The sequence below is a fragment of the Lepidochelys olivacea genome (genome assembly GCF_965140295.1).
Source record: "Lepidochelys olivacea isolate rLepOli2 genome assembly, chromosome: 2".
NCBI lineage: Eukaryota > Metazoa > Chordata > Testudines > Cheloniidae > Lepidochelys > Lepidochelys olivacea.
The window spans coordinates 129,325,168-129,613,525 of record NC_140412.1 but is presented as its reverse complement, the minus strand read 5'-3'; the positions used below and the strand labels follow the sequence as shown (position 1 = coordinate 129,613,525).

Here is a 288,358-nt window from a genome sequence, read left to right as displayed (position 1 = left end):
TTACACTGGAATGTGGCTGACTTGTTGGTGCAGCGTACTACCAGGAAAGGGAATTGAAGGTTCTTACTTTTAACATCCCAGCATGTCTTTGTAAGAATGCACACATACTTAGTAAAAGATTAATGTTAAATGCTGGTTTAACTGTTGTTTCTGCTTTCCAGTCTCCATTTTGAATTCTACGTTGTGGTATTGGGGGTGACACAGTGCTTAATTAGTGCCAGGGCTGAGCCCCGGCACCCGTAGGCTTGGCAGTTTATAGCCCTGGCACCACTGGTCTTGCTGAATCACTTATGAATGTAAAAAAATTGCTTGATCCCTGGCCCGTCTTTCATTACAAACACTGGTGTAACGCCAAGGTGCTAGTGTGCATTCTGCTACTAGCAGATCCATGCTGCTACCTGCAGCTTGCAATAATCATTGCTTTGGATCATTAAGTGGAATCCCTCCCATTTGTATATTCATAACAACAGACATGGAGCCAAACACTTACCAGGCTCTGGGGCTACATCTGCCTCTTCTGTTTCTGCTGCCAATTCAGTGGCAGGCTGTTCTTCTGGGGGAGGGAAGGGGCCATCAAACAGCTCCTCTGAATATGTACCCAGGATGTGCTACAGCTGCTCTGGCAGTAAAGCCTCTTTGAGGATCAGCATGAGCACCAGAGTCACTTTCCTAGCGTGATCCAATGATTGCTGGCTCCCCTCCAGTGTTATACTAGTTTTAGGGGTTAGAAGGCTGTCATCCAGAAGGCTACTGTGAACCACTCAGTGCTCTGTACAGCACCCAGTCAAAGTCTTCCTAAAAGATGGAGAGTGACGGGGAGCTCCCAGAGGTATGGTTCTCATTCCTAGCTTTCTGGTAGTCATTCTTGAGCCACTTAATCCAATTCTAGTCACCAGTCTATTGAATCCACAATGCTGCCAGCTTGTTCACTGTTTCTTGGTACAGCTGGAGTCAACCATCTTTCTTGCTTCACAACAGAGATTTACCAGAATCTAGCTTTGATCCCATGACCAGGTAGCAGCGCGCTTGACAAAAGATGTCTTCTTGTTGGTGGCCATAGCTAGTGCAGGCAATGATTCACTCTGCAGCTCAGTGGTCAGAATAAAATGGAAGGGTAAAATGTTGAACAGCTATACTTGTAACCATCCAGAGTCTTCCATGTCCTGTGAGTTGATTGGCTACTCTTGGGCTAGAGAGGTCAAGAACACTGGCCTTTGGGATTGTGGGCAGGGCAGAGCTGTCCTATCCATAGGATGGACCAGGGCAAATGCCCCAGGCCCCGCACTTTGCGGGGCCCCAGCGCTTCGGGATGTGGGGTCCAGGGCAGCCTGAGGGACTAACGGGGGGCCTGGCACTGGCAGCAGCAAGCAACCCGGCCCTGGCCTTCCTGGCTCCTGGCATTGCTCAAGGGAGAGGTCGGAAGCCAGAAAGAGGCGGGGACTTAGGGGAAGGGTTGGAATGAGGGCGGGGACGGGGCCTGGGCCAGAGACAGGGATTGTCCCAGGCCCCAAACTCCCTAGGGACGGCCCTCATTGTGTTATAATGCTGGTGGACTCTCAGGACGTGAGTCTGGGGACCTGGGCCTGAATTGTGTCTGAACTGCAAAATTATGCAGTTTGAACCTGAGTCCCAGTGGGACTTGGGCTATGACCCACCTCCCCTGCCAAATCCCATGGCCGGGGTCCTGAGTACTTACTAACCGGGTCAGATAGATTTGTGTGAGGACAGAAGAGGGGTGTTTGGCTTTAACACTGAGCCTGGGACTACATTGCCCAAAGAAGGATATTCATTCAGTAGAGTTTTTTTGAGTTCTGTGGGTGAAGGATACAAATACAGTATCTACACATCTACATAACTTTTAATTTAAGAAATTGATCATTCCTGGCCTCCCTTATCCCCACCTTTAAGAAATTTAGATAAATCTTTAACAGACTGGGAATGGTAAATGGCAGTTTATTTCTGATACTTTTTAAATTATTAGCACATCTTGGGTATATCTGTATCTACAGCCCCACTTATCCATCTGCATGCTGAACCATGGCATATGTAAGTATATATCTTAACCTGGCATCAAATCCCATTTGCCTTATTCACATGAGTAACCTATTGAATATAATTGGAATTTTGTGGATGATTAAAATGAACACATTTTGGTTCCTACGACCTGATTCAAAGCACATCGAAAATAATGGGAGTCTTTTTATATTGATTTCAATGAGTTTTGGATCAGGTCCTTAGTTTTTAAGTTCCTTGGGGAAAACACATTGTTTTTCATTGCCCTGAAGGCTTATGATGCTTAAAGTTATAAGCGTATTAATAATAACATTTATTATGTTTGCATTCTTACTACTGATGATGTTGCTTGAAGTGCAGTAATTGCAAAGGAGAGTCAATTGTATGTAAAATGGACTTCAAAAACATTTTTCCCTGCTCACTGCCTTGCATCCTTTTCTTTTATTCCACATCATGCTATGCACTGTACTTGAGCATGCTGATAGATAGTCATGCATTGGTAGTAAATTCCAGCAACAAGAAATAATTTTTCACTGACTAGTACCGTGCAGCCATCTGTGCCATCTCCGACCAATTCTCACTGAAAGAGCATTAGGTAGCAGACTATAAAAGACAGGTGCACACAGAGAATTATTGCTGTGTATGCACTTATTTCAGTTTAGCCTGTTACCTATTTTCCAAAGAAAACATAATGTAAAAAGAAAAAGGTAAAAGTGCATGTTCCATTTCACCTAAATATAATGATCTAGGTGAAAAATCTATTGCAGTCACAGAATTGTCTTTTTGTTTCTATTCCATTTTAAAATATATATATAATACACTTGTAGGTATGGGGCAATTGATTTTGTGGAAAGATAGAAGCTATCGAGTGAGCTGGCAAGACAAATTCAATAGTGTAAAACTGGAAATACAGCAAAATATAAAAGATTAAATGTTTTAAACTAACTTTGGAGTAGCTGGAAACTTTATAATAATTTATAACACATCTTTGGCTCAGTTTCAGAACTCTCACAGGAGAAAATAATTTTAATTTCCTTGTGATCTTGTTTCTTTTAAAGCACAGAACAAAACCAATACGTAAAGGGGTTTGGTTTTGTTGTTTTCATAGTGACATTTCAGGGCTTTTCTGTATCTTGCTTTCTTGGCACTTGTCCATTGTCTGTTATCGAGAGACGTTTTTTGTTTTAAAAAAGGTTAAAGGGAACTTGATAAATATAATGAGAATCATGTGGCTAAATTCCACATGCATCACATCATGAATGTAAGTATAGGGAAGGATGTGGGAATCATATTCTCTCTTCCTCCTTGCCCTCCAGCAAAGCCATCTTTCTTCCTTTCCCCTACTTTGGCTGGCTTTGAAAGGGACGGAGGAAGCTGTAAGAGGGAACAGAGAAGAGAGTCTGAGGCTGGGTTGTGCAACAGCACTTAGTTGTTATAATAGCAGTTTCTTCTCCTCCCAGGGATAGCTCAGTGGTTTGAGCGTTGGCCTGCTAAACCCATGGCTGTGAGTTCAATCCTTGAGTGGGCCATTTAGGAATCTGGGGCAAAAATTGGGGATTGGTCCTGCTTTGACAAAGCAGGGGATTGGACTAGATGACCGCCTGAGGTCCTTTCCAACCCTGATATTCTATGATTCTTGCTGGTAGGTGCAAAAGATAGAAGGAAGCTGTAGTATCAGTCTCCTGCCAGCAGGGGCAGCAATGTCACCCTTCTGAGCAGGAGGCAAGAGCTTGCAGCTCGCTCAGCTCCGTTCTTGCTGGGACCATGTCCTGCCAGCTGAAAAGGTCTGCTAAGTATAGGGTGACCAGATGTCCCAATAATATCGGGACAGTCCCTATTTTAAGTTATCTGTCCTGCATCTCAACCGTACATCAGTAGGGACTTCATTTGTCCCGATATTTTGGTTTGCACTGCATGTACGTGGGGTCCTGGGCTGCGGGTGCTTACATGGGGCAGCTCCTACCTCCAACCAGGCAAGCAGCTGGCAGAAGCCTGCAGCTCCTAGGCACAGAGGTGGCGAGGGGGTCTCCGCATGCTACACCCACCATGAGTGCTCCATCCTGCCCAATCAGAGCTGCAGGGGGCGGGGCTTGCAGGTGCCGGCAGCACGCAGAGAGCTGCTGTCTCTCTGATGCTACCCTAGGAGCCAGAGGGACCTGCCAGATGCTTCCCAGCAGCCGCCCCAGGTAAGCACCGCCGGGACCCCCCCACCTCCACCCCCAGCAGGTCCCTCTGGCTCTTAGGGTCTGGGGGGGGGGTAGGGGGCTCTGTGCTCTGCTCCCACCTGCAAGCCCCACTCTGTGGCTCCAGCAGCTCTCATTGGCACTTTCCCCAGCCAATGGGAGCCCTGGAGCTCACACTTGTGGAGGGCACAGCAAGTGGAGAGTCTGGAGACCCCCTACTGCTCTGACCCTAGGAGCCAGAGACCTCCCAATAGGGCCAGTGAGTGCGGCCAGGGAAGGGGGAAGGGTATGATGGAGTGAGTGTCTAGGAGGTCTGTGGTGGGGTGCTGGGCTCTGAGGGTGTGGAGGGCACTGGTCAGTGGGGAGGTTTGTGTGTTTTGGGTGCTAGGCAGTGGGGGCTTGTTGGGGGGTGCTGGGAAGTGGGGGAGATCTGTGTGTGTCGGGGCAGTGGGGTCTGTGTGGGGCATTGTGTAGTTGTGGTGGTGAGACTGTGGGGATGGGCACTGGGAGGGAGGGAAAATCTGTGTGTATTCGGAAACTAGCAAGTGGGGGGTTCGGTGTGGGGCGCTGTGGGCAGGGGGGGGGTGCTGGGTAGGGGTGGTGGTGTGCACAACACTGTGCATTTGTGGTGGAAGGGTTGTGGGGGCTTCAGGGGTGCAGGGCATAGTGGATCCAGGGGGTGCTGCATAGGGGAGCTGTGTGGCGTGTGATGGGCCCAACCCTAACAGGAAGGGGCATGCTGGTAGCACAGGACCAGGTGGACCAGTGTGATATGCATACCCCATTGCCCCTGGCTGGCCCCGCCCTGCCCACTGCTCACCTCCTCAACTGAGGGCTGGGGCGGGGGGAGGGGGTGCAGCGGTGGGTCCCAGCAGAACTTGCCTGGGGCAACTCCCGGGAAATGCCTGTATCCTCCCCACAGCAGGGTGTGTGCAGACTGGTCCACCTAGCTCCTGGCAGAGCCAAGGAAAGGAGGCACCTGCCTCTGCACATGCTGATTCCCCACAGGGCAGGCCGGGGCTGCGCACTGCTAAGCTGCTGCCCAGCTCACTTACCCACACTGGCAAGCCGGGATTCCACCTGGCGGCGGACATCTGCCTCGATGTACAATCGGGCGCCATGTGTCCCGAAAGTCAGGTAAAATTTAAAATTTGGTAGTGAAATAGAAAATTAGTCAATTGGGAATGTCCCATTAAACCCGATTGTGCTCTATGTTATCTATTGGCAATTTTGGTTTTTCAAGTTTTTTTCAGGTATAACCCAATTTACAGTAGGGATATGTAGTTTACAGTTCTGAACCACAGTGCATACCGTGGGACAAACCACAGTGGGCAAGTAATAATACGTAAGAAGCACAGAGACTGTGCGGTTCTTTTCAGTGGCTAGCTAACTAGTGAATGGTTTTCAGCTGGAAACCCTACCCAAAATGGCAACGGCAAGGGAGGAGCCAACTACCAAAAAACAAAAAACACAGTGCAGATACAGGACAGAATGGCAAACCACTTACACCTAGATTTGGAAATCCTACGAGTGTGATTCAAAAGCCTTTTGTAAAGCACGCAGGAAGGAATTTAGCATTTGCCATGGCAGTGAGTCTGATGTTAAGCATAATGCTGATTCAAAAAATCATGAACAAAACACCAAGACTCACAAAAGCAATAGCTGGTCTCAATTTTTTTCACCTGGCCAAATGAATCCTTCAACAACAGGGTTATTGCTGCTGAGCTAACTCAAGTTTACCACACAGTAGTCCATCAACACTCCTATTGCTCTTGTGACTGTGAACTTAAACTGGCGCCTACCTTGTAGCCAGATTCAATGATTGCGAAGCACGTCAGCTGTGGCCGGACTAAAGTGGAGGCATTGATCAAAAATGTGCTGTCACTGCTCTCAACAGAATTTTTAAAAGCCCTCAGCAAGCCAGGTGGTCCCTATTTCTCAGTTGCCACAGATGCATGTAACAAGGGCAATGTGAAAACTTTCCCCTTATCGCTGAGATACTGGACACCCGGACATGGGGTCCAAGATAAACTTTTAGACTTCTATGAGCAAAGCCAAGAGACTGCAGAGGCAATAAGCAACATATTACTTGAAAAACTTGCAACAGACAAATTAGACCCGAACAAAGTGTCTTCCTATTGTGCTGATAATGCAAACGTGAATTATAGAAAATGACAATCAGTGTACCAGAATTTAAAAAAACAAAATGAAAATATCTTGCTTGCAAACTTTCCTGCCCATGTTGTGCACAATGCCATGAAACATGCTAGAATACCCTACAAGTTGACATTGAGACTCTGGTGATTAAGACATTCAATCATTTCAGCAGTTCTGCTAAGAGAGTAGCAGCATTGAAGGATATGTGTGACTTCGTGAATATGGAGTATGCCACTTTACTGTGCCATGTTCTAACACACTGGTTGAGTCTTTTCCAAGCTGTAAACAGGCTTGTAAATATGTGGCAGACTGTTAAGTGCTACTTTGTTTCTCTGGGAAGTGACAAGTGCCCAGAATCTTTGGATGCTCTTCTCGGGCATGGAAAATGGTGAACAAACTGAGGGGCCTAGCAAAGTTGAGGTTCATCTGTTTTTCCTCCAGAATGTCCTGAAAATCTTCAACAATACTGTGCTCTGTTTGGAAAATGAGTATGACACCGTGTGAAGTGTATGCCATAATGAATGCTCTGAGAATCAACCTTCAGCAACAGAAGAATGACTAATTCTTTGGCTCCAAAGTTGAAAATGCATTAACTGAGATGCTGCCTGTCACTGCTGCATGACTCCAGAAAGACTTCATGAAATTTTACGTTGTGTTGATCCTATGTTTGGAGAAATGGTTTGATTTTTCAGCAACTGGCTACTCGTTCAATACCCAATGCTTGATGTCATACATGCTCAATATACCAGTAAGCCACGCATACACAGAGCGTGTATTTTCAATCATGAAAGGTGCATGGACTGATATCCGGAATCAAAGCAGCATAGACTTGGTGCGGTGTGAAACCCTTGTCAAAGTGAATTTCCTGATGAGTTGCAAAGACTTCTACAGCTTTGTGATTGCCCAGAAGCAAGTCATGACAATGGCAAAGTCATCCAAGTACTAGACTTCCGGCACATTTGAGAGGTATGCAAATTGTGACGTTGATTTATTGACTGAATAAAAACCCCTGCCCTTTACCCCTGTTGTGTGTTTAGTATACAAATAAATCTGTATGTTTAAATATGGATTACAACTAGGTTTATAATTTAGTCTGGGGGCCATGACACTCACTGATTCCAAATCTCTGAGTTTGCTTCAGTTGTCAGTGGCTGAAGCTTGGGCTGAAGGCAGGACTGTGGGCCTCCCCTCTGTGACTGGGACTGGAGCCAGGGCTAGAACTAGGACCCTTCGCTCCCCTGCCCTGCAACTGGGTCTGACTTTGCAACCAGGATCCTGTGCCCCGTCCTGTGGCTTCAGACGGGGACTGGAGCCAGAGCTCTGTGCCCCTGACACCGTAGCTTCTGCTGGATATAAAGGGGAAGCACTGGCTGGGGCAGCAGCATTCCTTTCCTCTTCTAGGGGACAGACACAAGAGAGGCTGATATGGAAAGGGGTCCAGACTCTATCACAAGTGACACCGCTGTGAGTGCAGTAGGCACCAGAGAGAGAATGGAGAGGGACAAAAGATGGAAGGATTTGTGAGGAGGGAAAAAAGACTAAGACGAGGGTCATTTGGTGGATAAAAAATTGGGGGAGGTTGGAGACGAGTAGGGAGAGAATGAGATGAGTCCTGAAAGGGAGATGAGAGGTTCCAGGTTCTTAGGCCATGTCTACACTACCAATTTATGTTAACAAAAGTGATGTCAACACCCAAAAGTCGACATAATAAAAATTGCAATTTCATGTTCACACTTGTTCTCTCTGTCCACAGATCACATCCACAGTGGGGGCACCATCATTGACAGTGTGAGCAATGCACTGTGGGTACCTATCCCATAGTCCTTCTGTCACTAGGTGTTGTGGGATGATGGAGCAAACCGGAGTGCATCTCCTAACTGAAGATTTGCAGGTGCCCGACATTCTATGTGATATGGATAGGAGCAACTTTAGGTTGCTTTTGGCATTCACAGGGCACGTGTATGAAGTAGACCGTTGCTTTTGGGCTTGTGAAACAAGCACTGAATGGTGGGATCGTATCATCATGCAGCTGTGGGATGATGACCAGTGGCTACAGAACTTTTGGATGTGGAAAGCTACCTTCCTGGAACTGTGCGCCGAGCTTACCCCAGACCTGCAGTGCAAGGACACCAGAATGAGACCTGCCCTCTCGGTAGAGAAACGTGTGGCAATCGCTGTGTGGAAGCTGGCAACTCCGGACTGCTACCAGTCCATCACAAATCAATTTGTAGTGGGAACTGTTGGGGCTGTGTTAATGCAAGTGTGCAGGGCAATAAATTGCATCCTGCTACGAAGGACTGTGACTCTGGGAAATGTGCTTGAAATAAGGGACGGCTCTGCAGAAATGGGTTTCCCTAACTGTGGAGGGGCAAGAGATGGTGCATACATTCCAATTTTGGCACCAGACCATCTTGAGACAGAGTACACTAATAGGAAGGGATACTTCTTCATGGTGGTGCAGGCACTTGTGGATCACTATGGGCATTTCTCTGACATCAACACAAGGTGGTCTGCAAAGGTGCATGATGCATGCATCTTCCGGAACACCGGCCTGTACAGAAAGCTGCAAGCGGAGACTTTCTTTCCTAACCAGAAGATTACAGTGTGGGGTGTTGAAATGCCCACGGTGATCCTGGGAGACCCTACATACTCCTTACAACCATGGCTCATGAAACTTTACACGGGACACCTGGACAGCACTAAGGAGTGGTTCAACAACAGGCTTAGTAGGTGCCGGAAAACAGTTGAATGTGCCTTTGGCAGATTAAAAGCATGCTGGAAATGCCTTTATGGAAGGTTGAACCTCATCGAGGATAATATTCCTGTGGTCAGAGCTGCATGCGGAATGCTACCTAATCTCTGTGAAGTTAAGGGTGAAAGGTTTGCTCAGGGTGGAGTGCTGAGGCAGACTGCGTGGCCGCTGATTTGGAGCAGCCAGATACCAGGGCTGTCAGAGGAGCCCAGAGGGGATCTATTCGAATCAGGGAGGCTTGAGGCAGCACTTTGACAATGACCACCTGTAACATATATATCTCTGTTGAGTTGCTTCAATGTTACATCACATGTCGTTTTCCTAAGAGGCCATGACGACATTTGGGGCCTTATAGTCCTATAATAAAGTGATTAAAATGTCTGTGCATGTTTTGGCAGTGTCCGCAATCTCACCTTGTAGAAAAAAAAATAAAGATGATTTACCACGATAAAAGTTTGCTTTTATTGCACAAGAAACAGCACACACAAATACCTAGATGCTTGGAAAGGACGAACCAGGGAAGGGTAGACTTTCAGAGTTGTGTGTAGGTCCAGCTATCATTGTGAACATGGTTCGAGGGGTGGAGTGAAGGGGAAACCGAGAAGTCCCAGAAGGTGGAAAGGAATGGGTGGGCGGAGTTTCGGTGCGGGAGGGGGCATGGAAAAGCGTTCTGAGTGTGCTGCAGTGGAGGTCGAGCACTGATCTGCTCACTCTGCAGCATTATTAAGGAATTCGGCATCTGCGTGTGCTCTTCCATTACTTTAATCATCTGCTTAGTAGCATCCTTTACAAACGTGTGATTCTCTTTTCTGTCCTGCTGTTTGGCTTCCCAGCACGCCTTTCTTTCTTTTTTTTCTGCATAGGAGCACTGCAGGACCTCAAGGAACATGTCTTCTTTGCTGTGTCTTAGGTGCTTTCTTATCTGGCGGAGACGCTCGGCGGGGGTGCATGGGATGTTCCTGAAGGCCACGTCTGGTGAAGCACAGGGGACAATGCACAGAAGCGGGATTGTGAAATTAATTCACAGCATTGACATATTTCAGTTAAATACACCTTTTGTAACATTGCCATCACTTTCTCACTGACCCTAGCTAGGCACACATCTCTGTGAACAAATTCTGAAATTCTCCTACTATTTTCCACAGGTGGGGGAAATTTTAGCAGACATCTCACTGCTAAGGGTAAGCAGGGAAATGACGGTACATCTACTCAATGCTTGTGGCTTCTGCCCTGATCCCTATGCTGCTCGCCTACGTGCCACATTGGTCCCTGCACAAGTGATTGCCGAATGGAGTGGGCAAGTTTCCTACAAGGGGGGGAGAAACAAAGCTGCTCTGCCATGCAACCTGGGGCAGAGGATTACCGAGTACCTCCAGCAAACTTTCCTGGAGATCTTTTTGGAGGATTCCCGTGAGAGCTCGCTGTGAATCAACACCCTGTTCTGCAGTATTGATTAGCTACACAGGGAAATGTTCAGCTCACAGAAACACAGACAGCCTCCCAAATTTCTATGCCCTGAACCCACCTCCGCACTACACAAACCACAGCCACTTACAAGGAGTTTCATCTCCTGCTTCTTGCTCAGCGGAGAGCAACTGCTGAGACTGGCTGGGCACCTCAGGAGTGGAGAAAAGTTCCTGGCTGCCTGCCCGCCCCACCGGGTGACCCCATTGGGAGCTCCACATCCTCATCTAACTCCACCTCTTCATCAGTAACTTTATCCTCTGGGTTAGGTCCTCTTTCTTCTGCCTCTGTGCCCTCCGAAGTATCCATGGGGCTCTTGGCGATGGAGGTGGGGTCACCACCGAGGATCACATCCAGCTCTTTATAGAACTGGCAGGTTTTAGGTGAAGCACCTGAGTGACGGTTTGCCTCCCTCACCGTATGATACTCCTGCCTCGGCTCCTTTATCTTTGCTCTGCACTGCAGAGTGTCCCGTTCATAGCTCTTCTCGCACAAGCCTCGAGAAATCTGCCCATGGGTATCCCAATTCCTACAGCTCAAGCACAGCAGGGACTGCACAGCCTCCTCTCCCCCAACACTGATCAGATCCAGCAGCTCCACAGTGGTCCAAGCGGTAGAGTGTTTGCTGCGATAACCCACCATGGTCACCTGGGAAGATGCGATGAGAGCTCTCCATGCCGAGCAAACAGGAAATGGAAGTTCAAAAATTCCTGGGTCTTTTAAGGGGGAGGGACATTATAGTATGTTCTGTGTGCGCTAGAAGAGATTGCAACAACTGGGCAAGTTAAGGACTGAATTGAAGTACTGTACCAGGTAGCTGGCCCTTTAACATGAAATTGGGTCCATCTCTCCTGTTCCAGTCTAGGTGGGCGCTGGTTTAATAGAATGAAGAGGTTCAGTCTGCCTCTGGGAGTTATAAATAGAAGTTCAGAATCCTAAATGAGACCTCAGAACCAAGAGTTTAGAAAAGAAAGAGAGTCCAAAGTCCTGAGAGTAAAGAAAGCGTAGCGGAAGAGGAAAGTTGGTTTGAGAGCTTCTGGATGAGGATGCCTCTGAAGGAGGGAGCAATGAAGCCAGATCTGACTGGTAAAAAGAGAAGGCAGGCTGGCAGTTGGGGGTAGGCGGGCACCTACAAACTTCCCCAGGCCACAAAGCAACAGCCACAGCGGGCTGGAGAGGGATGAAGGCTGAGAGCAGCACAGGGAGATGCCTGCTGGCCCGCTGAGCTGCAGAGCTGTAGCCATAGGGCTGAAGTCTGGGGGATGGTGGATGGGGGAGGCTGCTGATGTCTCCAGGAAAGTGCTGGAACCCTATCTGGGAAGGAAACAGGGCTAGAGGAGATGGGTTGAGGTGTGGTGAGAGATGCTGGAGCTGAGCTAGGGTGTAGTGAGAGACGACATAACCATACTTGGTGTGGGCTATTGGGATGAATGTACTGTTTGGACTGCACCGGAGGATTCTGGTATATAGTAGTGGAAATTTCAGCAATAAATTAACCCCTCAAAAAGAGCTATTGATATATTCCAAAAACTGTACTGAGCTTGAGAAATCAAGAGGGGAACTGAGGCAATGGATGACTTGCAGGACTGCCATGAGGCCACATGTTTACAAGCACTAATATAAAATATCTTTGCTATTGTAATTTTAAAAGGCAAAGACTTAACACAGTTTTAATGCAATGCTTAAACTTTTTTTTTGTTTCCTTTGTTTATAAAATGGAAAGAAAGAAGCACCAATAGATCTTAGTACAGTTGCACATGACAGTCCTATACACAGCCATTAATGATTTAGTGCATCACTGTGTAGCTAAAGCCCTAACTGCATTTCCCAATAACTACAATAGTGTTTTCAGAACTGTTAGGAACTCTTGTATCAATACATATTTATGGAGTAGCTCAGCTGATGCCGTCATTTTAATTTTAACTGACTTTGTATTGTGCATTATACTTAGGGCTCTTTGTTTTCCATTTTTATTTTAATTTCCCCTAGGAACTTATCAGTGTTTATTGCCACAACAAAAAAAGGTGAAAATCAGTGTAAAAACTATTATTATTTTTTTCTGGGTAAATATCAGGGTTTATTTTGGTGGACGGAAAGATGGGGGGAAAGTATTCAGTAGATAAATGCTTTGAATTCTGTTCATCAGTGTGGTTTGCTGCCTAAATAAAACAGAACTCAAAACACAATGCCACCTCTGAGTTTAAGAGAAAAATATATCTTAATCCCCAAGTAAAACTTTCCATTTGAATAAACAGTTTACTGTTGTAGACTTAGAACTATTAGCCTATAAATATTTGCATTTAATAATTGGGCCACACCATTTGCAGTGCATACACTCAACTTCATCCTTTTCTCCTGTTTTTGTTTTTGTTTTAAACTTTCAAATACTTCGTTGTGTTCTGAAACGCATTGTGATACAGATTTTCATTTTCTTCCCATTTTAATGTGTCAAACCTTAAACTGTTATCTGCTAACAGCTTGAAATGTGTAAGTGGTGGGCATGCGATTCATCAGTATGATCAGATGTGCATGCACTTCAGAGCTTGCATGCATGCCTGTTCACTTATTGTATGTATCTTCTCTAGAGTAATACACAGCCTTACTTCAACAGGCAGCTTTGCATATACACACAGACTAATGTATTTTCATAAACATATATCTCATGCAATGTATTGTATTTTCCTAATAAAATAAATTATTTGTGTATATTTGAATAATACAAAAGTAGGGTGAAAATCAGAAAAAAACAGAATAATACTTTTCGTAAAATCCGAGGATTTTTTTGTAAAAATTGGTTTGAACTGAAAATAAAGGGGCTTAACTTTACCGTATATGTATTAAGTAGGCATGCTAAAATTATGATAAAAGTGTTTATATTAAAATGAATAATCAAGTTTTAAAATATTTATATTGCTTGCTAACATGCTGCTTACTGTGGTCATTCAGCAATCTACTATGACAGATCCGCCTCCTCCAAAAGTACAGGCCTTTATCAAGGACTTGTCTAAACCCAAACGTTTTGCCACTTTAATTATACTGGGGTTAAAGCAATAAAACATCCCTAGTGTGAATGCAGTTATATCAATCTAATGATGCTGTATACTTGTATAGCTATTCCCATATGGGAAAAAGGTGGTGCCAGTATAACCATTTCAATAAAATATCACACTACTAACTGAAATAGTTAAATCAATACAAAAAAAAAACCTATGTGTAGACAAGTCCTAAGTGAAATAAAGGAGAATGTCCATCAGGGCTGGATTATGACATTCTGCGGCCCTAAACTATGTCAAGTGTAAGACATAGAAACATTATTTTCACAGAAAGGACATTGAAACACGAAAGCTTTATATTTGTATATATACAAAGGCGAAGATGTAAAAATAGAATAATAATCCAACTAAAACACATCTTACAATGTGCCTGTTTGCATTCTAAAATAGTTTCCAATTAATATATTTCCATCTGATTTCTTACTTAGTAGATATGAAAACTTTACATTTTCAGCAACATTTACATTTTACAACTTTACATTTTCAGTTACACAAACCAGCTTACTCAATGGAAGCAGTACAATCTACAGTATGTCTGTTTGCACATCACGTTAATTTTAACACTGACATTTAAAACATTTTCTTTTATGACTTTTGGAGAGCAAAGTCATTGGTGATGTCTTCAAATGATAAGCTATAGGGTTTGTCACTTTCGATGCACAGAATGGTTAGGGCAGATAGCTTTTCTTGCAGCTTTTTCTGGGCAGAGATCACTTTTCTATCCTCTGTCTCCCCCAGGACCACTAATTAATCTCGGTAAACACCTCAGGCACACAGAGTGACAATAAGCTATATGCGTAAATGAGAAAGAAAGAAAAAGAATTGACCAGAAAAAAGACTGGTAATCTCTAGACAGGCATAGAGAAAGACTAGCCTATATTCAACACAAATGTATCCTCCTCAAGATCCACTCGACCCAAGTCCATAAGACGATCACCTGCAAACTCAATCACGTGAAGGATGGATAGTGCATGAAGCAGAAATTGGTATGCACACTGAAATACACAGTTGTACGTATGTGCAGCTCAAAAGAAGAAAGAACACAGTAACACTTAATAAAACAAATCAAAACAGGAGAAAGGGCACTATATGACTGAGAGTGCTGGACCATAAACAAAAGATGTCAGCCTTCCAGCTATTACCAGCCAATGGGGACACTATACATGACATCACTTCTTGGAGGAGTCCCATACAAGTAAGAGCTCAGCAGGATTGCTTCATGACCCTGCCATCTCTGACCTCACATTTTTCCTGATTTTATCAACAGTGAGATTATTTATTTAAATAAATTATTAAATCACGGTCAGAATTTTACCAGTAGCAGCTGACCAACAAAACACTATCTTAGGAGACTGGTAGCAGACTTACTCGATGAAATATTAATTTTACAAATGTAATTATCATTTTTTTCTGAGCCCTGGCCTCCCGCCTGTCAATAATGACAATTAGTGAAGGGTAAGGGTAGGGTAAGGGTATTTGTGTAGCCAGGGGTGTATATTTTTGTCATATTTGAACAAAAATGTCTATATTTAGAGAGAATCTTTTTTCCCATATCTCCTTTATTTATCAACCAATTTTGATAAAATTTGAAATGGAGTCAGTTTTTTTCTCTTTTAGAGGCCTCTCATATTGCGAGGCCCTAAACTGTAGTTTAGTTAGTTTATGCCTTAATCCAGCCGTGATGTCCATTAGCTGCTAGGGTCTATGGCAGTTAGCTGGAACAGGGGCAAAATAAAAGTATATAAAGTAACACAACACTTAATGAAATGTACAGTTCATGTAATGGAAGTACAGTACTTACTGGAATGAAAATATAAAAGATGTAAGACACAGTCAAGTGCAAATTTTTCATAAGATTTTAATTAGAGGAAGTAATTCAAGACAAGGAGACAGGGATTAAAATGTGTTTTTAGGATATTTAGGGATTTAGAAACAAATTATTTCAAGAATTAGTTGGACACATTTATTTTCCCCTCTAGGAAGCCATTCTTTCTGATACTAAATCATATGTGTAGTGTGTGTTTACTTGCATAATCCTGTTTAAAACAATGAGACTATATGCTGGAGTGTTTGCAGGATCAGGTCCTACAAAGAAGAAAGATAGACACATGCATATACACTCTCAAAAGCTTACATTGACAGCACAAAAACCACAGCAGGTACATGTTTAGTAGTATTGTGTGGGCTAAATGTAATATCTACAATTTTGTAAAGTACTAGTCTACTGGGGTTCAAACTTGCACCCAAAGCTTTCACTGAAGCCAGTTGGAATTTTGAATGTGCAAAGAATCCAGGATCAGACCCCTTCTGCATAGAGAAAACATTACAAATTAACAGTTGTGACTGGAGGTGTACCTGCTTTACAAAGGTCTAAGGTATTGGTACTGATGATTTTAATTGTTATTTTCATGAAGGTCAAAACTTTCTGTCTGAAGCAAGTAAGTCCAAGCATCTGATGCAAAAGCATTAACAATCATTTGCCATCAATTGATACTTAGAGATGGAAAACTCCACATGAATGGGACTTTGCATTTTAATTTCTGTGCATTCCTTGTGTACATCAGAATAGATTGTTAATTTCTTGTTCATAAACTGGTAGGCACAGTATTGTTTACTAAAAACGATGATAAAACGCCAATAGGTCATGCATTCATATATCTTGTTATGGTAACAGGGAAGAATTGCCTGCTTCCCAGACAATGGCTAGAAAAATATGTTTTTAAATTATCTTGCTCAAAAGCAAATTCAAGACTATTTTGAATAAAATGAAACAGACAATAGCTTGTGCTCTGGAAGATTACTATATAAAGGTGTTCTCAAAAATTCTGTAACCTTATTACTAAACAAAGGAAAAGGGTAAATTCAGAAAAGCAAATAGAATAAGATCCTAAACTACACTATTTGGGACATTTTTATAATAATAATAAAAAAAAAAAAAACTAAAGCAAAACCGGAGTCACTGAAATGAGTAAAAAAGGTGTTTTTTTTTTACCATGTCAAAAGATGAAATATTACAATACTGCAAAATTGGAAGGGTTTAGAATAAAAAATAATCAAATTATAAATCTTAACTATAACACAGGTATATATCAATAAAAAACAGGTAACATGCTCAAAAAGTTTCAAAATTACTGTTAAGAAGTATATACCTAATTCTTTATTAATAAAAGCTCATACACGTTAACTATAAAAAGAAGATAATATCCAGAGCAGTTCAAAATAGCCCTGTGAAATCCAAATCAGAATACTCGCTTCCAGAATTACCCTAGCTCAAAGCATGTTTTTTTTGTTAATTTAATTCAGACAATCCAAATTTTCTATGCAGTGTGGCCTGAACCAGTAAATACCTGATTGGAAAAGGATATTATTGTCAATAATATGTATTTCTTGGGCAATAAGGGCCTAATTCTGCCATCTTTTCTCAATCTTTACTGAGTAATTCTTAGTCACACAAACAGCCTTTTTGAAATCAGGTAAGGATTACTCTCAGTCTAGCTAGTAAGATTTGCAGGATCATGTCCCAAATTCAGTGTTTTATTTCTGAAATGGTTTGATGACGTGACTGATTGCTCTGGGTGGTATACATGTTGAGTGCTTTGTTTTGGCAATTGATTGCTTCATTTAAAAATGTGTGTGTTTTCACATAGTGATTGTGTTTGGAGGGAGGTGTGAGAAGGCAAGTTAGAGCCAGTCATAAATATAAAGGGAAGGGTAAACCCCTTTGAAATCCCTCCTGGCCAGGGGAAAGCTCCTCTCACCTGTAAAGGGTTAAGAAGCTAAAGGTAACCTCGCTGGCACCTGACCAAAATGACCAATGAGGAGACAAGATACTTTCAAAAGCTGGGAGGAGGGAGAGAAACAAAGGGTCTGTGTCTGTCTGTAGTCGTCTTGGCCGGGGACAGAACAGGAATGGAGTCTTAGAACTTTTAGTAAGTAATCTAGCTAGGTATGTGTTAGATTATGATTTCTTTAAATGGCTGAGAAAAGAATTGTGCTGAATAGAATAACTATTTCTGTCTGTGTATCTTTTTTGTAACTTAAGGTTTTGCCTAGAGGGGTTCTCTATGTTTTTTTAATCTAATTACCCTGTAAGATATCTACCACCCTGATTTTACAGGGGGGATTTCTTTATTTCTATTTACTTCTATTTTTTATTAAAAGTCTTCTTGTAAAACACTGAATGCTTTTTCATTGTTTTCAGATCCAAGGGTTTGGGTCTGTAGTCACCTATGCAAATTGGTGAGACTTTTTACCAAACCTTGTCCAGGAAGTGGGGTGCAAGGTTTTAGGAAGTATGTGGGGGGAAGGACGCGTCCAAACAGCTCTTCCCCAGTAACCAGTATTAGTGTGGTGGTGGTAGCGGCCAGTCCAAGGATAACGGGGGTAATATTTTGTACCTTAGGGAAGTTTTGACCTAAGCTGGTAAAGATAAGCTTAGGAGGTTTTTCATGCAGGTCCCCACATCTGTACCCTAGAGTTCAGAGTGGGGGAGGAACCGTGACATGGTGGCACAGTGGTGGGATTAACCTGAAATCATTTTGAGATCCAGTTGAGATTTTTTGAACTAGAAATACAGATTTTAAAAAGGAATTTTTAGGAAGTCCAGAAAGCAGCTTTGAAACTGAAAGCAGCTTGGTTTCTCTCTGCTTTGTGGACAAGCAGAGACAAAAGGGGATTATCTTGTGAATTGCAGGTTTTCTTTGCCTGGAGGCAGGGTACTTAACTCCTGCAGGGAAATTCACAGTCTTCTAACCCAGAGGTTTTTTTTTCTTTTTTTCCTAAAAGTAAATAGGGGGTGTGTGCTCTACCCATTTGCCTGGAGACAAAAGTGGCAGGGTTTTTTTTAGGATTTTGATTTTTTTTTTGTTTTACAAGGAGCACAGGTTTGAAAAGATTTTTTTTTTTTCTTTGGGCTGGGTAAGCAGGTTTCCAAGTAGTTGGAGGTTTTTTGCTTTAATTTGGGCCCAGAGCAGAGACAAGGGAATTGTCTTTTTCTGTAGGCTGACAATCACTATCAGAGAATAGGTATTCTATTCCAGCACAGCAAAATTTTACAGCCAAGTTTTGTTTGTTTATTTCTAAACCTCGGGTGTAAAGTTAGTTAAAAACAGAGAGGTTAGAATGGCCAAATCCTCGGCTCGACTACAGCTGGAATTAGCCAAATTTCAGGCTGAGGAAAAACAAAGGGAACATGAAAGACAGATAGAACTCATGCGGCTGGAGAAGGAGGTGCAGGAGGCTGCCCACAAGAGGGAAATGGAGGCAAGGAAGCATGTGGAGGAGATGGAGAGGATAAAGGCCCAGCAGAATATACCAACAAACCCTAGCAATCCTTCTCCAGGTACCACTTCCCATCCCAGAAAGTTCCCCACCTACAAGGCAGGTGATGATACTGAGGCCTTCTTAGAAAACTTCGAAAGGGCCTGCCTTGGGTACAACATCTCTACTGACCAATACATGGTAGAGCTGAGGCCGCAGCTCAGTGGACCCTTAGCTGAGGTGGCAGCTGAAATGCCTAAAGAACATATGAACAAGTATGAACTGTTTAAATCCAAGGCGAGAGTCAGAATGGGGATAACACCCGAGCAGTCTCGTCGGAGGTTCCGAGCCCTAAGGTGGAAACCAGACATGTCATTTACCCGACATGCCTACCACATTGTGAAACATTGGGATGCCTGGATATCAGGAGCAAGTGTTGAATCTCCAGTAAATTTGCCCTTCCTAATGCAAATGGAACAATTCTTAGAGGGTGTTCCTGAGGAAATAGAAAGATACATCCTAGATGGGAAACCCAAAACTGTAATCGAGGCAGGAGAGATTGGAGCCAGATGGGTGGAGGTGGCAGAGAAGAAGAAAACTGATCGCAGTTGGAGCGGAGACCTGAAGGGACCACCCCAGACCACACCCTATTACCGGGGGCCGCCCAAAGCCCCACCTACCTCCCAAAGAACCCTCCAGACCCCTTATCGTCCCACCACCCCGTTCTCCAGCAACCCACCTCGCCCCGGTGACCCGTCAGCTGGACGATGTTTTCAATGTAACGAGCTGGGGCATGTAAAGGCCAACTGCCCCAAGAACCCCAACAGATTACAGTTCATTGCACCGGAATCACACCAGAGGTCCACAGGCCCAGATACCTCCCAGATACCCTTGGAGCGGAGGGAAACTGTGAGTGTGGGCGGGAAGAAGGTCACCGCGTGGAGGGACACCGGAGCACAAGTGTCAGCTATCCATGCTTCCTTAGTGGACCCCAATTTAATCAACCCAGAGATCCAAGTGACGATTCAACCCTTCAAGTCCAACTCTTTCAATTTGCCTACAGCCAAGTTGCCTGTCCAGTACAAGGGCTGGTCAGGAATGTGGACTTTTGCAGTCTATGATGATTATCCCATCCCCATGCTGTTGGGGGAAGACTTGGCCAATCACGTGAAGCAGGCCAAGAGGGTGGGAACGGTCACCCGCAGCCAGGCTAAACAAGCCGTGGTGCCTAGCTCTGTTCCGGAAACTTCTATCAGGGCCCAGTCAGAGGTGATGGACCCGGACCCCAAGCCAATGTCTGCAACAGCAGTAGTGGATCCAGTCCCAGAGACCCAGATGGAACCAGTCCCAGAACCGGAACCAGCCAAACAACCAACACCAGACCCCGTGCCAGCACTGAATCCAGTACTTGCAACCTCAACACCAGAGGGCCCCACCGAACCTGAACTGGCAGCAGCCGATAACCCTACACAAGAGGCTCAGCTGGAGCCTGAATCCCAACATAGTGCACCAGCGGAGAGCGGTTCACAGTCAACAGAAACAGCTCCATCCCCTATATCGCTTCCAGAGGGACCAAGCCTATGTCCCCAATCCAATGAGGAACTGATGTCTCCAGCATCAAGGGAACAGTTCCAGACCGAACAGGAAGCAGACGAAAGCCTCCAGAGAGCGTGGACGGTGGCACGGAACAACCCACCGCCTCTCAGCTCTTCTAATTGATCCAGGTTTGTTGTAGAAAGAGGACTTTTATACAAGGAAACTCTTTCTGGGGGACACCAGGAAGACTGGCATCCTCAGAGACAGTTGGTAGTTCCAACTAAATACCGGGCCAAGCTCTTGAGCTTAGCCCATGATCACCCTAGTGGCCATGCTGGGGTGAACAGGACCAAAGACCGTTTGGGGGGGGTCATCCCACTGGGAGGGAATGGGCAAGGATGTTTCTACCTATGTCCAGTCTTGTGAGGTGTGCCAAAGAGTGGGAAAACCCCAAGACCAGGTCAAAGCTCCTCTCCAGCCACTCCCCATCATTGAAGTTCCATTTCAGCGAGTAGCTGTGGATATTCTGGGTCCTTTTCCGAAAAGACACCCAGAGGAAAGCAGTACATACTGACTTTCATGGATTTTGCCACCCGATGGCCGGAAGCAGTAGCTCTAAGCAACACCAGGGCTAAAAGTGTGTGCCAGGCACTAGCAGACATTTTTGCCAGGGTAGGTTGGCCCTCCGACATCCTCACAGATGCAGGGACTAATTTCCTGGCAGGAACTATGAAAAACCTTTGGGAAGCTCATGGGGTAAATCACTTGGTTGCCACTCCTTACCATCATCAAACAAATGGCATGGTGGAGAAGTTTAATGGAACTTTGGGGGCCATGATACGTAAATTCGTAAATGAGCACTCCAATGATTGGGACCTAGTATTGCAGCAGTTGCTCTTTGCCTACAGAGCTGTACCACATCCCAGTTTAGGGTTTTCCCCATTTGAACTTGTATATGGCCGTGAGGTTAAGGGGCCATTGCAGTTGGTGAAGCAGCAATGGGAGGGATTTACACCTTCTCCAGGAACTAACATTCTGGACTTTGTAACCAACCTACAAAACACCCTCCGAACCTCTTTAGCCCTTGCTAGAGAAAACTTACAGGATGCTCAAAAAGAGCAAAAAGCCTGGTATGATAAACATGCCAGAGAGCGTTCCTTCAAAGTAGGAGACCAGGTCATGGTCTTAAAGGTGCTCCAGGCCCATAAAATGGAAGCATCGTGGGAAGGGCCATTCATGGTCCAGGAGCGCCTGGGAGCTGTTAATTATCTCATAGCATTCCCCACCTCCAACCGAAAGCCTAAGGTGTATCATATTAATTCTCTAAAGCCCTTTTATTCCAGAGAATTAAAGGTTTGTCAGTTTACAGCCCAGGGAGGAGACGACGCTGAGTGGCCTGAAGGTGTCTATTACGAAGGGAAATGTGCTGGTGGTGTGGAAGAGGTGAACCTCTCCATGACCCTTGGGCGTATGCAGCGACAGCAGATCCAGGAGCTGTGCACTAGCTACGCGCCAACGTTCTCAGCCACCCCAGGACTGACTGAACGGGCATACCACTCCATTGACACAGGTAATGCTCACCCAATTAGGGTCCACCCTTACCGGGTGTCTCCTCAAGCTAAAACTGCTATAGAACGGGAGATCCAGGATATGTTACAGATGGGTGTAATCCGCCCCTCTGAAAGTGCATGGGCATCTCCAGTAGTTCTAGTTCCCAAACCAGATGGGGAACTACGTTTTTGCGTGGACTACCGTAAGCTAAATGCTGTAACTCGCCCAGACAATTATCCAATGCCACGCACTGATGAACTATTAGAGAAACTGGGACGGGCCCAGTTCATCTCTACCTTGGACTTAACCAAGGGGTACTGGCAGGTACCGCTAGATGAATCTGCCAAGGAAAGGTCAGCCTTCATCACACATCTCGGGCTGTATGAATTTAATGTACTCCCTTTCGGGCTGCGAAATGCACCCGCCACTTTCCAAAGACTTGTAGATGGTCTCCTAGCGGGATTAGGAGAATATGCAGTCGCCTACCTTGACGATGTGGCCATATTTTCGGATTCCTGGGCAGACCACCTGGAACATCTACAAAAAGTCCTTGAGCGCATAAGGGAGGCAGGACTAACTGTTAAGGCTAAGAAGTGTCAAATAGGCCTAAACAGAGTGACTTACCTTGGACACCAGGTGGGTCAAGGAACTATCAGCCCCCTACAGGCCAAAGTGGAGGCTATCCAAAAGTGGCCTGTCCCAAAGTCAAAGAAACAGGTTCAATCCTTTTTAGGCTTGGCCGGTTATTACAGATGATTTGTACCGCACTACAGCCAAATCGCTGCCCCACTGACAGACCTAACCAAAAAGAAACAGCCAAATGCTGTTCAGTGGACCGGAAAGTGTCAGAAGGCCTTTAACAAGCTTAAAGCGACACTCCTGTCTGACCCTGTACTAAGGGCCCCAGACTTTGACAAACCGTTCCTAGTAACCACACATGCATCCGAGCGTGGTGTGGTAGCAGTTTTAATGCAGAAAGGACCTGATCAAGAATTCCACCCTGGAGTGTTTCTCAGCAAAAAACTGTATGAGAGGGAAAGCAACTGGTCAGTCACTGAAAAAGAATGTTATGCCATTGTCTACGCTCTGGAAAAGCTACGCCCATATGTTTGGGGACGGCGTTGCCACCTGCAAACCGACCATGCTGCACTAAAGTGGCTTCACACCCTCAAAGAAACTAACAAAAAACTTCTTCGGTGGAGTTTAGCCCTCCAAGATTTTGATTTCGACATCCAACACATCTCAGGAGCTTCTAACAAAGTGGCTGATGCACTCTCCCGTGAAAGTTTCCCAGAATCAACTGGTTAAAATCGTCCTTGAGATGTGGAAAATATTGTTAGTCTTTATGTACTTGGTAGTATATTTAGAGATGCATGTGTCTTATTAACTCTGTTTTCCTAGAGCTCCAGGAAGAAATCCCAGCCAGTGTTTCACCCTAGCTGAGATTTGGGGGGCGTATCATAAATATAAAGGGAAGGGTAAACCCCTTTGAAATCCCTCCTGGCCAGGGGAAAGCTCCTCTCACCTGTAAAGGGTTAAGAAGCTAAAGGTAACCTCGCTGGCACCTGACCAAAATGACCAATGAGGAGACAAGATACTTTCAAAAGCTGGGAGGAGGGAGAGAAACAAAGGGTCTGTGTCTGTCTGTCGTCCTCTTGGCCGGGGACAGAACAGGAATGGAGTCTTAGAACTTTTAGTAAGTAATCTAGCTAGGTATGTGTTAGATTATGATTTCTTTAAATGGCTGAGAAAAGAATTGTGCTGAATAGAATAACTATTTCTGTCTGTGTATCTTTTTTGTAACTTAAGGTTTTGCCTAGAGGGGTTCTCTATGTTTTTTTTAATCTAATTACCCTGTAAGATATCTACCATCCTGATTTTACAGGGGGGATTTCTTTATTTCTATTTACTTCTATTTTTTATTAAAAGTCTTCTTGTAAAACACTGAATGCTTTTTCATTGTTTTCAGATCCAAGGGTTTGGGTCTGTAGTCACTTATGCAAATTGGTGAGGCTTTTTACCAAACCTTGTCCAGGAAGTGGGGTGCAAGGTTTTGGGAAGTATTTGGGGGGAAGGACGCGTCCAAACAGCTCTTCCCCAGTAACCAGTATTAGTTTGGTGGTGGTAGCGGCCAGTCCAAGGATAATGGGGGTAATATCTTGTACCTTGGGGAAGTTTTGACCTAAGCTGGTAAAGATAAGCTTAGGAGGTTTTTCATGCAGGTCCCCACATCTGTACCCTAGAGTTCAGAGTGGGGGAGGAACCGTGACACAGCTGTTATCCTGTTGTGCTTCATATTTCACCATTAGTTTTGTTTCATTTTTTGTTTCATTTTAATTTTTATATATACCTTTCCTTCATTTTGTTTCTCTTGTGTTTTGTATTGTTTAATACTGTTTATACTAACTGACTATTAAGGGATTTGCTAGTGCCTTTATGGAACAGAGGAGAATTATTGTTTGTTGTTAAAATATTCATTGTACTGTATAATGTAAGACTGTACTCTCTTTATATTGTTATAGAACGTCCCCTACAATGGTTGCCTTTAAAATATTTACAATTTTGCCTTTTTAGGTATATAGTTATGCTGTAGTATTCCTTCCCTATGCCTACTATAGGAAAATCTGTGGTAGGTAATATTACAGTGAAATTACTGTGATAATAATTCCTTGCATAGTTATTTGTAAAGATTTAAATGGAGACCACTGTTTTTGAGAGGAATAGCCCAAGTGAGAATTTTGGGTTAGTATAAACTTTTTTTTATATATTAAATGGAATTATAGTGATAATATATAAAACCAGCTCTTTGTTTTTAGGTCAAAAGTTACTGTATATAAATTGTGTACCTGTACCTATTTGAGAAGCCATAAGTTACTTCCCGAATTGTCTTGCTTATTGCAAGAAAGTGACAGCCTGTAATAGGCTATTTAAATTTATTTCCAGAATGCTTAAAGCATGTGTATGAGAGAGAACATGAGTGTGACTAGGTGTAATAATGCACGCTCACCACCAGAGCACTCCCTTGTGTCAGGGTGCCATGTTGCAGGGATTTTCATCTCCAGTGTCCCCTGTAGGGTTTCAATCTTTGCACACGACCCAGCTGAGAATTATCTAGCCCAAACCCTTTCCAGGGTAAGAAACAAAATTTCCAGGTGCAGTTCAAAGTACAAAAAGAATCAACCTGTCCTCTGGGCCCTTTGGACAGCCATTTCCTGGGGTGTCATTGCCTTTCCCTGCCTCTGGTATCAAGCACTGTCCTGAAGAACCTATGTTATCCTGAGGCCTCTAGCCTCCAACGGTCTCTGGTGTTGTCAGTCCTTCACAGGGGCCCACCCTCATGTCTGCTCCCCATGGTTTCTCCCTTGACTAAAATCTCTCTGGCTATTTGTAGGGCCCAGGTTTCTGTTCAGTTATTACCTGATCGTTCTTTAGTCCCACCTTCCCTGGATGATAAGTAACTACGTACTTACTGTCCAGGTGAAGTGACTTGATTAATGGAACTTTAAGTCTTTCTTGCCCATGATGTGGGTTTCACCCCATCACACCAGGTTGTTAGTTTTTTTTTAAAGAAATGACTTATGCCCTGTGGTCCCCAGCCATTTACACCAGATGGAAGGCTGGAGGTAGCTTCATATAAAATAGGCCCCTCACAACTCCTAGTTTTGTGTTGTGAGGGACCATATGGCATATGGTTGCAGTAGCAGATATTTTTCCAGACAACAATTATGCTGAATGTGGCTTTCTGCCATGGCATTATACTGAAGTCTGCCCACTTTGACGAGGACTGTGCCATGTTGACTGTATCCAGAATATATGGATGACCTAATTGGCCCCAAAGATACAAAGGTGGTGTCTAAGGTGGTCTCCCTCTATAAAGGTCAAGGCCATCCAGAAGGCCAATGTGCTCTTTTCTTTCACCAACAACATCTAAAAAGTGCCCGTAACTTCCCTGGGCAGGCCACCTGGGGAAGAAGAGAAGACTTTGGTCATCAGCTATGATAGCCTGACTGGTTTGCTGCTGCCCAAGAGACCCATGCTCGCATCAAACACTCTCGCGGAGCAACTTCATTGCTTGTTTCCAGTAACTGCAGTCACAGTCCTGCAGTGTGAGAGAGAAAGATCACCAATCCATGAAACAAAAGATGTTCAAACACATTTTTTTCCTCTTAAGTACCTCATTTTTTTTTCCATTTTCTCTGTGTTCTCTTCTTATTTTTGCGGGGAGAGACATCTCCTTGTTCTATTGGTGCGAACACTGTATGTGTGTGCACATATGTGCTACATTTCTTTTTGGGAAACAGCTGCACCATATTGATCTCTTAATCTAAATTCTGCCCTTGAATCTCTAAAATGTTTTCACGGTTAAGGAAGAGTTTTATCCAGAGCTGCTATCGCATAAGCTGTAAGCATTGCTCAGTGAAACTTCCTCTATTCTGAAATAACATGGTAAGCATGAAAGTTCTGTGGGTGGGAGAATAAGAGAAGAGTATTAGTTAGCATAACAAGAAGATTTAAGGAGGAAGTATGGAGTAGCATTGAGGGGTAACTTAAGAAACCACTTTGGTCTCTTTAGATTAGTTAAATTGATTTTACTCCTTGATGTGATATCTCTTGGTTGGAGTCTAAAACCAAAATGGACATCTACATCCTACGAGAGCTAGGTCAACACCACTGTCATGGATAGGATTTTTAGGGTATTTTTGTTTGGGTTTTTTTGTGGGAGGAGGAGTTAGATAACAGCAAAACAGATGCCTCATTCAGTCTCCTGAAGATAATTAATAAAAAAGTGATTCATTGTTATATTTAGAGGTGGTCAGAATTGGGGCAAAATTGGCTGAGGCCTGGTTGGTGTTTTGTTTGTTTGGGTGGGTGGGTGGGTGTTTGTTTTTGTCATTTCTCCGAGCATCATGGTGACAAAGTTAGGTTAAATAGAAATAGGATTTAGAATTTTTATTATTTGGAATTGTTTGAATATTTAGTTCATTGCCATTTGTGGCTGGTGTCCATGGCGAATAAGGGGCCCAAAGGGCTAGAAATAAGAGACCTAGGATTTTGCTGGTGGATCTTAGGGAGATCTGAAATTTTTGCAGACCAAGGCCCCTCTTTGTTACCTCTTGTCCCCTTCACAGGGGACAGCGTGAGAGGATTCAGCAGAGCATGCTGAATCCTAGAGGTATGCAGTGGAGAGTCTTCCCTGATTTTTGAGCTGTATGATAGATGGCCTGTAAATGCACACTAGACCCACTTGAAAGCCTCCATTGTTAAGTTTATTAAAGTAGTAACCTGCTATTTAAAACTCATCCCTGTGTCTGTCTGTCTCCTTCACTTGTGGGTCCTGATCAATTAGTTTAGTGAAATTGGTAATAGTTTTAGCCTTTAGCAATATGTTTGTTTAGTGTTTGATTATTCTTTTTAATAAAACTCATAAAGGTATGCAGGACTGGTTTATTCTTTCAAATACCAACATAGGGTAAAGGTAAATAAGGAATAAGGTAAATAAGTTGAGTTACCTGAGGAGTGGTTGGCCCTCTCCATAAATTAAAACCTTTATCCCTCACAAGTGTATTGCTTAAATGATGCATTTTATGTACATAATTACAGTTGCTCTAAACTTTTAGCTTCTCCCAGACTGTTGTTTGACTAAGGTTAGGAGAGAAGGATAGAACCTATTTATAGAGCTTAGTCTACCAGTTAGTGAGGAGAAGAAATGCTTTTGAGGGAAGAAGCATGGTTTTGTCATATGTTTAAAGCACAGGTCTGGGATTTAGAAGAACTCTAAACCCCACTGTATCATAGGCTTTCTATGAGACCTTGTGCAAGTCTTTTATAGATAGCGTTGTAGAAATGCAAAATACAATTTTAATCAATGTATAATTCATCTGTGATATAATTTCTATGGCATATTATTAATGCAGTGAGAAAAAAAAAACTTATTAGATATGTATCTAAATAAGAATTGGAGTTGCAGTTTCACCTGTGATTTAGAAGACTGTTTCTATGGGTATGTCTACACTACGGAATAAGGTCAAATTTATAGAAGTTGTTTTTTTAGAAATCGGTTTTATATATTCGAGTGTGTGTTTCCCCACAGAAAATGCTCTAAATGCATTAAGTACATTAACTCGGCAGAGTGCTTCCACAGTACCGAGGCTAGAGTCGACTTCCGGAGCGTTGCACTGTGGGTAGCTATCCCACAGTTCCCGCAGTCTCCGTTGCCCATTGGAATTCTGGGGTGAGATCCCAATGCCTGATGGGGCTAAAACATTGTTGCGGGTGGTTCTGGGTACATATCATCAGGCCTCCCTCCCTCCCTCCCTCCATGTAAACAAGGGCAGACAATCGTTTTGTGCCTTTTTTCCTGAGTTACCTGTGCAGACACCATACCACGGCAAGCATGGAGCCCGCTCAGGTAACCGTCACCATATGTCTCCTGGGTGCTGGCAGACGCAGTACAGCATTGCTACACAGTAGCAGCAACCCATTGCCTTCTGGCAGCAGACGGTGCAGTACAACTGGTAGCCGTTCTCGTCGTGTCCGAGGTGCTCCTGGCCACGTCGGCTGGGAGCACCTGGGCAGACATGGGCGCAGGGACTAAATTTGGAGTGACTTGACCAGGTCATTCTCTTTAGTCCTGCAGTCAGTCTTATTGAACTGTCTTATGGTGAGCAGACAGATGATACGGATTGCTAGCAGTCCTATTGCATCATCTTCTGCCGGGCAGACAAGAGATGAGGATGGCTAGCAGTCCTACTGCACCATCTTCTGCTGAGCAGCCATGAGATGTGGATGGCATGCAGTCCTTCTGCACTGTCTGCTGCCAGCCAAAGATGTAAAAGATAGATGGAGTGGATCAAAACAAGAAATAGACCAGATTTGTTTTGTACTCATTTGCCTCCTCCCCCGTCTAGGGGACTCATTCCTCTAGGTCACACTGCAGTCACTCACAGAGAAGGTGCAGCGAGGTAAATCTAGCCATGTATCAATCAGAGGCCAGGCTAATCTCCTTGTTCCAATAAGAAAAATAACTTAGGTGCACCATTTCTTATTGGAACCCTCCGTGAAGTCCTGCCTGAAATACTCCTTGATGTAAAGCCACCCCCTTTGTTGATTTTAGCTCCCTGAAGCCAACCCTGTAAGCCGTGTCGTCAGTCGCCCCTCCCTCCGTCACAGCAACGGCAGACAATCGTTCCGCACCTTTTTTCTGTGCGGATGCCATACCAAGGCAAGCATGGAGGCCGCTCAGCTCACTTTGGCAATTAGGAGCACATTAAACACCACACGCATTATCCAGCAGTATATGCAGCACCAGAACCTGGCAAAGCGATACCGGGTGAGGAGGTGATGTCAGCGCGGTCACGTGAGTGATCAGGACATGGACACAGATTTCTCTGAAAGCATGGGCCCTGCCCATGCATGCATCATGGTGCTAATGGGGCAGGTTCATGCTGTGGAACGCCAATTCTGGGCTCGGGAAACAAGCACAGACTGGTGAGACCGCATAGTGTTGCAGGTCTGGGACGATTCCCAGTGGCTGCGAAACTTTCGCATGCGTAAGGGCACTTTCATGGAACTTTGTGACTTGCTTTCCCCTGCCCTGAAGCGCATGAATACCAAGATGAGAGCAGCCCTCACAGTTGAGAAGCGAGTGGCGATAGCCCTGTGGAAGCTTGCAACGCCAGACAGCTACCGGTCAGTTGGGAATCAATTTGGAGTGGGCAAATCTACTGTGGGGGCTGCTGTGATGCAAGTAGCCCACGCAATCAAAGATCTGCTGATATCAAGGGTAGTGACCCTGGGAAATGTGCAGGTCATAGTGGATGGCTTTGCTGCAATGGGATTCCCTAACTGTGGTGGGTCCACAGACGGAACCCATATCCCTATCTTGGCACCGGAGCACCAAGCCGCCGAGTACATAAACTGCAAGGGGTACTTTTCAATAGTGCTGCAAGCTCTGGTGGGTCACAAGGGACATTTCACCAACATCAACGTGGGATGGCCGGGAAAGGTACATGACGCTCGCATCTTCAGGAACTCTGGTCTGTTTCAAAAGCTGCAGGAAGGGACTTTATTCCCAGACCAGAAAATAACTGTTGGGGATGTTGAAATGCCTATATATATCCTTGGGGACCCAGCCTACCCCTTAATGCCATGGCTCATGAATCCATACACAGGCAGCCTGGACAGTAGTCAGGAGCTGTTCAACTACAGGCTGAGCAAGTGCAGAATGGTGGTAGAATGTGCATTTGAATGTTTAAAGGCGCGCTGGCGCAGTTTACTGACTCGCTTAGACCTCAGCAAAACCAATATTCCCACTGTTATTACTGTTTGCTGTGTGCTCCACAATATCTGTGAGAGTAAGGGGGAGACGTTTATGGCGGGGTGGGAGGTTGAGGCAACTCGCCTGGCTGCTGGTTACGCGCAGCCAGACACCAGGGCGGTTAGAAGAGCACAGGAGGGCACGATACGCATCAGAGAAGCTTTAAAAACCAGTTTCATGACTCTCCAGGCTACAGTGTGAAAGTTCTGTTTGTTTCTCCTTGATGAACCCCCCCCGCACCCCTTGGTTCACTCTACTTCCCTGTAAGCTAACCATCCTCCCCTCCTCCCTTCAATCACCGCTTGCAGAGGCAATAAAGTAATTGTTGTTTCACATTCATGCATTCTTTATTCATTCATCACACAAATAGGGGGATGACTACCAAGGTAGCCCAGGAGGGGTGGTGGAGGAGGGAAGGAAAATGCCACACAGCACTTTAAAAGTTTACAACTTTAAAATTTATTGAATACCAGCCTTCTTTTTTGGGGGGGCAATCCTCTGTGGCAGAGTGGCTGGTTGGCCGGTGCCCCCCCCCCACTGCGTTCTTGGGCGTCTGGGTGTGGAGGCTATGGAACTTGGGGAGGAGGGTGGTTGGTTACACAGGGGCTGTAGTGGCAGTCTGTGCTCCAGCTGCCTTTGCTGCAGCTCAACCATACACTGGAGCATACTGGTTTGGTCCTCCAGCAGCCTCAGCATTGAATCTTGCCTCCTCTGATCACACTGCAGCCACATTTGAGCTTCAGCCCTGTCTTCAGCCCCCCACTTACGCTCTTCAGCCCGCCACCTCTCCTCCCGGTCATTTTGTGCTTTCCTGCACTCTGACGTTATTTGCTTCCACGCATTCGTCTGTGCTCTGTCAGTGTGGGAGGACAGCATGAGCTCGGAGAACATTTCATCTCGAGTGCAATTTTTTTCTTTCTAAGCTTCAGTAGCCTCTGGGAAGGAGAAGATCCTGTGATCATTGAAACACATGCAGCTGGTGGAGAAAAAAAAAGGACAGCGGTATTTAAAAAGACACATTTTATAAAACAGTGGCTACACTCTTTCAGGGTAAACCTTGCCGTTAACATTACATACATAGCACATGTGCTTTCGTTACAAGGTCGCATTTTGCCTCCCCCCACTGCGTGGCTCCCCCTCAACCCTCCCCCCTCCCTGTGGCCAACAGCGGGGAACATTTCTGTTTAACCACAGGCAAACAGCCCAGCAGGAATGGGCTCCTCTGAGTGTCCCCTGAAGAAAAGCACTCTATTTCAACCAGGTGACCATGAATTATATCTCACTCTCCTGAGGAGAACACAGAGAGATAAAGAACGGATGTTGTTTGAACGCCACCAAACATACAGTGCAATGCTTTGTTGTACAATGATTCCCGAGTACGTGTTACTGGCCTGGAGTGGTAAAGTGTCCTACCATGAAGGACGCAATAAGGCTGCCCTCCCCAGAAACCTTTTGCAAAGGCTTTGGGAGTACATCCAGGAGAGCCGCAAATGCCAGGGCAAAGTAATCCTTTCACATGCTTGCTTTTAAACCATGTATAGTATTTTAAAAGGTACACTCACCGGAGGTCCCTTCTCTGCCTGCCAGGTCCAGGAGGCAGCCTTGGGTGGGTTCGGGGGGTACTGGCTCCAGGTCCAGGGTGAGAAACAGTTCCTGGCTGTCGGGAAAACCGGTTTCTCCGCTTGCTTGCTGTGAGCTATCTGCAACCTCATCATCATCATCATCATCATCTTCTTCGTCCCCAAAACCTGCTTCCGTATTGTCTCCATCTCCATTGAAGGAGTCAAACAACACGGCTGGGGTAGTGGTGGCTGAACCCCCTAAAATGGCATGCAGCTCATCATAGAAGCGGCTTGTTTGGGGCTCTGACCCGGAGCGGCCGTTCGCCTCTCTGGTTTTCTGGTAGGCTTGCCTCAGCTCCTTCAGTTTCACGCGGCACTACTTCGGGTCCCTGTTATGGCCTCTGTCCTTCATGCCCTGGGAGATTTTGACAAAGGTTTTGGCATTTCGAAAACTGGAACGGAGTTCTGATAGCACGGATTCCTCTCCCCAAACAGCGATCAGATCCCGTACCTCCCGTTCGGTCCATGCTGGAGCTCTTTTGCGATTCTGGGACTCCATCATGCTCACCTCTGCTGATGAGCTCTGCATGGTCACCTGCAGCTTGCCACACTGGCCAAACAGGAAATGAGATTCAAAAGTTTGCGGTTCTTTTCCTGTCTACCTAGCCAGTGCATCTGAGTTGAGAGTGCTGTCCAGAGCGGTCACAATGGAGCACTCTGGGATAGCTCCCGGAGGCCAATACTGTCGAATTGTGTCCACAGTACCCCAAATTCGAGCCAGCAAGGCCGATTTAAGCGCTAATTCACTTGTCAGGTGTGGAGTAAGGAAATCGATTTTAAGAGCCCTTTAAGTCGAAATAAAGGGCTTCATCGTGTGGACGGGGGCAGGTTTACATCGGTTTAATGCTGCTAAATTCGACCTAAAGTCCTAGTGTAGACCAGGGCTATGGGATGCAGCAGAGGACTAGGAGTTAGGATTCCTTGGTTCTAGTCCCAGTTCTTTCTAACTCTCATCTAAGCAAGTCCATTAATTTCTCTGTGCCTCTTCTTATTCATCTGGAAAATGGGTATAGTAATACCCATATAGTGAAGTTTGCTTAATTGACATTTAAGTCCCTTGATATGCCTGATGAAAGTTAGAAGTATTACTGTTCGTAGGAGGACCCCACTAAATTGTTTATTTTCACTCCCTAAATATGCAGTAACTTTCCAAACAGTGACGGTATGTGTCCTCTCCTCTCCATATTCCAGGTAGTCCCTGCTTCAGTATATAAGCACTGATATGGATGGAAAGGTTTTGCCTAGCATGCCTGTCATGCAGTAACAGTTTCTGTATCATATGTGTTTTCCTCTCCGGCTGAAGTACCAAGCACAGTCCACTGTCAGAGTGTAGATGTCTAGCTACTGTAGATAGTGCATCGGTCTGTTCAGCATGTATTCCCTATGTTTCTAAACAAATCTGTTGTTTACCAATGACAGGTCAGAGAAACTTTTGCCTTTACAAAGCTACCTCTAGATTGAGAATGGCTACAAGAATGCAAAACAATGTACTATACTATCAAACAAGATGATATGCCTGGCAATGTAGTATTTAGCTATTAATAAGGAAGGTACTTTGAACGAGCTAAGGGGTCAAATACTTTGAGTCAACCACTTGCAAGAATTTAGAGTGTAGAATTTTCTCCAATATATAAGATAGAATAGGTCAGGATTTCTGTCTTGTACGGCATGTTACTCAACTCCAGTTATACAACATTGTTTCAGTTAATAAAGAAGATAAAATGGCTAAAGTAATAATTTTGTGAAGAAAATTGCATGTTTGTCTTTGGAAGCCTACATGACAGTTTAATTTTTTTGTCTACTCTGATTCATTGACCTGAGTTTGATTAGAACAGCTTTCTTTTCAGGAAAAGTTAACAATGCTATTGATTGAGACTCAGAAGATGACCACTAGATAGTCGTCTAATACTATATCTGGAAGTCTCCCCATTTGAGATTAATAGAAATTTTTAAATTTATCACAGTCATAGCTTACACACTGCCAGTTATAATCTAAAAAGGGATAGGGTTGGGAGAATGTTTGTAATGCAGTTGATTTCCAACACACTGAATTTCCCCAGAGAGCTGTCATTCTTCATCTTGCTACGGTCCACAGATCTGTTACAGTGGGTATTTCAGCCTGCCTTCCAGTTGGGGACAGAACCAGTCCTGTCAGTCATTAGCAGCAAGGGATGCTCTGTCTCTTGAAGTTCCTTTCAGTTCTTTTCTGTCTCCCAAGCGGCCTTCGCCTCAGCCAGGCCTCCCTGCTGCAAAGCATTATTAAAGAAAACACCATACTTTATTTCAAATTCTTAGACTAACAATTCAGCTCAATAACATGTCTGTCTAATTCCCAGCCATATCCCAGGGCTGCATCTGACTTAGGGGAGAATGTCCCTTCAACTCTGCTTCCCCTTAAGAGGCATTTGCAACACCTGGTGCCCCTGCAGGTTTCAGAGAACAAGCAAGGCCAAGAAAAGTCAGAGGTAAAAAAGGCACTGTCTCCCCCGCATCACCTTCTTAAATGTCTCACTGTGGTGCTCAGCGAGATCTGCAGGCAAGATGGTGTCCCTCACAGCCCAATCTGGTTGGAGTAGCTTTGGGGGTAGGAAGGGTGCCAGACAGGATTGGAGTAGCCAGCTCTGCTGCGCAAGAGGTATGCCATGCTCCCTCCTCTGCCAGGAAAGGAAGCAGGCAGGATTGGAAATGAACTGGCTCCAGGACAAGCAGACCACATCCCCATGAGGAAATGAGCCCAGAAAGGCAAAGTGTCAGATGCAGCTGAATCCCAATAGCCTGCACAGATGAGCCACCACCTTTCCCTCCCCCTTGCCTGCAACTTGTGGGGGCACTGGACACAGCATGGACACTGCCAATGCCAGAGAGCTGGTAAGGGGCCATTGGGCACTGCCCCCCTTCCTACCTCCAGGGGATCCCTACTAATATCCCAGGTTGAGGTCTCCAGGAGAAGCATAGACCCGTCTGTACCATGTGAATCCTGAATAACAGAGATGGGTAGAGCTTCTGGGGAACCTATCCTTGAGCCCCAGGCAAGATCGTTCCTTGAGAGATCCAGAAGGGGTCCATGTTGGTAAGGGAAAACAAGAAGCCCAGCCTTTCTGAGATTAGGGAGATTGCTAGACACTTGAAATATTTTCATAGCAATCTCTAAGGACAGTTTCACTTCCCCCACTAGAGCAGGATTATGAGGACAAACTCTCATTGGGGAAACAAATGAATAATAAAACCATTGCTCAATTCTTTGCTCACCTTCACAGAGTGCTCCATGGCAGGTGAGTGCAGAAAAGACTAGGGCGTAGATATGTGCTGGTTCCTCTAGGCATGCATAAATACCCTGCCTCCCACCCCCAAACAGAATTCTTCCTCCGTATGGAATGAAGGCCAGAAAACCAATATCAGAGTTAGAGAATCAAATAGGAAAATATGTGTATATATATTTTAAAAGCCCAAGAAAACAAACAAACAAAAATAAACCCACCAGAGGATACACTCTATCAGGAAAGAGGATACGGAAACTGCAGCTTCCCTAGACAGGGTATAGTTATATATTCCTCCATGTGTGAAGGCAAAGGTGTAATAGGGGGATAGGGATTTCTTGCCACATGTAAAAGATTGGGGCAATATTTATCTGTCATCCCCAGCTGTTGGTGGGTCACTACAACCTAATCTCCAGGTATTGTTCCCAGCTTCTGCTGCAGGGTGCCAAAACCTTATCCTCGACTGCCCCTCCCTCACCCTTCCCAGCAGATATCTACGGAGAGACAAGAGGGACAGCAGTCCAGGTATAGAAGAACCTGCAAACAATAAGGGGCCCTCAAAACTTAAAAATTGTATGTGCTAAGGGCTTCTCCCAGTGGGATTCAAATCTGTTTCATGTAGGTATATGGGGCTTTGGTCCTTGAGATCAGGTATTCAGACAAATCAGTTCCCAGCTATCTTAGTGGTTCACTGGAAAACTTTGTGGAATGACTTTCAAAGTCATGACAAAATTCATCTTACACACCTGACTCAAGACAGACTTTATAGAAAGGAATACAGGTCATATGGCAAACTGAAGCAATCTGTGAAGTACAAAAAGAGAAAATGCCTCTGTGCAAGTGTTAGCTAGGACAAGTGCAGAGTCAACAGCTGCCTTCTATGGCCTCAGAGTGATCTGCAGTTTTCCCAACTGTTCCCATTTAGAATTAGGCCCCTGACTTGTGCCAGACTCTCTCAGTTTGGGAGCAGAAGGGTTACCTAAAATTAGGCCACTGGACATTTTGCAGAGGGGGTAACCTGTGAAGCTGTGCAAGAATTTCAGAAATAGATTTGTTTCATTCCCAGTCTCAGTAACACATGGGAGGCCACGACATGAATGGAATAATTCATCATCTACTTCAGATTGGAGCCTGAGGGAACTGGGGACAAGCAGAGCAAGGGCCTGTCTGAAATATCTAAAAAAGTTCCTAATGCAGGCTTGTCCTCAAAGCATTCCCATTTTTACCATCCTCAGACAATTCTTATGTTTTGTAGATGGATGGAAGCCTTTTTTCTTTTTCAGCTTTGATTACTACCATTTGATCTTACATGTGCTTCCCCGCGTCTCTCTCTAGGATCATGGTAGCAATAATATTGGCTTTAGGGGAAAAAAAGAACAATTTCTCTGATCGGGGTTCTAGACAGAGAGTAAGGTAAAGCAAACATTAGAATTGCATGCCATCTAAAGTATATTTGATTCAGGACAAACACAGAGACATGTTGCCAGGGAAGTCGATCATATGCCTGGCTGAGGAAAGCTATAAGGTGCGAGGTCTCAGCTCAGAAAAAAAAAATGAACAAAAGATGAAGATGGCCCTTATGGAAAACAAGTGGGATCACAGAAACAAAAATGCAACTCTTACAAGAGCCTACTGGAAATGCTGATCTCATACACAGGCAAGCATCAATGATCCAGATTTCATATACCTATTCAGTACTTTTGGGTACCCCCTCTGCATCGCACCCTACAATCAGATTGTTTCTTAAGGGGGTCTTACTGACTGAGTTCAGGGAATAGTATCAGAAAGAGAGAGCATAGCAACCACCACCTGGAACATAATGATTCAACTGAGGTCTCAGAGTACAGCTCCTTCCACAGATAATAGCTCAGATCTGGTCATGACGGTCAATATGTCTGATAGGGTTTTCATAACAACTGGGAAAAAACGTTCTTCTGTCTTGGGCAGAACAAAGTTTCCTGTCGCTATCTGTAATGCCCACCAAGGAGGAGATAAACACTGTAAAAAGATAGGCTATAAAACAAGATTTAGTTAAGCAAGCTTCTTAACAGATTACACATATCAGCTTTCTCAGGGTACTTTGGATTTTTATTGCTTAACTAAAGAAAAGGACTTAAGTCTAATTTAATTTTTTAATGTTTATTAACTGTCCATAACAATGGAAATTAATAGTATATGATAAGACAAGGCAAAAATAGTATTGGGCTATGGTTTTGCTCTCATGAATTAGAAAATTAGTTAATCCAATAACTATTCCTGTTTTCAGAATCAAATAACACAACCATAATAGAAAACAACATGTGTACTCAGTCATTACCTTTGGAGGGTGACTGTTTTGATTTTTGCCTAAGAGTACCTCGGAACAGGGCATCATTTGTGCCAAGTGGTTATCAATTCCGGTGCTGCTAATAGAACAGAAGAAAAAAAAATCCAAAGCTAAAGCATAAGACAATTTGCTCAATTACGTACATGACAATTCATCAAGGTCTTCTTCCCAATGGATCTATTGTAGTGAACTCTTTTAATCTACTTCCCCATGAATTATGTTAGCCATGAGCTAACACTCCTATCTAATATAGACTTCTACATTTATGACAAAATGTAGACTGAGTGCAGTTCAAGGGGCTTGCACACTTGGTCTCATTTTATGTCTGTCTACACCTAGAACTTTAAAGGTAATATGAAACTATTAAGCTTAGTAGACACATATACAGTGTTTCACAATCTTAGTTAACAAAAGTAATTTCAAAGAGACAAGGTAGATAAGGTAGGTAATATATTTCATTGGACTATCTTCGGTTGGTGGAAGGTACAAGTTTTCAAACTACAGTGAGCTCTTCTTCCTTACAGGTCCAGGGAAAGAAACCAGAGTGCCTGAGTGTGATGCAGAGGCCCACTGGTGCTTCACTACTCTGTGTCAGCAGCTCTTTTTAGGCCTGACATACTCACTACACCTAAAACACTGTTGTCATAATCTGCATCTAAAAGGTGTAATGTAAGGTATCATATACAAACTGGTAATATGCTGGTACTGAAAATCATTGCATAGTTTAAAGGAATCATACAAATAGTTATAAATATGTGCTAGAATTGTTCTTACAATATGTTTGGCAGGCAATGCATAAGTCCAGTCTGCCTTAGACAATTAGGAGTACTTTGCTTGTATGGCTAGCCTGATTGCCAGGCAGAAACAATGAAGGTACATTTATCTGTAAGGTAAAAAGTCTATCAAGTTAACAAGCAGAGGAGAAGACAACATGGCATTTACACCCCAGAACGAGAGATAAACTTTATCTGGGGATACACTTAAGAAGAATTTATAGCCTAAAAGGTTTACTAGGCTATAAACACAGGGTGTTTGAACCTCAAATGAAAAGTAATTGAATTGACTGTGTATAATATTATTGCAAAATAAAAGTATATTGAGTATGTTTACCTGTTTCCATTTTAAATTAAGTATTCTGGAATGAAAACAATAGACATCCTGTTTACATGAGAGTCAGCAAGGGGATGGGAAATCAACAGGAAGGGAAAAACACCACGGAGCTTCCCTGCCTCTTGTAAAAGGGTCAATGAAGTTTGGGAGACATAAATGGAAACAGAACGTCTTTTTGGTATCCATCATTTGGAAATTACAGAACATTGGAGTCTTCAACCAAGGGTATTGAAGTCTGTGGAACTAAGTTTAGGAGAGAAACCAGCTTAGTCAAAGAGTGTAACTTCCTGATATTAAGGTTTAGTCTTGGAAGTGTACTTTTACTTTTGTTTGCTTATGACCATCTCTATCTTTATTCCTTTCACTTGATATCACTTAATTCTATGTCCTTTTGTTGAATAAACTTGTTTTACTTTACTTATAAACCAAATCAGTGCTGTGATTGAAATAAGAGTTCCAGAGTAACAGCCATGTTAGTCTGTATTCGCAAAAAGAAAAGGAGTGCTTGTGGCACCTTAGAGACTAACCAATTTATTTGAGCATAAGCTTTTGTGAGCTACAGCTTACTTCATCGGATGCATACTGTGGAAAGTGTAGAAGATCTTTTATACACACAAAGCATGAAAAAATACCTCCCCCCACCCCACTCTCCTGCTGGCAATAGCTTATCTAAAGTGATCACTCTCCTTACAATGTGAATGATAATCAAGTTGGGACATTTCCAGCCCAAATCCAGGTTTTCTTACCCCCGCACCAACACACACACAAACCCACTCTCCTGCTGGTAATAGCTTATCTAAAGTGACCACTCTCCTTACAATGTGTATGATAATCAAGGTGGGCCATTTCCAGCACAAATCCAGGGTTTAACAAGAACATCGGGGGGGGGGGGGAGGAAAAAACAAGGGGAAATAGGTTACCTTGCATAATGATTTAGCCACTCCCAGTCTCTATTCAAGCCTTAGTTAATTGTATCCAATTTGCAAATGAATTCCAATTCAACAGTTTCTCGCTGGAGTCTGGATTTGAAGTTTTTTTGTTGAAGAATTGCAACTTTCATGTCTGTAATCGCATGACCAGAAAGATTGAAGTGTTCTCTGACTGGTTTATGAATGTTATAATTCTTGACATCTGATTTGTGTCCATTTATTCTTTTATGTAGAGACTGTCCAGTTTGACCAATGTACATGGCAGAGGGGCATTGCTGGCACATGATGGCATATATTACATTGGTGGATGTGCAGGTGAACGAGCCTCTGATAGCGTGGCTGATGTTATTAGGCCCTGTGATGGTGTCCCCTGAATAGATATGTGGGCACAGTTGGTAACGGGCTTTGTTTCAAGGATAGGTTCCTGGGTTAGTGGTTCTGTTGTGTGGTATGTGGTTGCTGGTGAGTATTTGCTTCAGGTTGGGGGGCTGTCTGTAGGCAAGGACTGGCCTGTCTCCCAGGATTTGTGAGAATGTTGGGTCATCCTTCAGGATAGGTTGTAGATCCTTAATAATGCGTTGGAGGGGTTTTAGTTGGGGGCTGAAGGTGACGGCTAGTGGCGTTCTGTTATTTTCTTTGTTAGGCCTGTCCTGTAGTAGGTGACTTCTGGGAACTCTTCTGGCTCTATCAATCTGTACAGACTAACACGGCTGTTACTCTGAAACCTGTCATTATGCAAGGCACTGCATTTAGCCGTATGGAGTGGAAATGTATCAACTGCATGAAAAAAAACTTGTACAGATACAGACAGACATCATCTTCCTTTCCAAATGCAAACAGATGGACATCGTACCAAAAGGACTGAAGGTAAAAAATCCATTACAATCTACATACCACACAGACTATGCTGTCAGCTTGTGCCACACACTCTCAAAGAAACTGCGGAATCACCTGATCAACATCCTCTGCAGCAAACAGGGAAAGATTAAGAATGAGCTCTCAAAAATGGATACTCTCATAAAAAAAACAACCTTCCACACAAAGTTCCTCGTGGCTGGAATTTACTAAAACTAGACAAGCCATTTACAAGACACACTTTGCTTCTCTACAAAAGAAAAAGGACACTAAACTTTCTAAACTACTACATGCCACAAGGGGCCACAGCAACGGTTCCCTCAACCCACCCAGCAATATTGTTAACCTATCCAACTATACTCTCAGCCCAGCAGAAGCAGCTGTCCTATCTCGGGGCCTCTCCTTCTGCCCTCCACCCCCACGAACATGATACAGTTCTGTGGTGACCTAGAATCCTATTTTCGATGTCTCCGACTCAAGGAATATTTCCAACATACCTCTGAACAACATATTAATCCACAGAGATCTCCCTACCAACACTACAAAAAGAATGATTCTAGGTGGACTCCTCCTGAAGGTCAAAACAGCAGACTGGACTTCTACATAGAGTACTTCCACCGACATGCACGGGCTGAAATTGTGGAAAAGCAGCATCACTTGCCCCATAACCTCTGCCCTGTGGAACAAAATGCCATCCACAGCCTCAGAAACAACTCTGACATCATAATCAAAAAGGCTGACAAAGGAGGTGCTGTTGTCATCATGAACAGGTTGGAATATGAAAAAGAGGCTGCTCGGCAGTTCTCCAACAGCACTTTCTACAAGCCATTACCCTCTGATCCCACTGAGAGTTACCAAAAGAAACTACAGCATTTGCTCAAGAAACTCCCTGAAAAAGCACAAGATCAAATCCGCACAGATACACCCCTGGAATCCCGACCTGGGGTATCCTATCTGCTACCCAAGATCCATAAACCTGGAAATCCTGGGCGCCCCCTCATCTCAGGCATTGGCACCCTGACAGCAGGATAGTCTGGCTATGTAGACTCCCTCCTCAGGCCCTACGCTCCCAGCGCTCCCAGCTATCTTCGAGACACCACTGACTTCCTGAGGAAACTACAGTTCATCGGTGATCTTCCTGATAACACCATTCTGACCACTATGGATGTAGAAGCCCTCTACACCAACATTCCACACAAAGATGTACTACAAGCCATCAAGAACACTATCCCCAATAATGTCACGGCTAACCTGGTGGCTGAACTTTGTTACTTTGTCCTTACCCATAACGATTTTACATTTGGGGACAATGTATACCTTCAGATCAGCGGCACTGCTATGGGTACCTGCATGGCCCCACAGTATGCCAACATTTTTATGGCTGACTTAGAACAAAGCTTCCTCAGCTCTCGTCCCCTAACGCCCCTACTCTACTTGTGCTATATTGATGACATCTTCATCATCTGGACCCACGGAAAAGAAGCCCTTTAGGAATTCCACCATGATTTCAACAATTTCCATCCCACCATCAACCTCAGCCTGGACCAGTCCACACAAGAGATCCACTTCCTGGACACTACAGTGCTAATAAACGGTGGTCACATAAACACCACCCTATACCGGAAACCTACTGACCGCTATTCCTACCTACATGCCTCCAGCTTTCACCCGACCACACCACACGATTCATCGTCTACAGCCAAGCTCTGCGATACAACCGCATTTGCTCCAACTCCTGAGACAGAGACAAACACCTACAAGATCTCTATCAAGCATTCTTACAACTACAATACCCACCTGCAGAAGTGAAGAAACAGATCGATAGAGCCAGAAGAGTACCCAGAAGTCACCTACTACAGGACAGGCCTAACAAAGAAAATAACAGAATGCCACTAGCCGTCACCTTCAGCCCCCAACTAAAACCCCTCCAACGCATTATTAAGGATCTACAACCTATCCTGAAGGATGACCCAACACTCTCACAAATCCTGGGAGACAGGCCAGTCCTTGCCTATAGACAGCCCCCCAACCTGAAGCAAATACTCACCAGCAACCACATACCACACAACAGAACCACTAACCCAGGAACCTATCCTTGAAACAAAGCACGTTGCCAACTGTGCCCACATATCTATTCAGGGGACACCATCACAGAGCCTAATAACATCAGCCACACTATCAGAGGCTCGTTCACCTGCACATCCACCAATGTGATATATGCCATCATGTGCCAGCAATGCCCCTCTGCCATGTACATTGGTCAAACTGGACAGTCTCTACGTAAAAGAATAAATGGACACAAATCAGATGTCAAGAATTATAACATTCATAAACCAATCGGAGAACACTTCAATCTCTCTGGTCATGCGATTACAGACATGAAAGTTGCAATTCTTCAACAAAAAAACTTCAAATCCAGACTCCAGCGAGAAACTGTTGAATTGGAATTCATTTGCAAATTGGATACAATTAACTTAGGCTTGAATAGAGACTGGGAGTGGCTAAGTCATTATGCAAAGTAACCTATTTCCCCTTGTTTTTTTCCTACCCCCCCCCCCCCAGACGTTCTTGTTAAACCCTGGATTTGTGCTGGAAATGGCCCACCTTGATTATCATACACATTGTAAGGAGAGTGGTCACTTTAGATAAGCTATTACCAGCAGGAGAGTGGGTTTGTGGGGGGGAGGGGGAGAAAACCTGGATTTGGGCTGGAAATGTCCCAACTTGATTATCATTCACATTGTAAGGAGAGTGATCACTTTAGATAAGCTATTGCCACCAGGAGAATGGGGTGGGGGAGGTATTTTTTCATGCTTTGTGTGTATAAAAGATCTTCTACACTTTCCACAGTATGCATCCAATGAAGTAAGCTGTAGCTCACAAAAGCTTAAGCTCAAATAAATTGGTTAGTCTCTAAGGTGCCACAAGTACTCATTTTCTTTTTGAAATAAGAGTGCTTGTCAAACCCCAGATAAATTAGTGAGAAATATCTAAATTAACATGGATTTATAGAATGTATGTCTTATAATGTTTTTATACTGAAGTTGGACTTGATCCATACCTATATTTGTGATAAATAAGTTTGTGTGTCAATTTGCCTGTTTTAGGGGTGTCATTTCATACAATGTATACACATTTCTGTTTCTTTTCACAGATCTCTTTGTGTGCATTTGGCTAAGGCAGGCCAATTCTTAGCTCATATGAATGCTCAGCTGTAGGTTTCTTATTATTATATTTTGTTTATCATTTGACTTGGTCTGGCGATTGGCTCCGGTTCAAGTTTTCTACCCATTTCTTTTCTTGTGTTACTTAAAAATATATTTTTTGAATAAATGTGTTCTAATTTTATATCCAGTATTACATTGTTGTAAATGCAATGCAGTCATATATCACATGCAATATTTTATACTTGACCAATATACAGTGCAATGTTTTTCAGTTAATTTAGAGCATTTAATGACATTTAACAGTTAAATGTTGGATATATAAGAAGCTGTTGTTGGGGTGGGGGGTTGCTATGACATGGTGCTTAGATTTTGCTGTGCCTTGGTCAACAAGTCAGAGATGGTGACACCTTCAATTTCACTGAGATGTGTGCCATATGTCATAAACTGCTGGATTCCTTTTCTCATTTTATATAAACAATTTGCATTAATTTATGTTGTCTGAAATAATTACAAGAAATAAAATATATTTACACGGTATTGTGCTAGCTTATGTTATCTTTTATTTGGCATAATTATTAAATAATGATGATTATTCATACTGTGTGTGCCACAGATTTTCCACCTCCAGCCCTGGCTCCTTCTATCAACTACCTTGCATATTATCAGTCCTGCTAATGACATTAAGGGAATTCGGCCCTCTTTCTGATAATGGACTAAGGTTAAACCATTTTGCCTGGTTTGTTAGATGTCAGCAACCTTTGATACAGTTGGTAACTTACTGATGTAGTTCTCTGACAGACAATATTCCATGGGTCTTTTCCTTCCCTTGGAAAGCTTCCAGCTGACAGTAATGAGAACTTGCTGTTCTTTCCCAAGGGCACTTGCTTGTGGGACTAAACCACAGGGTTTAGTCTTGTCACTGATCTTGTTCAATGTATGTGTGCAGCCATTATGGGTGATAGGAAGATGATATGGTATGGAATCCTTCCAGTATTAGGATGATAATTAGAGCTTCATTTTCTTTATATCATACCTGGATAATGCAGTTTCTGTACTTTCCCAGTGTCTCATGTTGGTGAAGATATGGATGGGAATAAGCTGGCACAGATGCATGTAATTCAGATGAAATGGGAGCCATGTCTTTTGCATCTGTAGTTAGAATCTATGTAAACTTTACATGGTCCAAGACACAGTTATCTCAGATAGTGCCTCTTCCTTTGTCTGTATTGGAAATTGATCTATATTGAGTTTCTCTTGCTACTTGTCCCTGCAGCTAAATTCCTCAGAGCCGGTAATAGAATTTTCTCAGCAGTGAAATTTTTGGATCTCTGGAGTACACTCTCTCCTTCCCTCCAGGGTCCAAGTTGTATGTAATGTAAGATTTAACTATTTAATTTAGCCTCTGAAGGATATTTTGTTTTGTTAAATAGTGAGGATTTAGGACTGGTTTTATAGCAGAGCAATGTAAAGAGAGTGTTCACTAGTGGCCTCTGAATTCAAAAGTTGTTTTTATTATTTTATGATCTTTTGTTTTTATAAGTGGAAGATGCCAGGTAGGTGCTAATGTAAAATTCAAAATAAATAAAAAAAGATGAGTCTGTTCATTCACTTTTAATCTGTTCATTGATTTTAAGACAAAAAGGTCTCCAGAGAGTCTCACAAACCCACATAGTTCCCCTGAGTGATGAAATTTGCATTGTGTCTCCAATTTAGGTGACAGCTACAGTATATTTAGTCACATGTAGGCAGATAACTCCCTATTGACTACATATATTAGGAAGCTTATATGTGTTTTTTTTTTATTCTAGCAAATCTAAAACTCTTTTTTGTTCCTGAACTTTCCTGATCTTATGCTAGTTTCTGAGCTGTAGTATATAGATAATTACTGTGTAGGAGTAGAAACTGCCATTTTTGGTCACATTATGCCCCTTAGTCTTTATCTTGAAGCACAGGCTGAATTCAGTATCTTGGCAATGTTTCTTAGAAAGCTGTTGAATTTCAAGTTGTTTAGGCAAAAACTCAAGACTTCTTACAATTTGATGTATTTTTACTCAAAGTAGAATCTATATTTAAATAAAATATTACAGAATGTAAAATAAATATGCTTGCACAGTTAAATGAATGAACTGTTCTTTTATTTAGTTTTGATGGACTGCTGATTGATTTGGTTCACGCTTCTAAAAGCTAATGCAGACCAATCTACATTCAATTCTTTGTTCATATGAAATACTGAGGTGGCCAATCAGAATATGAATTGTACGTCATGTGCCTTTTCATAGACTAATGAGAAAACAGAGCATGTTTCTTTAGAATGTTGTATTTGCAGTTGCCTACCATTGCTGTGGATTTTGTTTCAAGACCCCAAGTTCTGTGGATCTTTACATGCAAAAGTCTTGGAATGCCCAGATGCACTTTTAGAATTTCAGAAGTTTAAGAAACTAATCAACATATTCTTGGAACATCTTTTTTTTTTTCCCTAGGGTATCCTGTTTTGCTTTATACAATTCTATGGCTTTGGCAAAACTTCCAGGAGGTCAATTGCTTATTATAAGTATCCTCCTTTGCTAACTTTGAACCCTCTTTGTTTCTCCTGATACTACAGTGTTCTGTCTCTGCAAAGACCATTTTGAATATGTCTGGTCTTCATGGAAAGTACTTCCACATTTTGTATTTTTTTAAATATACTTATGTACTTAGTGTATTATACATAAATATGAAAATTACTTGAGCCAGCTGTTCTCCAACAAGCTTGCTTGAATGCTAGCAAGATGAAATAACTATGTAAATCTTTAATCTTTGTATCAGATTATTTTTATTCCTTCTTCACTTTGAGCTTTACAGTATTTAAATATCACATTTCACCTAGTCTTTCATACAATATACATTCCTTACATATATTTTCTCATTATCTCTTAAGTATTTTCATTAACCAACATTCCTTATTTAAAATTAAAGCATGCTTTATCATGACATTTCGTGATTACAGTTTCCTAGCAACTGCACATCTTCTTAAACTGCCTTTTGTCAATTCAAAGTGTCTGTATAAAGTTCACACCACCTTTCCATGGACTTAAGCTAGAATGCTTAATTATATCCTTTTTTAACCTTGAGGTTGGCACCAGGAAACAGAGCTATGAGTAGTATTAGGGCTGATATTCTTTATTTGGCTGTCAAAAACAGCTAACACAGTTTAATAAAAGCCAGGCCACACTTAATGAATCTGATTAACTTCTTTGAAGAGGTAACAATGAGAGATGACTGCATCGAGACAGACACATAATCTACTTAGATTTCTAGAAACCTTTAAAAACAGTACAGTATAAAAGCCTAGAGTATTAGGTATGATATTAGTAATTCTAAATTGGTAAAATATTATCTTAGGAACTGGTGTCAGAGAGTAGTATTATATCAAACATAGATTATGTAGGAAAGAATGGCAAATGGAGTGCTACGTTTATCAGTGGTAAATCCAATGATCTTATACTATGACTCGGAGGAAGAAAAAACTAACAAGGAATTTGCAGAAAACACTAAATTGGTTGGAGTAATCAATACTGAAGGGGATAGAGATTGATTTCCAAGAGACTGAAAAATAGGACACAGACTAAGTAGGAGTTCCTGAAGATTAACATGAAAAAAAGTAAAGTACGTGTGCCTTAAATGTCCAAACTCTACAAAACACTGATCAGAAAAATAAGAGGGAATAGGATAAATATAAAGCTTTTAGTCCACTGTCTGGCATCAGTTAAAACAAATATGCTGCCCAATAGAAGGGAAATTTAGGTGCACAGCCAGTTAAACGTCTCCATAAATACAGTTTTATAAGAAGAGCAAAACCAGGCAACAGCCCATGCATGCTAAGAGCTCTTGCATTGAGCTTCACTCACATCAGGGCTGGAGTTCCCAGATTACAATAGTATGCTACTCTTAGTGGAACACACCATCACAGACAGATTAAACACAAGGTTTGTTCAGAGAGGCTGGTGAGACAAAACCCAAAGTTATTGTGAACACTTTGAATGTCAATGGAAAGATAAAAGGGTATTGGAATATGTGTGAAGATGGCAAAACTTGCATGAGTAAAAGAATTAGAGTATGACAACAAAAAGAGATTAGGAAATCTTGGGTTATGTTAGGGACGTGATGATTCTTCAATTTGATACATATACAAATTCTGGTATTTTACTGTTATGGGGTAAGGGGAGAAAATGGATATGGATCAGTGGAGAAATGCCTGCCATCAAATCACACCTATCATTTCAGCTTTGCTTCCAAGAGCTGGCTAGGGCTCCCTCCAGTTCATCCTGAAATATTTCTTTCATACTTACCAAGTTTTGGAGACCTGGATTCATCCACTATCATGAATCCCTTCTACCACTGTTCAGATTCATACTAGTCTATAGCCAGTTCTCTGCCCCCAAACAGAAAACTTAGCTCTATTGCATTCTGAGTTTGTATTAACTCAAAAGATAATTAAGAAGGGACATTATTTTTCTGTATTGAGATCTGAGAGATGTAAATGATGGATGTCACAAAACTATTTGAGAGGATAAGAGGCTCAGAAATAAAAGGACGTGAACTAAAAAATTACGAACTGATGTACTTCATAGGACTTTAGAAAAAGTTCCTTTATAAAGAAGAATAAGAAGAATACAAGGTGCATACAAAAACATACTAGCTAAATATTGTCAGTGGGTAGCCTTAAAGGAACATATGACCTTCCATCATGAATTTTTTTGCTGGCAGTTAAATAGTAATAGAAGTTTTACATTTCATGTCAGCTCCCACTTTAGAGCTGCCATTGTTTTCTCTCTGGAAAGAGTTTCGTGCCAGGCTGGTTTAACAAGGTAACAATATATTTAAAAGTCAACCTTGTCAAAACAAAATTTGAAAGAACTAAAACAATTTTAATAACATCTATTTTTTGTAGAAAATAACTAGAACTTGCATAACAATCCTAAAAATGGTAACTTTCCACTGGTGCTACTAATGCACAGTAAGTAACAAAGTGATGAAAATGTTTTTCTTCTATTTAATAAAACAGAAAATTTGGTGGCCTTTAAGCCTGAAAACTATTTTGATGGATGAATGTTAAGACATTTTAATTATCTGTTTCTGGGACAGTGTCTCTTTGGTCTTTTCATCTTAATTCAATGTGATTCAATGTTTGCCACCATTCATGCATTTTTTTGATCTGTGTGCCATGTTTATCCAGTCTGTACATGCTGTCACTGTTAGTGTTATCATTCCTGAAAGATGTGGTTTTATCTTGTTTTCTTCTCCAGATTGAAATGTAAATGAACCCTCTACTTGTCTTCAATTTCAAGTTCACCAGTGAACTTCTATTTACACTTGCTGTATTTCACTCTGTGCATACTTTATGCGCTAAAGACTTATCAGACTTATTTGCAAATTGGTAGCCCTCAGTGCCCAACTTGGATTTCATCTCAGGATTTGTTCTGTTGGCTAGGTCACTGATAGTTTAAGCATGACAGACTTGGGGACTGAATTTAAAAGAGAATCAAAGAGGTGAGAAGATGGGGTTTGGTTAAATAATATTATATAAATATTCATTTCCTTTTATTTTATCCCAGGTGGATATAACTGAGACCAGTTTAATGGTTTTACGTTGTCATCGTCGTCTTCTTCAATGCTTAGCTGAATGGCTGGCTGTAGTGATTGTTCGCCATTTGGTCTGTTCCTGTGTGACCACAAGGGTTTGATAAGCTGAAAGTCAAACCTTGGAACAGACTTGATTCATCCATGCAATAAGGGACCTGCTTTTGGGTTGCCTCTGTTCCTCGGGTGGTGGAATTTTATCCCCGGAGAACGGCGCTCGCTGGAACACCTTGTGGCGTTCTGGCAACATGTCCGAAAAATAATAAGACTCCAGGTGCGGACAATGGCCCCAGTAGACTCTAAACGTCTGTGTTATGAATGAAGTTGTTCCACTTTATGCCCAATATATGACGCTGGCATGTTGTGTGAAAAGCCTCTGACTTTGCCCAGTCTGAGCAGCACAGTGTCCATGTTTTGCAACTGTAACACAGTATGGAGAGGATATAGCTTGAATAGATACTGAACTCAGATGTCACATCAAGATTATGTTGATTCCAGATTTTTCATAAATAACCCATGGCAGACCCTGTGATACCAATCTGGTGAAGAATCTCCATAGGAGAGTTGGAGGGCCTGGTGAGTATAGAACCCAAATTTCAAAAGCTGGAGACTGCTTTGACAGTTTAATTATTCAAAGAGATTGGAGTCGTGGGTGGACCTGATCCTAAGTTTTGTAGCTTTGTCTGTAACCACAAAACACGGAAGCCGACGTTGTCTAACATAATTAAAGTAAAATGAGGGATTGAACAATGCAGTAAAGTCTTTAATATTTATTCTATATGACTTGGAGAGGGTTGTTTGTTTGTTTTTGAAAATTTGGGACACTAGAAGATACTTGTGTTCTATTTATTTAAAGAGATCTCCTAAAGTATTAGTATGATGCTGTAATTCATGGCCTGATTCTGACATGTGCTGAAAAACAGCATGTAGTGTTCTTAAAGTAATACAATCTCAGGTTGCAGTGAAATGTCTTTCCTTAACTATTATATGAGCAACATAATGGATGAAACCTAATTTGGGGTCTGACTCAGAAAATCTCAAAACTCTATGTCTTCATGTCTCTCTAGGGAGCAATTCACACTGATATCAGTTGACTAAAGTCTTTTACCTTTGGGATATGTGTTCTAGTTAATGACAGGTGGATGTCAAATATTCTGGCAGTTCAGTTTGGATAAGTCACTGAAAATTTGGATAATTACTGAAAATGGATCACACTTTAGCTGAACATTTTAAGGACATCTCTCTTTCCTCCCTTCATGGCATTCCATCTCTCTCCCTTTTTTTCCTTCATTTTAATCCATTCAGGTCCTCTTTTCCTCTTTTTGCCATCCCATGTTTCCTTTCCTTTAATCATTAATGTATTTCCATTTCTCAGAGTGCAATCAGCTCTTCATCTAATTCCCATTTAGTCTTGGTTTACTGGGCCAACTTAACCTGAATACAGCATGAAGTGAGTAAGTGCATCTCCCTCAAAATCTCTGGGTAATATTCAGAACTCATTCATAAAGAGTGGTGTTATTTTGAAAAGAGTATATCTTGCACTGATAAATTATTCAGGAAGTGTGCAAAATAAGTGTAACACACATAATGAGCATGTGGAAGAGGGTGTATCAGAAAAAGCAGCCGCAGCCAGCAGGAGGATGTAAGATAAAACAGGCTCTACCAATTTTAACTTGTATTGCTCCATCCCCCACGTTTGCAGGAACCAATTCATTCCTGGGGTGAGTGGATGCCACTTCCATTGACTTTAACAGGAGTTGTGCACACTTATTTTGAATGCTTTGTTTGGTCCTTAAAGAGTACAAAACTCCCTCATTTAGAACCTTGAGAAAATCTTTTTTTTTTTAAATCCACAGCAGTGTCATATGTAAAGTTGTGATTTTAATGACATATGCATGGAATTCAGTTAGTAAAAGTTCATTGATGCATTCCTTTGCATAAAACCATCTTCTGAGTCTTTCCCACTGCCCGATAAAAAACAAACAAAAAACCCTGCTGGGATTTACTCTGGCAGCTGCAGACTTTCTCCTTCGTCTCTTTCTTTCTCCCACTCAGTGCCCTCCTGCCCACCATACTGACTCACCTGCTGCAGACCTGGTGGCCAGTTTTATGCAAGGCAGCACCACCATTGTCACTTGAGACACAAGTAGCCTACATGGTCTCTGTGTGGAGGTGGAAGTACCTGCCACTGAGTCTCCCCCGAACTGCTGCAATTTTTCCAACAGCAGGGAGGTGGACGTGGCATGCCCCAGCCTTGTACTCTGTGTGGCTCAAATAAGTGCAGCAGTGTCATGTTGGGGTGGCAGTTTGGGGAAGACTAGGTGGCCAAAGAGTGCTTCCATTTCCTTGCTCCAAGTGCACAGCAGGTGAGCCAGCTTGGAGGACTGGTGGGCACCAGGAGGGAGGGAAAAGGCTGCAGGTGCTAGAGTAAATCACAGCAGTTCCCAAGGGAACTTGGTGGCCAGTTACTCCAACATGACCCGACTGTGAGCTACAAGTCACACTGAGCATGAGATTGGCAGGCGCAGATGTGCACTTCCAGCTCCCTGCTGTTGGAAAAAAACATGGTATTGAGCTAATTTTGTGATATACATGCACACCCACCATGAAATTGTGATTTTTCGCAGTGCCCTACTCACAGAATGCAAAACCTGTACTGTTGACGCTGTTTTACCGCTTAATCCCTTTTTCTGATTCATTTATACCAGACATGTAACTCATAGCACTATTTAAATAGCTGTTGTAGTTGGCCCTCTGAGCCCTGTTCCTTCATCAATATGTGCTTTAGTTTTAAGAGAAAACAATAAATTACATGAAAATAGAATCATGCCAATTTTTGAGTGATATTGTGAACATAGTTTAAGAAAAAAACCTGCAGTTCATATTACATTAAATTAGAACAAAAAGGAACCATGATTTAATTTGTAACTTCTTCTTCTGATTTGTCTTGCTGAAATATTATTAAACTGTTTTATTAGAACTACTACAAATCAAAAATTGCTTTTATATTCACTGCTGTAATCCCATTGAACTCACTAGTATAGTGAAATCAGAACATGATCTGTTATGTGACAATCTGGTGATAAAGATTAAACTTTATTCATCCCCAAAGTTTGTTTGATTCTACCATAAAAACAAACAAAAAAAATGCCCCTGATAAAAAATCCCTACTGATTTGTTTCCTTTCATTAAACGACATTCACGCCGAACTTCTTCATTTTATACATTTTGCATCAATAATTTTCCTGTGCTATTATGTCTGATATTTTTTTGGATCTTTCCCATACACCATTCTGTAATTAATTTAAAAAACTACTTGAAATGTATTATGCAAAACTGTTTTACAAAACAGGCCTAGTCTTCCTGACAATCACAAAAACATTTTCTAGAGGTCTTCAGATTGTATCCTACAAGGCTGACCTGTTCTTGGCTGACCTTCCTTGCCACATTCCTATTTGGTTGAGAGCCAGCCAATATACAGATTGTAAAGGAACCTATCCACAGATTGAAATCTAAGTAGATGTCAGGTGCTTTCCCATTTCCAGTGATTAGTTATTACTTAAATACCACTTCAGACATACGGGGATGATCATTTTGTATTCAGTTTTTTGATGAGCCACTCTATAGCAGCGCTGGCTGCTATATAGGCTAGCTAATATAACATGAAGAAGGTAATACTTGTATATTGCAAATAAGCAACCTTTTTGTAAACATGAATTAACAGCTTTCTTTTAGGATTACCATCCTCAAGCCAAAGTCCTTTTATCTTTATTTTATGATATTTTTGTTGTTCCCCACCAAAGTCATTCTGAAGCAGCATCATTTTTTTCCCCCTTAGCAGTGATTCTTTTAGTTTCCTTCTGACTTTTGGAACCTGTAAAATCAAAGTTGTCCTTCTGGGAGAGGGGAGAAGGGTAATTAGCCTTACTCATACATTCTGCTGATAGATAGATCCATCCCTAAGCTACTACTTCTGTTGCCAGTAAAAAAAAAAAAATCGTCTTTGAAGCAGAAGTTGGCATGTTAGATCAAACCTCCGTGTGACTTTAGGAGGAGTCTGTAGCATCTTTTAATGTTGTTTTATAAAATCATCTATGTTCTGGTCTAGGCCCGGGGGACCTGGCAGGGGCGCTTTGAAAAAGCGAGGCTCAAACGCTGCAAAGCGGCAAATTATTGGCTTTATTGAAGGTAAGTGACACACCCGCAACGGGGACTCCAAGCGTTGCTGTCACGGAGGAGGAGAGCCCAGCGCACCGGAGCAATGCCTGGGACGGAGTCCAATGAAGGGGCGGGTAACAGGCATTAATATACACTTAACGTTATTAGCTTATGTATAATTACTATGGGGTTGTGCTCCTTTACTGGCAAGGGGCCATATGAGGCAGTCAAGGCCGGTTGAGGACCGGCTTCAACCGGTTCCTCATGTCCGACACTGACCGATAGTAACCGTCTGCACGAGAAAGTGTTCTTCCCTAGCTAGGTCATCACAGAGTCTGTCGCAGTCCCTTACAATCTATCAGTTAATAACAATAATCTACAACCACCTTTCTCCGTGCCTTGAAAACTCCTTTGACCTTTTGGTGTTGTAGGTATTCATACTGGAGGAGGGAAAAGCAAAACACACCACCTTTACACCCCACACAAGTTTTTATCTGTGAATGGTTCATGTTTTGGAACAATTGACCATTTTTTACCTTGAGCAGATCTAGTCAGAGCACTGAACTCTTTAAAAAATTGTCAAAATTGTTAGGCCATAAAACTGACCTAACAGTGGCACTGTTTCTAAATCTGTGCTTTCAGGAGTGTATCCTGGTTTTGTTATCTTTGTTGTTTAATTTAAATCACCTTTATTTCAAGGCACTCAGTCTGCTGTAATCATGGAAGGCTGTTAATTCACAACTCTATATTGCCTTTTACTGTGTAACAGTTATATAAAGTACCTCCTTCGAGGAATTTTAAATAAGGTTTGCAACTAAAGAGATAATAAAGTAAAGAGAAAATATTCAATATAGTGAGGAGCCAATGATGGTAAATGATTTATTGACCATTATGTCTTTCTCAGCATAACTGAAAAATGGGAGCCATGTGCCCAAATATTTGTATTTAAGTCATTCTTGAAGTTTGTTGTTTTTCTCAATTAGTAACAATGTAAACACACAAAGATAAAATATATTCAGTCCTCCCTTTTTCACAGAGAGAGAACAATGATGAGTGTTTGGAACGATTGATTTTGGGGGAAATAATAAGAAAGTTCTTCTGAAGATACAAGGGGACAAATTTAACAAAGGGACCACTGACAATGTAATTAGATATTTTGTATTAACCACAATGCCATCTGACTTAAGAGTCAGTTCCAGAATTAGAATGTCTTTGGACATACCATTTAGTCATTTAATATTACATATTCCGGAAGTAGTGTTCACTTAAAAAGTCACAAGGATATATGTAAAATTTGAAAAGGAGATTTAGCCAATACTAAAGTGACACATTTCAAAGTAGTAGCCGTGTTAGTCTATATCAGCAGAAAGAATGAGGAGTACTTGTGGCACCTTAGAGACTAACACATTTATTTGAGCATAAGCTTTCACGGGCTAAAGTTCACTTCATCAGCTGCATGCAGTGGAAAATACAGTAGGAATACCCACACACACACGCACACACACACAGAAAAAATGAAAAAAATGAGGGTTGCCATACCAACTCTTAACAAGACCAATTAAGGTGGGCTATTATCAGCAGGAGGAAAAAAAAAAACTTTTGTAGTGATAATCAGGATGGCCCGTTTAAAGTGACACAGACGCTGTTGACCATGACATACAAGCTTATCCTTGGATACTCTTCTCCAGAGTAAGTTGTTCTCCCTTCATTTTCCATGAGGATGGGCATAATTATTCAATAACAAGAAGACAAGTAATTCTGTGCTGGATGCATTTGGAGATATTTCATGTTGTTGTGACTAGAAGTAATGTTGAAACGGAGAAGGTTATGGTCTTTGTGGAAGAGCTATCTCTGTTGTAGCCATTCAAACATATTGTTTCACAGGGGATGTATATTCAGATAGGACAGATGGCAACATTTCTCTAAACATCTGTTGCTCATCATTCTTCTGCACAGCAAGCCAGATGCTGTTGACAACTTGTATGTAAATCATGCTGACAATTTGTTCAATGTCTTTCCTGCTGAGACTGAGGTTGTCCTGGTCATATCATTTATCAGATATAGGAGATGTTATAGTCCCGCAAGAATGGTTCCAACTGTTTTGCTGGCCAATGAACAATAGCAGTCATTAAATCAATGAAACAATTTATCTACCTTGAATTTATCTCTGTTTTACAGCAGGGATTATTACCCCTTCTCTCCCTGGTGCTGTTTGAAGATGAACATTGATATTAAATGTTTTCCAGAGTAGAAAAATGCTAAATTGCTTCCTGTGATTGTTCTTAGCCTTTCCCTTGTATTATTTATTTATTCATTTATTTATTTATTTTAGTGACATTGACAGATATTTCTGTGACCTTGTGTTTTAAAATTACTTTCGTCTCAAGAATATGACATATGAGAGGGAAATTATGCATGTGTTACTATATAAATGCCAGGCTTTTTAGTTTGCAAATGCCTTCTATAAAATATTTACGTTACAAGAGGTTGATTTACAACCCATTTCAGACTAGGATCTATCTCAGTCTAATTTTGTACCTTAGATGCAGCAATTTCTTGATACTGTTGTGGGGGGGAATCTTATTTTTTCTTTAATTAACCTAGCAACCCAATTACTAAACTAAAATCATTGGCATTTAATAGATTATTATAGCATTGCTAAACAGCCTTAATTGGACAGTATGGGGTTGTAAAGACCAACAAAAATTGTATTTACACACAATGACATCCATAGTATAAAAGTATTAAGAGCTCGATAAGTGCTACCCTTACTAAGGGTATGTCTACACTATGGAAAAAGGTCGAATTTATAGAAGTCGTTATTTTAGAAATCGGTTTTATAAATTCAAGTGTGTGTGTCCCCACAGAAAATGCTCTAAGTGCATTAACTCGGTGGAGTGCTTCCACAGTACCAAGGCTAGAGTCAACTTCTGGAGTGTTGCACTGTGGGTAGCTATCCCACAGTTCCCGCAGTCTCCGCTGCCCATTGGAATTCTGGGTAGAGATCCCAATGCCTGATGGGGCTAAAACATTGTCGCGGATGGTTCTGGGTACATATCGTCAGGCCCCCGTTCCCTCCCTCCCTCCGTCAGAGCAACAGCAGACAATTGTTCCGCTCCTTTTTTCTGTGCAGACGCCATACCAAGGCAAGCATGGAGGCCACTCAGCTCACTTTGGCAATTAGGAGCACATTAAACACCACACGCATTATCCAGCAGTATATGCAGCACCAGAACCTGGCAAAGCGATAACGGGCGAGGAGGTGACATCAGCGCGGCCACATGAGTGATCAGGACATGGACACAGATTTCTCTGAAAGCACGGGCCCTGCCAATGCATGCATCATGGTGCTAATGGGGCAGGTTCATGCTGTGGAACGCCGATTCTGGGCTCGGGAAACAAGCACAGACTGGTGGGACCGCATAGTGTTGCAGGTCTGGGACGATTCCCAGTGTCTGCGAAACTTTCGCATGCGTAGGGGCACTTTCATGGAACTTTGTGACTTGCTTTCCCCTGCCCTGAAGCACATGAATACCAAGATGAGAGCAGTCCTCACAGTTGAGAAGCGAGTGGCGATAGCCCTGTGGAAGCTTGCAACACCAGACAGCTACCGGTCAGTTGGGAATCAATTTGGAGTGGGCAAATCTACTGTTGGGGCTGCTGTGATGCAAGTAGCCCACACAATCAAAGATCTGCTGATATCAAGGGTAGTGACCCTGGGAAATGTGCAGGTCATAGTGGATGGCTTTGCTGCAATGGGGTTCCCTAACTCTGGTGGGGCCATAGACGGAACCCATATCCCTATCTTGGCACCAGAGCACCAAGCCGCCGAGTACATAAACCGCAAGGGGTACTTTTCAATAGTGCTGCAAGCTCTGGTGGATCACAAGGGACATTTCACCAACATCAACGTGGGATGGCCGGGAAAGGTACATGACACTCACATCTTCAGGAACTCTGGTCTGTTTCAAAAGCTGCAGGAAGGGACTTTATTCCCAGACCAGAAAATAACTGTTGGTGATGTTGAAATGCCTATATGTATCCTTGGGGACCCAGCCTACCCCTTAATGCCATGGCTCATGAATCCGTACACAGGCAGCCTGGATAGTAGTCAGGAGCTGTTCAACTACAGGCTGAGCAAGTGCAGAATGGTGGTAGAATGTGCATTTGGACGTTTAAAGGCACGCTGGCGCAGTTTACTGACTCGCTTAGACCTAAGCAAAACCAATATTCCCACTGTTATTACTGCTTGCTGTGTGTGCCACAATATCTGTGAGAGTAAGGGGGAGACGTTTATGGCGGGGTGGGAGGTTGAGGCAAATCGTCTGGCTGCTGGTTACGCGCAGCCAGACACCAGGGCAGTTAGAAGAGCACAGGAGGGCACGATACGCATCAGAGAAGCTTTGAAAACCAGTTTCATGACTGGCCAGGCTACGGTGTGAAAGTTCTGTTTGTTTCTCCTTGATGAAAACCCCCGCCACTTGCTTCACTCTACTTCCCTGTAAGCTAACCACCCTCCCCTCCTCCCTTTGATCACCACTTGCAGAGGCAATAAAGTCATTGTTGCTTCACATTCATGCATTCTTTATTCATTCATCACACAAATAGGGGAATGACTACAAAGGTAGCCCAGGAGGGGTGGTGGAGGAGGGAAGGAAAATGCCACACAGCACTTTAAAAGTTTACAACTTTAAAATTTATTGAATGCCAGCCTTCTTTTTTGGGGGCAATTCTCTGTGGCGGAGTGGCTGGTTGGCCGGTTGCCCCCCCCCCCACCGCGTTCTTGGGCATCTGGGTGTGGAGGCTATGGAACTTGGGGAGGAGGGCGGTTTGGTTACACAGGGGCTGTAGTGGCAGTCTGTGCTCCAGCTGCCTTTGCTGCAGCTCAACCATGCTCCAGTGTATGGTTGAGCTGCAGCAAAGGCAGCTGGAGCACAGACTGGTTTGGTCTTCCAGCAGCCTCAGCATTGAATCCTGCCTCCTCTCATCACGCTGCCGCCACATTTGAGCTTCAGCCCTGTCTTCAGGCCACCACTTACTCTCTTCAGCCCGCCACTTACTCTCTTCAGCCCGCCACCTCTCCTCCCGGTCATTTTGTGCTTTCCTGCAGTCTGACATTATTTGCCTCCACACATTCGTCTGTGCTCTGTCAGTGCGGGAGGACAGCATGAGCTCGGAGAACATTTCATCTCGAGTGCGTTTTTTTTTCTTTCTAATCTTCACTAGGATCTGGCAAGGAGAAGATCCTGTGATCATTGAAACACATGCAGCTGGTGGAGAAAATAAAAGGGACAGCGGTATTTAAAAAGACACATTTTATAAAACAGTGGCTACACTCTTTCAGGGTAAACCTTGCTGTTAACATTATATACATAGCACATGTGCTTTCGTTACAAGGTTGCATTTTGCCTCCCCACACCGCGTGGCTACCCTCTCAACCCTCCCCCCTCCCCGTGGCTAACAGCGGGGAACATTTCTGTTTAGCCACAGGCAAACAGCCCAGCAGGAACGGGCTCCTCTGAGTGTCCCCTGAAGAAAAGCACTCTATTTCAACCAGGTGACCATGAATTATATCTCACTCTCCTGAGGATAACACAGAGAGATAAAGAACGGATGTTGTTTGAACGCCAGCAAACATACAGTGTGATGCTCTGTTGTACAATGATTCCCGAGTACATGTTACTGGCCTGGAGTGGTAAAGTGTCCTACCATGAAGGACGCAATAAGGCTGCCCTCCCCAGAAACCTTTTGCAAAGGCTTTGGGAGTACATCCAGGAGAGCCGCGAATTCCGGGGCAAAGTAATCCTTTCACATGCTTGCTTTTAAACCATGTATAGTATTTTAAAAGGTACACTCACCGGAGGTCCCTTCTCTGCCTGCCGGGTCCAGGAAGCAGCCTTGGGTGGGTTCAGGGGGTACTGGCTCCAGGTCCAGGGTGAGAAACAGTTCCTGGCTGTCAGGAAAACTGGTTTCTCCGCTTGCTTGCTGTGAGCTATCTACAACCTCATCATCCTCATCCTCATCATCATCATTATCATCATCATCATCTTCGTCCCCAAAACCTGCTTCGGTGTTGCCTCCATCTTCATTGAAGGAGTCAAACAACACGGCTGGGGTAGTGGTGGCTGAACCCCCTAAAATGGCATGCAGCTCATCATAGAAGCGGCATGTTTGGGACTCTGACCCGGAGCGGCCGTTCACCTCTCTGGTTTTCTGGTAGGCTTGCCTCAGCTCCTTAAGTTTCACGTGGCACTGCTTCGGGTCCCTGTTATGGCCTCTGTCCTTCATGCCCTGGGAGATTTTGACAAAGGATTTGGCATTTTGAAAACTGGAACGGAGTTCTGATAGCACAGATTCCTCTCCCCAAACAGCGATCAGATCCCGTACCTCCCGTTCGGTCCATGCTGGAGCTCTTTTGCGATTCTGGGACTCCATCATGGTCACCTCTGCTGATGAGCTCTGCATGGTCACCTGCAGCTTGCCACACTGGCCAAAGAGGAAATGAGATTCAAAAGTTTGTGGTTCTTTTCCTGTCTACCTGGCCAGTGCATCTGAGTTGAGAGTGCTGTCCAGAGTGGTCACAATGGAGCACTCTGGGATAGCTCCCAGAGGCCAATACCATCAAATTGTGTCCACAGTACCCCAAATTCGAGCTGGCAAGGCCGATTTAAGCACTAATCCACTTGTCAGGGGTGGAGTAAGGAAATCGATTTTAAGAGCCCTTTAAGTCGAAATAAAGGGCTTCATCGTGTGGACGGGTGCAGGTTTACATCGATTTAACGCTGCTAAATTCGACCTAAAGTCCTAGTGTAGACCCGGGCTAATAGAAATTGTGTGAGCAAGTGCCACTAACCCGAGTAAATATTGCACCATAGAGCCCCAAGATTCAGATCTGGGAAGGACTTTACTGTATTAAAGTCAAATCCTGCGAGATGCTGAGCCCGTCCTGGTAGGTGCTGAGAATTCTCAACTTGAATGAACTTCAATGAGAGAGAGAGAGAGAAACTCTGATTATCTTGCATGAGGGGCCTATTACTTCATAAGTTTGGGTTCTTCTGTTGTATATGTTGTGCACAGAAAATTCCAAATCTTTTGTTTCATTTAACTTTTTAAAATAATCAATATTTAATTTCTTCAAACTAAAAAAAACATACAAATCCAAACAAAGCCAAGAAATGCAATGTGCACATAGATGGTACATCCAATAGGCCAGCTTTTACTCTTTTTGCCCCCGTGAATGGACACGCTGACTTCAGTGGGACTACTTTTGTGATTAAGGTCAGCAGTTTTTTGGTCCACATTCTAAAACAGTTCCATACACAGAACATGGTCATACTTGGGATGCTTTGGGAATATTTGTGGCTCCCTATGCTGACAGGAGGCACGGTGAAATGAACATATGATCTTATTGAGAACAATGGGAGAAGACAGCCATTTTGAAATAGAGCAGTTCTTCATGGAATTCTCTAAAGAACATTAAACTTCCAGTTATGAAGAATAACAGAAGAAAATTGCCATTAACCCTAAAAAAAATTGGAAATGTTACCTATGCGTACTATTTCGGTGAGTTTAAATTACGTGGGAAGTCTGAAGCTTCTGTGTTAGTCTTATTAAGATCATTCAGGACAAAAAAGGGTCTGATGCTGGGTGATGAATTTCTTAAGGAACCAATTTTAAACTTAATTGTAACTCCTAAACTAATTAACAGATTTTCTTGTAGATTCTGGGAAAATCCATTTTTACTCAAAGGCTGAAGCACTGCTTTAAGTGCAAAACTGAACTCGACCTTTATGGAGCTGAAACTTGTGCCTCCAGTCTTTCCCCATTTCTATCTAATCTAAAGCAACAATGTATGTCTCCATAATTTTTTTTATGTGACTGATTGCCATTTTTAAAGTAATTTCCTTGCATTTTATGAAAAAGAAATATAGGAATAAAACTAAAATATTCTAATTTTCTTCTTAAAATCTAATGTGTTAAAATCCAGTTATGATTCAGTAATCCCTGAATGTGCAAAACTACCATGTAGAGTCTTTTGAAATAAATTTTGGGTGCATAAATAAAGCTGGGTCATGCAAACTTAAAAAGGATTATCTTGCTGATAAATAGGATAAAGTACTGTCAGTTTCTCTCTCTTTCCACTCTCCTCCCTCATGTCCGTGTGTGTTTTTCTAATATTTTTTAAAGGAGGTTAGTTTGCTGAGGGAGTACTTACCAAGATGATACCCACTCAATGAAAATTAATTATGTTTTCTCCTGGGGTGGAAAGGTTGAATGGAGGAAGCTTAACTGAATACTAAACCTGGCACAAGCGGAAGTGTCCATAGGCTTCCATAAATACAAGATTAACTTTAGAAGTTCAGCAGGACAGAGTAGTTCAAACCAATCATTTGGGGGCATACAGTAAATTTTATCAAAAGGTGGAACATATTTTAATTCATTCTGGCTCAACAAGGATTAACAATCAGAAAGTACAAGGCAAATGGTACCTCAGCCTTTGTTAGTACAATAAATACTGCTGGCATGGCTTTAAAAATAGCCCATGTTAGGGCTTATCAAGGCCCACAATGAAAGTCCAAGATCTTTCTTCATTTTTGTGTTTAAATTATTATACCATATAACTAATTTTGCCTTACATTTGAAGTGTTATGGCTGCTTAATGGAGGTGTTTTATATTTAAATAAAATAATATTTTCTTCTGTTCTATGAAAAGCTCGATGCTTACCAGAGATAATGCACTATTACTGTAGATTTATGATATTTTAAACCCAGGAATCAGTTCTTAGAACACATGATTAGAAATAAAATAGCAGTCATATGGATCACAAGTTAGATCCTGCAAACATGCACGTAAGTAACTATACACATGTAAGTAGTCTCTCTGAAATTCAGTGAAGCTACTGGTGTGTAAATGCTTGCAGATATGTCAACATATGTCCTTTTTCACCAAAGATGTTTCTTCTGCCATCATTGTGTGCATAGATTTTATTCAACGTAATAGGAGCTATACACATGCATCAATAAGAAATTAACCACCTCAAGTGCATTTTGTCCACATGCGTATTTGTGCAATCCCATGGAACTGAGAGGTCACACAGGTGTAACTAATGCTAGAAATGTCTAATGAAGTTTAAAATATTCCTTTGGTCTCCTCACTAAAATACAACACCTATGTTTAAATGAAGAATAAGCTCAATAAACCTCACTCAGTTATTCATTGTGTAGGCTATGGTACAAAAGTAATCTTTTGATAAAACAGACACTGAATATTTTTTATAATCCAGTAATTGAATTCATTCATTCTCTCCGCCATCTCATCTTGCTTATATTCATTAGGCTTAGTCTCATTCTGCCCATTCCATAACTTTTTAAAAGTTTGCTGTTTTTCCCACTGTTGTTTAAGATTTTATATTTGAAGAGGGTCTAAAATATTGATTTATCTATCTAACATTTTTGAAAAGTTGTTTAGTTCTTCTTTGAATAGTGGTTGCTATGTATATTCTATTGTGGGTATGCGTGTGCTCCAGGTTCCTGAGATTGGTTCATGCCTGCGCCCCTGCTCTCTTCATACTCTGCACCAAGAATATAAAGGGTGAGGTGGACCAATCATATCTTCAGTTCCTTCTTATTGCCACATGGCCTGAATTGGAACCTCCAGTGTGCAGAGTTTCTCCTTTTTCTCCAGCCTTGGGTTCAAACCTGTAAATATTTCAAAGTTTGTCAGTTTTATCTTTAGTTTTAGTGTAAATATTTTTTTAAAATAATATAATTAGTGATTAGTTAGTTTCCCCACCTGGGGAACCCTGCTGGTTCCCAATGTGGGAATTAGATAATGGCCAGAAAACCAGGCTTTAAAAACTCTGTCCCCTGTCCTCACTCCTTCTCTGTCAATGATGACTCCCAGTGCTTCCTATACTTCCTCATATATATCTGCCAGATGCAGTATCTGTTCCCCCCTTCCCTAGCTGTGAGGCACAGAAATCTGGCTTAAAAATACCTCACAGAAAAAGCTGTGAGGCCCAGTCAGAAGTCTGCTATGGAACCTTGCCCCATATATCAGCCAGAGTCAGTGAGGAACGCGTCTCCTAGAACAAGGCCTGACTCAGGAGTAAGGGAGTTCACGCTTGGAGAACCTCTATCAGGGTTTCATCTAGAGAGTAAAGAATGCTCTCATAAGCAAAAGAGGAAATCCTCCCCTAATTCCACTCTGAAGAGGATAGATCCAACCCTGTCCAAGTCAGCCAAGTCTTTGGGCTCTATCACCAAAGACTTTAAAACTTCCTATGTCCCAGGGCAATGACATCCGATGAAGTGAGCTGTAGCTCACGAAAGCTTATGCTCAAATAAATTGGTTAGTCTCTAAGGTGCCACAAGTACTCCTTTTCTTTTTAGGGCAATGACAAAAAGCCTCATAAGATCATGACTGCATTGGTAGCAGACTCTGCACTGGTAATGATGCCACTGGTACCATCTAAGGCAAAAGACCATGAACTAGAGAAATGAGGGAAACTCAGCCACCAGCGCTAGCAGCGTAACCCTTATGGACCCACCAACCCAGGTGGAGCCTGACACATGTAAAACTAAGCTAGCTAAAATATGTACCATAGGAAGCAACCTGTTTGAGCAATGAAATGACCAGCTAGCTGGAGTTTTTTGTTTGGTTGGTTTTTTGGTCTCTAACATCGTGATTTTCTCATGGTTTGCACTATTGCTTGAAACTAAATTCCACACTCGGATTTTCTACTTCAGGTCAATTTTTGCTGTCTTCACATTGCTCAGTTTCTCTTTCAGGCTTTATATATTTATTGAATCCCGTATTCTGTACTTACGTTCATTTAAACTTGTTTCCCACTTTAACAACACTCAGAAAAAAAATTGGTCTTGCACCTTATTGGGCTTATTTAATTTATCTTATCTTGATAAATGACTACAACGTATACTTGATTAATGACTACAACTTATTCATGATTGGTTTTTGCTATGATGACTCATGTCTATAAATCTGCTTCACGTGTTAATCATTTGTAATACCCATGGATGTTAGTCTTTCCTGTTCTGCCATGAAATGATTCTTGGAAATGACCCTCATTTCTTATAACAATTTATCTGGACATCTTTTACAGTAATGCTGTTTGTTCATCTTTGCAGTGAATATTTCTCTAGGTAAACATTTCAGATCACCCCCTTTACTTTTTTCCACAGAAGTATTGAAAAGAGTTGGAAAGCCATCACAAGGAATTTAATTGAGTCTAAGTAGCATCGGTTCCTCTCCTAGATCTTGCAGAAGGGTGTTGTGGGGCCAAGGTTATTGCTGGCCAGGTAGAGACATAACTTTGGGAGAGCTGTTCAATGAATTATCATCCCCCAACACAGTTACGGAATTTGTTAAGTCAAAGAATTTAGCAAGGTTTAAAGAGGGGATTGGACTTTTATATTGATAAAAATATCCAGAGTTATAATAGTTAATGCTTACAAAGAAGGAAGATAAAAGGGCTTACGCCAGTCTTTAATAGGGGTTAGGCTAAAACCTTCATGGGAGTAGAATATTCCACATCTGCTTCCTAGGAAGGTTTTGTTCCTTCCTCTGAAGCATCTGATGCTGACCATAGTTGGAGACAGGATACTGAATTAGATGATTTACAGGTCTCACCTAGACTGGCAGTTCCTATATACTGGGAAATACAGATAGGAAATAGTGGAATTGCCAGCATGAAATCTTACAGGTTTTTTGTTCTAGAAATCTTGAGGACTGGTGGGGGTAGGGAGGCAGGTTGGAATTTGTGGGCGAGATTAGGTAGGAATGCAGGGGCAACATGGTTTCTAATGAGATCATATTGCCAGGGGGCTGGAGTGCAAAGAGTGCTGCAGATGTCCCAGCAATCCCAACCCTGTTGTGATGGAGCATTAATACCACAGAGTCCTTCCATTTTTTTGAATTGATTTCAATACTGTCCAGGCCCTGTGACCAACTTTAGACACCTTAAAGGGGCCTAATTTTCAGAAAGTACAGAGAACTTACCCTTTGAAATAACAATAGATTAAAAAAAAATAAATGTAAAGGGTTTTGCAGGTGAGATTTGTGCCCTTTTCATATCTTTATCACAGGGATCCTTAAAGAATCAAATATTGCCAAATAAGCCGCCTTCTGATGTTAGGTTTGTTCTAGGATTGGTTTGTCTCCTAATTAGGATCCTTCTGTTGTTGGATTATTGGTAGTTGAGATTTCTTCATACTATGGTTATTTTTAGTGGGGCGTTTGTAGTCTTAAATTGTTTACCAGTTGAAATTGTAGCAGTTTCTGGTTGTTTACGCTTAATAGAAATAGCCAATAGCTGAATAGTTACCACCTGGCATCATTCCAACTCCTTGTGCTTTTAAACGGAAGAATTCCCCAATGGTAATTATTACAACTTGGGAATTTTCTAAGGAGTACAAGAAACCTTCATATCTTGGAAATTACCCAAGACTCAATGAAGTCCAATGGAGATGATCATCCATGTCAAAATTACTGAAATTATTAAACGCAGTACGACTCATGATGGTTGGCAACACTCTTGTCCTTGGTCATAAAAGGCTTGGGGCTCATGTTTATTGCTTGTGTTACAGTGCAGTAAGAGGGGAGAGCAGACATACTGAGGGATATAATCCTTTCAGTAAGTCATAATGCTCAGAGTCCATCTTGAGCACCTAACTTTCTAGGTGAAAGTTAAGGATCTCGTGGTACTTCGAACAAGTCCTGTAGGAACTTCGAACAGCCTGTCTCAGTAAAAATAAATCTCATGTATAACCTGTTACAAAGCTCCTAAAGGCTAATGTGATTATCTGCATAACAGTTGGACTATAGTTTGTTTGTTTATTATGGGTAACCCTGCACTGGAAGTTAAGCAGATTCTTATTGCCCCAGGGTAGCACTAAAGTTATTCTAAATGCATGCAAAAACAGCTGCATACATTCTCTTTTGAGCATTCCTGTGCAAGCAAGTGAGAGATATTAACACCTGCGTGGGAGATTTTAGAATGTGTGCATATCCACTTGTCCAGATGTGTTTTGTGCCTGCAAATTCAGAACCTGTGCTCGTATGTATTACTGCTTGAAAAAAGTGCACAAAGGTTCATGCACACAAAATGAGTTAATAGTTTGGAAATTTGCCCAAGAATTAATTTTACCTATCTGTTCTTTTGCTTTTTGAGCAATCTTCCCAGTGAACTTGTTTGCTAGAATATGCACAGAAAGCAAATGCAAAAGTAGAATGAACACAGGTAGAACAATTCAACTTCATTTTGAGCTAGTTTCCATGGGGAATTGTTTGAGGTATTTGTCCTGCCTGATTATAAATATGCAATAATTTTGAAGTAGCATCATGTTTTAATACAGCTGCTAGATACTTTAAAATGTATGTGGATTCAAAGAGAAGTTTCTTTGGGGAAATTTTAACATATTCAGCCGCTTTGGCATGGCTCTTTGACTAGGCAGCTGAGGATTCACCTACTCTGAGGGAAAAATATATATGTATATATATGCACAATTCTCAGGGTATTTCAGGATACTGGTTTTCAATCAAATGAGGGAACTGACAGCAGATTCCCTTCCAGAAACAGGACTATTTACACAAGAGCTTTTTGACATGTCTTTCCTAAGTTTATTATACCTGAACAAAAGTTTGTATATTCTATGTTAAAATGATTTCAAATAGTTTCCTCTAGAAATTTAACTGCAACTGAATGATCTTATTTTGAACTATTTAAAAAACACCATTATTCAAGTTTAAATAATCTCATTCCTTACAAGGACAAATAATTATAAGTAACAGAAGATGTGTGTTTGCTTTATAGGGTAAATCCAGAAATTGGATTATGCTAACTAACAGAAATTGGTTATATATAGTTAGTATGGAATATTATTAAAGTCATGGCAGCTGATGGCAGCTGGAAGTGCTCAGAACACTAAGAATGGCAGCTGGAAGTGCTCAGTACACCTCTGTAGACAGCATTAACCTAATATGAAACAGAAATAGGAACAGTTTGAAAACAAACATGTGCAAGGATCTTCTCATTACTGTTGCTGAGATATTGAACAAATTGTGTTATAACAATTTGTCAGAATATTTTTTTTGTTTTCCGTGCATGAATGATTTGCTTCAGTTATTGCAGGTTTTAAATTTCCCTGCTATGTCAAAATCAAGCATTCTAAATTAAACTTTATTACTACAATGATCAAAATTTTTCATGCACTATGTGAAAAATTAGCATACTAAAAAGAATATGTGCAGTACTTTCTTTATGCAAAGACTTTGAACAGTTTATGTGAAACCACAGTACTTCTAATTAAACTTAAAATGTTGATTTTTAAAAATGCATGTAAACCAACAGATTCATAACTACGCTACAATGCAAATAAGTAGTAATTGTGATGGGTTGTCACCCCTGGGGTTCAGTCTGGGAGCAGTGGGAACTGCTGTCCCCCACAGCTGGACAGGCCTCTCTCACACTGCTTTGATGGTGATTCAGCCACCCTGTCCAGGCCCTGTTATCACCCAGCATGACAGCAGGTGGCACCACACACCCAACTGAACTACCTGAATGCTTTACCTAAGCCGCTCAACGACAGACAGGATACAACAGCCAATTCCCCAGCTCCACAGCCTTGCCCCCTTGCTGGAGTATAAACCCAGAATTATACTGTCTTGCACTGCACAGGGATATGTACAATGTAAGATCATTAATATATTCATTTCCGTCTTGATGTGGGAAAGATATCCAACAGCCTTTGTCCACAGAGCTAAGATTTTCCCAGATACTTCACCCAAAACACGTTGGTTAAGATAAAGTATAAAACAAGTTTATTAACTACAGAAAGATAGATTTAAGTGATTATAAGTGATAGCAAACAGATCAAAGCAGATTGCGTAGTAAATGAACAAAACTGCAAACTAAACCTAAAATACCAGATAGGATTTGAATCGGTAATCTCTCATCCTGACTGATGATACAAGCAGGCTTGCAGATTCTTAACACACAAACTGCATTTGCTTTGCAGCTTGGGTTCCCTTCCCCCGTTCCAAGTGCTTTGTCTTTCAGAGCTTCTTTCAGGTGTTGAGTTGTGGGGGACTAAAGACAAATCATGATGTCACTCCCCACTTTATATAGTCCCTCCCTATGTTTTAAAACACTTTGTTTTAAGCCAAGTTCTCTGCCCAGTTTGTGGAAAAATACAGGTACCAAAATGGAGTTCAGTGTCATGTGGTTTGGTCACATGCCCTTGCGTGCTTTGTTAGGTCATAGCAGCCATTACTCAGAGGCAGGCTGAAACATTCACAGAAAGGCTAAGCTCTTCCATGGTCCACTGTCTTTGTTGATAAGCGAGTAGCACTGACTAGCTTCTTCACTATTGTACCTGAAAGGCTTGTTGTGGGTGTTACCGAGAATAAGCACATTTGAAATACAGATACATAGTCACTATCCATAACCCTAGAAACAAAAATGATACATGCATACAAATAGGATAATCATATTCAGCAAATCATAACTTTTCCACAGGTACCTCACAAGACATATCTTGTACAAGATGCAGCATAATTATGTCATAATCATTTCATCATACCACTATGATGAATATGGGGGAGGGCAGTGTCACAGTAATCTCTCTCAAATGTCCCTCATGGAGTAGGAATTCCCACATTTAGGCCATTTTTCTGGCCTCATCGTGCCCAACTATCCGATAGCATGATGGAAGTCCAAGCAGACTGGAGACAGCAGACCAAATTCAAACCTTGGCATAAGAAGTGAATTGCGTGAGATTAATGACCTCTTACACCAGGGCTAAACTTGACCTAACACTTAACAGCACTCTGAACCATCCAAGCTTTATCTACACACTGCACATGTGCTGCCTCAATACATGAATAAAATGTATTTAGGGATCCACTTTCTGCAAAATGAACTAAGGGCCAGCTTTTTAAAGTTATTTGCACGTAGGCATTTTAAAAATCCACTTAGGCACTTATATCTTTGTGAAACACTTGAGTGCAGACTGAAAGAATGCTGCCCAATGCTCTGCTAGTCTACTAGGAATTCAAGATCTTTCAAAAGAGCAAGATAAAGGAGTATCTAAAGAGTAGTAAAATATCTTAGAAAACTTTTTCTTCCAAGAAGACATTGAGGTGTAAAAATTTCACCAGTTCCAACTTGAAAATCTAGTCAGGTGTTAATATTTGACATATTTTTCCTTTGGCCAATCAAACTAGTGAAATTTCAATGAATATGAGAAAACATTGTGACAATTTTACTGTTAATATGTGATCAAGAAATGAAAGAAAAATTGAGGGGCCAATCCTAAACTGGGTTTGAATTGTCATAGCTCCACAATGGAACTGTGATAATTCAGAGATCAGCTGATGACTTGCCACTGAGAGTTTTATACCTTGTTTTCCTCTATATTCCTCATGTTTCCTTTTCCTCTCTTTCTCTCTGCTCCTTCCCTTCCTCTGGAAGAGCTGAAAATCTGTTGTCAGAGTTTTTATATTTGTAGTTCCCTCTGTGGAGGAAAGACTACATTAGTGATATCTGGCTATAACCGACTGAGCTACTCTATTTCAGCGAGCATTGAAGGAAGCAGTTTGAGTGTCACTGGGAATGAAACTAAAGATTAGAAGAGAAAGAGAAATAGACTTACCATGTTTGTGGGCTATTAATTTTAGATTCAGATGATGATATGTGGTCTGGCACAATTCTGTGACAAGCACGTTTCTTCACATGGAGCCAATTCTGTCCTGCATAACTCTGGATTAAATCCATAATAATCATATTGAAGTCAGTAGCGTTACTCCAGATTTACACAAGTAAAAAGGCATTGCCTTGTAAGAGACTTTACTGGAACCCAAGCTCTCTGGGTTTTATTCCCAGCTCTATCACAGGCTTCCTGTGTGTTCTTGGGAAAGTCACTACTGTTTGGATTTGTAAAGGTATTTAGGCACCTAAAGAGGCAGATAGGTGCCTAAGTCCACCACTGGTTCTTTTAAAACTTCCACCTGGCTGGTGCCTAAGTCCCTGTAGGCACCTACTTTCCGGCCCATTAATGCCAAATGTCTAAACCTCAGCATCCCAAGCTCTGCTGCTACCCCAGGTCCATAGCCTTGAGAAATGGGGCTCATAACTACAGTCAGTCATAGACTTATCTAGCAGTACTTCTACACAATTACCTATGCCACCTCCTCGCCCTCTTGTTGATATGGAGGTGCCTAACCAACTAGGTGGCATTTTTAAACCAGGTGGAGGCATCCCCTAACATGCTGTCCGGGGCCATCACATAGACCTGCTCACACCAAGCTTAATACATGGGATTTGGTCGAGCCCTGCAGAGGGATTGGGATCATGTGGGTCCAACAGGACTCACTACCACAATAGTGGGTATGGGTAAAAAGTACTTTGTTGTGGGTGGGATTGTGTGGGCAAAAAAAAAAAAAAAACAGACTGTGGTAATTTGTGGGAAAATACTTTAAAAATAATAATAAAGATTTTAATACTTAAATTTAGGTGAAGGGTAGAAAGAGATTTGATGTCTATGTCAACAGGAGTTAAAGTATTTTTTGCAAGGTTTAAGCATGTATTCTTTTAGTGGTAAAAATTAAGTTAAAATTCCATTCATATAATATACTAACCAACCTTCTTTCTTTCTTTCTTTCTTTCTTTCTTTCTTTCTTTCTTTCTTTCTTTCTTTCTTTCTTTCTTTCTTTCTTTCTTTCTTTTCTTTTTTTTTTAAGCAACATGAGGGAAATCTGTTTCTCTTGTGGGATCTAAGGTTGTAGTGGGTGGGAGTGGAGTAAAAATTCAAGAAACAATGTGGAAGGGGGTAGGAGTGGGTATTGTGGAGCAGGATGGAAGTGGGATTAAAAACAGTCCCACAGTCTCTAGCAGCTGGCATAGACCACATCTGATAAGTAACAGCAAAACAGACGTGCTAAAAAGGCAAAAGGTGGCAGTGGAAATAAATGTCAGGTGAGCATGAAATAGCGATTGAGCATAAGCCAGCCAGCCAGAAACGTGAGTTGGTAGAAAAATTTAAGTTAGACAGAGATAGGTTGTAGGATAGCTGAGCAGGAATGGGTATTGGGGAATAAAACCTTGTTCTCTCATCCAGCATTGCAGTAAGTAGTGGAAATGTCCCTATAAAATGTAATGGCTGCAAAAGTTAAAGCTCTTTATGGTATGTGGAGCTGTTGTTTCAGAGAGAGAGCTGTTTGTAGGCGCTGGCCAGGTTGCTGTGTGCAAGTTGCTGTGCCTGGGTAAAATGTCCATTTAGGCACAGTGGCACTCATCCTGGCTTTTAAAAATCCCACATATAGACACTTACACAGTCCCCATGAGTGAATGCGGAAGTTGCTACTTAACTGGCACTTGCTCCAGCTTTAAAGTTCTGCTAAGCAATGGGTCACTGAAGGAGTTCAGCCTTGTGGCGCTGACTGGGACAGTGCCTAAATACCTTTACAAATCTAGGCCTTGATCTTTCTATACCTCCCTTTTCATTTGTTAAATGGGGATAATGTAATATTATACCCTTTTTCTGCTTGTCTGTTTAGAGTGTAAGCCTTTGGGACACTGGCTATTTTAGACAGACAAGTAATTCTGAGATAAACATGCAAAATTAAGAACAAGCATTTATAGAAACCATGTTTTGTGTTAAGATATGAATCTTACATAATTTCTACATTATCTGTTTGCATTCACCTCTTGTGTCTCATCTTACATTATAAGCATTAGTGCAGGAACTATGTGCCTGGGGCCTCTTAGCACTGCCACAATACAAGTAATACATAACAATAATAGCTTTCTCTGTAGTTCTGTTGTGTACTGCACTTAAAATCTTTGTCACACATTTCAGTCATGACGAGTTGGGAGCTGAAAGTTCTGCCACACTATTCAAGTTATACACTTTAGATGACTGAGAGCATGAATTTCAAAATAGATCCCTTTACTTCAGTAGCTTGACTGTATACTAGACTTCAGCTGGTTTTTATGTTGTTGATTTGTTTTCTTTTATTTCCCCATTCATAATTTCCGAATGGTATCTTTGGGGGATTTCTGGGTTCCTTTTATGCTCAAGGCATATTGCACCCTAGTAGTGAGGCTTGATTTCAAGGAATTTTATTGCTTAGCTAAATTATACTTAAAAATAGTGGTTCCCTAAATGAAATATTTTAAAAATAGTGTTCATAGTACATATATAACGTCAGCATTTGTGAAATAACTGTAGTACTCTGCTTTATACATCTCACTATTGTGTCTTACAGTGTGCGTTCTAACAGCTTGTTCTGTGATCAAGTTAAGTATTTAATACTCTTACATCTAATACAAATGTTCTATCTATCTTATTAAAATAACAATAACCATTAAAAAGTGCTGTATATATCTTATTAATATTGCAGTAACCATTAGAAAGATTGTCTATATATCTTATTAATATAGCTATAACCATTAAACTATTTGAATATTAATAAAAGTGGGTAAAAATGAACATCAGCCTTATATACAGCAGTAATGGCTTTTGTGTATACAGTACATCTACTTTAATGTTATAATAAAAAAGGAAATATTGTTTAATAAATATAGCAAAAAGGACATTTTTATACAGTGTGAAAGTAGTTAAAAAAGCCAACAAAAATCCAACCAGAAAAAAACAATTGTGTGTGCAGAGGAATACTGTAGTTATTATAAATATCTACATACCACAGTTATGCTAGTGACTTCAGTGTGATAAATTGAAAACTCGTGTTGAATTGCATTTATCATGCAAAACTAACTCTCTCACCTGCACTCTGTCCACTAATCCATCGCCACTGGAATTTACACTAACACTGAAAAATCTCTCATCAGCTTCAAATATCCACCATTTAAAAACTGGGAGTGGGGAAAGGAGGAGTACGGCCAAAAAAGTTTCCTTTTTTCACTCCCATGTATGGAACTTCACCCCCCAAATTATGATAGCTTTGGCCCATGGCCATGGAGTTCCAGTGTGCAGTTCTGCACCACTGAAGGGCATGAATTCTGATGTCTCGCAAGTCCCAGCTTTCCAACAAGACAAGCACTTGCTTCTTCTAGCCTTGGAAAATTCAAAATATCAGACTCTGAAATGGTAGCATTGTTAGAGATGGAAAAGCTATTCAAAATGTTTTTAGAAGTTTATAAATTGTATTAGTTATGTTTTTTCCCATTCTACATAGATCTATACAGTTGGACTGGTGTTATGAAGTGGACAGATACAGAAAATAAAGTACAAATACAAAAAAATCTAAAATTAATCCTGAAATATTTTTGTTAGTTAATGCACACCCTATGATTATGTAGGCTCTTACCCTGCAAACTCTTGCATGCTTAATTGTACTTCTGTAAACTTCTCATTGTAGTAAACTTCAGCATATGTGCACATATCTGGAGGGTCAGAGATGATCATCTGCCTAGAAATTGTATGGAGCTTTTTTGCTGGATGATTTGCAGCACTCACTCATAGATTTACTGATTAATAGACATATGTCTGTTAAATATTTACCTATATACCAAGAAATAATATTCTTAAAGAAAATTAAAAATCTGAAAATAAAATTTTACAGGGAGTTAAATATTAAAATATCCTCAGAGTTCATAAGATTTCTTAAATATGTGTACATGTGTAAAATATCCCATTGCCTTTTCCAAAAAGGACCATACTTTTCAGCAAGATTATCTGTGCCTGTAGGGAATCTCCCCAAAATGTGACCTTGGGGAAAACTGCAGAAAGGAATCAGCCAGAGAACACAGCCCGTAGTAGCAGCAGCAGAAGCTGCTTCGGACATTCAGAGAACTTTCTACAGTTTTGACTGGACTTATCGTTGCTCTGTGCTCATTGGTTGTTTACTCCAACCCTCTTCCTCCTGCACAGCCTCTTCTTTAGGACTTGTGTATACAAAGAGTTGGTGCACGGTAAATTGGGGTGTCAATGTACACTGCTCTAGCCTGCTGCACACTAGGTCGCCCTGTGGATCCTGCTAGCATGTACTAAAAGTTCCTTAGTGCGCTTTGAACTACTGTTGTTTGAAACCTCTTTGGAACAGGGACTGTCAGCAACTCTGTGTTTGTGCAGTGCCAAGCACAACAGGGCCCCATTCTTGGTTGGTCCTTAGGTACTACCATAACAAACATAATTAATTATAATAATAATATTTGCACATCTCCAATCTCCCATTGAGTATATTAGAGTTCTGGGTGCTCTAGAAATGCAGGGTTGAGCCTAAAGTGAGCTTATGTGTTTGAATGTTGAAGTGATTTGCTGATTAACCTTTTCTTTTGCTTTTCCTCTTTATTTTGCTATTAATATTAACAGTAATTTCCCATCTATTTTTTTTTAGTTTTTTGTCTCTAAGAAGTATCTAATATATCATTTAGTCAGCATATGACCCTTTGGCCTTTGTTTGTTTAATTGATTATTATTTATTATTTTTGGTGTGTTACTTCCAGTATCACGTTAATGAAATCATTTTGAGCAATGGGCCAACAATTTACTTTATATCAGAGGAGTAGCCATGTTAGTCTGTATCCACAGAAAGAACGAGAAGTCTGGTGGCTCCTTAAAGACTAACAGATTTATTTGGGCATAAGCTTTTGTGGGTAAAAAAACCCACTTCTTTAGATGCACAGAGTGACTCCAATTTACTTTATGTGCACTGTAACTGAGCTTAGATTTGAATATAAATTATTTTTACTCAAGGAAATATATACAGTATAAAACTTACCTTATTGTGTCTTTACCACATTCCTCAGACTCAGTTTAAGTGGGGTAGGGGACAGAGGAACAGACTTCAACAGTGTTCATGCCTGACTTCAGAAAAAACAGAAGACAATCACATTTTAATTTAAAATTAATCACTGCCTCTAGAGCTGAAATTTTTTACAGTTAATGAAGGGAAAGAATGGTCATAGGAATTGTGTGTAACTTTCTGTGCAATACAATGAATAAACAAGTAAATATATGCTATAGAATGGGATAAATATTTCAATAAATTAATACTTTTTTGATAAATGAAATAGTTTCATCGGAAATAGAGAAACTGATGCTGAGAATTTTATACTGCAATCTGAAAAAGCAGTTGTAATTCTCTGTGTCATGGAATTTTGGAATCCAATTCACAGTGACAAAAGGGTTAAAAATGGTGTAATGGTATGTGCTGGTTCAGTTTCACTATCATACATGGAAATGAAAAAAGAAGAAAGGTGGACTTATGCAGATGTGTATTTATTTATAGTAGAATAATGTACGTTAATGTAAACTGCCCTAATATGGGGTTAGAAGTATACTTGTCTATGTTTAAGAAGAAAAGCACGTGAAACTTTAATAATATGCCAAACAACAGATAACTACCCTAACATTTAGTTGAATGAGATCTCAATTAATATTTTGGCAAAGCCTAGCAACATATCACTCAGTTGTACTTGTCATAGGTGTGAATGATGTTTAATTAAACCAGCTTGACGAGGATGGAAATGCTAAAATCCCATCAGAATAATGATTTATGCACTCTGTATATAACAGTTTTGTCTGTTTTGACAAGGTTTCAGTCCACACTTCAATATAAGGAGGAAAAAGGAGTTTGAGAGATGAAAGCAACTTTAAATGTGCAAAGTGCCAAATGGCATATCAAACTAGTCAAGGGGTATTGCTGTATATTACTAAAGAACACCAGTTTGTCACATAGCAATTACAGCCTCTTTCAAGAGCATGTTCACAATGGAAATATATCATTTATATCATAATATTTCATGAGAAAATGGGGAAACGGCAACTGTAGCCATGGCCAGACCATTGATCTTGAGTTTATGGATTTAAAAAGAAATGTAACCCATTAGCTTCTCACTCAAGAGCTAGGGCTGGATTGTGATGGCTCTTGTGGGAGAGCAGGTGAGAAGCTTCTCCTCCCTGCCCATCTTGTGTGGCTGCACAAGAGCCACTCACAGTAGCAATCCCTATGTGTTCAGGCACTGCTTATTGCTGCCCTTTCTTTAGTGGGAACTGAATGCCAAATAGCAGAGGGAGGAGGAGGAGGTAGGGCCATGACTCTCACCTAACTTCTCCACTGGCTAGGGGAGCAGGGCCAACTCGTTGGGGGACATGTGCATGGAGCGGCTCCAGGAGATGTCATGCCTGCCCAAGGCAATATCTTTCTATTACTTATGCTGTGACAGAGCAGTTCTGCATCACCCCATAGTCAGGCTTGTGGCATAAATGCTATATTCTAGCACCTAATATTTACCTGTATTTCATGGCAGCTGAATGGTTGCCATCACTTAGTTGCTTAGATAGCACCTTGCACTGTTTAAGTGAAATAAAGTATGGATAAATGGATAAAGTGAGTTAACATGGTATCTCAGGATCAGGATAATTTCAGCACGTTTTTTCAAGAGAGATTCCAGGTTCGCTGCCCTCCTGTATAGTCCTTTTTGACAATTGCGTCTCAGGATTCACTCTAGTGGCCATCCCGCTCTGCCATAAATAGAATATATGTGGTTCACAACTTTTATGCTTTGAGTACTTTAGAATTGGCAGTATGCACAATAAATTGAATAGTAATCTGCTATAGTATATCCTTAAAGTGAAACAACTCCATTGTCGCAGTCTTCCAATTGCTATCAGTTGGCTTATGACTAATTGAAAGTTCCTTTTGGTTGCTGTTTCAGTTTCAATGAACTTGCAGACACTTCAAAACACCATTTGAACTGGCATTTCTGATCAAAGACTAATGTCTCTTTGTTTCTCACTGTGTTAGTGTTTTGGGGTTTTCTCCCTCTATTCTCCACTGGGCACTTTTTTAATAGAATTTACAGCATTTCATTTCTTATAATAGATGACACTGCATTCCTTCTCTTAAATGATAATCCATCACATTCAGTAAACTCCTCTTTGAAAACATTGTACTCTAACCATGTATGTTACTTTCTTTTTAGCTGTCCCTAATTCATGTTGTTACCTTTACAAAGTCAGGTCTTTTGTCAACTGCATCTTACATGTAAACAGCATTTTTGGGTACTGCATTTTCAGGCCATTGAAAATATTTTCTCACAAAATACATCCACTATATCAATGTACTGTTCTTTTGTTTACCAATTTTCATCTTATAGTTTTAAGCAAGTATCCAGAATTGTTTCACTAAAGTCCTAGGTTTAACTTTATGTACAGTAAAGTTTCCAATAAATACCAATATATTGTTACTTGTTTGTAACAAGGTTGCATCAAACACCTGTTTAAATTTGTATGTGGAAAAATCCTGTATCGTGGGTTTTTTTTTGGTTTGTTTGTGTGTGTGTGTGTCCGTGCCTCTAGTGTGTGCATGTTGTTTATAATAATCTCAAACCAAAAATCCCATGGCCAAAATTTCCAAAGCAGCCTACAGCTGAGTAAATATGATCTTAGGTTTCTAGATATATGCATGCTGCAGTCACACTTTATAAAAAGTGTATATTTTAAAAAGCTCATAAATAAGTTAATAAATGATTAATATATGGTTTAATGAATGGATGATGAATTGTTATAGAGTCTAACAGATCATTATGCTGCTTTTAACCATGGCCTGAAACCAGGCCTGTAACCAGGCCTGAAACCATGGCCTGTAACAGCTTCTACTGATATGCTTATAAATATATGTAACATCTATATACTACTCATGTCTTAATTATCCTTAAGGCAGTTATTAATCACTTATTAATGCTTTGTAAACATAATCTTTATATAATATGTGATCCATGCTACTTTAAGTAGATATCTGCCCATGTTACATGTGTATTTTCCTGTGTAATATACCTGTAAATAACTCTATAAAAGAGTGAAAAAAGCAAAACTCTTTTTGCTGAGTACCTACTAATTTCATTGTTTAGATGTGATTTTTTTATGGCCAAGAAGCAATGAGCAATTCAAGATCATTTGAAATAACTGTTGGAATAGAAAGTTCTGGAAAGAAAAAAAAAATCAGGGGAAAAGTACATGTGATAAATAGTCTATTAACGAAAAGCTCAAAGGGTGTGACTTTTCTGTCACACCAGTTTTACACCAGCATTTCTTAATTTCAGTGGAGTTAATCCTGTTTTACACTAGCATATGAAGGAGCAGAATCACATCCTGTGTCTTTAGATATGGTTTCAAAGAATAGCTTGATATAATTACACTCCAGTACACTTAGCTTCAAGCAGTTAAGGATTTGGAAAACTAAACTAGAATCTCAAATGGCAAAAAAAAGATTGGATGCATTTAAAAAGGAAATTAAAATGAATTTTCACTAATCTAATGTGCATCAGTCAGAAGCAGGGAATCCTTTTGGCTGCATTAATTCAGGATATTTTTTTCATAGTGAGGTGAACATTTTAGAAAATCCTCAGAAGATGCTAATCTTTAGGGTTTGGGGTCTAACTGAGGAACTGAAGGTACTTATCCATAAAATAATCTTTTGGCTATTCTTAAATCTTCATTGGCTATAAAGGGCGAGATTGTGGCTTTAAGACATGGCCTGCACCTAAGAGATGAGTGGTGGTACTGTGCTGTAATTGGAACCTCAGAAGGAATTATGCTATTCACACAGATGGAATGACTCTATTCGCTGAAATTGTAAAAAACTATGTGTGGACAGGGCTTAAAGGATATTTTAAAGATCTGTGACTAGATTTAACTTCTGCTACTTTTTCTTGTATGTGGAAATGAGATTTTTCACTGCCAAACTAGAAGGGACTGTCTTTTGGGGCTTATTTCTTTTATGTACAGATTAATGATCCCCAAAATGTGTCCTGTCTCACATGATTGAGGCTATGATTTTGGCACAGAAATTGTTAGTAAATTTCAAGGCAGAGATTCAGGAAAAGAATGATGAGTCATGGAAAGGCCAGGAGGTGCTAAGAAAGGTGAGGCCCTGAGTAGGAGAGAGGAGTAGGAGAGCAAGTCCACCTCATACCCACCCCACACTCACTGTGGAGCAGCGGCTCCAGTCCCATGGGACTGGGTCTGCCTCCCATTCCCTCCTGTCCCATAGGACATTGTGGGCTGGTGCACATGGTTGCAGTGCCACTCAGGTTTGGCCTGTCTGCCCCTCCATAGATGGAGATAGAGGGGTGGACAAGCCAAACTTGAGTGGCACTGTAACCCCCTACGCCAGATCACAGCACCGCTTGGTTTCATGGACCACATTCAAATTCACAATTTCTGTGACAGAATTGTAGCACAGTTCATCCAGTCTAGTTCATATACTTTTTTGGTCTTACATATTTCTTACTGGAAGTGTGTGTCCTATCAGTAGTCTGAGACTCATTGTTTTTATATTTCACTGTATGCTACTCTAGGTTGTTCTTTTACTCAGATGTTTTTGCATTTAAATTTTAATTATTGTAACGGCTTAACATTCATGTTGCTCAACCAAGTATCTTAAAATCTATCTTGGATGTCATCTGATTATCACAGAGAAATTCTGACTTTGGTAAGTGATTTCTATGTAATTCTCTGTCTGTCCACATGTCTGCATCAACAATCTTATTTCCTTGCATGCTGGTCTGTAATTTCAGTACTCCTGTGTGAATGGGTTGTAACTTTTGATTTTGAATTGTTATATCTATTTTTGAGACTTGCCATACTGCTCAGATGTCATAGCATATATACAGTTTATCCTTTACTTCATCTGTAAGTGGGAAGGTGTTAAAAGCAGCTGAAGTCTCCTTGATCAGACACATGAACGATTAATTCAGCACTTTCTGACTGCCTCTATTAGTAACACTAGAGAGATTTTAAATCTGATCTCTTTCGCCTCAGTTGATTGTCATGAACATTCCCCTTAAAGTTTAAAGTTCCTGCAGGTTCAAATGGATTTATTTTTTAGCACAAAAAATAAGGTACACTGTCTACTGTGGAATACTGATGAAGTGAGCTGTAGCTCACGAAAGCTTATGCTCAAATAAATTGGTAAGTCTCTAAGGTGCCACAAGTACTCCTTTTCTTTTTGCGAATACAGACTAACACGGCTGTTACTCTGAAACCTGTGGAATAATATTGTACCAGGAAGTACTTAAAGTCATAAAGTCTGAGGTTTAGTAAAGCTCCGTTTTAAAATTTTTCCTAACTATTCTTTATTTCTGTGAGACTCTAAACTACCTGGTTCTGCCTGAGACCACAGGCAGAAGACGTGCCAAAATAACGGGTAGGGATAATGATTCCCCTGTTGTTTCTGATCCAAGTGGCAGCAGAAAGTGCCAGAAAACTCATGAGAAAACCTAGTCTCATAAAGATTATAGTCCAATTTTTTTAGCTTTGGATTGGGATAAGGATTAAATACAAACCCCCAGCCAGATTTTCAAAGGTATTCAGTGGCCTAAAGATGCAGTTGGATGCCAAGTGGGATTTACAAATGCACCCAAGCAGGTTAGGTGCCTTACCCCTATTGATTTCAATGAGAATGAAGTGCCTAAGTTGATGAGGAACTTGTGAAAATCCTGCTAGGTAACTATCTGCATTTTCAGGCACCTAAATTCCTTTGAACATCTGGCCCTCAGTAATTTGAGTGTGTATGCAAACTACACTATACTGCCAAACTTTGTTGTGAAAGAACTATGAAAATTCTGTGTTGGTTTACACTGTCTAAGTTTGAGCATATGTAATCAGTCCATCTTCAGATTTGTAGCTACTAGAAGCCATTGAAAGACTGTTAGGTTATAAATATACTTTGACTCCACTGGGAAACCCATTTGAAAATTATTGTTCTGCTGACCTTTGATACAGCAAGTCCAGTTTTTATGACTGAAGAGCTCCTCTGTCGGAAATCAGCTACCTTGTCTCACTTCCAGAGCGTTAAATTTTCTCTGAATGCACTGGAGGGCTAATCGCTTAAAGAAAGGGGGAGGTATCAGCAGCTTCTCCCCAAAGCTATCTGAATTTGTTTAAATGAGCTATGTGCTGCATCTGTTTCCTCCACAAATATTGTACCTCAATCAGGGCAACTGTTTGCTGTACCAATAGTGGATGAAATTTTGGAAGGGGGAGGAAAGAGAGAGAGTGTCCTGGCCTGATTTTCATTCCTTTCTACTGCCTCACAGCTTCTAAATGTCCCTAGTTGGTTGAATTGTAGCTGGTTCTCAGATTCTGTCTATATATATATCTCTTGCTTATAATTAGAGAGAAGGAGGGCAGGTAACAGGCTGTAGATATAAAACACAGCAGCATTTCCATCCACGGGGCTGCTATTTGTCACAGGAGCCAAAAATGCTATCTCCTGAAGTAAGTTTCCTTTGTTTCTCAGGGCTTGTCTACACTTACCAGGGAATGGATGAGAGGTGATTCATGCTTTGGCAGTTGATTTAGCAGGTCTAGTGAAGAACCACTAAATTGACCGCAGATCGCTTTCCCACCAACTCCTGTACTCCACTGGATCGAGAAGAGTAGGGGGAGTCGATAGGAGAGTGTCTCCCATCGACTTCCCCTAGTGTGGACCCTGCAGTAAGTAGATCTAAGATATGTCAATTTCAGTTCCGCTATTCATGTAACTCAAAATGTGTAGCGTAGATCAAATTTTCCCCGTAGTGTAGACAAGGCATCAGAAGCAGGCTCTGCTAATCTCCAACTGAGGTTATTGCTTAATAAATTGAGTATCAGATGTCCCTCTGTTTTGTTGTCTCACCACACTATTACTAGCGGTTTCTTGTTACTGGTAACTATCTTACTCTCTCTTTTGTTCGTTCCATTTATTCAATTATGTCACTGTAAGGTTTTCTTTCTTACCACATTTGAGTGTGTCCATCCCTTGCTTAGAGGGAAAACTTTAATTAAATGTAGTGTCCCATTGTCATCCCTATCATTTTTCTTTATGGGAGACACTAGTATTATGGGTGGCCAGGGCTAAGGCCAGGTACAACTAAGGTAGGAGGCTTAGGTTGTATTTCTGACCTTGCAGTTAACCTGATTCTGATATTACATATTTTTCATATGTGCACATGGAAGTTGACTGTTATTCAACTTAAAAAAAATGGAAAGAAAGGCAATTTTTTTTTCAGGGAACTCATACCACTATACAAAAGTGTGTGTGGAATGTAGAGACTCCCACAGGTCTATCCCCAACACACACTCAATTTACAGTACTTGGCTACAGTATTTGTTGTTTTTGTATGTTAGAATTTGAATCCAGTCTGGAATTGGATAACCAGTGCCACATGCATTATCAATGATATTTGGAATCAGTAGACAGCTTGACACTTCTGATTGGGAATATGGCTCTGAAGAAAACTGTAACAGAGGTGCACATGTGGCCTCTTAGTCACTTGAGTTCTTGCCCATCTGTGTGGATGTAATTATGCTCACTCACAAGTTAGTCAGACTTGCACTAGGGTCCAGCAAAATATTTTTGAAACTGGCAGTTTGCATTATACAAGTGCCAGTTCTGCAGGTAATCCTCCTTACGTTTGATCACATCAGTTCAGTTATGAGCCAAAACATCATTAATGAACAGTAGAAAAAAGCAATACAGTTTACAGGTACTCAAAGCTTGCTCAAGACAGTTTGCATAGCAGCTGGTATAAGTCAGAGCCCACACACTTCCTTGTTTGTCATGAAAAGCAAGGAAGCAATTCAAGGGACATTACATCTGCTGGTCAACAACTTGGTGCTAAATGACCTTTCATGTGGGACAAAGGGCTTGTATTTAGAGAGAACTCTTATTATAGGTGTGGTGCACTGAAAAGTCTATTAACATTGTAAGCTATTACTTTAGATGCTCAGGGTTTTTCCTGGTGCTTCTTGCTCTGTAGGGAAGCATGTCATCTGGCTTTAACTGGCAGCACTCACTCTGCAAAGATTCAGCCTAGGTCAAGGTGTAGTGAGTTGTATCTCTTCTGCCTTAGAGAGCAGCCTGTTTTTTCTCTCTTGGTTTTTTATTCCTGTGTGTCAGAGTTCTGGATTTTAAGACATACAATAGTGTTACATTGCAATCTTTCTGAAAAAGCATTTTATGTTTTTATCTAACTTCTCCGTTTTTATGCCATGAACATAACAATATGTAGACCATTTTAATCTGTCTCTTACTCAGTTACAGTACAAAAAGTATACCACGAAGGGCAAGTTCTACTCTCAGCTATGTACCTGCCATGCCCACTGAAATCAGAGGACCAGATCTAGATTTCAGTTGCACCTATGCAAATCCAGGGCAATTGCACAGAAACCAATAAAATTACTTTAAATTTACCCAGGTGAAAATTAGATCAAATTCTGGCCCAATGAGAGTTGCATACATGTAACTGAAGGTAAAGTTGATCTTGAAATGTTTAGCAAATTATGTCATTTTTCCTTAAAATCTCCTCTTCTCCCAATAACCCCACCATAGTTCATAAGTGGTTCCAAGGGCTTTGCATAAGCCCTCCACAATTGGATGAATGTAGTGACCTTCTGTTATGACAATATATAGTCTTCTTTCTTTCCATAGATGCAACTCCCTTTAATGTCAGTGGAAGCTCCTAGATGCTTGCCCAATAAGTATATGGCATATATTTGCACCGTTGAGGTTGCCTTGTCCACTGGTTTTTATGCTAACACCTCAAATATCCAATGATTAATATTCATTATTTGTATGTTTTGATTTTATATATATATATATATATATATATATATTAAGATTAGAAAAACAAAAACTGCTAATCACCCCACTTACAATAATAATTTTACCTATTTGGATGGTGTATAATGACATTGAGTGTGACACATTGCCCTAGGAAGCTCATAATTACAGTAATAATCTTCAACTCCTTCATCCTACTTTGGGAAAAATACCTAATAATCTTTTATCTACCTTGAGGACTTTTAAGAACTTTTTTCCAACTAGAAGCTTCTTAATCTGAGTTTTATATAACAAATCATCCTTTTTTAATTGTCTTGATCTTTATTCTGCCCGGTGAGAGCAGACATGTCGATCAGTCATTATATCAATTTATAAAATAGACATTATGAAAGGAGAAACTTAATTGACTTAATCAGGTATTCATCCCCATATTTTTCAAAGGCACTTTATAAAGGTTAGAATGACACCAGATAGCATCTTTCTGTCATAGGAAACCTATATTTCGCAGCCTTCTGCAGCAATTTATCTAGTTTCCCTGAACAGCAGCCATGAGGTCTGAGAGCATCCATTAGACACTTGGGACATTCCAAGGCCTGCAGTCAGTGGAAAGCCAGAACAAAAGGTTTATTTTGTGTTGCTATAAAAGTGACTAGGTTTCAGCAAGGTCAAACATACTTACTGTAGTCTTTCATAGCTACAATATGGTCAGCAACATTTTGCACTAACTGATTCTTCTGAGTGGTATTCTAGGTAGTCCATGGTACAGAATTCATTGTCTCAAAGTAACAAAGGTGGAGAACAACTGTGATAAGGTTTGCCTGTAAAATGAATGTAGGCAGTTCTGGGACACTTGTAATTGGAGCATGTCTCAATCTTTTAAACCTGGCAGAGTTATTAGAGAGAGCTGCGTACAGTGCGCCCTGGAGGTGGGAAAGGAAACAGGCAGTTTGCCCTGAGTCCCCCATTTGAGAGCCTCCCCCGCACCCGAGACTGAGTGGATTTATGACCTAGTGCATGGGATTGCAATGCCACTGAGGTTTGTCCCAGCTGGTCCTCCATCAGGATGGAGGGGTGGTCAGACCAAATTTGAGTGAGTGGTGTTGCGACCCTGTGCACCAGGTCTCAATGCCACTCATTCAAATTTGACCTGTCTGTCCCTCTCTTATGATGGAGAGGCAATCAGGTCAAACATAAGTGGTGCTATGACCCCATGCACCAGATTTCAATGTCCAGAGCAAGGGCCACCCCGTGGGATAGAAACCACCACTGTAGGGTTAGTGCATGATAGGCCTACTCTCTAACCTCAGCCCTTCCAGTACCTTCCCTCATCAGGAATTTTTTTGGAAGGATGGCAGGGTCTCAGTTTCAGATCTTGCCCAGGCCCAGTGTGGACCTGGCAGAATATTGTCACCATCATTATTTATAATAGTCTTGGAGCCTCTTGTAGAATTGTGGGAGTTACAATGTAAGGAGTGGAACATTAGGCATTTTAGTGCTAACTAACTCAGAAAAATCAACAGATTATTTGATGTAACTTTTTAATTAAGTTTTATTGAAACATACATTTACCAAAAAAAAAAAAAAAAAAGAAGCACTCCCCTTGTCCCAATTCTTCCCTAATACCTTACTACATAAATAAAATTTCTTATATCTACCAGAGGGCATGAAGTGCTTAGGTATATTATTAAACAAAGGACTAAAAATATAGTTAAAGACAATATCATTCTAGTAGTCCAACCACTCATGTGGAGCAGATTTGTGCTCTCATTGTGGGGTTGAACCCAAACTGTCAAAGTGATAGCAGTTCTGCAGCTGAATTACTTAGTATGCTTCACTTTAAATTTCACTGACTGATTTTAAAATAATTCAGCACATGATCAAACCTTTTTATAGGAAAGGAAAAGTTAAAATAGAAAGATCAGATGCTCATAAAACAAAAGGTGGCTCTAGGCTTCTAAATATAGCAATGTAATGTATTGCAAATTTCCTCTCTGTCTTGTACCTGTGAGTCACTCCTTACCTAAATACATTTAAAAGGTCTAGACATTTTACATTTTAATCCAGTCCTGGATAGTTGCCCTAGAGAAAAAAAAATACTAAGCTCAATGTTAAAGTATAGATAGGGTGCTTGGGTGAGTGCATATATGGTGATACACATTTTGCCCAGAGCTAACCTATTGTTCCTTCTGAAACATCGTTAAAATAAAATTGCAGGATAAATTCCTTAATTGGGATTAATTGGTTGGAATTACTCCCGGGTTTATATCTGGAGGATTTAACAGGTGTCATATCTGTAGAATGATTTTAGCTAGGGAAGCAATCAACAATCTAAATTTAGCATGATTTCAAGTTGTGTTGCTTGTCAAAAGCATTGGAGCCATCTTCTAGGGCTCTTTCAATTCCAATTTTTATCTTTCTCTCAGGTAGCCACAAAATTGTATGCAATGTTTCTTGGGCTACTTCTACTCGTGAATCTCATTCTCTTAAACAGAGGTGGAAATGTGAATTTACTGTGCTTTAATGAGAGATCAAAATTTTGGAAAATGTTACAAGATCTGCTTGAGAATCTAAAATCAATGTATTCTACTCTGGCCACAAATGTGGTGTATTGAAATACACAAATGTGGTCTATTGAAATATGATGTTACTAGAAGTGTGGGAAGCAAGGTGGTAATTGTATCACAGATTATTGGCAATACCCTAATAAAAAAGTGATCACATATTATAGAAATGGCACGGCATTATCATTTGCTAGTAGCCAGCACAATTTTTCTTCAGTGAACTGGACTACCAAGAATTAAAAAAAAAAAACCACAAGAACCAAATTAAAAAACCAAACCCTGCAGTTGCCTAGGACTGTGTAAGGAGATCGATCCTGAGGGGATCAAAAAAGGAAAAGCACTTTTCTTCCACGATTTAAAAAGTGGCATGTTGACATGGTGGAGATAAATATAGCTGAGCTGCGTGGTGATAACCAGAATGTAATTAAATTTAACATTCTTGTAGGGGTGGGGGAAATATCAAAGAAGCCTGCCACAGTAGCATTTAAGTTCAAAAGGGGCAACTATGCAAAGATGAGGAGGCTAGCTAAATGGAATTAAAAGGAACAGTCACAAGAAAGAAATGTCTGCAAGCTGCATGGAAATTATTTAAGAACACCATAACAGAGACTTAAATTATAGGTATATCCCAAAGAAAAACAAACTAAAACAATTAAGAGGACCAAATTCCCCAATAGCTAAATAACAGAGTAAAAGAGGCAGATAGAGACAAAAAAGACATCCTTTAAAAACTGGAAGTCAAATCCTACTGAGGAAAATAGAACAGAACATAAACTCTGGTAAGTAAAGTGTAAAAGCATAATTAGGCAGGCTAAAACAGAATTTCAAGAGCAACTAGCAAAATACACAAAAACTAACAGCATCTTTTTAAGTACATCAGAAGCAGGCAGGGCCGGTGCAAAGATGTTTTGCGACCTAGGCAGAACTTCCACCTTGAGCCACCCCTCCCCCCAGCCCTGCAGCAGCTCCCCACCCCCCTCGCCTTGAGGCGCCCCCCCTTTGGCAGCTCCCCGCTGCCCCCTCTCTTTCTCCCTCTCCTCGGCCCAGGAAGCCGTGCGGCAGCTCCCTGCTGCCCCCTCCCTCGGCCCGGGGAGCCGCGTGCAGCAACTCCCCGCCCCAGCTCACCTCTGTTCTTCCTCCTCCCCGAGCACGCCGCCGCTTCTCCCACCTCCCAGGCTTGCGGCACCAATCAGCTGTTTGGCACGCAAGCCTGGGAGGGAGAGAAGCAGAGCGAGGCTGCATGCTCAGGGGAGAAGGTGGAACAGAGGTGAGCTGGGGCGGGGAGCGGCTCTCCTGTGCACTGCACCTCCTCCCCCGTTACTTGTTGCAGGTGGCCCTCCACACATCCCCCTGCTCCAGCTCACCTTTGCTGCACCGCCTCCCCAGAGTGCTCTTTTGGCTGCCCCCAAACACTTGGCACCCTAGGCGACTGCCTAGTTCGCCTAGTGGTTGCATCAGCGCTGGAAGCAGGAAGCCTGCCAAAACAATCAGTGGGGACACTGAACGATCGAGGTGCTAAAGGAACACCGAAGGAAGACAAGGCTGTTGCAGAGAAGCCAAATTCATAGAATCATAGAATATCAGGGTTGGAAGGGACCGCAGGAGGTCGTCTAGTCCAACCCCCTGCTCAAAGCAGGATCAATCCCCAATTAAATCATCCAAGCCAGGGCTTTGTCAAGCCTGACCTTAAAAACTTCTAAGGAAGGAGATTCTACCACCTCCCTAGGTAACTCATTCTTTTCATTGCTCTTCAATGCAGAGGATGTGAGAGAGAGTCGCACACCTGGGTCAGTCTTTTTAGGTAACAAATCTGAGGAACTCTCTCAGATTGAGGTGTTAATGGAGGAGGCTTTGTAACTAATTGATAATTTAAATAGTAATAAGTCCCCAGGTCCAGATGGTATTCACCCACGTGTCTGAAGGAACTTAAATATGAAATTGCTGAACTACTAACTGTGGCATGTAACCTATTGCTGAAATTAGCCTCTGTACCAGATGATGGGAGATAGCTAATTTAATGCTGCTTTTCAAAACCTGTTCCAGAGGTAATTCTGGCAATTACAGGACTGTAAGCCTAACTTCAGTACTGGGCAAATTGGTTGAAACTGTAATAAGGAATAAAATCATCAGACACATAGATGAACATGATATGTTGGTGAGGAGTCAATACAGCTTTTATAAAGGGAAATCATGCTTCAGCAATTCTTTGAGGGTGCCGGGTAGGGGGTCAATAAATTTGTAGAAGAGGGTGATCCAGTCAACATATTGTACTTAGACTTCCAGAAAGCCTCACCAAAGGCTCTTAAGCAAAGTAAGGAGATATGTGGTAAGAGGGACGGTCCTCTCATGGATTAGTAAGTGGTGAGAAGATGGCAAACAAAGGGTAGGAATATGGGGTCACAGTGGAGAGAGGTAAATAGGGGGTTCCCTAAAGATTTGTGCTGGGACCATTGCTGTTTAACATATTCATAAATGATCTGGATAAAGGAGTAATCAGTGAGCTGGTAAAATATGCAGATGATACAATATTACTCAAGATAGTTAAGTCCAAAGCAGACCACGAAGAGTTACAAAGGGATCTCACGAAACTGGGTAATTGAGCAAGAAAATGACAGATACATTTCAATGTTAATAAATACAAAGCAATGCACATTGGAAAACATATACCAACTATACATGCAAAAGAAAGAAAACTTGAAGTTAGTTTGGGTAGTTTTTTTTAAAACATTGCTCAATGTGCAGCAGCAGTCAAAAAAAGCTAACAGAATGTTCGAAACCCTTAGGAAAGGGATAGATAATGAGACCAAAAAATCATAATGCCACTATATAAATCCATGGGACTCCCACACCTTCAGTACTGTGTGCAGTTCTGGTTTCCCCATCTCAGAAAAGATACATTAGAATTAGTGCTATTTAATCCTTCTCATAACACAAGAACTAGGGGTCACCAAATAAAATTAATAGACAGCAGGTTTAAAACAAACAAAATGAAGTATATTTTTTTCATGCAACGCACAGTCAACCTGTGGAACTCCTTGCCAGAGGATGTTGTGAAGGCCAAGACTATAGCAGGGTTCGAAAAAGAACTAGATAAGTTCATGGGAGATAAGTCCATCAATGGTTATTAGAGAGGATGGACAGGGATGGTGTCCCCTAGCCTCTATTTGCCAGAAGCTGGGAATGGGTGACAGAGGATGGATTACTTGATGATTACCTGTTCTGTTTGTTCCCTCTGGGGCACCTGGCATTGGCCACTGTCAGAAGACAGGACACTGGGCTAGATGGACCTTTGGTCTGACCAATTGTGGCCACTTTTATGTTCTAAAAATACAGAGAAGGGCAATAAAAGCGATTAGGGCTATGGATCAGCTTCTGTATGAGGAGAGGTTAAAAAGACTTGGACTGTTCAGTTTGGAAAAGAGAAGACTAAAGGGGATATGATAGAGGTCTGTAAAGTCATGAATGGTGTGGAGAAAGTGAATAGGGATGTGTTATTTATCCCTTCACCTAACACATGAATCAGGGGTCCCCCAATTAAATTAATAGGCAGCAGGTTTAAAACAAACAAAAGGAAGTACTTCTTTACATAACCTATGGACCTAATTGCCAGGGGATGTTGTGAAGGCCAAAATATTTTTTTTAAAAAGAATTGTATAAGTTCATGGAGGATATGTGCATCAATGGCCATTAGCCAAGATGGTCAGGGATGCAAGCCCATGTTCTGGGTGTCCCTAGACCTCTGACTGCTAAAAGCTAGGACTGAATGGCAGCAGATGGATCACTAGATAAATTGCTCTGTTCTGTTCACTCCCTCGGAAGCATCTGGCACTAGCCACTGTTGGAAGATAGGATACTGGGCTAGATGGACCGTTGGTCTTGCCCAGTATGGCCATTCTTACGTTCTTATAAAGACATAAAATACAATTCCTAATCACATTATTATAATTGCAAACTTCCCATGCTACAACCTGAAGGAGGCAGGAAGGAAATTCTACATGCTCCTCCCATCCTCCTTTGGTTTCTGGCCTAAAGGAGAGAGCAAGTGTCATGACCTTCCAAAGACCCTCTGGGACAGATTAGCTGTAAGGAAAGCAAGCTCTGAGGCCATGGATATTAGGGAATCTTCGCAAAGGGTCGGCCACTCTGTGCTGCTGCTGCCTGCAGTATGGCAGTATGATTCCTTGGGAAGTTTAAGTTAGGATCTCTTCCTCATTCCTGTGCCGTTCCTGTTCTGCGTGGGGGCGGGGAGATGCCACTAAGGTAAATTAATGCTGTTTCCAATGTTGTTTACTACCCCACAGAGATCCTTTTGGAATTTCACTGGGATTTGATGATAGCATACCCCACAGAGCAACTGCTTCCAGTTCTGTCCTCCTCCTGCCCTGACATACTCTCTCTCTTCCCCCAGAGCTGCAGATCTGCACCTATGTGATGTAAGCTCAGGAAGAGATTGAACAGTCAACAGATCATCTGGTCTTTTGTTTTGTTGCTAAGATGTTTCCACCACTTGGTGTTCTCCTCCACTCACCTCCAGGCTGTGAAGCAAAATAGGGAACATCTGACTCTCAGGATGGGTGAACTCATTAAGGATAAAAGTAAGAACTAACTCAAGTCTTCACCCCAAACCTGGACATTATTGAGGTATGAAACCAAAATTAGAACCTAATAAAATGTTTGTTTATTTTTATGTTTGCCTGCCTCTGTACTTCCTGGATTTGCGTGAGACCAAAAGCTTAAGGCTTGTGAGTGAAATGCTAAACTGAGATATCTATCACAAGAGAGCTAGTTCTGTTGGCGTTTCTGACCCAACTAAAAACAGGAACTATGGGAAATCACCTGAAAGTCAGATCTCTTGATATTTCCAATCTGCTTTCCAGACTTAGGGCCCTACTTTCTTTGATTTATGCAGCGGAATGTCAAAGCACAGAGAAACTGAAGGATTAGGACCTAAAGAGGTTCAGATAAGCTGCAAATTTAATCATTCACACTTTTCTATGCTTATCAAAACTTAACTGAACATTTGAACTGTTTGAGGTTCACTCTTCACTAACGTGAAAGAAATTAAATCAGCCTGGCAATGAAAGAAGCCATCTGCCATCTCAGTCAGTAATGCAACATGACCTTCCATTGTTATATTATTCTCCATGCAGATTTATATTTTAATATTTCATATGGCAACAGCACTGCACAAAGAGTCAGTGGAATTCATTAGTAAGTTTATATAATTTTGTAAAAAGAATAATTTTAAACTTAAACTCCACTTGCAGCTTGAATTCCTGCTCATTCATTTCACCGGGTTTAAGCAGTAGGAGAAAACTACAGTGCTTCATGCTCCTGCCTGGCAAGTACTGTATGTCATATTCTTTCTAAATAAAGAATAGTTTTTCATTTAATAAATGGCATAGGTCAGTGTTTTGTGCATTAAATGGGGTAGCGGGGTGGCTACCTTACTCCTAAAATAGAAAGGGTTAAAAGCAGCACTGGAGAAAGCTGTGGCTGGGGATGGCTGACTGGGGAAGCAGCCGCAGCTGGGCCACGCCCCAATCACGCCCCAGCTGGCCTGTATAAAAAATCTGTGAGCCAGAGATGCAAGAAGTCACTCCCCAGGCTGGGAGAGAGCAGAGCCTGTCTGCCTCCCTCACAGGGTACTGAGGGTGGTGCAGTGCTGGGGAAGGAGCAGACTGAGCAGGGGTGCTCCAGGCTGGCAACTCCCCAGGCTATAGGGCCTGGTCCAAGGCCCATATAGGTACTGGGAGGCAGAGGAAGGCAACAGGGTTGAACCCCTTTGCCTATGATGAGTGGCCTTTACACTGCAGTCTGCCCCAGGGAGCGGGGGCTTGGTGATGACTGGCAGTAGCCCAGACTGAGGCAAGGTAGGGATAGTGGGTTGGGGGTTCCCCAGAAAGGGGAGACCCAGAGGAAGAGTGTGGGGGTACTGACAGGGGCAGAACCCCAGTGAAAGGGGCACAGGGGCCAGAGCTGTGCGGATCACCGGCCTTCAGAGGGTGCTCCACATTGGAAAGAGCTAATTCCCCAATGACCAGCAGGATGCGCCGCAGGGGCGAGTCTGCTCCTTTAAAAATGGCTTAAAATGTAAGAATAGCTGATAGTGATTTAAGAAGACTAGTAATTTCAGTGTACGTCAACAGCATGAAATTATTTTGAAATTATTCTATTTGAATTTTTGGAAGCTATTTTATACATTCCGTCTTCTGCGTCCCCACTAAAGCGTGTGATTTCGGCGGAGTACATCCACAGTACCAAGGCTAGCATCGAATGTCGGAGCAGTGCACTGTGGGTAGCTATCCCAGAGTTACCGCAGTCCCTGCCACCCATTGGAATTCTGGGTTAAGCTCCCAGTGCATGATGGGGCAAAAACATTATTGTGGGTGTTTCTGGGTGTGTTGTCAGTCACTCCTCCCTTCGTGAAAGCTATGGCAGACAATCGTTTCACATTTTTTGGCGTGCAGATGCCATACTGCTTTCAGCAGACGGTGCACCGCTGCTCTCCTGCTACTATGAATCCATCCCTCATTTCCTCTCATCTTCCTATGTAATCTCTACTACTCTTTCCTTTCTCATCGAACACTTCTGCTGCCAACTCTGCTCGGCTATCGTGAACCGAGCAGCACAGCTTCTGCCGCCAACTCTGCTCTCCTGCTATTGCCACGCTTCCGAACTTCTCCATGTTGTCTGTCCTGGGCTCCCACCTCCATGACAGCTACAGAAGGCAACCATTTCCTGCCTTTTTTCGGCTACCGTGAACCGAGCAGCACAGCTTCCACCGCCAACTTTGCTCTATTGCATTTCGTGCCCCTTTTTCAGGATTACCTGTGCAGGTGCCATAGCCATGGAGCCCGCTCAGATCTCCGCTGCAGTTCTGATCATTGTAAATACCTTGCTCATTATCCAACAGTATGTGCAGTACCTGCAAAACCAGGCAAAGAAGCAACCACAGCGCGATTACGATAATGATGAGGACATGGACACAGATGTTCCTAGAAGCATGGCATGTGGTGATTGGGAGATCATGGTGGTGTTGGGCCAGGTTCATGCCATGGAATGCTGATTCTGGGTCTGGGAAACAAGCACAGACTGGTAGGACCACATAGTGTTGCAGGTATGGGATGATTCCCAGTGGCTGAAAAACTTTCGTATGTGTAGGGCCACTTTCATGGAACTTTGTGACTTGCTGTTCCCTGCCCTGAAGTGCAAAGACACCAACATGAGAGCAGCCCTCACAGTTAAGAAGCGAGTGGCCATAGCCCTGTGGAAGCTTGCAACGCCTGACAGCCCGGTCAGTCGGGAATCAGTTTGGAGTGGGCAAATCTACTGTGGGGGCTACTGTGCTTCATGTAGCCAATGTAGTCATTGACCAGCTGCTTTCAAGGGTAGTGACTTTGGGAAATGTGCAGACCATTGTGGATGGCTTTAATACGCTGGGGTTCCCTAACTGCGGCAGGGTGATAGACAGAATGCATATCCCTATCTTGGCCCCAGAACACCGGGGCAGCCAGTACATAAACCACAAGGGGTACTTTTCCATGGTGCTGCAAGCACTGGTGAATCACAAGAGACATTTCACTGACATCAACGTTGGATGGCCAGGAAAAGTGCATGATGCTCACATCTTCAGGAACTCTGGTCTGTTTGAACAGCTGCAGGAAGGAACTTACTTCCCAGACCAGAAAATTACTGTTGGAGATGTTGAAATGCCTATAGTTGTCCTCAGGGACCCAGCTTACCCCTTAATTGCATGGCTCATGAAGCCATTCACAGGCACCCTGGAAAGTAGTGAGAAGCAGTTCAACTATAGGCTGAGCAAGTGCAGAATGGTGGTAGAATGTGCATTTGGACGTTTGAAAGCACGCTGGGGCAGTTTACTGACTCGGTTGGATCTCAGCACAACCCATATTCCGATTGTAATTGCTGCTTGTTGTGTGCCCCACAATATCTGTGAGAGTAAGGGGGAGACATTTATGGCGGGGTGGGAGATTGAGGCAACTCTCCTGGTGGCCAGTTTTGCACAGCCAGACAACAAGGCAATTAGAAGAGTGCAGCAGGGCGCGCTGCACATCAGAGAAGCTTTGAAAGCCAGCTTCATGACTGGCCAGGGTACGGTGTGATAGTTGTGTTTGTTTCTCTTAAAGTTACCTGCCACCTATATGTGTGTGTGTGTGTGTGTGTGTGTGTATGTATGTATGTATGTATGTATAATATGAAAGGAAATAAAGTCATTTGTTTAAAAATGTTCTTTATTATTTGTTGCACAAAACATTGAGAGAAATCAGAAGCTAGATGGGGGAGAGGGGTATTGGGTTGGGGGGTGGAGGAGGAGGAGGAGGGAAGGACAAGTCCAGAAACCAAAAAAAAAAATTAGGATATGCCATCTTTCTGCTGCTTGTGCAATCCTCTGGGGTTGACTGTATGGGTCCCCTTAGCTTCTCGCCCTCCCCCCATGTTCTTGGGTGTCTGGATGAGGAGTCTATGGAACTTGGGAAGGAGGGAGGGTGGTTATACAGGGGCTTCAGCAACAGTCTGTGGTCTTGCTGCCTTTCCCGCATTAGATCCACCATACAGCGCAGCATGTCAGTTTGCTCCCCCATGAGCTTGACCATAGCATCCTGCCTGCTCTCATTGCGCACATCCCTCCTCTCTTCGTATTCATGTAATGCTTTATGCAACTCCACAATTGTTTGCCTTCATGCATTCAACTGGTCCCTATCAGTGCAGGAGGACTGCATGAGCTCGGCAAACATGTTGTCCCGAGTTTGTTTTTTCTGCCTTCTAATTTGGACCAGCCTCTGGGATGGAGTAGACAGGGGCCGCGTTGAAACATTTGCACCTGCTGCAGGAGGAGAAAAAGGGAGGGTAGTATTTTAAAAGATACATTTTAGAGAACAAAGGGGACACTCTTTCTCAGTGAAACAGGCAATTCATAGTACACCGCACATGTTCTTTCTATACAAGGTCTCATTTTGCCTCTTATACTGAAGTACCTGCCACTTTGGTGTGAGTAAGCCACCACATGCAGCCAGGCAACAGAATTCAGCTTGGAGGCAACCATGGTAAGCCCTAGGGGCACACAAGGTTTTGTTTCTTCTGCATTCATTTCAATGCTTTCAAACTGCCGGGCCCCCTCTCCCATAGCAAGCAATGCCTAGTGGGTTTGCCATATAAAAGGAGTGCCTGCGGGCTCTCTGGGATGATCGCTTCACACAACACCCTCCATCCCGCCCCCCATACACATACACACTGCATGGCTCCAATGAGGCTCTGAGCAGGGATGAGCCCTTTAAACTAAACGCAAACAGCCCAGCATGGCTTGGTTTCCCCACACCGTGTGGCTCCGATCAAGCTCTCACTCACCAGAAGTGACTTCTCCAGGGTCATGGTCAGGAAGCATGCCTTGAAAGTTGGCTCCGCATTAAGAATAGTTCCTGGCTAGGAGGGGAAACAGATTCCCCACTTGCCCCCTGTGCACTCTCCTCCTCCTTCAAAAACTCATCCTCCTCACTCCGTGCTACTCCCCCCTTGCAGCTGTCCACAGACAGTGGTGGGGTAGTGGTGGCGTCACCCCCCATAATTGCATGCAGCTCACAGTAGAAGCGGCATGTATGGGGCTGTGACCCAGAGCGCCCGTTCACCTCCCTGGCGTTTTGGTACGCTTGCCTGAGCTCCTTGATTTGTACGACACTGCTCTCTGTCCCTGGAGTAGCCTCTTTCCGTCATGGCCCTGGAGACTTTAGCGTATGTATTTGCATTTCTTTTTTTGGAACGTAGTTATGCCATAACAGATTCATCTCCCTAACATGCAATGAGATCCAGTACCTCCTGTCTGGACCATGCTGGAGCTCGTCTGCAAATCCGGGACTATGTGATCTCTTGTGTTGGTGGACTCTGCATGGTCTCCTGTGATGGTGGACTGTTTTGATGGTCACCTGTGCTAATGGCGACCAAACAGGAAATTCAAAAGTTCCCAGGGCTTTCACTGCCTACCTTGCTAGTGCATCGGAGTTGAGAGTGTTGTCCAGAGCGATCACAAAGAAGCATTCTGTGATAGCTCCCAGCCAATAACATCAAATTGGGTCCACAGTACCTGTAACCCGGAATTGCGATCTCGATTTTAGCGCTGCTCCACTTGCCGACATGGAGTACAGAAATTGGATTAAAGAGCCCTTTAAATTGAAAAAACTGGTTTGGTCGTGTGGATGGACACAATTTTACTTACAAGTAACTCGGCTAATTCCAAAATAACCGCGTACTGTAGACCAGGCCTCAGTTGATTATAGGGCAGCATCAGGTCCCCTCTAGTTAAAGTTGAGAAACCCTTTCTTTTTAAAGGATGGCTCTTCTAGGTGTTCTAAAATTAGCAGGGCTACTCATAATGCCATGAAACTTGATGTGTTCAAGAAGGTGTAGGGTAGTGCTAGTAATCCAAATTTGAGGTCATTGGGGTTTCTGAGATACAGTCCCCAAGCAAAGAAAAATAATAATAATTCATAATCCACCTTCTGTTAAGTTTGAGAGTTTCTACCAATGTGTTTTATACACACCTGGGCAGTGGTGCTGGAACAATTTGTATAGTGGGGGTGCTGAGAGCCGTTGAACCAAACTGTAAACCCTACATATGATAGAAACCACTTCAAGCCAGGGGCTACAGCAGCACCTGTAGTTCCAGCACCTATTCACCTGGGGCTTAAACGATAGCTCTTATTGGACCCAAAGCTAGTGCATGGCATTCACTACCCCTTTCAGAAAGCAATATTGAAAATGTTGTTTAACAAAGAATAAAGCTGTACAAATAGGCTTGAGCCTAATGCCCAGGCACCAAGTGGATTACACTGTGCACGTGCAGCAGAGTACCCAAGAGGATTGCTAGCCAAGTAGTTTTTACATGAACTGGATGGTGTAAAAGTTATGTAAGTGGGTTTCTCATTTGCATAAATCTGAGACTAGATGAATGGAATAATATGCATTAGCTGGGGAAGCGATGATCTTTATTTTGTCTGATACCAGTGTTCTTTGTTTTGACATCCCTGTTCCAGTCCTGTCACCCTAATTACTGAAAAAAAAATATCCTGTGAGGTTAACGGGCTTCTCCCACTTAGTCCAAATTGCCTGTTATATAAGAGTAAATAAAAATGTTGCATTGTGTCACTGTATTGAATATGTCTGCAGTAACAAATCTAAAAGCATTTTGCAAATTCAAAGTATAATGCCAAGTCCCTTGCCCACACAATATTCCTTTTTATTCTTTTAAATTGTTTTGTGACTTTTGTGTTTATATAATGTGGCAGATTGTACTCCTGGGGAAATTCTGCTTGGAACTGAGGGGCAGGGCCCCAGGGTGTTTCTGGGACAGTCCTGGTCCTCGTACTGTATCAGTCAGGTGCAACTTTACCACCAAGTCCATGTCCAGGGGAGGGGGGCTCAGGGTGATCTTCTACCTCTGTGCAGTCAGTGGCCTGGGCTTCCTACTGGAACCTCCACATGTATTTATTGACAAATAAAATTTGTAGAATTTTTAAATGTTATGCAGAATTTTAATTTTTTTGGCGCAGAATACCCTCAGGAGTAAGATTGTCAGCACTGGAGTCTGATGTCCTCTGTTTATCCACAGAGAAATTGCAGCCACAGCAGCAAGAAGTTACCTGCCCTGCCCAACCAAGATACCTCAATACTAAATTAAAGGAATCACGCCTGGAGGTAAATGCAGTCAATCACCATGCCCATTCAGTCTTTCTCTTATGTGCTGACAAGGTTGTCAATTATTGTGTTTGCGGTTTGTCATATCAACACTTGTCTACTGGAAACTGGACTGAAACTACTAAACTCATTTTACATAGTCATTGAACAGCCTTATGATGATAACTTTCACTTCTGTTCTACAGTAAAATCTATTTTAGTGTATTTTTTCCTTTCTAAATGTGTGTGTGTGTGTGTGTGTGTGTGTGTGTACATATATATAGTGACAGGGTCGGGCCAGATGGCTACAGGAGAGTAATAGAAGGCAGATATATTAGCCCCAGGTTAAGTAGGTCCCTTTCCCCTGGGTAAGGTAACAGGGAAGGTTCCAGAACAATCAGGAACCTTCTGGAGACAATTAAGACAGACAGGCTGATTAGAACACCTGCAGCCAATCAAGAAGCTGTTAGACTCAATTAAGGCAGGCTAATCAGGGCACCTGAGTTTAAAAAGAAGCTCACTTCAGTTTGTGGTGCTCGTGTAAGGAGCTGGGAGCAAGGGGCGCTAGGAGCTGAGAGTGAGAGGGCATACTGTTGGAGGACTGAGGAGTACAAGCATTATCAGAGATCAGGAGGAAGGTCCAATGGTGAGGCTAAAGAAGGTGTTGGGAGGAGGCCATGGGGAAGTAGCCCAGGGAGTTGTAGCTGTCGCACAGCTGTTCCAGGAGGCACTCTAGACAGCTGCATTCCACAGGGCCCTGGGCCGGAACCCGGAGTAGAGGGCGGGCCTGGGTTCTCCCCAAACCTCTCAACTCCTGATCAGACACAGGAGGAGTTGACCTGGACTGTGGGTTCACGAAAACGGCCAAACTGAGGGTCGCCGTGAAGCTCCAAGGCGAGCAAATCCACCAATAAGCCCAAGACCCACCAAGATTGAGGAGGAACTTTGTCACTATATATATATATAAATAAAATCTCCTTTCACACAAGTTTCACTCCTGAGAGTAATGTATTTCTTGAAAGGTTATAATGAATAGTGAGTCGATCCTATGAAGTGCTTTGAAAGTGCTTGAATTCCATGGGGACCCAGTGAAGAAAGCAGGACATTGAGTAATGTGCTATTGGCACCCTCTGTTGTATACTGGATAGTTTGCTTTGTTCTGAACCAACTGTAGCTTTTTTACAGTCATCAGCTTCTTTCCTAAGTAGAGTATATTACAATAATCAGATCTAGTGGTTATGAATATATAAATCCCCTTGACTAAGTCCAAATCTAACATGAAGTTGTGCAGTCTCCTTGCCACTTGTAGATGTAAATGTGTATTTCATGACTGTAGCTGTTTTGGTACCCAGGCACAGGAGAAAACAGGAGCCTAAGAGAACACTGAGAGTGCAGGGAGTCCTAACAATCTGAGGGTGGACATTTTCAGTGGAGGATTGATGTTATGGAGGGTAGTGAGTTTTAACTGCTCCCCTTACCTCACCATCCTCTTTCATGTGCTCCAGGAGGTGAGGGCAGCCTTGACACCTGATTCTCTTGCTTTTCTTGAGAGAGTGTTGCAGGAGGGTGGTTCCCATGCATCTCTCACTGCTGGCCCTCAAGAACTTGACATCAGGCCACTGCCCTGCATGCCTCCACAGCCACTCCTAAATGCCACCTGAGTTGCCTGAACAACACCCAGCTGGTTTACCTCTGAATTGTACCCAGGGAACATATGTACACACTCGTGCTTTATACCATCCTCTTCCTCACACTCGTGTCCCACCCATGTGGGATCTGCTGTCTCCTGAGGAGGTCAGGGAACCCGATGAGCCAGTCTGTACTCCATTCTGGTTCAATGGTCTCCCAACAATATTATTTGGTGGTCCCTCCACTGAACTGTGAGCATGGGCATGTACCTGGTGCAGTTCATCAACTCCTCCAACGCTCGGCCCTTCTGTGGTGAGAGGGAGACCCTGGCATACATCAGCTTGCAGCCTTTCTTTCAGCTCCTCCAAAACATAATAATGGCTATATTGGGTCAGATCAATGGTCCATCTAGCCCCGTATCCTGTCATCTGGCAGTTGCCAATGTCAGATGTTCCAGAGAGAATAAGCAGAACAGGGCAATTATTGTGTGATCCATCCCCTGTCATCCAATCCCAGCATCTGGCAGTCAGAGTCTGAGACACCAAGAGCATGGGGTTGCATCCCTGACCATCTTGGCTAATACCCATTGGTAGGCCTATGCTCCATGAACTTATCTAATTATTTTTATTTATTTATTGAACACTATTATAGTTTTGGCCTTCATGCTAGCCCTAGCAACGAGTTCCACATGGGTTCTTGTGTGAAGAAGTACTTCCTATTGTTTGTTTAAAACCTGCTGCCTATTAATTTCATTGGGTGACCTTACTGAGGTACTGGGTGCACTTCTCTCTGCCCTTCCTCATTGAAGAACACCCCATTTGTGGCCCCACAAAGTCAGAGGAACTCTTTTTCAACCTCCTCCTTTTTGCTGGCCAAGATAGCCATCCATCATATCTGGAGGAGGAAGGTGGATGGAGTGGGCGGGTGCTCTGAGACTGTTTATGATCTCTTATCCAGTCCTGCTTCTCGGCAGAGTTCCTCTGGGCAATGTCCACTGACTCCTTAGATGCCTTTAAGGAGCAGTGAGCACTGTTGGGGGTTCTCTCCTAGTTGTCCTTATCTGGATCCCTGATTTTCAACCTTTGACCTCACTCGTGTCCCTTTTTCTTTCATTTGTGGTCCTCCGTATTCAATTGTGGCCTGGGTCCAATGGCAGCTCCCCCTCATTTGAGGGGGTGGGCCTGTAGCTTTGGGTGGGACTAGACCCACCTGTCCTAATACCCACAAACAGTACACACCTTCAAACCACTGCAGAGTCCCAAAGACAACAGCCTCCAGATTACACCACCCTGATTCATCCATAGAGCAGGTGCATCCTATATACTGAGAGAAACAAGGGTCCTGTGGAAAATGGAATATCTGATTATATAATGAAAAACTATATCATAGTGTGTACACACAAGGGAGCTGAATTAAGTGTTGCATGGACAGCTGTAATTATGGCATTTTCATAACTTTTGGATGGTTGACTTTGCAACCCTAATGTTCTTTTAGTATAGATTATTTTTTTTACATGTAATGTAGTTGTTGTAGAGGATGGATCCTCATGGGACTCCACGGATAGGGAATGTTGAGATAGAAAAGCACATGCCCATCATAACTCACAGGGTCTGGTCTGACTTTCAGAAGAGAAGTGCTGCCAAAGCTCCATCTGAAGTCAAAGGAAGCTGCAACCTCTTAGTCCTTTTGGTTTTTCAGTTAGTGTAGGGTGAAAACTTTGCTTCCCTTCAGGGAACTACCTCAACTTTTAAATGATTACCTGAGACAGGAACAAGGACTACATGAGCACTGTGGGAGAATGTCTGCTACATCTCCTTGCTGAGGGTGCAGTACAAACTAAGTTCAGGTAGCTGGTGCAGAGAGGGTGGAGCCCAAGGCTTTCCCCCTTCCTTTTGTTCTTTGGAGAGGTGAGTGCCAGCAGTGACATTAGCCTGGAGCAGTCCTTGGCTATGTAAGGACTGCCATTGTACTCAGCCCATGCACAGATGTGCAAATAGGGGGAAGACTTTTGCTTTCTCTCCTCGGATTTGCCGTGCACACACATGAAGTGGGGCACAAATGAGTCCTCTGAATCAGATGACTGCTTTTATAAGAACTATTCCTCAGATGCTGTAATTAAGGGTAACAACAACAAAAAAAACAACATTTTTTTTTCCTGTCTTGCAGGCTCATTTACACAGAGGCTGCTCAGGTCACTGCTCTGAGAAGCTGATGTTCAGAAGGTTTTCATATATCTTTGACATAATTGTGCATAGTTCTTGTCAAGAGTTCTTCTGCTGGAATTGCCATCTTAAAAGGTTACTGTGACATTTCCAAAATTTTCCATTGCAAGCATGAATGAAACATGTTTTCTCCATATTTTTGGTATGGAACTTGATATTTTACACAGCTAAAATTTCTATTTATTATTTTTATTATATTGCTAAAATTGATTTTCTCACATTAGTCTGAAGTTGAACTAAAAATAAAGCAAACAACAAAAAAACAAACAATCCAGACATTTAGATTTAACCACAACAATTTATTTTTTCAAGCTGACCTTCCAAACTGTTGAGGAAAACTTAGAAGTAACTTTGGCTTTTTGCTTTATTGCTATTGTCAGTGCATCAAATATACTATGTAGAAGAAAAAAAAACCATGCTCCAACATGCATAATGTGGAGGGGAGGAGTTGGTAAACATTTGTGTATAAATATGTCCCCTACCAACATGTAGCACTCACTAGCTTCTTTGCGCCAAAGTTGCATTAACTTCTGCTACTAAATGAGGTGCTGCTCTTAGCAGATTGTGCACAACTTCATGATATGAGACTTTGTCGTCTTATGTGCTTTCATCAGCAGTGAAATAGTGAACAAGGTTGACATAAATTATCATTAGGCTTCAGGGTCAACACTCCATTTGAAATATCGCTTGTTAGGATATAGATATTCAGGCCTGTCTGCAAAGGCCTAGGTGTATTCTTATCACTTAGCTAGTTATAGAGGTATAAAAGAGAGAATCAAAATCACTGTCTGACTGTATAAGGCCTTTGGCTAAGCTTCAGAGGCAGCCATAAGCTGGGAAGTGACCAGTCACATCCTCACATTCCAAACTAGTCACATTGAAAGAAGGTGCTATTGGGCTGTTAGGCATTATCAGGACAGGACTGTATTCCTATCACCTCCAGAGAAAGGGAAGTGCTTAGAAAATGTAAAAGGAAACTTAGTTTGATAGCATCCTGTCTGGGAAGAACTCACTTATCAATAGCTGGGATGTGAAATCCTCACTTCTGTATTGTTTTGTCATTATAGTTCCCACTTTGCTATTATTTATTTGCATGGTCTCTGTCTGGTTCTGTGATTGTTTCTGTCTGCTGTATAATTAATTTTGCTGGGTGTAAACTAATTAAAGAGGTGGGATATAATTGGTTAAATAATCATGTTACAATATGTTAGGATTGGTTAGTTACATTTCAGTAAAATGATTGGTTAAGGTAAAGCTAAGCAGAACTCAAGTTTTACTATATAGTCTGCAGTCAATCAGGAAGTGTCTGGGTGAGGGGCGAAATTGGAATCATGTTTTGCTAAGGGTGGAATGGGAACAGGGACACAGGTAAGGCTCTGTGGCGTCAGAGCTGGGAAGGGGGACACTAAGGAAGGAAACTGGAATCATGCTTGGTGGAAGTACACCCCAATAAATATTGAATTGTTTGCTCCTTTGGACTTTGGGTATTGTTGCTCTCTGTTCATGCGAGAAGGACCAGGGAAGTAAGTGGTTGAAGGAATAAGCCCCCTAACATTGCTGAATTGCTGATAATAGCTCATCTTAACGAATTAGCCTCTTACACTTTGTATGGCAACTTCCACCTTCTCTGTGTGTGTGTGTGTGTGTGTGTACACATATATAAAATATCTTCTTAATGTATGTTCCATTCTATCCATCCGATGAAGTGAGCTGTAGCTCACGAAAGCTTATGCTCTTAAATTTTTTAGTCTCTAAGGTGCCACAAGTCCTCCTGTTCTTTTTATGATCAAATATGTCAGTGTTCCTGAGGTAACTGAAAGCTCTGAACATAATCAGCACTTCCAAAACTGTGCTAGGGCTATTGATGGAGCTCTCCCCGGCTCTTGGCTTTAATAAACAGCCCAGTGTTCTACTGCTGTAAATAACACTACTTTGTGGTTATGCAGCTTTGTGCATCACAGAGGATGTTTCATATATTTAAGCATTGGTTTGCCAGACCAGGTTCATGATACAAGAAAGTTAAAGTTTATATGGGAAGAGAGACTATTCCACCCTACCCCAGCACAGCAGGGTTATTAGTTGAGATTGTTGAAATTTAAAATAATAAATAAAACACAACTAATCAAAATTTGCTGCTTTTTTTTAAATGTGAGTTTTCATTAAACCATTTCATTTGTAGTCAGGATAATTATGGTGTATTTTTAATGTCCACGAAAATGTTCAATGAAAAAAAAATTAGACTGTCCTTCAAATGTTTTGTTTTGTTTTGTTTTGTTTTCATTTAATTTTGTATTTTTCGGGGGGAGGGTGGGTTAATTGCTACTTCTGAGGGGCCACCTTGTAACATGGTAAGATTGGGGTTTTTTAAAGTTTTGACATTGCAATAAATTCCTTTTTTTAAAAAATGCAAATTTTGAAAACCCAAATAATTTTTAAATTCAGTAGAAAATTGTTTGAATAAAAATAGGACCATTTTTAAAAAGTGGGGTGAAAATAACTTTGAAATTTCTGTTTGTTTGATTTGGTAGGTTTTAGATATCCTTGCTGGTTTTGTGCAATGATCCTTTGCTTCCCAAGTTATGAGGATGTTGATGAAAGTACTTTGACTCTCTCTCCACCACCCAGGTATGCCTTTGAGGAACTGGAGAGGTGATTGTGTTGGCTACGTGGAGCAAAATGACACTCACCAAAGTACATCCCTATGGTCACAGTTGCTTGCTGTGTGCTCTATAACAACTGAGAATCGAATGAAGAGTGTTACACAGACATATGGGATACTGGAGCTGCAAACGGCCTATTTGTTTAGCCCAGTGTGAGCTCTGGGCCTATTATGCTGATCAGGTGAGCATGATTAAGGGTTGCCCTGTATCTATTGAATTCAGCACCATAGTTTGTTCACTCTGACACTCATGGAAGAAGGAAAAGGAGCATAATCTCCAGCTGATATGTTGTTGTCATACACCCTTTATTAGTTTGCCTTTTAAAACTGATTGATTTGATGTCAGGCAGTCAGCAGTGTATATAAAATGAAGTATTTCATTAACAGTGTGTCCATACCTTTGCTATACTCAGAGAAATGTTATTAAAGAACATGCCTTTTACTAGAAAGACAAGCCAATTTTCAAGCTAAAAGCTGGGGCAAAAAGTGCATCCATGTTTCTTGCTTTTATGGTGCCCCACCTTTCTATGTAGTACAGTTTGTAATTAGTGCAATAATCACAGGACTCAGTACAGGAACTGTATAGCCACTGCAAAAAAAAAATTCCAGGCATCATTGTAGAAGTGAGTTTTAAGAAGAGCCATGTAGCAGCTTTGGAAGTTTTTGTTGGGCCTTTCCATGAGGGGTGGCATGAGAGAAAGCATGAAGGTCTTTGTGGCAGTAGAGACTGACATTATTGGTGAGGGTCAGTAACTCAATAACATATAGGAAATGATAGGTGTGGGGAGGAGGGCAGTGATGACAGGTAGTGTGTGTTTGAACTCTACTGCTGAAGAGTCTGTAATCTGAGACAACAATCTTTTCATGCAAAGGGAAGATTCTCTGTACTGTGGGGGAGATAGGTAGTCAGGGCTGTGATAAATGAAGGGCGGGGAGTTCCCTTTTATGGACACCCAGTCAGCCAGTAGTTATAAAATCCCTATTAGTAGCTGTTCTCTAATTGCTCTACGTGTAAAGGGTTAAAAAGTCTCTCTGCTATACATAGGTAAAAGGAAATGAGTGGGCACCTGACCAAAAGAGCCAATGGGAAGGCTAGAATCTTTTAAAATTGAAAAAAGACTCCCCTTTTGTCTGTGTGTCTGTTGTTCTCCCGGGAAGAGGCGGACAGGGCAGCAGCTATGCTGTAAGACGCTTTGGGCCAGGTATGAAAAAATCGTTAGTCTCATACCTAGAAACTACTCATTTAAAACCCCAGATATGTAAGTAGATCAGGAAATGTCTAGGAAGACGTGATTAGGTTTATCCCTTTTATTTCATTATGGCTTTTGGATTCCTCTGTGCTAACCCCAGGTGCTTTTGTTTTGCTTGTAACCTTTAAGCTGGACCTCAAGAAAGCTATTCTCCCTGTTTAATCTGTGTAGTTGTTCTTTTAAAATCTATCAATAGCCTGAATTTCCAGATGTATTTTCTTTCTTTTTTTATTAATAAAATTTACATTTTTTAAGAACAGAATTGAATTTTTGTGTCATCAGAGATTTGTGCACATGTGCTTTAATTAGCTGGTGGAAACAGCTGATTTTCTTATTTTCTTTCTCATCTCTTCCCCAAAGGTGGGGGTGAAAGGGCTTGAGGAAGGAATTCCCTAGTGCGCCTTCCTGGGCTCTCAAAGGGGTTCTGCACTTGTGTGGTGGAAGCATCTATCTATCCAAGGTCAGAGTAAAGCTATAAGCTTGGGAGTTTAATACAAGCCAGGAGTGGCCAATATTAATTTTTCAAAGCCTTGCAGGCCCCCACCTTCTGCACTCGAAGTGACAGAGTGGGGAATTAGCCTTGACATGCTGGCAGAGCAGTGGGATCATTTTGAACCAGGGGCCCAGACCGCAGGATTTTAAAAGAAAACATTTTTCCTTTTGGCAGCCTGCAAAGCCAGGGAACTTTTTTTTCTTTTCTTTTCTTCGCTGCCTGAGGGGGAACAGGCATGCAAACGGTTTAGCCTATAAAGCCAGGGAGCCCGACAAGCAGTTTTTTTTTTCTCTAGCTTCGTGGCAATAAATAGCTAGGCTTGAATAAGGAAGCCCTGTGCATGAGGTTGCAGTCGGGCACCGAACCCTAGAGCAATCAGTCTTCCCAAACAGCACGCCACAGAGAAGACAGACCCAGCACAATCCCAGACATCCAGCTCCATGACAGAAATGCAGGGAGGGGATGGGGGACCAGAGATTTCCCCAGAGAGCCCTCCTCAACCCAAGATCCAGATGTGAAGATGGAGGAATGTCCTTAACCCAGACCAAGTTCTAACTGCAGAAGCCAGGAATTTCTTCTAATGATGAAGTGCTTGGAGTCAGAGAAGAAGAGAGAGGCAAAGCGCTTGGAGGTGGAAATGGAAGTGAAGCACTTAAAAGCAGAGACAGAGCTGGAAAGGGCTAAGAGCTGGAAAGGGCTAAGCTGGGTCAGCCATGTAGCCCTAACAGTCCTCCTCCAGGTACCGTTCCCCATTCCAAGCAATTCCCCACATACAAGGTATGTGATGATACAGAGGGCTTCTTAGAAAATTTTGAAGGGCCTGCCTTGGGTACATCATCCCTATAGACCAGTATATGGTGGAGATGAGGCCACAACTCAGTGGACTCTTAGAGAGGTGGCAGCTGAAATGCCTAAAGAACACATGAATGAGTACGAACTTTTTAAACAAAAGGCCAGAATTAGGATGAGGCTAACACCTGAGCATGCCCGTCAGCAGTTCAGAGCCCTAAGGTGGAAACCAGACATGGCATTTTCCCGACCCGCCTACCACATTTTAAAAAATTGGGATGCCTGGATCTCAGGAGCAAGTGTTAAATCTCTGGAAGATCTGTCTCTCTTCATACAGATGGAGCAGTTCTTAGAGGATGTTCCTGAGGAAGTAGAAAGGTACATCCTAGATGGGAAGCCCAAAACTGTAATCAAAGTGGGGGAGATTGGAGCCAAATGAGTGGAGGTGGCGGAGAGGAAGAAAGCTAGTAGCAGTTGGTGGGGATACCAGAAGGGGCAACCCGAGATGACACCCCACCATCAGAGCCAGCCCAAGGCCCCACCTTACAAGGAGGAGCCCTCCACACAGCCAGGGAGACCCCAGATGCCCTCTTGTCCCACCAAACTACTCTCCAACCACCCCCTTCACCCCAGCCCACAGTCAGCTGGGTGATGCTATAAATGTAATGAGCTGGAGAATGTGAAGGCCAACTGCCCCAAGAGCACAAGCCAACTGCAACTCATCACTCCAGGATCCAAATGAGAGCCTTCTGGCCCAGATGCCTCGCAGATACCCTCAGAGCGAAGGAAAACTGTGAGTGTGGGTGGGAGGAAGATTACTGTGTGGAGAAACACTGCAGTGCAGGTGTCAGCTATCCACCAATCCCTGATGGACCCCAAATTCATCAACCCAGAGGCCCAAGTGATGGTGAAACCCTTTAAGGCCAACTCATTTAACTTTCCTACAGCCAAGTTGCCTGTCCAGTACAAGGGCTGGTCAGGAATATGGACTTCTGCAGTCTATGAAGATTATCCCATTCCCATGCTGCTGGGAGAAGAATTAGCCAACCACGTGAGGCTAAAAAAATGGGTGGGGATGGTCACCTGCAGCAAGGCTAAACAGGCCTCCACACCTAACTCCATTCCTGATTCTCCTACAAGGATCCAGTCTGTGTCTCCTGGTACCACAGGCCCGGGACCCAGCCAGAGGTGGTGGAACCAGACCCCAGACCAGAGTCTATGGCAGCAGTTGTAGATCCAGTTCCTGGGACCCAGCCAGAACCAGCTCAAGCATCAGAACTGGTGGAACACTCAGCACCAGAGCCCGTGCTTGCAACCCCACCAGAGTAAGGGGAGCCAGCACCAAAGGGCACCAGAGAGCCTGCACCTTTAGCAGCAGCTAAACCGGTAAGAAGCTCAACTGGAGCCTGAAATACAACCTAGTGCACCAGCAGAGAGTGGTTCACAGTCAACAGAGACACCCCCATCACCTGCATTGCTTCCAGTGGGATCAAGCCCAAGTCCATAACCCAGCAAGGAACTAATGTCTCTAGTATCAAGGGAGCAGTTCCAGGCAGAGCAGGAAGTGTATGAAAGCCTCAAGGGAGCTTGGACAGCAGCACTGAATGGCCCACTGTCTCTCAGCTCTTCTAATAGGTCCAGGTTTGTTGTAGAAGGAGGACTCTTATACAGGGAAACCCTTTCTGGTGGGCACAAGGAGGACTGGCATCCTCAGAGACAGTTGAAAGTTCCAGTGAAGTATAGGGAAATGCTCTTGAGCTTAGCCCACGATCACCCTAGTGGCCATGCTGGGGTGAACAGGACCAAAAACCATGTGGGAAAGTCATTCCACTGGGAGGGAATGGGCAAGAATATTTCTACCTATGTCCAGTCTTGTGAGGTGTGCAAGAGGGTGTGAAAGCCCCAAGACCAGGTCAAGGCCCCACTCCAGCCACTCCCCATAATTGAAGTTCCATTTCAGCACATAGCTACGGATATTCTGGGTCATTTCCCTAAGAAGACACCCAGAGGAAAGCTGTACATACTGACCTTCATGGATTTTGCCACCCAATGGCTGGAAGCAGTAGCTCTAAGCAACACCAGGGCTAAAAGCATGAGCCAGGCATTGGAAGACATTTTTGCCAGGGTAGGTTGGCCCTCCGACATTCTTATGGATTCGGGAACTAACTTCCTGGCAGGGATCATAGAACGTCTTTGAGAAGCTCATGGGATGAACCACTTGGTTGCCACCCCTTACCACCATCAAACGAATGGCATAGTGGAGAAGTTTCATGGAACTTTGGGGGCCATGATATGTAAATTCATGAATAAGCACTTCAGTGATTGGGACTTAGTGTTGCAACAGTTGCTCTTTGCCTACAGGGCTGTACCACATCCCAGTTTGGGGTTTTCACCCTTTGAACTTGTTTATGGCCATAAAGTTAAGGGGCCATTACAGTTGGTGAAGCAGCTATGGGAGAGGGTTACATCTTCTCCAGGAACTAACATTTTGGACTTTGTAACCAACCTGCAAAACACCCTAAAAGACTTTCTAGCCCTTGCTCGACAAAACCTACAGGATGCTCAACAAGAGCAAAAGGCCTGGTATGATAAACATGCCAGAGAGCGTTCCCTCAGAGGAGGTAACCAAATCATGGTCCTGAAAGCGGTCCAGGCCAATAAGATGGAAGCTTTGTGGGAGGAGCCATTTATGGTCTGAGAGTGCCTGGAAGCTGTTAATTACCTCATTGTGTTCCCAGACCCTACCCTAAAACCTAAAGTATACCATGTTAATTCTCAAAACCCCTTTTATTCCCGAGAAATCAAGGTTCTTCACTTTACAGCCCAGGAGAGAAACAAGTCGTTGAGTGGCCTGAAGGAGTCTACTGTGAAGGGAAAAGCAATGGTGTAGAAGAGGTGAGCCTTTCCATAACCCTTGGGCGTAAGCAGCGACAGCAAATCCAGGAGCTGTGCACCAGCTTCACGCCAATGTTTTCAGTGTACCGCTCCATTGACACAGGTGATGCTCACCCAATTAGAGCCCAACAGTACCGGATGCCATCCAAAATTGGTCTGTCCCTAAGTCAAAGAAGCAGGTCCAATCCTTTTTGGGCTTGGCCGGGTATTACGGATGATTTGTACCACACTACAGCCAAATTGCCACCCCAATGACCAACCTAACCAGGAAAAAACAGCCAAATGCAGTTCAGTGGACTGAAGTGTCAGAAAACCTTTAACCAGCTTAAGGCGGCCCTCATGTCTGACCCTGTACTAAGGGCCCCAGACTTTGATCAACCTTTTGTCATAACCACAGATGCGTCTAAGCATAGCATAGGAGCAGTTTTAATGCAGGAAGAACCAGATCAACAATTCCATCCTGTTGTGTTTCTCAGCAAAAATCTTTCTGAGAGGGAAAGCCATTGGTCAGTCTCAGAAAAAGAATGTTATGCCATTCTGTATGCTCTGGAGAGCTACGCCCATGCATTTGGGGATGGTGTTTCCAACTGCAGACTGATCATGCTGCACTGAAGTGGCTTCACACAGTCAGAGAGTAACAAAAATCTTCTTTGGTGGAGTTTACCTCTTTAAGACTTTGAAATACAACACATTTCAGGAGCCTCTAACAAAGTGGCTGATGCACTCTCCTGGGAAGGTTTCTCAGACTCAGCGGGGTAAAAATGTCCCTGTATTCCAAGTCATTGTAGTCCTTAAACTGTTTAGTTCTTCATATAAGTAGTAGTAAAATTAGAGGTGCATGTATCTTTTTTACTGTTTTCCTAAAACTCTAGGAAGAAATCCCAGCCATTGTGGACACGACCTGATCCACGCTGACCAACACGGTCTCTGATTTGGGGGGCATGTGATAAATGAAGGTGGGGCAGCGGGAGGTAGCTCCCTTTTATGGACACCCAGCCAGCCAATAGCTATAAAATCTCTCTTAGTAGCTGTTCTCTAATTGCTCTATGTGTAAAGGGTTCAAAAGTCTCACTGCTATGCATAGGTAAAAGGAAATGAGTGGGCACCTGACCAAAAGAGTCAATGGGAAGGCTAGAACTTTTTAAAATTGAAAAAAGACTCCCCTTTTGTCTGTCTGTCGTTCTCCCAGGGAGAGGCGGACAGGGCAGCAGCTATGCTGTAAGAAGCTTGGGCCAGGTATGAAAAAATCATCAGTATCATACCTAGAAACGACTCATTTAAAACCCCAGATATGTAAGTAGATCAGGAAACGTCTAGGAAGATACGATTAGGTTTATCCCTTTTATTTCATTATGGCTTTTGGATTCCTCTGTGCGAACCCCAGGTGCTTTTGTTTTGCTTGTAACCTTTAAGCTGGACCTGAAGAAAGCTATTCTTGGTGTTTAATCCATGTAGTTGCTCTTTTAAAATCTATAAATAGCCTGAGATCCCAGTTGTAGTTTCTTTTTTTCTATTAATAAATTTTACCTTTTTTAGGAACAGATTTGGATCTTTGTGTCTTAAGAGATTTGTGCACATGTGCTTTAATTAGCTGGTGGCAACAGCTGATTTCCTTATTTTTTTTTTTTGCTCTTCCCCAGTTGGGGGGGGGGGGGTGAAAGGGCTTGAGGGTACCCCACAGGAAGGAATTCTCTAGTGCGCCTTCCTGGGCTATAAGAGGGGTTCCACACTTGGGTGGTGGCAGCATCTACCAATTCATGGTCAGAGAAAAGCTGTAACCTTGAGAGTTAATACAATTCTGGAGTGGTCAGTATTAATTTTTAGAATCCTTGTGGGCCTCCAACTTCTGCGCTCGAAGTGGCAGAGTGCGGAATTAGCTTATAGGGGGATATAGAAATGAATTGACTGGCAAGATGCTGATTCACTTTGTAGTAGGTGGGTGGATGGATTGATATCTGCATGGAGCTGGTAATGGCTAGATTGGGAAAAAATTGATGGATGTAGGTGGAACTGTGCAGTGAAGCGCACTCATTTGGGTATTTTATGTGCATTTTATTCCCTTCCCCTGGCTTGTTATCATCCCTTTCTCCTGAAGACACCATGAGATAGGCACGATGAATCAGTGTTGTCATTCTGTAAACACTGAGGAAAGGAGGTAGGTCCATGAGAAGATCTTATTTTACAAACACCCTATTTCCTGTGATAGGGGTTGGTGGGAGATTAGGTTAGGGACAGAAGCTTAGTGGTTGGGGGCCGTAGGTTGATTGAATTCTTGGATACTTAGCTGAACTAAGCTGTAAACCTTTTGAAGTTCCATCTTCACTACAATTTGTAAGTATTTTTGCTGTGTTGGGACTGGTTTCCTCTATGATCATTTATGTCATACGAGCACACAGACAACTGCCTCAACAACAAAATGTATTTTTATTAAATCTGGGCTCTGTCTTACATTCTGCTATATGAATTTTGACAAATTTGACTGAGTCTATTTGACATGTAATCATGGATCCAGATTATTGGTTCCCTGCACACTTCTGTGTGTATTTTGGTTAGGTATACTTCTTTATTTTAATAACTATTTTCTAAGGCTACTAACAGAAAGATTGCAGCTAACATGGTCCCAAACAGGTAACAGCTATATTTTTAGTTTCACTCCCCTCTCAAATTTTAGTACTCAAGAATTTTGCTGCGTTTTTCATCAGGGAAAGAGTTCTCAATGTCTTTGCAGTGATGAAGAAATATTTCCTCTGTTAATTTTCATAAATATTATAATGTAAATCAAAATATTGCACGTGTTTAAAGAGTAATTTTTCCTGCTTGCTAAAAATGCTGGAACTCTTTTTGAATGAGCAATATACAGAAGCATTGACTGGATTTATACTAGCATAGGTTTGACTTTGATCCAAATGTGCAGTTATATATTTCTTCTATGCAGTCTCGTATATACAATATACACATACATCCTCACTTCTTCTGTGTGTTGCACATGCAATTCCTCTTTACATTAAATGGAGACTTACTAATATCAATTCTTCTGTAAATGGAGGACAGTATTGGAACTTGATCTTTGGGTAGTGTGTCCACTTGTAATTAAATTAATGTTGTTGTTGTTTTTAATACTGGGAAATTTGGGAAATCTGGATGTGAAAATAAAAGTTTTGTCAAAGAAACTTTAATCTTCTGCATTTGGAATTTACTCAGTTCTGCAGATGACCTATTGGTAAGTCAGATTCACTTAGCATTTATAAACCAAAAATGGGATGGGAGACTAATAGCAAAATTCTTCTTTCAGTTACACCATTGAAACTACAGTAACATCATTAAAGTCAATAATTTTTTACATCACTGTAACTGAATAGACTTTTGTTATAAAACTAGAAGGCAGATCAACTTTTGTGTGTTGTGTCAAAATAACCATGGAAAAGGGTAGCTGTTTAAATGATCTAAATAGTTGTGAAATAGCTTTGAACTGATGATTTTTGACATATTTTGTATCAGATAAAATGGAAAATGCTATATATCACTCTGAATTCTTCATGAGCTAAAATCAATTTAAATAAAGGGAATCAAGGGTGGAATCAATCTGCATGTTTTTTTACAATTCAAAGATTTAACTCATTAAAAGTTTGACCTTTCTATGCTGAAGGAACAATCATGACTGCCTACCTTTTATTTTCTCAGCTGCACTGGTTTTAAGCACTCCATTAAGGAAGAGATTTGTGCTGTAATAAGAATGTCATATTACATCTCTCCAAAAGCTAATATTGTTAAAATAGTTGTTGAATTTATGCCAGTAAGAAAATTGGAAAAAGTTACACTACACAAATCTTCATTCCACCAAACATATGTATGATTTTTTCCACTTTAAAGGCTCTGGAAAATATTTCATTGTCAAATAATCTTTGATTTTTCCACAAACAAATTTTGTATAATCTAAAGTTTGAGGGAGAGTCAGAGAACCAAGTTCAATTGAATATATGCTTTGTTCTGTAATCATTAGATCCTGTTACTAGATGATAAATCTTGAGTTTGTTACATTTTTTTTAATTTGATCTCTGGAAGATATTAGATACTCAATGAGGCATGTTAGTAAAAACTGGGGTGTTCTGTGGACAGATATTTTCAGTTTGTAATCCTTTTGAAGAGGAAATTCACCTTTAAATTAGACAATCTAATAAACTATAGCTTTGTAATCAGTTAAGGTGCCTTAACAAAAAAAAAAGTAACTTTAACTATTTTTTTCCACATTAACTGTTACAGTTAAATTAACCTCAGTGGCTTTAATAGGACTCTGGACCAGCAAAGAGAAGCTATACTAGATGTATTGAAGCCCCAAGTAGTCCTCATGCATTTGCGTAGTCCTACTGATTTCAAGTCTAATATTGCAAATTTTTAATCACATGACTTAAACTCGTCGTATTCTTGAAATAGAACTTGATTTCCTAGTGGTGCTGCTTCCCACCTTTTTGGTCACAGTTGAAAGATTGGTGTTTTTTTTTTTTTTTTCCTCTTCAAATGAATGGACCCCCCCCAATCTTCTCCCTCTGAACACATTCACTTCTAAATTTTGGTGGGAAATGCTTGATTAAATATAGACAGCATAAAAGTGGCTGGAGTAAGCACTGTTACAGGAGTAATTGTATTCTGTCCTTCAGCCTGAGTGTATAGATAGCTATCTTGGAGGGGAGGGACTCACAATTCATCTCCCAGAACAGGCAACATAGTTGTAAAAACTGGTTTATTTCTTAAAAATAAATACAAAAATATAAATATAAAACATTGGCAGATAGAATTTGATGAAATGAAGTTGCACAAACTGTTTTAAACCAGCTGCATATCACACTTATTAACACCACGTGTACATTTTTTTTAAATGTTAATGTACAGAACTGGACATACTTTTTTTTCTTTGCCTTCTTAAAAGCTGCACTTGCAAGGGTAGTACATGTACCTAACAAAAGCGGCTTGTACATGAGGTTGCTTAAGGGAATATCGCCCTGTTCAAGCTTCTGAAAGTACTTGTACTTACTAAAATGGACAACACTGAATTTCCATAGCTTTGGCTCTTGGAAGGTGATTAAATAAAATGCTGTATATATTCTGTGACATCCTACTAGAAAGAATGAATGACCATGAACAAATTAAAAAGAAAACCATTGTGCTGAGTGGCAGGAAAATTTTCCTGAATGTTAAATATTGTTGAGTGGAGAAGGTGTCTGTCAAGTTACTTCCTCTCAAATTGACCCTATCGGAGGTTAAGAAGTGTCTTTGTCACTTTCTCCTCCACCATACATCTCAGCTAGCTTATTAAATCGAGGGCCCCATTCTCTGAGGTAATCATAGTTTTGGTCTCCTTCAGTAGTACCTGACTCTAAGGAACTCAAGGATTCAGCTACAGAATCATTTCCTTCGTAGGCATAGGTTGCAAGTGAATCATATGGTGGTGCGGAGGGATCAGTATCATGCTCCTTTAGCCTTTGGTTAATGAAATCTCGGACATCTGTATTATCTGGTGCTGAAGGAGTCCTGCGTGGTATAAATAATGTTTCAGGAATAATATCTCGTCGAAGCTTCTTATCTTCAATAGCTGCAGGATTTCTCAGTGTGCCAATATCAAAGGCTTGAGTGTCTTCCTCTCCACCACCTTCATCATTATAACTCACAATGTTGTCTCTGATGTCCTCTTTAGACAGGATCAGAGGCTCTTTCTTTCGCTGCCTCTTCAGAGCAGCAAATAGTACCACTATAACTTAAAAAAACACAAAAAAACAGAAGAGCAGATTGATAAACTAAAGATCTCCGTTTAACAATTTCTCAATGGCAAGCCCAGCAGAAACAATAGCTTTACTTTATTTTAATTTTACCAACTAAGCTTAAGAGTCCCTGAAACAGCTCCATCCTGGTTTTTCATCACCTTACCATGTATTGTGTAAAACCTCTCTTGTGCTTAAGAAGACAGGATGCACTCAGAATAAGATCTTTTCTGTATCTTTGAATAGGGACATTGGTTTGGTCTGCAAATGGCCAGGTCTACTTTGATGATGAGGGAGAATATTTTTGCAGGTTTCAAGCAGACTGCTCAAACGGTGCTTGAGTTGCAGTTAATTAAATATTATTTTGAAAATTATAAAATTCAATCTTGGTATCCTTCCACTCCAAACAGCTTGTTTCTGACCACTTTATTTAAAGTTAAACATTTGTGAACTAGTGCACAGGAATTTACTTGAAGAGAATATATCATCAAGGTATTGCTGATTGAGGTCTCTGTTGCAATGGTGATTTTGTGTGAGAAATAGTGTGGTGCTGTTTTATGGCTGGTTGCAGTTAGAGAGAAGAAAGATGTCACTTTTTATTGTTTGTAGTGAACATATATTCTTTTAGTATAAAAAAGAGGAACTCCTAATGAAACTGGAATTTAAATTACCTTGTTTCTATCTCCCTTATGAAAACACACTCACTTGAACACATACTATATATGCTGTATAATTGTTTCAATTAAGCTATAATCTTTTAATTTAGAATTAATTTCACTTTGTGTCCAAAGATACTGACTACTTTTTAGCGTGCCTTGATAATTGTTATGAATAATAGGCATTCAGCCCATTTTTGGTTTCCCAATAATGTATGAACTGAGCTTGATTTTTTTATGAGTGTATTTGGCAGGTATTCACAAAATAGCATACATGAATAATATTCAGACTATAGTGTAATTGGTTTGCCAACTGTTCATTATAAATTAGTGTTGTTTGGTCATTTAAATTATACGTTACCTCAGTTTTTGAACTTAATAACTAACAAAGGACAAATCTATTTTTTTTACACAAATCTATTCATGTTAAATTTATTATTAAACTTTCAGGAAATGTCAACATTTTTACATAGAAGAAAAACTCATAGTGAGACGAACTTTTAGGGCCTAATCCAAAGCCCATTGAAACCAATTAATTCTATCATCTAATATGAAAACTATTAATCTCAGTGAGCTTTTGCTCAGACTCTTAGTCACCAAGGTATTTGTGAATCAACCAATTTTAATGGCTACAAGCAATATGACTGCAGTCAACTCGTAAACGGGATTTTCTAGCGACTAGGAAATTTGATGAAACCTCTTGACCCAAACACCAGTATTCATACTTTAGTTGACTACAGGCTTGCGTGTATGAAACACTGAGCCACCTAATAAGTAAAGCTAGTTCAATTACTTTTTTTTCCCCCCAATCAGAAAGTGTCTCTTCCTCTAACACTCCCCCCCCCCCCCGGAAACATGTATTTTTGATGGAAACGTTTAATTTTATGATTGGAAAAAATAAGTTGTTTTGAATCAGCATTTCAAAATAAATTTTGTTTGTTTGTTTGTTTGTTTTTAGAAAACAAAATATATTTATTCCATTTTGATTTGGGTATTTTCAGGGTTTTTCCCTCCCTCTTTTTCACTGGAAAAACAGGCTGGTGGAAACATTCTCTAAATATTTCCAGTTGGAAAAACACTTTCAAATTCAAAGTACTATGAAAATAACACTTTCTTTCATTTTATACTTCAATGCTTTCATGAACTGAAAGAGCATAAAAGAGCTACACACATATACCCTTTCTGATATTAACTTTAATACCATCAGAAAGTTTATGGGTTTCCCACCTCCTTTTCAAGCGAGGGAAAAAATGGAGAAAGAAATCTAACAATATTCAATTATTTTTGTTTTCAAAAACTGAACCTCTGGAAATTGTTTATTTCAAAATGCCTTGTAGAAAACAGACTTTTAAATGGGGAAATTTACCTGCTGGGATAACAATGCAGTTTCCCAACTAAAGATTAGAATCCTAATTCTAAAGGATAAGCACCTTCTGTGATGTGTGCTGAGAAATTACAGTTGTAATCCCAATATGACTGCCACTTGAATAAAACTAGTAGATTTGATCCCACGTGTGATGGTGGCAGACCAGGTGCCAGCTCATGTCAAAGCCCCAGGTCAATTCGGTTGTGTATTTGTATAGATCAAAGTGGTTGCATAAGAGTGTATTTGGTGTTGAAACTGCATGAAAACAAGTGGGATGTTACCGGCATTGTTTTCACTTTTCTGTATCCCATTATAATGTAATCCCATTATAATACTAGCAAACATTTTACATTGTGTATACCCCTGTAACTAAATAACCTGTCAAACAAGGAAGAAGCCTTGTGGAATGCATATGAAGAACTTTAACAGAAAAGTGCTAATTTCAAAGCAAGTGGTCATTGTGTGTTGTAATCAGTGAACAAAGACTCAAAATGCATTCCTCACTCTCCATCATCAAAGAAAAATCCCAAGTAGGTAGTGACCCTGTCAGCTTGTTTTCTATGAGAAGAAGCTATAAGTATGGATTTAAGGAAAGATCCTTCATCTCTGGACTGTTTGAATTCTTACAGGTAAGTATGCCAGATGCAAAGTGGAGATCCCCAGAGGTAATCTGGGTACCCTGAAAAGACTTTTGGGAAACTTTCAGTTTCTTTCACCACTGCCACCATTTGGAATTACAAATTGTGACTCATGTATACATATATTTTACCTGCTCTAAGGTTTTAATAACTCTCTTTTCCTTTGATTAGTTTACTATAGAATTGGCTACCAGTGTTATCTTTGGTGAAAGATCTAGAGTACCAATTGACCTGGGGTAAGTGACTGGTCTCTCAGGACAGGGAGCAACCTGCTGTGATCTAGGAGTTCACCTTTTTTAATGGTTTGGTGAAGTCTAATTATAGAACACACCACCAGCTTGGGGTGTCTACCCTGAGATAGGCACTCTCAGTTGTGAGACACTCCAGACACCATGCACATATGCAATTTGCATGGTCATACTGCAGAGAACCCCAAACTACAATTCATTAATGGTTTCTTTGTGTCAACTATGAAATAAGGTCATATCAGTAAGCATGTTTGTTTACTGATATGACCTTATTTCAAAGTTAATCACAGGACTACATTAATTTCTCTCAGGATCAGGATTGGTGCTGCAAGTAACAGTATTTCTGACACTAAACTCTAAGCTTTTGTGTTGTGCCACACAAAATTACACATTTCAAATGAAAATGATACCAAAAAATACAGAACAATCCTAGCAACATAATATAAAGTCTTATTAAAATATTAAGTAAAGAATTAAGTATTTAAAATTATTTCCTTGATTATCATACAGACTAACATCAATCTTCTTCCTGCCTTGGTGGGACCGGACTAGTTCCTTCCCTCCTGCCCCATTTCAGCAATAATTAGCAGGTAGTGCTGGGCCTAGACACCAACTTGAATCTTAAAACAAGTCTGTAAATTTAAAGCTATGCTAATGCACCGATCCATCTGAATCTAAATTTAGTGAACAACCTGCGACAGCTGCTCTTTTCATAGGTCCTGGACTGCAACCCACACACTACAAGTAAACTAATCTACTTTTCTCTCCTCACCACCAGATTGGTAATGACCCTGCAAAGTCAGGTTACCCACCCTAAGACCTGAGCGTAGGTGGCTTCCATTACTTATAAATGAGAGGTTTCAGAGTAGCAGCCATGTTAGTCTGTATCCAAAAAAAGGAGTACTTGTGGCACCTTAGAGACTAACCGATTTATTTGAGCATAAGCTTTCGTGAGCTACGCTATGCTATAGCTATGCTATAGCTCACGAAAGCTTATGCTCAAATACATTTGTTAGTCTCTAAGGTGCCACAAGTACTCCTTTTCTTTTTATAAATGAGAGGCTCTTCTCTGAAAAGTGACTCTAAAATGACATCATGTGATTGCGAGCTTGTCATCTTCCATGACAGTAGTTTCAAATAAAGCATCTTTTTATTTATAAAGAGCTTTAAAAAACAACCACCACCACCAATAACCAAAAAAACCCTGCTAGCCCTAGAAACTCATCTGTGCCTATCAAACCTAAGCTGTGTTGTTTTATTCTCACATATGAACACCCATTACTGCAGCCCATGGTGTCCTCAGATAGACCTATGCAACCAATGTGACTTCAGGGAGTCTGCAGAAGTGTAACCGATTGGAACATGACAGTGCATTCTTGCTGGCAATGCACAAGGAGGAATATAATCCAAGTCCTTCTCTCAAACACCTGAAGGTGCTTAAATAGTAATAAGACTAAACACTTCTTTTAGTCAAAATAAGCAGCTCTGACTATGAATTCAGGGAGCTGATTTATTGAGGAAAAAGTTTTATTTTTCTGAGTTACAACATACATCAGTTTCTGACTCCTGACTAGATATCCATATGGGGAGGAGTTAGAACTCATAATGAAAACACATGCAGAGCAGTGAAACTTGAAACTTGACAAGGTCAGCTCCCAGACTGCTGCACTGGGCAGCACAGGTTGGGGAGGAGGTGAGCAGCCCTCAGTGGTGAAAGAACAGGTTAAGGACTATTTAGAAAAGCTGGACATGCACAAGTACAGATCTCATGCATCCAGAGGTGCTGAGGGAGTTGGCTGATGTGATTGCAGAGCCATTATCTTTGAAAACTCATGGTGATCGGGGGAGGTCCTGGACGACTGGAAAAAGGCAAATATAATGCCCTTCTTTAAAAAGGGAAGAAAGAGAATCTGGGGAACTACAGACCGGTCTTCCTCACCTCAGTCCCTGGAAAAATCCTGGAGAAGGTCCTCAAGGAATCCATTTTGAAGCACTTGGAGGAGAGGAAGGTGATCAGGAACAGTCAACATGGATTCACCGAGGGCAAGTCATGCCTGACCAACCTGACTGCCTTCTATGATGAGTTAACTGGCTCTGTGAATATGGGGAAAGCGGTGGACGTGATTATATCTTGACTTTAGCAAAGATTTTGATATCATCTCCCACAGTATTCTTGCCAGCAAGTTACAAAAAGTATGGATTGGATAAATGGACTATAAGGTGGATAGAAAGCTGGCTAGATTATTGGGCTCAAGAGGTAGTGATCAATGGCTTGATCTCTAGTTGGCAGCTGGTATCAAGCAGAGTGCTCCAGGGGTCTGCCCTGGGGCCAATTTTGTTCAACATCTTCATTAATGATCTGGATGATGGGATGGATAGTACCCTCAGCAAGTTTGCGGCTGACATTGAGCTGCAGGGGAGAGGTAGATATGCTTGAGGGTAGGGATAGGGTCCAAAGTGACCTAGACAAATTGGAGGATTGGGCCAAAAGAAATCTGATGAAGTTCAACAAGGATAAGTGCAGAGTCCTGCACTTAGGACAGAGGAATCCCATGCACTGCTGCAGGCTGGGGACCAACTGGCTAAGCTGCAGTTCTGCAGAAAAGGACCTGGGGATTACAGTGGATGAGAAGCTGGGTATGAGTCAACAGTGTTCCCTTGTTGCCAAGAAGGTTAATGGCATATTAGGCTATACAAGTAGGAGCATTGCCAGCAGATGGAGGGAAGTGACTATTCCCCGCTATTCGGCACTGGTGAGGCCACATCTGGAGTACTGCGTCCAGTTTTGGGCCCCCCACTACAGAAAGGATGTGGACAAATTGGAGAGAGTCCAGTGGAGGGCAACAAAAATGAGTAGGGGACTGGGGCACATGAGTTATGAGGAGAGGCTGAGGGAACTGGGCTTATTTAGTCTGCAGAAGAGAAGAGTGACTTGGGTTCCAAAGAGGATGGAGCTAGGCTGTTCAAAATGGTGGCAGATGACAAAACAAGAAGCAATGGTCTCAAGTTGCAGTGGGGGAGGTCTAGATTGAATATTAGGAAAAACTACTTCACTAGGAGGGTGATGAAGAACTGGAATGGGTTACCTAGGGAGGTGGTGGACTTTCTATCTTTAAAGGTTTTTAAGGCCTGGGTTGAGAGAGCCCTGGCTGGGATGATTTAGTTGGGGTTGGACTAGATGACCTCTGGAGGTCTCTTTCAGCCATAATCTTCTATGATTCTATGAAGACCACTGCTGAAATTCAGTGTTCTGCCTAATGCAGATCAGTTGAGAGGCCATTCATATTCCTACATATAATTAGAAATAGGATGAACCTGGAAATGTTGTTTATCTCCCTGCAAAAAAGAAATCTAAACATTAACACACATAAGAACTATCTAATGAACCCTTTCTTTTTCAGAGAAGAAATGGCTATTCATATATTCAGGGATGAGTCACATCCTCCAGTCTGTCCACGGGCACTTTTCCCAGAGTGACTAACTTCACGGCTTGCCCCTCTTTGACTGGGTCACTCCTAATCCCCTCTTTGCAGCCCCTCTCAAATGCACTCCTCAAGTGGCAGCACCCCTCTTTCCAAATGTTTTAACACTACAGGCCCAACTGTGTTTGGCACCTCTAAGAAATTTCCATTTAGGAGGCATGTCACTAGCAGCTTATTAAAGTGACTCAAAAAATCATCTTCAAACAAAAAGTAGGGCTGTCAATTAACTGCAGTTAACTTATGCGATTAACTCAAATTAATCATGATTAATTGCACTTTTAAACAATAGATTACCAATTGAAATGTATTAAATATTTTTGGATGTTTCTCTACATTTTCAAATATATTTATTTCAATTACAACACACAATACAACAGTACAATGCTCACTTTAAATTATTTTTATTTCAAATATTTGCACTGTAAAAATGATAAAGAAATAGTATTTTTCAATTCACCTCATGCAAGTACTGTAGTGCAATCTCTTCATTTGTAAGTTGCACTTTCATGATAAAGATTTTTTGAGTGTAGTTATATAACAAAAAATAACCAAAACAATGTAAAACTTTAGAGCGTACAAGTCCACTCATTCCTACTTCTTGTTCAGCCAATCGCTAAGGCAAACAAGTTTGTTTATGTTTACAGGACATAATGCTGCCTGCTTCTTATTTACAATGTCACCTGAAAGTGAGAACAGGTGTTGGCATGGCACTTTTATAGCCCGGATTGCAAGGTATTTATGTGCCAGATATGCTACACATTCGTATGCACCTTCCTGCTTTGGCTACCATTTCAGAGGACATGCTTCCATGCTGATGATACTCATTTTAAAAAAATGTGTTAATTCAATTTGTGACTGAAGTCTCAGATGATGACCCAGCAGGTTGTTCGTTTTAAGAACACATTCATTGCAGATTTGCAAAAATGCAGAGAAGGTACCAATGTGAGATTTCTAAAAATAGCTACAGCACTCAATCCAAGGTTTAAGAATCTGAAGTGCCTTCCAAAATCTGAGAGGGATGAGGTGTGGAGCATGCTTTCAGAAGCTTTATAAAAGTAACACACTGATGTGGAAACTCCAGAATAGAATCACGAAAAAAGAAAATCAGCCGTCTGCTGGTGGCATCTGACTCAGATGATGAAAATGAATTTGCATTGGTTCGCACTGCTTTGGATAGTTATCTAGCAGAACCTCAGCATGGACATATGTCCTCTGGAATGGTAGTTGAAGCATGAAGGGACACATGAATCTTTAGCACATCTGGCACGTACATATCTTGTGACGCCGGCTACAACAGTTCCATGCAATCACCTGTTGTCTCTTTCAGGTAACATTGTAAACAAGAAGCAGGCAGCATTATCTCCTGAAAATGTAAACAAACTTGTTTGCCTGAGAGATTGGCTGAACAAATAGGACTGAGTGGACTTGTAGGTTCTAGAATTTTACATTGTTTTATTGTTGAGTGCAGGGTTTTTTTTACATAATTCTATATTTTTAAGTTCAACTTTCATGATACAAATGTTGTGCAATCTCTTTCTTAGGTCAATTGAAAAAAAACAATTTCTTTTGTTTTTTTACTTGTGTAAATATTTGTAAAAAAATAGTACTATAAAGTGAGCACTGTACACTTTGTATTCTGTGTGGTAATTGAAATCAATATATTTGAAAATGTAGAAAACATCCAAAAATATTTAAATAAATTGTATTCTACTATTCTTTAATAGTGCAATTAATGGCAATTAATTTTGTTAATCGCTTGAGAGCCCTAAGAAAAAGTATTGCTTATTCAATGAAAGATACATAACTATCAAGGAGAAGGGTTTAAACAAGTGTGTGTGTATACATCTTGTCACCTAAACTTTACTCTTTCCTTGGCAGTTTCTACTTAGCCCAGCTGCCTCCATCTCCGAGAGAGAGAATGTCCTCCTGCAGTTTTCTCTTAACCTTTTAGTCTAATTGGAACCAGACAGATTTCCCAATGAATAGCTTCCGCTACTCGTTCGTAAGGACCTTGGTATTCTTTCTGGTGGTAACTTAACTTTGTCATTGTTTTGTTTTCCCCTTAACAGCCTTGTTTGATTTAATTCCATATAGTCAGGCAGGATAATATCAAGTAGATAAACTGAGGTGCATATGATATTAATTTAAAATAATAGACAATTCCCTCCTCCTCCACAGCTAGTTACATCATTTCACCAAATTGGCTTCTGAAAAAATATTTCAACATTATATTGGGCAATTTTGCTAAGACAAACCCCTGTGGTGATCTTATATGTTCCTAAAAATACCTGTCCTTTATTATTACTACGGCATCAGCTGAACTTTTTTTCAATTTGTAACATAATTACCCCTGATAAATCAAACTACCGTAAGGTATTTCTACTTGCAGACTAAGGTTTTTAGTACTATCAAGAGCCTTTACAATTTTTCCAAAATTTGTTCGCTCCCCTATATTCCACAGGAGACCTAAATTTTAAATGTGAAGTTTTATGACATTTAGGTTTCCTAAAACACTGCGCTATCACTACAAAGAATAATTTACTGTTCCGTTCATAAGACACAAAATTATGGTGTGACTCAATGTTAAAGACACATTAAATCAGGTTTTTCCTATGGCCCAGTAAAGGCTCAATTGCACTAAAGCTCACTGTATAAGAAAGGGAAAGACTTATGAAATGCATGATAGAAGATAATATTACATGTAATTTTCTTATTTGAGGACTAAGAGTCTGTACAAACAAATTCCATGTATGGCATGATAGCAGGGGATCAGGCTCTAGCCTATTGCACTGAACTGAATCAGTGAAAGTTACTCTGGATTTAACAGTGTTAAGGGCAACATTTGGCCCTTTACTTAATATTCCCTGAGCTTTTTTTTTTCCATGTGCATGAGAGAACATCTATTAACAATACAACAAACCAGAGATATATTTGAAATGTTATCGTAAAAAGCATATTAAGTATTTTGAGGCATTCTATCGCAAAGTAAATAAAGTTTACATAAAATAACATTGGTCATGGGCCAGGCTTTTCGTGTGTCTTCTCATGGAACACACACTGAAGTTGTTATCTTTACTTCATCCCAAAGCATTTGAGGAGTGTCCTGGCCTCCATTTAGTTCTCACAAGATCTACTGGTTTCAGGGGGCAAACTCCACCAGTTTATAGAGAAATGAACACTGCTTCCCTAAGAAGGATGAATCACTACGTAAACTTAAGATGAGAAATATTGATCGGTTTGCTTGGCTCTCACAACCATTTCTAGTACATTTCCTATTAGAAAGTGTTATAGATAATGATTTCACATGGATGAAGGGGTAAAAGTATCTCAAATCATTTATCTGATTAAAAGTACATTTTACAATTCTCTGCCAGTAAATGCCAAAAAACGAAGTCCCAGTTCATTGATTTGACTTTGCTATGTAGTTCAACCCTCTTAGCCATTTTTTTAGGGAACAACTTCACTGTAAGTATATAGGTACTGCCATTTGCATACTGAAATTTGTTGGAACAATTTAACAACCTGAGTTTTTCATTCTTAGTCACCTAGAAACAATGTTTTACTACATCTAAGTTCACCAGAGAATAAACCGTTTCCACTGTTTTACAGTAAATTTGAATCTTATATCACAAAACACTAATATTTCAAAACTATGTAGCTTGCAACTGCTCAGGCCTCTATATCTCTGAAGTATTAGTTAATTTGGGAAAAGATGCATTTTTCTATTACTTACCTAGAAGTATAATGATGCAGAGGAGAATGGCAATTAGAGCACCAGTGCTCAGGCCAGCAGGAAGGAGCAAGGCCTCGGCATTACAGGACTGCATGTTCCCCCGGTTGTCGCAGGTGCACACTCGAATTGTCAGCGTGCCGGTGCTACTCTGGATTGGGTAGTCATTGTCCGAGATCACCACTGGCAGGAAATAGGTGTTTATTTCATGTCTACTGAAGCCATTTCTTCGAGTCAAAATTCTGGCAGTGTTATCTATATCAGTTAAAAATAATTATATATTACACATGAGTAATATATATAACAATACAATGCATATTATATATAATAGACACAAACACTTTTTATCAGAGTTTTTGGTTCACTATGTTATTTTGGAAAGTGCACTTCCTTAACATCTGAGATCAGGCTTTTTTCTACTGGTGTTTAAACTTGACCAAAAAGCCGCTTTGCCTCTCTCTTCTGCTCAACACGCTTTTGTCCAATGCATTGTATTCCTCAGTATCTCAAGCTGAAATGCGATTGGAAGAGTGATTAACATGGGCATTCAGAAGATCAAAATGCAATTCTGTATTCCTAAACAGTTTAGACATGTTAATGTACTCCAGATACTGTATATGTGTCAAGTAGTACAGAGTCTTACCATGCTGTTATTAATCTGTAGTGTAAACAGTAGCATTAAATGCTGTGCAAATAGCCTCCCTGCAAGTCAGAGCTGCCAGGAGGGCTGCTGCTCTTTCTACTAATACAGGACAAAAATACAAAAACAAGATTTGGGGCAAATGTTTCCTCTTTGATCAGCATTGTCAATCTCTGATAGATAAGCATTATCTGTACTGCCAGTTGACTTCCCATTGAAGTTAATGAGTGTAACCCATCTACAAAAAGTGTGGAATATCATTAGAAATGATAAGATATATTTTCTTAGAGCCTATCCTCTGCATAATAGCTCATCTTAACTAATTATCCTCTCACAATTTGTATGGCAACTTCTGACTTATCCGTGTGTGTGTTATATATCTTCTTACTATATGTTCCATTCTATGCATCCAATGAAGTGGGCTGTAGCCCACGAAAGCTTATGCTCTAATGAATTTGTTAGTCTCTAAGGTGTCACAAGTACTCTTGTTTTTGTGGATCCAGACTAATAGGGCTGCTACTCTGAAATCTGCATAGACAGGATCTAGTCCCCAAGATATATCCTCTATTAAAATATTACACTTGGTTTGAGCTAGAAGGCTGAGAGAAGTGAAGAACATTCCATTGTATTCATTCTAGAATGTTCCTTTACAGCTCTTCCCATCTGATGTCATCCTGGTTTCATATCTTTTTATGCTGGCTGATTTCATAATTCTAACACAAACCAAACAGACTACAGATGAGTGCTCATGTCATGTCCCACTTCCCCAACAAAAGATAAAATCCTAAAAGCTTTTCCTGGCAACAGTCAGGAAAAAAAATGACAAATGAGCAAAAAGAAACCCGAAGTGGCTATCCACTTGGAGTCATCAGCCTCATTCAGCTATACAAAGGAGCAAAGACAGAAGACTAAGAACACAGTCCCTATGCTCACGCTTCCTCTGCTCTCATTGCCCTTTCCCCAACCCCCCTCAAAAAATCAGGCATTAGATTTAGCCTCTCTTATACACTGCCTTTGACCCACAACCCCAAATAATTTGATGTTAGATCCTGTTATGTTATTCTCTGTTCCTCCCCCTTCACCAATTGTTACAGACTCTCCATTGCTTGTACATCAGCCAGAGGAACTTTTTTCAGTGGTCATGTTTTGGGGTGCAGGAGGCTGTGGAGGCTTACTAAGCCTAGAAAGATTTTTCTTTTCTTCAGAGTCTAAGATTCTGTGACCTTAAACTGAAGCTGACTAGGTGAATTAAGATTATATAAAGTGAAATCTTCTGCACGTCGAGGACAGCTGACAGTCTTATGGGTTCTGTAGGCATTTACCTACCTCCAAACTATCTTCTGAGTTGAGACTCTACCATTTCCCACTTATGGCTTACCTCTACAGAGCATACATTAATTCATTTATTTCCAGATAAGGGGCTTAATGATGAGAACAGATCAATGCTATTTGGTTTTGAATGTGTATAGATTAAGTAAACCTCCAATGATTACAAGTCTGTGTCCTTTATATAACTTCAGTGGATTTATATTTTGGTTATGGTGTACTAAATGTATCTATAGATTACATGTAGTGGTTATATCCATGTCACAGACAGCATTTATCGTAAGCCTTCAACTGTCTCATCTACTCCCCACTAATCCATTGCTATTGAGTTCAGGTTGTAACACTCCCCAAACCAAAAGAGGACAAAATCACCATGTTTTAAAAACATGTAAAGCCACCAAATGCAACTGAAATCTTGATCCAGATTTATTTCAACATAAGCTTACATTTTGGGTTTGTAAAATATTTAAATCTTTACACTTCTTTTAAAATAAAGGAAATTATTTCCATCATATTGTCCCCCCACCAACAAGCATATTGCAATTAATAATATAAGATGTGATGATACCCAATTTTAATTCCGTAAGTGGACGGAAGAAGATGGACAAGAAGAAGAAAGGATCATAAGCACAGTAAGATTATAGGCAATTCCACAGTAGTAACATTAATTTTGTCTGCTCTCTGTATGAGGTTCAGTGGCCAGTGAAGGCCCTGTCCTTTTTTCCAGTTAATAGGTCTTAACTGTTGCAAACACAAGTTCAAACATTTCAGAAAAATACCTGTAATATGTTCGGAATGAAAGATAAATCTTATACCATGGGCAAGCTCTGTATTTTACCTTCATTATCTTGAACAGTAAAGTTTGGGTTAACAGCACCTAAACTGAAGAAAAATTTTTGTCCTCCAAGTGGGTCATCTTTGTCTACTGCACTTATGGTCTGTATTAGCTGCAGACAAGGAAAAACAAAAACAAGCAGACATTGTGATACAGTTATCTGGGTACTTCAATGAACAGTACCAGCTTTAAAAAAATCCATATTTATAAAACTATGGTATGAATAATACTATATAATATGGTAACTGATCAAATGTAGCTTTCATCATATATGTTGCTGCTTTTCTGATGAAGTGCAAAAAATAAAGTAGTAAGTAACCTAGCTCATTGGTCGGGAGTTTGGATTCTAAATACTGCAAAGCAAAGTTTAAACCCAGTGTTTATAAAATCAAAACAACCACCTCCCCATTATATTTTGAACTGCTACCTACCTTTGCCCCTTACACATTTCTCTATACATATTTTTAGCAAGTATATACAATAGTAATTCAGATTAAATTAATACACTTAAAATATACACAAAGAACTGGCCACAATTTTTCACAAGAAAATGTTTCAATTTCAAAACAAAAATACTCATTATGGTTCAAACTGAAATTTGTATTTCATTTAAATGTTTGAAAACTGAAAATAACATGAACGTTTTAATCCTCTCCCTCCCCACCACACTGAATGTAAAAAAAAAAATCATTGTCTACTTTTTTCCCCCGACTCTAACTTTTCAACACTTCTTCAACTTTGGAAAAGTTAGACTGAACAAAAGCAAAAATGAAACACTGACTCTGCCATTGTAACTCTTCCAAATCTGAGGAACTTGCAAGACGAAGAGGGATTAAAAGAAAACCCCCTGAACTTTAATTTGATTACACTCAGTGGTAAAAAGGTAGAAGATGGGGGAAACAAAAATTGTTCAATGCCAAACACTGCAAATTGGAAACCACTTTGAAACTTCTAAATTTGTAATGAAATTCAGTTGTCCATTTCCCAGCACAGAAAATCATGTAAATTAAGAGTTTATGAGGGGAAAATTGTTTACCATGACACTCAAACATTCTATTCAAAATGCTAAAACACATACACCTCTATCACCCCTAGCTGGGATCTGAGATCCTGGGTAGATATCATAACTTCAGCTTCATCAGAGTACTTGGGTTGCAGACTTCCAAAGAAAGCCTGTTGTAGGCATTGCAGGAAGTAGTGGTGATTCCCTGCCATTCTTCTATTTAAGTATGCAGTGAACCAGTGTAGTTCATCATTGAAACTTACTGGCTGTTAGCTACTGCAAGTCCCATCTCTTAGATGTAAATCTGAGATTTTTGTTGCTTCATCCCAGGGTGACTTCCAGTCACACAGCCTCGGTTATTACTCTATGCTGATGATTACCAGAAATACCTCTCCACTGACTGACATCCTGCCTTCAATGTTCCATTGTCTACTCAAGTTTAACTTGGCAAAAATGGAAGTTTCTTCTAGAACCTTCCTACATATCCTCCCTGCTCCATTACTGCTGTCAACTATACAATCCGACTGGTTCCTCAAGGATGCAATCTACCCTATCATTTTTGACATCTCTCCCATGACATGCTAAATCCTGCTTGCTTTGTCTCTCTAGAATCTCCAAAATGCATCGGTTTATCTTCATTCCTACCATTAAAACTCTTGTCAAGATATATCATCATTTGCCTCAGCAATGGCAACCTCCTCTCTGTGGCCTTCCAAACACTCATCTAACTCCCCACTTCTCTCCTCCAGTCCTTCCACATTGCAGAGGCAAAACTCTTTCACAGTGCAAGCTTAGGCTTTTTCTCTCTCAATTGTATCCCTTTATCCTTCTCCAAACATCCCCTGCACCTCCACTTTCCTTCCTGGGTTACTCGGGAGCAGGCAGCACTCACTTGTGTGACCAGCTACCCAATGATGTTGACAGTAAAGGAGATCTTGAGTATATCAGTGGTGATGTTGGATTGGTAGGAATCCTCTATTCACCTCTCCAAGACAGTCCTTTTACTTATATTTTTACTTGGTGGCGCTTCAACCTAGCTGGAGCCTCCTGCTCACTGGTGTGCCTTGGAAGCCTTCAGGAATAAACCAGAGCTAATCTCTGCAAGGGGTCTAACTCAAAAGTACCAATTACAAACAAACAATATATTCTTAATTAGATTTAACACACCTTTATGTAACAATTTAGAAAAAAAAAACATGTTATAACAGACTGAGATTAATTAAAATGTCACAACTACTTTAAATCAGCAGGGGCCCACTTCAATAAATTAATTAATCTATGCAGTTTACAGTAGTAAATACAACTTAGCTAACTTACATTTACATTGACACCATCCTGGAGTGTGAACTCCTCTGAATTTCAGAGTTCTAGGCACTTCCTTGCATGGGCATGCTTGAAGATCTTGAAGCCAGGGTTAGCACTCTGTTGGTCCAGTAAATCAGTCCCTCCACAGCAACAAGGGGCACAGCAATTCTAACTTGGGATCATTCTAAGTGGCACAACTCCTTGAAACTTGGAGCTGTTATACCCAGAGGTCAGTAACCCTGGACCCTGGTTAGACAATAAGACCACTTTGTCTCTTCTCAGAGTCAAGGAAACCCCTTAAAGTCTCTTGGCTATCCCCTGTCCCCTAAAAGCACTTTCCCAAATGAAAAGGTGGTGGTGGTTCTCCCTTCAGTCAGTTCTGGTCACAGCCAGTCACTGGCTCCAGTGTAGCCCAGGCATAGCCACCCCTGGCTCCCTGTTTCATCAAAGCCCCAACAGTTTCTCAGCTGCAGCTTCTAGCATTCTAACAGGAGATTAGCAGAAGCTGCTGGCTTGGACAGAGGTCCACAAAAGAATCTCCTGTCCCCTGACCAGGGGACTAGTAACAGTCTCAGCTCCCCACAAAATAGAGCCCGCCACATTCTGCCTCTGCATCCGAGACAAGGCTCTCCTCCTCCCTGGAAGCCTCTCTCTTCCCCAAGGCTGGATTTCATCAGGCTCTTCCCTACCAGAACACCCCCAATTAAGTTCAGCTACATTTACATTACCAAAAGCCTGTAAGTATTTTATGGCAACCTCCAATATCACATTATTGTAAATCAATAAAACAGTTCACTTAACACTTCCACTCTTGTGTTTTAACCAAAGAGTAGTTTTAAGATTACCGGTAGTTAATTTGCAATTGGTGAAGTGATCCTTGAAAATATATACACATGTATGTATAATTAAGCAGTCTGTAAAGTGTTTAGGTGTTTTTGCATCTCTAGATGAAATGTGCTATTGTAAACATATGTATAATCACCATAGACACACTTTACAGTGTCATGCCACTAGTCGGGAAACTAGTGGCTGTATTCTTAAGGAATGAAGCACAAGAGATTTAATAAACCTCCTGGAGTACTTGAACAAGTCAAAAAGAAGTCCTCATATATTTAATTATACAGTTACATAAATGAATTGTTAAAGACAAATATGTCACAGCTTAGGCTAAAGGAAGAAAACATATTTCAAAAAAGTTTGTTTCTGACAACAGGCAAACTCAACAGGACAATGAAATTTGGCTTGAGATACTTCTACGTATATACACTATATGCTGGGACACTGGCATGAGGACCAATCATAATATTCCTGCTGATTTAGGATCTTGCATTCCGTTCATATTACACACACAGACACACACTTTCTCTGTATGTAAACTCTTTCATAGAGAATCCTAAAATGTTTTCCAAGCAATAGGGATCACTCACCCGCAGTGAGGCACAGCTATGTCTTAAGTGGAATACAGCAAGCATTCTGTGCCAACAATGCTGCTAAACAAAATTTAGGAGGGGAATTAAACCCGATAAAATATTAACAGGGATTTTAGGAGGGCAGCATCCTGAGCCAGGCTCAGTTTGCTGAGGACTAACACCTTGACTATATTAAAATGTGTCATGGGATCTTTAGTGACAAGCAGTCGGGCCCTTGGTTGCGCACTGATCTGAATGGCAGCACCTCCAGCAGAGCAGAGCCGTCTAACACCATGCTGTACGGAAGCGTGACACCTGCCTCACTAACTAGCACTTCTTGTGGCTCCCCCATCCAAGTATTGGTCAAGCCCGAGCTTCATTTGCTCATAAAATACATTATTAGATACGACAGGAATTCAGGAGTCCAGCTGATTACGTGGACTCTTGTACTAGTCTCTTTGGAAGTGAAGAACATTTGTACTGTTAATTCAATGTTGCTGGAGTTTTGGTGGGCTAAATCCTGCTCACTGTATCTGTAACAGTCATGAAAGTTAGTGTTGCCTCCGATATTAAGAAAGGTATCTGCAAAACATGCAATGTAAGTAAATAGGTAGTCACATTTTGAGACAATTTGAATATTAAAACTGATTTGCCAAATAGGCTGCAAATAAAAAAACTAAATTTGGTTCATTATTATTCTTGACCATGTGACTCGAGTATTCAAAATGTTTCACAAAATGTCTTTGCTTCTTAAAGTCCCCTGCCTAGATCACCTTGTTGTATTTTACAGAAAGCGCAATCACGTAAACAGCAGCAACGAGGTAAGACATGGTCAAATGAACTAATGTACCTATTAACACATTTTGTTAAGTAATAAAGGACACCTTGCGGGCAATAACAAATTAATTAACTCTGTTTCTCCACTGATGTATGCGGGTAAAATAGATGAGTAGGAAGCTCAGTTATATCTCTCATTGTCAGAAGAAAACTGGTTTTTGAAAAAAAAACAGAATGTTGGAAGTGCATTTTGTCCATTATCACGACGTGGTTGTTTTTTCCAGAACAAAATCTTAAACAGATTTTACTGAATGCTAGAGCATGTACATCAAGGGAGTTTAAGCTAATTAACACTGGACATGCCACCAACCATCAGCTAACCCACTCTACCTACTTTTTGCTTACTTCAAATATACTGAAGCAACATGTGGAAATTTCTTTCCACAGTTCTGAATATAAAACAAAATGTGTATACTGGGATTAGTAGATGAATTAAATTTTCCAGCAAACACCAAAAAATGTACTTTTAAAAGTAATGTGTTTAATACTCAGAAAATGAAACTCCTAATAAACCTCTCGTTTCTTTGGAATGGTTGAAAATATTTGTGCACACTACGTGAGAAAGTAATGATATTGGTGACAAAAAAGGGGAGAATACACTTAAATTTGCTGTGAAATGGATGCCATAGGGCTAATATATTATGCCATAATATGTATAACTCTTATGCACTATGGCTATTTAATTGTATATATTATATGTATACTGTTGGCTCCTACAAGCCAACATGATGCATGCTAGCCATTCTCCAAACATATATTACTGTCCTTGACCCCCCTCATCATGCACTGGTTGTTTCCTATGTTTTATTTTTGAAAGAAAAACCAGAAACTAAAATCATAAAGAAAAAAAGTTACGTGTACATTCCTTTGTTGTGATGTCACTAGCAATTATTATTGAGATAATTTCAATGTTCCACTCATTGCATTCTTTGCTTATTGATTTTCCAAGGAAAATACAAAACCAAGAAGAAGAAGAAAAAAAGATAGCTGTCTGGAAATGCCACCAGTGATTCCCCACACTCTTTTATCCTTCACCAGCCCCTTTTCATTGCCGGAGTGGTATATAGCAACTGCAATGGAGCCAAAGATTTTGTACACTCTGCATGGTTCTGATCACTCTTTCTCAACAGAGGGAGATAAACATAAGGAGATCAAGAGAGGGGTGAGTAAAATGGTTAGAGGAATGGGAAGATTTCCATGAGAAGAGCATGTGAAAAGATTGGGAGTGTTTAGTTTTGAGAGGAGATGAATAAGAGGAGACGTCATAAAGGTGTAAAAACATCATGAATGGTATAGACCCAGTACATAAGCTAGGCACTAGCTGATCAGTATTGTGGACAGTTTATTCCAAAATAGTTCACTGCAGGGTTCTTTAAATCTTCCTGGTACTGACCACTGTACTGGAGTAAATGGACCACTAATCTAAAATCTGATATGCAGATTCCTGTGTATCTGTGTTCTACTCAGGGTACAGAAATCCTAATACGTGATTTACATACCCATCACACACTCATAGCAAACAGTACATTAGTGTGGCATGAGATGCATCGCTATCTGGAAACAAAATAGAGTAAGGCTTGGAAAGCTGTAAAAAACACAATACTGAAAGAAGAAAGTCTAATCTAGTACAACTTAAAACGCATGGGAGATATAAATAGAAAGGAAGGTCACAGAAGGAACTAAAGTAAGAAATAATTGGAAGAGATGAGAGATTAATAAGAAAGATGTTTGAGTGAATGAATCACTGAGAAATAATGACAGAAAAAAGCAGATATCATGCTAGTAAGGAATCAAAGGCAATAAGAATGTCCTATAAATACATCCTGAAAAGAAGAATAATGGCAGAAAATAAAATTGCTACAACTTGAAAAGGTGAGGACTGTGAATTTTTAAATAAATCTATTTGAACTTAGCTTGTAATAAAAAGGCTAATGATAACAAGGACATCGGAGGATCTAATCAGGGAAACTGTTGGATATGATACTTGAAGATGGCAAGAGCAAAGGATAAACAAATAGACAGTAAAACAATATTTGATAAAACAAAAAAGATATACACGTATGGATCTGGATGAAATGCACTAAAGAGTTGAACAAACACTGGATCTTTTCTACTAATTCTTTATAATCTGCAATAAATTAAAGACAGTGAGAAGAGAGACCCAACAACTAAAAAAAAACCCAAAACATACTTTAAGAAATGTAGTGACGAAAAATCCATGAATTTGCCAGTTAGATGGATATGTTTTTTTCAGGTAAAATATTTGCACATATGATAAGGGAGTCAGTCTGTATACATTTGGTAAAGGAGAGTCTAATAACTGACAAGCAGTTTTGGTTTATTGAACACTGATCATGAAAACCAAATTTAAAAGCCTCCATCATAGTTAGTGATTCAACAGCTACTCAAGACTCTGTGCAGGTAAGGTCCTGGGGGTCCTAAACCTTGCTCCGAGGACCATACTGGAGGAAGCAGCCTGTCCCCTCTCAATGGGAAGAAAAAGTGGCAAGACAGCACTCAATATCTGGAACAGATTTGGCTGTACTTGCCCTAATCCAATGATTTCTCTGCTGAATGCAACCCTCTTTCACAGAGGGAAGAGGTGGTAGGGACCCTTTCCAGGCTGGGGGCAGGTGAAAGGTTATTTAGGCTGCTCCACCTCCAGGATGTCACAGGACAACTGTAATTCCACGCTTCCCTTGGCATGCACACCATCTAACTGGCTGTAGGTTTCTTTGTCTCTCTGATTATATGGTGGGGAGTAAAGGCTAGTTGGAGACTGGAGGATAAAGGGGAAGTTGGAGGAGTGGAGCAAGGATGATTCGGAAGAGTAAGAGGAGAAAAACGATCAAGACTCCTACTCAGCATCACCTCGTACTTATACATTATGTTTCTATGGTGTTTGTCTGTGCCTTTGTCTGTCTTGTGAACTTATAGTGTAATCTCTTTGGGGTTTTTCTGTAGGTTTGGAAAATGTCGAGCACATGTTAGATGCTATCACAATAGCTCACATATTAATATATTGAATTCTCTCAATAGCTCACATATTAATATATTGACATGCATCCAATGAAGTGGTATTCATCCACGAAAGTTCACGCTCCAATATATCTGCTAGTCTATAAGTTGCCACAGGACTCTTTGCCATTTTTACAGATCCAGACTAACACGGCTACCCCTCTGAAGCTTATTTAATATATTAGATATCAAGAAGCCAGTCAACATAATGTCACATATTAAACATATAAAGAAATAAAATACCTAACTACATAAAACACCATATTCTAGGATGGGATTGAACATTTTTTGATAAACAGTGGTTACTTATCAGTGGGGAAGACTATTCAGTGAGGTCTAAATTTCACTATACATCATTTGTAATTATGGTAACAAAAAAAAAAAAGGAGGAACTAATATACAAGAGGACAGAATTAAACTAGCAATGACCCAGAGAGATTAAGTTGTGTGCATCATAAACATAATCTGTACCAGTGAATTTACAGTTATAAAACCACTCAGAAAAATAAATAAAATGAGACAGCCATCTGGAAATGAAGGTGTCCAAGAAATTAACTATTTTCAGAGAAGTCTGCATTCCTCCTCCACACTCTCTTCAACAGTACTGTGATGTGTACATGCCATTCTGGTACCACTGATGCCACTTTTAAGGACATTTTTTTATTCTTGGATTAATGTGCTGTGGAACACACAACACAGTAATAGGGAAACTGGTGGGTTTCCAACATCCCTAATGGCTAGCTGCCTACTAGGAACTAGACAGTGGGCAGCAGAGTTGTTTTACTTTAATCAAGTATATTTTTCTGTATTATTTTGTATGGTTTCTATAAAAGCCAAACAAAATAATATGTTACCAGTTCAGATATTAACATCTTTTATGTTTTTGTTTGATTCACCCACAGAAAATGTTTGGGAGATAAACTGTCATTTGCATAAAAAAGTAAGTGTGACATTGATGTTTCTAAACACGATACATATGAATTCAAAGTACAACTGAGCTCCATAGTATTGACCTCTTTTTGAAAAAAAAATTGAAATTTGATTACCAATTATTATTTATAGCATGTTGCTTTCTTCTTGGAAGCTAACACTGAAATCAATTAAGAACACATCTTTAAGACCTATATGCTTAGGTATCTAAAGCAACAAAACAAAAACAGATCCACTGATGCAAAAGCTTAAGAGTAAAATGAACAGATCTCTTGTAGAAAGCCATTTCTGTAAAAGTAAAGAAAAGTAATTTGGTAATTTACATGCTGGAGCAATTGTAAAGTATTATTGTGTAGGTTTAAAGACTGATTTACTGACAGCCATTCTTTGTCTTCATTTTGTTTCATAAACTGTACTAGAAGCACTCTCTCTCAAACAGCATGCTCTCTCTAGCATTTCTAAAGAATGACCTAAAACTGAGTGCCATAGCAAAACCAAATAGCTTAAAGTATTTACAGAATGCATACCTGTCCAGCTCTTGCATTTTCACATACAAAAGTATCATAGAATATGGCAAACTGCGGGGCATTGTCATTAACATCCAAAATTCGAACATAAACAGAAACACGAGTGGTATCTTTGGGATTGTCTGCCAAAAGAAAAGAAGTGAAAACAGAAACAAGTGATCTCTTGCTCTCATTTAAAAAAAAAAAAAGTTTGTTTTCTTTAAAATTCTTCCAGAACTCAGCATTCAAGGCCAGATCCTCAGAAGGTGTAATTTGGCATAGCTCCCTGGACTCAAACTAGGTGAGGATCAGGCCACATCAGTGTTCAGAACAGATTTTGCTTAGTGCCAGAAACACATTCATTCACTGGTATCTAGTGGGCAATTAGGCTGTTTTCATGAAGATAAACACTACTTCTGTTAATGAAATAAGCAAATATAATGTATACAAAGAAACTCTATTAGCATAACCCAATGACAATTGTTGTTTTCGTTGGGCTCAGGAGTATTGTTCTGCCAGAAATTTGTTTTTTAAAATCAAAACACAATGGATGTTATCAAATTTGTTTTACACTGAGGAGCGGTCACTGGTTGGCGACAAACATACTCTGAAAGGATATTCTCAGGGTCTGATTTTCCTTTCACTTCTCCTTTTATAAATCAGTAGACACTTCAGTAAAGAAAAAAATATTCCACCAGTATAAAACTGGTGTAAGTCAGAACAGAATCACATACTTAAATTACTGTAAGAAAAAATATAAATCTATAAATAGGGGTTTTTCTTTAAATCAATCCAATAATCCCACTGACTTCTGTGGGAGTAGGATTGGGTGAAAATTTGCAGCACTAAACTGAATAGGGTTTTGGTTGTTTTTAATTTTTGAGGTCCTTACTCTTTAGTGAAAGGCAAGTCATGCATACATCATTCATTTCTGAGAACTCCTCTACCAAACTATATTAAACATTTATATGTTTTTGCTTTGTTTCTGGAATAGGGTAGGAAACAATGAAGATGGATCATGAATTATTGTATTGACTGGGTGTATGACATGCTGTGGTGTCTTGGGAGCAATCTGTGAAGAATTCAGTTTATGGTTCCACTGCATCACAGTATCAGTGTTTGTAGGAAATACATGCTATGTCTACTTGACATACTAAATTTCTTTAAAACAGAACAAAAATCTGAACGTCATGAAAGCAATGTCCTAAATATTCCAATGTTGCCTTTTCTCTTCGAAGAAGCTCAGTAATACATTATAAAGGGATGGTGACTGTAGAGTCTGGCAGGTATGAATTTCAAGCAATTATTATGTAGATTGATTGCCCTTAAAGAACCTGAACTTTTCAAAAAAAATTAACATATTTCTTTAGAGAGACCTAATTCCTACAACTAAGTTGAGAAGTTAAATTCTCTCAAAATATCCTCACAAAGAAATGAGATTACTATCTCAGTTTAAGCACAGAAGGGCCTTGAATTCCCACAGTATGAAAATACTATGAAAGAACACATTTATCACAGTGGCCAGCAGCCTGAAGAATGGTGGCACCAGCCATGTTTATCATCAGAAACTATTGCTTTTACCAGTGATATAGCGCTTATGCTAAAACAGATAATTTCATAATGAACGCTCCTCATGAGTTCCCTTGAAGAATCTCAGATTTTTTTTTGTCACTTAGAATCTTTTGTGCCAGTGGGACTGGAATTAGATGCAATGATGTAGTAATCTTAATGGTACATTGGGTTTATTCTATTTACTTGTAATGTCAAAATGGCTTCTTGTAAATGTCTGAGATGAATGAAAAGATGTATAAAGAACCAGACTTAACGCTATTTATTTTTAAGAAATTTATTCTGCGCACCAGAAAGATTTAAATAACTTTATAAATGAAGGAAAACTAAAAAGATTTGGCTTACTGATCTCGGATGCTATAACACTAAGATTGTGCCACTGTGATATCTCGCGGTCAAGTGGTTTGGAAGTGTAGATGGATCCATTTCCAGAGTGTATATTAAATATTCTGTCAAGGTCAGTATGACGATCCAAAGAAAATCTAAACATGATAAACGAAGACAAAAATTATTATGTAAGTGATTGAAAATTAAAAGAAGCAACTCTACCTTACAGTACATCTGTATAACGTTCAAATTCTATATACATTCCATCAAAATGATAGATGAGATAATTTAGATGAGATAAATGCTTAGTTTCTGCAAGTTTAAACTTTTTAAAATGCTGTGCAGTTCATCTGTTAGTTATGTTGATGACTGTCCCTGAAACTAAAAAAAAAACCAAAACTTAAAATAATTCTTAAAATATTAACCTAGTACACAGAAAAATACAAATCCTAAGAATGATCTCAATATAGATGTATCCATTATATTTCCTCTTGCAATTTATCCTGTAACTTTCATAGGCTTCTATGAATATTTTCTTTGTAACTAAATGATATTGTATTAAAATATGAATTATTATAGGGAGTGGAGAGAGAACATTGTTTAAATCAGTAATTAAACACTTTTTTTCCTGAGAGGAAAATTCTCTTTCAGTTTGAAAAAAAACACATCAGACTGCCAACTCATTTCTGAGCTTTTTGAAATGACAGTTTAAAGCTTTCAGTTCCTAGTTTAATGTAAATTTATTTAAAAGAAAAATAAATTATTTAATAATAAATAATAATAATAATTTAAAAAAATCAAAAATGTTAAAAGTATGTTAACTGGCAGGATTTTCAGTTTTAATGAAGCTACTGATATTAAGGAACCTTTGTACCGTACTGCAAAGCCTTTGCCTTGCAAATACTCATATGGACAAACCTTCAACTGACTTGTCGAGAAAGTCATTCTGTCACATGGTGGCAAACTGAAATCAATAATCATATTGCTCTCTGATTCTTCCCATTTAGGACCCAAATCTACATTTCTCATGCGTCCAAAATTGCCCCTGAAATCAGTGGCAGGTTGTGGGTAAATGAAGGATTGGGGCCTTTCAGTTGGTGTATCATGGGATTTCCAAAAGCACTGAAGGTTTGCCTAACTCTGCACTTACTGGAAGCATAGATAGGCCAACACTAGGTAACCCTGTCCAGTACCTCTGACAGTATGCGGGTATGATCTTGTCTGGAGAATGATCCAAGAGTTTGCGTGCTTTTGTGAATGTATGTGAATGCTCTAGAACCTTCACAAAAACCTGTCTTTGTATTTCCAGTACTTACTCATTTCACCCAGGCTGGAAATAGTGTACCATGGGAATAGCCTCTCATAGTATTTTGATGCTCCCAGTCCCAATTAAACCATTGAAAGCACACAAACGATTTGCTTCAAAGTTGGGGTAAAAGGTTTGTGTTAGTCTGAACCAGGTGGCCAAATTACAAGTTACAATTAAGGAAAATTCCCTAGTGCCTGGCAAGTTTGGGGGAACTTATATTTCATCAAGATGTTTATATTGCATAGCAATTAAACTTTAGCCATCAAATGCATTTTTTTTTTAATCTGGACATAAGTCAAAGTTCCATAGTACAGGTTTTCAACAGGCAAGTGATGCAGCTATTTGAGTTACTTCTCACATCACAGTTCCACAACTCAACACAACCCAGATAAATAAGATTCAATCCTATTATCTTTATAAGCCCAAAATATTTGGTTATGTATGTGTTATGCAACCATACACCTTCTACATCATCCCGGTGTTCTCAAAAGCCTGCAGATGCTACTGTTGATCTTCTAAATCCCAGACAATAGCCCAATTGTTACTCAAGTCTGTTAAAAAAAGAATAGTGCCACAGAAAGCAGCAAACCACACATTCTGTATTTATTCTGTAGTTATAGCCTATTTTCACTTTAAAAATCATATTTCTATGAGAGGGAAGACCTGAGCTACAGAATTCAGATACAGCACTGGGTTTTGAATCCTATCTAAAATTTGGGTATTTGGATCTTGGCTTTGGTTTGGACTACTTGGGTATGCCTACACAGGCTGCACCAGCTAGCCTCCCAGCTCAGATCGACAAACACAGGCTCCCAGGGCATGTACTACTGTGATAAACATTGCTGTGTAGACATTGTGGCTCACACTGGAGCTCAGGCTCAGAAACCTAGGGAGAGAGTTGGGCTTTAGAGCCTAAGCTCCAGCCCAAGTTGTAATTTCTAAGTGCTATCTAGACAGCTAGTTTTAGCATAGTAACACAAGCCCACAAGCTCCTCATTCTGGGCTAGGATGCTTGCTGCCCCAGGCTCCATAGACATACCCTTTTAGAGGTAAGAATCACATGTAAAATGCAGATCTGGACCTGGATTCAGATTCCACCAAGCTTTGGAAGAGGGTAGTTCATACCTGGGAGGTTTAGTTTAGGCTCATCTCCATTATTTAAAAGAAAAAAGAAAAGAAAAGAAAAGAAAAGAAAAGAAAAGAAAAGAAAAGAAAAGAAAAGAAAAGAAAAGAAAAAGAGAAACAGGCAACTTCATAAGCTGCCCAAATTTTTCTTTTTTAAATAGAAAGTTTCATAAAAGATTTATTCAGGCTAACCTGATTACAAAAGGACACAACCTGTCTAAATAAAGAAGGCAAAATCTTAGCTGTCCATTTTCTCCTGTAATACCTGATATTCTATAACTGTCTGGTGATGGTTTGGTAGTAACTAAAATGTTATAATCCTCATTTTGAAGAGCTGGATTCTTGGAATAGAAATGTAAGGCTGTTATTTAAATTAATAGAGTCAGCATATGTACACTGGAGGGCTGAATCTGATCCCTACTACGGAATTTGTTTGTTAGGTTTTTTTTCCAGCAGAAAACAGCAATAACAAGAAAGGTAAAGAATCATACACATTTATATTACTACCACATATATGGAAAGCCCTGCCTTGTTCTGTTTCCTTCAGTGAGGAGCATGGATTTTCCACTGAATGCCTCCGATGAAGTGAGCTGTAGCTCACGAAAGCTTATGCTCAAATAAATTGGTTAGTCTCTAAGGTGCCACAAGTACTTCTTTTCTTTTTGTGAATACAGACTAACACGGCTGCTACTCTGAAACTTAAATCAAGACTCATTGATTCTTTTCACTTTTTTTCCCCGTTAAAGCTGTTTACACCTCTGCCCTTAATTTCATTAGTTCACCTGTCTTGCCTGTTCTGAATTACCTTCTGTCATTCAGTGGAAGAAACACTAACATGACCAAGAGTGATGGTGTGACAGCATCGTCAGGCTATTATGCTATATCAATAATAGAGCATGATGGGGGGGAAATAGCTTATTCACTTGAAGCAGTTCCACTCATCAAGCTGTGCCAGAGACAAGTGAAACCAACAACTTTGTTCCTTTTAAGATCACAGCTTCAAAAACCTGACTACTTAGATTCCCAGTTGTCACATCAAGTTAGAATGGATAAAGGAACAATATTCAAATGCATTATCAATACTGGATGCTTTAAAGGTTCAAATTTTCCATCTGTTATCTTACTCTTCCAGCCAGAGTAGTCATCATAAGTGAGGCTACAATTCAGTTTCCTTTACAAACCCAGTTTTACCATGCTTCAAAGTCTAAAAACAAAGGAATATTGTCCTCATAGATGGTAAATGATGCTTTGTGTCTACCATATTTGAAGAAAATCAGACAAGACAAACACTTATTTTGACACCTTTGTCAAATGTGACCAAAGTCCAAATAGTCTTCTAAAGCTTAGTGCTTAGAGATTGGTTTGAGTTTCCTGCATGGACTCCAGGTAGACTTCCTGATTTTTTTTTCATCCAGTATGTAGGAGTATGTTATAATTTCTTGTTTGAAGTGTTTCATTCTGGAATATGGAAGTGCAGGAGATATTTCTTCAGTTTTTTGAGGTCTGCAGAGCTGTTCAGCATATTTGGAGTAGTATGTAGTGGTCAGAGAAACACTACATATACCACAATCTCTCTACCACCGAGAGGATAGCTATGCAGTCCCTGAAATCCAACCACTATAGTGCACAATCCTAGTCCTTAATTCTGATGGCTACATCAATGAGGCCAACAGAAAGCTCTTGACACCACCTGCTATAAGGAACTCAAAGACCACCCCATACCAGTTCACACAGGAATGTAAAGATACCATCAAATCCTTCCTCAAGCAGTCCAAGAAAAACCTCTACAGCCTCATCCCACATAAGCCTTTCCTTCTGAACAGGGACCTTCTACATGCATTCCAAGATACACAAACAAAGGTACCCAGATGGACCCATCATAATCTGGCCACAGTACTCTCACTGAAGGAATATCAGGACTCTCCGAAATCATCCTCAAAGCACTCACCACACAAAGGGCCAACTTCTGCCAAGACATTACTGACTTTCTCCAGAAACTCTCCATTATTAACAACCTCCCACAGAATGCCATCCTTGTCCCCGTGGATGTCACCTCATTATACACCAACATTCCTCACCATGATGGCATTGGTGCCTGCCTCAAATTCCTACAAGACAATGTACAATACTCAGACATCACACACACCAAATTCCTGTTTAACAACTAACACTTTGTTCAAACCATGGAAACAGCCATAGGTACTAGGCTGGCTCTCCAATACGCCAACCTTTTTATGGGCCACCTTGAAGAAGAATTTGTGAAAAAATGCATCACAACATCGACAAAAAGAAATGTATCTCCAGTATATTTTGGGGGTATCATTAAACAATCACAACCCACACACAATGGGGACCACATCCTGAAGTAAATTATTCCCAAACCCCCTCCTTGTCTTCAGTCACCACCTGTGGTGAACACTTTTCATACAAGATCATGACATGTCTGACCTCTCAATTCATCCTCAAAGGAAACCTGCATAATATATTTGAAAGACTATCCTGGGAATGTACATTCCTAACTCTGTTAGACATTAAAAAATACGGACTTAACAGAGACACTGGTTTTATGGTTCATTACAAGAGTTTGTAACACACCCCACAACCTGCTAACCCTTACCTGTCCACTTCATTTTAAGTGGTCTCCTACAACATATGTGAACCCCATAGGTGTATCAACCTGTCCTAACTTGTAATTAGCTCAGACAGCCTAGTTACCTTCTCCAGACCTGAGAAACAGCTCTGCGAAGCTTGAAAGCTTGTCTCTTCCACCAACAAAAGTTGCTCCAATAAAATATATTTAAAAGATATTACTTCATTGTCCTTGTCTCTCTTCTACAGTTTATACTTTTGGGAAGGGGAGGGAGAACCAAGCAAAAAGGAGAGTGGTAAAACTTAGTGGACTCAGCTCAATGAGATTAATTGCACAAAATAGAGGAGTACTTGGAAAGTCTATTTTTTGAAATCATTAACAGTTTAAACTGTAACACTGGGATGGGTTGTCTGGATTTGCACAGCTAATTTTAACTAGCCAGCAGCTTCACAGATAAGGCTAGGAAGCAGGAGGCAGGAACCAAGGACTGAGGTTGTTCATTCCTTGTTGCTCCTGCATGGACCCTGGACAGAAGAAAGGAAGACCTGTTCCTATGGACCTTCGGAGGATTATAGAAGAAAGGAGAATAGCTTAGAGTGGTATTTCATCCTACCATTGGGTCAATGTCCTACCATGTCTGAGGTTGACACGAGGAAATATTAGGACGTTCAACAGCCCGCACACTCCCATGGAGCATAGGCTTATCAGGGGGCTCCCAAACCCCACAGGTTTAGTCACAGGAGGGCCTGACAAGCTTACCTAGGCTCATCTATGGCTTGAGAAATTCCAAGGGCTTGGAAGTGGTGGTGGAGGATTGGGGTGTTGCCAGCAAGCCTCCTGGAGATGTATTGGTGGGCAATAATGAGGCCTCTAAGGCTCACAGTGGCTGGAAATACGAGGCAAAGGTAGATCAACTTGCATAGGCTCACAGCAAGGGAAGTTCTTCAGTTTTGAGCCTCGAAAGGGCTGATGAACTCCCTAAGGGGTTACCGGGGAGATTATGCATATACCCAGGTAAATATCAGCTCCTGTGTATCTCCTACTGTCTGCAGGGGAGGGGCTCTCCCCTGTGGACATTATTAGTTGTACAGAAGAAGGGTTCTTCTCCTTCAGACTACAGAAATTCCTCCCTGCTCTCCTCTCCCCAAGTCTCAGGGTGGAAAAGCTACCTCAACGTTCATCAATCACAATTTGAAAGGGAAACCATTTTCTCCACACAATTGCTTGCTTGTTTTTGTATTTTGATTTTTAAATCATGAGGTATATAGAGAGACTGTGACATTACCTGATAGGGCTTGAAGCAGAATCAGGATCCCGTGCCATTACAGTTCCTATGATTGTCCCCACCTCGATATCTTCATGCACCTCAAAAAGGTAAGAGGATCTGCTGAAGACAGGAGGTTCATCCACATCTTCCACAGAGATTTTTACAATTGAAGTATCTTTAAAAGGCCCAAGATAATAAAATCGTGGATCCACATGGGTATTCTCAGCCTCTACTTTCAGAGTATAAAGACTTCTGGTTTCATAGTCCAGTGGCTATGGGGGAGGAAAAAAGGAGATAAACTTTATTAAATTACACTGTATGTGTTGGATACATAGGGGAAGTAAAGACATAATGGGCCAAATCATCAGCTGATGTAAAATGGTGTAACTCCACTGTGATTAATAGGCGCTAATGGCACTCAGAACCTCACAGGAAAATCCAGAGAGTCGTTTTCCACAGCTGAACAGAATAGGGATCCAGTTCCTTGAGTAACCAAAACGTCCAGTGACGTCAGTGTGAATCACCACTTATTATTATTTGTATTACAGTATCACCTGCAGCTAGGTAGAACGGCTTAGTGTAAATCTGAGAAAATTCCAAAAGTGAAACGTTGTGTTAATTGCTATTTTCTAAACAGATTTTTGTGTGCAAACTTTTGCCTGCAAACTTAGCAACTGTTTGATGAATTTTGCTGATGTTTCACAAATACAGGGTCAAATCAGACAAGCATTCCACACCCAGACCTTTCTCTTGAAGCAAATGGGAGTTGTGCTTGTGGAACGATTGCAGCATCAGGGCCATAATGCCAAATTTCTTCAGGAAACATTTGCAGGAAGGAGAACGTAGATGAACACGATATGTTGGAAAAGAGTAAGTGGCTTTTGTAAAGGGGAATCGTGTCACACCAGTCTATTAGAATTCTTTGAGGAGGGTCGACAGACAAACAGGGTCCCTCACCAAAGGCTTTTAAGCAAAGTAAGCAGTCTTGGAATAAGAGGGAGAGTCATCTCATGGATTAGTAACTGGTTAAAAGATAGGAAACAAAGGGTAAGAATAAATAGTCAGTCTTCTCAGTGGAGAGAGGTAAATAGCACAGTCCAGGATCTGCACTGGGACCAGAGCAGTTCCACATATTGATAAATGATCTAGAAAAAGGTGTATGCAGTGAGATGGCAAAGTTTGCGGACAATACAAAATTACTAAACAAAGTTAAGTCCAAAGCTCACTGTGAAGAGTTGCACAGGGTTATCACAAAACTGGGTGACTGCGCAAGAAAATGGCAGATGAAATTCAATATTGATAAATGCAAAGTAATGTACACTGTATACATAATCCCAGCTATACATACAAAAATGATGGGGTCTAAATTCGCTGTTACCACTCAAGAAAGAGATCTTGGAGTCATTGTGGATAGTTGTCTGAAAACATCTGTTCATGTGCAGCAGCAGACAAAAAAAGCTAACAAAATGGTCTAAGTCATGAATGACATGGAGCAAATGAATGAAAGAGTGTTATTTACCCCTTTGCATTACACGAGAACCGGATATCACCCAACAAAATTAATAGCAGGCATTTTAAAACAAACATAGGGAAGTAATTCTTCACACAGCACACAGTCAACCTGTGGAACTCATTGCCAGGAGAAGTTGTGAAGGCCAAAAGTATAACTGGGTTAAAAAAAGAACTAGGTAAGTTCACAGAGGATAGGTCCATCAGTAGCTATAAGTAAAGATGGTCAGGGATACAATCCTATGCTCTGGGTGTCCCTGAACCTCTGACTGGTAGAAGCTGGAACTTGGACAAGAGGGGATGGATCACTTCATAATTGCCCTGTTCTGTTAATGTCCTCTGAAACATCTGGCATCATCCACTATCAGAAGACAGAATACTGGGCTAGTTGGACCATTGGTCTGACCAAATGTGGCCATTCTTATGTGGAAAAGGCACATACTTACACTTGTCTGAGTTTCATTGTTTAAGGAGAAATAAATTTAAACAGACCTAAGCCGCCAACTGTAATTGTGCAAAAAAAAAATAATTTTGAAACAAAGATTTAAAACCTTACTGGGAAAAAATCAGTACTTAATCTTGCTCGTTTTCATTGAATTTCATGAATCCAAGATCAGAGAATTTTTTGCAAAATAGATTTGACATTTTGTCAGCAGCTACCTTTAAAATGAAAAGCGAAGGGTTCAGGGTTATAATTAGAATCCATTTTGTGTAGACAAGAAATTCCATTCTCCAATTTCTCTGCAAGTGTCACAGATGGAAAGTGGTAGCTAATGAATGATATATAGAGAATGAGCAGGCTGAGAATTTACCTGTCTGATTGCAGAGCAGACTTCATTAGCTCACACAAACAACAGGGATATCAAGTCAGTGGTTTTCACTTATCAAAATGGATTCTAGAGACACATTTACCCCCCACCTCAAACTTATACAATTAGTGCTCATGAAAGATGCCTGAGTGACAGCTTTGGGGATTTAAATATTCTATGTATCAGCAGAAGAGGTATAGTACAGGCAATGGAAACTTTCCTCTTTCTCCTCTGCTCCACCTTGTTATGAAGAGAAATCAGAGTAGAAGGAAGAGTAATTATGTCTCCAAGCCCATTCTCAATGCCTTTTTACTGAGACTGCCATTGAAGATACCAACTGAAATGCAGCAATTTGTCCTCAAGGAACTGAAACTCAGAAATGGGTATCTGATCGTAATAATTTGCAGCATTTAATGATGCAAGCTGGGTATGAACCCATCACTTGGAAGTGAAAGGCCTTGCAGCTCATTACCAAATCTCCTGAGCAAAGCAGTCCACCACATGTCTGATTTTAAACCACAGGTGCTTACCTTTCAGCATCTAAGGCCAGGTCTACACTACACATCTATATTGGTGTAATGATATCACTCAAGTGTGAAAAATCCACACCCTTGAGCGATGTCGTTTTACTGACCTAACCGCCCTACCCTCTGTGTAGACAGTGCTACATGGATGGGAGAGCTTCTCCCACCAACATAGCTGCCGCCTCTCCAGGAGACGGATTAACTACGCTGACAAGAGAAGCGCTGTCGGCATAGTTGCCTCTTCACAAAAGCACTACAGCAGCACAGCTGCAGTAGTGCGCCCGCACCATTATACACGAAGACGAGTCCTAAGTTATCCCATTCCTCTTCAGGAAGGCACTCAAGCATGTACTTAAGTTTCATTATAATTAATGTTGAATGGGGCCCTTACTCTACATTTTGGGTGGAGTAGTAGAAGAGCAATTGTTTGTTAGTTGTTCACTACTGGAAGGTGCACTGGAAATCCTCAGTTAGAACTGGTTGAATAATACAAAAATTGACTTGTGAATATTTTCACAAATGCACACGCAGTCAGTTTGGTTCCCTGTTATTGGTGGGGCAGTATTATTCATTTTCATTCATGAAGAGGAGCACGAACCCTTAAAAGTCCAAACGCTTTAGCACACATAATTATTAGTCCAGAAATATGTTCTTTGTTATGAGCTATTTGTGATGGATTTGGAACTGCTCTGTAATAATTTATTAATTCTATGTGTAGGCCTGGTTCTTGGGCTGTTTTCTGAAAGACTATATTGGTTTAACTCAACAGGAATCTGCCTGGGGAAAAAAAGGTAGGAAAAAAAAGAATGGCTCAAAATAAGCTACCGCTCAGCAAACATGTAAGAGGTAAACAATACCTGGACCATTAACTTGAATGATTTTGCCTCCTTTCCAACCAATCCACAAAAATGGTTTTGATCAGAACAGGTAAAGGTCTATGAACACAAAAGGATGAAAGAACTCTGACAGGATTAAAAGGGCCTTCTCTCAAGAGAGAGGTGGTAGTTGCCCAGGGAAAGCAGACTGAGGCATACAATCCCGTTGCAGGGTCTGAAGAAGTTAGCACTGCCTACATTACCATCAGGGGATGATAAGAGTCTATGACATTTTTCACAGCCCTGAGCAATACAGTTAAGCTGATCTAACTTTGTAATGTAGACCAGCGCTAAGAAATCCACAGTGCTCTAGCTATGGTTAGGCATTCAACTGTCTTAGGTATTTTAGAAAATCCCACACTCTTAGCTGCTGCTATTACTCTGTAAAGGTTGCATGCTACTAAGCCCTGGCTGGCAGTTCCTGATCGTGATGCTGTTGCCCTGTGATACTACAGTTATGAAAAATCAGTTACTGTGCACATGTATCTTGGACAAAGTATTTCCCTATACTATAGCAGTGCGGTATTTCTCTGAAATACACTGAAACCTGTTTCTAGCATCAAAAACTGAAAAACTGTCAGTCAAGCAACAAACAAACTTGTACTAAAATCAGTGATGATAGTGGCAGTATATTGGAGATGGCCCTTTCTACTCCTACTTCTCAGTGATATCTCAAATACCAATTATTTCCTATTCTAAGTACAGGGAAACAGTACATGTTCTAAGATACGGCTGTGTGGTAACTCTTGCAAATGTTGAGCTTTTAAGGTTGATCATAATATGATCTACTTTTGTTTCTATATGTGTCTAATGTACAACATTGGTATTTACATCAGTCCTCTACACCAAAACCATTCAGCAGTTGTTACTGATTATAGACACCTTGCGCACAGTTATGATGCCTTCCTGTGTGTCCTTCTGTGTCACAATGTCAAACATATCTGTTCCATCACCATCAATAATTCTGTATTCCATTTCTGCATTTTTCCCAGTGTCAGCATCAGTGGCTTTTACACTACCAATGGCAGTGCCAACTGGGGAAGATTCTGGAATGCGGAGGTGGATGGTGTCTACAAAGAAAAAGAAGCAGAACAAGTAAAGAGAGGCACAGCAAGTTTTAGAAACAGTGCATTATGATTCAGTCTTTAATTACATTATCCTAGACTATTTGTTCTTCAAGAACTCTGTTTCATTCAGTACAGAGGGGAGAACAGGATTCTATTCCTGGCTCTGCCATCAACTTCCTAGGTTATGTTATGCAAATCAATATAAATGCATACAGACAAGGGGGACAAATCAAAGTGGTACAAGCAAACTTAATTCTGACCTTTTCTAATGTGTGTGCTTGACTTTGCAACCTCAGTATTCTTTTAATGTAATATTACATAGTGTTGGTACTTTTCAGATACTAATAATCACTCTACTTCTGTATGACTAAATATACAAAATAATCAATCATGCTCCTTAGGATATATATTTATTATAGATACAAAATATTCATTTTTCACATGTCCCACACTCATTTTATTTCACTTACTCCTGTGACCATAGCTCCAGACTTGGAAACTCACAAATGTAATTCTTTCCTTTGATTCATCAGAGGACTTTTTCCCTTAAAAGCGTCTATTTATTGCTCATTATCTAAACATTTCTATTCATTTTTAAAACATTAAAAATGAAAGTATAATTTCATTGTTACACTTTACTTTATGCCTAATACTAAAAGGGCTGTAATAATAAAATACCCAATTTCTAAAATGCCATTTAATTCTAAGACACAAAGTAGACCTATTTTAAAATCCTTATAATTGAGTGGCAAACACTTTTCAGATTCTAAATACTAAGGCTCATATCCTGATTGAGATCCTTGAAGAAAGAACCATATTTAGTTAATTTTTAAATCTACTTTGACATCACAGAAAAATTAAAATAGAGTTATTACAATTTATTTGGTGAATAATGTAAAAATATTGATTTATACTTTTAAAGTGAATCAAATTGGCAATAGAATATCAGGGTTGGAAGGGACCCCAGAAGGTCATCTAGTCCAACCCCCTGCTCAAAGCAGGAAATATGCTTGGTGCTTTCATTTTCATATTCTAGTTATAAAATTTCACTGGCATAAATATTTGCAAAAAGCATATTTTAAAGCCAACTGCATAACTATTCACCGAAACCAGTTTTTAAATTCTCACATGCATATATTTCCATGAGAAGTGCATTCACTTTCATTCTGTCAAGGAACAAAAAGAATCAATTGACTTCTCTGACCAATCACATATAAGTGATTGTTTGAAATTCAAGTATTTACCATCAGTCCATATGGTAAAAAATTCAAAAAAGATATGCCAAATTAATCTGAATAGCAAACAAGTTCTAGGAAACTGCTCATGAACCTCCCATGAGAAAAAAAGGGTAGCTAGTTTTGTTAAACCAATTTTTATTGCAAATTATACATTCAGCACTACTGTTAAAATTGGATGCACCCCCCAAAAAAAAGTTTTCTTATTGGTTTTGTACTACCTAAACTGTCTCAACAGCATTCCTAGAGCTTTAGCAAAGCACTGACCAACAAACATGAAGGTAAAGCAATAAATAACAACAATGAAATAAAACAGAGTTTTACTATACAGACTAGCATTCTGGGCCCTATCCATGCCATTAATGTATAAGTGTACATTATCCTCATCTGCCAGGACCGTGAGGAGGAAAAACCTTTAGCCACATTGTGTGTTTAGCAGCATTTTTTTATAAAGGAAAATTTTAAAATTGATACAGATGCTGCTATGACACTACCCTGCTTCAAAGAGGAAATCTAAGATAGTTACACTGTGTACTGGCTACCCATAAAAACCTTGTTTTCCAGTGGCTTTAGTTAACTAAGTAATGTTACCTCAATATTTCCTAGGCACTCTGTATGCTAAGCATGGTGAACTAGAGGGAATATTAAGGTTACATTATCTAAGGCAAAACTGCTGTACAAAGAAAGGAGATGAACATGACGCCCACAAGATGGCGCATCCAGTAACACAGTGATGCTTTACATCATAGTGGGGCATGGATTCAGTATTGATGCAGAGGAGCTTGTTGATGAGATGTACCCTAACGAATTAGCAGCCCCACTTCCTGAAAACCTTTGGCTTTTCCATATGGGTCTCTCATGCAAATACAAACATTTCTTGAGAGATCTGACAGGATCACATTAGCAAGTACTTTAGCACTGTTTGTTTTGTCTGTTTGTAGCTTATATTAATTAGTAATGGGGGAATCTCCAAGGTTTGGAGCTTCAGTTGAGGAAAGTATCCAAAAGTTCAGATGCTTATCCAAACCTGTTCAAATCTCATTCCACCCCTCACTAAAAACAAGTCCCTGGCTCTCTCCTATCCCTTAACCTTCTCCCATTTAGATCCACTCTCCTTTTGCTCATACTGTTGCAGAATATATCAGAATTCTGAAATTGGAAAAAACTGACTTAGGCCCAGCAGACTAGAAATCTAGGTTCTGAGTGACTGTGGGATGGCGATGAGCCCCCAAGCAAGCAGGATCGCTAAGGGAGGCCAGTGGTGGACATGTTTTCCCAAAGAAAGGCATAAGAAGAATTAGGAAGGTCACTGGCAACCTTCTTTTGTCAATAAAGCTGTGGGAAGACCTAGGCAAGTCACTTGGTGGTTGTTCCTGATACTTAACAGAATGGTAGAAAGATTAAAATAGGGGTTGCAAGGGAAGAGGTGGACTCCTTTTGAGGAGATCCATATCAAGGAAAGTGTCTGGTTCATTGTGGGGATAGGACTGAGGTTCAGGCTTATTCTTATTTGTAGGAATTAGTTTATCTCTCCCAGTTATTATATAATGTTTGCCCAATGTAATTTAAACTTTGACATATTGGCTTTAGACTGTACCCACTTAGTGAAAAACCATCAACTACCAAACCAGAGAAGACAGAACACTAAGTCAAATTACATTTCTCATAGCTTCATGGGGTTTGGGGTATACCCTGTTACAGGATGCACAGTGGTGACAGAGTATTGTATCGCCAAAGTGCACTTAGTTCTGTTTATTAATATGTTTCTTGACATTCTTGCACCTCAGTGTTTTCAGCTCCATGATTTAGCTCATATTTATGTTGTCATTTTCATTACCCTTCTGTAATATTTAAATCTGTGTACTTTGATACATTAGTACATAATCTCTCTATAATCTGTTAATGGTTCAAAAATGACAACGAAATCCCACTGCTCATATTTATAAAATAAATATTTATTCAGTGCTGTGAGAGACCATGAGGAAAGACCATATGTCTCCTAACATTTCACGAGACAGAACACATGAAGGAGAAGATTTAAGGGTGCCATAGCAACATTTAGTCTCATTTTCCATATTCTTAAGTGTTTAAAACAGACTATAGAACTTACTTCAATTTTTAATTTTATTTTTTTTCAATGAATATAGATATGTTGTAATTGTTTTTCATTTTAAAATTTGAAAATGCTTTATGGTGCATGAGAAACACTCCTTGAACTTTGTTCTGCACTGCCTTTAATACATAGAACACCATTCCCAAAGCCAGACTGTAAGGCAACTCCTTTGAATCCCTTTGCAAGTCCACTTCTTAATGTTTATAATACATTGGCCAACAGCTAATGGATCACTTGAAGGGCTATTTGGAATGGTGGCTGGGGTGAGGGAGATTAACAAGCTATTTGTGTATCATCATCCTGACCTGGTCTATAGTACTTATATAACGCTCATCACCATAGTATCAGACCACTTCCCACAGTCTGTCTTTTTGTTGGTTTTGTCTTATAGTCTATTAACCATTCTAAAGTTCTATTACTTGCTACACTGTGCTCAACCAGAACAACTTGGATTTAAATTACAGGGGGGAAAGATCTGTGAACTGCACTAGCTTTTGTGAGTCCAGAGAACTCAACCAAATTAACTTTGTTGTTTTTTTCAGCTAGGATGATCCCAAAACAAAACTCCATTTCTGAATATAACTGAAGTTAGGGAAACTGTGTGTATCAATCCAAACATGACCCTTGTGGTCCCTTCTAACCTTATGATTCTATGCTTGTAACTTAAGCCCATTTCCTGAAAAACAACAGCAGCAGCTCAAAACCTAGTGTTACATGTCTGTCCAACAGTGAGTATCTTGCTCCCACAGAGACAGTTATCTGCTTGTGGATGCTCCATGAGGAAAACCAGGCAAATTTTTGTAGCATAAGGGAGATATTTACATATGTGCTTAAGGGATTTAGGAGCAAAAGACCCACTGAAGGTCACAAATCCCATCAATTTCTAAATTCAATTATGGACATAGGACCTGGCTAATGTAACTGAATTTGTATTGGATATTCTTCCTGGTAAATATCACAGTGGGACCAGAGGTAGAATTGTCTAATTACACTTGCATCATCTTGTAACCAAACAGAATGAGCTTTAGCTAAAGTCTTAGTAGAAACTGATGTTTCCAACCATGAGATGAGCATTTGAGAAATTGTGCATGAGCTCTCTGAGAAATAGCCTGGGATTTGAAAGATGTTCATGTTTCTCTAAATGGTCCACAAAAAGATGCTCTTGCATAATGAGTTATCTGAAATGCAGCTGTTCATGGCATCATGGTTAGTCGTGTCAAAATCACAACCAAACCAACATGGTGGATTTGTTCACAGCTCTGAAATCAGTTCCCTAAGAGACACATTTACTAAAAGCTTAATTGAGCAGTTTATCAGTGAAACTATTTAATACCAAAATAAAACCTACATAATTTGCTGGGATATGTCATGACAACATACCGTCATCAAATACTGGTTAGTCATATAACAATCAAAACACAGCAAAAAAACTGAAGTTATGCATTTCCTTTTTCACAGTTCTCTAACTAGTTCTTTATATTCTCTACTTGTAGCTGTTCTAGGATAAGACACCTTTTTTTCCCCATCACAAAATACAATTTTTCCATGTCAAAAATCACAAGTGGATTGATATGCTGAAGTGGTATATGCTGACTCCAATCCTTGGTTGCACTTAAGTTACTTATGCCACTTTGCTCCCACAAAGTGACCCCAATGCCACCTTAACTGGCCATTCCTCCAGCATCTGGTGATCCTCATGTTTCTACTCAACCTTCCTTCCTTCCAGACAGGAAAAGGGGTTTGGCCAGGGAATTCCAGCACATTGGTGTTCCCCATCTTCCAGAAGAGTTTCTTGAAGCTGTTATCAGGTTACTCTAATTTATACCCTGGGACCAGCACCTTTTTGGTCTAGGACTGGGTACCCTTTGTGCTCCCAACTGAGCTACACCAAATGCCCTATGCCTGCAGCTGATGGTTGAGCTCACTGGGTATTAACAGTGATCAGTACCCTGAAGTATCCATAGTAAACACTCCATAACTGATATCTGTGTTGTCTTCACTGGTTTAAGAAAACAGATGTTTATCTAATAAATTTATGAATCTAGTGAGACTGTCCAAATCATGAATCTGAAAATGTCTGATTAATATGACAGATTTATGATTTTAATGTCATTAACATAGTAAGAGACTGTCACTTCCTTTAAGCTCATATACACATGATGAAGTCAAGAATCATTTTAATGTTTATTAACAAGTTTTAGATGCAATTTAAACGTTTTTTTTTTTTTTAAATCAATACTACTTCAGCAGTGTCATGAATCTGGCAAGTTTTCAGTCAGTTTCATGAACACTTTAAGATTTGTGTGTCTGTTGTAATTTACTCCATGTCTAACATAGCAGTGGTGGGTATCAGCAGAAAGAGAGGGATAGCCATAAAAATATCCCCAACTGCAAAGTAATTCGGCAACAAATTAATTGCTATAGATGAAGGGCCTTATAATTACTTCCTTTTGAAGTCAATAGAAAGATACCCACTGACTTCTTTGGGAGTTGGATCAGGCCACAAGTGAATACAATGAATATAAAAGCTAAAAAGTCATAGGTATTCAATGAAGAATTCAGTTATAGCCGTTCCATAAACCACAGGCTGGGAACAAGCTGTGGAAGGAGGGGGGACAAATGACAGTCCTGCATGAGGTGCAAATGATTAAGGCAGGAATCATGACCTGCACTGTACAAGTTATTGCTGGACAGTTCCCAGAGGAGTGAAGCTAATAAAGTTGTGGCCTAATTAAACCACATCACTTGCATCTCGTCTTTCTTCCTGTGTGTCCAAGACAATTACGCACTGCCTGTTATTTGAACTTGTTGAAGTCAGAGATATCGGGCCTGACTCTCCTCTGTTGTACACCAGTGCAAGTCAGGAATAACATAATTGAAGTCAATGGAGTTGCATCAGGATAAAAGTAGTGGGAGAGAAGAAGGATGGGAACTATTTGCTGTTATAGAATCTTGGGCACTCCATAAATGTTCTGGCTGCAATATATGCAAAATGTTTTAAATAGGTAGTAAAATGTTCACCTACATAAACCATCCTACCAATCGGAATTTTCAATTAATATTCTAACAAGTTTGCAATATGAAAGAGTCTAACAATTCCAGGTTACATAAATAGAGGCTAATAATGGTTTCCTATTCTAGTTTGAGACTATGAAGGCCTGAAAGCTGTAATATCACAAAAAAGGTTAAAAAGCAGTATAAAGTGCTTTGATAAGTTTAAGCTGTCAAAAACAGTGATGTTAAATGCCATTCACATTCACTTTGGGAGGTTCTCTGCATATCAGCTTTTTAGAGCACTGTGTCTATACAAATACAGATCTGTTTGGATTTCCTCAGGTAATTCCTCCCCAGAGTTGGGGTCTTCATGATTAAATGTTTAAGCAGGGACTACAGTGCACCTATTTCCTCCTTGCTAAAATTAATACATGTTTTGTTTTCCAGTAAGAATTAAAAATTGTTAATCTATAGGTAACCAGAAAGAAAGAATTGCTCTAATGCTCTTATGATCCTGCCCCACTCCCACAAATAATCCTGAAAGGTATCCCAGGTTTCCTTTTGTTCTATATGATCATGTAACCATTTCCCTGAACAAAGGACTACTGTAACATTTAATTTTCTACTTTAATAACAGTGAATAAATCTGTACATAAGCCTTTTGTTCATGTGTGCTCCATAATCTAGATTTACTTTAAATTAAACCAGATGGCGATTGCTTAACTCTTTAATTCTGAAGCTTTTGTAGTGCAGGAGGACTATTAAATGTAGCTTACTCTGGGGGAATCGCGGTGGATTGTCGTTGACATCAGTCAGTGTGATGTTCACCGTAGTGGTCCCTGATAATCCACCCATCTGGCCTCCCATGTCTTTTGCCTGGATAACTACTTGGTACTGCTCCCTGTTTTCTCTGTTCATGTTTGGCAAAGCAGTCCTGATGATGCCTTTAGGAAAACATGTAAGCAACCGTTATCCATCCCTGCATTTCTGACATGCACCGTATCACGATACTGAGTTTTTTTTCAATGTGTCTTTAAAACATATTTTTCAAGCGTGCATCCACTATCAGCGCAATCCAATTATCTGTGTATCTCTGTGAAGAGTTTTCATTACAGCTTCTCTCTTTCTATGTACGATAGAAACAAAAACATTAGTCCTATATTACAACTTTCTCATTCCTACCCAAAACAAGACAAGTAACTTATGCTTTATTTAGATAGCTGTAATAGAGAGGGCTTTCACCTTTATTACAAGGATTGTAAGTTACTGAAACACAGCAAGTAAGAAACGTTGTAGCCCTTCACTGCTTGGCTTTGCACAAATCTGCCCTATTTTTGGTGCGTTTTCTAGAAGAAAGAAAACTACTACGCTTGTGGTAGACGAAAACAATATCAGTTTCCTGACCTGTTTCTGGCTCCACAGAGAAATATGGCTGTCCCTGAAGTATGCTGTAGATGACACGGGCACTGTTTCCATATGAAGGGTCATCCGCATCAGTAGCTGTGACTTGCACCACAGAAGTACCTGAAGTATCCAAATTCAGCTTAGTTCTGCATGGCACCAGGAGGAGGAGCAAAAGCACTAGTTTTCATTCAAGTAACCCCATTGAAATCTTCATTGACTCCTGCATCACAGGGACCTGTTTGTTTATCTACATATAAACTTGTGGTCAATTAAAAAAAAATGTATTTACTTATTCAAGTTATAGGATCTAGTACTAAGCAGTTTGGAAGCTGTTTCCTTAAATCTGAATAGAAGATCAGAACCAAGTTAGTAAAGTCAAACCAGAAGAGCAGCAGAGTTTAATGCATATCCTTACATGATTATTATTGGCTAATAACCATTGTTTTCTTTTAGGTTTTTGAACATAAACAAGTGTGTGTTTCAATGACACCAGATTGTCTCATAAATCTTTCTGTGCACTAATGGCAATGCAATATACAAAGATCCAGGAATGTTAAAAGGACAGCAGATTGAATAGTTCACCTAGATCTGCACTTCTCGCCCTGGTGGGAAAAAGGAGATATAAGCACCATTGCCTCTCCACTCTAAAGGGAAAAACAAATATATATTACATAAAACATGCATATTTACCTAAAAGATATATTTTGAAATGTCTTAATCTTCTACCCTTCATGGAATAGCATGGCTACTTCAAACTTTTCTGTGAAATAATCCCTCCCCAAACCCTTCAAGCATCCTCACTATTATTTCTGTTTGTAGCACTGCAGAGTCTCCATCCCGATGAAGTCCAAATTATGGCACTTACAGTGATGGGGAGTATCATGATTGTTTCCTATGTATTGCAGCTCCATATACTGCACACACATATATACGTTTGCTTCTCTTATTGTGTATTTAAAAAGTCATCTATCACCATGGGATCTGCCCATTTGGCTAGCCATTGGACTTCTTGGGGACAGGAAGTCCTTCAGGTACATTTCTTCTCTTGTTCCAGTTATCTTCCCTCTCCTGCATACCTTCACCACATCACTGCATAATATTGACACCTGTGACAACAGCAACCAGAATCAGTTTTCTGTACTTTTAATCTGATCTACATTAACCACTGACCCTAAAAGCAATTGTCATGGCAGGATGTATGGGATAAAGTCTACATTGTTACTTTGCTTGGAGCAGGATTCTCTAAAGGTGCTAAGCACTCTGGTCCTGACCTAGCAAATTACTTCAGCACATGATTAACTTTAAGCATGTGAGTAGTCCTGCTTATGGAACTATATATATGCTGAATTTTAAGCACATCCATAAGTGCTTTATTGGACCAGAGCTAGAAAGCTCAGCATCTTGCAGAATTCAGTCCCTACAGAGCAAACAAGAAATGACTAAGTAAGGGGTGCCTCTAAATTAAGGCAAGAGCATGTCAGGAGGACAGGAGGGTGGTTCCTGCTTTTTTATGTTGATGTTCATATGAACAGTTAAAACAGAATGCAGAATTCATTGAAGAAAATGGTATTGGGAATAGAAATCATAGAAAAAATGGCTGCACATGGAGACTGCACAAACACAAGACAAACATCTGGAATACCTTCTGTTATACTAATAATTGCTAAAGGCCATGTCCACATGAGGCAGAAAACTTAAAATCTATTATATGCCAAAGCATTTTCTAATCTACAGATTTCCTTAGGGACACTGAAAAACCCTCTTGGGAACTGATAACAGGTTATGCTGTTCTTTTAGGGAAGGTACATTTTTAACTCTGTAAATTAAGAAGGGAGTCACATGTGCATCTCGATGACGGAAGGCATCAGACCAGAGACTGACTCAGCTGTGTGTGACACGATTACATACTTTGGCACAGAGTAGATTTTGAGGGGTACAGTGCTCATAATTTTTGCTACGGTGTCTGAAATTAAGTTTCGAGACTCTGATCCTACAATGTATTGTGCGTGGATGGACTTCTGAATCTGCATGCAACAAATTGCAGGATCAGGGTTTACCTTCCTGATCCCAAACAGCATAGGAGTGGAGTATTGCACATCCAAGGCAAAGCTAAACAATGATGAGCACTATAGCATTAATGAAAGTGACACATTAATGAGGAGAAGGAGTCAAGCCGCAAAGGCAATGCATAGCTAAGTTCCTGATTAGCATGATGAAGGTTTCTCTTTAGACCATGTCTCCTGAGATATACTCATTCTCTGCCCTGGCCCTGTCCCCTTTTTTTACCCTGTTCATTCCCAAAGAAGGGAGTGGTCGCAAAGCGGCTTGACATATATTACCACCAAGCATGGAAGCTGGGAGAGCACAACTTTGCACTCCTCCATACACATCAGAACAACTTGCAAGATCAGTTTATAGACTTACTAGCTGAATTATCTCTCTTTCCTTTTAAGTGCTGAGTGAAATTGGAGGGGCTTATATATGCATATGCTTTATACAGACCAATTAGCAGCATTTATTAAAAGGAATTCAAATGTGTTGCAATTGGATTGTCTTTCTGTTTCTACCAAAACTAAATATATCTATCAGTTCTCTCTGGAGGAAAAATTGGAGAATATACTTATAATTTCTGAATCCTTAGCAGAACTGGACCTTCGAGTGTTATTTGATTGAATTTTGAAGGGTAATAAGACTCTGGATATTGGATAATATTTCTTCCTCCTATCTGAGGATGTATTTTTATTTTGTTTTATGGTATGAATGCCGATGAGAGGATTAAGTTAACGGACATTGAAAGTTACAGTAAAAAATTGTCCGCTTCCCTTTCTCCATTTTTCTTTTCAATAGCATGTGAATATTCTACATACCTCTTCATGGTTTTGCACCCTTAATGAAAGTCGATGCTTAGTGTTCTCTTACATATAAAAGCAATTTAGCGAAACAATGTGAAGAATTATGCCCTTCCTTATAATCAATATTTTAAAAAGTTACAGAGCAACCTTAAAAATGTAGAAGTACAGATATTTGAAATTGCCAGCTTGCTTTACATTTTTGCTTCTAAAGAAATAGAGCTTTCTAATTAATAGGACATTTATTGCTTTAAATTCCATTTTTGATTATTTGCTGTTAGATGATTTGTTAACTCTGAACAGCTTGTTGTAAATGTTTAAAAAGTCAAGAATGCATGCCTTTTTGAAAGACAAGTTTTAGTTAAACATCAGTTGTTTGGCTCAGGACAGGACTAAATGGGGAAATGCTATGGCCTGTATTATACAGGAGGTCAGACTAGATCAGAAGTTCTCAAACTGTGGTCTGAGCTCCATTCAGGTGTTCCATGGATAGTTCCCTCTAAGGTGCATGCCTGGGCAGCTGCACACAACAGAATGAAGGGCCACCCACCTAAGTAGTGGAGCCACACCGGTGGGGCTCCATTAATCAGGTGCCTGGACCCTGGAGAAGACGCACATGTAAGGTGAGGTGGTGGCCTTGGGGGGAATAAAGGCTAGGTGGGAGGGGGCAGTGGGGTGGTGAAGAGGGGATGGGGGAATTTGGGATGTGAAGAGCTGTGGGATGTGCTGAGGTGACTTTCCCCAGCTCCAGGGCTGCGGCTGCCGGGGAGACAGATGGCCTTCTTTCCCAGCCCCAGCTCAGGAGCTGCTGCAGTGGGGGAGAGAGGGCACATCCATTGCATTAGAAAGTCAAGACTACTGATATTAAAATATGAGCTGTGTGCTTTTATTTGTAGAAGAAAAATGTTAATTATTAAGATTTTTTTTATATAGCGCTTTTATCAAAAGTGCTTTACAATAGTTAGCTAACGGTATTAACACCATTTCGAAAGATCATTAAGTGGTCCGCTGAGACCCTCACCAATTTTCAAGTGGTCTGCAAAAAAAAAAAAAAAGTTTGAGAACCACTGGACTAGATAATCTATTGGTCCCTTGTTTTTTTGTTTGTTTGTTTTTAAATCTATGCATTTATTTCTTTTCTTCTGGATCTTATAGCATGCCTTTCTGAGAGCTATGCTCCACCAGTTGTGTTTCACAAGATGCACAGACAACATATGACTCCATTTTTCATTTGAAGCCACACCACACTAAGCATGGAATAAATTATTTTGGATACGTTCCCTCTACCTCGGTCACCTCCATACCTGTAATGACCACCATTGCAAAGTGTCCCCTGTGCAGTTTCACAAGGTAAATCTATGCTGCTATTCTGAGCAAGTGTCCCGATCCAAGTAGACAGATTTGTGCTGTAAAAACAGCAGTGTGGATGTTATGGCACCAGCTGAGGATTGGGCGGGCTTGAGAGGCTGAGATGCCGCTCCAGCCGTAATGTCCACATTGCTATTTTTAGCACATTGGCTTGAACCAAGCTAGCACAAGTCTGTCTACTCAGGCTGGAAAGCATATTCCCAGCTGCAGTGTAGGTAGACACGCGCACACACACACACACACACACACACACACATGCTCCTTCTGAAGGCTACAGATTTGATCCTGTTCCCACTGAAACCAATGGGAGCAGGCTTGAGCTCTGCATCAAGCCTCTCATTACCAGATAGTGTCATGCTGAGGGCAATGTGGAGCCACATCACCCGCGGTGGGGTGGAGGGCAGGTTTGGTGAGGGATTGTACCATCTTATTGGATGGTGCAGCCTGTTTCCCTTTGTCCACCCGGCTAGCTGCTATGTGGTGGTTGGGGGGAAAAGCATGGACCCTGTTAAACTTGTTAGACTTGTGCCTCCTTTGGATGTAGGAGATACTGCTGGGGGTCTGGCCCTTGCACAGGGGTGGTGGCAGGGGCCATAAAAGTAAAGGAAAGCTCCTTGCACCCTCTCCATGCACCACACAGGGATCTGACATAATCTCACCTACAATAGGGACCCTGTGATTAACCAAACAGAAAAAAAGACTAAATTTACATAATATACTCCCAATGAATAATTCTACCAGCTCAAGTTATGATTTGTTCTACCCTGTAGCCTTATTGCCTTCTATTTTGCGATGCTGAATTGCATGTGTCTAATCAGCCCCCAAAATTAATTTGTACAGATCAATTTGAATGTGTTAGCTGCTTTCCTTTACATTTCATCATCACATTTAACCACTTTTGAAACAAAACCCTCTTTCAAGCCATTCAAGGTATGTAAAAGTGGACCTTGATTGCCCTTTCCAACATTATCTTGCTATTACCTGTCGGCAATTTATAGTTACCTCTTAAGAAACCATTTGTTTCCCATCTGGTAGCCAATTTTTAATCCATTTCAATAGCACTCCCATGTACCAGTCTTTATACATCAAATCTTTGTGGATCAGTCTTTTGTGGGAATAGTATCAAAAGCTTTTCTGAAATGCAAGCAAAACGATTGCACATCCTTTGCTTCCCTTTTGTTTGCCAATTCAGTAATGTACTGAAAAATACTGAAACAAATTCGTCAGACCTCTTAGTGTTGCACAGTCTTTCATCAATGATTCCATTTTAAAATGAAGTCAACTTAGGTAACCTATGAAAACGGGTTGCATTTTTGATATTCCATGATATGTTACACCATTTTAGATGGGTAAGTATCTCATGGCATTACTGAAATAAATAGCAGATCTATTTCTCCTCCTCTTTACACCTGGTATAAATCAGGAATAACTATCAAATTAATGGAAAATTTGTGACAGAGAAAAATCATGTCCAGTGCACTTAAAAGATACTTCCTGCTGAAAGAAGAACTGTAAATACTCTGCTCTATGCAGCCCTCAAGTTAAATTCTGTCCCTTGGATGCACATACACAACTTCTGATGAAATTGGTAGGAGGCAGAGCTACATGTTGAGAGCAAACTTTGACCCTTGAGAATACCACTGTATGGTAGAACATAAAAGGACCAAAATTCACCAAACACACTCCGACTACTCTGTAAATAGACCAAAGTAGCTGGAGTGTACTGGTGAATCTGGTACATTATAAATAATTTATAGAACAATTGCATTAATCCAGTTTTACCCTGCGATAACTACACATTTGATGCCATACAGTGGAGAAATGCACTGCTGAATCAGGCCAATAGCCTTTACATAATATAACTAAACAGCCAGCTTCTAGAATATTGTAGCTCTCAGAAGGCATGTCTGAAAATAATTGTAATGATACCTTTTGAACATCTCTAAAGTCTGACCTAAACTGGGTATAACAATATTAATACACTTCACAATTTATGCTGCTTTCCATGTAAGCATCTTAAAACACTTTACAACTATTCATGAATTTAACCTTTAAATTAGGTAAGGATCAGACAGGATAATTAACAAGAAGAAAGTTGGATAAGAAATGCATGGCAGAGCTTGGATGAGAACTCAGACCGTCTCCCTCCCAGTTTTGTGCATTAACTACACACTAAGCTCCCTTCTGCTGGCATATCTATACAAACAGCACGCTGAAGAAATCTAGCAGAAATCTATCTGCTGTTTCCCGAGAAAAAGAGGGGAAATAATTGCATGTACTTTCCAGTTTGTTAATTTTTGAAATGTGAATGCTATATTACATGCAGCAAATTAAATGGAGAGGAGATAGACTCAGTGAAAGTAATGTCAGAAAGAGCGTCTAGATACCTGGCATTCCAGTAAGTGAGGAAAAAGCTGCTGGGGACAAGCATAGCACTCAAGACTGTGTAAATCTTTTTGGGTGGCCTTCCAAAAAATAACATAATAATCATTATTCCTTGGATTTTTCTGCTGCTGACTGTAGATTTTATTTTATTTTAGTGTGCAGTGGATTGACATAGTGTTTGGTACAAAATACGAGGATGCAATGTAATCGTATGAGCCATTAAAACCTGTCATTCTGAGATTCTAGCTGAGCAGATGTGGGAGGGTTTTGCTGGAGAATTAGCAGGAAGAAGTACAGAAAAAAATAAAAATAAAAATATCCAAAGTGGTAGCATGGTAAGTGACTGAAATAAGAAGGAAGTGCTATAGAAAACAATTATTGCTATGATATTTTAGCAGTGGGAAAAGGGGACATATCACACTAATGAGAGAGTGAACAAATGCCTGGGGAGCAAGTAGAGCAGTGGCAGCTATAAATAGTCCTGATTGTTCTTCTGAAGAGAAAGACAAAAGGAAAACTATGTCTAAAGATGACAGGCTAACTGTGGGATGGCCAAGTTGCAGTCCACATGTAAACCCAGAGGGAGGTTACACCTTTATGAAGTGCACATTGATATCCATAATGCAGGAAGGCAGAATAGATTAGAGGGCTAGAAGAACAACTAGGAAGGATGATAGCCATCAAAGATGCGAAGAAAATCATAGCCTGGGGAATTCATAGGCTGTGCTGCTAAACCCTGAAGATATGAAGTGAGAACACTGAGGGAGTGATTAAAGAACAGAATTCCTAGGCTGGAAGAGATGAATAGAGAAGCATAATTGAAAGGAAAGAAAGGATGAGATCATAACAGGAATCATAACAGGTTTAAAGTCAGAAACATCTATTCTTGTCTGAAGGATATTAGCAGAGAGTCCAGAGGAAAAAGTACAGGGAAGAAAATTGATTTATCTGCAGCCATGAGAAGAAACCCTTTGCGAAACATGAGGAACACCAAGAAGACAGGAAAGAACAAAGAATAAAGTTATAAGTGGTAATCCTTTGGGACTCAGTGAGGAAAAGAATGAAGGAAGAGGATATGTACAGTAATCTACATAAAGCGGGCAGCCTTACTGGGCTACTGACCTAAATGCAGGGTCCTCATCTTTGCCCATGACCTGCACAGAGGAAAAATGAACAAGGTAACAAGAGACTAAAGTAGATAATACCGCAGAGTGACATTCTCAGAGGCAGATGACAGAACGAGGAGTAATGGTCTGAAGTTGCAGTGGGGGAGGTTTAGATTGGATATTAGGAAAAACTTTTTCACTAAGAGGGTGGTGAAACACTGGAATGCGTTACCTAGGGAGGTGGTAGAATCTCCTTCCTTAGAGGTTTTTAAGGTCAGGCTTGACAAAGCCCTGGCTGGGATGATTTAACTGGGAATTGGTCCTGCTTTGAGCAGGGGGTTGGACTAGATGACCTTCTGGGGTCCCTTCCAACCCTAATATTCTATGATTCTATGTCTTTTAGAGAAAGATTTTGAGGATGGGACTGATGGTCTGAGATGGCTTTTCCAATCCCAGCTCCTGCCATATGCCTCCCTTTCCAAATGATACAGAACTGTTCTGTCAAAATCATCTCCTTAATTGAAGCTGCATGACATTTGCTGAGACTTACGGTACCAGAAAAGCTATAATTTATATATAGTCAATGTTATTTTTGTGTTCCATTTTAAAAACACTGAAGCTAGATAACCTTGTTGTGATCCCTTCATTATTCAGACTAGTTTTGTAGGGTCCCAATTAGGGCTGTCAATTAATTGCAGTTAACTCACATGATTAACTAAAAAAAAATAATCGTGATTAAAAAAATTATTCATGATTAATCACAATTTTAATTGCACTATTAAACAGTAGAATACCAATTGAAATTTATTAAATATGGTAAGTGTTTTTCTACATTTTCATAAATATTGTATTCCCTGTTGTAATTTAAATCAAAGTGTATATTACTCTTGATTACAAATAGTTGCACTGTAAAAATAATAAAAAGAAATAGTATTTTTCAATTCACCTCATACAAGTACTGTAGTGCAATATCTTGGTCATGAAAGTGCAAGTTACAAATGCAGATTTTTTTTGCTACATAAAGCACTCAAAAACAGAACAATGTAAAACTTCAGTGCATACAAGCCCACTTAGTCCTACTTCTTGTTCAGCCAACTGCTAAGACCAACAAGTTTGTTTACATTTACAGGAGATAATGCTGCCATTTTCTTATGTACAATGTCACCAGAAAGTGAGAACAGGCATTTAGTTGTATGGCACTTTTGTAGACAGCATTGCAAGGTATTTATATGCCAGATATTCTAAACATTTGTATGCCCCTCCATGCTGTGGCCACCATTCCAGAGGACATGCTTCCATGCTGATGATGCTCATTAAAAAAAAAGTGTTAATTACATTTGTGACTAAACTTCTTGGGGGAGAACTGTATGTCCCCTGCTCTGTTTAGCCACATTCCCCATATGTTTCATGTTATAGCAGTCTCAGATGATGACCCAGGACATGATGTTCATTTTAAGAACACTTTCACTGCAGATTTGACAAAATGCAAAGAAGGTACCAATGTGAGATTTTGAAAGATAGCTACAGAACTCCACCCAAGGTTTAAGAATCTTCCAAAATCTGAGTGGGATGAAGTGTGGAGCATGCTTTCAAAAGTCTTAAAAGAGCAACTTTCCAATGAGGAAATTATAGAACCCGAACCACCAAAAAAGAAAATCAACCTTCTGCTAGTGGCATCTGACTCAGATGATGAAAATGAACATGCATCAGTCCACACTGCTTTGGATTGTTATTGAGCAGAACCCATCATCAGCATGGACGCATGTCCCCTGGAATAGTGATTCAAGCATGAAGGGACACATGAATCTTTAACGTATCTGGCATGTAAATACCTTGTGATGCCGGCTACAAAAGTGCCATGACGATGCCTGTTGTCATTTTCAGGTGACATTATAAACAAGAAGAGGGCAGCATTATCTTCTGCAAATATAAACAAACCTGTTTTTCTGAGTGATTGGCTGAACAAGAACTGAGTGGACTTGTAGGCTCTAAAGCTTTACATTGTTTTATTTTTGAATGCAGTTATTTTTTGTACATAATTCTACATTTGTAAGTTCAACTTTCATGATAAAGAGATTGCTCTACAGTACTTGTATTAGGTGAATTGAAAAATACTATTTCTTTTGTTTTTATTTACAGTGCAAGTACTTGTAATCAAAAATAAATATAAAGTAAGCTTTGTACACTTTGTATTCTGTGTTGTAATTGAAATCAATACATTTGAAAATGTAGAAAACATCCAAAATATTTAAATAAATGGTATTTTATTATTGTTTAACAGTGTGATCAATTCCATGATTAATCATGATTAATTTTCTAAATCACTTGACAGCCCTAATCCCAATATAACCCTGTGCAGTGCCTTCCCAGATAATGCATTACCATTTTTTAAAATAAACTTTGCTCGGTTAATGTTGAAACTTTGAGATGATGGAAGGTTTAGACTATGTGGTAGATGCATATAGTTAACAATGCAGTTAACAGGATGATGCTCCCACATAGTTCTGTAAAGTTCTCTGGGGGTTCTTCTCTTCTAGTGTCCATGTCTTCTTCTGTTGATTGTAAATACTAATCAGGGTCAGTGAGGTCTCTCAAAAATTATATGATATACTTGTAAGTCATACTTTAGTAGCTACTATAAAGTCAATATTTACCAACAGATTCCACACTCAAGTTATTTTGTATTCTAAATGTAGTAGGAAACTTTGTATCACATATACAATTGTATACTAATCTGGGAAATATTGAATTTTTAATATTGACCACTTTTTATCATAAAACATACCTTACATGATTCTTCTGTAAAATTGTTATCATCATATGGAGGACTGTTCTATAGTTTGAACAGGTTAGCTGACATGATGCTGACCACAACACTGCAGTCTTCATACACCAAGACAAATTGAATTCAGCATCATGTCAACTAATTGTGATTCTGAATGTTATTTGTACTGGCTTACATTTATCTCAGTCATGCTCAGCATGTAGCACAATGTGTAACGGTACTTGTATGTCCTTCCATGGGACTCTGCCTAACAACTGCTCAGCTCCTGCCCATGTACCAGCCACAAGTAAAAATGAGAATGGGAACTGGCAAAGCTCTTATCTAAGAACCAGTATAGAGGGTGAAATGAAGCATAAAGAGAACAGCGAAGCCACTTCGGATTCCGACTACCACCAGCCACAAGCAAGCTGTGGGAGAACTGGAAGGGTAACAACAAAGTCCACCCCTCCCCGCCCCTCCCCCCCAAAAGAAAAACAACAACAACAAAAAACAATGCAAAGAGGTGAACAAAGGCACAGAATGAACAGAAGCTTCTTCAGGACTGTGTCTGCTGTCAATGCATTAGGAGACAGGAGCAAGGAAGTATAGCTCCTCAGCCACAGAACCCAGGAGAGAGAAGGCAGACTAGAGTTGCTTCAGTTTATAAAAATAGAAAGGAAACACTCCACTGAAGTTTTTATCAAAGGCTTCCCCAATCACCTTTTTCCTGCAGATTTCAGGGAGGGATACAATTCACATAGACCAAACCATGAATTATGTATCACATCTTTTTATTCAAATTCCAACAACATTTGAATTAATGTATTTAAGATTATAAATAGACAAAAGCTCCAACCATAAAATTTGTATCTGGATCTGGCTGCAGAGTCTGAACCCTGAACTCCGCACCAGATGTAGGGTTTTCTCTCAGGCCTATTTCTAATTCTAAACAAGAAAAGTACTAATATTACTTACCTTCTGAGTGAAAATCAGGACTTAACTGACTTTATAATGGTTGGGGAAATGGTTATGTTAAAGATCATAGTTAAAAGTATGTCCTTACACCAGAAATCACTACTTACCGACTACTGACATTTCAGGAACACTAGCAGTATAAATTTCTTCTGGAAACGTTGGTTCATTGTCATTGATGTCATGGATTTTTATGACAAACTCTGACTCGGGCTCCACTGGCCTCAGAGTTCTTCTGTTAATAGCCTGGGCACGAAGGGTGTAAAAGGCTTTCTCTTCCCTATCAATTCTTCGAGTGGCATGGATGTCACCTGTTTTCTCATCAATAATGAAAAGAGTACCAGCCCCATCTCCTGATAAAATGTACTTGAGAGATCCATCACCCTTGTCCTGGTCAGAGTGAAGCTAAAGGAGAGAGAGAGAGAAAGAAATATTTTACTTTAAAAAGTTTTTTAAAGACATGAAGTCATTCTGCATGCAAAAAAAACAAGATGAGGACTGGAAAAACACTCATTTTCTATTTACATTGACTTGGCACATTGCAGTCATTGTGCTGTATTAAAGCATTCACGTCTCCCTCACTTAACACAAAGAGTCGTTTCACTTGACTGTTGTGGCAGATTTTAGTTTTCCAGCAACACCTGTTCTCGGCTGTGAAACATTTGTGCCACAAATCTTAAAGAAGAATTTTATGTTAATGTTGACCTTTTCTTTCCTTAAAGAGAGCCTATTAAAAATTCACAACCTGCTGTGTTAGTTGTAAATTCACTAAGCAGATAAAGGACATGGCAGGATACATGACAATTAAGGAAAACAGAACAACTGGCAGTGTGTCACACGATTTTTAAATTTTTTATTTCTTATTATTTATGTTTCCTTCTCCTAAACTGGAGTACATTTCAGTGTAACTCATTATCACTTTTATGCCCATCAAATAGTTTTATCAGGCTAAACCAAAAAGCATCAGATTCATTAAGCAATCAGTATTGATTTAAATCAGGTTATCAGATATCTTTCTTTACAAATGACTTCTAACACTGGAAGAGCCCTAATGCAAAATGTTTTGCTATTTTATACTGTACTGAAATGCAATTGGCTAAGCCAGAGTGTTACACTCAACACCACCTCCCCGCTTCCTGTTACACAATTCCCTGCTTTCTCATTGAGTCTGTTATGTCTGATTTGTAGAATTAAATAATTCAATTTATTTTCACCCTGAAATGTATATTTTAAAATGTTTTTAAATTTTGCAGATGTGTCATGTCTGATAAAGGCCCCGATATTTTTTTTTAAGCACCTCTAATCTGTTTCTGATTTTGTGGCCATGCTGTTGAGCATGGAATTTTTTTTTTGGGGGGGGGAACAACCACCACCAACTCTTTAAGCCCATTTAGTGAGTTCAAACAACCATTGGCAAAATTTATGATCACTGTAAGCAGGCAGTTACGTGCCTCACTAACTTATTTGTGCATTTAATGACACTATACATAATAGTTAACAACAATAACATTCATTTCTAGGTGCAAACAGCTGGGCATCTAAGCACTATAAAATGTGTCCACACTTATTTGCACCATCAAATTTTTTGCAACATTTATTTATAGGCACAACATTGTAGCCGCAAAATCAAAGTTCAACAAAAAAAAAAAAAAAAAAAAAAAAAAAAAGGAGGTCAGGCTGCAAGAATATTAGAATGATCCAAAAAGTTTCACACATGAAATAAAACTAGTGCAGCACTTTGGGCTTTCCCCTCATGTTTTAACTATAATTAGGGGAAACAGCATAGCGATATTAAAGTAGCATTGACTACTTATCAGAATACCATCTTCAATCCTACAAGCTAGGATAACAAAAAGATGTTCATGCTTAGGGAATAAACGGATCACACATGTAGATCAGGTATAAATATTCCCCCATGGTATCCAGTTATTACATTTGTTTTCCTGGTACACTATGTTGCTTTCATACTCTCCTCTAAAGCATCTATTTCAGGCCAATATCAGAGGCAAAATTCTAGACTAGATGGACTACTGGTCTGCTCTGATGTAGCAATACCCAGGTGTCTCTGCAGAAACCAAATGAGTTCAATGGAACAGAGGGATGAAGTAAAGGTCTGAGGATTAATTCCTCTTGCTGTGGTAAATTTTCAGAAGCTGAATCTTTCCCACACACTCATAATGAGCAGAGCCTGGAGAAGGGAAGGAACTCATGCAGGATCTAGGACCAAAGCCATTATCAGCTTAGAAACTGAGAAACTTAGAAAACTGATTAAAAGTTACTGAACTTTGATTAGAGTAATTTTCCCATTCTCTCTTGATTCAACAATAACTAACAGTAAGCGTAAGCATGGAGCAAAGAATTACAGATTAAATTTTGCTTGAGCTAAAAATTAAAATAAACAGTGAACACAAAACAAAACATGTTTGTCATACATCTTCCTTTTTCTAAAAACAAGGAAGACAGTCAGGGACAGCTGGTTACATCTAACAGGAAGAAAGCAAGGAAAGAAATTGTAAGGGGAGTCTCTTCTATGTAAGATCTAGTCCTCTTCTTTCCCCCTCCAGTTTCTTTGCCCCCTACAACTTGGAAGTCTCAACCTCTCCTCAGGCTCTCTCTCTTCCACCTCTTCCTTGCTTTCTAATTTTCTTCACTGGTTTTCTCCTAGACATACCCAAGGACAAAAAGGAAATCTCTCTGACAGTTCCTTCAGCTGTGTGCTTCCTAGGAGGGGCAGAGTCATGATACACACAACAGCTGGTGCTCTATCATGGGAAAGGAGAAGAAGAGACTGAGATATATTGAATTACCAAAAAGTAACTTTCCTTTTGAAGTATTTTTTGGCATGAAAACAAATGTGCCTGCAAACATCTGGGGTACATGGTCTCAACCATGCAGGAAGAAACACAAGGTACAAAGGATGTGGTTACATTAGGCCACAGCTTTATTAATGCACCTCGGAACTATCCAGCAATAACTTGTACAACACATGTCACCATTCCTTCACGAAACGTTTCCACCAATTTGAGAGATACTATCAGCTCTCCCTGCTGAGACCCCACCACCCTCCTGTCATATGAGAGTTCTGGGGCTGGGGAAAAGGAGCTGTCTCCCTGCTGTACCAGATATAGGAGTCAACCCCTTCCTTAGCTTCATTAGGGCATACCTTCCCCTATGCTATGGTGGCCCTGCCTGAGGTTCCCTCCTATGGCAGGCCACAGCACAAAAAGTGTGCCTGCCTCAATATCCCCTTTTCTTATAGAGTCCCCAATAACTCCAGACATGCTTCTACATATAAATGGATCTTTTGTGGGGTTAGTTTATAACAAAAGTCCCACTTCATAATTCAAAATTCCCCAGTCCAAATAGTACATTCACTCTTTCCAGTCCCTACAATACACCAAATACAGCTCTGGCTCTTCTCACTGTGCCCCAGCTCCCCAGTGCAGTTTTGACTTCTCTTACCACACCTCACACCTCACACTCTAGCTGTTTCCCTATGGTTCTACTCATTCCTCCATCATTCCCCAGACTTCAGCCCTCCGGCTCAGAGAGCCAGCAGGCATCTCCTTCTGTTGCTCTCAGCCTTCATCCCTCTCTGACTGTGGCACTGTGTCCTGGGGAAGTTTGTAGGTGGACCCCTCTCAGCTGCCTCCTGTTTTCACCAGCCTGATCTGGTTTGCTGCTCACTAGGAAACTTTCATGGCTCCCTTCTTCAGGGGCATCCCCTTCCTGAAGCTCTGAGCCTATCTCTGCCTTTCCTCTGAGCTCTCTTGTCCTCTGAATTCTGGATTCCAAACTCTGTTGCCTTTGGACCACTTGTCATTTATAACTCCCAGAGGCAGCCCCTCCCTCCCCATGACACCAAACTAGGGTGCAGTAGGACTGCAACAGGAGAAGTTGGCCCAATTTCATTTAAGGGGCCAGGTACCCTGTTACACTTCCCTAAACACACTTCCAATTCTGGTTTATCAGGAAACTAGACCACCCTCTGGAACAAATACTTCCACTTGACAATTACCACCTGCTAAGTTGTGACATCTTGAATAATATCTCCTGACCCTACCCCATCAGATCCTGGAGCTGCTGTGGAGTAGGTGAAAAAATTCACACCTGCCCTAGCTATGAGGGAAAAATTCCGTCTCAGTCCCAAAAAGGTGAGTAGTGCAATTCCCTCGGCAAACCAAAAAAACTGGTTCTATGCTGATCCAGGGAGAAAAAGGGTTCTGACTGGAGTGACAGGTGTATATATACACCTTTCCTATCCCCTAAGTGTTCAGGGGCCCAATGACCTACCTGAGCCTCTTCTGGTCAACCCCCATCTCAAGTGATATCACTCCTAAGGAAGGGGGAAATCTTTTAAGGGGCTACAACCTCTTTTCCCCCAACTGGCCAGACAAAGCCCCACTCATAGTTGCAAGGAGCTCATTTTTAGAAGCCTTTGACAGTTTCATGGATTAAATGTAGAATTCTGTGTATGTGATATATTATCTGTGCATATCTATATATCTACAGTATTTAAAATATATTTACACTTCATTCTAATACATTTCTAATTGCAAAGTTCTGAGTCAATAATATTGTCACCTTAAATATTAAATTACTGCATGTAGTCACAGATTGTCCCACTTTCTTAATACCATAGCAAAGTCAACATGCCATTCCTGAAATATTTATCTGTTCAGGTCACTGAGTGGTTATAAAAAACATGCAGTGGTGACAGGCTAATTTAAAGTAGCCCTTTTCTTTTACCAAATTATTGTAGAGATGAAGAGATATATCTGCCCTTGATCTGCATGTGAAATTTCTAACAACTTTAATGGGAGTTGCACTTGCAGAATGAATTCGCTTCACCTGCATTAAATCAGAGTAATAAAGCTCTATGCAGATGAAGGAAGTCACGTTTGCTGAGGTAAAATCCACTTTTCAAAATCAGAGTCAGAGTGTGGGTCCATAAAGCAGCTCCCTTCAGTTACTTTTCTAGCCTATGAGCTACAGCATATTCAAATATCCCACCTAGAGCTGTGCTCACACAGGATTCTGGGGTTTATCATAAGAAACAGAGGTTTATAAGGTTCACTCCAAATGTTCAGTGTCACTAAGGGGTGCTTCCACGGTCCCAATAGGCACTCATTTTCTAGAAGTCTCCCCAAGCTCAGGGGTGCTGGGAGCACAACTCACATTTGCAGGTAGGCAAAAATAACACATGAAGAACCACAGACATAAAGCATAAGTAACTGTTTTCTGGCATGCGTATATCACCCTAAGGTGGTCTGAGGAGCTATGTTGTATTCAACAACAAACATATGCATTAGTGATAGGAGGACTTTGAAACACTTAAAGGGTTTAAGTTGGGCTCAAAGAATCACTTATCAGAACTTTAGACCCTCTTTCATTTGCAAATTGGGGTACATAGCTCTCAAAAATAACCTCTCCTGGGATTTCTTCTTTTCTTCATTTTTACCCAACCAGCAAATAGAAAATAAAGGTGATAAAAAACTGTAAGGAGGAAAGAATGGTATTAACCATTTTTTTTAAAACCTCAAAAGATAATTCCAGTCTGAGGGATGAAGGAAAGTTTGAGTTGTTTCTTATTTTGTTCAGAATTACCTTAAACAACTGTTCAATTAATTGCATAATAATTTGGAGAATCTGTTTCCTTCATTTTCACAAGATACACTGTATAAACTCATGGATCCATTGTTGGCAGATAATTACATTACTTACATGACATATTTACCGGGGTGAATCCTGAAATGTTTCCAAGCCCTCCCGCCCTCCCGAAAAAGGTTGGGAATTTGGACTGTCCCTATTTTTCATAGAATGAGTATAGGATAGCTAGACACTCTGGATAAAGGCAATACAGAATGGAGATAGATATAGGGTTTCCCATTACTTTATAGTAGGGCTGTTCATAATAGTCACAACAGTACTTCAAATTAGTTTGTCATGAATTTAAAATGGGACTCTGTTTCTCCAAAAGGATCACAAACCTATGCTGAGTTTCTGAGATTTGTCATATTTCAAAAGGTCTCTTAGCTGCTACATATGTATAAAAAGTACTTAAACTGCTGATGAAAATGTAACGATATTTGGGAAAAGCCACAACATTTAGTCAACGAAGAGTGTCTTCCTCTACTGCACCCAAATGAACCAGAAGTAGTTAAATAAAGGACTTTGAGGACACACCTATGAATGCTTTGGGGGTGGCTGGCTGCCCTACTGCAGAGCAGAATATTTAGAAAGAGGCTGTAGTTCCCACACTTAATACATAAAGACTTCAGAAGAACTCACAGGGAGGACCTATCACCATGGTGTCACAGACACTGCAGGGGCACTATGCTGGCACCCAATCCTACTCCAACACCAAGCACACATTACAGTAGTGTGTTCACTCTCCCCTGAAGCTTCACGGTCTGTAGGTCAGACTACAGGTGGTAACTAGAGGAGTAAAGCAGTAAAACACACAGAAGTGAGGTAAGGAGGTAGACTATATTCTAGCTCATTCTGTAAGCACTGCCACCTTTCCTTTCTGTGGGTCAGAAATGAAATAACTTCTGCAAGGTGCTACAGCCTTACTCTGTTGTAAGATCAAAAGCAGGTCCTCTGGCACTGACTTCACACACATAGCATTGTTGCAAATCAAAAACAAAACCAAAACCTCTGTTCAGTAAGATGGCAACCTATAGTGCTAATATCAGAAATGTCCATTATAAATGACGTTTTGGGGGAAAAAACCCCAAAACTGAATTATTTTAAATAGTTCTATGAAAATTTAAAAGATATTGTCCCAAGTGAAATGAAATTTGTCTTTTCCTGACTAGCAGGGAAGTTGGCAAAAAATAAGCTAGTGGAGTTTTCCTGTATACTACTTTAAGTGTAAAACATTTCACATAGCTCTTTTGGCTAATGGGCGTCTATGTTTCATGACAGCCAAGCTGAGAAAGGAAGAGACATCTGTTTCACTTAACAATTTTGTCTCACAAAACAATCAGCTGTGAAGATGTGGTTTTGTTTCTATCTCCATACCTGATATTTTGCAAACCAATGAATTTCTTGTTTCTACCTCCCACAGGAGCACTTCACTTTTCAGTGGTCACCACTGTATACTTTATCTTACTAGACAAAAAACAGAATATCTGCTGTATTTTTTCCCAATGGGTTTGACTCACTGTACAGCAACTGCAATTACCATATGTCACAGCCCTGTGCATTTAGTTATTAATCTAGACTGAGATTAAAATACTTTGTTTACCTGAAAACACATTAACCAGAGCACTATCACTTACTACTGTAAGGCAGTATTATTAAAATGAATGCAGTGTCATAAATACTGGACAATGTTTGGAAAAAGATGAAGCAATAAGCCTATTAGGTGTATGGCTTTTATAGAAACATTATTAGCAGTGCAATAGGGAAAGATACACAACAGCTAGAAAATGTAATTGAGTTACATAAAATAAAGCTAACTCAGACTTGTTCCCCCCAGCCCCTTCATGGAAAAGACAGATATGTAAAGTTGATAGACTGATAAGTCTCTTGAGCAATTTCCTGTCAGTTATACCTCCAGAGTTCTGCAGTATCTTCATTAAAGTCTGTAGAGTTACTTCAAATTTACACCGGTGCAGTTCTAATTTGAAAAGTGACTTGAAAATTACACTGGAGGTTTACACCTTAATTGCCTTTCAATGATTCCAAATCAAATCTGCTCACTATATAAGTAAAAAGATTTTTCTTCCTTAATTGCCAGCCCTCCAAGCTCCACATGGAATCTGAAAGTTGAATTCTTGCTGTAGTACTAACAAAAGTAAAAAGTTTGAAACCTACTTCCATCAGTAAAGACAGAAGATACTATTCTGAATAACATAAGGAGCAGATTGATTAAGAAGGTGCCATTTTCACATGCAAGAAAATTTGGAATACTGGAATAGCTAATAATAATGGCAAGTATTCTGATGTAAGGATTAATACAATTTGTTTCTATTCAAATTACAGGTTCCAAGGTCATTATCTGAATTTTAGTTAACCTAAAATTCAGAGTATCAAGATACAAATAATAAGAATGTATGTAGTCACTTTTCAGATTAGAACTGTACTACAAGTAAAATCTATCAACTAAATTCTTACATTAAACTTCTATTCATTTCAAGCCCATTTTCATCTTGTTTTACTGCCCAGTAATATATAGGAAACTTCCCTGTATAAAACAAATCTCACTTTTTTCCTCAGTAGTTTTCACCAAATAATACAGACTATTCAGTTCTACCTTCCCAAATGTGTTTTTAATTCCTATAACTTGCAATTGTATCACTCTATACTGTGTATATTTTCAGGAGCATGTACACCAACAATGAGACCTAGATATAAAATTCAAATCTAGAAAATGTCCTGAATTTTCTCCAGTTTGGAACAGTAGTTTCAGATGGAATGTTTAACTCCATCTTTATTTTTTAGCTTCTTTCTATTTAATTATAGTTAAATCATATATTGGAGGAAGTGTTCTCACTTATACTGTAATTCTTTGCCCTAGACACTGATATTCAGATGTTAAAAAAGATCAAACCCTTTTTTTTTTCATTCATCTCTTTTCTGAACACCCTGTAGTATAGTAGTACTCTCCTTGCAATTAACTCCTACAGGAAGGCTTACTTATAAAATACAAAAGCAGACCCTAATTCTAATAACTATGGTATTGAAGAACAGTTATTTCCCCTACATCTCAAAACATAAGGTATTAAAACTTGTCAGTTAATTTCCCTTTGTACCAGCCTAGAAGACAAGATCTACAACAGATGTGGCAAAACCATTTCTCCTTTCCGTTTTCTCTTTTTAGAGTATTTATCCTGCACAATCTTTTCCCTAACTGCTGAGTTTTAAGTGAAGCAGCTTGGTGCCAAATTTCATTCATTTGTAATGAGACTCACTTATTTTGACTTATTCTGAAGGTAGTTTTTAAAGTAACTCTCTTGTCTGATGAAGGATTTTGCACTGTGTTTCAATGAGATACTTACAGTCTCACTCTTAGTCCTGGTCTACACTGCGGTGGGGGATTGATCTAAGTTATGCAATTTCAGCTACATGAATAACGTAGCTGAAGTCGACATACTTAGATCGCCTTACCTTGGTGTCTTCACTGCAGCGTGTAGACTGCTGCCGCTCCCCCATCGACTCTGCCTGCGCCTCTCATGGTGCTGGGTACAGGAGTCGACAGGAGAGCGCTCAGGGGTTGATTTATTGCTTCTAGTCTAGACGCGATAAATCAATCCCCACTGGATCTATCACTGCCCGCCGATCCGGCAGGTAGTGAAGACATACCCTTAATCTACTGAAATCTCACTCATTTATGTTGTCACAGCTTGCAAGTCCTGTGCTATAGCATGTTATTTAAAAGAGGTGAGAAACAGAGAAGAAGAATGCATATCTGAAAGAGCAATTTTGTGGGACTGGGAAAGATGACAAGAGAACAAAGTTAAAAGAAAGTACAGCAACTGCATATTGGTTGCAAGGTAAGAAAAGCTTTGAAATCCTCTTACTTGCTCAGAACAGACAAACACAAACACTCCACTCTGCACTGCACAGCCAAGGTTAGATTAGCTGATTTCAGTTTGGATTTATTAGTCTCACTGTGCCAAATTTATCTCTGGTGTAAATCCACTCAAGTTATTCGGGAGAGAGGGGAGAAAATTTGAACAAACCCCATAAGGTCCATATGACAATTAATCTCAGACTCGGTAAACCCATTGTTAACTACTGCTCTCCAGCATGACGTCTGTTGCTGATGACTCCTTGCTGTTTTAGGCATTGAACTTCATAGGAGCAACAGAGGCTTCATCATGAGTGTGTGAAATCAGTGCCACCCTGGCCATGCCCCTCCCCAGGTCAAGGCCACCTAGCAGACGGGGAAGATGCAGCTGCCTTGTGCTGCCACAATTTCTACTCTGGCAGAGGCCATACCCTTTCTGGCAGAGCCAGTGGGACCTAGAGATTAATTTGATACTATGCACCAAGTAGCAGTTGTGAGTTATCAGGTGAATGCTTAATTTTCCTTCCATTGTTTAGTGCAAAAAGTAAAATATTAGGGTAAGTTCTCCTTTTAAAACTGCAGAAGATCAGAAGTAGATCAGTGTGAAATATGTACGTAACCTGTACCTGTTAATGGTTCAAGCCAACAGAAAAGGACACAACTGTGAGGTTTTCTTCATGGAGTTTCTCCAACATTGTTCTGGCAGGATAGCTGTGTTTGCCATGGACTGAGCTGCAGGGCAGACCCACAAACCCTGCTGATCTATAAGAGGCAAGAACCATCCACATAGTCACTTGGTCTTCTCATTGGCTCTGAAGCCCAGTTTCCCTTTCCCACTCTCTAGAAGCTAGGATAACCCCAACCATGAACAGGGCTGCTGCACAACCTCTTAAACAGGCTTCCCATGGCAGAGGGGTTTCAATGGTAAATGTAAAGCAATCTCAAGCTATATCAACTCTCTTAGGTGTTCTTCACATAGCTATTGGGTAAAGTGATGTACATCCTTTGGCCTGACCCATACCCAAGTTGGAACTGTCCACTGCCTTTCTCTTCCTTCCTTAAGGATCTCAGCACAGTATGGAGGGGGGAGGATGCTACTTATGACTAGGAATTTAAGTTTCCTTATACTCATTATTGCATAGTTTATATGTTTCAAGATTGGAATGTTTCTTTTTGCTGGCTTGTTAGTTTCTGGAGCTGCAAACTCTTATGGGGTATAATTGAGAATTGTCCACTATATGCATTTTGAAAAGAGTTGACCAGGTTTCAAGAGCATACCCCCACTCAGCATAAATTGGTCTAAGGTGAATTAGGAAGCTTAATGTGCTGAAACCCAAAGCAGCCCTTTCTTTCACTGCACTGGAAACTCCATAAACACAGGAAAGAAAAAAAATATTAATCTACACAGGCTTTTCAATAAGGACAACAATCAAAGAGGTAATTAAGCAACAGTTTCAGGAGACCTTTGTGCCAACAATAAGCAACATTTTTTTTATTAGATAGCTTAAATATGACTTTATAAAGGAGCTTAGGTATTAACCAAATAACCATTAAAACAACATTAGACTTCATACAGCTTATTATACAATTTGCATTATGTATAAACATCATTAAGTCCTTTTCTTTTTAAATGAATGCAAAACTTCATTAACATCAATGCTTCTTAGCTCTTTTGGCTATTGCTGGAGGCTCACCGAAAACAAGGTTTTCTTTGTTTCCAAATAGAATCACTGTAAAATATAAATTGTTAAGGGCTGGGCAAAAAATGTACCTCTCTATCTTAAGTCAATTTTGCGTTCACAAACATTCTGGAAACCAGTTACAATGGCACGGCAGCACCAGCTCTACCAACATACACCAGACTTCCTACAGCCCACAACTCTGTCAGTGCACCCCAATCCATGTGCAAACCTTGTACAGAACCACCAATTGATTTAGGCTATGAATGCTTTAAGGCAAGGACTCTGTTATTATAGTGGCATGGGTACATTCTTGGGGCAGCTATCCTATGCCATTGCTCACCACTGCCCATGATACCAAGGCTACCCTCGTATTTGTAGTGCATTAGCTTTCACTGAGTTAATGTGAATATGTCTACTCAAGCTAGGTGGTGGGAATGGTGTGGCTAGGAGGAGAGGGATGGCAAGAGGTGTTCTAGCTGCAGAGGGGTCAGGAAATGAAGATGTGTGGTCAGTAAGCCTTGGATGGATTCTTTGAGAAAATCTGCATTTTACTGGTCCCTCAGGGGTTTGGAAAGGAGTGGGAGGAGAAAGAAGTGGCAACTTCCTGATTTCAGCACAGATTAATGTGGTGTTTCCAAAGACACACAGCCCAGAGGTTGGAAATGACAATGCAGGTACCTTGACTGCTGAGGGAAAAGAAATATGTGCTGTTGCCAACATATGGATGCTGGGGATTCTTGGATCATGAGATTGCAGAAGCTGGTGAGAGAGCAAGGAGTACATCATGACACAGACATTGCTGAGTACGGACTGATTTGGATGGAGAGAGGTGGCAACCTTAGCATCATAATTTGCTTACTCTTCAGCATCTAACTGGTGAGCTAAGAAGTTGTAATCTTCCAGACATTGAGGTGATTCAGTCGGGTGGAAGTGATCACAATTTTGTTCCTGGTGTACATCTTATAAAATCTCTGAGAGAAGATCTGGACTGCATCAGAGATTTGTATCCGGAAGCTGTGACAGTTTTCTCTGATTTGGCTGAGCATCTGAATAATTGCTACAGCAATAATATAAAACTATTAATAAGCTATTCATAAGATCTGTAACCTGCTTGTATTATCTCTCAGGGTGAGACACTGCTTGATTCAAATCCTGTCTAGTTTATAGAACTCAGACTGTGATTTTAGGTATTTCTTAGGTAACCAACTTTGACCTGTGCGCTTATTACTTACAATCACTTAAAATCTATCTTTCTGTAATTAATACATCTCTTTTGTATTTTACCTAAAACAGTGCATTTTGGTTGAAGTGCTTGGGAAATGTACTCAAGTTGCAAGGGCTGGTGCATGTCCCCTTTCCTTTGTAGAAGTGGGGTACTCAGTAATAAACTTACACTGGTCAGGCTTCTGACCAGGGCAAGATGGTACAGCTCTGGGGTCCTAGGCTGGGGAGCTGGGGAAATTGGCTGGAGCCTCTCTATTGTTACTTCATGAGTGGCTGGCAAAAGCATTCCTATAACTCAGTTGGGAGTGTCCCTGTCTGTGGATATCTGTGTAAGTGCAGTAGCTGGAGAGGTTTACAGTTTGTCACAACATCATAGTGTGAGATGGAGCCCAGGTTGGTAAGCCAGAGTACTCAGCAGTATCCCAGTTCCAGGCTGCACCCCAGGGACCAAAACTGTGTACACTATTCTAAACATAACCTCTCTAAACTACTCTCTCTCTCATTTTCTCCAACTTATATAAGGCCACTTGAGTTTTTTTTTTCCTTAAGGCCACTGCCAAGCCTTATTCTTAAAATTTAACCACCATAATCGATAGTCATTATTCTTATTTTCAACTAAATGCCACCGGAACTGTTTCGCTCTTTTTCTTTGTTTCCCACCTCTGTTCCCACTTACTTTGTTTTCCAACTGTAATGTAATTGTCCCTCTTCAGTTATAATTACTGGCATTTCTATGGCTTTCATTACCTATAGTATCCTTGCTTATGGATCATGTAGGTGTCATGTTACAGAAAAGCCTTTTTGGGTAGTTGGTAGCATGGCAGGTGTACCAGAAGCCATCAGGAGAGTGTAAATGGCACTTTTGGCCCCGTTAGTTTTAGTACGCAGTGCATTCTAGAAATTATTCATCTATGAAAAAAAATCACCATTTGGGTTGGCAGAAAGGAAAGGCTGCAAATGCATACTCCATGGGAGTATTCTGTGCCATTGCTCATGCACAGAATTCATGTACTTTGCAGATTCCCCCCACCCCCACCCCACCCCCTCAAATTAAATTACACCTTTTGCCCACGAGGGGCTGTTGTGCACCAGCAGACAGGGAAGTTGGCAAAGGGCCAGAGCAGCCAGCCATGGAGAGAGGGGGGAAAGGCTGCCTTCTCATAATGCCCTGGCTCTGGAGCCGGGTGAGGAGGCCTGGGATATAGAATCATAGAACCGGAAGGGATCTTCAGAGTGTCTCATTCAGTCCCCTGCACTCAAGGCAGGATTAAGTATTATCTAGACCGTCCCTGACAGGTGTTTGTCCAACCTGCTCTTAAAAATCCCTAATGATGGAGATTCCACAACCTCCCTAGGCAACTTATTCCAGTGCTTAACCCCTCTGACAGTAAGGAAGTTTTACCTAATGTCCAACCTAAACAGCCCTTGCTGCAATGTAAGCCCATTGCTTCTTGTCCTATCCTCAGAGGTTAAGAACAACAATTCTTCTTCCTCCTCCTTGTAACAACCTTTTATGTATTTGAAAACTGTTATGTCCCCTCTCAGTCTTCTCTTCTCCAGACTAAACAAACCCAATTTTTTTTTCAAACTTCCCTCATAGGTCATCTTTTCTAGACCTTTAATCATTTTTGTTGTTCTTCTTTGGACTTTCTCCAACTTGTCCACATACTTCCTGAAATTTAGCATCCAGAAATGGACACAATACTCCAGTTGAGGCCTAATCAGCACAGAGTAGAGCGGAAGAATTACTTCTCATGTCTTGCTTAGAATATTCCTGCTAATACATCCCAGAATGATGTTTGCTTTTTTTGCAATAGCGTTACACAGTTGACTCATATTTAGGCTGTGATCCACTATTACTCCCAGATCCCTTTCCACAGTACTCCTTCTTAGGTAGTCATTTCCCATTTTGTATGTGTGCAACTGATTGTTCCTTCCTAAGTGGAGTACTTTGCATTTGTCCTTATTGAATTTGATCCTATTTACTTCAGACCATTTCTCCAGTTTGTACAGATTATTTTGAATTTTAATCCTATCCTTCAATGCATTTACAACCCCTCCCAGCTTGGTATCATCCACAAACTTTATAAGTGTACTCTCTATGCCATTATCTAAATCATTGATGAAGATATTGAACAGAACCAGACCCAGAACCAATCCCTGCGGGACCCCCCCTCATTATGCCCTTCCAGCTTAACTGTGAACCACTGATAACTACTCTCTTGGAATGATTTTCTAACCATTTATGCACCCACCTTATAGTAGCTCCATGAAAGTTGCATTTCCCTTGTTTGTTCATGAGAAGGTTATGCGAGACAGTAACAAAAGCTTTACTAAAGTCAAGGTATACAACATCTACTGCTTCACCCTGATCCACAAGGCTTGTTACCCTGTCAAAAAAAGCTATCAGGTTGGTTTGACACGATTTGTTCTTTACAAATCCATGCTGAGCGTTACTTACCACTGCATTATCTTCTAAGTGTTTGCAAATTGATTTCTTAATTATTTGTCATCTAGTCCAACCCCCTGCTCAAAGCAGGACCAATCCCCAATTTTTGCCCATGATCCCTAAATGGCCCCCTCAAAGAATGAACTCACAACCCTGGGTTTGGCAGTCCAATGCTCAAACCACTGAGCTATCCCTCCCTGGTACAGAACTTAAGCTGACTGATCTGTAATTTCCCGGGTTGTCCTTTTTTCCCTTTTTATAGATGGGCACTATATTTTCCCTTTTCCAGTCTTCTAGAATGTCTTCCACCTTCCATGACCTTCCACCTTCCATGACTTTTCAAAGCTAATTGCTAATGGCTCAGTCAATCAGCACCTTGAGTATTCTAGGATGCATTTTATCGGGCCCTGGTGATTTGAAGATATCTAAATTGTCTAAGTTTTTTTTTCTTGTTCTTTCCCTATTTTAGATTCTGATCCTACCTCATTTTCACTGGCATTCACTATGTTAGATTTCCAATCACCACCAACTTTCTTGGTGAAAACTGAAACAAATAAGCCATTAAGCACCTCTGCCATTTCTGCATTTTCTGTTATTGTCTTTCCCCTCTCATTGAGTAATGGGCCTGATCTGTCCTTGGTCTTCCTCTTGCTTCTAATGTACTGGGGGGGTGGGCAGCATGGGTCGTCACATTGATTGGGATTCAGAAGGGCTAGTGGGAGTGAAAAATTGGGGAGTGGACACAAGAGCTAGTGGGATGACAGCACTGAGTGAGGGGCTGAATGGGAGTATGGGTGCAGGGCCACATGGGGGAGAGGAGGGAGAAGAGGTGGCTAAATGGGGGTGCAGGGACACATAGGGATGGGGCAGACTGAATGGGGGAGACTAGGGGTCAACCATTTTCTGCATGGGGGAGGTTCCTCAACTCCCTAAAAATCCCTCCCCCTCCCCCATTCCATTCTTCTCCCACCCACAGTCAACAACCCTCCAGGTTCACTCCAAGGCTCCTGCCCAGCAATTACTTCCCTCTCCCACAGCTTCTCCATTATCCCTGATTCCCCCAACCCTTTTTCACTGCTTCTGAGGGGTGCAGGAAATATGTTTCTTAATTGTAGCTTAAATGAATTATTACTTAGAGTTCAGTATTAATATGCCTATTAAGGAATTTATTTGTCAAAAAACATTTCCTGAATCTTTTTTGTTTTCTGTATTGTTACAGACATAGTTCCTCACAAGTATTTTGAAATAAATTACCAAAATAATTGAAACTGGTGTGATTATATTGTGTTATTTTGACAAATAAGATATGCAGAATTTTAAAATATTGTGCACAAAATTTTTAAATTTTTGGCTCAGAATTCCCCCAGAAGTAATCATTCCTGAAACGTCCTCCAATTCTTCTCAAGTAGCAACTCCACATTTAACCCCTTGCATTCCTCCAACTCTGCATTCCTTAGTGGTCCTTTCACCATTTTTCCTTAATCTGCCTGTAGTTTGCTAGCATAAGTATTACTTCTGATCCACTGAGTGGTCTCTATTAGGATGCACCCATCAGGAACTGACTTAAAAGGATATTAAGAACATGTCTATTTTCCCCTCAGTTGGACTATTCACTTGTCTGGCTCCTTATCCTTCCAGGATGACCTGAAATACTCTCCTTGTCTTTAAGGGTCATTCCAACATACAAGGGGCACCTACCGAGGAGATGGCAACCTCATTACATCATCATACAATTTAATTACCTTAATGTTCAATATTTCTTCTAAACAATAGATATTTACAGAGAACAAAACATCTTCTAGTTCTGATCTGTGTGACATTCCACAATTCAAACTATATCTTCCTTAAATGCTTTCCCTCTGTATTAATATCCAGCCATATCCATTTAGCCACTCATGCAGGTCAATACTGATACCATATTTACTTACACCAAAGTAGAGATTCATTTTCATTTTATTAAATGCTTTCCTAAATTCCAAGTAAACGGCATCCACCTTTACACCATCAGCTCCTTTTATTAGCTTCCTCAAAAGTGATAAAAATGTCATGAGCGTATTTTCTTAAATTCATACTATATTTAAATAAATTATAACTCCCTAGATGTTCTCTCTCTCTCTCGCTGTCTCTCTTTTTTTTTAAACTACCAGTTTACTTTGATGTCTTCTGCTCAATTTCCTTCAATGCTCGTCTCATTCTGTCAGAATTTGCTTTGGTGAAATTCAGCATAGTTCTTTATCTCCTTTCTGTTATCATTTTAACCTTTATTACTAACTTAACTAGATTACAACCATGATTGCTTAAGTAATAATAATAGTGCTTAGCCTTTATATTCTTCCTGATAGAGTATTTTCAAAGCTCTGTATACATTGTATTACTCTCAACACCTTTGTGAGTTTGATGAGTATTGTGATTGTCAATTTACATGTGGAGTAAGTGAGGCACATAGAAGTGATTTGACCTGATCAACCTCTCACAGCAAGTCAATATGTATTCTTCCTCTTCCTAAAATATTTTGTAAGCACTCAGCATAAGCACCCAAATTTCCTGAAGCACACACTTATGTACATACGGAAACACATAAACCTCAAAATACACATGGCACAAGCAATTACATCAGGATTGCATTTGCCTCAGAAGAAAACATGCAAAAGTGCATGCCTACATTGGAAAGTTTGGTGAATAATGTGTAAGAAAGGAGGCCCTGAACTGTTTCATCTCCACATATTTCTTACTTAGCTTATTCTTTCTATTCAATGTGCTCCAATGTGGCCACCAGACTCCTTATTGTTGTTGTTTTTAAAGCCTGTTGATATGCAAATATAGCCCTTACACAGTATCTTCCTGGCTAGCAAAAAGAAGCTTCAAATTTAGTGTCAGTATATACTTTTATTTAAGCAATTATATAGTTTATCTTAAATGTATTAAGATTTAATTTTTTATGTTAGAAAATGGTGAATGATGCATTTTGATTATGTGGTGTCAAACTCTATTTGGATAGAAATCAATTGAAAATGTATGAAAATAGTATTTTTATTAATAGTATAATTATTAATTAAAATTACCTTAAATGTGCTGGATAAATAGAAAAAGTTTATCAAATGTATTACATTTAAAACTGATTTATTAAACAAAGGAAGTAATATCTGTAGTTAGTGAATTGAACTGATTGTTTCTGGTCACTATGTCCTTCAAATTTTCAGAACTAGTAGATCTCATCTAACTTTTTATTCATAGTTTGGAAGAGGAGCTTTTCAGCATTTTCATCTCTCAATTGGTTTCTTAACTTGAAATGAACTAATCATTGAACTGAGCTAGCTGAATAAACTGAAATAAAGAAAATATTCTCTCTGTACCTGCAGAAGAGGTTACTGCTATCAAAAGCTGGTTCAGCACTTTGGTTCCAACTTGGGTGCTTACCCCATGACTTCCATCAGTTCAGTGGTTTGACCTTCTTTAAAACTTGACAGTAAACATGTCTTGCTTCATATTATTTTTTGTATTTAAAGGATTTTAATAGATAATAATAAATTTAGGCCTTAACGTAAATTGTCAATTTCAAATTTAATTTTAAATGGGCATTTTTTAAAAATGAACCCGTATTTAAACAAACAAACAAAAAAATCATTGTTTTGTATCCACCCTGCTAGCCCCTGGGGTGCAAATATCAGAGTGACTGGTATAATTCTCTATTTGCTTTCTTTGGCCAATGTGAGGAGCAACAATGATGAGCTCTATATCCAGCCACTACTGCTAGCCGTGAAGTCTCATTAATATGGAGCTTTTGACAGGAAATTGTTTAAAGTAGGGCAGCGGTTGTCAAACTGTGGACTGTGACCCCATTTTAATGGAGTCACCAGGGTTCTCTTAGACTTGCTGGGGCCTAGGGCCAAAGCCAAAAACCAAGCCCCACTGCCCAGGGTTGAAGTCCAAGCCCCACCACCCAAGGCCAAAACCGAAGCCCAAGGACTTCAGTCCTGGGCGACGGGGCTCAGGTTATAGGCCCTCTGACTGGAGCTAAAGTCCTTGGGGCTTTGGCTCCCCTGCCTGGGGCAGTGGGGCTTGGACTTTGACTTTGACCCTGCCACCCATGGCAATAAGTCTGAGGCAGGCTTAGGGGACATGTAGTAATATTTTTTGTCAGAATGCGGTCACGGTGCAATGAAGTTTGAGAACCCCTGAAGTAAAGAAAACAGTCATTGTGGAGAAAGGCTGGCTTAGAAGTCACAGAAAATAATTGTAAAGAAAGGACAATATCATGACCCCAAGATCCACATGAGGTTGTGACCTTGTGCATGCATTAGCCACTTTCACAATATCACTATGCCTTTCCATCGGAGGGGGAGGTCCATGGGATAGAAAACTTCAGGGAAAGAGTTGGGTTGGGGACAAGGAGTGGAAACCTTGGCATTGAGTAGGGCAAGGCTGATAAACACATAATTGACTCCTCTGCCTCTGTGTAGATGACCCAAGCAAAAGTAATAGGAATCTGGGTCCATACTGCCTTTCCAACAGAGCCCTTTCTATTCTATGAAGCAAAATCTTTTGAGGGTGAGTCTTGGTCAAGCAGCTGCACTGGCAGAGTGGGGGAGTTGGCTGCTGAAGTGTAAGCTCATGCAGCATATGGGGCTTCTATATAAATGCCTCTGACCTTCTGTTGATCTTCTGCCTTTGGAGCATAGGGGCAAGAGATGAGGTGAGGGGATCAACAGGATTTGTGGGTGGGGCCTCCCGCCTGTTTCTTGTCCATTCTCATCTCTTCTCTCTTCTAGCATTTTCTGAATTTTCCAAAAATTTCAGGCCTAATCCTGGAAACAGCTAAGCTCCCTGAAGTCAATGGGAGCTGGAGTAGCACAGTACCTACAGGATTTGCTCATCAGCATGCAAGTTCAAGCCATTAGTCTCTTGACCATGACAGGTCTCACTCCCATTCTCTCAGATGGATGTCATTCTCAAACCTAAGGACACAGAAACTGGATTGAGGCTGCATATTTAAAACTGACAAAGGGCAAAACAGGGAGCGTATGATGCACAAAATGCCCTGCACTGAGGAGTGACTCCTCCTTTAACCTCCTAAAAAATGAGGCATGAAAACAATCAAGCCTGGGAAAATACTCTAGGGTGAGACACATGAACCAACAGCAACATTAGTGGGGAACAGGGGTGGGTGGGTTGTTGTGTGTGTTTATTCAGAAGAACAATGTTCCTCTGTCCACTTAGGACAAAAAATAATTTGAACCTAAATTATATATTAACTCAAAAAACATGAGGGAACTGTTTAATGCAGAATTTTAGGTTTAAACATTTTTATCAGCTGCACAGACAAAAATTCCGATATAATAATAAGACAAGACTTTCAGCAGATACACATTTTAAAAAGATAGACAGTCATGTTTTACTTTTTAGACATATTCCATCCCCCTCATGGGTATTTTATTGTAAGTGACTGATTTTCCATCACCAACACTCTCCACTCCTCATTGTTATCTGTGTATATAGGGTTTTTAAAAGGTCATCTGCATTTGATAAAAGAAATACCCCTAAAGCGCCAGACTTTAAATTGCTGTTGAAACTGCACGGTTTTCAGCTATTTATACATTTATAACTTCAAACAAGGTATATGTCGAACATTTCTGAAGCTTCCTTTTTTATTATGCTTTTAATTCCTGGAGTGAATGACTGTATTGTGATGAAGTGGACTCTGCTTTTCCATAGCTACAGCTACGAATACATATCACCTCAATTTAATCAGTTTTTTTTACTTTTTAGAAAATCCTTTTGTGACAGGCAGACATCACTTCAAAAAGAAAGAAAAAAAATATTTCCTAAGACACTAGTTTAAAATACGAATATTGTTTCAAACAGACTTCTTTCTTTCCTAAAGGAAAGAAAAGCTAGCCTATAGAAACACATTATCATTTAAAAGTCCTTGGTTGGAAACCACCCAACAGGATTGCAAGCCCCTAGCATGATGGTAGCTAAGTACATTTCACTGATGATTAATTCTCTTGTATGTCTGGTGGACAGGTGCCACTATCTACACAGAGTCTTCATTCTAAATCTCCCTGCCAGCTGATCAATGGAATTACATTTTTGTGCTGGCACTAGACTGAACTGATCGTCTCATTTAGAAATGAGATGCTGCAATGTCAGATCAATGCTACTGGTTGGTTCTGAAGGAAAATTTTAGAACATTTTAAAATAGTTTTCTTATAGGGATGAAAGAGGCAAATGGCAGAAACCCTAGAGTAACAGTTAGTGTGACTATGTCAACTTCTGTATTTCATTATCAGTTAATTTACTAACATACACAATTCTATATTCAGTAGGTAGCTTACTATGTCATTAACATCTCTACCACTGAAAACGTCTTTGCAGTTCAACTAAAACCATCTATCATTTACACTGTGCTCATCACCATAGTATGTGTATCCCCAAGATCTCTCACTCTCAGACAGATCCTGCCTATAGTTTGGAATTTCAGTATCTGATCCTGCAAGGTGCTCAGAATCTATTGCTTGCTTTCTTTAAAACAAAACAAACAAACAATGGCTTGCACTCCAAGTGCATATACAGTATAAAAAACATACACAATTTAAAGGTAAAATCAGTTTAAATAAACTGTCCCTCACCTACCCATCAAAACAAACAATTCCCTATATAACCCAATTACACTTCCTGAATCTGAATCGATCAATCATGTAGGGTGCCGTAAGCTTTTAATATTGATCCAGGCCATGAAGGAAGTCTGCCAAACAATTAGCGGGGCCATCGTGTGATCAAAGTACTAAAGGAGCACTGAAAGAAGACAAGGCCATTGTGGAGAACTTAAATGAATTCTTTGCATCGGGCTTCATTGCTGAAGATGTGAGGGAGATTCCCACACCTGAGCCATTCTTTTTAGGTGATAAATCTGAGGAACTGTCCCAGTGACAGTAGAACAGCTTTTGAAACAAATTTATAAACTAAACAGTAATAAGTCACCAGGATAAGATGGTATTCACCCAAGGGTTCTGAAGGAACTCAAATATAAAATTGGAGAACTACTCACTGTGGTGTGTAACCTATTGCTTAAATCAGCCTCTGTACCAGATAACTGGAGGATAGCTAAAGTAATGCAGCTTTTTAAAAAAAAGGCTCCAGAGGTGATCTTGGCAACTACAGACTATTAAGCCTAAATTCAGTATCACACGCATTGGTTGAAACTACAGTAAAGAACAGAATTATTAGACACAGATGAATATGATATGTTGGGGAAGAGTCAATCTATTAGAATTTGTTTGAGGGGATCAACAGACATCTGCACAAGGGTGACCTAGTCTATAGTGTGCTTGGACTTTCAGAAAGCCTTTGGACAAGGTCATGCACCAAAGGCTCTTAAGCAAAGTAAGTAGTCATGGCATAACATGGGAAGGCCCTCTAATGGATTAGTAACCGGTTAAAATATAACAAACAAAAGGTAGTATAAACAGTCAGTTTTCACAGTGGAGAAAGATAAATAGTGGGGTTCCCCAAGAATCTGTACTTGGTTTAGTTCTATTCAAGTATTGATAAATAATCTGGAAAGAGGGGTTAATGGTGCAGGTGCAAAGTCTGTAGAGGATACAAAATTATTCAAGACAGTTAAGTATAAAGCTGACTGTGAAGAGTTACAAAGGGATCTCACAAAACTGGGTGACTGGGTAAGAAAATAGCAAATTAAATTAAATGTTGATAAATGCAAAGTAATGTGCATCGGAAAACATAATCCCAACTACACAAAAAAAGTGATGGGGCCTAAATGAGCTCCCACCAGTCAAGAAAGAGATGTTGGAGTCAATGCCGATAGTTCTCTGAAAATATCTGTTCACTGTGCAGTGGCACTTAAAAAAGCTAACAGAATGTTAAGATAATGCCACTATATAAATCCATGGTCACCCTATCTCAAAAAGATATATTAGAACAGGAAAAGGTGCAGAGAACCACAACAAAAATGATTAGGGGTATGGAACAGCTTCCATATGAATAGAGATTATAAAGATTGGGATTGATCATTTTAGAGGAGAGCCAACTAAGCGGCTGGGGAATATGACAGATTTTTATAAACCCATGAGTGGTATGGAAAAAAGTGATTAAGGAAATGTTATTTACCCCTTCACATAACACAGGAACCAGGTGCCATCCAATGAAATTAATAGTCAGAAGGTTTAAAACAAACAAAAAGGAAGTACTTCTTCATATAAGACACTGTCATCCTGTGGAACTCAGTGCCAGGGGATCTTGTGAAGGCTAAAATTATAACTGTGTTAAAAAAAAAGAATTAGATAAAGTTCAAGGAGAATAGGTCCATCAATGGCTATTAGCCAAGATGGTCAGGGATGCAACTCCATGCTCTGGGTGTCCCTGAACCTCTCTGCCAGAAGCTGGGACTGGATGACAGGGAATAGATCACTCAATAATTGCCCTATTCTGTTCATTGTCCCTGAAGCATCTGGCACCCTCCAGTGTCAGAAGACTGGATACTGGGTGAGATGTACCATTGGTCTGTCCCAGTATGGCCATTCCTATGTTCTTATTCTGGCAGACTGATGGAAGAGAGGAGGAAACTGAGTTTGTGAAGACTGTACTAGTGCTTGTGAATGTTTTGCACTAGGTTAAGTGCCTAAATGGTCTTCAGATATAGAGAATGCAGGGCCAGAAAGCAATCAAATGCCAGAATAACAGCCCTTAAGGGGTCTATGGCATTTAGAGGATCTCTAAGATTGGTCTTGCACTGAGAAATAATCCATCCAAACTTCCAGACAACCTAAGTTAAATGCAAGGAAACTTTGTGCCCCCGACCTAGCAGCTCAGAGTTTCTCCCTTATAGTAAGTTGCCTTCTGGGAGAAAGTCTATTAGCCTTCTAGCCACCTTCCCTACAGCATTTGGTTGAGTGTCCTCCCTTCCCTCCTAGCTCTTCAGCAGCAGCCTGTTCCCTATCCTACTTTTCCAGGTGCATAGTGAAGTAGTATACCATCCACTCTTCTTAATATAGGTCCAATAGATTTATGTGGGAGTTGGCTTACAGTCAATATATGTATAAAAAAAGGAGTGCAGGATAGCCAATCATCCCTGATGACACCACATGTGTGCTTGTTGGGGACAGCTAAAGGAGAACCCTAGGTTTCTCCTCCCAGAATACTGGTGAAAGCAAAGGAGGAGTCTGGGCAGACTCGTGGGAGTCTCATGGCAGACAATCGGCTGAAATGAAATCTAGTGTCATGTAAAGTTGCCTGGTTTTGGATGCAAATAGAAGTTTTGCAGATTTCTGCAAAAGTTAATGATGTATCTGAAAAGAGTTTTGCAGGAGATCATTTGTATGGTTTCTGTTTCATTTAGCATGTGTAAAGAGCTCTATTTAGTGTTTTATCTTTCTTTGAGATCATTACTGCAAGATATCAAATATTTGGCTGTTTTATTAGAACAACATTGGTCAAATGATATTGGAGCACTGTTTTCCCTATACCACTGATTAACAGACTGAAGACAAACAAGTTAAGAAATTATTACGGTAACTCTGAGGAACAGTGGGGGGAATAAACATGGGGAAATAGTTTTACTTTGTGTAATGACCCATCCACTTTCAGTCTTTAGGTGTTTTCAGAAAGATCACCGATGGATTGTAGTTTCCACAGGAAGTCAGTGGTGTCTCGAAGATAGTTGGGAGTGCTGGTAGTGTAGGGCCTGAGGAGGGAGTCTACATAGCCAGACAATCCTGCTGTCAGGGTGCCAATGCCTGAGATGATGGGGCATCCAGGATTTCCAGGTATATGGATCTTGGATAGCAGATAGAATACCCCAGGTCAGGGTTCCAGGGGTGTGTCTGTGTGGATTTGTTCTTGTGCTTTTTCAGGAAGTTTCTTGAGCAAATGGTGTAGTTTCTTTTGGTAACCCTCAGTGGGATCAGAGGGTAATGGCTTGTAGAAAGTGGTGTTGGAGAGCTGCCTAGCAGCCTCTTGTTCATATTCCGACCGCCGATAATGTCACGGCAAACCTGGTGGCTGAACTTTGTGACTTTGGCCTCACCCATAACTATTTCACATTTGGGGACAATGTATACCTTTAAATCAGCAGCACTGCTATGGGCACCCGCATGGCCCCACAGTATGCCAACATTTTTATGGCATTTTTATTTTTATTTTTATAACAATGCTTCCTCAGCTCTCATCCCCTAATGCCCCTACTCAACATGTGCTACACTGATGACATCTTCATCATCAGGACCCATGGAAAAGAAGCCCTTGAGGAATTCCACCATGATTTCAACAATTTCCATCCCAACATCAACCTCAGCCTGGACCAGTCCACACAAGAGATCCACTTCCCAGACACTACGGTGCTAATAAACCATGGTCACATAAACACTACCCTATACCAGAAACCTACTGACCGCTATTCCTACCTACATGCCTCCAGCTTTCATCCAGACCACACCACACGGTCCATTGTCTACAGCCAAGCTCTACGATACAACCGCATTTGCTCCAACTCCTCAGACAGAGACAAACACCTACAAGATCTCTATCAAGCATTCTTACAACTACAGTACCCACCTGCTGAAGTGAAGAAACAGATTGACAGAGCCAGAAGAGTCCCAGAAGTCACCTACTACAGGACAGGCCCAACAAAGAAAATAACAGAATGCCACTAGCCATCACCTTCAGCCCCCAAATAAAACCTCTCCAACGCATCATCAAGGATCTACAACCTATCCTGAAGGATAACCCATCACTCTCACAGATCTTGGGAGACAGGCCAGTCCTTGCTTACAGACAGCCCACCAACCTGAAGCAAATACTCACCAGCAGCCACACACCACACAACAGAACCACACTCAGGAACTTATCCTTGCAACAAAGCCCATTGCCAACTGTGTCCACATATCTATTCAGGGGACACCATCATAGGACCTAACCACATCATCCACACTATCAGAGGCTCGTTCACCTGCACATCTACCAATGTGATATATGCCATCATATGCCAGCAATGCCCGTCTGCCATGTACATTGGTCAAACTGGACAGTCTCTGTGTAAAAGAATAAATGGACACAAATCAGATGTCAAGAATTATAATATTCAAAAACCAGTCGGAGAACACTTCAATCTCTCTGGTCACTCGATTACAGACCTAAAAGTGACAATTCTTCAACAAAAAAACTTCAAAAAGAGACTCCAACGAGAGACTGCTGAATTGGAATTAATTTGCAAACTGGATACAATTAACTTAGGCTTGAATAAAGACTGGGAGTGGATGGGTCATTACACAAAGTAAAACTATTTCCACATGTTTATTCCCCCCCACCCCCCACTGTTCCTCAGAGGTTCCTGTCAACTGCTGGAAATGGCCTACCTTGATTATTACTACAAAAGGTTCCCCCCCTCCGCCCCGCTCTCCTGCTGGTAATAGCTCACCTTAAATGATCACTCTTGTTACAGTGTGTATGGTAACACTCATTGTTTTATGTTCTCTATGTATATATAAATCTCCCCACAGTATTTTCCACTGAATGCATCCGATGAAGTTTGTCGCTCACGAAAGCTTATGATCAAATAAATTTATTCGTCTCTAAGGTGCCACAAGTACTCATTTTCTTTTTATAGGGAAGTAGATACCATTAACTTGGGTTTGAATAGAGACTGGGAGTGGCTGGGTCATTACACATATTGAATCTATTTCCCCATGTTAAGTATCCTAACACCTTCTTGCCAACTGTATCAATGGGCCATCTTGATTATCACTACAAACGTTTTTTGTTTGTTTGTTTGTTTTATTTGTCCTGCTGATAATTGCTCATCTTAACTAATTAGCCTCTCACAGTTTGTATGGTAACTTCCAACTTATCTGTATGTATATATCTATCTATCTTACTATATGTTCCATTCTATGCATCCGATGAAGTGAGCTGTAGCTCACGAAAGCTTATGCTCTCATAAATTTGTTTTCTCTAAGGTGCCACAAGTACTCCTGTTCTTTTTTCATACTACTGTTACATTCCCCCTTCTTGCACACGATGTCACTTCTACTCTGTGATATTCTGTTTACTGATTCTTGCTTCTTTTGTGGTGTATTGAAAATTGTGAAAATTACAAGCTGTCATTTTAAATTTGGGGGGTTTTCCTGCTTGCAGGCTAAGGAGCTCTGCAGGAAAGTGTGCAATCTGGGCCTAGGAGTCAGTTCACTGGTAGACAGCCTAGGGTAAGGTGGGGTGAGTTTTGTCTTTATGTTTTAAGGAGAGCCTGCCTTGTCTCTCTCTGTTTATGGGTTCTTGCACTTTATCATTTTTATTTCTAACAAATAAAGTAGTGTTATGTTGCAACCTTCCAACAAGCGAATTCTGTGTTTTATCTAACTTCTCTGTGTTATGCCATGAAACATAATACTTTCTATTCTTGCATAACTACTGGTAGGGTTGTCAACAGTCCTTTATTACAAGGGACGACCCTTATTTTTCCACCTCTGTACAACAAGGTTGGGAGTTGCTGAGTGCTGCAAAAAGCAGCAGGAAATCCCCGTAGCAATTGTAGATGAATACTGATTATTAATTAATTAATAATACATAATATATTAATAATAATAGTAATAGGCGGAGAGGTAGGGCAGGGGTTCTTGGAAAACAGACCCTTATTTTTGAAGTACGTTAGTAACCCTATCTACTGGCCTAGTCAGATTTTCTTGTGTCATATATTGAGTATATAAACATTCCAATTTGTGCCATAACTAATGCACTGGAGGTGTTGGGCCAAATCCTGCTCATTTTACTCACATGGGTAATCTCCAGTGACCCGAGTGGTGACTGGTTGTGTGAGATATGTAGAACTGGGTGGAAAAAATGTGCAGTAAAGTGATGGGGGAGAAAATCCAAAAATTGAGGTATTGCATTAAAATGTTCATGTTTTTCCTCAAAAGTGAAGGGAAAGGGGAAACCACAGTTATTTTTTCCGATGGAAAAATAAGCAAGTTTTTGCCTAACATAATTTTTTGAAAAATTTCAATTTGATCCAAGGTTTGCTTCTGTCCTTTTCCTGTATGTATGTATGCATTTATTTTTGGTAAGAAACACCGTGTCTAAAAAGGTGAAATTTCACCCTTAACTAAATTCACCAAATTTTCAAATTTTGCATGTGGGAATTCATGAAGCAAAACCAGATTGTTTTGGATAGCCCTTCTGGGAGACATACACAACCGAGTAGAGTTTCCTGGATTATGAGTATTCTATGTGATCCTATAACACCAGCTACCATCTACACATGAAGAGAATAGGATAAAGAGCTAAGTATTCTATTTTGTGCTGCAAAGTCTGTCTCATAAATTCAGGGGCAGACAGGATGTGCCTTTCAACACTTTGTCTCAAAATCGGAGGGCATCAATTTATTAATATATGAAACAAAAATATTTTCAATACCTACTCAGGTTAAATCATGTTAAACTGGAAACTTCTTAAACTTCATCTTTAACTAATTGTTAATTCTATTCAGCAGAAGTAGGATAAAAAGTACCGTAAGATTTATTCCAACAAACTACTAAATATATTTAGGATTAATCCAATTTTGTAGAACAAGCTTGAAAATGACTCAGGTCTTGTAACAGCACCTCTTCCTTAAAAATAAATAAATAAATAAATTGTACCTGGCACTAAAACAAAGGAGGAAATAAAGTAGGAATCAGTCTTTGGGTACATGAAGAGGCTATATTATGGTCATATTGCCCTTTCACCATGGCTAAAACAGAATAGAATTCTTAATCATTATTATAAGGCAAAAAATCTAGATAAAATGTCCTTGTGTCTGTTAGAATTTTAAACTTCAATTGGCTCAATCTCTGAGTCACCTATTCTGGAATTATGAAAAGTTGCTTTGTTGTAGGCTATTATCTCCTATGATAGCATTACGAAGATATTCCAATAGATTCTACAATCCATATATAACTCGTATCCTCCTATAATGCCTTCCTTTTCTGGGTCTAATGTTCTCTAGTTTTCCAGAAAGGATAGTGCTTGATAATGGAAACAAAAATATAGCTTTGTCATAAATAAACCATGGTGTAGTATCACCTTCACTATCCATTTCAACTAGCACCCACAAGGTGCTAGACACCATACAAATAAAGGAAGGCCTGACCCTTCCCCAGAGAACTTACAATATGTAGTACAATGTTATTGGAAAAAAACAACACATATATAAATAATACTAATATAATAGTATTATAATAATATACTATTATTATAATATTATAATATATAAAATAATATAATAAAATAACACATATATTATTTAGTAAAACCCCAGAATTACTGCAATATATAGCTGTTGTGTCTATCTCAGCAGGTCACAAATGTACTTGAATATCTGCTTTCTTAACATTAATTGGTGACATTTTGGTTCCTACTGAGTTAGGCATATCCTGTAACTTGCTCATGATAATCTAGGCTACATTCCTATAACATTCTTCCAGTTGTATTTTCTGGAACTGGCTTAAACAATAATAAGGGCCACAAAACAAGCAATGTGCAAACTGCATTCTGAACTTCACTCATGAGTTGGAATGGTTTAATTGGATATTATGATATTCAGCAGTCTTCAGGCTCCCTCTCAGTTGCTAGAGATATGGGTGCATGCTAAGAGATGTGATTTACCACAGAGAATTTCACCCATGAGTTTAGGAAGCTATCAGCTTTGATATCACAGTCATGAAGAATCTGGTACTTCAGAGTCTGCATTTCTGCTGAGCATCTCACTGCTGCAGTCCTTATATTAATGGCATTTAATTAGCCTATGTTAAGCACTTACTTTGACATTCTGCCCTTGGCAAACATTTTTCCTACATTCTTGGCCAATTTTAATTGAATGATTTGTTTCAATCTTAAATTCCTCTTCACATCCTGACCTCCTAACGCCACTCCACACAAACTCTGGGGAAACTAGGACCCAAGGGATGTCTCCCCTTCCTATGTGGCCTTGGGGGAAAACTGCAAAGAGGAACCAGCCAGAGACTCCAGCAGCAGAAGCAGCTTCAGACACTCAGAGAACTTTCTACGGCATTGACTGGACTGTCTCTGCCAGTCAGCTGACTGACCGTTTGCTCCAACCTACTCCCTCACAACATCTTCATCTCAGCTTCAGTCCACACCTGCCCCTCGTACCCTCATTTTTCTTTTCTTCAACTTCCCATCTCCCTTCCCTTTTCTTTAGCACCTCCTAACTAACCCAACACACACACAATATTGTGGAACATCACATTGTTCAGTCTGCTTGTTCATTCTACCCCTTCTCCCATCCTGTGTCTGTCTGGTCTATTTAGATTGCAAACATTTCAGGGCAGGAACTGTCGGCTACTCTGTTTGTATAGTGGCTAGCACCATAGAGACCCATTTTGGGCGATCTTTGGGCTCTACCACAATAAAGAGGAGTAAAATGTATTTAAGAAATAAGGCTTCATTCCTCTTCCCAGCCTCAGCCATGAACCTTGGAAGGCAGATATGAATGTATGAACTTTATAAAAGGTGAAGGCTTCAAAAAGAGATCTGAACTGTTTATTCTCTGTTTGTGTTTTAGAAACAGGTGTTAAATAATGACAATTTTTTGTTGTTCTGTTCTTTATAGGGTGGTTGGCTCTGTAAAGCACCATAGAATGCATCTGATGTAGAAGGTGGCTTTTCAGAAATATACTTTGATATATTTCCACTGCCTTTCAGGTGGGATGTTCTGAATGTGCAGACTGGATTTATCCTTCCTTATCTTTAATTGCCCTTCAAACCTCTTCTCAATTCTGCCCCTCTCTACTTATTTTCTCTTGTCTATTACCATTTTACCTTTCCTTGCTCTGATCCTTCAGCCAGCCTCAATAAGCTGTTTGAATCTCCCCTCATAACCACCTTTGTCACTTTCTTTACACTATGGGAAATTCTTCCTGAACTAGCCCATAAGGCCATTATTGTCTTCCTCTTCAAATCCCTCCACAAGACCCATTTCTACTATTGTGCCCAGAAGAACACTGACAACTAACAATGCTCAGATAAGGGGTAGTGGGGGACAATAGACATTTTTTTTTTTAAGTTTGATTGTTTGTATTTTATCCCTCTCCCCCAACTCAATACGCGGCTTGTCATCTCCAGTTGTGAACACCTCAGAGCAAGGATCGTGTCCCTTTCTCCCTCTCCACCTTAATGCTATAGTTCTAGTGGCAGAAATGAAAATGGTGGAGGTGCCAGAACTGAAAATGCCTCTATGTAGAAAAGAGGGAGTTGCTAGCAAGACTCTCTCTTTTAGGTGCTCTTAACTTTTAAATTTACTCCACACTTTTATCTGCAATAGTCCAGAACCTTTGGTCTTCAGGTATGCTGAAGGCCGGTTTATTTCCTCAGGCCTTTTGGGAGGTAAGAATATTATGATGGGTGCTCTTTGTGAGTGAGGTGGGGCATTGTGCAGAACTGTTTTCATTACCAATCATGTATGTTCTGTTTGGAATGAGGACGTGCTGCTGGCTTGGCTATGCAATTGTGTTTTTAATTCATGGCAAGAGTGCCTTGAGGTTGCATGAAAGATGTATTATAAACAGAAATAAATATAAAAAAAAGTCTGCATAGCACCCAGCACATTTTGGGTGCTCCTGTAAGTACAAGCAATAAATAATAGTCTTTAAAGGTCAGCATTGAAACTACATCCACACAGAGAAATAAATAATAAATGGCTGACAAAGGCAATTTAATCAGATTTAAGTTTCTGTCATTCTTGAACTCCTTCTTCCCACTAACAGTTCCTGGAAATTTTAATAAGTGTTGCCTCCCTCAGAAAAAAAATGTCAGTTTGCATTCAGTATATTCCCCAACCTTTAAAGAAAAAAGGGCTATTATAATTATTTTCTCCTCTTTTTTTCATGAACTTTAATCTTTCAGCCATAGATGCAACAAGGATGCTTCATTAGAGAACTAAAAGGGAAATAAATATTTAATGAAATTACTAGGAATGTCCCTCCCCACATATTTCCCAAAATAAAGTACTTTGTAAGTGAATTTTAATAGAAACTGGGACTAAAAAAATTATAATAAACCAACTTAGCTACCAACTACAAGGTGTTAATCAGAATCTTGATTATTAACACTAAGTTCCACTTACAAATAAGCTACTGTCTGTCCTGAGAATTTTACCACCTCTCAGCACCATACTCTTTGGGTGTTAATGAGGAAGAAACATACTGCTTCCTTCTTTAAGTGCCACTACCTCATTATCCCTTGGTCCATTTACAACTCATTTTTCTGCCTATTTCCTGGCAAAAATTAGATGTCTGTTGTAAATATTTTGAACTGACATTTCTAGATATTATGAGCCCAGTCCTGCAATACTTATAATTATATGAATAGTTCTACTGTCTTCAGCTGAATGAACCACATAAGTATGGGATGCAAGACTAGAATCAGGGTAAATTTTTCCACAATATCGTTACTTATATACGTCACATTTGAAAATGGGACGTAGGCATTTTTGAAAATGTTACATCCCGTATCAATCTGGTCAGTTTCCATTACTATAGTATGTAAGGGTTTTAATGTACTGTATAATTTAAAAGCACAAATTCTGTCTGGAAGGCCCATTTTTCCACCCAATGATCCCTGCACAGTTATCTCCTAAACTGGGTATTTTAAATGCAAATATAGCTGGACTTGTCTGCAACTTCGTACAAAGGACTAAAGTTATGTAAAGCTTTTATATAGCAACTAGGGATGTCAAGGAATTAAAAAAAATTAATTGTGATTAATCACACTGTTAAAAACAGAATACCATTTATTTAAATATTTTTGGATGTTTTCTACATTTTCAAATATATTTATTTCAGTTACAACATAGAATACAAAATGTACAGTGCTCACTTTATATTTATTTTTATTACAAATATTTGCACAGTAAAAATAAAAGAAATAGTATTTTTCAATTCACTAAATACAAGTACTGTCAATCTCTTTATCATGAAAGTTGAACTTACAAAAGTAGAATTATGTACCAAAAATAATTAAATTCAAAAATAAAACAATGTAAAACTTTAGAGGCTGCTAGTCCACTCAGTCCTACTTCATGCCAAACAATTTTGGTTACAATTTGCAGAGATAATGCTGCCTGCTTCTTGTTTACAATGTCACCTGAAAGTGAGAATAGGTATTCACATGGCACTGTTGCAGCTGGTGTTGCAAGATGTTTACGTGCCAGATGCATTAAAGATTTATATGTCCTTTCATGCTTCAACCACCATTCCAGAGGACATGCGTCCATGCTGATGACGGGTTCTGCTCGTTAACGATCCAAAGCAGAGCAGACCAACATATGTTCATTTTCCTCATCTGAGTCAGATATCACCAGCAGAAGGTTGCTTTTCTTTTTTGATGGTTCAGGTTCTGTCATTTCTGCATCTGAGTGTTGCCCTTTTAAGAATTCTGAAAACATGGTCTACACCTCGTCCCTCTCAGATTTTGGACAGCACTTCAGATTTTTAAACCTTGAGTTGAGTGCTGTATCTATTTTTAGAAATCTCATATTGGTACCTTTCTTTGCATTTTGTCAAATCTGCTGTGAAAGTGTTCTTAAAACAAACATGCCCTGGGTCATCATCCAAGACTGCTATAACATGAAATATGTGGCAGAATGCGGGTAAAACAGAACAGGAGACATACAGTACTCTCCCAAGGAGTTCAGTCACAAATTTACTTAATGCATTATTTTTTAATGAGCATCATCAGCCTGGAAGCAAAGCCTGAAGGCGCATATGAATGTCTAGCATATCTGGCACGTAAATACCTTGCAAAGCTGGCTACAAAAGTACCATGTGAACGTGTGTTCTCACTTTCACATGACATTATAAATAAGAAGCAGGCAGCATTATCTCCTTTAAATGCAAACAAACTTGATTGTCTTAGCAATTGGCTGAAAAAGAAGTAGGACTGAGTGGACTTGTAGGCTCTAAAGTTTTACATTGTTTTGTTTCTGAGTGCAGTTACATCACAAAAAAAATCTACAGTTGTAAGTTACACTTTCACGATAAAGAGATTGCACTACAGTACTTGTATGAGGTGAATTGAAAAATACTATTTCTTTTGTTTACAGTGCAAATATTTGTAATAAAAATAATAATATAAAGTGAGCACTGCACACTTCATATTCTGTGTTGTAACAGAAATCAATATATTTGAAAATGTAGAAAAACATTCAAAATATTTAATAAATTCCAATTGGTATTCTATTGTTTAACAGCGCAATTAATCAGGATTAATTTTGTTTAGTTAATTGTGTGAGTTAACTGCGATTAGTCAACAGCCCTAATAGCAACACAATACTAAGGCCAGGATTGCAAAAAATTAAAATGAAAAATATGGAAGTTAAGGAACCTGAGCCTATTTGTAGTTTCTAATGTAAGCACATAATGTACAAGCTCTTATAAGACAGCCCTACAGAATTTAATAGAAAAATACATACCTGCTATATTATTTCATAGGATGGCTGGGAAAATCTATGGAAAGGATTCTCACTCTATTAAATTATATAAGTCTGCAAGAATAACTCTCATAGAACCCTATTGGTTTCTCCCCTATTATATTTCATAGGATTGTTCTATAAGAATGTGGTTTTGGACTAAAATCAGCTGAAATTTTGTTTTATGTGTTGGATTCCATGAGACTGAGGCTCAAAATGAAACTCTGGGGGTTCTGAGCCTAAAGTAAGGCCCCAGTTTTTCATTGGTACCTGCACCTGTGCAGATCGTCAGTGACATCAATAGGACTCCATACAGGCACAGCTGATCCCAGTGCAGGACTGTTGTTTAAATCTTTTGAGTTTTGCACATGTATCATCAGGACCCAAGTCAATGAAGATAACCGAATCTGTGTTGTCAAAGTTTGTGAATGGCTGTACGATGCTCAATTTGTCATGGGATTCTGCAGCACAAAAGCCCAACATTTTATATTGAGAGAGAGAGAATTGGCCTATTTTAATTCATAAAACCTTTATAATCCAGCATGTTATATTGTATGACATGAGATTATCTGGGTCATGAACCTTAATCAGCGGAAGTCAACAAAACATGCTGTGGATATTACCCAGGGTAATGTTGTGTAATTAAATCTTTCAGAACAGGCATCCACAGACATCACACAAATCTCCATTTTGGTTGCTTCTCAATTCATTTGTTGTTTAACAAAAGCAAAAATGTAAGGCCTCAACTGGTGCTTTCTCAAACAATAGTTACTGATTAGTGGTACAGTCAAAGGAAGGAGAGAGCCTCCATTTTAATGGACCAAATTCCGACTTCATGTAAGCTGAGAAACCAATAGCTAGGAAAGGAAATGTGAGAAACCAGTTGCTCAGAAGGGAGCGATAGTGCCTGACTCCCAAAAATCCAAAGAGTCAACGGAATGTAGGAACTCTCTTGGTTTTGTCTTTGATTAACCATGGGAGTTCATTCAAAAGAGGGTTAAGAAAGAAAGAACGTAGTCAATGCATTTTTACACCTGCTCCATGCATGGCCTCTGCACTATGCTGATTACTCTCACTTTGGGCAAGTAATTTGCATTTATATAAGGATTCATTAGCAATTGCTTTGGATGAAAGGGGGAAAGACAGGAAGATTTTGGTTGAGCAAGTTGCTGTTTTACTTTTAGTAGCTGCCTATAATAAAATTAGTTATTTGAACATTTTTCATCCCTAGAACTGCTGCCATTCTTCACTTTTTGTTATTCCATCTATTCCTTCAGCATGGGGCTCTGAAATACTGGGCCACGTTCTGCACTGGCAGACTCAGTACAACCATCCTGACATAAAAAAAAAAATCGGACTACATCAAGAGCAGTCAACACAGAAAGTGGCCCATTAATTTATGCTTTAATTTAAAAATACAGAATTCTTTTCTTGGTGTCAGTAGCATTAAATTCACAATTTCATTCCTCATATTTATTTTCCATCACATTTGTTAATGACATTCGTCCTCTGCAGTTTATTAAGACAAAGGGAGCACTGGAGGAGAAAGGCCATTTTGTGTTTGAAAGAATTGTGTACAAAGAGTACAGACAGAGGATAGGAGTCCACATGCATTTGCATGAAACTGAAAAAGGTCAAAGAGAAAAAAATATGAAACAGAATTTTAGAAAGAATTTTAAAATACGAGATTCAGAAATAGGAGAGAAAAGTAGGTCGCTGGTGGTGGTAGGAATGCTGTGAAGATCACACAATAATTTGTGAAATACACTTTAGCTTGTTTCAGACATTTGTATGTTCCTAAATAGTTTTTAGTAACTCTTTGCATTATTACTTTTAGAGATCGCCAATAGAGCAGATAAACAACTTGTATAGTGTTGCCTGGAAAACCAACCATTCAGCTAGGAGAATAAGTCATTGTAGTAACTTGAGAACAGTAGTAGGACAAATATATAAGGATGTAATGGAGAAATATCAAACCTTAATACAGACCTACCTTGCCTACATATTGATAATCAGAGCCTGTATATTCCTCCAGCAAGAAGAACTGGTTCCACATCCAGCCCCTTTTCTGTCGGTGAAATGCTTTTCCATCACTCCCTGATACACGTGCCACAGAGTCTTTCGGTTGGTGGTCAGTTGTCCTTCTGAACAGCATTTCTGCATAGCAGGGATGTGGCAGGCACATCCAGAGCAGCAGTAGCAGTAACACTTGTTGTATTATCATAGTTCTCCACTGCTGTCTGTCCTCCAAGCCAGATGGCTGTGGGGTCAACAGTGTTCTTTTCCTGGATTACCTTTTGATGTCTCTTTAATTGGCAGTGCAGCCAAGTGATTTCCAGTAGTTCATCTCCCTTCCACACATATCCACCAAATCCTCAAAATAAACAGAAAAGACACAGTGTAAGTTGAAAACATTCCATTTGCCTGTGACTGACTTCACACTGTACTTTACAGCAAAGAAAGCAACTGATTATTTCCCATGTGCACCCAACTGATGGCTGATATCGTGACTATAAAGGGTTTCTGTCAACCTTCACCAAGTGGGAGGGCTGCAAATGTAGCAGGTAGCTGCTTTCAAAACATTACATGAGAAACACAACAAAAGTGCATTGAGCTGATTAACTTTTGTTCTTAACTTTTCAGTTTAAGAACTTTGAGGATTTTTTTTTCATGTAGACTAGGGGATTAATACTATTAGCACTTACATATTAAATACTGCAGCCTTTACTTCAAATATTTTCCACCTGATATGATTGACAAGTAATCCAGTGTTTTATTAATCTTGTTATCCGGAGGCCTGAAAAGGCTAACGCAAAGCAGTTTTAGAAACCACAGAAATGGTGAAACACTAGTTCCCCCAGGCACTTTAAATGGCAAAAGGGAACATCATATGCATCAAAAGAAAAGCAACATGACAAGAAGCAAACTTTTTAATATAAAAAGTTCTTAGGATGTAGTACTTACAGTATGAACTGAGGTAGCATGCAAACAACTTTAAATGCAAGAAAAAAACGATGAAATAACTAGGACTTGATCTATTTGATGTTAAGTCATAGTGAATTCAGGATGTTTTTGGTTTACAATATACTTAAATTTGACATTCAATATGCAACTTTTACTACAGAGAGAGAAAAAAAGTAAATCCATTTCCAAACCTGTTATGTTAGGTTTGTGTAGTATTTTATGTTTTTTCCTGACACAATAAGGAAGCATTTAGCACCATTGTGAAGCAATAGGCAGATTCCATCAATATCTTTTGTTGACATCAAACAGAAATAAACTGTTTCCAATCTTGTGCCTATGTTCCTTCTCAGTATATCACTCTTCATGACTGTTGACACCATTAGCTGATTTCCACTTTAAAAGATTAAATTTGGAAATTACCAAACGCTTAAGAGCAAATGTCTGCATGGCTCATTTAGATTTGCTTCAGCAGGCAAACCATGTAAAATACAATTAAAAAAAAAAGAATATTAACACTTAAATGTTTTTGTTAGGATCACATTTGATATTTAATGTCATTCCAAAGCACCATGGCAACTTGACCGAAGCTATTTTGAAATATATTAACTATAAATGAAAGATATATAATTATGTATCATAATGGTACATTATGGACTTTAAGTATATACAATTATTATTACAGATTATTCTAATATACATAAATATAGCAGACAAAACATTAGGAGCTATAAATAAGAGAACTCTCTCTATATGCAAATAAATATATAAAACAATGGGGAACTAATGTTTCATCATTTCTGTGGTTTCTAAAACTGCTTTGCATTAGTCTTTTGGACCACTGGCTAACAAGATTAAAACATTGGATTACTTGTAAATCCAGTTTGTGCACTCTATTCTTTCAGTTCCTCTTTGCCAAGCCTCCATTACCACCTTCAACTCCTACCTAAAAATATTAATTTTATCTGTAACTCCCGTAAGTACCTTAAGTACCACGCCCAACAGAACTCAGATATACACATGACTAAAATGAGTAACTACAAACAATTATTACTGTAACACTTGCCTTCCCTTCTCATTCCCCACATTTAAGTTTCCCACCCTTACTTATTGTGTCATGTCTAATTTTTAACACCCAAATTTGGCAGAAGTCTGAACAGAAGTCACTTATATTTTATATTAACTCAAAGGACGTGACTTTAATTCAGTGGGAACAAGACTGGGCTGTTTGATTGTTGAAGAATGTCAATGTTGGGGAATGTCAATCTTTTCTTTTACTTATTTGGTAAAGGGGCTAACACATTTCTGAACGCTAATAGTGCGTTTCTGGGAAATAATATAATTTTCTTTCCAGTACTTTGTCTTAAATGAAATAAGAACAGCTTTGCATAGGCCACATAATGCAGTCTGCAACCAGAACAGAAGTGTAGAACTTGTTAATTCCTTACTGGCTAATTTGTGAGAGAGAAATGTTAGCTTCGTATTTCAGCGTCCATTTTTGTTTGCAGAGCCCACTGACCCCTGCTAAGGGGGAAATGGTGTCTGTTGCTAGGCAGCAAGCGTATATGAATGCTCCTATGGCTTTTTCTTCTCAATAGGATACATTTTCTCTACATTTTTTTCTCTTAAATCTGCAATGGGAGCATATACAGCCAATGCTTGTAGCTCCTCAGTATATACATATACTGTATTCTTCCATATGCAACAAAAAACCCTGAAATGATACAGAAACTTGATGGGTTTTCCTTTACTTCCATGATTTGGACACAGCATTGTTTAGCATACCTTAGAACAATGCATTCGGCTACATTGATCCCTGACAAAAATCTGTTGACTTCAGTGGCTTTACACCATGGATGAATACAACCCTAGGCATTTTCAGATTCTTAATTTAAAAGTGTGTCTCATAAATGTCAAAAAATGCATCTCATTTCTTGCCCCGTGCTCTGCTCTGGGTTCTTACAAAAAAAAAGTCAATGTGTTAATCTTTTTGTTCAATTTGCAAAAGCCTGATGATGAGTGACTTTCTAATATTTTATTGTTTTTTTAAAACATTAATATTTAATTTAATATTTAAATAATATTCTAATATTTTATTGTTTTTTAAAACATTAATATTTAATTTAATATTTAAAATTTTTAAACCAATTAATAAAATATGAGCATCTCCCAGCACGATGTATTACTGTGAGACATTGCCTTACTGGTATGTGTCTGCTTCTACCAGGATGCAAAAATTAATGTTTGCTTTTGACTTTAGTGACAGCAAGATCAGGACCCAGGATCATTCCATTGTAATGATATATCGCCAGACCAACACATCCTTACTTTGTATAAGAAGGGAGTATTTATGTGAGCAAAGGTTGGAAGGATCAGGCTCAATCATAAATTGTATTACATGGGGTAGGTACTGTGTGTTTGTTTGTTGATGAATAGCATTACCACAATTCTATGTTGCCCATACGCCCATGCCTATATTCTTTTTATTGACACACACAGAGAGAGACAGAGACTGACTAAATCTTGCTCTTAGCTGATGTTTCTTGAAGTCAGAGGAAGTTGCATATGTACATCTAAGCCCTTAGACCTGTTACTATTTTCCCCAAAGATGGAAAGTTATTGGTTTACCTGTGTAAAGGAGATACAGTATCTTCTTTCTCTTGCTCCCCCCACCCCCACCCCCAGCCCATAGGTATGTATATTCCACTGTTCACACATCACTATTTGATGTAGAAGTGTTGTTAAATTCCTCCTGGGAAATAATGAGTCAGTGTTTGGGATTGTTATTGAATTTCCTTCTTGTTAAATTAGGTCAGTGGAATGAAAGCTCTGGTGGAATTTGTTAAAATTACAAAACTAGCTAATGTACATGAACTTGGCAGGCTATGCTGCTTAATGGATGTATTCAGTAGGGTTCTCCCCTTTGGACTCCTCTTTGAGTTCAGCCTGCTGTTTTAAGTGTAATATTAAGTTTGATGGTCACATACTTGAACTAAATAAAATGTACCTTAAAAAACAACAACAACAAAACCCTTCTGCCTAATATATTGCAACTGGTAGTGGCAATGCCACTAAATAAAGGGCACGGGGGGAAAATGGCAGTTTTGGTTTCGAGTTAGACGAGAAGATACAAATGACACTGAGGCATCCCCAGCTCTGTACTAAATACTGCAAGTCAGCTGAGATTCTTCATAACCTTATTAGAGCTGATCTAATCACTGGAGGAACCTGAAACTGTTATCAGCTTCTAACTGTTTTCACTTTATTAGTGCCACTGGAAATTTCTGGGAAACGTACCCAAATTCTGATGGAGTATTTTCTCCAAAAAGTTATGTGCAATTCAGCAGAATTTCAAGTGTTTTTTTTTAAACAATAATTCAGAATGCATATGGAAATACTGATGATTTCACCCAACTTTTCCCCTAAAATCTCTTCCCTTCTTTCAGCATCCTATGGCCAGGACCATGCCCTTAAAACACTGTTCAATATTTGTTACAATATACAATCCGCGTGTAGCGGGGCAGATACCCCACTCTGGTTAGGAAGAGGTTAAAAGCAGCCAAGGGAGCCTGGTTGGGTAAACAGTGCCATACCCAATTAGGGTCCAGCTGACCCTGATAAAAGGGCAGGCCAAGGGAATGAGAGAAAAGACTCTTGCTCCAGCTGAGGAACAGGGAGGACCAGGCTGCCTCGGAGAGCAAGCAGGGTACCTGAGGCAGAGCAGGGCTGGGGAAAAGCAGGCTGAGCTAGGGAGCTCTGGCCTGGTGGGTCCCCAGGCTGAGGCCTTGCTAAAGGCCAGGGGAAGTACTAGGGCTGCAGGGAGGCAGCTGGGGCTGGAAAGGCAGCAGGTCCAAACCCCCCTTGCCGATGATGAGTGGCCACTTCAGACTGCAGTTTGTCCCTGTGGGAAGGGGCTAGATGAGGACTGGCAGTGGATTACTGAGGTGAGGTGGGCTTAGGGGTTTGGGGTTCCCTGAGGAGGGGAGACCCAGAGTGTGGGGGCACTGCTACGGGACAGCACCCTAAGGAAAGGGGCACCGGGGTCCAGGAGGGACACGGGGCATGAAGTGCTATAAGTGGTGGAGAAAGCAGGCATCAATAGGAATACATCGGCCAGCAGGAGGCACTCCGAGGCTGGAACTGAGCTAATTCCTGGATGACCAGCAGGAGGCGCCATGGCAGTGAGTGCCTGCCATGCTATACCGCTATTTACAATTTTAAACCTGAAACCTCATTCCTGTAAAACGTTATTTCAAATTAAACGAAACCCACTGAGAAAATGGACTGTGCCTGATTCTGCTCTGATTGACACCAATTTAGCTTCACTTACAGTACTTCAAAAAGAGATACTCCCTATGTTCTCTGGTGAGAAAGCAGAATCAGGATAGTTAGCTTGATATATTCCCACTAATATGTCTACACTACGGTCTATGTTGATATAACTTATGTCGTTCAGCAGCATGAATAAACCACCTTCCTGGGCAACAAAACTTATACCGACATAAGCGCTCGTGTGCACAGTGCTATGTGGGCAAGAGAAGCAAAAAATCATATAAATGGGAACTGATCTGGATTCTCAGTCCCAAATTTGATCTTGAGTAAACTAACTTTTTAATTTTAAGTTTGGAACACTTCAGAAATCTACTTTAAAATTATTTTCCCACTCTTGTGTGCCTCTGTATTCCTGTTTGAGTCAGAATAGAAGCAGGTGTGCCACAATACAATGTGAAAGGTTATTTGCATCATTTCAGGCCTGATCAGAAGCATGAAATGCCATGGTCAAGACTTTTCTCACAAAATTTCCAGTCCAATTTGCAGATTTCAAGGTGTTAGCAATAGGTTTAGATTATGGAAAAGTGTCCAGATTCTTCATGCTTTTCCAAATCATAAAGAACCTTTGAATCTTTCAAGAGATGCCCATCACAAAGTAACATTGCTCCCTAGTTTCAATAGGTCTGAAATGCCACAAGAGAAGCCTCTTGCACAGGAATTCACTGCTCATTCTTAACATTTCAACCAAAACAAGGAGATACAGAGATTCATGCACAATTTTTTGAAAGTTTGCTTTTTGCATTCAAACAGATCAGAGTAAGATTAAATTGGAGGTGAGTTCTAGCTTCCTGAAAGTGAAGTGATTTATGGCACTGACAAGATGTTGCACAACAATAATCCACACACAGCTTCAATATTGTTTCTCAGTCCTGTACCATAACATTGCAAATATTCCAAAGGAAGGTATTTTTCTAGTCAGAGAATGCCTATAACAAATTAAGATAAACTGTGTGGGAGGTTCTATGATGAGAAAGTTTCCCTTCTGTTAGGGGATATAATGGAACAGATTCTACTCTCCTACTAATTTTACTCTGGTGTAATTCCACTGACTTCTGTGGAGTCACCCCTAATTTACATTGGTGTAAGTGAATTCTAAACTCTTGAGTCTACTCAGCTAGCCTTTAGCAGAGTGGGCATGGCAGTGTAACTGGATATATAAATTCTTCATCTCTCCATCAGCCCCAGAAAATCCTACATTCATAGAAACTTGGGGGATTTCAACCTCTGTTGCCACATTTTTAATATAAAGAACAAAAAAATGAAGACTGGAAAAAGAAAAAAATCTTCTGATATGCTAGACCCCAGCATGGTAAAGTGGCAGCTTGTGTAACAGATTCTGAACACATACAAGTGGCTTTTCCAAAACACAACTGAGTAAATACTCAGCATACAACTTTGTCCTCATTTTAAAAAAAAAAAAAAGGCCTTTCAATGCAGCTTCAGTTACCATAATTGAAAAAGAAAAAGAAAGTTGTTTCAAATGAACAATTTTTAGAGGATTTTAATCTTATCATTCATCTTATTATGCATTAAAGGTCATTTTACTTTGATGCAAGTAATTGTAAAGATGCCCCCAAACCTATTCACAAATTAACTGCCTAGTTCTGAATCAAAGGATTAAATGATAAACTGACAATAAGTTGATAATTTGGCTACCTGAAGCTTACCGGCTCTACATTGTACACTGCACTGGACACATTCATCATTGTTAATTTATAGTATGTATTTGTAAAAGAGACATCTATATCTCTGAACCATCTTCAGTTCAAGTTCCTAAATGGATAAAGGTGACTAAAGTCTGCATGGTTAGCTGCTAAACTGGACACAGTCAAACTGAATGGTTCAGAAAAATTGCTTCTAATTAGGGATGGTGAACTCATTTCCCCCTATTTCAAAGCTGCATGATACAATATGAATGTTTCTTTCAAGCCCAAACATTATTTTATCCATGTCCCAGTTAGGAGAAAGAAACTGAAAAATAGAGCAGAGAAAAAAATTCTAAGAGAAAAAAATGCCGAGCAGTATTATTACTTTTGTCAAGAAAGTGTAATATTGTTGTTGAATGTTAGGTGGAACTGTACTGAAATGCTAACTATTTTTTTTTTAGCAGTGATTCATGGTTAACAATAGGTATGTGTGTGTTTTATACAACAAAACATTGTAAAATTTCACACCTTTAAAAACAAGCACATTATGTCTTAAAATTAAAAATAAGGTATCTAGTGTGTCCTTCACGATTATAACCCATCAATACTCACTATCACCCCCACATACACATACAGCTATAACTCTTTCTTTCTTCTCAAATTTGCAAAAAATGTTACACTCATAACTAACCAAACAAAAATCAATAGGTGATTAAAGGAAATGATCCCTTGAAAAGGAATTGAGATCTTATAATCATCCAGTCCCTTTCATCCCCTCTCTATGACCCACCATGGTTCCCTAAAACACTCCAGTCCATACCTTGTTCCCCATCTCCTACCACCATTTCCATACAGCCTGTCCCTTTATGTGTGCCTCTGTACCTTTTGTGCCATCCCCTCTCAACCTTCCATGATTCCTCTAAATACATCCCACCCCTTCTATGTCTACTATCTGTACCTTCCAAAGTTCTTTGCTAACAAGTTATTCCTCCTGCCACACCCACATTCTGTTCTCTATCTCCTGACTCATTCAAAGTTCCCCCTACTATATGATCTTGAAAACTTGAATTCCCACCAGTGTCCTCCTGCCTCCTCTCATTTTGACAAGGGAGTTTAGCTCCACCCTGCTTCTCCATGATATGTCCGCACACACCTCCTCCTAAATTATTTTTCTACCGTATCACACCTCACCTAGCCTAATCTATCCCTTTTCTCCTCAGATTCAGTCTAGCAGCTGCTGCAGCAACAAAGCCTGGAGGCAGGAAAATGCTTTGTTTATATTTTGTCTCACCCCTCCCACAAATAAAGTACTTACTCGTCAATGTCAACCAAAGAAAACTTACTCTTCAATGTCAACCAAAGAAAATTGCTTCTAATTACGGATGGAGTCTGTAGGCCAATTCACTGTGGAAAAAAGATGATTCCAAAAAATAATACATTTTAAAAAGAATAGGCAAATATTCAAAAATACCATAACATAAAAGTGGAATTTTTGATTTTTAGCAAACATCCCAGAAAAACAAACAAACAAAAACACTACTCTAAAAGATGCGGCATGCAAAATGTCAGGAATATTGAGCTTTTCTTTGGATAAACTAGGGGGAAGTAAAACACTTTGAGTTTATATTAGGAGGTTATAGCTTTAACATTGACTACAGAGCACTCAATGATACTTCAAACATTCATACAAATGCACAGACACACACACTACATGCAGCTCACCAATATAGTGTGTCTGGACTAGAAGGGGACTCAAGGTCCCTTCCATTCCTACGATTCTATGAGTCTATGTTCAACAGCTATTGAGTGATTATGAATTCATTTGTGTTTTAGCAGCTGAATTGCACTTGAGAGAACCTTAGATTTAGATTAGAAGAAAAAATATTAGCGAACTAGGTACAATTTTAAATCCCCAAGACAGTACAATAGGTTTGCCAAATCTTCAACCTCTATGGGATACATGTACAGTACATGAAATTCCAATAAATGAAGTATGCAAATAATTACAGTGAAATATCCAGGCAAGTGGATCTATCGCTATAATTTAGAAACATGTACCAGAGAAATAAGTTATCTTGGTAACAATACATTTACTTTTTCTTTATTCTGTTTCAGTCCATCTTTGATATTCTTTGACTTTTCTGGGAATGGAAAGATCATAAAATTCTACTGGGGACGTTGTCAGGAACCCAGATTGAGAGGTACAGCAAGACTTGCAGTGCTGGAGACTTAACTTTCACCCTGTCCTGCAGGTGATTTCCTGGCCAGCAGCATGAATTCTAGTGAATGACACTGAGCATTTATAAACAAGACATTCTTTTCCTTCAGGGCAGATGGAAATGTAAGGCTCAAGGTCTGTACTTTCTAGTGCTTTCTTTCTGCCAGCCAACTATCAACCCCATCAGAGTAATAGAATAAGCACAGAAGCATGCCAAACATCTAAAAACTAACCATAATCTCATCAGGAGTTTAGATCTGCAGCTCAGGCTGAAACCTTACAGTTTCAGAGAGCAGAGTCAGTTCACTGAAGCATGAAGAATTGGAGCACTGAGAGACTGTGCCTGCTTAGAAGACTGTGTAATTTAATAAAGTGTTCATTGGTGTCTACATACTGGCTCCTCAAACTTGTATTGGTGCCTGTGCCTGGAGCATGGAGACTCCCATTCCTGCTAATCAGATGAGGGTAGTGGGAATAAAATCTCCTGTGAAGACAGGCAGACAAATGACAGGCTCACAGTTTTAAACCTTACTTTACGATGGTAAAATGGAGATGACGTCACTTCTAGAAAATTTCTTAAAATGATATATTTGTGTCTTTACAATTATTTATTAGCATAACAGTTATTGAACATCAGAGCACACACATGCTTCCTATAGTATGCGTTGTTATTCATGTTTTCTACAAGTCCTTCATTTGATTATTCAACTAAACTAACATTAGACCCTGGGTATATTTACAATGTACTCAGTGATTCTCACAATAAGTGGTTTGTCAATTATCTTTAACTAATTTGAAGCTTTAGCTTGTATTTCAGCTCCTTTTGGTTTGTTCCTTAAATATGTATCACTTTCCTGTAGACACTTTCCTATAGCTGTACAATTTGTTCTTGTATTTGTTGTATCATTCTCAATGCACCCTTTTACCTGGCAAATTAAGAGCTCGTCTTTATGGTGCTGTTGAAATGTATTTGGAATTCTTACAATTCTGCAGTGAAGTGCTGACAATCACATTATATTCTTGGCTTTCTTTGCCTCACGCCTTTTACTGCAGAAGCTACTGCTATACACTAGTAAAATTCTGCAAAATGAGTCAGACTTGTGGAATCTGTTAGCAACATTTTTAAGAGTTAACCCACAAAAGAAATCATAGTTCAGTATGGATCATATACTCAGTCACTTGTGCCTTAAATATTAGATCCACTATATTACATCCAGGAAAAATTATTAAAAGACCATTAAAATAGCAATGTCAGGCACTCAAGTTATAAAACATAAAAATTAATATTGTTCGTAAAATTTTAATTCATCCCTCTCATGTGTACATATTATAATTACTTGATCTCATGTTATTTCCCCCCAGGACTCCTGCCTTACTCAGTGTACAAAAGGCTGTAATCTGCATCTATTTGTAGTCTGTTCCAGTACCACCTTCCATCAGAATGTCATGTAGGGCAGATGTGGTGGTGAAAAAGTACACACTAACTGTAACATTTTTGAGAGGTTAGAGATATTAATTAGAGCAGGGGTGGGCATACTACGGCCTGAGGGCCACATCTAGCCCTTCAGACGTTTTAATCTGGCCCTCAAACTCCTGCCAGGGAGCAGGGTTGGGGTCGGGGGCTTGCCCCATTCCGCACGTGCTGTGGCTCCATGTGGCTCCCAGAAGCACCAGCATGTCCCCACTCTGTCTCCTACATGTAGGAGCAGCAAGGGGGCTCTGCACCCTGCCCCCGCCCGAAGCACCGCCCCCACAGCTCCCATTGGCCAGCAGTCACAACCAATGGGAGCTGCAGGGGCGGTATCTATGGATGGGACAGCGCCCAGTGCTGCCTGGCCATGCCTCCACATAGGAGCCAGAAAGAAGACATGCCGCTGCTTCCAGGAGCTGCTTGTGGTAAGTGCCGCCTGGAGTCTGCACCCCTGACCCTTTCCAGCATCCCAACCCTCTGTCCCAGCCCTGATCCCCCTCGGTCCCACCCTCCTGCACCCTTGAGCCCACACCACCAGCTGGAGCCCTCATTCCCCACCCACACCCCTGCCCCAGCCCAGAGCTCCCTTCCACATGCTGAACTCCTAATTTCTGGTCCCACCCCAGAGCCGGCACCCCAACTCCCAGTTTTGTGAGCATTCATGGCCTGCCATACAATTTCCATCCCCAGATTTGGCCCACCCCTGGGTTAGAGCCTCTCTATCCCAAGTTTGCAGTCAGACAGCAGTCAAAATGTCAAGATGGCAGTGCATGTTTTCTGCATGTACCCTGATTTTCACAATACCTCAGTTTAACAGAATGACAACTGTGTGTGCATGATGCTTATCATTGACTAAAAACTGTGACTGCTGTACTCAGTTAGCTTCCTCTTCAGACATGGTAGAATTCCCGACTACAACTGCTCTAAATGTTTTGCTCCATCCTGATCACAGAAGCTAGACTTCACCTGGTCTCTGCTAAAAGGCCTCTACCATCTCTATATATCTTAGCTATATGGCCAAGCTATCAATCTTTAATGTATTTATCTTCTCTTCCACACCTCATTCCTGTGAGTATGGAAGTACTGTCATCCTTAAAACAGATGGGGGAACTGAGACAAAAGAGGCTGTAATTTTCCCAAAGTCACACAGGAAGTCTGTGGTAGAGCAGCGAATTCAACTCTAGTCTCCCAAGTGCCTGGCTACTGACCTACCCACAGTATCTTCCTGCATCTAGTCTCTGCTAGCATTGAGCCACTGTTTGAAAATGCCACAAAGTTGATGAGCTGTGATTAAATTAGTGTCAGCCAAGTGATACCACTCAACTGCCTGGGAAAAGCCTAACTTTGTCATTCAGGTGCCAAGAATTCTATTATCCTTCTCTATTGTCAAGGTTCCTCCCCCACTCTGAACTCTAGGGTACAGATGTGGGGACCTGCATGAAAAACCTCCTAAGCTTATCCTTACCAGCTTAGGTTAAAACTTCCCCAAGGTACAAAATATTACCCCCGTTATCCTTGGAATGGCCGCTACCACCACCAAACTAATACTGGTTACTGGGGAAGAGCTGTTTGGACGCGTCCTTCCCCCCAAAATACTTCCCAAAACCTTGCACCCCACTTCCTGGACAAGGTTTGGTAAAAAGCCTCACCAATTTGCCTAGGTGACTACAGACCCAGACCCTTGGATCTTAAGAACAATGAACAATCCTCCCAACACTTGCACTCCCCCTTTCCTGGGAAATGTTGGATAAAAAGCCTCACCAATTTGCATAGGTGACCACAGACCCAAACCCTTGGATCTGAGAACAATGAAAAAGCATTCAGTGTTTTACAAGAAGACTTTTAATAAAAAATAGAAGTAAATAGAAATAAAGAAATCCCCCCTGTAAAATCAGGATGGTATATATCTTACAGGGTAATTAGATTCAAAAACATAGAGAACCCCTCTAGGCAAAACCTTAAGTTACAAAAAAGATACACAGACAGAAATAGTTATTCTATTCAGCACAATTCTTTTCTCAGCCATTTAAAGAAATCATAATCTAACACATACCTAGCTAGATTACTTACTAAAAGTTCTAAGACTCCATTCCTGTTCTGTCCCCGGCCAAGACGACTACAGACAGACACACAAACCCTTTGTTTCTCTCCCTCCTCCCAGCTTTTGAAAGTATCTTGTCTCCTCATTGGTCATTTTGGTCAGGTGCCAGCGAGGTTACCTTTAGCTTCTTAACCCTTTACAGGTGAGAGGAGCTTTCCCCTGGCCAGGAGGGATTTCAAAGGGGTTTACCCTTCCCTTTATATTTATGACACGCCCCCCAAATCTCAGCTAGGGTGAAACACTGGCTGGGATTTCTTCCTGGAGCTCTAGGAAAACAGAGTTAATAAGACACATGCATCTCTAAATATACTACCAAGTACATAAAGACTAACAATATTTTCCACATCTCAAGGACGATTTTAACCAGTTGATTCTGGGAAACTTTCACGGGAGAGTGCATCAGCCACTTTGTTAGAAGCTCCTGAGATGTGTTGGATGTCGAAATCAAAATCTTGGAGAGCTAAACTCCACCGAAGAAGTTTTCTGTTAGTTTCTTTGACGGTGTGAAGCCACTTTAGTGCAGCATGGTCGGTTTGCAGGTGGAAACGCCGTCCCCAAACATATGGGCGTAGCTTTTCCAGAGCGTAGACAATGGCATAACATTCTTTTTCAGTGACTGACCAGTTGCTTTCCCTCTCAGACAGTTTTTTGCTGAGAAACACTACAGGGTGGAATTCTTGATCAGGTCCTTTCTGCATTAAAACTGCTCCCACACCACGCTCGGATGCATCTGTGGTTACTAGGAACGGTTTGTCAAAGTCTGGGGCCCTTAGTACAGGGTCAGACATGAGTGTCGCTTTAAGCTTGTTAAAGGCCTTCTGACACTTTCCGGTCCACTGAACAGCATTTGGCTGTTTCTTTTTGGTTAGGTCTGTCAGTGGGGCAGCGATTTGGCTGTAGTGCGGTACAAATCGTCTGTAATAACCGGCCAAGCCTAAGAAGGATTGAACCTGTTTCTTTGACTTTGGGACAGGCCACTTTTGGATAGCATCCACTTTGGCCTGTAGGGGGCTGATAGTTCCTTGACCCACCTGGTGTCCAAGGTAAGTCACTCTGTTTAGGCCTATTTGACACTTCTTAGCCTTAACAGTTAGTCCTGCCTCCCTTATGCGCTCAAGGACTTTTTGTAGATGTTCCAGGTGGTCTGCCCAGGAATCCGAAAATATGGCCACATCGTCAAGGTAGGCGACTGCATATTCTCCTAATCCCGCTAGGAGACCATCTACAAGTCTTTGGAAAGTGGCGGGTGCATTTCGCAGCCCGAAAGGGAGTACATTAAATTCATACAGCCCGAGATGTGTGATGAAGGCTGACCTTTCCTTGGCAGATTCATCTAGCGGTACCTGCCAGTACCCCTTGGTTAAGTCCAAGGTAGAGATGAACTGGGCCCGTCCCAGTTTCTCTAATAGTTCATCAGTGCGTGGCATTGGATAGTTGTCTGGGCGAGTTACAGCATTTAGCTTACGGTAGTCCACGCAAAAACGTATTTCCCCATCTGGTTTGGGAACTAGAACCACTGGAGATGCCCATGCACTTTCAGAGGGGCGGATTACACCCATCTGTAACATATCCTGGATCTCCCGTTCTATAGCAGTTTTAGCTTGAGGAGACACCCGGTAAGGTTGGACCCTAATTGGGTGAGCATTACCTGTGTCAATGGAGTGGTATGCCCGTTCAGTCAGTCCTGGGGTGGCTGAGAACGTTGGCGCGTAGCTAGTGCACAGCTCCTGGATCTGCTGTCGCTGCATACGCCCAAGGGTCATGGAGAGGTTCACCTCTTCCACACCACCAGCACATTTCCCTTCGTAATAGACACCTTCAGGCCACTCAGCGTCGTCTCCTCCCTGGGCTGTAAACTGACAAACCTTTAATTCTCTGGAATAAAAGGGCTTTAGAGAATTAATATGATACACCTTAGGCTTTCGGTTGGAGGTGGGGAATGCTATGAGATAATTAACAGCTCCCAGGCGCTCCTGGACCACGAATGGCCCTTCCCACGATGCTTCCATTTTATGGGCCTGGAGCGCCTTTAAGACCATGACCTGGTCTCCTACTTTGAAGGAACGCTCTCTGGCATGTTTATCATACCAGGCTTTTTGCTCTTTTTGAGCATCCTGTAAGTTTTCTCTAGCAAGGGCTAAAGAGGTTCGGAGGGTGTTTTGTAGGTTGGTTACAAAGTCCAGAATGTTAGTTCCTGGAGAAGGTGTAAATCCCTCCCATTGCTGCTTCACCAACTGCAATGGCCCCTTAACCTCACGGCCATATACAAGTTCAAATGGAGAAAACCCTAAACTGGGATGTGGTACAGCTCTGTAGGCAAAGAGCAACTGCTGCAATACTAGGTCCCAATCATTGGAGTGCTCATTTACGAATTTACGTATCATGGCCCCCAAAGTTCCATTAAACTTCTCCACCATGCCATTTGTTTGATGATGGTAAGGAGTGGCAACCAAGTGATTTACCCCATGAGCTTCCCAAAGGTTTTTCATAGTTCCTGCCAGGAAATTAGTCCCTGCATCTGTGAGGATGTCGGAGGGCCAACCTACCCTGGCAAAAATGTCTGCTAGTGCCTGGCACACACTTTTAGCCCTGGTGTTGCTTAGAGCTACTGCTTCCGGCCATCGGGTGGCAAAATCCATGAAAGTCAGTATGTACTGCTTTCCTCTGGGTGTCTTTTTCGGAAAAGGACCCAGAATATCCACAGCTACTCGCTGAAATGGAACTTCAATGATGGGGAGTGGCTGGAGAGGAGCTTTGACCTGGTCTTGGGGTTTTCCCACTCTTTGGCACACCTCACAAGACTGGACATAGGTAGAAACATCCTTGCCCATTCCCTCCCAGTGGAATGACCTCCCCAAACGGTCTTTGGTCCTGTTCACCCCAGCATGGCCACTAGGGTGATCATGGGCTAAGCTCAAGAGCTTGGCCCGGTATTTAGTTGGAACTACCAACTGTCTCTGAGGATGCCAGTCTTCCTGGTGTCCCCCAGAAAGAGTTTCCTTGTATAAAAGTCCTCTTTCTACAACAAACCTGGATCGATTAGAAGAGCTGAGAGGCGGTGGGTTGCTCCGTGCCGCCGTCCAAGCTCTCTGGAGGCTTTCATCTGCTTCCTGTTCGGTCTGGAACTGTTCCCTTGATGCTGGAGACATCAGTTCCTCATGGGATTGTGGACCTAGGCTTGGTCCCTCTGGAAGCGATATAGGGGATGGAGCTGTTTCTGTTGACTGTGAACCGCTCTCCGCTGGTGCACTATGTTCGGATTCAGGCTCCGGCTGAGCCTCTTGTGTAGGGTTATCGGCTGCTGCCAGTTCAGGTTCGGTGGGGCCCTCTGGTGTTGAGGTTGCAAGTACTGGATTCAGTGCTGACACGGGGTCTGGTGTTGGTTGTTTGGCTGGTTCCGGTTCTGGGACTGGTTCCGTCTGGGTCTCTGGGACTGGATCCACTACTGCTGTTGCAGACATTGGCCTGGGGTCCAGGTCCATCACCTCTGACTGGGTCCTGATAGAAGTTTCCGGAACAGAGCTAGGCCTCACGGCTTGTTTAGCCTGGTTGCGGGTGACCATTCCCACCCTCTTGGCCTGCTTCACATGATTGGCCAAGTCTTCCCCCAACAGCATGGGGATGGGATAATCATCATAGACTGCAAAAGTCCACATTCCTGACCAGCCCTTGTACTGGACAGGCAACTTGGCTGTAGGCAAATTGAAAGAGTTGGACTTGAAGGGTTGAATCGTCACTTGGATCTCTGGGTTGATTAAATTGGGGTCCACTAAGGAAGCATGGATAGCTGACACTTGTGCTCCGGTGTCCCTCCACGCGGTGACCTTCTTCCCACCCACACTCACAGTTTCCCTCCGCTCCAAGGGTATCTGGGAGGTATCTGGGCCTGTGGACCTCTGGTGTGATTCCGGTGCAATGAACTGTAATCTGTTGGGGTTCTTGGGGCAGTTGGCCTTTACATGCCCCAGCTCGTTACACTTAAAACATCGTCCAGCTGACGGGTCACTGGGGCGAGGAGGGTTGCTGGAGAACGGGGTGGTGGGACGATAAGGGGTCTGGAGGGTTCTTTGGGAGGTAGGTGGGGCTTTGGGCGGCCCCCGGTAATAGGGTGTGGTCTGGGGTGGTCCCTTCTGGTCTCCGCTCCAACTGCGACCAGTTTTCTTCTTCTCTGCCACCTCCACCCATCTGGCTCCAATCTCTCCTGCCTCAATTACAGTTTTGGGTTTCCCATCTAGGATGTATCTTTCTATTTCCTCAGGAACACCCTCTAAGAATTGTTCCATTTGCATTAGGAAGGGCAAATTTACTGGAGATTCAACACTTGCTCCTGATATCCAGGCATCCCAATGTTTTACAATGTGGTAGGCATGTCGGGTAAATGACACGTCTGGTTTCCACCTTAGGGCTCTGAACCTCCGACGAGACTGCTCGGGTGTTATCCCCATTCTGACTCTCGCCTTGGATTTAAACAGTTCATACTTGTTCATGTGTTCTTTAGGCATTTCAGCTGCCACCTCAGCTAAGGGTCCACTGAGCTGCGGCCTCAGCTCTACCATGTATTGGTCAGTAGAGATGTTGTACCCAAGGCAGGCCCTTTCGAAGTTTTCTAAGAAGGCCTCAGTATCATCACCTGCCTTGTAGGTGGGGAACTTTCTGGGATGGGAAGTGGTACCTGGAGAAGGATTGCTAGGGTTTGTTGGTATATTCTGCTGGGCCTTTATCCTCTCCATCTCCTCCACATGCTTCCTCTCTTTTTCCCTCTCCTCCTCCACATGCTTCCTTGCCTCCATTTCCCTCTTGTGGGCAGCCTCTTGGTGTTGTTCTGCCTCCCTTTCTTGTTCCTTCTTCAGCTGCATGAGTTCTATCTGTCTTTCATGTTCCCTTTGTTTTTCCTCAGCCTGAAATTTGGCTAATTCCAGCTGTAGTCGAGCTGAGGATTTGGCCATTCTAACCTCTCTGTTTTTAACTAACTTTACACCCGAGGTTTAGAAATAAACAAACAAAACTTGGCTGTAAAATTTTGCTGTGCTGGAATAGAATACCTATTCTCTGATAGTGATTGTCAGCCTACAGAAAAAGACAATTCCCTTGTCTCTGCTCTGGGCCCAAATTAAAGCAAAAAACCTCCAACTACTTGGAAACCTGCTTACCCAGCCCAAAGAAGAAAAAAATTTCTTTTCAAACCTGTGCTCCTTGTAAAACAAAAAAAAAATCAAAATCCTAAAAAAAAACCCTGCCACTTTTGTCTCCAGGCAAATGGGTAGAGCACACACCCCCTATTTACTTTTAGGAAGAAAAGAAAAAAAAAAAACCTCTGGGTTGGAAGACTGTGAATTTCCCTGCAGGAGTTAAGTACCCTGCCTCCAGGCAAGAAAACCTGCAATTCACAAGATAATCCCCTTTTGTCTCTGCTTGGCCACAAAGCAGAGAGAAACCAAGCTGCTTTCAGTTTCAAAGCTGCCTTCTGGACTTCCTAAAATTTCCTTTTTAAAATCTGTATTTCTAGTTCAAAAAATCTCAACTGGATCTCAAAATGATTTCAGGTTAATCCCACCACTGTGCCACCATGTCAAGGTTCCTCCCCCACTCTGAACTCTAGGGTACAGATGTGGGGACCTGCATGAAAAACCTCCTAAGCTTATCCTTACCAGCTTAGGTTAAAACTTCCCCAAGGTACAAAATATTACCCCCGTTATCCTTGGAATGGCCGCTACCACCACCAAACTAATACTGGTTACTGGGGAAGAGCTGTTTGGACGCGTCCTTCCCCCCAAAATACTTCCCAAAACCTTGCACCCCACTTCCTGGACAAGGTTTGGTAAAAAGCCTCACCAATTTGCCTAGGTGACTACAGACCCAGACCCTTGGATCTTAAGAACAATGAACAATCCTCCCAACACTTGCACTCCCCCTTTCCTGGGAAATGTTGGATAAAAAGCCTCACCAATTTGCATAGGTGACCACAGACCCAAACCCTTGGATCTGAGAACAATGAAAAAGCATTCAGTGTTTTACAAGAAGACTTTTAATAAAAAATAGAAGTAAATAGAAATAAAGAAATCCCCCCTGTAAAATCAGGATGGTATATATCTTACAGGGTAATTAGATTCAAAAACATAGAGAACCCCTCTAGGCAAAACCTTAAGTTACAAAAAAGATACACAGACAGAAATAGTTATTCTATTCAGCACAATTCTTTTCTCAGCCATTTAAAGAAATCATAATCTAACACATACCTAGCTAGATTACTTACTAAAAGTTCTAAGACTCCATTCCTGTTCTGTCCCCGGCCAAGACGACTACAGACAGACACACAAACCCTTTGTTTCTCTCCCTCCTCCCAGCTTTTGAAAGTATCTTGTCTCCTCATTGGTCATTTTGGTCAGGTGCCAGCGAGGTTACCTTTAGCTTCTTAACCCTTTACAGGTGAGAGGAGCTTTCCCCTGGCCAGGAGGGATTTCAAAGGGGTTTACCCTTCCCTTTATATTTATGACATCTATAAACAAGCAAGTAATAAGGTAGCACATCAAATGCAGCATGCCACAAACACTGAAGAGTAACCAATAAATCAGTGACATGGAAAGAATTTCACTACATCCAGTCTACCTTCCTCATTCTGTGATCTGATACAGTGACTGGATACATCACAGTCAGATTCTGGTTACCCACTAGTTGTAATTAAGCCTGCCAGATTAAAAAACACCACCGGGAGGTAAACCATGTCAAAACAGTGGTGCGCCTGGGTAGTTATGAGACCAAGCATATGGAGTTATTAATAACAATAATTATTATTTACATTCACATATAGGCCAGGATTCTTCACTTAGGCCTAAGCCTTTACAACACGTAAAATAGAAGATGCCATTTGCATTTCATACATTTTGAGTAACTACAACAGCTAACTATCTATACTTATCAACAAATTCTTACTAACTTGTGAAGTAATTTCCTTTCACTTGTTTCATGTTTTATTCTTAAAAAATTATAATACAGGGAGCGGGCAGAGATTGGTAGGGGGCGCTCTCCCTTGGCAATCAGGTCTGACCCCAATTCCCCAGTGCGGCACTAGGGGGCGTTGTGCTGTGAGCGGGCAGAGATCAGTAGGGAGTGCTCTCTCTTGGCAATCAGGGCTGGCCCCAATGTCCCAGTGTGGTGCTAGGGGGCGCTGTGCTGCAGGGAGCGGGCAGAGATCGGTAGGGGATGCTTTCTCCAGCAGTCTGGGCTGTTCTGATTACTCCACCCCAGAGGCAGCTGTGTCTGCACAACGGGCAAGCGCTGCCGGCAGGGGAGCAAGGCGGGGATGAATGTTAGGGGCTCAGGCTGTGGCATGGAGGAGGGGCGCTCGGGGGGGGGGGGAACCAGGCTGCTCTGGGAGACAACAAGATTTCCCAGGCAGAAACAGGCTAATGCAGCCCCTGCCAGATGTGCTCCCTGGCTCATAACCACCACCCTATACCGGAAACCTACTGACCGCTATACTTACCTACATGCCTCCAACTTTCATCTAGACCACACCACATGATCCATTGTCTACAGCCAAGCTCTACGATACAACTGCATTTGCTCCAACCCTTCAGACAGAGACAAACACCTAGAATATCTCTATCAAGCATTCTTACAACTACAATACCCACCTGCTGAAGTGAATAAACAGATTGACAGAGCCAGAAGAGTACCCAGAAGTCACCTATTACAGGACAGGCCCAACAAAGAAAGTAACAGAATACCACTAGCCGTCACCTTCAGCCCCCAGTTAAAACCTCTCCAACACATCATCAAGGATCTACAACCTATCCTGAAGGATGACCCAACACCCTCACAGATCTTGGGAGACAGGCCAGTCCTTGCTTACAGACAGCCCCCCAACCTGAAGCAAATACTCACCAGCAACCACACACCACACAACCAAAACACTAACCCAGGAACCTATCCTTGCAACAAAGCCTGATGCCAACTGTGTCCACATATCTATTCAAAGGACACCATCATAGGGCCTAATCACATCAGCCACACTATCAGAGGCTCGTTCACCTACACATCTACCAATGTGATATATGCCATCATGTGCCAGCAATGCCCATCTGCCATGTACATTGGTCAAACTGGACAGTCTCTACGTAAAAGAATAAATGGACACAAATCAGACGTCAAGAATTATAACATTCAAAAACCAGTCGGAGAACACTTCAATCTCTCTGGTCACTTGATTACAGACCTAAAAGTGGCAATACTTCAACAAAAAACCTTCAAAAACAGACTCCAATGAGAGACTGCTGAATTGGAAGTAATTTGCAAACTGGACACCATTAAATTAGGCTTGAATAAAGACTGGGAGTGGATGTGTCATTACACAAAGTAAAACTATTTCCCCATGTTTATTCTTCCCCGCCCCCGCCCCCCACTACTGTTCCTCACACGTTCTTGTCAACTGCTGGAAACGGCCCACCTTGATTATCACTACAAAAGTTTTTTTCCTCTTCTGCTGGTAATAGCTCACCTTAACTGATCACTCTCATTATCGTGTGCATGGTAACACCCACTGTTTCATGTTCTCTGTGTATATAAAATCGTCTTACTGTATTTTCCACTGTATGCATCTGATGAAGTAGGCTGTAGCCCACGAAAGCTTATGCTCAAATAAATTTGTTAGTCTCTAAGGTGCCACAAATACGCCTGTTCTTTTTACTACCTTGAGTGAATCAGTTCTCTCTCTCAAGAAACCAGCCACTGCAACTGTGAAACTCACTTGGAAAACCCCACCATCATGCCAGTTCCAACTGATGAAAGTACTTTCATTGTTTACCCTAGTGTTGACTTGGTTATGAGGTAGGCATGCTTCTTAGAAAATACCTAAATAAAAAACTTCTGAATGACTAAAATGTATGATCATGTGTACTTCAGTAACAAGTTTAATCATAGTTACCTAGAAGTTATAAGTAGCAACATATTTGAGGCTAGAGAAACTCACTACGCTAATTAAGCCTACTACTTTTTGTAATAGAAACTACGCTCCCCTACAGCAAAAGTTCACTGCGAGAAACCCTAAACCCTGAGCATTTCAAAGATTTCATCTTAAAAATCACATGGATTTTGTGATCAAGAGAATTTATAGCTTCTTAGACAAAAAGAGGAAGAATCTTTGAATTGGCTTCTAAACTAAAGATTTTACCACTGTACCTTTGGATAAAGAGCTTACAGTACTGGAGAAACTCTGGAGAAATCAGAATAGTGTCAAAATTATTACCTCCATATTTTGTTTTGCATTTGATGTGTGATAGTCTTACATATATAAGTGGCAACGCTTGGCTATGAATATAACATCAGCAAGGTCATTTTGCTGAATTGACATTTTTCAATAATTAAATAACTTGTCTACATTTATAAACTCTGCTTTAGTTGAACTGACACAATCAGTCCCATAATTCCAGTGACATAGAAATCTGACTGGAAGTAAATAAGGATTTATATTTACAGCTCCATATTTCCATGTTGGCACCAAAGTCACCTGACCAGACTAGTATAAAACCAGAATAACAATTTGTGATAAGATTGTAATGAGACTTTGAATTAATTCAAACTGTTTTATTATCTCTTGAAAATTGTAAGTTCCCATCTTGAGTTTTATTTTTCATATTGTGAACAGTAACATCTTGATTTTGCTTTCTGAAAATTTTTCATTTGCTTTCAAAAGTGTTTTGGGTAATAAAACTCAAAATCATAGTAATTCTCCAGTCTGTACTTTACACAAGGAACACAGAGCAAAAGAACAGTGAGAAATCTAATAGAAATAATTCGCTAATTAAATTATTTAACCATTGTGAGTTTCATCACCTGTCTGGTAGAATGACCCTTGGGGCAGTCTGCAGACTCTGGGATTTTTGTGTGGTGTGCTGCAGCAGAATGATTCTGCATAAGACAGAGCCCTTCAGAAGGTAGAAAGTTATCTTCAAGATAAGTCTGTGTCTGCCTAACTGGAGTCACTGTTTAATGGGCAGCACAACAGTGAGTGGTGGACAGAACTTCACCTGTAGCTGTGGCTCTAAGCACCCTCCAGCACCCAGCACTATACTGTGTGTGGGGTATTAAACACAGCAGGAGCTTTGGGGTAAGTCTACACAGCCCATGGCAGCAAGCCTCCCAGCCTGGGTCAATAGTCTCAGGCTCATGCCACCATGCTAAAATAGCAGTGTAGGGAGTGCTTTGAAGTTGTGACTCAGGCTGCAGGTCGGGCTGTGAAGCCTAGGGAAGGGGGTAGCCATCTTGAAACATCCAGGAGCTGATTTTCTTAAGTGTTGAGCATAAGCGATTCCTGTTTACTTCAACTGGACTCCTGGGTGCTCAATATCTCTGAAATTCAGAGCTTGTGTATGTCCGTCTGTCGGAGTTTTGGCACCCAAAAATTGAGGTATCCTAAATTTTTGGACATGAACATTTTGGCCATAGTTCTTTCCATATGCAGAATTCTCTCTTTTTTTCATTTCAGTGACTTGAAGTGTAGCACCAAAGCAAACTGTTTTCCAAACATAGGGTATTATGAGAACACCTCCCTGGCAGAATATTACTTTTATTTTGATGCCACTATTTAACTGTCCTTCGCTTGCTTTGCCAGAACTGTGTGGGGTATTGTCTGCACAGTATGCAAACACATTATTCTGGAATAAAATGCAGCTCCTTTTCTTTCTTGCCATTCTGTAGGCAACACATTTTGAGCCCTCACTGTCATTTGCAGATAATCTGAGAAGTTTCACATGCAATTTCTGTATTGGAGATATGTCAGACAATAAAAGTAATTTTTTCTACTCTTACTGGAAGCATCTGGTGCATTAGAAAGTGGATGACAGAACTGCAAGTTATAGGTTAGGATTTCCTTGGAGACAGAAGTTACCATTTATTTTCTTGTTGCTGCTTTTATTTGACCACAGCTGTAACTGGTGATCATGTTTTCAATTAAGGAACACAGTGAATTTGCAGGCAAGATTCCATAGCTGGTGCTGAACTGAATGTTACTTAAAGCTTGCTTCTGCTGTGGCTTGTTCAGCCTTTTTATCTTTCTGACAACAACAAAGGAAAGGAGGAGCTTTCTCTTGTGTTCTATTTGTTCTCCATTATTTTTCATTCAATACTGATATTTTCCTACCTTTTTGATATACATTATTCACAGTATCATGACCCTAGAGGATACTACATTACACATTACCCATTTTGCTGAATAACCATCCTCCTGGCTGCAAAGGTGTGAAAGAAATGTATCCAGTCAGCTTTTAATGGAAAAGGCTTTTAGCCTTCTATTAAGGAGGCCTTACTCAATAACGGTGTATTACTATCTTAAGAACAGTGACACTGTATTCCTGATTCCAAGTACCTTTCACCAACTCTAAGATGATCGCATACTTTTAGGCTAAATGGTTTCCATCGGCAATCCCACAAATAACTCATAAAAAGGGATCAGGCCAATTTAATTCCACAATGCTTAGCCAAACGTTCGGCCATAGTGATCATTCTCCATTTAATCTATTGATGTGCGGATGCAAGGTCTTGTTGGGCTAAGAGTCCAACATCGGAACAGACTTGATGAACCCATTTAATAAAGGGTCTGCTTCTGGGGCCCCCCACCCCTCGGTTGGTGGAATTTTATCCCTGATAAAATTCCACCTTCAGGGAGCGCTGTGTAAGCTTGAAAGCTTGTCTTGCTCACCAGCAGAAGCTGGTCCAATAAAAAGATATTACCTTGCCCACCCAGGCTCTCTAGTTCCCTCTGAACTGTTATATACCTCACCCCATTGCCCTTCTTCAGAATCACCCACCAATCAGAACTCCTCACTTGTAGCTGTCAGACAGTAATGGAACAGCAGGCCATTTTCAACTACTCTCAAAAGAGTCCAAGAGTAAAGAGAATCTGCTGGCCCTCCTCTCCCCAGTTTAGTCCCAGTGAAGAAGCTCCACTTAGTGCCCACCTACACAGGAATTCTCTTTGGAGGGATGTGAGGGCCTCACTTCTTCCTTACTTCAACAACGCCCCTATTGATCTAATAATAATATTTAAAGAAAACAGAAGCCTTGCACATTTTTGTTATGCTTCTCTGCTAAGCAAGATGTGAGAAACAGGCAGTAACGTATGAAGAGAATTCTGTGGGCATTGCATCAGATAGTGGAGATCAATGAACCATGGTTAAAATTCAATAGGAATATGAATTTACAGATCACATATAAAGCTTACAGAATTTCTGTTATGGGAAATCTATAATCCACATATATTCTCAAAAAAAGAAAAGAAAAGAAAAAAGAAAAAAATAGTATTATTCAGAAAAAGAATAGCAACTGCAAAGAATAGCAGTATTCAGAAAAAGTTCCTCCTGCGAGATTCTGATCTCAAGCCATTTTTACCCCAATACAATCCCATTGACTTCAATGGTGCTAATTTCTGATTACAAAAGGCAAGAGCAGAATTGGAAGTTACTGCAAGTTGTTAACAATGACTTCAGTGGGGCTGTATAGAGTACAGTTCGGGGGAAGAATCTGCCTAATTTGTCTACAGTTTATATTATTGTCCATTTATTATCCAACCCTTTTTGGTGTTTTAATGGATTATGGTGTTAGGGATTCATAGTGGTGCATTATAATAGGGAGCTAATTAAGGGTCAAAGACTTCTGCAATTTAGAAGGGTGTTACTGGAACAAATATTAAAATTGCTGCTTATTTTAGCCCTTCCAATGAATCTCCATTTCTTGGCAGTAACCTGCTAGGGAGACTAGATGACAGATAGATTACTGAGGCTCAGTTTTACATCTTCCTGTCACTATAGTCCATATTCCTTTATTGTTATTTATAATTAGGAGCTGTTTTATCAGCATGTACATCATTAAAAAATGATCTTTTGAGGAGATTTTCAATAAATGACTCAATTCTCTGTACACTATACTGGTTTATGAGTCATTTTTAACAACAGAGGTATGTCCTATCCTCAAAATCAAACTAAAAAAGGACAATTTGTGATTACATCGATTTATCAGCCTACTCTTCTGACAAAATTATTGGCAACAGCAATATCGTCTCAGGATACTAGAAACCATAGAGCACATGCAAGCTTAACAACAGGACACCTTCAGATGATTCACGCAATGGGAAGCAATGCAGGAAATCTGAGCCACAACCTATTTTACTGAACCTTGCCCTTCTGTGCTTACTGACACAGTCAAGTGTAATTGTAGTCATGTTAATCCCAGGATATTAGATACAAAAGGTAGGTGAGGTATTTGTGATGGTACACCCCATAAGGCTTTATGGGAAATGCTCATGTATGCTTATATGACATAACTAGAATATGTTTTATGCTACATATACCATGTAACATATCTCTGTAAAGGTTATGATCTACTGAATCTATTAATCCTATTTGTATGCAGGTATAATTTTTGTATTTGAAGTTATGAGTATTGGCTGTGTACTGGCTTGATTTTTAAGTAGCCTTTGTAAAGTGTTTGGTCAACTTCTGGAGAAAGGAATGTGCAAATTAAGTGCCTAGTGAAGAAGCACTTAAGAAACAATGGATCTTGGAATGTTCCAATCCACATAAGAAGTCTACTTGAGGATGTTCAAGATAGCATGCGACCCATGGCTGCTACCTGTAAGTTCTGTGTCATGAGTGGACATGTGACTTGCCCATGTGACTCCAAAACTCCATATTGTAGCTGGGATTCTATACAGGGGGGTGAGGGGTGTCCACCCACCAGAGAAAGTCTATTTAAACCCTGGGGAGACCACTCCATTTTGTCTTCAGCTGGCTAAAGAGAGAGCCTCTCCACCCCCAAGGATACCTGAAAGAAACTGGAACAACGGACAGTGACTGCAGGGGGTGTGAGCGAGTGCTGGACCCAGACTAGAAGACGACTAGTCTGTAAAAGGAAGCTGACTGGGTGAAGTTTTTATTCAGTTTTCTTAGACATAGACGTGAGTGTTCTATTTTATTTTGCTTGATAATTCACTTTGTTCTGTCTGTTACTACTTGAAACCACTTAAATCCGACTTTGTGTATTTAATAAAATCACTTTTTATATGTTAATTAACCCAGAGTATGTATTAATACATGGGGGGAGGAGGGAGCAAACAGCTGTGCATATCTCTCTATCAGTGTTACAGAGGGCAAATAATTTATGAGATTACCCTGTATATGCTTTATACAGAGTAAAACAGATTTATTTGGGGTTTGGACCCCATGGGGAGTTGGGCATCTGAGTGTTAAAGATGGGAGCAGTCCTGAAGTTGCTTTCAGTTAAGTCTGCAGCTTCACAGCACATGGTTCAGATCCTGGGTCTGTGTTGGAGCAGACAGGCGTGTCTGGCTTAGCAAGACAGGGTGCTGGAGTCCCAAGCTGGCAGGGAAAGCAGGGGAAGAAATAGTCTTGGCAGATCAGTTGGCAGCCCCAAGGGGGTTTCTGTGATCCAACCCGTGACAGTACTCTTTTTTTATTGGACCAATTTCTGTTGGTGATAGAGAGAAGCTTTTGAGCTACACAGAGTTCCTCTTCAGGTCTGTGAAAGGTACTCAGAGTGTCACAGCTACATGTAAGCTGGAACAGATAGTTTAGCGTAAGTAGCAAGTACATTGTCTAAGGGACCATTCAACGTGAAGTGGCCCAACAACACTCCTGTAGCCATAAGACAAAAAGGGGAGTTTGTGGGTTACAGATTGTTGTAATAAGCAATAATTCCAGGGTCTTTAATTAGACCATGATTTTAAGCATCTAGCAAAGTTATGAATTTCATCTTCCAGGCTCCTTTTTTGAAAGCATTGTGCATATTCTATATAATACTGAGCTATATTATAACACCGAGCACCTTTCCCAGCCCTGAAGAAGAGCTCTGTGTAGCTGGAAAGCTTGTCTCTCTCCACAACAGGAGTTGGTCCAAGAAAAGATATGACATTACCCACCACCGGCGGCAGGTATAGTCGGGCAGGAGAGGCTGAGCCTCCCCTAGCACAGCCACCACTGACCATGCCGCCCGAGTTCTGGACTGCGGTGGCCCTGCCACTTCCCCTCCATGTTGGGAGAGGGACTCTGAGGAAAGTTTTTGCTTATTTATTTTGCACCATGCAGGTACCTGGGCGGCTGAGGTGGTGGTACGTGCTACTCAGCTTCCTGGGTCCTTGGGACTCGCCAGGGAGATTACTGATGAATCGGGAAGCTGAGTAGCAGATACCGCCTCCTCAGCTGTCCAGGAACCTGCATGGTGCATCTAAAAGCTCAGCATTCTCTGCCTGGCTGCTCCTCTCCAGCACTCTCCATCCCCATCTCTGGAGGTCCCTGACAGTGCTCACCGGTTCCACCCCTCCACCCCACTCAGCCCACCTACCACCACTTGCTGGTCCCTCCTCCCTCTCTCCCCTGCCACCCCTCACCGGTCCGCTCCGGTGGGAGGAGGGATGCATCAAGCGGCAGCAGGGGGCTGAGTGGGAAGGGGTAGAGGAGAGGAGGGATCCTACGTGGTGAGGGGTGGCCGAACAGGGAGGGGGAAGGAGAGGAGGGACGCACATGACAAGCAGGTAGAGGGTCGAGTGGGAAAGGGTGGGGAAGGAAGGGCCAGAAAGTAATGGCAGGGGGGCGAGCAGGGAGGAAGGACCAGTAAGTGGTGGTGGGAGGAGGGACCATTGAGTGGGGAAGAGGCTGAGTAGGGGAGAGGGCAGGGCAGAAGTGGAGTGTGGGCAGCCATGGGCAAAAGAGGCAGGACAGGGAGCTAGTCTCCCTCAGGGGAAGCTTTACTCGCTGCCCATGTCACCCACCTTGTCTCTCTGAAAGAGTCAATATCGTTTGAAACCCCAACAGAATCATCAACACTTGGAACTGGCAGAAAAACTGGATACATGTTTTGTGACATTTTAATCCTGTTTTTCTTGGAAACATCAATATTCAGAAAAATTTGACAAGCTCTGGTCAACACCTTTCTCAGATAAGGAAATCCACTGTCTCCCCAAAACATGCCATAACTGGGCCAGTAATTAAGGATTTATGGTTTGACACAACCCACTTCTGTGTCTATATCTACAGGGCAGTATCTAACTTCTCATTCCTAAGCAACTTAAAGCAAGCACAATCTCTTCCATGCTGTTCCATGCATAATTTGCTGCATCCATTAGGTCCAGTGTATGTGCTGGGCCTAAGTGGTGGTAGAGGGGGAGAACAGAGCTTGAATGCTAAGTCCTTTTTGTCCACATTAGACATTCCCTACGGCAGATGAGTACTATCATATTCATGAAATTATTAGGGCTGTCAAGCAATTAAAACAATCACAAATAACTGTGTGATTGAAAACATTAATTGTGATTAACCCATGTGATTAATCGCACTGTTAAACAATAGAATACCATTTATTTAAATATTTTTGGATGTTTTCTGCATTTTCAAATATATTGATTTCAATTACAACACAGAACAGAAAGTGTACAGTGCTCACTTTGTATTTATTTTTATTACAAATATTTGTGCTAACAAAATAAATAGTATTTTTCAATTCACCTTATGCACGTACTGTAATACAATCTCTGTGATGAAAATTAAACTTACAAATGTAGAATTATGTACAAAAAATAACTGCATTCAAAAATAAAACAACCTAAAACTTTAGAGCTTACAAGTCCACTCAGTCCTACTTCTTGTTCAGTCAGTCGCTCAAACAAACAAGTTTGTTTACATTTGCAGGAGATAATGCTGCCCATTTCTTGTTTACAAAGTCACTTGAAAGTGAGAACAGATGTCCACATGGCACTGTTGTAGCTGGCGTCACAAGATATTTATGTGCCAGATGCATTAAAGATTCATATGTCCCTTCATGCTTCAACTGCCATTCCAAAGGACATACATCCATGCTAATGAGGGGTTCTACTCAATAACAATCCAAAGCAGTGCAGACCGAAGCATGTTCATTTTCATTAACTAAGTCAGACGCCACCAACAGAAGGCTGATTTTCTTTTTTGGTGGTTTGGGTTCTTTAGTTTCTACATTTGAGTGTTGCTCTTTAAAGACTTCTGAAAGCATGCACCACAACCCATCCCGATCAGATTTTGGAAGGCACTTCAGATTGTTAAACCTTGGGTCGAGTGCTGTAACTATCTTTCAAAATCTCACATTGGTACCTTCTTTGCGTTTTGTCAAATCTGCAGTGAAAGTGTTCTTAAAACAAACAACATGTGCTGGGTCATCATCCAAGACTGCTAGAATATGAAATATATGGCAAAATGCAGGTAAAACAGAGCAGGAGACATACTAATCTCCCCCAAGGAGTTCAGTCACAAATTTAATTAACACATTTTTTTTTAACAAGCGGCATCAGCATGGAAGCATGTCCTCTGGAATGGTGGCCGAAGCATGAAGGGCCATACGAATGTTTAGCATATCTGGCATATGAATACCTTGCAATGCTGGCTACAAAACTGCCATGCAAATGCGTGTTCTCACGTTCAGGTGACATTGTAAATAAGCCAGTAGCATTATCTCCCGTAAATGTAAACAAACTTGTTTGTCTTAGTGATTGGCTGAACAAAAAGTAGGACTGAGTGGACTTGTAGGCTCTGAAATTTTACATTGTTTTATTTTTGAGTGCAGTTACATAACAAACAAAAAAAATTGTAAGTTACACTTTCACGATAAAGAGGTCGTACTATAGTATTTTTCAACTCACCTTATACCAGTACTATTTCTTTTATCATATTTACAGTGCAAATATCTGTAATAAAAATAATACTATAAAGTGAGCACTGTACACTTTGTAGTCTGCATTGTAATTGAAATCAATATATTTGAAAATGTAGAAAAACATCCAAAATATTTAATAAATTTCAATTAGTATTCCGTTTTTTAACAGTGCAATTAAAACTGTGATAATCGCTATTTTTTTAATCACAATTAACTTGAGTTAATTGTGTGAGTTAACTGCGATTAATTGACAGCCCTAGAAATTATATATCAAAGCACCCAGCAACTGCAAGTTGTTTCCTTGCCTCTGAACTTTTCGACTTGCAAACTCTTGACACATCCCTAGAAATAACTATGGAAGAATGACAGTATGACTAAACAATAATGAACCAAACAGCATGTTCAGAACACAGAGGGGGTTGCCTGAAATGTGACCAGATAGCGAAGAAGAGAATTAATGTCTGGAGACTATTGTTCTTTAGGAATCTCTCTACACATGACAAGTTCCTGCATCTACAAGGGAATTCACAAGACACTGCTGACAGATAAGAAGGTCACCAACTTGGCTGTTGTCATCAGGAAGAAACAGAAGCCAGCACTGATGGGAAGAAAGGGCACTAGAAAACCACTAATCACAATGAGTCATTCACAAAAGAACCCTCTTGGCTGGGATGATTTAGTTGGTGTTGGTCATGCTTTAAGCAGGGGATTGGACTAGATCAGGGGTCTGAAACACGCGGCCCATGGGCCGTATGCAGCCCGTGGGGTTATTTTCTGCGCCCCCTCCAGCATTTACCTAGAGCGGCTCTGGCCTGGCGCTCACCAGGGGCAGGGCAAGCTCCCTCCCTCCCTCCCTGCCTGCCCTGCCCCCGCACCACTCTGGGAAGTGGCCGGGACCTGGGGGAGGGGGCACAGGGGTCTGTGTGTTGCCCTGGCTGCTCCTCTAGGTACCTCCCCCGAAGCTCCCACTGGCCACTCCCAGAGCAGCACGGGGACAGGGCAGGCAGGCAGGGAGCCTGCCTTTCCCCCGGTGCGCACCGGGCCGGACCTGCCCCCCGAACCCCTCCTGCAGCCAAACCCCCTGCCCTGAGCCCCCTGCTGCACCCCGCACCCCAACCCCCTGCCCTGAGCTCCCTGCCGCACCCCGCACCCTTCCTGCTCCCCAACCCCCTGCCGCACCCTGCACCCCCTTGGGGCAGAGAGGGGGCTGGAATGGGGGCAGGGAAGGGGTGGAGGGGAAGAGGGGGGGCAGGGGCAGGGCCTCATGGAAGAGTGGAGTGGGGGCGGGGCCGGGGCACCCGGGTGGGAGGGTGGTCAGTGGTGTGGCCCTCGGGCCAACGTACTAGTCCTCATCTGGCCCTCGTGATCATTTGAGTTTGAGACCCCGGACTAGATGACCTCCTGAGGTCTCTCCAACTCTAATGTTCTATGATTCTAAATAGATCAACAATATTTGTATCCTTCTCTTCCTGTGACTGGAAAATAGTCTGTCTTCCAATCCAGACTTACGGGTAGGCAATGTGTCCGACCACCTGGGCATCATGGTAAGGGGAGGAGGGTTGCCATCATCAAGAGAGTGCAGGGCTGTGGGGCAGGAGATAGGTGCTCACACATATCCCCTCTCCACCCTCCCGGCAGCATGATATCCGCAGCACTGCCATGTCTCCACCTGCTGCTGCTTTGCCTGCTGAGCGGCTGCCCACTGCTTGGGGAGCAGTACTTCAAGGGTACCAAAGAAAGAATAGCCAGGGCACCTAAGTCCAGCCCTGCTCTGTACTTGGATACTTTCCCCACCAAATACCCAGAACTCCTGCTTTTCCAATTAGTGTTTCCCCCAAAAGACTGCTGTTTCTTTGCAGCACATTGCTGTGCTCGGACGCTGACATAAACATTCAACTGTGCCACAGGTTATGCTGGTGTTGCCTAGAGTAGGAGTGCCCCTGAACAGCTTCTGCCCATCCCCTTTGTGTGTCTTTTTAAGAGGGCACTTTCTTACTCCTCCCTCCCCTCTCTCAAAGAACTCTCTCATACAGTTTGAGAACAGAAAAGGGGAATTTCCATACAAATGGGAGTGGGGCATTACATAAGCAGACAGCAGCATCCTGATATGATCACACAGCATGAACAGAGAATTAAAAATGTCAGATATCCAAAGGAGAACTCACTACAGTTTCTGAACAATCCCATTGGCCCTACTATATTCATAAAACCTATCTGCTAGATAATTACCAGTAATTAAGCTTTTTACAAGTTACTGAGGCAAATTTTCTGCTGATGTGAACACATTCAGGTCCCTGAACTTCAAAGATGTACTCATTTTCACCAGCAGAGAATCTGGCCCTTCATCTGTTTGCAAATTATTTAAAATAGGGGAAAAGGGCCCAACCCAGCAAATAAGATGCTTGCAGCTCTAAATAGGACTAGGGCAAGGGTACTTACACTTTTTCCACAATGTGAGTCGACTCTTAATAGAGAGTATCTTGTGGATCAACCCCGATGCCCATTTGTGAGCTTGTGATCACCGTGCCCAATCATAACAAAATTGCAACCCTGTGCCAACTAAATCAATTATTTATATTAAAAATTAATTAGGAAATTAATTAGAAAATAAAAAACCAAATAATCAGAAAATATATACTGTTGTGGGTTTGGCAAAACATCACTGAAGCTCATGGGTGTATTTACCGCCCATCGTATAACAATTAAGAAACAAGCATGAGCAACTCCCACCCCAAACACAGGATCTTTGTACACTGGCACTGGTGGTTTAACTTCCAGTTTGGGTAGACATATCTGCATAAGCTCTACTTGAGCTAACACACCAAAACTAGAAGTGTAGCCACACTGTCACAAGCAGCAGGAGGTGCTAGCCACCCAGGTAAATACTTAAGGTTTCAGACAGGATTGTATTTGGGGCAGCTAGCCCATCCCATCACTGTGGCTGAACTTCTGTTGTTAATGTGGTACCTCCATCAGAGATAGCACGGGCATTTCTACTCAAGCTGGAAATTACACCTCCTGTGCTATACCATAGGCACATCACCACCCACATCAAAGGCACTGAGAGCATGGCCCTAAGAAAAACCTACACTGAAAGCTTTTGCGTTGAGCAATGGCTGAAAGGGGCATGGAGCTAAGAGCAGTTTGAGTTTTCCTGTGTTTAGGGAAACAGGACTTTGTAAATCCTTTGTAAATAAACAGCACTGCATCAAAGATACCTGACTCCATCAACAATGTTGCCTCCTAATGAAAACAACCTGCAGGGCCCCAAACTTTGGCTGACCCAAGGTCAAAAGGGGGTAAGAAATATTTTTAGCTATCTTAATCCAATTTAGAAGACAGAACAAAGTAAAAGAGCCAACACGCTGGGACCAGCAATCTTTCAATGACCACAGTCTGGGAACTGCTAATAGAAGTCCTTTAACCTAGTTCAACAAAAAATGAATATAAGGTCAAATACTTGTTTCAAAATCTGCCCCAAGGGTTAAGTAGAATTTGAAAAACTAAATACCTATTTGTATTATGTTTAGTCGGAGTTCAGTTTGCTAGGTTTTATTTTAAGTTGTCACTTTAGACTTCTGGGTTTTGAGAAATACCTTTAAACATTACTGGCAAAAGGAAATATAGCCCCAGGGGCTGAACATACAATAGTTAATGTTTACATACATTGTGTATGGAAAGGGAAGGCAAATGGAATGATTCTAAGTATGTAGAACAGTTGCTGTCTGAAATGGTAAAAAATGATAACATTAAAGCAGCAGTAGCATCCCTATTAAGGATGGCTTGTCTCCAATGTAATGTCTGATATTCTGAGTTTGATATTGCACCTCAGCCATTTCAAATCCCATTCAGCTCAAACTTGCTATGTAACTCATCATCAAATGTTCAGTTTTATGTTTCCAAAGGGGGAAAAAGGGGATGTAACGGTAGTTGAATTCTACTTTTTTAAAACACAGTGACCATTAGCTACTGATTTTTACTAAACTAATTTACTTGTCCATTCCCTGTCCACCATCATATTCTTCTCTTTCCACCATTATTTATTTTTAAAAAAGCATCAGAATTATTATTGTCATTCTTATTTAAAACATATTGAGCAGTGGTAGGGTATAATGGATAGGGGAAATGAACCAGACTCAGGAGAGCTGGTTTCTATTCCTGGCTCAGCCACTGACCTGCTGTGTTGACTTTAGGCAAATCACTTCACCTCTCTGTGCATCTGGATCCACCTCTTGCCTTTATTCATGGTGTCCATTTAGTTGGCAAGCTGTTCAGATCAGAGAGGGTTTCTCGCTCTGTGGTTGTACAATGTCTAGCACAATGGGGCCATTAGTACCCCATACAAACAGTAATAACCTATATTTCTATGCTTAGGTTTATTGCAAAGATCCAAAAGTGCAGCTGCTTTTGTGGAGAGAAATACCAATTGGTTAATAGTACCTACTGCAACACCATACAACAGTTTGGGACAGACAGGAATAAAAACCCTATTCAGATGAAACAGCAGAAAAGTTTTAGGCAGAGAGCAGGACTAACTCAAACAGTTCTGCCAAACCTCCAATAGGATGTACTCAGCTCCAGTGGCCCCAAGAAATTATACTTTGATGATTTTCCTCGTGCTCCAGTGCTGCTTGGTGTTGATTACATACAACTTCATCCTGGCTGACAGCTCTGTAGGGATTGCACCAATTACGTGCATTTTTGATTACTTATTTTCTACCCCTTTTAGCACTTATAGGACTTGCCTCCAGCCTCCTACTCTGCCCTCCCCCTCCCTCTGCCACATACAATTTTTCATAACATAGCAGTTTAGGTTAGATGGAGGGAGAAGGTCACAGACTGAATTTTGGGTTTGGAATTTATGCCCATTTGTATGCATTTGCTGGGGATCCCCACTTTATTTAAACAGGCTGTCAAGGTTCCTCCCCCACTCTGAACTCTAGGGTACAGATGTGGGGACCTGCATGAAAAACCTCCTAAGCTTATCTTTACCAGCTTAGGTCAAAACTTCCCCAAGGTACAAAATATTACCCCCGTTATCCTTGGAATGGCCGCTACCACCACCAAACTAATACTGGTTACTGGGGAAGAGCTGTTTGGACGCGTCCTTCCCCCCAAAATACTTCCCAAAACCTTGCACCCCACTTCCTGGACAAGGTTTGGTAAAAAGCCTCACCAATTTGCCTAGGTGACTACAGACCCAGACCCTTGGATCTTAAGAACAATGAACAATCCTCCCAACACTTGCACCCCCCCTTTCCTGGGAAATGTTGGATAAAAAGCCTCACCAATTTGCATAGGTGACCACAAACCCAAACCCTTGGATCTGAGAACAATGAAAAAGCATTCAGTGTTTTACAAGAAGACTTTTAATAAAAAATAGAAGTAAATAGAAATAAAGAAATCCCCCCTGTAAAATCAGGATGGTATATATCTTACAGGGTAATTAGATTCAAAAACATAGAGAACCCCTCTAGGCAAAACCTTAAGTTACAAAAAAGATACACAGACAGAAATAGTTATTCTATTCAGCACAATTCTTTTCTCAGCCATTTAAAGAAATCATAATCTAACACATACCTAGCTAGATTACTTACTAAAAGTTCTAAGACTCCATTCCTGTTCTGTCCCCGGCCAAGACGACTACAGACAGACCCTTTGTTTCTCTCCCTCCTCCCAGCTTTTGAAAGTATCTTGTCTCCTCATTGGTCATTTTGGTCAGGTGCCAGCGAGGTTACCTTTAGCTTCTTAACCCTTTACAGGTGAGAGGAGCTTTCCCCTGGCCAGGAGGGATTTCAAAGGGGTTTACCCTTCCCTTTATATTTAGGACACGCCCCCCAAATCTCAGCTAGGGTGAAACTCTGGCTGGGATTTCTTCCTGGAGCTCTAGGAAAACAGAGTTAATAAGACACATGCATCTCTAAATATACTACCAAGTACATAAAGACTAACAATATTTTCCACATCTCAAGGACGATTTTAACCAGTTGATTCTGGGAAACTTTCACGGGAGAGTGCATCAGCCACTTTGTTAGAAGCTCCTGAGATGTGTTGGATGTCGAAATCAAAATCTTGGAGAGCTAAACTCCACCGAAGAAGTTTTTTGTTAGTTTCTTTGACGGTGTGAAGCCACTTTAGTGCAGCATGGTCGGTTTGCAGGTGGAAACGCCGTCCCCAAACATATGGGCGTAGCTTTTCCAGAGCGTAGACAATGGCATAACATTCTTTTTCAGTGACTGACCAGTTGCTTTCCCTCTCAGACAGTTTTTTGCTGAGAAACACTACAGGGTGGAATTCTTGATCAGGTCCTTTCTGCATTAAAACTGCTCCCACACCACGCTCGGATGCATCTGTGGTTACTAGGAACGGTTTGTCAAAGTCTGGGGCCCTTAGTACAGGGTCAGACATGAGTGTCGCTTTAAGCTTGTTAAAGGCCTTCTGACACTTTCCGGTCCACTGAACAGCATTTGGCTGTTTCTTTTTGGTTAGGTCTGTCAGTGGGGCAGCGATTTGGCTGTAGTGCGGTACAAATCGTCTGTAATAACCGGCCAAGCCTAAGAAGGATTGAACCTGTTTCTTTGACTTTGGGACAGGCCACTTTTGGATAGCATCCACTTTGGCCTGTAGGGTGCTGATAGTTCCTTGACCCACCTGGTGTCCAAGGTAAGTCACTCTGTTTAGGCCTATTTGACACTTCTTAGCCTTAACAGTTAGTCCTGCCTCCCTTATGCGCTCAAGGACTTTTTGTAGATGTTCCAGGTGGTCTGCCCAGGAATCCGAAAATATGGCCACATCGTCAAGGTAGGCGACTGCATATTCTCCTAATCCCGCTAGGAGACCATCTACAAGTCTTTGGAAAGTGGCGGGTGCATTTCGCAGCCCGAAAGGGAGTACATTAAATTCATGCAGCCCGAGATGTGTGATGAAGGCTGACCTTTCCTTGGCAGATTCATCTAGCGGTACCTGCCAGTACCCCTTGGTTAAGTCCAAGGTAGAGATGAACTGGGCCCTTCCCAGTTTCTCTAATAGTTCATCTGTGCGTGGCATGGGATAGTTGTCTGGGCGAGTTACAGCATTTAGCTTACGGTAGTCCACGCAAAAACGTATTTCCCCATCTGGTTTGGGAACTAGAACCACTGGAGATGCCCATGCACTTTCAGAGGGGCGGATTACACCCATCTGTAACATATCCTGGATCTCCCGTTCTATAGCAGTTTTAGCTTGAGGAGACACCCGGTAAGGGTGGACCCTAATTGGGTGAGCATTACCTGTGTCAATGGAGTGGTATGCCCGTTCAGTCAGTCCTGGGGTGGCTGAGAACGTTGGCGCGTAGCTAGTGCACAGCTCCTGGATCTGCTGTCGCTGCATACGCCCAAGGGTCATGGAGAGGTTCACCTCTTCCACACCACCAGCACATTTCCCTTCATAATAGACACCTTCAGGCCACTCAGCGTCGTCTCCTCCCTGGGCTGTAAACTGACAAACCTTTAATTCTCTGGAATAAAAGGGCTTTAGAGAATTAATATGATACACCTTAGGCTTTCGGTTGGAGGTGGGGAATGCTATGAGATAATTAACAGCTCCCAGGCGCTCCTGGACCACGAATGGCCCTTCCCACGATGCTTCCATGTTATGGGCCTGGAGTGCCTTTAAGACCATGACCTGGTCTCCTACTTTGAAGGAACGCTCTCTGGCATGTTTATCATACCAGGCTTTTTGCTCTTTTTGAGCATCCTGTAAGTTTTCTCTAGCAAGGGCTAAAGAGGTTCGGAGGGTGTTTTGTAGGTTGGTTACAAAGTCCAGAATGTTAGTTCCTGGAGAAGGTGTAAATCCCTCCCATTGCTGCTTCACCAACTGCAATGGCCCCTTAACCTCACGGCCATATACAAGTTCAAATGGGGAAAACCCTAAACTGGGATGTGGTACAGCTCTGTAGGCAAAGAGCAACTGCTGCAATACTAGGTCCCAATCATTGGAGTGCTCATTTACGAATTTACGTATCATGGCCCCCAAAGTTCCATTAAACTTCTCCACCATGCCATTTGTTTGATGATGGTAAGGAGTGGCAACCAAGTGATTTACCCCATGAGCTTCCCAAAGGTTTTTCATAGTTCCTGCCAGGAAATTAGTCCCTGCATCTGTGAGGATGTCAGAGGGCCAACCTACCCTGGCAAAAATGTCTGCTAGTGCCTGGCACACACTTTTAGCCCTGGTTTTGCTTAGAGCTACTGCTTCCGGCCATCGGGTGGCAAAATCCATGAAAGTCAGTATGTACTGCTTTCCTCTGGGTGTCTTTTTCGGAAAAGGACCCAGAATATCCACAGCTACTCGCTGAAATGGAACTTCAATGATGGGGAGTGGCTGGAGAGGAGCTTTGACCTGGTCTTGGGGTTTTCCCACTCTTTGGCACACCTCACAAGACTGGACATAGGTAGAAACATCCTTGCCCATTCCCTCCCAGTGGAATGACCCCCCCAAACGGTCTTTGGTCCTGTTCACCCCAGCATGGCCACTAGGGTGATCATGGGCTAAGCTCAAGAGCTTGGCCCGGTATTTAGTTGGAACTACCAACTGTCTCTGAGGATGCCAGTCTTCCTGGTGTCCCCCAGAAAGAGTTTCCTTGTATAAAAGTCCTCTTTCTACAACAAACCTGGATCGATTAGAAGAGCTGAGAGGCGGTGGGTTGCTCCGTGCCGCCGTCCAAGCTCTCTGGAGGCTTTCATCTGCTTCTTGTTCGGTCTGGAACTGTTCCCTTGATGCTGGAGACATCAGTTCCTCATGGGATTGTGGACCTAGGCTTGGTCCCTCTGGAAGCGATATAGGGGATGGAGCTGTTTCTGTTGACTGTGAACCGCTCTCCGCTGGTGTACTATGTTGGGATTCAGGCTCCGGCTGAGCCTCTTGTGTAGGGTTATCGGCTGCTGCCAGTTCAGGTTCGGTGGGGCCCTCTGGTGTTGAGGTTGCAAGTACTGGATTCAGTGCTGACACGGGGTCTGGTGTTGGTTGTTCGGCTGGTTCCGGTTCTCGGACTGGTTCCGTCTGGGTCTCTGGGACTGGATCCACTACTGCTGTTGCAGACATTAGCCTGGGGTCCAGGTCCATCACCTCTGACTGGGTCCTGATAGAAGTTTCCGGAACAGAGCTAGGCCTCACGGCTTGTTTAGCCTGGTTGCGGGTGACCATTCCCACCCTCTTGGCCTGCTTCACATGATTGGCCAAGTCTTCCCCCAACAGCATGGGGATGGGATAATCATCATAGACTGCAAAAGTCCACATTCCTGACCAGCCCTTGTACTGGACAGGCAACTTGGCTGTAGGCAAATTGAAAGAGTTGGACTTGAAGGGTTGAATCGTCACTTGGATCTCTGGGTTGATTAAATTGGGGTCCACTAAGGAAGCATGGATAGCTGACACTTGTGCTCCGGTGTCCCTCCACGCGGTGACCTTCTTCCCACCCACACTCACAGTTTCCCTCCGCTCCAAGGGTATCTGGGAGGTATCTGGGCCTGTGGACCTCTGGTGTGATTCCGGTGCAATGAACTGTAATCTGTTGGGGTTCTTGGGGCAGTTGGCCTTTACATGCCCCAGCTCGTTACACTTAAAACATCGTCCAGCTGACGGGTCACTGGGGCGAGGAGGGTTGCTGGAGAACGGGGTGGTGGGACGATAAGGGGTCTGGAGGGTTCTTTGGGAGGTAGGTGGGGCTTTGGGCGGCCCCCGGTAATAGGGTGTGGTCTGGGGTGGTCCCTTCTGGTCTCCGCTCCAACTGCGACCAGTTTTATAATTCTCTGCCACCTCCACCCATCTGGCTCCAATCTCTCCTGCCTCAGTTACAGTTTTGGGTTTCCCATCTAGGATGTATCTTTCTATTTCCTCAGGAACACCCTCTAAGAATTGTTCCATTTGCATTAGGAAGGGCAAATTTACTGGAGATTCAACACTTGCTCCTGATATCCAGGCATCCCAATGTTTTACAATGTGGTAGGCATGTCGGGTAAATGACATGTCTGGTTTCCACCTTAGGGCTCTGAACCTCCGACGAGACTGCTCGGGTGTTATCCCCATTCTGACTCTCGCCTTGGATTTAAACAGTTCATACTTGTTCATGTGTTCTTTAGGCATTTCAGCTGCCACCTCAGCTAAGGGTCCACTGAGCTGCGGCCTCAGCTCTACCATGTATTGGTCAGTAGAGATGTTGTACCCAAGGCAGGCCCTTTCGAAGTTTACTAAGAAGGCCTCAGTATCATCACCTGCCTTGTAGGTGGGGAACTTTCTGGGATGGGAAGTGGTACCTGGAGAAGGATTGCTAGGGTTTGTTGGTATATTCTGCTGGGCCTTTATCCTCTCCATCTCCTCCACATGCTTCCTCTCTTTTTCCTTCTCCTCCTCCACATGCTTCCTCTCTTTTTCCCTCTCCTCCTCCACATGCTTCCTTGCCTCCATTTCCCTCTTGTGGGCAGCCTCTTGGTGTTGTTCTGCCTCCCTTTCTTGTTCCTTCTTCAGCTGCATGAGTTCTATCTGTCTTTCATGTTCCCTTTGTTTTTCCTCAGCCTGAAATTTGGCTAATTCCAGCTGTAGTCGAGCTGAGGATTTGGCCATTCTAACCTCTCTGTTTTTAACTAACTTTACACCCGAGGTTTAGGAATAAACAAACAAAACTTGGCTGTAAAATTTTGCTGTGCTGGAATAGAATACCTATTCTCTGATAGTGATTGTCAGCCTACAGAAAAAGACAATTCCCTTGTCTCTGCTCTGGGCCCAAATTAAAGCAAAAAACCTCCAACTACTTGGAAACCTGCTTACCCAGCCCAAAGAAGAAAAAAATTTCTTTTCAAACCTGTGCTCCTTGTAAAACAAAAAAAAAAAAATCAAAATCCTAAAAAAAACCCTGCCACTTTTGTCTCCAGGCAAATGGGTAAAGCACACACCCCCTATTTACTTTTAGGAAGAAAAGAAAAAAAAAAAAACCTCTGGGTTGGAAGACTGTGAATTTCCCTGCAGGAGTTAAGTACCCTGCCTCCAGGCAAAGAAAACCTGCAATTCACAAGATAATCCCCTTTTGTCTCTGCTTGGCCACAAAGCAGAGAGAAACCAAGCTGGTTTCAGTTTCAAAGCTGCCTTCTGGACTTCCTAAAAATTCCTTTTTAAAATCTGTATTTCTAGTTCAAAAAATCTCAACTGGATCTCAAAATGATTTCAGGTTAATCCCACCACTGTGCCACCATGTCACGGTTCCTCCCCCACTCTGAACTCTAGGGTACAGATGTGGGGACCTGCATGAAAAACCTCCTAAGCTTATCTTTACCAGCTTAGGTCAAAACTTCCCCAAGGTACAAAATATTACCCCCGTTATCCTTGGAATGGCCGCTACCACCACCAAACTAATACTGGTTACTGGGGAAGAGCTGTTTGGACGCGTCCTTCCCCCCAAAATACTTCCCAAAACCTTGCACCCCACTTCCTGGACAAGGTTTGGTAAAAAGCCTCACCAATTTGCCTAGGTGACTACAGACCCAGACCCTTGGATCTTAAGAACAATGAACAATCCTCCCAACACTTGCACCCCCCCTTTCCTGGGAAATGTTGGATAAAAAGCCTCACCAATTTGCATAGGTGACCACAAACCCAAACCCTTGGATCTGAGAACAATGAAAAAGCATTCAGTGTTTTACAAGAAGACTTTTAATAAAAAATAGAAGTAAATAGAAATAAAGAAATCCCCCCTGTAAAATCAGGATGGTATATATCTTACAGGGTAATTAGATTCAAAAACATAGAGAACCCCTCTAGGCAAAACCTTAAGTTACAAAAAAGATACACAGACAGAAATAGTTATTCTATTCAGCACAATTCTTTTCTCAGCCATTTAAAGAAATCATAATCTAACACATACCTAGCTAGATTACTTACTAAAAGTTCTAAGACTCCATTCCTGTTCTGTCCCCGGCCAAGACGACTACAGACAGACCCTTTGTTTCTCTCCCTCCTCCCAGCTTTTGAAAGTATCTTGTCTCCTCATTGGTCATTTTGGTCAGGTGCCAGCGAGGTTACCTTTAGCTTCTTAACCCTTTACAGGTGAGAGGAGCTTTCCCCTGGCCAGGAGGGATTTCAAAGGGGTTTACCCTTCCCTTTATATTTAGGACACAGGCCCTGAGTAACAACATATAAATAACCAAGGTAGCATTTGGCAAGAATACCAAGGTAAAATCTCTGCTTTTGTGACATTGTCTTTAACAAACCCAAAAGGTCATTGCAACTTGCTTTTACATTTAATTTGAAATATACCATCACCAACAGCAAAACTCCTCCTGACAGAATGCTGAACCATTGGTTCAGTTCTGATTCAGACGGAAAAGGGCCACTTACTGAATCAACACCATTTTGCAGCAGCCTTTAAATGTTTCTTGTTTATTTCCCATCCAACTGTAGGCCCAATTCAATCCTGATTAGTTTAATGAGATTGAATGGGATTCAGAACAAGATGGGGTGAGTCCATAACTAGAGTGGATACATTTTGTTGTACTTGTTAGTTATTATAATTTATTATTTGAATTACAGTAATGCCTAAAGGTCATATCTGACATCAAGGCCACTATTGTGCTAGACACTGTACATGGTGAGAGAGAGAGAGAGAGTCCCAGCCCTGACCACTTCACTGATTAAGAAGACTGCTGCCTATCAGATGCAATAGAAAAAAAAAAGACAGGCATAAATAAGTATTATTTTTATGTAGTGATAGATGATAGTGATTGGCTTTTCTTTATCATTAATTAAGAGTCCACCCAGTATATGTCGTAAAATTATCTGCAAAATATACCTTTGCACTGTGAAACAATATACCGTATTGGCCTGTGGGTGGCATTTAGTATCTTTAAATTACATAAAAGCTCCGTAACATACTGTAAATCCACTATCAACTAGCAAACGAGAGACTGAAGATGAAGCTACTTGCAGCCACCTCCAAAATAACAAAGAATATCCTGGAGGTGGATAGAATCCAGTACTTACAGCTGTAAACAGTGCTCTGTATCATTTTGTAATGACCGATATAGTGGACTTTTATTAAGGAGACAGCATGGTTCATCAGTAAGGAAGAGATGTAAAAAAGCCCCAAAAACCTCAACATGCCAGCTGCCACACAGGTAGATCAGAGACATAGTGGAGTCATCCCAAGGTAAATGTATCACTGATTCCACCATTGCTACATGCATATACTTAAAGTCAATGGGAATTTTACATGTGCACCAGAGCTGCAGAATAAGGTGTTTTATAGGATATTTCAATCTGCCTTTTAAAGCATGACAATGTAAACCCAGTCTTGCTTATAAGAAGTGAGATTACATACCATTAAATCTTGATTTTACTATTTTACATAGTACAACTCTAATTCAAATGTCTACAAACAGTAGGAGACATGAAGTGAGAGGCATATCATATAGGGTACAGTAAGCCATCCTAAGGAAGATTTCAATTAACATAAAAATATATGACATATGAAAAGAACATATGAATTATCAATAAGTGCAAAAGACAGAAAGATAAAAGAAAGCAAATGTTCCAGCCTCTGAATAGGGACAGGGCAGCATTACACAGCTATGCAGGAAATACCTAAAGAAAGTTTACAGTTAATTTTTGGCTTAAAAGCACCACCACCACACAAGCATTAAAAAATATAGACCACATAATTAAGGTTATACCAGAAGAAGTAAAAATATGTGTGTGTTTAAAAATAAGGGGTTGCAAGGACTTTGGAGGATATGATTAGAATTCAAAATGATCTTATCATTTCTCCAATTTGTCCTGAAATAAATAGAAAAAAAAATCAATAAGGACAAATGGAAAAGTACTACACATAGGAAGAAATAATCAAATTGCATAACTACAAAATGGAAAACTACTGCCTAGGAAGAAGTACTGCAGAAAGAGATCTGGGGGGTTTTAGTGCCTCAGAAATTAAATATGAATCAACAGTATAATACTGTTGGGGGGGGAAGCCACAAACATAATTCTAGTATGTATTAGAATGTTTTGTAAACATGACAGGAGAAGTAATTCTTCTTTGAGTTGAGTACTCACCTGGAGTACTATGCCCAGTTCTGGGCACCACACTTCAGGAAAGATGTGGACAAATTGGAGGAAGTCCAGAGGAAAAAATTATTAGACATCTAGACAACATGACCTATGAGGAAATATTGAAAAAAATGGGTTTGTTTAGTCTGGAGAAAAGAGAACTGAAAGGGGACACAAAAACAGTCTTCAAGTGTGTAAAAAGGTTGTTATAAAGAGGAAGGTGATAAATTGTTCTCCTTAGTCACTGGGGACAGGTCAAGAAGTAATGGGCTTAAATTGCAATAAGGGAGATTTAGCTTGGACATTAGGAAAAACTTACCAACTAAAACGGTAGTTAAGCACTGGAACAAATTATTTAGGGAGGTTGTGGATTCTCCATCACTGGAGGTTTTTAAGGACAGGTTCCATAAACACCTAAGAGAGGGTCTAGATAATACTTAGTCCTGCCTCAGTGTAGATAACCTATCAATAGGGCCCTACCAAATTCATGGCCGTGCGAGACACGTCACGGACCATGAAATCTGGTCTTGCGTGTGCTTTTATCTCATACTATACAGATTTCATGGGGAAGACCAGAATTTCTCAAACTGGAGGTCCTGACCCAAAAGGAGGTCATGAGGGTTGCAAAGTTATTGTCGGAGGTGGGTCATGGTATTGCCACCCTTACTTATGCACTGCCTTCAGAGCTCGGTGGCTGGAGAGCAGCGGCTGGTAGCCAGGCACCCAGCTCTGAAGGCAGCGTCCCGCCAGCAGCAGCTCAGAAGTAAGGGTGTCAATACCATACCATGTCACCCTTACTTCTGTGTTGCTGCCTTCAGAGCTGGGTGGCTGGAAAATAGCAGCTGCTGGTTACCATGCCACACTTACTTCTGTGCTGGTGCTCAGTGCTGGGCTCCCAGCCAGCAGCCACCACTCTCCAGTTGCCCAGCTCTGAAGGCAGCACTGCCCCCAGCAGTAGCATAGAAGTAAGGGTGACAATGCCAACACTCCCCCTACAATAACCTGACACACACACCCCACAACTTCCTTTTGGGTCAGGACTCCTACCGTCACAACACTATGAAATGTCAGGCTTAAATATCTGAAATTGTGAAATTTATGATTTTTAAAATCTATGACTGTGAAATTGAACAAAATGGACTGTGAATTTGGTAGGGCCCTACCTATCAAGCTCCCTTCAAATACTACATTCTAAGATATTCAGAAGCAAAGGCTTAGGTTTCTCTTCACATTTGTTTTAATTTAATTTTATATGATATATAAAACCTTTTCTACTAAAATAATTGACTGGGATTATATGACCTACCATGATGTAACCGTTTTGCCCAACTAGCAGATCAATACTTTGTTGAATATGCATTGATTTCATACATTCATTTGAATGCAGAAATTGCTACCTTGTATATTGTACACCAGAAGCAAATTAAGCCGTTACGAAGAAATAGATGTGATTTTGAACAAAATCTCAAAACCAAGTCTCAATTTAAGCTTTTTCCAGGACAACATATGGTCACACGTACTATTAAGCAATTCTACAGGTAATTCATCCATTACAACTGTTCTGTACATATAATTTAGGAAGGTAGAATGTTCACCTTGGGATAATTAAATAGTATAAATCAATTAACATAACTACCTGTCAAATACTTCTCAGGGATCATTAAAAGTTTATGAAACAAACCACTATCTCCTGAGAATTATGTGATGAGAGAAATTTTCCCTCTTACTAAAATCTAGGAAGTAAACAATACAATGCCTGAATGTATTAGAAATATTTGGTGTACACTGTTTGACTAATGCTATCAGTTATACAATAAATCTGAGCACAAAATAAGACAAACCTACACAACTGACATACTGATTATCCAACATAAGTTCAGAGCCAATTGTAAACAGAATAGCCCTGTTTCAGTTGTATTTTTCTGGAGTCTTTCTGTTAGAAAATTAAAAGATTCTGGAGCAAGATGCGCTTGCAGATACACTGGTGCTATTCTGTTTAAGGCCCCAATTAAGCAAAGCACTTAGATATATAAATAAGCCCAACCCTATTCAGCAAAGCACTATGTGCTTAATTTTAAGCACATGCTCAAGACCCATTGACTGCAAATAAATTTAAGTACATGCTTAAGTAATTTACTGAATTGGGGTCTGCACACATGAAGCTGCATTTTGGCCCTTCCCTACATCTGGGTCTTCACTCGGCCTCCAGAGACATCAAGGGTTTGATGAGTAGAAACTCTCCAGGGGAAGGTTGTTACATCCCCTTAATTTTTAGATCTCAGGAAATCCACTGAAGGCAAGGAGCTTTTGCAGTGCTTCCCAGCCCAGCAGCTCACACTTGTTCTTGAACAGCCTGGCTCCTGCAGGTGACCAAGTACATGGCTAACAGGACTGCAGTTGCCAATGGAAATACATTTATTTGAGGGTGCCAAAACATGTAATAAAGAGGGAAGAAGCATATGTGGCTGTAACAAACCGGATTCTCTTTTGGGTTTTCTTTTGAGGAGGGAGGGAGAATTTATCACACCTTGGAGAGCACCCTACCCTAGCCCCAAGCCTTCCTCACTCGGGCTTGTCCACTAAAGCCACTTTACTGCTGAATGAGAGCATCCTCATGGGGGTTTAATGCACTTTAACTTTTATGCACATTAACTTCACTGCTTCAGTTGATTCATCTTATTTTACTGAGTTTCCCTGATTAGATAAGGCCTCTCAGAGTAGGAGCCCTGCAGGACCCTCACAGAAGAGTTATGAGGTAAGGGAGGACAACATGGCAGAGTTGATAATTGCTGATTTCCATGCCTTCCTAACCTCGACCTGCTGTTGTAGAAGCGCTTCCATTCAAGGAACTAGAGCAGAGCTTGGGAGGCTCAAACAGGCTAGATCCTGATAGTCACATAGACTGCTGGAACACTTCTCATCTGATATTTTCTTGGTTGAAGTGAAATTAATGAAATTTCACTTCAACTGGCAAACACACTCATTTTCAACCTTTGGAGGGACAACTAGTGAATTCCTAAGTTTGGAAAGTTTTATTCTCTTTAAAAGCCTCTCTCTTCTCCCTCAGATAATTTGTGTCAATGCCATAATAAAATTAAATCAGGGCCAAGCAAAATAATGTTTTAAATATGACATCAGAGCAAATACTTGTATATACAGCTTTTCTTTGTTCTTATTTTTAAGACATGAGGATTTCTTTTTGTCCTTGATTTAAAATACATTCCAGAATTTTCTGTTTACAAACTAGAAAGCTGCACATATTCCCATGTAAGCATTTCACAATTCATTCTATTTGAAGGGGCACAGGTAAAAATGCATTCCAGGGAAATGGTGCTTTCTTTTCTAACAAGTATATAGTTCAAGCATCAGTCTGTTGAAATACAATTTCTATCTCTGTGTCAGTGATAAATATTCATACCTCAGAGATGGCCTGAATCACTCCTCCACTGGAAAGAGGAATAAAAACAATGAAAGAAACATGCCCTGCTTTGGAGGGTACTATGCACATCTAACTCTGTGCTCAGTTCTGTATGAGGAAGACTGGAGTTATACTAGGGGAGGGAGGATTTTTAAATTTGATACCAAAAGTGTATCCAGAAAGAACAGTGTCATTCTTCCTGTTCTAACACTTCTCTTTTCCATTTAAATAGCCACTGCCTGGTTTGCCCTAAATACTGTAAATCGCCAAAAGGCAAAGTCATGCCAGCAACTCATTCAGGCTATTATTACAGGTGTCTGAAAGGATGTTACATCTAGGTCTCATATGTAAAAACAGTACACAGTTATTGGGAACCTATGCTTTAGTGACCTTTACATCTTGTTTAGAATTTCTCTAGGCACTCACCCCCTGAAGCATGTCAGTTATATATTACTGCAGTTGTGCAGCAGGAAGAATTTTCCCCTTCTTCCTTCATTGCCACTAACTAGGTGTAGTGCCTAGACTAGTCAGTATTCACACTAGACATAAATAATTTTGACAGTCAGGAGAAGCACGCACTAAATATACAAGTCCCATACAGCAGCAATCAATCTTTTCTGACTGACTAACCCCAGAAACATTTTTTAAAACATTTTTTCTTTTGATCATCTTCTGAAGGTTTATGACAGACATTTTTTGGTTTCCTCTTTATAGTGAAGATCTAACAGAGCCAGTATAATAAATAATATATTTTTTTAGCCTCCCTATATTCTAGCTAAATGGCATATACTGGGATTGAAAGTGGAAATCTATAGACAAATGGTGTAATCCTGATACAGAATAGGTAGGTGATTTATCTGAGGCTTAGATTTGATACATTAAGAGGGAGGGAACCCTTAGTTTCTGAAAAAAATCAGTTCTTTGTGAAATATGTTCTTCTAAAATGGTACTAGAGACATTTCAAAACAGGTTAAGACTAATGTATTTCAAGAACAGCAGTATTTTTTCATGTTTTTGTTTTTAGGAAATTATGCATACCACATATCCTTCCTCCATAAAAAATGGGGGAAGGGGGAGTGATTGTTAAAAGCCCTGATGTGTGAATGAACTTGAGTTACATAGTGATAATTCTTAGGGTGCACCCATTACTGGGGCAAGACATAAAATTCACTATTACAAAAAAGAAGAACAGGAGGATACATTCAAACCATGTATCAGTGCTGACCTCAGACACAACAGGTATTCTGGAATATTCACATATGTGGTGTCATATCACAACAACACCCTTAACTCAGTCTGGGTTTCACCTCATTTCAGTTTTATGTAGTTTCAGTCAACGTAGTTTCATTGGCAACGCCACCTATTCCCTCCTTAGCTCTAGTGGAGTCTTTGATTCCGGGGACCATTCCATCCTTCTAGACCACCCATCTGGCTATCTAGGTGTCTCTCACTCTTCCTGTTATGGTTATACCCGTATCAAATTCTTTTCTCTCTGGTAACAAAGGAGTTCCATCTCTGTAACAAAGCTCCACCTTCATAGTGTCACAATAAGTTTAGTTCTAAGCCCTCTGCTCTTTCTATTTAACCTTTGTCCCCTTGATTACATAGCTATATTTAATATTAACAATTCTGTACTGAAGATATAAAATATGTACGTTTGGCTAACTCTAACTTCTCTTTGTCCACCTTCTCTTGTATTAAGCAAGTAAACATGTGCCATTATCTCATTTTCCTTTAGAGAATTTTACCCAAAACTTGTTTCTCTTGAGCAAGTGCAGTATCTTCAACACCTGCACCTCCATCTTTTTTATCTTTTGAACTCAGACCTTGCCTTTGCTTCCACATACTGGAACACTGACATAACCTTATCTTTGAACTCTTCTTTTCATACATTCCTAAGGGCTGTAAATCCACTTTTCACTGTCTGCAACTTTTCCCATGTATGCTAATACCTCATCTTCATTTCTGCTCAAATCCTGAGCCAAGCCTCTTCTGCATTGACTGTTGCGGCTCTTGGCTCTGGTCTCCCTCAAGACCTTCCCCTTCAAACCTCATCATGGTCAGATTGGTACTGTCTGCCTTTTCATCTGCATAAAAACAGGCAGCCAACCTTCTTCCTCCTTATCAAATTCCATCAGCTCTCCATTTTTTTTCAGGATTCAGTTCAAAATTGTTCTCCATGTTCTAAAACTTGCTCCAGCCTATTCCAAGCACTGTGTCTCTCCCACACTACTTCCCTTTGCTCATCTAGTACTGGCTTCTTCTTGGACCCTCCACATAATCCTATCACTTTTGGTGGAGGACTTTCTCCTTGGCAGATCTTGACTTGAGGTACGGCTGTATCCCTGCCTGATTTACTCTCCATTTCATTTCAAATTTAAGCTGAAGATCTCTTTTCTACTTTGCCTAAAACAAAGCAGAAAGAAAAGAAGAAAAAAAAAGAGAAAGAAGAGAAGAGAAAAATCTTGCACAGATAATAGTTATGGCTCCTCTTCCCGACAACTCTCTAAAGCATTTTGGATACACTTTGTTTTAAACAAGATCATCACAAATTTATTTTGGTTTACTGTTTTTGTTGTTCTGCCATACCATGTGATCAAATAAGCATAAAAATTATGTATCCAACCTGTGATACAGGTTGCAGAATTTTCCATAATTTGTTATGCATGCCAATGGAATTCCATGCACTTCCATTTATTGCTACAGTGCAACATCTCTGTTCTATTAAGCTAGCAGTGTCATAACAGAACAGGTACAATTAACCATAGCCAAATGTAATGCGATATGCCAAAAATTTCTGTAAACTTTGCCACCCCTAGAAATGTGCCGCCCCAAGCACCTGCTTGTTTTGCTGGTGCCTAGAGCCGGCCCTGCTTTTTGTGGCCTGGTAGTAGGCAACAAAGAGACAGGGAGGAGTAATTTTCAACTTATGTCAGCTTCAGCAAATCTGGCCTATAAGCTTTAGTCTTCACATACCATTTACAATCCTATGATACATAAAGCATCATATATGAAAGCTCAGAAGATACATAAACAGAGATAAATAGCTAAATATGGTGTTTGTCAAGGGAACTTTACTGGGCTGAGACAGTGAAAATTGTAAACTGAGAAATCATCATACTTAAACTGAAATGCCAGATGTTGTATCTACTGCATTCACTAGCAAGCATCTGCATATTAATATTTGTTTATCCCTACCTTGCTGAAATGCATCTCTAAATATACTCTTTGGCAATAAGACCCAATTGTAACCAGAGAAATCACAGCAACACCCACAGAATTAACATCTCTCTACCACCTGGGGCATCCTTGATCTGTTGGATTGAGGGATATTTGTTTTTCACACTTGCTGGACAGTGCAGTGTCCTGTTCTGGCACCAGCTATTGATTGTTTATTAAAATATAATCTCTTCTTGTCTGGCATTTCCAGACATATCATAGTAGGGAATGATAGTTCTCTGTCCAAATTGGCATATTACAGTGGCATAATGTTAAGATTAACTCTACTTTCCAAATAAGTGTATAGGATAGGTGACACAGAGCATGCATAATGAAAACAATATTGACCATGAGTGCAACACCCATACAGTACTTCCAAAACTGATGTCAGGATTCTGGCTCATATGGATATAATTCCGGAAAGGTACACATGGAATACAACTTCCTTTTTCAAAGGTTAGAATTAGAAAAAAAAATATTTTCATTGAGTTTCTGACCATGGAAGTACTTATATGTGTATTCTTACTCCCACAAAGAGGAAAATAGAAAGGGACTATATCCTGTTAGAAAAAGGGAGCAAAAATGGTCCTGTGTTTAAGGCAATTGACCCAGGACTGTGACCTGCATTCATTTTCTGGCTCTGCAACAGTTTGCTTGTGTGATCTGGGGCACTTAATATCTCTGTGTTTCCCATTTCCTATCTGTAAATGGAGATAATAGTACTCCCCTAATTCACAAGGGAATTATGGATATAAATAATTAACAAATGAGAGGTGCTCAGATGCTATGTTGATGGGGGCATATAAATACCTAGATAAAAAGGGAAGAGAAATTATCACTCTCCCTCCCTTTTCCCCCACTAATCTTAGTAAAACAAACTTTTAACTTCTCCTAAAATAATTGGGGCCAATGGCTTTTGTAGGAGGATCAATATTTTATTTCTGTCCCACCTGTTCACAGATTATCTTTGCATCCAGGAACGGTCTATAACTGGAGGAGGGGAAAAAAAAACATTGCCTACAGTGTATGGTGCCTTTCAAAGCACTGAATAAGCACCTGATCCTGATGGATTCTTAGCACCCGCAACTCCCACTGAACTCAATTGGTGGTGCACCATTGATGACCAAACCTTAACTTCAACAAACTCAACACACCCACCCAGTTCATTACCTTCAGCTTATTGGGAGTTAACCAAGCATTAATTTAATATGAAAGCAAGCACATTTGTCTAGCTGAATGTACACTGAGACAACAGAATAATAAATTAGATAAGAACAGCAGCTGTGTCACCACCCTTTATTTTAACACATAGCCTCTACATTTATGTTTACATTTTCCAAAGTGCCAAAAAAAAAAACACTAGCACAGGTCTTTTTTTTTTTTTCTTTTTTGTTACACACTGGAGAATGCTAGGTTTTGCCTTGACCTAACTAAATATTTAAGTATTCTATACAAATTCCATGCAGCTGTACAGTAAAAATGTATTTCTATCTGGTAATTAGTACAGTCGGTTTTGTGCGATTTCTGTAGCTATTCTAATCATGACTCAGTTTGTCATTTTATAGCTGGTAGTAAAGTTGGATGTATTCCTGTTACTAAATCCAGGCTATGCAGTAGGTATAGAAACTCAAAGCAAGGACTGAATGACTTTTCTCTTGCCTCACAACTGACATCTTGCCACAAGATGGCACCAAAGGGCTAAAAATCTTGATATTCTTAAGGTTTCCTTGCTAGAGAAATGAAACAAGCTTTGATGGGAATTTTACCAGAGAAACCATCAACAGTTCACCTTCAAGTGAGCCAATAGGTTGTCCACATAACCCTCCCCTGCTTTGACAAGCTGCTGAATGCTGAGACCTAATTTTGGTTCAATTAATATTCAGGAAGTTTGTTTTCCTTAAATTTAGGTTTCCTAAAAATTGCAGAAAGGAAGGGGATACAATTTAGTATTAAATACTTGATTTTCAAGCCGTGGGCAAAAACATACAGAGGGGTATGCTGGTCAACCAGCCAAACACTGATGACCCTGAAGTAAATGAATTTCATCCAAGTTAAAAACAAACAAAACACAACAACAGGAAAAGTTTAATCTAAAAACTGCTGAACTATTTCTTTTTCATTGGTAACTGAAGAGTTATAAAATATTTTTCCACATTAACATTTTAAACAGAAATTCAGTTGCCATTTTGAATTCACTGAAATCTTTATAAAGGTGCATGCTACAAGAAAGAGTCAATGATGAAAAATATTCCTAGCATATTTTTAATTTCATTATGTTCAATTTTTTCTATTTCCTAGTTTCCACAAAACATCACAATTCACAGAGAATTTTGTTAAATGCAAGAACACAATTCTATGATAAAGTCCGATTGAATTGCGTCTATCTATTTCAAGAGCTGAAAACAAAGTAAAAATTCTATGCCATAATTGCAGTACTGGTATTTATAATCCTTCTACTCTGCACTTATTGACACATATCTCTCTTCAAAATAGTGATAAAGTATAGTGTCTACACATAAAAAAGCAGAGCTATGCATTCTCCTTAAGATTCTTTAACTAACTGCATTTTTTTTCTTATAAAAAACAATACCCTGAAGGATGTTTGCATTATGAAACAAGAGATTTTATGTCAGAAATATTTTATTGACACTGTTTATGATTGTACAGTATTTAACTGCATTGAAAGATGAAATTTCATTCATGGATCAATTTATTTTACCTACTATATTTTAAGGCACTCACACTTTATCTCTGAGGGCTTACTGCCTCAAAGTAAGTCCAATGAAATCAATTACATGACTCCTACTGACTTCAAATGGACTTCGGTTCAGGCCTTTATTCATCTGTTTTCCTTAAACTTGCAAATGTCACTGCCATTTGGTCATCTCCTCCCCCGCCATATAATCTATTTTACCCTAACACTAACTGGTCCAGTTGTGGTCTGTTATCTAGTGACAACACAGGAACTCTTCTCCAGAGGTAAAATGTTCATAGACTAGTCATATATTCAAATCTACAGTACTGTGCTTTCTTTTCTTCCTTTTCTTATTAAAAGCCTGCTAACCTATGCTTTAAAAATACATATTTAAATTCATAGTGGGGAAAAGTAATAACCAAATTACAATACCAAGGAATTTTACATTTTTTTGCTTGAGTCCGTGTATTGTGCAGTAAGCATTTCTTACAGCGAGCCTGCAACACTGAAAAATAACCCAATCAGTGGTCATATATGAACATAGAATACAGGTAGTTTAGGTTGCTCATTAGTGATTGAGATGAGTTGTTCCATTTGTGAGTAACTTTAAATGGCATGGTGACTGTAGGAATGAAAAGAAAACCTATAAGAGAGAAGTGATTTGAAAACTGCTGTTTTTAATATTGTTCTAAATCATGAATCTAATTAACATAATTAAAGTCCCCAAATGTAACAAACTGTTGTTTTTTTTTTAAGTTTTACATTTCAGAAGTAAAATAAGATCTCTGTCTTTCTTGTCATTCACAGGTAATCAATTTAAGAGAGCGCTAGCCTACTGACCTCTCTGAGTCATAGCATAGACTGCTGAAATATTCTGAAGATATATATGTACCCAAATTTAAATGGGATTATTTCTATAATGCACTATGCTTCAGTTCATCACTCTTTTTATAATTCTCATTATTCTGACCTCAACAAGAAGCTGGATGAAATGAGCCACTACTGGGATATATTCATATACACCCAATGTACTTCACAGAGTGGGTTCAGCTGGCTGACGCATTGTTTCTCTCTAGTCTGTGCTCTCATTCAATTTATATAATTTCACCACATAGTTATTTCATGACTAAAAATAAAGTATTTCAATAATCAAAAACAATGACAATTTCATTAGTGGGCAGTACCTCAAAACTCCAAATAAAATAATGAAATAATTTCTCATATATTTTGTGATTTTATCAAATTAATAAGTCAAGTAAATCAAGACACTTCCTCATCTCAAACCTGTTGGAGTTGGTGAGCAAATGTGTATATAATATCGTACCGTGTCCATAAAAGTATTAATGTTCCAATGGAAACATCTACATCCAGAGATGGAGCTAACCCCTTGAAAAGTAGGTCTGGTCCATGTACGTTTCAGCCCATTTCAGTGACATAATGGCAGATGAAATCCAATGTTGGTAAGTGCAAAGTAATTCATATTGGAAAAAATAATCCTAATTATATACACAAAATGATGATGTCTAAATTAGTTGCTATCCCTCAAGAAAGAGATATTGGCATCATGAATATTCCCCTGAAAACATCTGCTGAATGTGCAGTGGCAGTCAAAAAACCAAAACGAATGTTAGAATCTAGGATGAAATGGATAGATGAAAATAATAATAAAAATAATCACAATGCCACTATATAAATCCATGGTACGCCCACACATTGAATGCTGCATGCAGTTCTGGTCACTGCATCTCAAAAAAGATATATTAGAATTGGAAAAGGTACAGAGAAGGTCAACAAAAATGATTTAGGCTATGGAAAAGCTTCAGTATGAACAGAGATGAAAAAGACTGGGACCATTAATCTTAGAAAGAGATGACTAAGGGAGAATATGATAGAGGCCTATAAAGTCACAAACAGCATGGAGAAAGTGCATAGTTAAGTGTTATTTACCCCTTCACATAACACAAGAACTAGGGGTCAAACAATAAAATTAATAGGCAGCAGTTTTAACACAAACAAAATAAAGTACTTTTTCACGCAACACACAATCAACTTGTGAAACTCATTGGCATGGGATGTTGTGACTGTATGTATGTATGACTGAGTTCAGAAAAGAAATAGATAATATTATGGAAGATAAGTCCATCAATGGCTGTTAGCCAAGATGGTCAGGGATGGAACTCCATGCTCTGAGTGCCCAAAAACTTTCAACTGACAGAAGCTGGGACTGGATGACAGGGGATGGATCACTATAAATTGTTCCCTCTGATGCATTGACACTGGCCACTGTCAGAAGACAGGATACTGGGTTAGATGGACCATTGGTCTGACAAAGTGTGGCTGTTCTTTTGTTCTTAATCATGAGACTAGTTCAATTCAATAAAATGCTTTAGAGCATGAAGTCAAAGAAACATCATATTGCTTTACATGTCAGAGAGAGGACAAGAAAGGAGAAAGGTTTTCCCAATGGCAATCAAAACTTCAGCATCAACAGCAAGGAAAAGATGGGTGCCAATCTCTTGGTCAGGGAGAGGAACCCACCTCAGGATTTCAATGGCAGAAACACCCATCCCCCACATAAAAGTATCATTTTCTAATCATTTAAACATAGTGATGTAACCCATGTCAATATCCTCCTTTTGCTGGAGACAGATATGAGGTCTGTTTCAGCCCAAAGGCTGTAGTAACTCCCCTCGCAGGAAAAAGAGATGTGTGTCAAGAACAATGTTCCCTCTAATTTTTGACAAGCCATGTGCGCAAAAAACATCTTCTGTGCAAATTTTTGTGTGCACGGTGTTTTGCCATGTGTACGGGGTTTACGATCTGTGTGTGAACAGCTTAGAGGGAACAGTGGTCAGGAATATGAAGTACTTTTTTTTTTCTTTTGGTGGGGAGTGGAAAGCAGTAAAAGGTTTAGGGAATCTTCCACTCACTCTTTACATAGCTCTTTAATTTCTTCAGATACAATAAGTGCAATTAATTACTTCCCACCCTGATGCACAGGGCTGACCTCTTATGGACATGGCTCCAAAATTTAAGTAGTTGATCCAAGTGAAACCTACTATGATACTGTTGCACATATAGTAGTTACAAGGACAACACAGGTAAATACCAAAAATTAAATGGTTCATGAAATCATTACATACGTTGAATATTATTACTGATATTTATGTATTTGAGATACTTTTCAGATAATTTATTTAAAATAGAATAGAATATTTTAAATAAATTGATGTCTGAAAGGAGAATGTTTTTTTTGTTTCATGAATTAAGAATTTAATTGCTGTAGTAAGACGTGCTACATACAATTTACTCAGTGTTGATGTGTCTTATGAGTCACAGGGCCAAATTCTGCCTTCACATACTCCACAGGCAGCCACATTTATTTTAGATCAGAGTACAACAGGATTTCCAATAAAATGAATGCTGCTGGTGATATAGAAATATGATGCCATGGTCTCTCACATTTGATGGTACTGACTCTAGATTCTACTGAGTGCTGAGAAGGATAAACATTGTTCACTATACATGTGATTATAATTCACCACCATAGTTACAAATGGTAATTAGGTCCCAGTTCTGTAATTAAAATTCCGAGGCTAGCTGAGTGGGTGCATGTGATTCTCTTTGCAGGAATGAGGCTTTAATGATACATAAATCAAAACTTGGGGGGGGGCACCTTTAAAGTAGCACTGATTTGTGCAAAAGATTTTATAATTAAACAATTTGAAATAAATAGTATAGTACTAAATAAAGGGTATTTACATATTTCATTACAATTTTACATGTGAAAGGATAGATTAAATATTTACATTTTCTGACCATTTTAATAATATGATAGTTATTTACATTATTTTGACTTTTGTAATCTCTCCTTGTTTTGCATGTCTTGTGCATGTCCTGGTTTATGCTTTTCAGTTACTACCTTTAAAATTGATGGACTATTCTAGTGCAGATTTAGGACATTTGCTGATACTAAAATGATTAATAATTATTTCCAGTAGTTTGGGGACATTTATTTATTAAACACCATTTTTAAAGGAGTCCTTTTAAGGGTTGAATCCTTCTCATTTAACTCACCCCTGTAAGTCTCAGTTCAGCAGAAGTACTTAAGCATGTGCTTAAGTGCCACTGAGGTTTAAGTAATTTACTTAAAAAAAATAGACTGCCAAATTAGGGCTGTAATTCTTCCAACGTACAATGAGGACTTCTTACATGAGTAAAGTGAATAGGATTCACAAAAGTATAAAGATGGGTCCTAGTTGTAAAATTCAGATCCAAACTTCCAGATACAGGACCTTGCTTTAGGTTCATTGCTGAAACTGTGGTTACTTGTAAAAATATATATAATAAATTTTAGGAACATAGGACTGGAAGGAACTTTTAGGTTATCAAATACAATTTCCCGCCATTGCTGGCGATTCCATCATATAATCCTATTCCTGAATTTAACAAATTTCATTTGAAGACTAGTTAGGGTTTTTTTGCCCTTATTACCCCCATTGGAAGGCTGTTGCAGAATCTCATACCTTTGATACTTAAAAACCATCAAAAAAAACCTTGATGACTGCAGGCAGCCATCCTTGATTTAATGTTTAAATGAATCAATAGCATCCTCAATCTTAATCTAAATGTGGGGATTAAAAAGGGAAAGGGGAGGGAGAAGATAGAGAGCAAGAGCATGCACAGCTGCATGCCCTAAATGCAGTATTGCAGGACAGGGCCAGCTGTCATGAAGTAATTTCTCAGCCTAATATGGGCCAGCTGCTGTATTTGTGATTCATTCAAGATACCCTTTGAAGATAGCAGGAGTTTGGACTGTGAGGGAAACCAGGAATAATCTCTAAAAGAGGCAGGTGCTCTGGGAAGTTGAGGTGACTGTACTACGAAGAAGCAGCACCTCCTCCTGGGGCATGTAGGAGTCAGACAACAAATTGGCTGGAAAAGACCTCTTTTTATCAGAAAATTACTTGCTGCACATAGCCTTTATGAGCTCAGTGTAAAACCTTAAGAGACTTGGGGAGTTGTTTTGACCAGGTCCCCAAAATCCCCCTCCTTCAGGCCTAAGATGGCCTTGGAGACCATAAGGTATTGGCCCTGAACTGGACCATGGCTCACTTGTCACCGGTGCTTGCTCGTAGTAAAAGTTGCACATTTCTTCTGTAGTTTGCATGGTTAACTTGAGTTGTCTTATTATTTTTTAGGTGACAATGTGCAGTTTTTCAAAAATGTATATACTTCTGATATGACAAATTTCGCCTCTATTTTATGTTTCTTCCTTAGTGGAACAAACATTACTATTAGACTTACTCCAATCTTCCTAAATCTGGTTTGGACACCATTCCACAAACTTCACCAATGATCCAATTCATGCAAAAATTGCAGGTTGTACATGCATGCAATAGTTTGTGCACATCTAAAATTCTGTGTTTGCACAAGCACAAATTCCCACCACCATGATTTATTGCAAATTTGTAGACCTGAGAATTTTCAGGATACCTATGTTAAAATAGTTTCAAATCATTATTGAATCTGACCTGTGACCAAAGACTGATCACAAAAAGGAGCAAATCCACCCACTTAAGCGATTCTGGGGAAAGCCTCATAATTCTAAGCCAACTTCACATGAATTGTGAAGAATTCTAGAAAGTGCATGAATTGCTTGTAGGCCTCTATATAGGAACAGTACAAATCTCAGTATGATGACAAAATAAATTAGCTTACAAATAAATTTACACTGAGAGATTCTTACAGGAGACCAAACCTTGAAAGAGAAATTAAATTCAACTTGGAAAACAATGAAAACAAACATATTTCAGGGAAATAATAAGAAATATTGATACTTAATGGAAGGGAGAAACTGGGGAAGCTGTAATGTGGCAGTAAAAATAGCAAATGGCATTTTGCTCCTCATGCAAATGTATCCTGTCACAAAGCAGGGAAGTAAGAATTCCCTCTCTAGAAGTCTGATCCAAAGCCCACTGAAGTCAGTGGGAGACTTCAATGGGAATTGGATTAGACTCTTATCCCATCATACTTTAGAACAATCTTGCCCTGAAAGTGAGATTGACAAGTATTGGATGATCTAACAAACTTTTTCCACTTGAAGTTTCTATGGGCCATGATAATAATCCTAAATCATTTGGGATTTAGACCTAAACTAATTGGGCCTATTTACCAACACAGTGTAGGTCTGTGTTCAGAAATAACACACTGTGGAGCTGATTTTCAATCAAAGTCAATAGGGCCTCAGCATCCCTCAAAATCATTGTCTACATTCTCAGTGCAATGGCACAAGATCACTAATATCAGTGTGAACAGTCTGTACAGTATTAATTGTGATGCTTTAAAACAATTTAAAAACTATTTGCTATATTTAACTTCCAAGACATTACCTATTGCCATGTCCTCTACTTCACTGCATCTTGGATAAAAACCTCAGATGTTTTTGTCAAAGGTAAAGCTTACAAAGCAGTACTTTGGTTGCAGTTGGAATGTTTTCAATAATAGATATTATTTTAAGATGCCCACAAAAGCTACTCTAATATTTTGTCTGAAGGTTGTGATGCCATTAAAGTTAACAGAAAATTTGCACCCTTAGTGGGTGTGTCTATACTGCCGCTGGTTGTGAGGTTAGATAGATCGGTGCTAGCAGGGCTCAAGCCGATGACCTAAAAATAGTAATGTGGATATTGCGACTCGGGCTGTGAGATGAAGGGGTCAGGTGGGTTTGAGAACCTAAACTTCAGCCTGAGCCACAACGTACACACAGCTATTGCTCGTGAACCAGCTCAAGTTCTGTTAGCACACACCTGTCTACCTGGGCTGGGAGGCTTGCTCCAAGCTGCAGTAGAGATGTACCCACCTTGCAGGGTCCTAAAGCCCAGGCTACAGCCCGAGCCTGAATTTCTATACTGCAATTAAACAGCCCCTTAGCAAGATCAGGTCAGCCCTGGATGTCTAACAGCATTATAGAAATACCCAATGGTACTAATTTCAGAAAGCATATAATTTACTTGCCTGAGTCTGCCTTTTCCATTAATTTAATACTTTGAGAGACATGGACAGCAAATTGATAAAGCTGCTGTTTCTTTGATGAAGCTGATGGGCCCTTGAGTCTTTTAATAGTGATTATTAATTGGCAAAATAAATATATCTGGAAATGATTTCCTATACTATTCAATGTTTATGACCAATAGTTTCCTCGTTAGAAAGCTTATAACCCTCTCCCCACCTTGAATATTTTCTGCCACTCCTTTTTCACAACACAACAATTCATTTTTCCCTGTCCACTTTGCCATATCCATTTTCAATAAAGGGATTATTACCCCCTTTTAATTGTTTGTATCTCCAAAGCTACGCCATCACTTATACACATGGCTCCTTTGCTTTCACTGGAAGTGAAAGCTAGTCCTAGATGTGTCATAGCTTTAAAGGTGGACACGTGTTTCTTGCAACAACCAGTGAAAGAATGCACATTACTCATGTGTTGCATAAGAATATAAGAACATAAGAATGGCCATACTGGGTCAGACCAAAGGTCCATCCAGCCAGCATCCTGTCTACCGACAGTGGCCAATGCCACGTGCCCCAGAGGGAGTGAACCTAACAGGTAATAATCAAGTGATCTCTCTCCTGCCATCCATCTCCACCCTCTGACAAACAGAAGCTAGGGAAACTATTCCTTACCCATCCTGGCTAATAGCCATTAATAGACTTAACCTCCATGAATTTACCCAGTTCTCTTTTAAACCATGTTATAGTCCTAGCCTTCACAACCTCCTCAGGCAAGGAGTTCCACAGGTTGACTGGGCGCTGAGTGAAGAAGAACTTCCTTTTATTTGTTTTAAACCTGCTACCCATTAATTTCATTTGGTGACCCCCTAGTTCTTATATTATGGGAACAAGTAAATAACTTTTCTTTGTTCACTTTTTCCACACTACTCATGATTTTATATACTACTATCATATCCCCCCTTAGTCTCCTCTTTTCCAAGCTGAAATATCCTAGCCTCTTTAATCTCTCCTCATATGGGTCCTCAAACCCCTAATCATTTTATTTGCCCTTTTCTGAACTTTTTCTAATGTCAGTATATCTTTTTTGAGATGAGGGGACCACATCTGCATGCAGTATTCAAGATATGGGCGTACCATGGATTTATATAAGGGCAATAAGATATTCTCCATCTTATTCTCTATCCTTTTTTTAATGATTCCTAACATCCCGTTTGCTTTTTTGACTGCCGCTGCACACTGCGTGGGCATCTTCAGAGAACTAGCCACAATGACTCCAAGATATTTCTCCTGATTAGTTGTAGCTAAATTAGCCCCCATCATATTGTATGTATAGTTGGGGTTATTTTTTCCAATGTGCATTACTTTACATTTATCCACATTAAATTTCATTTGCTATTTTGTTGCCTAATCACTTAATTTTGTGAGATATTTTTTGAAGCTCTTCATAGTCTTCTTTGGGCTTAACTATCTTGAGCAGTTTAGTATCATCTGCAAACTTTGCCACCTCACTGTTTGTCCCTTTCTCCAGATCATTTATTAATAAGTTGAATAGGATTGGTCCTAGGACTGAGCCTTGGGTAACACCACTAGTTACCCCTCTCCACTCCGAAAATTTACCATTTATTCCTACCCTTTGTTCCCTGTCTTTTAACCAGTTCTCAATCCATGAAAGGATCTTCCCTCTTATCCCATGACAACTTAATTTACATAAGAGCCTTTGGTGAGGGACCTTGTCAAAGACTTTCTGGAAATCTAAGTATACTACGTCCACTGGATCCCCCTTGTCCACATGTTTGTTGACCCCCCCTCAAAGAGCTCCAAAAGATTAGTAAGACATGAGCTCCCTTTACAGAAACCATGGTGACTTTTGCGCAACAATTTATGTTCTATGTGTCTGACAATTTTATTCTTTACTATTGCTTCAACTAATTTGCCCAGTACTTACCTGAGACTTACCAGTCTGTGATTGCCAGGATCACCTCTAGAGCCCTTCTTAAATATTGGTGTTACATTAGCTATCTTCCAGTCATTGGGTACAGTAGCTGATTTAAAGGACAGGTTACAAACCATAGTTAATAGTTTCTTAGACACAAACACATTATTTGTTTTATTTATGTTCAGCACTAGGATTATGTCGAAATTCTTCAAATGTTCAGTTCATTCTGTTAAATAAACCTATTACATATACGTTACTAATGCTTACCCTGACACATGAGGGTATGATATTTATTTTTTACGTATTTTACATTGTTAATTTGAAAAAAGCAAACCTCCATATTACACGTTGTATTTCAAGCTCTTTGTTCATAAGTGTAGTGAACTGCATTGATATCTACCCCTTACTCCTTAAAACTGGGTGCTATAACATCTGCAGAGCTCACAAGGATTGCATTCATTTTAATTGCATGATTTTATCATGCTAAATGAAGGTATGTCATGTTTTTATGCGGTAATGCAAAGCACCGAGACTGGATTTATTGCATTAGCCTATCAGTAACGTGGCAGATGATGGAATACCAGTGATACAATCATAAGATTTACAAAAAACATAATTACATATAGGGTAATATAAAATTGCACATGGGAAAATATTTCAAACAAAGATTTCTGCTGTTGTTAAAAAATACAGAAGGGAACTTCTTTGGCTTTTGAACACCAGCAGAACTCTGCAAATGTCTGGACATTTCATTTCCTACTAGATATTCTTTCTGAACCATTACCTTTTAAAAATCCAAAAACAAAATATGATTTTATATCCTTTATTTGAAAATTAAATATGATTTAAAGTTGGTTTTGACTTATGTGTAAGAGTTGCCATAATAAAAGAGTAACAAAGAGATAAGTATTGTGTCATTAAATGAATTAAATAATATTGTCCCTACACTCTCACATAATTAAAACAGACACCTGCTATGTTACCTGAGAGTATATCTAGTTAAACTTCCTAAAATTCTGTATTCCCCCAGTGCAGCCATTGGTACCAAGATAGCATTACATACTGGCAGCTGGAAGACTAAGGTTTGAGTTCAGAAGCAGATCCCAAATCATATAACCTATTGATAGTGCAACCTATAGAATGTTTCAGAGTTACTTCTAGTGCTGTTTATGCCTCTTGCAGCACATACTTCCTTCTTATCAACAGAATGACACAGTCATCTTTTTCATACTAGTTTCTGGAGGCAAAACGCAGGGAAGGAATGGAGATCTAATGTGAATTAAGAGATAAAGAAAATATAGTATCCTATTCATTGTAATGTAATCTCTTTAGAACATATAAAGTTTCTTCCCTCCTTCCACGTGGAGTAATCAGCTTTGATGTTAAATAGTCAAGAAGGCTAAAGAAATACAGAAATACTGGCTACCATATTTCTGGCAGACCATCCACATGGTAAAAGATAGACTGGTAAGCTAATAAAGAGGATTCATGAGCTCAGTGGCCTTCTGGTATGGATCGTATTCTGGCTCCCCTCAACTCCACGCAAAAGCAAAGGCAGTGCTTGGGTCTCGTTTACTTTCTACTGTGTTAGTGTGGCCCAGTGGATGCAAAGCATGCTCAACTCCCAAGGGACAAGGATTACTTTCTATTGCTTGACTGCTATAACCAACACAGTAGCAGAGTGGGTTTCAATCTCCACCCCCACCCACTGACTGCAAGGAAGTCGTCATTCAAAGGACTTGAGAGTGAGGAGGATGTAAATCTACATGGACAGAAACAAATACACACACATCCCCCCCACACACACACCCCAGAGGGATTTTTCTAGGGCAACAGAGAAAGATCAAGAGAATACCTATTCCAAGGGGGGGAAATTAAACAGAAAGCAAAGTTTTATCAAAAATCTGGAAAAAAACATTTGTATACATGAAATGTCATATAAATATGATCTTTATAGGTGGAAATATTAAAGGGGAGTTAATTAATCTTATGAAAGGCAGCATGGGAAGTCAGAGGGTGAGCCACTAATATAGTGCTTGGGTCTCGTTTAGTCAATATTGATGAATAGTCCATATTGAAGGGTGCAGGGTGCAGGTTTTTCTTAAGGGACCTTTTATACACAGTTTAAAAAGTGTTCGCTGTACTGCATTCAGAGTCTCTCTTTTCTATTTTAATAACTATACACAATCATACATAATTCAGTGAAGATTAAAAATGCTTATTCAATTTTGCCATTGCTTAAATATCCATGATATTAACAACAAAGTCATCTTTCATGTTTTTTTACTTTGGGGTACCCAAACAGTCTGTTTGAGAGTAATTAAAAATAAACCAAGACTCCTTCACTCTCTCTTATTTTAGATATTCAGCCTGTATTACGAATGATACATTAATTAACATCTCTGCATCAATTCTGTTACATATAGTAATTCATAAAAGAGAGCAATGCATATATTGCTCAGTGCAGCCAGTGATAAGACATTCCCAAAATGTCTCTCAAGCCCCTCTTTACTACTGTATCTACTTACTGACTTTCTATCTTTCCTTCCATTTCTGTCTATCATCCTAAATTATGGAGCTAACTGACAATACCAACACATCATTAATATGTCTGAACATCGACATATTATGAAGTCTAATTAGGAAGCCTGAGACCTTGCAACACTTTAGCTAATAATGAATCAATGAAAATTAAGATTTAATATTAAGTTAGAAACCCCACCTCTTTTTTGCTGCCAATCCAGAAATACTTCACTCTTACCCTTACCCTATGCACTAAATGTTGCAACCTAGTGGCATGATAAGGTATGCAATAGGGAAATTCTTAGAGGATATTACCTGCCACCTGGTTGTAAATCTGATTAACAGACATAGAAAATAAGTCATTTGCATGGAAATCACCCAGCTCACACACACACTTTCAGTCATTTGTTTCCTTGGGAAATCATGTTGAGATGAGGAAATGACTTTGAGGACCCAAGGTGGGTATCATTTTCAAATTAACCTTTTCTGTCTTTTACATTGAGTTACTTAACAAGAATGATGGGAAAATATGTAACTGTTTCAACATAAGCTGTTTTGTACTGTCATTCTCTAAGTGTTTTAATAGGAAACCAGTAAAGTTTTTTTTTTTTTAAACTAAGCTCATATTTGGACCATGACTGTAACCACAATATTAGATTCTACTAAAACTGTATGGTATTATTTTCATCACTTTGCACTTTCATAAGGGAGCCTTAGTCCACTGAGAACATTCATATATATAAAATTTTACTATAGACGTACACATCAACTCCAAAGCAAAATCCACAATACTGCTCACCAATGCTGTAAACAACAGTTGTCTAAGTATCTATATACTGACATATAAATATCTATACCTACAGATATATGCCCTTGATGTTTCCCTTTGCCACTTAAAGTTACAAAATAGTAAAGAGATAGTATTACAAATATAAAAGAAGGGTAAAGGAAGCAGTAAGATCTGTTTACCTATGCCACATATAGCTACAAAATCAAACATAGCATTACAAAAATAAAACTAGCATGAAGTGTATGCTATGATCTATTTTACCATTAACATTCTATCACACAAAATTAAGTTCAAAGATACAAACTCGCCCTGACACTCAAAACCACAGAAAACATTGATTTAAGATGGGAATAAATTATTATATAAACCTGCTCCACAAATGAGCTTGTCAGCTACATTGGTATTCACCAGAATGGGTTTGAATTTGAGGAGTTCCCAAGGCACATAGAAGATTACCATCTTATGATCCAAGAAGTATTTATCTCCCTGTGGAAGCCACATTGACTCTATATAGAGCTACTTTTTCTGCTCTGGAAAAAATAACTTATCTTTCCAACTTCCCTCTTCCTACCCATATCCCACACTTAATTCTCTCATTGCTTTCTTTAAAGCAATTAATATTATATTCAAATAATATGTGATTAGCGTAAAAGTTCCCATCACCTGAATTTCTCAAGAACACTAGCACGAAAGTGAAAATATTCCTAGCAAATGGAATATTTAACAAGGGGCTTTGAGACTCAGAAATATTTTCCAAGTAAAAAAACTGGCAATAGTAACATGTAAATATAAAGCCTACGGTCACCATAAAAAGCAAGCAGAACATTCTTTACAGAGCTGCTTCTTCTCTCTCTCTCTCTCTCACACACACAGAGGACAAAATAATGTATCTCAAAACACCTTACAAGTAACGGATGTGCAGTTTTGGATAACAGAGAGGCTTTTACTGGAATGAGAGATGAAGATTATAGGAAATAGCTCCATTTGTGTGGAAACAACAAAGATGATAGGTCAGTTTTAAAATGCTGGTTGCTGTTTGTCACTGATTGCATGTGCAGATTAATTCTCTTATGCTAAAGGTCTGCTAGTTTTTTTCTGATTGCAACTAGTATGTACAGTATTAGCCTACTGCAAATATCTAGTGCAGCTTACAACGCCATCAACAGTTACTTCTTGGGAATATGGATTTGGACTTGCAATGTGCTGCATGAATTTAACACATAAAATATGGATTTCTTTGCAGCAGTGACAATAAAGGCTCACAACAACTGCTGACTACATATATTTTCTCTTTCTTCTCTCTCCCTTTTTTCTTTGATTTTTTACCTTCTAACCACAATATGAAATGCTTGTATAGGAGAAGTGTGTGCACTTTTCCCTCTGTACATGTCCAGATACACAGACACACACACACGCACGCAAAGTATTGCCTCTGTCTACCTTGCCATCAGTCTCAACACAGAGACTTGCTTTCTGAAGAAGTATTTGCTTTAAGTGTTTGGATTCAATTCAATCAAAAGTCAAGTACAATAGTGTAATATCAGAGAAAGCTGTAATAGACTTACAATCAGGATGCAGTCAGTGTGGGCACGTATGTGTATGTTGCATGCTATGCTCGTGATAATTAGAATATGAAACACTATGTTTTTGAAGTCCAAATAGTATTCCTCCACTGAATTTACAGTAATCAAATACAAATTAAAACTGTGCTGCTTAGAACCTAGCTTGGTTACTGGGGGAAGGAAAAAAAAAAAAAGCTTTGCAAAATGCAGTTCGATCCTGAATATGTATAAAGGCAGTTCACTTTGAATACAGTATACACACATTTGTCTCGATTTCATGTATGTGTCATATTTATCAAAGTGCCTTTGTAATGTATAAAAGTTGTATACAATAGAATAATTCTATGGATTACATTAAATACAGTGCTGCTGATAGTTCAAGAAAATAAAACCACCAAAGGAAATACAATTATGAAAGGCTCCTACCTTTTATTCTGCTTCTGAGCAAGTGTAGTAGTGTCCAACCCAAGCAACGCTGGAGAATTTGCTACTATCTTCCCTTTTTTGTTTGTTTTCTGCTGTTATTTTCTAAGACTGATCCTACTTGAATCTAACTCAGCTTCTTCTTCCAGCATCACTTAACTCTGGACATGCTTAGGGGGGAGCTCTCTCACTGACTGGCTTTCATTCAAAGCTCCTGATTAAGAAAATAATAATAATAAAAAATCACTCCCTCACAGAGAGGGAGGGAGAGAGAGAGAGAGGTTCTTCTGATTGAACCACAGCACTTGCCATGGGAAGGTTAGAGACTGGGAAAGCACAGGCTTTCCCAAGCACACAGTGATTTGCAAGTGAATGCAGTGGGAGGTACAGAGAAAGGAAAGCTTTTTTGCTGAAGCTTCCCCCTCCCCCTCCTGATAGAAGGCTCTCTGTGTCTGAAGTCCAAGGTAATTAGCCTAATCTACTCTTTTTGCAGTGATAAACAGTAAACACGTGACCACTTCTTGTAAGCATTCTTTCTTAATTAGATATATTTACTTTTCCTTTATCATCAGTGATCCTGCAGTATTCACAATGGCAAGCCACTGAATAGTAACTAAATATATAAACAAGATACCAAGTTAAATTACAACTAGGTCTGAGATGCAACCAGAGAGTTATTAATTGTTATTGTTTTCACTGAACTGCCTACCCCATTGGTTAAAAAAGAAAACAAAACAAATCTGTTTCTGCTCCATCAGTGTTATAATGTGTACAAAACTGTGCAGGTTTACATTATGTAAGATACCAAAATGTTTCTAAACCTCATCTGAGAAGATGGTACAGAGCTGCTATTCATTCTCCCCAACCTTATATTTTCTTCAAGTCGATATTTGCATCACTTGTGTTTAGCATATTGTTATTTGGCTCACAACAGTGTAGCTTCTCATTTTGCTGCTGTAATCCTTTTCACAGCTTTAATCTGTAACAGTTGATATTTCCTAATACAACAAATTGGACTCAGCACAATCCCTCCTTCGATCATATTAATCCCAATCCTTTCTCTGTGTCATAGTAGAGGATTGTGTAACATTGGCTAGGAGAGATACAGCAAATATCCACCTAAGATTACGTCAGTGGATGTCAGTATTGCTCCATCCAAACAGTGCCTAGAGGGAATTTTTCTGGTTGTAAAAAAGGCATAAACCCTTCCCCAAAAGTTAAGATGTATCAGATATAGGATGCAGCACAATGTGAGAGAGAGAGACCGATAATATCAACAAAGATGTACTAGCAGTGAATTGTATTACACTACAGAGTAGTCTCTTCATAGAAAGCAATACAAGCCTCATTGCTTAAGTCAGCAGGTCTTAAAATGTGAGCCATGGACCAGGGCAGGTCTGCAGAGCGGTTGACGGTGGTCCATGAGTGCTGACAGGCCACATTGTGTTCTCTCTTTCCCATTTCCAGCTGCTGAATTGCATTAAAAAAGGCATCAAGAACTAAAGTACGTACTTTCTCTTTTCCATGTAAGCAATTGCTACAGTTGCCAAACGGATATAATGGAATCACTTAAGGGAGAGGAGGTGATCTGTGCAGTCACCAATGGGAGGGGAAACAGTCCATTGATGTGGCCCATGAAATGCATAGAGTTTGAGAATTCCTGTCCTAAGTTCAATCACAAGTAAAATAGTAAAATTTATTGACATGAAGGAATAAAACAATGTGACACAGAAACTCTCTCTCTCTCTCTCTTTCCAGGATATAACACAATGCATAACATTTTAAAATCAGTTTCTTTATATTTGCTTTCTTTCTTTTCCCAAAGCTAGCTAAATATGACAAATAATGATCTTGCTTCTGTTTCTGCTTTACATAGAATTTGATTCTCAGTCATTCACTCTTTCTCAAAGAGTGACTAGAGTATGGAATTAATAAATCTGATTTCCTTATTCTCTCCAACATGGGGAGAGCGGTCCACACTTCACAACAATCTGTCTTGCAACAATTCTGTGACATCTTTACTGACTTCCAGTATTCATATGAGACAAGAAATATAAAATTCCCTTTTGTTTGATGGTTTCTGCCCCAGACTGAGTTGAATGTGGTGTTTACAATTGCCTTTTCCAGCTGGACCGTCTGTGCTTCTGCTTCCTAAAAGCAACATGTCCAGGGGTGGCCCCTGTAATACCAAGCTGAACAGCCTCTTAAAGTGACAGCTACATTGCAGGGAGTTATAACAATTTTTTTTAAATATTTTGCTATGAAATAGCTTTGGAAACCTGAATAGCTGTTCTGATTATGGTCCGACAGATTCTTATGTTACAAATTGTTGATAGTAATTTTTCCTCTTATTTTTACATTTTGTCTTTGTAAGGAGGTGAGGAGGGAAGGAGATATGACAAGAAGCATAATGTGAGGGGAGAACAGGCTCTTGTTGGGCAAAGGGACTGGAAAAGGAGTCAGGGGGACACACATCAGGTGAGAAGCTGGGCACCATTGGGTATAGGGAACATGGAGGTTAGTGAAACTTGAAGCCAGGTTGGGTGGGGAGAAACACATCAGATGAAGAGATGGGGAGGGAAGAGTCTAGCTGAGCAAAAAACCTGGGACTGGGATGAGAGGCTTGAAGTGTGGAGGCTGGACAGATGAGAACAAGACTGGGATGAGGAACCAGACATGAGGAAGAGACAGGACTGGAATTATGTCAAGTGGGAGCAGAGTGGGCAGAAAGGGTGATGCTTGTGGAGAATGAGCAGAAAAGTCTGTGCCCACTAGACCATCTTCCCCTTTCAGAGTGTGGAATGGAACAAAGATTAGATTCCTGAGTCACACCCTTCCTCTCCTGTCAGCAAATATCTATGATACTCACTTGCAAAGTGATGATCCTCCTCTAGTGCTGGTCCATGTAGAGGACAACAGCCTCCTAACTCCATCAGTTAGTCTGTTATCTCATATGGAACAAGTCTTTGCAGTGTATCTAAAAGTTCCAACCCAGCTGATGAACCAAATGTGTGTGTATGAGATGTCACATGATGGAAAATGTCTGTTTTATCAGATTGCTTCTTAAAAACCTAGACAATGACACACCAAACACTGATTTAAAAGAACATTCAGGTTGCAAAGTTAAGCTCTGAAAAATTAGGAAATGGCAAAATTAAGGTGACCTGTGCTACTTCAACTCAGTTCCCTCGTGTTTATAATTATGATATAATCGTTAATTACATGATCACATACTGTTTTTTTCCCCAAAGGAACCCTGCCTCAGTCAGTGCAGTGTGGACCTTCTCTAAGGATGAATCAGGGTTGTTTAATGAAGGAAACTGGTTGTCTATGGGACACCTGCCTCATTCATTACAGAAAAAGAAAGGATAGTCTCACAGTTAAGGCAGTTGGATAGAATTGTATTCTATCCTTGCCTCTTCCACAGTGTAATATTAGGCAAGTCACTCAACCCAAACTTTTTACACATGGTCACTAATTGTTTGTTGTTCATTTTCTACGGTCTGACTTGAAGTGCTGAGAACTCACAGCTGCAACTCAAGTCAATGTGAGCTGTGCTTTGAATTTCTACAGTGCTAAAGAATTCTAAGTATTCTCAAAATCAGGTCTTCATTCTCTCAATTTAGGTTCTCAAAACAAATGGATACTTCTGATCTTAAGCTCATTCTGCCTCACTTTCCCATCTCTAAAATGGGATAATATCAGCCCCTCACCTCACAGGAAGTTATGAAAATAAATTCATTAATATTTGTGCAGAACTAGGATAATATAGTGATGAGCCCATCAGGAAATTAATAACTATCTTCAGAGCAGGGTTTGAATAGTGTGCAGCATCTTTCAGAATACATGCAGTGGGAGTGTCATAAACATAAAGGGAAGGGTAACCACCTTTCTATATACAGAATTATAAAATCCCTCCTGGCCAGAGGCAAAACCCTTTCACCTGTAAAGGGTTAAGAAGCTAAGATAACCTCGCTGGCACCTGACCAAAATGACCAATGAGGAGATGAGACACTTTCAAAGCTGGATGGGGGAGAACAAAGGGTCTGTCTGGGTGTGTGATGCTTTTGCTGGGAACAGAACAGGAATGGAGTATTAGAACTTGTTAGTAAGTAATCTAGCTAGAAATGCATTAGATTTCCTTTTGTTTAAATGGCTGGTAAATAAGCTGTGCTGAATGGAATGTATATTCCTGTTTTTGTGTCTTTTTGTAACTTAAGGTTTTGCCTAGAGGGATTCTCTATGTTTTGAATCTGATTACCATCCTGATTTTACAGAGGTGATCCTTTTACTTTTTCTGTAATTAAAATTCTTCTTTTAAGCTCCTGATTGCTTTTTCATTGTTCTTAAGATCCAAGGGTTTGGGTCTATGTTCACCTATGCAAATTAGTGAGGATTTTTATCAAGCCTTCCCCAGGAAAGGGGGTGTAGGGCTTGGAGGGATATTTGGGGGGGGGGGGAAATGTCTCCAAGTGGAGACGTTTCCATGTTCTTTTTTTAACATGCTTGGTGGTGGCAGCACAGGGTTCAAGGACAAGGCAAAAAGTTTGTACCTTGAGGAAGTTTTCAACCTAAGCTGGTAAGAATAAGCTTAGGGGGTCTTTTATGCAGGTCCCCACATCTGTACCCTAGAGTTCAGAGTGGGGAAGGAAACTTGACGTGGTGGCAGAGCAGTGGGATAATTTTGAGATTTTTTTTTGAGATTATTTTGAAGCAAAACCACAATAGGATTTTAAAATGACATTTTCTTTTTCCCTTTGGGCTGCTTAGAAGCAGGTTTTAAGCTGAAAGCAATTAGAGTTTTTCTGTCTCTGTCTGGGGGCCAGAGCAGCAAGCATAAAAAAGGGATTTGTCTTTTTTGAGCTGGAGTTTTCTCTACCTCAAGGCACAGTAGTTAACCTCCTGCAGGGAAATTCAGAAGTTTTTCACAGACTTGAAGGTTTTTTTTTTTTTTTTTAGCTAAGAGCAACTAGAGGGTTTTTCTGTCTATTTACCTAGAGACAAAGGATGTTTCTGTAGGCTGAGAATAGCTATCAGAGAACATAGGTATCACATTAGAGCACAAAAATTTTACAAGCCAGTTTTTTGGGTTTTTTTAACTCTCAAGTATAAAGTTAGTTAAAAACAGAGAGGCTAAGATGACAGAACCCAAGGCATAAAAAGCCAAAGAGGCTGTCCACAGGAGAGAAATGGAGGCAAAAGATAAAGAATGGAATCATGCACTGGAGATGGAGAAAACAAAGGCTCAGTAGAATATGCCGGATAACCCTAACAATCCTTATTCAACAATCCACAAATAGGAGCCACTATGTCCACAGTATGATGAATCCAGTGATATTGCTGAATATTTTCTCACCTTTGAGAGGCTGCGCACACTCCATAAAATTCCTGAAGCTCACAAGATGATCACATTGGTCGCAAAATTGACTGGAAGAGCTCTGGAGATATTCAATAAGATGCCTATTGATGAGGCTTCTAACTATAATAAATTCAAGAATTTGGCTTTAAAGCAATTTCAAGATACACCTTAAATTTACAGAGTGAAATTTAGAGGCCTTAAGAGAAGACCTGGACTAAGTAATGTGGCTTATCTAAACCAGATAAAGGATCTGTTAGATAAATGAGTCCAAAAAAGGGGTGTAACTAACTTTGAAGGAATGTGTGATTTGATGGCTCAGGAGCAATTCCTGAATATGTGCAAGGAGGAAATAAAACAGTGTTCATGGGATAAGAAAATGGACTCAGCAGAAAGTCTTGTTTCTTATGCTGATCGATATGAGCAGTCCCAGATCGCCAGAGAGGTGGGGCAAACCGGAACAAAGTGGGCAGAGGGAGGAGATAGAAAAAAAACCCTGGTCACAGTTGGAGCGGATACCAGAAGGGACAACCTCAGACCACACCCTACTACTGGGGGCATCCCAAGGCCCCAACTACACCCCAAGGAACACTCCAAACACCTTATCGTCCGGCCACACCATTCTCCAGCAATCCACCTGGCCCAGTGACCCATCAGCTGGACGATGTTTTAAATGCAATGAGACGGGGCATGTAAAGGCCAACTGCCCCAAGAACCCCAACAGATTACAGTTCATTGCACCGGAATCACACCAGAAGTCCTCAGGTCCAGATACCCTCAGAGCGGAGGGAAACTGTGAGTGTGGGCGGGAAGAAGGTCACCACATGGAGGGACACCGGAGCACAGGCGTCTGCTATCAATGCTTCCTTAGTGGACCCCAGCTTAATCAACCCAGAGGCCCAAGTGCCGATTCAACCCTTCAAGTCAAACTCTTTTGACTTGCCTACAGCCAAGTTGCCTGTCCAGTACAAGGGCTGGTCAGGAATGTGGACTTTTGCAGTCTATGATGATTATCCCATCCCCATGCTGTTGGGGGAAGTCTTGGTCATTTGTGTGAAGTCAGCCAAGAGGGTGGGAATGGTCACCCGCAGCCAGGCTAAGCAAGTTGTCACACCTAGCTCTGTTCCGGAAACTTCTACCAGGACCCGGTCAGAGGTGATGGAACAGGACCCCAGGCCAACGTCTGCAACAGCAGTAGTTGATCCAGTCACAGAGACCCAGACAGAGCCAGTTTCAGAACCGGAACCAACGGAACAATCAGCACCAGAACCATTGCCAGCACTAAATCCAGTACTTGAAACCCCAACACCAGCGGGTCCCACCGAACCTGCACTGGCAGCAGCAGAAAACCCTACACAAGAGGCACAGCCGGAGCCTGAACCCCAACATAGTGCACCAGCAGAGAGCAGTTCACAGTCGTTGGAAACAGCCCCATCACCTGCCTCGCTTCCAGAGGGACCAAGCCCAGATCCACAATCCAATGAGGAACTGATTTCTCCAGCCTCAAGAAAACAGTTCCAGACCGAACAGGAAGCAGATGAAAGCCTCCAAAGAGCTTGGACGGTGGCAAGGAGCAACCAACCACCTCTCAGCTCTTTTAATCGACCCAGGTTTATTGTAGAACGAGGACTTTTATACAAGGAAACTCTTTCTGGTGGACACCAGGAAGACTGGCATCCTCAGAGACAGTTGGTAGTTCCTCCCTTTCGGGCTGCGGAATGCACCCGCCACCTTCCAAAGACTTGTAGATGGTCTCCTAGCAGGATTGGGAGACTATGCAGTCGCCTACCTTGATGATGTGGCCATATTTTCGGATTCCTGGGCAGAACACCTGGAACATCTACAAAAAGTCTTCAAGCGCATAAGGGAGGCAGGACTAACTGTTAAGGCTAAGAAGTGTCAAATAGGCCTAAACAGAGAGACTTACCTTGGACACCAGGTGGGTCAAGAAACTATCAACCCCCTACAGGCCAAAGTGGATGCTATCCAAAAGTGGTCTGTCCCAAAGTCAAAGAAACAGGTCCAATATTTCTTAGGCTTGGCCGGATATTACAGGCAATTTGTACCACAATACAGCCAAATTGCTGCCCCACCGACAGACCTAATCAAAAAGAAACAGCCAAATATAGTTCAGTGGATTGAAGAGTGTCAGAAGGCCTTTAACCAGCTTAAAGCGACACTCATGTCTGACCCTGTGCTAAGGGCTCCAGAGTTTGACAAACCGTTCCTAGTAACCACAGATGCGTCCAAGCATGTTGTGGGAACAGTTTTAATGCAGAAAGGACCTGATCAAGAATTCCACCCTGTAGTGTTTCTCAGCAAGAAGCTGTCTGAGAGGGAAAGCAACTTGTCAGTCAGTGAAAAAGAATGTTATGCCATTGTCTATGCTTTGGAAAAGCTACGTCCATACATTTGGGGACCGCGTTTCCACCTGCAAACCGACCATGCTGCGCTACAGTGGCTTAATACTGCCAGGGGAAATAACAAAAAACTTATTCGGTGGAGGTTAGCTCTCCAAGATTTTGATTTTGACATCCAACACATCTCAGGAGCTTCTAACAAAGTGGCTGATGCACTCTCCCGTGAAAGTTTCCCAGTATCTGGTTAAACACCCTCTGGTAACACCCTCTGGTTAAAATTGTCCTTGAGATGTGGAAATTATTGTTAATCTTTATACTCTTGGTAGTATACTTAGAGGTGCATGTTTCTCAGATCCATGAACTCAATACCCTATCTTAATCCATCCCTATGTGTCCTTTTCTCCTATAGTTAAAAACTCATAAGCCGCTTTCATGAAAAAGCAGAAATGTGTCTGCAAGGAATTCTGTATACCCTATTTCACCCATTGTCATTACTCCTGAATGTACAGTACAAGGTCTGCCATGCACAAATCTCTTCTCTTCATGTCCTTTTTTCCCTAGTCTTTACTGTTCTGATGCTATAAACAAATATGGGCATCATAAAGACTTGAAATTATCTATAGTTGCCTTGCAGACACTCTCTGCTATGCTATAAATGAAATGTGGGATTGAGATGCAATGCATTTATGTCTTTCTAGAAGACCATACATAAATAAAATGGAACAACCAGGCAGGATAGCAATAAACCAATTCTATTGTAAAAGTAGATTTGTCAAGAATTTCTGCAATGATTAAAAAAATGTTATTCACAAAACCTTATGGACAAATCATGACAGAGCATAAGCAACAGCCTGTCAAACCCCTGTCTTAATGGTAATATAATGGACAAGAGAAATGCAATAAATTAAAAGCAAATGCTTGATTAATATAGCTGCAACAGGACATGAGCCTGTTGATGGTATACCTTCCTTTTGATAGTTAGATGTTAAAAAAAGAGGACATTTATTTTAATGGCACTTAAGCTGCACTGAAATTGTTCTTCTCTCTGCACTGCTCAGACTATTTCTGGTGTTCATCACTATTCCACCACCACCCCCAGCCCGTCCCCCCTTGGACAACATGTTTATTGTTTTCTTGCTAATGTTGGCTTTAACATTTTTGTAAGTGATTATAGGAAGCAGACCAAATAGTAGATTTGCAGCTCCAATCTGCATTTGAAATAGGACAACCAATTCCTACAACCTGTTGTGTGATCCCCTTCTCACGTAAATAACTTATCCCCATTTTAGGTGTCAGTGTGGCATTTTTCATAGGTTGGATTTAATCAGAAGTGTGATTTAGCTGGAAGAGTTGTAAATTCTAGTGTAATGAACAAACAGTGCTGTGAATGTGTCTCTTCCTGAAGGGATGACAAGTGGTGTATTGCCATCCCATTGAACTTAAATAAGCATGTACATGCATATGCAATTGCAGAGCAATAACTAAATAAATGAGGGAGTCCAGCTACTTTGGTAAATTTAATCTGTGTTCTTCCAAATACATTTTTTATTTCTGCATTTGGCAAATATGATGGCTCATGTGATACAAGCAACAGCAAACAAGCTTCAGTTCAATTGCTCAGATTTGAGAGAGGCTGCATTTTTGCAGCAAAAGAAATAAAATTAAGCATACTTTTCAATCTAAATAATAAAATGGATGACTTTTTCAGAGTTCAGGGAAGCACAAAGCAGAGAGGAAACCATGGTATTTTTCCCACCAGCAAAATTAAAAATTGGTGAAAATTAAATAGAGAACTGCTTCACTTTAAATTTGTTTACACAGTTGTATTTATACCATAAGGAGAAAAACTGAGTATGGATTGGACACATCTTGAATTCTTTATTGAGGCCTAGATTATATCCAGGTGTCCATGTGCAGAAAAAACATTACAAACATAGATCTCTTCCTTTCCAAATTGAAGAGATTATGAGGAGTGGCACACCGCCACCTTGTCCCCAAGAGGCTCATGTGGTGAAATCCACAGATTTCTGAGGTTGGAAGAGGGTGAAGAAAGGGAGGACCTACTTCTGTGACCATATCCCCGCTATGTGGCAGGATTTGTATGTGTGTAAAGTTATACACTCAGAGCCATGTTACCACACTCTGGCTCCAGTCCAGAGAACCAGCCAATGTCAGAACAACTCCAACAGGAGCCAGGCTGCCAGAGAAGAGGTATCAGCAGGGCAAGGAACTGTCTTATAAACTGTCTCCTAGCTCCAAATAAAGGGGAGCTCCTTCCCCACAGATATCCAAGAGCCATGGGGAATGCTAAGACCAAAATCCACCTCCCATCCAACCAATGCTATTAGGAAAACCTCCTCCTTCCTTCTCTTTGACCTCTTTTGAGAGTTCTTCCACAGGAGGAGGCAATGTGGCACTGACCTTTCGATGACTGCAATGGGAGTTTTCCAGACTAAGGACTGAGTAAAAGCTGAATAAGAAACTCAGGATTTGGCCTTGCATCTTAAAACACTGTATAGGGATACATTCATGATGGGGGCAAAGCATTATTATTATTAAATTCTGGGGGGAGGGAGAGAGGAAAAACTCAACATGGAATTCTCTATTTAGCATCACTTACAAAACTCATCCAGAATTTAAATGGATATAGGAACAGTTCAACAGGATAACTGGCAGACATTTTATGTTGTGTGAATTTAAATGGCACTGTTATGTGTGATTGGAATTTCTGTCCAGCAGATCAGATTTCAGGATGGGTTCTACACAACTAGGATGGCTGGGACAGGTGCAGCTGGTGAATGCAGAGTGTGATATGTTGAGGTCCTGATGTAATTTTGAGGCCACAGCATTTTTTTTATGAATGTACAATTACACGCTGAATGAGTCATTTTCAAAAGAGATCACCCAGTGTGTTTACATGAATCTCAAGATGCTACATTCGTGTGTATTTGGACATTCAGTAAATCATCCCTTTCTCCTACCTTTAACAACTAAGATCAAATACAAGAAGTCTACCGTTAAGCAGGGTTGAGATTGATATTTTAATCACATGTAAATCAGGAAATCCAAATTCCTGGTTCCGACAACTACTGTAACAGCTACCAGACCTTATTCAGTCATGTAAAATGCTTCATACGTGCAGGTAGACAAAGATGTTGTTGCTGTATATACAGGAGCAAGTGCTGGATCCTTTCTATCATTTCCATTGCTGCATGTTTTGGTTTATAGTTTAGCATCTACATAAGATACACAGACTTCCAGTTGGGACTTTTTGGGGTAATAATGACTAGTAGTTTGTGACAATTTGGGAAATCTGGCTGTAGAACTTATGAATTCAAGTCACACAAATGAGGGTCATTCTTGTCAGTTGCCAGCTTGTGCAGATCAAGGAGTAACTGGTTCACATTCTTTTCCAGGTGCAAGGCACACTCCATTGCTGTCAACCCATTCTCCCAATCATCAATGTCTGGTTTCTTGATGTCCTGCAAAAAGATGTGACTGCCCCTCTGGTTCTGTAGCTTCATGAGTTTTTCAACATGCTCATGCTCCTCGTGGGACTAGTGCAGGAAATACTTGGAAAAGTTCTTTAGAGCCACACGTTATGAAGTTGTCATTATGAAATTGCGGTATCAGGAATCACCTCTATGTAGACATGGAATCCAACACTTGTTGACAGTGGCTGAAATATGCATCTACCAGACAAGGGACAATAGAGTGTCATTAACCTTAACAACTGTATATGACTGAACCGTTGATATGATAAGGAGATTTACTGAAGCTGGGAGAAGCTATTTCCTCCAGTTTGTCTGCAAGGGGTGGATCAAATGGGAGTGGAGAACCACCAGCAACAGAATGAAAGAACTAGCTGTTGGTACGGGGAAAATATAAACTGTAGAGACAAGAGGCGAAAGCTTTTGTCAGGAAAGGGGAAGAGGGAAAAAAAGGCATGATTTAGTAGTGGGGGGGTTTCTGTTAAGTGCAAACCAATACGATCACAGGAGGCTAGCTGGATTAGAGTAGGCTGCCATGGGTGGATGGTGGAGCCTCCCTTTGAGGAGGCTAGCCCCCAGCTCTGCGGCTTCTGTCTGCAACACCCCCACTCCCCCTCCACAGTCAGAGCTCCGAAACCCCCCATGCCCGGAGGAACCTTGAGCATCCCCGCCCTTCAGTCAGAGGATCCCCAGGCTGGCTGGAGCACCGAGCCCCCATGGCCAGAGGAGCCCTGGGCCAGCTGCACCATACCTCCTCTCCCCTTCCCTCCCCAGACCCCAAGCTGTGTTTCAGAAGAGAAGTCATGAGCTGCTGGGGAAGGATCCTGGACATCTCAGAAGGCTCAGATCAATACAAAAACCTCTCTAGAGTGGTGAAGAAACAGACAGGAGAAATTGATACAGGTGTGTTTATTATTTTGTTGAGATCTGTATATCTCTTTATCCTGTTAGCTGAAGAGCAGTGTTTTTTTTATAATCCTTAGTAAAGTCTATGTTTCTACTGACATTCACCACTCCATGCCCCTGAAGAGGTAAACTGTAAACCAGAGAGTTCACTCCTTTTATGGCAATCTGGGTTGAGTGCAAGCGTATGTCCCAAAATGATCAAGGCCAGGAACAGTGCCTGAACTCTGCGCAGCTCCCACACATGAAGGGCATGTGGGATTCAGCATTTGGATCTTCTCACAACAGCCTGGTGAGTGTTCACTGCACTTGAAGCAACAAAGGAAGCATTCACTTGACTCTGGGGGAGGGTTCCTAACCTACACAGTTTGGTCAGTAATACTGCTGAAAGCATGAGGTAAGAAACTGCCTGAAACTGATACAGTGGATCTAAAGGCAGAGGAGGCCTGGAATTACTTCAATCAAAGTTGCAGAAACTATCAGAAGCCTGCATCCCAAGAAAAGGGAAAACATTAATTGGCAGGAGTTGTAGACCAAGCTGGATGAGCAACCATCCCAGGGAGGTGATTAAGAAAAAACAGAAAGCCTACAAGGAGTGGAAGATGGGAGGAACTAGCAAGGAAAGCTACCTTACTAAGGTCAGAACATGTAGGGATAAAATGAGAAAGGCCAAAAGCCATGTAGAGTTGGACCTTGCAAAGGGAATTAAAAGCAATAGCAAAATGTTCTATAGCCATATAAATAAGAAGAAAACAAAGAAAGAAGAGGTGGGACCGCTTAACACTGAGGATGGAGTGGAGGTTAAGGATAATCTAGGCATGGCCCAATATCTAAACAAATACTTTGCCTCATTCTTTAATGAGGCTAATGAGGAGCTTAGGGATAATGGTAAGATGACAAATGGGAATGAGGATATGGAGGTAGATATTACCATATCTGAGGTAGAAGCCAAACTCGAACAGCTTAATGGGACTAAATTGGGGGGCCCAGATAATCTTCATCCAAGAATATTAAAGGAACTGGCACATGAAATTGCAAGCCCGTTAGCAAGAATTTTTAATGAATCTGTAAACTCGGGGGTTATACTGTATGACTGGAGAATTGCTAACATAGTTCCTATTTTTAAGTAAGGTAAAAAAAAAAGTGATCTGGGTAACTACAGGCCTGTTAATTTGACATCTGTAGTATGCAAGGTCTTGGAAAAAATTTTGAAGGAGAAAGTAGTTAAGGACATTGAGGTCAATGGTAATTAGGACAAAACACGGCTTTACAAAAGGTAGATCATGTCAAACCAACCTGATCTTCTTTGAGAAGGTAACAGATTTTTTAGACAAAGGGAATGCAGTAGATCTAATTTACCTCGCTTTCAGTAAGGCATTTGATACGGTTCCACATGAAGAATTATTAGCTAAATTGGAAAAGATGGGGGTCAATATGAAAACTGAAAGGTGGATAAGGAACTGGTTAAAGGGGAGACTACAGCGGGTCACGCTGAAAGGTGAACTGTCATACTGGAAGGAGGTTACTAGTTGAGTTCCTCAGGGATCGGTTTGGGGACCAATCTTTTTATTACTGACCTTGGCACAAAAAGTGGGAATGTGCTAATAAAGTTTGTGGATGACACAATGCTGAGAGGTATTGCCAATACGGAGAAGGACTGGGATATCATACAGGAAGATCTGGATGACCTTGTAAACTGAAGTAATAGTAATAGGATGAAATTTAATAGTGAAAAGTGCAAGGTCATGCATTTAATAACAAGAATTTCTTTTATAAACTGGGAACACATTACTTGGAAGTAACAGAGGAGGAGAAGGACCTCGGAATACTGGTCAATCACAGGATGACTATAAGCCACCAATGTGATATGGCTGTGAAAAAAGCTA

The 288,358-nt window shown here is 40.6% G+C and overlaps 1 protein-coding gene across 8 annotated transcripts; it reads right to left on the bottom strand.

The window, feature by feature from the left end:
* Positions 1-114,889: 114,889 nt before the first annotated feature.
* CDH10 (cadherin 10) lies at positions 114,890-274,679 on the bottom strand. Of its 8 annotated transcripts, none has more exons than XM_084621597.1 (13): positions 274,366-274,675; positions 214,550-214,638; positions 206,289-206,669; positions 170,057-170,351; positions 158,503-158,622; positions 157,875-158,042; positions 150,572-150,759; positions 145,991-146,244; positions 139,700-139,836; positions 137,807-137,928; positions 128,781-128,889; positions 125,980-126,231; positions 114,890-115,852 (listed from the first exon to the last, which is right to left on the bottom strand). In XM_084621597.1, the coding sequence occupies exons 3-13, from the start codon at positions 206,517-206,519 to the stop codon at positions 115,359-115,361; spliced, it is 2,370 nt and encodes a 789-aa protein (XP_084477723.1). In that variant the 5' UTR covers positions 206,520-206,669; positions 214,550-214,638; positions 274,366-274,675; the 3' UTR covers positions 114,890-115,358. The 8 variants fall into 8 exon arrangements, with proteins under 8 accessions (XP_084477723.1, XP_084477722.1, XP_084477724.1 ...); XM_084621596.1 differs by having other exon boundaries at positions 214,578-214,638; XM_084621598.1 differs by lacking the exon at positions 274,366-274,675 and adding an exon at positions 250,789-250,840.
* Positions 274,680-288,358: the final 13,679 nt, after the last annotated feature.

Coding starts and splice junctions, on each gene's coding strand:
- CDH10 (XM_084621597.1), bottom strand. CDS start 206,519: ATGATAATACAACAAGTGTTACTGCTACTGCTGCTCTGGATGTGCCTG. Junction 158,043..158,502: donor CTCTGTGGAGCCAGAAACAG/GTCAGGAAACTG, acceptor GTTTTCCTAAAG/GCATCATCAGGACTGCTTTG. Junction 137,929..139,699: donor TGTTATAGCATCCGAGATCA/GTAAGCCAAATC, acceptor TTCTTTTGGCAG/ACAATCCCAAAGATACCACT.